This window comes from Lolium perenne, chromosome 7 (assembly GCF_019359855.2).
Source record: "Lolium perenne isolate Kyuss_39 chromosome 7, Kyuss_2.0, whole genome shotgun sequence".
Classification (NCBI taxonomy): domain Eukaryota; kingdom Viridiplantae; phylum Streptophyta; class Magnoliopsida; order Poales; family Poaceae; genus Lolium; species Lolium perenne.
The window spans coordinates 269,892,728-270,181,085 of record NC_067250.2 but is presented as its reverse complement, the minus strand read 5'-3'; the positions used below and the strand labels follow the sequence as shown (position 1 = coordinate 270,181,085).

Genomic DNA, 288,358 nt, shown 5'->3' with positions numbered 1-288,358 from the left:
GGGAACTTTAACCTTCCATAGATACTTTCTTAAAAAAGGGGTATGACCACTCATAAAATTCTCATATATAGACTTGACCGTAAACAAACCATTGGATGTCAGATCCCATGTAAAACGATCATTATCTTCATTCAAGTTTACCCTCATCAATTTTCGACATAATTGTAACCATGAGCTTCACTTGTTACCACTCAACACCCTACGAAAATTAATATTTAGTGGGGTTTGAGCCAACACATGAGCTACTGTTATATTCTTGTGATGTACAATATTATACAAAGATGGATACTGATGAGCTAACGAAGATTTTCCTAACCAGGTATCTTCCCAGAAACGGGTACTCATACCATTTCCACTTTGAAAAAACCTCTAGAAAAAACTCCCCCTTGTCCCCCATCAGTCCCTTCCAGAAAGAAGAATCGGTAGGCTTAGCCTGCACCTTAAATAAGGTCTTATGTCTTAGGTATTTATTATGTAGCAGATCTTGCCACACCCCATCTTCATTAAGAAGTTTAAAGAGCCATTTACTCAATAAATATTTGTTTTGATTTCGAGAACCTCAATACCTAAGCTCCTTTGATCTTTGGATCGGCAAACAATGTTATATTTTGTGAGTCGATATTTTCTTTTATTTTCATCAGACTGCCAAAACCTAGATCTATAGAAGTCCAAGCGTTTCCTTACCCCAACAGGTATTTGTAGGAAGGACAACATAAACATAGGTAAACTAGTTAACACTGAATTGATAAGGACTAACCTATCACCATAGGATAGTAATTTCCCTTTACATCATCCCAATTTACTCTCAAATTGGATCTTTACCGAATACCAATCAGAATTCCTGAAATTTCTATAATTGATAGGATTACCCAAGCATCTAAAGGGAAGTGATCCAGCGTCACATCCAAAGAACTGCTTGTACTGGTCCTCCTCATCCTTGGTCTTTCAAAACATTAAATCTCACTTTTATGAAAATTAATCTTAAGTTTTGATAGCTCTTCAAAACACTTACGGAGTATCATAGAAGCACTTTCTGCTCCTCTGGATAGAGTAAATGAGTAATGATTTTTGCCTGAGTAATTAATTAACAACTAAGTGACCGAGCATCTCAACGGATCAATAATACTACGTTGTATTTGAATCTTCGGCAGGACAAGGATGGCGGTGTCGACTACACATCGTCGTTGCTATCGGGCCTGCCCATGAGGCCATGACGTAGACTGATTAAGCCAGTGAATTAATGAAGAGCTAGAATATGGACCATTTGGCATGAGCTATTCCATCTGTCAGTAGGACAGTATTAATACACGTATTTAAGTATACATTCATACAAAGTGCAAACACGCTGGATTACTCCAATCAACGGATACAAGTAACAGTGGTACGACTGATGCGTTTCATTTGGTGCCAAACACTCATCATGAAAGCACTGGTCTGATAAGTGACCGGAGCATCTTGGAGGATCGATAATTCTACCATGGCATAGTAATCATCAGCAATGTATAATCTTTGGTTGGACAACGATGGCAGTGTCGAATGTACGTCATCGCTGTTATCGGGCCTGGCCATCACAGGGACAGATTAAATTAATTAATGGAGAGAATATGGATTTTTTTCGAAGATTTGCCCACTGCTGAGATAAAATGCTGATTGCACTTGTTTCTTACATTAATTTCTGGAAGGGAAATGTTACACCAGTCACTACAGGAAAACTGTGTGGTGCCGACGGTGTGGAGTTATGCCGACGACCAAAGGTCGGAGCGGTAGTTCACGGACGCCGAGGGCTGCAAGAACACCGTCGGCACAACTTCACCGTCGGCATAGCTCCAGATACACCGACGGTCACCGTCGGCACCACTTCACCATCGACATAGCTCTAGGTACGTCGACGGTCACCATCACCACAGCTTTCCGCCGTCAGGCTTCGACACGCGTCTGCGTCTTGCAACTCCGAGCTATGCAAGAAACACCGAAATCGGAAGAATATTTTCGGAGGGAAAGGGTTGTATGTAGCATGCAAGCAAATCTTGTGTCGTATAGTTCCTAATAGCTATGAAGATGCTATGATGAGACTATAACTTTTGGAATGAGTCCTTTTATTTTATGTTATGTTTATCGATTTGTTCGGCATGAACAAATGACTTTTCTTGATATTATCGCATAATGAATAATGTATGGTTGTTTGCATCAATCTAGCTGTATAGAGTCCACATTATCGCCCTAGAGGAAAAAAAGTATGCATACACTATCTATAGCTTGTTATTCTACCAGTGTTAGAGCAACTCTAACACTAACCGAAAAACTAGCTGGAACCGTATTTTTTCGTTGAGTTTCCGAGTTTGGGTCGAAAGTGGTCCAGAACAGAGACCGAACTCACGGCCTGGCCCGTAAACTTAGTTCGGGGCCCCGAGAAACGCGACGTCCGCCCCGTATTAAAATGGGCCGCGGAGGGGAGTTCGGTTTCCAAACACTACTCCCCCGCCGCCGCCTCGCTCCACCTTCTCTGACGACGAATCCACCTCGCTCTAGCGCCGCTTCGCCCGAGATACGCGCCCCAATGGCTAGCCGCGGTAGCTCTGCTAGGGGTGGCACAAGTTTTCAGTTCGTGTTTTACGGTTTCTATTCTGCGCGAGTGGCAAACTCTTCCTAAACGACGTTTTGAAGAGAGTGAATTCCGCTTTTTTGGTTCTAACTTTTTTGGTTACTGTTAGAGATGCTCTTAGCTCCGAACACGATGGAGGCGCCAGCTGATTCCGGTGCTAGAGCAAGTAGATACGTACTTCTACTAACTTTGCACTAATTAAGCATATTCTAAGATCCCATGGCGCCGAGAAAACTTTGTTTCCATGGACCCAATACTGATCGAGAGAAGATGACAGGCACGAACTGCATAGACCAGCCACATAAATCACATCTTGTCGTACAGTACAGAGCACCCAAAAGAACTTGCGTGTCTTTGCCAATTACTACACTCCCAGAGAACAAGTCTCGGCGAAAATGGCATATCCAGTGAGCCACTACTCTAGGACTCCAAAGGTAGTATTTCAAGAGAGAGCGAGAGATCCTGCAAACATCGCTATTTTTCGACAGCTTTATTGCGTCTCGGTCTTGGCTTCGATCTTGCACATGTACCACTTGGGCACTTGCTTGGAAAACAGTTTCAGAGACAAGAGAAGAGAACATTTTGTAGTCTCCCTCCTCTCCCATCTATATATACCCCAGCACAAGTGAAACGACAGCGGAATGAGACGAGAGTGGTGAGGCCGACCTGTCCAAGGTCAAACCTGAAAGCGAAAATTTACCAATATAAAACACTCCCTTGCACACCAATAATTCAAACGCAAGAAAAGTTGTGGAGATTATCCTTTCATATATCCTACACGCACGTAGTATGTATCATGACAACATATTTATATGGTCCGTGCAACTAGATTGTCCTTCTAGTGTGGGTCCTGTCATGACCACGACCTACCTCCACAAAAAATATTACTACGCGCGAAAACCTGTGATTGTAAAGAAAAACGTCCGAGAGTGACCTGTCAAGTCGGATGAGGGTTCAAGCAAGAGGGATACGAGCCTATCAGCGATAAAAACATCTTAATCAGGCCGACGTGGCAACCTAAGAACAAAGGACTTAATCGGGTCATGATCAGGAGGCCTTACGATACTCCTAATAATCTATATCTATATCTATATCTATATCTATATCTATATCTATACCTACTAATAAAGGAAGTAAGGTTTCTCTCCTTATTTTTCGTCCGTTTTAGATTTGCCCTTGCATTTCAATGAAAATTACAAACACTGCCACCGTTTAGTTAAGAAAACGTTTCATTATGTTGTGTTACGTCGTCCCGTGCGTGCGTGCGTGCTCGTTCCATCCGTAGGTTCAGACGCGCACAATCCCGGGCTAACCTTTGATCTGTCCGGTTGCAGGCCCATTAGAGTCTTGCTCCAGCCCAATTGACCAGAGCGCACGGGAAAATGTCATGCGCGTCGAGACGAGTTGGGGAGCGTGGCTGTGGCGGAAGCAGGCGGGAGGAAGGCCGTTGACCGGCACTCTGTGAAGGATCTCCGGGAAAAAAGGATATTTGAGTGGAGTCGGCAGCGAATCGCATGGCGCAAACCCGCGAGCTGCCGAACTGAACTTGGTTGCGCAGAGGAAGCAGCTCGCGCAGCGCTCGGCCTGGTGCCCTGGTGGACGAAGGAATCTAGAAAGAGGAGTTAGGAAAGTGAGGCTTCAGAGTGATGCCTGGCTCCTAGCTAGCGCGTGCCTGGCTAAGCCAATGGCCAGGCCCTGGTTGCTAGGATCAACAGCGGACTCCTTCGCCGACGTGCCAATCCTGAACGGGAACTTCTGTCAGGGAGAGTGTGAGCCTTCGATGGGTAGGAGATAGTTGTGGCATTGCAATGATTGAAACCGACTCCATAATACCATTATGATTCTCTATACTGGTTCTATATTTAATTATTATCCTCTCCCGACTATGGATTGAACTATGAGAATTGTCCAATGATTAGTGCTGATTCGAGATTTAATTCCATACCCCTGCAAAGAATAGTTTGACTTTGTTTTTGTTGAGATAATACTTTTGTACTTGAACACATAGGTGTGGATGTTCCATCACTGTCCATTGTAATGTGAGATTCGGATACAAAAGGAGAGACAAATTAAGAAATCTTTTCATCTACCATGATAAGCACGAATCTCGAGAAATAGATAGACGGTGACGGAAATATCCACACGCATACGTGTAAGTACAAATTCACTCTCGTATTTGTTGCTGAGATTTTTTAATACAGGTCAAAAAATTGTTTAACTGGAAAACAATTTGTGTCAACCCATACCCGTCGCAACGCACGGGCAAATGTGCTAGTACACACTAAATTAAGGACACCCATTTTAGACAACAGGATAATTATCTTACCCGTTTCCGCATCTTGCAATGGCAATATGTAAATCAAATTCAAATGACGTTGAAGATATCGAAATCAAACGGCTTACACAAGACGGAAAAGAAGATGCCATGTGGTGACTAAGGATGGGAACCCCGCCACTTACAACGATACTCTTTTTTTAATAGGACTACATGTTACGGAAATTCAATTCGGCTCCCGGGTGCGTATGCTCCCTCTACTAAAAAATTATATTTCGGAATGTCCAAAAATTTGGATAAAAAATTCTACATGTACATCTTCATAATATACGTGCGTTCGTCAAGTTTCACGAAAAACCAATATTTTGTGTGGTCTATATAAAAAAGAGAAAGTTTATCTTGTAAAAAGCATTATTTTTAGCACTGAATTTTTTCTTTTTTACACACGTCACATGATAAGTCGATTTTTTATGAAACGACTTTGTGAGCACGTAGCACGTGAAGATGTACGTGCAAACTTTTAATTTAAATTTTTTTCAAATTTAAAATGTATGTAAGATGCATTTCGAAATATAGAGAGCATATGGACTCATGTTCCAAAACACCGCTCAGGCGAAAAAATCTGAAAATAATAAACAGCATGCATATAGGTTGTATCTACAACTCCAAGAAATTTCAGCCTAAAATCTGATCTACACTTGGAGAAACAAAAAAGACAAATTCTACTGTGAATAGTGTCAGATCTGGTTGAGTAGTATTTCACACTATTCACACTCAGATTTATCTTTTTTGTCTCTCCAAATGTATGTCGAATTTGAAGTTGCAAATTTTTGGCGTTGCATATATAACATAGATGTGTGTTGTGATTTTTTTTCAGATTTTTTCAACATGTTTTGTCTTTGCAAAAAAAAATGATCTCATAGATCCTATCTAAGACCTGATCCTACCCAAGTCTTTCCCAGCTCTTACAATCTAGCTAGCATGCAAACGGGGACAAGAAACATCCTGATGCGATTTTGTATGTGTGACGGGCACCTATATAGTCAAAGGAGAACATAAGGCCATCTCGGCCGTGTGCACACACATACATATTCCCTTCCTTTTGGTGTACAAAAGTATTCAACTGTGACATGTAATGAATATTTCAGGTCCCAAAAAATTAACAATGCATTTTGTTACATTGAGAAACCAGGCATTTGATTACTTCCAATTCCTTTCGGTGAATCAATACAATGATGATCACTGGCGGAGATGATGATCTGTAATTCGTATTTCATGGTCACCTAGCATAAATATCTCTAGGAAACAAAGAAGTTACTCTCACGCACTTGCACCTGACCAAGGTGGTGAAAAAGAAACGATGAAGGAATCCCACATACAAGATTCGCGAAAAGCACTAGATTGCCAAGAAAAGCCAATTGTCACAAGTGAACGAGAGCACGACATGGAAGGAGTGAGTGCTACACTGGTGGACCCTAGCCTACTTATGTATGCCGGCTGCCCCCGAGAGAAAACGTTAGATTGTAATCAATAGTAAACATGTGGCCCAAGAGGCCCAAGGACATGGGGGGCCTTGGGTTGATTAACACGAAGAAGATGAACATTGCTCAGCTCCTTAAATGGGTCTGGAGATTGAATCAAGATGAGCATACCATGTGGGCCAAAATCATGGGCGCCAAGTATAGGAATGCCAATAATCTCTGGGAGGACTCGGGACAAGGGGGTCCCAATTTTGGAAGAACTTGAACAATATCAAACAATACTTCGCTTTGGTAGCAAAATTTGTGGTGAAGAATGGTAATCGGACAAGGTTCTGGCTGGATTGGTGGTGTGGCGATGCACCACTCAAAGACCGCTTCCCTTTTTTGTTCTCGGTTTGTGAATTGCCGGCGGTGTCTGTGGCGCAGGCCCTGCCTGAGGGGGGGGGGGGGGTTCGATTAGGCTTAGGCGCTCGCTAGATCAGGACGGTGTGGTTCACTGGCGCCAACTCTACGACTAGGTGTCTCATGAGCGAGGGCCAGGACCATGTTGTCTGGCACTTAGAGGAGTCTGGGAGATACTTGGTGAAGTCCATGTATGCTAAACTGTCGCAGGGGTGACGGTGGCTCATTTTAGCAATATCTGGAAGGCGGCGCTTCCCCTCAAGATCAAGATTTTCGCTTGGAAAATGGCGCTTGACAAGCTCCATTTCGCTCTATAGATTGCGGTTAGACATGGCCCTTCCAATGGTGCGTGTGCCCTGTGTGGCACGCCGGTGGATGCAGCGAATTTTTTTTTCACTTGTTCGTTAGCCGTGTTTGCTTGGAGTGTCCTTCACCAGTGCTTGGGTGTAATTGACGACCTGCGAACTTTGCGCAATTTCGCCACATCTTCTCTAGCCTGGCTGGGCGTTCACGTAGATTACTTTGATTGTTGTTTCTTGCATAGTCATGGGTTCTGTGGCAAGTCCGCAATAAGCTTGCTATCGAAAAGAAAGTCATTAACCACCCTTTTGATATGATTTTTAAATCTATGGTGATCTTGCAGCTGTGGAGTATCAACTCCAAGAGTAGGGATAAGGAGGGCATCTGTTGGATGATCAATGCATTGCGCGAGTTATACACCTCCTCGCGGGCAAGTTCTCCTTCCTGATGCCATCTTCGTCAAGCACCTGCTCGTTCTGCCCGTGCGTCATCCTCTCTTGGGCAATTCCTGTTGGTAGCTTCAGTGTGTCTCGTGCCGTGTGGGTGTTGTGCTAGTTGGACCTAGTGTGTGTTGGCTAAGCTGCATGCCGCAACGGTTGTAAGATTAGGTTAAATTTCTCCAGGCTTTATTAATTTAAAGTCGGTCAGTTATGTCCTCTATCCAAAAATAACATGTGGCCCAAGTAATAAATCATAGATTTGGTCCAAAAAATGAAAATGGACTAATGTGTTGGTATGCCACCCATATCTAAGTTTCTTACAACGTCATGTCCATCTTGGCTACAACGCCATGTGAATTTGTGATGGTTCGGTCCGTCACAAAGGCCGGGGCAGATCTGTGCCATTTGGGACTTGGGTCCATGATATGTCTCCGACGTATCGATAATTTCTTATGTTCCATGCCACATTATTGATGATATCTACATGTTTTATGCATACTTTATGTCATATTTATGCATTTTCCGGCACTAACCTATTAACGAGATGCCGAAGAGCCAGTTGCTGTTTTTGGTTTCAGAAATCCTAGTAAGGAAATATTCTCGGAATTGGACGAAATCAATGCCCAGGGGCCTATTTTCACACGAAGCTTCCAGAAGTCCGAGGGAGAGACGAAGTGGGGCCACGGGGCGCCGCCACACTAGGGCAGCGCGGCCCAGGGGGGGCCGCACGGCCCTAGCGTGTGGGGCCCCCGTCAGCCCTCCGACTCCGCCCTTCCGCCTACTTAAGGCCTTCGTCGCGAAACCCCCAGTACCGAGAGCCACGATACGGAAAACCTTCCAGAGATGCCGCCGCCAATCCCATCTCGGGGGATTCAGGAGATCGCCTCCGGCACCCTGCCGGAGAGGGGAATCATCTCCCGGAGGACTCTTCACCGCCATGGTCGCCTCCGGAGTGATGAGTGAGTAGTTCACCCCTGGACTATGGGTCCATAGCAGTAGCTAGATGGTCGTCTTCTCCTAATTGTGCTTCATTGTCGGGTCTTGTGAGCTGCCTAACATGATCAAGATCATCTATCTGTAATGCTATATGTTGTATTTGTTGGGATCCGATGGATAGAGAATACTATGTTATGTTGATTATCAATCTATTACCTATGTGTTGTTTATGATCTTGCATGCTCTCCGTTATTAGTAGAGGCTCTAGCCAAGTTTTTACTCTTAACTCCAAGAGAGAGTATTTATACTCGATAGTGGGTTCATGCCTCCATTAAATCTGGGATAGTGACAGAAAGTTCTAAGGTTGTGGATGTGCTGTTGCCACTAGGGATAAAACATCGATGCTATGTCCGAGGATGTATTTATTGATTACATTATGCACCATACTTAATGCAATTGTCTGTTGTTTGCAACTTAATACTGGAAGGGGTTCGGATGATAACCTGAAGGTGGACTTTTTAGGTATAGATGCATGCTGGATAGCGGTCTATGTACTTTGTCGTAATGCCCAATTAAATCTCACAATACTCATCATATCATGTATGTGCATTGTCATGCCCTCTCTATTTGTCAATTGCCCAACTGTAATTTGGTCACCCAACATGCTATTTATCTTATGGGAGAGACACCACTAGTGAACTGTGGACCCCGGTCAATTCTTTTACATCGATACAATCTACTGCAATACTTGTTCTACTGTTCTCTGCAAACAATCATCATCCACACTATACATCTAATCCTTTGTTACAGCAAGCCGGTGAGATTGACAACCTCACTGTTTCGTTGGGGCAAAGTACTTTGGTTGTGTTGTGCAAGTTCCACGTTGGCGCCGGAATCCCTGGTGTTGCGCCGCACTACATCTCGCCGCCATCAACCTTCAACGTGCGTCTTGGCTCCTACTGGTTCGATAAACCTTGGTTTCTTACTGAGGGAAAACTTGCCGCTGTACGCATCACACCTTCCTCTTGGGGTTCCCAACGGTCGCGTGTTGTACGCGTATCAAGACTGTTTTCTGGCGCCGTTGCCGGGGAGATCAAGACACGCTGCAAGGGGAGTCTCCACAATCCAATCTCTTTACTTTGTTTTTGTCTTGCTTTACTTTTATTTTTACTTTGTTTGTTGCACTAAAACAAAATACAAAAAAATTAGTTGCTAGCTTTACTTTATTTACTGCCTTGTTTGCAATCTCCATATTAAAAAACAAAAAAATTAGTTACTTGCATTTACTTTATCTAGTTTTCTTTATCTACTATTGCTAAAATGGGTACTCCTGAAAATACTAAGTTGTGTGACTTCACAACCACAAATAATAATGATTTCCTATGCACACCTATTGCTCCACCTGCTACTACAGCAGAATTCTTTGAAATTAAACACCTTTCTTGAATCTTGTTATGCGAGAGCAATTTTCTGGTGTTCGTTCTGATGATGCTGTTGCCCATCTTAATAATTTTGTTGAACTATGTGAAATGCAAAAGTATAAGGATGTAGATGGTGACATTATAAAATTAAAATTGTTCCCTTTCTCATTAAGAGGAAGAGCTAAAGATTGGTTGCTATCTCTGCCTAAGAATAGTATTGATTCATGGACTAAATGCAAGGATGCTTTTATTGGTAGATATTATCCCCCTGCTAAAATTATATCTTTGAGGAGTAGCATAATGAATTTTAAACAATTGGATACTGAGCATGTTGCACAAGCTTGGGAAAGAATGAAATCTTTGGTTAAAAATTGCCCAACCCATGGATTGACTACTTGGATGATCATCCAAACCTTTTATGCAGGACTGAATTTTTCTTCGCGGAACCTATTGGATTCAGCTGCTGGAGGTACCTTTATGTCCATCACTCTTGGCGAAGCAACAAAGCTTCTTGATAATATGATGATTAATTACTCTGAATGGCACACGGAAAGAGCTCCACAAGGTAAGAAGGTAAATTCTGTCGAAGAAACCTCTTCCTTGAGTGATAAGATTGATGCTATTATGTCTATGCTTGTGAATGATAGGACTAATGTTGATCCTAATAATGTTCCGTTAGCTTCATTGGTTGCTCAAGAAGAACATGTTGATGTAAACTACATTAAAAAATAATAATTTCAACAACAATGCTTATCGGAACAATTCTAGTAACAACTATAGGCCATATCCTTATAATAATGGCAACGGCTATGGTAATTCTTATGGGAATTCTTACAACAATAATAGGAACACACTCCCTGGACTTGAAGCTATGCTTAAAGAATTTATTAGTACACAAACTGCTTTTAACAAATCTGTTGAAGAAAAGCTTGGGAAAATTGATATACTTGCTTCTAAAGTCGATAGCCTTGCTGCTGATGTTGATCTTTTGAAATCGAAAGTTATGCCTAATGAAAATCATAATAATAAAATTGTTACTACAGCAAATGCCATCCAAGTTAGAATTAATGAGAATATAAGATTGATGGCCGAATTGCGTGCTAGGTGGGAAAGAGAAGAAAATGAAAAAGAAGATAAAATAGCTAAAGTTTGGACTATTACCACCAGTAGTAATGCTAATGTTCCACATGTTGCTGCACCTCCTACTAATAATGGTAAAAGAATTGGTGTTGGCAATGTTTCCACTTCTAATGCAAAGCGCGAAAAACTGCCTGAAACTGCTAAAGCTAAAGCCTGTGATAAAACTGCTGAATTTTTTTCCAGCATTGGGGATAATGATCCCATTGCTTTAGATTATAATGGTTTGGATTTTGATGATTGCCACATCTCTGAAGTTATAAAGTTCTTACAAAAAATTGCTAAAAGTCCTAATGCTAGTGCTATAAATTTGGCTTTCACGAAACATATTACAAATGCTCTCATAAAAGCTAGAGAAGAGAAACTAGAACGCGAAACTTCTATTCCTAGGAAGCAAGAGGATGGTTGGGAGCCCATCATTAAGATGAAGGTCAATGACTTTGATTGTAATGCTTTATGTGATCTTGGTGCAAGTATTTCCGTTATGCCTAAGAAAATCTATAATATGCTTGACTTGCCACCATTGAAAAATTGTTATTTGGATGTTAATCTTGCTGATAATTCTACAAAGAAACCTTTGGGGAGAGTTGATAATGTTCGCATTACCGTTAACAATAACCTTGTCCCCGTTGATTTTGTTGTCTTGGATATTGAATGCAATGCATCTTGTCCCATTATATTGGGAAGACCTTTTCTTCGAACTGTTGGTGCTATTATTGATATGAAGGAAGGTAATATTAGATATCAATTTCCTCTCAAGAAAGGTATGGAACACTTCCCTAGAAAGAGAATGAAGTTACCTTTTGATTCTATCATTAGAACAAATTATGATGTTGATGCTTCGTCTCTTGATAACACTTGATACACACTTTCTGCGCCTAGCTGAAAGGCGTTAAAGAAAAGCGCTTATAGGAGACAACCCATGTTTTTACTACAGTACTTTTATTTTATATTTGAGTCTTGGAAGTTGTTACTACTGTAGCAACCTCTCCTTATCTTAGTTTTGTGTATTGTTGTGCCAAGTAAAGTCGTTGATAGTAAGGTTCATACTAGATTTGGATTACTGCGCAGAAACGGATTTCTTTGCTGTCACGAATCTGGGTCTAATTCTCTGTAGGTAACTCAGAAAATTATGCCAATTTACGTGAGTGATCCTCAGATATGTACGCAACTTTCATTAAATTTGAGAATTTTCATTTGAGCAAGTATGGTGCCTCAATAAAATTCGTCTTTACGAACTGTTCTGTTTTGACAGATTCTGCCTTTTATTTCGCATTGCCTGTTTTGCTATGCTTGATGGATTTTTCGATTCCATTAACTTTCAGTAGCTTTGGGAAATGTCCAGAAGTGTTAAGAATGATTGTGTCACCTCCGAACATGTGAATTTTGATTGTGCACTAACCCTCTAATGAGTTGTTTTGAGTTTGGTGTGGAGGAAGTTTTCAAGGATCAAGAGAGGGAGATGATACAATATGATCAAGGAGAGTGAAAGCTCTAAGCTTGGAGATGCTCCGGTGGTTCACCCCTGCATATATCAAGAAGACTCAAGCGTCTAAGCTTGGGGATGCCCAAGGCATCCCCTTCTTCATCGACAACATTATCAGGTTCCTCTAGTGAAACTATATTTTTATTCCATCACATCTTATGTACTTTGCTTGGAGCGTTGGTTTGTTTTTGTTTTTGTTTTGTTTGAATAAAATGGATCCTAGCATTCATTGTGTGGGAGAGAGACACGCTCCGCTGTTGCATATGGACAAATATGTCCTTAGGCTTTACTCATAATGTTCATGGCGAAGGTTGAATCTTCTTCGTTAATTTGTTATATGGTTGGAAACGGAAAATGATACATGTAGTAATTGCTAAAATGTCTTGGATAATGTGATACTTGGTAATTGTTGTGCTCATGATTAAGCTCTTGCATCATATACTTTGCACCTATTAATGAAGAAATACATAGAGCTTGCTAAAATTTGGTTTGCATAATTGGTCTCTCTAAGGTCTAGATAATTTCTAGTAAAGAGTTTGAACAACAAGGAAGACGGTGTAGAGTCTTATAATGTTTACAATATGTCTTTTATGTGAGTTTTGCTGCACCGGTTCATCCTTGTGTTTGTTTCAAATAACCTTGCTAGCCTAAGCCTTGTATTGAGAGGGAATACTTCTCATGCATCCAAAATCCTTGAGCCAACCACTATGCCATTTGTGTCCACCATACCTACCTACTACATGGTATTTCTCCGCCATTCCAAAGTAAATTGCTTGAGTGCTACCTTTAAATTTCTATCCTTCATCTTTGCAATATATAGCTCATGGGACAAATAGCCTAAAAACTATTGTGGTATTGAATATGTACTTATGCACTTTATCTCTTATTAAGTTGCTTGTTGAGCGATAACCATGTTCCTGGGGACGCCATCAACTACTCTTTGTTGAATATCATGTGAGTTGCTATGCATGTCCGTCTTGTCTGAAGTAAGGGAGATTTACCGCTAGAAAGGTTAGAGCATGCATAATGTTAGAGAAGAACATTGGGCCGCTAACTAAAGCCATGATCCATGGTGGAAGTTTCAGTTTTGGACAAATATCCTCAATCTCATATGAGAAAATTAACTGTTGTTGAATGCTTATGCATAAAAGAGGAGTCCATTATCTGTTGTCTATGTTGTCCCGGTATGGATGTCTAAGTTGAGAATAATCAATAGCGAGAAATCCAATGCGAGCTTTCTCCTTAGACCTTTGTACAGGCGGCATAGAGGTACCCCTTTGTGACACTTGGTTAAAACATATGTATTGCGATGATAATCCAGGTAATCCGAGCTAATTAGGACAAGATGCGGGCACTATTAGTATACTATGCATGAGGCTTGCAACTTGTAGGATATAATTTACGTAACACATATGCTTTATTACTACCGTTGACAAAATTGTTTCTTGTTTTCAAAATCAAAGCTCTAGCACAAATATAGCAATCAATGCTTCCCTCTGCGAAGGGCCTTTCTTTTACTTTTATGTTGAGTCAGTTCACCTATTTCTCTCCACCTCAAGAAGCAAACACTTGTGTGAACTGTGTATTGATTCCTACGTACTTGCATATTGTACTTGTTATATTACTTTACATTGACAATATCCATGAGATATACATGTTACAAGTTGAAAGCAACCGCTGAAACTTAATCTTCTTTTGTGTTGCTTCGATACCTTTACTTTGAATTATTGCTTTATGAGTTAACTCTTATGCAAGACTTATTGATGCTTGTCTTGAAGTACTATTCATGAAAAGTCTTTGCTATATGATTCATTTGTTTACTCATGTCATTTACATTGTTTGGATCGCTGCATTCATTACATATGCTTACAATAGTATGATCAAGGTTATGATGGCATGTCACTCCAGAAATTATCTTTGTTATCGTTTACCTGCTCGGGACGAGCAGAAACTAAGCTTGGGAATGCTGATACGTCTCCGACGTATCGATAATTTCTTATGTTCCATGCCACATTATTGATGATATCTACATGTTTTATGCATACTTTATGTCATATTTATGCATTTTCCGGCACTAACCTATTAACGAGATGCCGAAGAGCCAGTTGCTGTTTTTTGTTGTTTTTGGTTTCAGAAATCCTAGTAAGGAAATATTCTCGGAATTGGACGAAATCAACGCCCAGGGGCCTATTTTCACACGAAGCTTCCAGAAGTCCGAGGGAGAGACGAAGTGGGGCCACGGGGCACCGCCACACTAGGACGGCGCGGCCCTAGCGTGTGGGCCCCCCGTCAGCCCTCCGACTCCGCCCTTCCGCCTACTTAAGGTCTTCGTCGCGAAACCCCCAGTACCGAGAGCCACGATACGGAAAACCTTCCAGAGACGCCGCCGCCGCCAATCCCATCTCGGGGTATTCAGGAGATCGCCTCCGGCACCCTGTCGGAGAGGGGAATCATCTCCCGGAGGACTCTTCACCGCCATGGTCGCCTCCGGAGTGATGAGTGAGTAGTTCACCCCTGGACTATGGGTCCATAGCAGTAGCTAGATGGTCGTCTTCTCCTAATTGTGCTTCATTGTCGGGTCTTGTGAGCTGCCTAACATGATCGAGATCATCTATCTGTAATGCTATATGTTGTGTTTGTTGGGATCCGATGGATATAGAATACTATGTTATGTTGATTATCAATCTATTATATATGTGTTGTTTATGATCTTGCATGCTCTCCGTTATGAGTAGAGGCTCTGGCCAAGTTTTTACTCTTAACTCCAAGAGGGAGTATTTATGCTCGATAGTGGGTTCATGCCTCCATTAAATCTGGGACAGTGACAGAAAGTTCTAAGGTTGTGGATGTGTTGTTGCCACTAGGTATAAAACATCGATGCTATGTCCGAGGATGTAGTTATTGATTACATTACGCACCATACTTAATGCAATTGTCTGTTGTTTGCAACTTAATACTGGAAGGGGTTCGGATGATAACCTGAAGGTGGACTTTTTAGGCATAGATGCATGCTGGATAGCGGTCTATGTACTTTGTCGTAATGCCCAATTAAATCTCACAATACTCATCATATCATGTATGTGCATTGTCATGCCCTCCCTATTTATCAATTGCCCAACTGTAATTTGTTCACCCAACATGCTATTTATCTTATGGGAGAGACACCACTAGTGAACTGTGGACCCCGGTCCATTCTTTTACATCGATACAATCTACTGCAATACTTGTTCTACTGTTCTCTGCAAACAATCATCATCGACACTATACATCTAATCCTTTGTTACAGCAAACCGGTGAGAATGACAACCTCACTGTTTCGTTGGGGCAAAGTACTTTGGTTGTGTTGTGCAGGTTTCACGTTGGCGCCGGAATCCCTGGTGTTGCGCCGCACTACATCTCACCGCCATCAACCTTCAACGTGCTTCTTGGCTCCTACTGGTTCGATAAACCTTGGTTTCTTACTGAGGGAAAACTTGCCGCTGTACGCATCACACCTTCCTCTTGGGGTTCCCAACGGTCGCGTGCTGTACGCGTATCAGTCCATCTGATGGATCCGTAGGTTTACTATATTTTGTGCCGCCCTAAAGGCTTGCGAGCTAAATGAGATTCATTTGCAAAACTAGTGTTTCGCTTGGTTAAATGGGTGGGCAAACCCCACGCTTTGTAAGCTTGATGTTTTCTTCTGGAACTCCGAGGGACATTCGCTTCGACTCACATGCCCTCCATGCGCTCTCATCTTCCCTCTCAGATAATTGTCCTTTGCTCCTCACCAACGATAGTGGCCCTAGAAGGCCTAGGAGCTTCAAGTTCGAGAATTTTCAGCTACGGTTTCTCAGTTCGATGAGGTTGTCCACCAAGCTTGGAACGCTCCTTCCCCGCATGTTGAACCATACCAAAGGCATTTCCACAACCTAAAGAACACCAGGATTTTTTTGCCAACATGGGGTTGCCGCTTGTTCTCCAACAACAAGATAATGATGCATACGGCCCTCTTGGCCATCCTTCGTTTTGACAAAGGTCAAGAGTTTCGTCAACTCTCCTTGGGCGAGTTGGACCTTAGGGCTAGATTGAATGGGAAAGTCGTCGCCTTGGCGGTTGTTGAGAGATCGCGAAAGAGGCACTATGCCTGCATTGCCAACATCAAGGAGGGGACGCCAACACTAAGTTTTTTTCACATCAGGTTCAAGGCAAGGCGTAGAAAAAATCATATCCACCGGCTAAAACTCAACCATGGATGGTGTTCTATCAGTAAGAGGGGGAATCTAATGACCTGGGGTGATCGCCCCCTCCCCCCGCCCACCCCCTCCTGAACTGACATACCTCTGTCATAGATGATGATCTATAATGCATATTTCATGGCCAGGTAGCATAAATATCTCTAGGAAAGAAAGAAGTTACTTTCACGCACTTACACCTGACCAAGGCACTAAAAGAAAATAATGGATGGATCTAAAATGAATTTTGGGTTAGCTGACCGTACCAACAGAAGCCAACTATCAGAAGTGAACGAGAGCACGATACACCAAGAGTGGGCACTACCAGGGTGGTCCTTGCTTATGTGTACTGGCTGCCTACGAGAGAATGCATCAAATTGTAATCAACAATAAACCCGCGGCTCAAGTAATACATCGTGGGTTTGGCATACACTAACTTTTTGAGATGCCATATCATATCTAAGTTGCTTGCCACACCATGTCCACGTTGGCTACGACGTCATGTGAATTTGTGATGTTTCTGTCCATCACAAAGTTTGGAACTGATCTGTTCCGGATGGGCCTTGGGCTGATCTAATGGATCTATAGTGCGAGTTTGGTAAATTTAGGGAAAGTTTTTCATCTATTAGGGAGTGTTTTACTTCTGTGCATTTGGTTGTTACCTAATGTGAATAAGTTTATTATGTAATTAGAAAATAATGAAGTTCATAAACATCAATTAATAGGCCATGAATCACGCTACCTATATTCAGAAATAGTCCTATATGGGTGAGAAGGTGGCATCCATCTTCTCTTAGTGATGTCTGGCGATCGATCGAGGATAGTTGCTGCTTTGGAAGAGATAATTGAAAGTAAAAAATGTCCAAAGGCCAGCGGCCGATCTTTATTAAGAAAGGAGAAAGTTTACAGCAAGTAGGCTGACAGCTCCGAGGTGGAGCAAAACTAGAAAAACGAGACGATGTCCTGGACATGCCCATGTTACAGGCACTGTCGAGTTGCCACCAGTACAAGAAAAAAGCAAAACAAGCTCAGATGGCCACAACCCGGCTAGCTGATCGCCGGCGCAGCAGCAGGTCATCGGCACGGAGGGGCAGCAGCCACCGCCCTCTGTCTTGATGGCGCAGCAGCACTTTGCCGTTGTCTCGGCGATGCAGCAGCCATCCCAGGACACGGCGAGTACGCAGCAGGACTTCGCCATGGAGTTGCAGCAGCCGGCCCCCGGCAAGGAGGGACAGCACCCAGCTCCTAGCGCGACTGTGCAGCAGCCGGCCTCTAGCCAGGTTGTTTCGCCGCCGTGCGGGTGGTCTGGGGTGGTGTAGCCTTCGGCCCGGGCGCCTCAGGCGGAGGAGCGGGATAGGTTGGGGAGGCGCCCCAGCCGGTCCCATGTGCCCTCTTCGCCTAGGGGGGCTTCAGCGTCGCGGTCGGGCTCGGTGCAGGGGGCTTCTTCTCCATCTACCCCTGCATCGAAATCTTCTTCACCAGCGTCTGGTCCGCCGTCTACTATGGTACCAGGGTCAATGCCATCTTCATCGCGCTTGTCTCCGCCTCCGCCAGCTGTCGCCGTCTTGCAACCTCGCCCCACTATTCCTCCACCAGTTGCTCAGCCGACGGTGGGGAGGAGTGGGAGGTTTGCTACGACGGAGGACGGCGTGGAGGCTACGGATGAAGACGTGATGCAGAGGGCTATGCGGCGCAAGGCGGAAAAGAACCTCGACACGGCAGGTACTAGAAATTCATCCAAGTCTTTCATTTCTTTTTCTGATACTAGAATTTCTTCGAATTTGAGTAGTGTAGGTATCTCTTTGGATAGAGGTTCGGATGAGATTTTAGCTTCAGCTCATGTGTTGAGACAGACGGAGCTTGACCGTTTAACGGTTGCTCCAAATGGATCCACTGAGTCGGCTACTTCCATTGTTGACGATGATGAAGATGATGGCATCCTAGATGGTCATCTTCTCTCGGCTATAGTTGGAAGTGTGACAGAAGTTGATTTAGACCACTCAGAGCTTAGTTCAGTTTATGATCTAACTGCCTCTGAACGTGGTTCTAGATCATCGGCTGGAAAGAAATCTCGTAGATATGGCAAAAATTCTAAATCCAAAATAGTTTCTCGATGAACGGCATGTTTCGGAATAGCAGAGGTCTTGGTGACTTGGCTAAGCATTCTCACATTGCCGATGGTTGTAGAGATTATGATTTAGATTTCATTGCTATATCGGAGACGGGTAGGCGAAATTTCACACAAAGTTTTCTCGACCGATTGTCAGGCGGAATTAACTTTCAGTGGTTTTCTCGCCCACCTCGTGGTAGATCCGGTGGCATTTTACTTGGCGTCCGTATAGATACCATGACTGTCTTAGCTAGTTCTGATGGAGAGTATCATATTAAACTCGACAGTCAGAACAAAGCAGACGGGTTCAAGTGGAGTCTGGTCGCTGTGTATGGTGCCGCCCAGGATGCTTTTAAGGCTGACTTTTTACGTGAATTGGTAAATCTTACAAAAGATAATCCTTATCCGATTTTAATCGGAGGTGATTTTAATTTGTTGAGATTTCCTCACGAGAAAAGTAAAGGCCATTTTGATGGACATTGGCCTTTCCTGTTCAACGCTGTCATTGATAGCCTTGATTTAAGGGAGGTTTCATGTCTGGTCGACAGTTTACTTGGGCCAACAGCTTGCCTGAACCCACTTACGAGAAACTAGATCGCGTGTTGATGGACACCGAATGGGAAAATAAATACCCTATGGTGTCTGTCCATGCACTAGAACGTATTGTAAATCTGTCTGACCATGCCCCCATCTTCCTAACCACTGGGAATCCCCGTCCTGTGTGTAAACGGCCGTTCAAATTTGAACTTGGTTGGCTACATCGAGAGGGTTTTCATGATATGGTTAAGAAGGTTTGGGAGAGACCGGTCGGGGGCAGCTCTCCAATTCTGAGATGGAATAATAAGATGCGGTCAATGCGCAAACATCTCTCTGGTTGGGCTGCCCACACGGCTGGTGTCCTTAAAAAAGAAAAGGCTCGCTTATCAAATGTTATTGATGATCATGAGGCTTTTGCGGAGGTTAGACCGTTGTCGACGCAGGAGATTGAACTTAAAAATCAATCAAATGCGCAGATGGCGAGTCTTCTTCGTGAGGAGGAACTCAAATGGTATCAGCGATCCAAAGCCCAGTTCATATTGGAAGGAGATTCAAATACGCGATATTTCCATGCTTTAGCCAATGGGAGACATCGGAAACAACGTATTCATTCTCTTACTCAAGATGAAGGGGTGATTGAAGGCCATGAGCAACTCAAATCTTACATTACTAATTATTATAAAGGTTTGTTTGGTCCTCCGGAGGAAAGTACCTTCTCTCTTAATGAGGACTTAACGGACGATATACCCCAAGTTTCCGTTGAGGAAAATGGTCTACTAACCGCACCTTATACCGAGGAAGAGGTTCAGAAGGAAGTTTTCCAAATGGAATGCAACAAAGCACTGGGTCCTGATGGTTTCCCAGCTGAGTTTTATCAAACTTTCCGGGACACGATTAAATTGGACCTTCTAGATTTGTTCAGTGACCTACACTCTGGACAACTAGAATTATTTCGTCTAAATTTTGGTGAAGTAATCTTGTTACCGAAAGTTAATGAGGCAGAAAGGATTCAACAATATAGACCTATCTGCCTCTTAAATGTAAGTTTCAAGATTTTCACGAAAGTGACCACCATTAGACTTAATACGGTTGCGGATCATGTTGTCCAGCCATCACAGACGGCCTTTATGCAAGGAAGGAACATCCTTGATGGAGTGGCGGTCTTGCATGAGACGGTACATGAGATGCATTCTAAGAAATTAAATGGGGTTATTTTAAAACTAGATTTTGAAAAGGCGTATGATAAAGTTAAGTGGTCTTTTCTACAGCAAACACTCAGGATGAAAGGTTTTTCTCCAGAGTGGCGCGCTCTGATAAATGATTTTGTGTATGGAGGTAGTGTCGCAATCCGGGTTAATGATGACACCGGTCACTATTTCCAAACACGAAAAGGGTTACGCCAAGGGGATCCGTTATCACCGATGTTGTTTAACATTGTAGCGGATATTCTGGCTATACTCATAGAGCGGGCTAAGGCTGATGGCCAGATTGAAGGAGTGATTCCACATCTAGTTGATGGTGGCTTATCTATACTTCAATATGCCGATGATACAATTCTGTTTATGGATCATGATCTTGAAAAAGCTCAAAATCTGAAATTAATTTTGGCGGCTTTTGAGCATTTGTCAGGATTGAAAATCAATTTCCATAAAAGTGAATTGTTCTGTTTCGGTGATGCCCAAAATGATATGACTCTGTATACAGAGTTGTTTGGTTGCGGGCAAGGCCAATTTCCGATTCGTTATTTGGGTATTCCGATTCATTATCAGAGACTTACAATCGCGGAATGGAAATTAGTGGAAGAAAGACTACAAAAACGCCTTAGTAGTTGGAAAGGCAAGTTGCTGTCCCTAGGTGGAAGATTGGTACTCATTAATTCGGTACTCACAAATATGGTATTGTATATGTTATCATTCTTCATCCTACCGAAAGGAATTCTGCATAAACTCGATTACTATCGATCCAGATTCTTTTGGCAAGGGGACAGCGAGAAAAAGAAATATCGACTGGTTAAGTGGAGTATAGTTTGTAGTCCCAAAGACCAAGGAGGGCTTGGAGTTCATGACTTGGAAGTCAAGAATTCAGCTCTACTAGGTAAATGGCTGTTTAAGCTCCTCACTGAGGATGGGACTTGGCAGACTATTCTTCGGAGAAAGTATATCGGTTCGAAGACATTATCCCAAATGGTTTGGAAACCAGGGGATTCTCACTTCTGGGTCGGGCTAATGGCGACAAAAAATGATTTTTTTCGCCATGGCACTTTCTCAATCAGGAATGGAGCACAAATACGGTTCTGGGAAGATGCTTGGCTTGACAATGCACCCTTAAGTGAACAATATCCAGCTCTTTATAGGATTGCTCGCCGTCAAGGTGTTACCATTGCTACTGTAATGGCTACCTCACCTCCGAATGTGACGTTCAGACGGGTTTTACTTGGACAAAGGCTTGTGGCATGGAATACCTTAATTCAACGGCTCGGAGATATTCAATTATCGGACGAACCAGACGAATTTAGATGGAACCTTCATGCCAATGGTGCTTTCTCTGTAAAATCTTTCTACAACGCGATCCTTCTTTCTGATTTACCAGTTGATAATAACAAGAAGATTTGGAAGATGAAGATACCATTAAAAATTAAAATTTTTGGATGGTATCTTCGTCGAGGGGTAATTCTCACCAAAGACAATCTTGTTAAGCGTAATTGGCATGGGAGTACTCGATGTGTTTTCTGTCATCAGGACGAAACAATCAAACACTTATTCTTCCAGTGCCAGTTCGCGAGATCTATATGGTCAGTCATCCAAGTAGCGTCTACCATGTATCCTCCGACTAGTGTTGCCAATGTCTTTGGCAATTGGCTCCATGGTGTCGATTCAAGGTTTAGGTTGCTTCTTAGGGTGGGGGCGCTAGCAGTTATCTGGGCGCTTTGGCTATGTAGAAATGACAAGATTTTTAATGATATAAATTGCTCTTTGTTGCAGGTCATCTACAGATGTACAGGTATTCTCCGTTCGTGGTTACCTCTTCAGCGAGTGGAGAACCGAGACCTGTTTACGAAGGTCTGTACACGGTTGGAGGCTACGGCGAGGGATACTTTTTCCCAACATGGGTGGCAGCATAGTCTACGGATAGATGCCCCACCTACTCCTTAGGCGTTATATGATTCATCGTTCCGATATGTATCTCGCCTAGTTTTTATTTTTTATCTTTTTGAACCTGAGACAACATAAACGGCTGTGTGCATCCTGGTTATGCAGAGGCTGGATGTAATTGCTTATAAAAGTAATGAAAGCATCCTTTATCGAAAAAAGCTGATTGCCGAGTCAAGATCTCCTCTCTGATGCCTTCAAAAACTTCTTTTTCGCCATGCTGTAGATTCTCGAACACCCTGGAGTTCCTCTCTTTCCAAAGCTTCCAATGCACCAGAATAGTCAACATATCAAAGTCTCTACTCAAATTCTTTGGTGCCCTCTTCCTGACGTGAACCCACCACTCCTCTGTGCTTCTGAAGCTCGGGTTTGGGATCTGAATATCCCCAGCTGTCCAGGATTTCATGAGCTGCGAGACACGCATGGTGAACCTGCAATGCACGAAGAGGTGGCTGCAGGTCTCTGAAGATACAAGGCCAAATTGACATGTACCATTTTTGGCAATCCCCTCCGTTCCAGATTGTCAGTGGTAACGTTGATTCACCACCAGCCACATAAAGAATTTGTAGCGTGTCAGCGCAATAGGGAATGTCTTGTTTACTATAGTGTGAGTTTGGTTAATTTAGGGAATGTCTTGTTTTACTTCTGTGCATACACTTTTGCTTCGGTGCCCCCCCCCCATCTTTCAAACTTTGATGAACTAAAACACATGAATAGCCAAGATCTCTTCATACCTCTTTGTAACCAGGGACGCAGTGATTAAAAGTGAATAAAAAGACTTGCAAACTGTTATCGCTGGATTTTAACCAAATCAGGAGATGGGCCGTGAGTGAGATGGGCTTAGAGGATATGCACATAAAGTGTTTCTAAATCGTCCTCGTGCGGGAATTTGGGCTGGATTGCCCGTGTATCTGTACATTATGGTAGATCACGTTTAAGTTTAGAATTAAGAGATAGAGTTTAGTTCGTACGCAGCTAGGTTTATTCCAAAAATAGAAAGTCTACGGACTATAAATATGTACCTAGGGTTATTGAGAAAGGAGGACGATCACGTTCACAACAAACACAATCTAGGCGCATCGCCACCCCTTGTTTCGAGGGTTTCTTCCGGGTAAGCGCCATGCTGCCCAGATCGCATCTCGCAATCTAGGCAGTATCAGTTTATTCGTTGTTTTGTATTGCTCGTGTTGAAGTCTTTTTGATGGCGAGTAATACTGTTATCATGGATGTTTTGGGGCTAATATTGCTACTTTTCTGATATATATGCTTAGTTATGCTGCCCCTAGATATCTAGCTGCCTTTGCACCTATCTTAGGTGTAAGGGCAGCATCTTGCTTAGTCTTTATTTAGTAGATTCGATCTGTTATGGTTGTTCCTTGTTCTCCAAGGATTAGTTTGATATCCGCATGGTTAGGCCTTGCAAATGGGTTGAATGATCCAGTAGTGCGTAAGGTATGGTTTGCCGATCCTAGAGGAGTTGTTCCGGGAATCAACTCTATGTTGTTTTTTAGGCCTTTTCTAGGGTTAGTTTTCTGTTATCTTTCGTATCTGCCAGGCTCAACTACGTGTAGGACGTTCCAGTTATGCGGTGAAAAACCCTATACTGTCGTAGATTGATTTAATTTGATATTGATAAAGCAGGACCCCCATGTTATCGTAGATCCAATATGAATCATGGGTCGATCGGCTCCTTGAGCCGATTCACAGGGTAACCTGAGAGCCGATCGAGGCTCGGATTTAATGTTTATGTGTCTGCCCTGCAGGAAATTAATCGAAGCAATCCATCACCTTCCTGACCAGGTATAGGTCAGGTGGCACGCCCTCGCAACAGCCAGGACGAGTGCCGGAGTTTTGCGGGCCGTTGCCCGAGGGACCAGGGCCCACCAGCAGTTCTGGGAGCCTCCCGGCTCTTCGTGTTGCTCGTCGCTGCTCGCCGGTGGGTTTTGGCAGGCAACACATTCTGGCACGCCCGGTGGGACATTCTACAACAACTGCATCAACATCTACAGTAACTGCCTCAACATCTGCGGCTGAGATGGCGGAAGCACCAATCACATACGAAGAGCTGCCTGAGGAGCACAAGAAGAAGTATGATGAGCTTAAAGCTCTCTTCGAAGCCGATCTCATCGGCTCTTTCGAGAGGACCCGTAAACATGGCATTAGGTGGAAAGGGTTCTCACCCGAAGGCGCTCTCAATGAAGTAGACCTGTCTATCCCTTCAGAGGAACGCACCAGAGCTCTGCGCCAGGAAGTTAATTACATGGTGGATCATTCGCTACACCGTCATTCTGAGAGTCTGGTGAACGCTTTCGAGCGCATTGCTGTTCGTGTGGTTCAGGAAATCATGAAGCATCAGTACTCTCCGTCAGGGCCTGCCCTAGGGACTCACCAGGGAGAACTACCGTTCCAGACCAAGCCGCAGCTGCCATTCGCGCTTGCAGCTCCAGAGCCACCGGGTTCACCAGCATACGTCGTCTACAAGATTGGAGGCGATCCTGGCGACTACCAATTCCTGCATGAGCCGCCTAAAGAAATCCCACATGGATACGTGTGCACATACGTGCCGGACTGCAATAACTTGGCGCGCACGAACCAGATTGCAGCCGGAGGGATTTCTGGAGCGGACGCCGATAAACAGGCGTGGCTAGCTAAATATGCCACTGAAACAAGTCATGAGAGCTCAGCCCCTGCAGCTCAAACTGTGGAACAAATCAGTACAATCTTGACAGACCAGTTCGGCATCGTGCCAAAGAGGAGAACAATCGGCTATTCCAAGCCGTACCCCAACGAATATGATCTGATTCCACTGCCGCCCAAGTATCGGCTCCCTGAGTTCTCAAAGTTCAATGGATCAGAAGGGTCTAGCTCAATTGAGCATGTGAGTCGGTATTTGGCACAGTTGGGCATGATTTCAGCATCAGACCCGTTGCGTGTGAGGTTTTTCGCACAATCTCTCACAGGACCAGCTTTTGGGTGGTACACCTCGTTGCCACCAGATTCAGTCCGGACGTGGAAGCAACTGGAAGAGCAGTTTCACATGCAATATCACTCAGAAGCTAACGAGGTTGGCATTGCCGATCTGGCGTAGGTGCGGCAGAAGCGGGGCGAAACGGTGTCGGAATACATTCAGCGTTTCAGGACTGTCAAGAACCGATGCTATTCGGATCGTTTGACTGAGAAAGAAGCGATCGATCTTGCAGTGTTGGGCCTCGCGGCGCCGATCAAGGATCTGGCTTTCCAAGTGGAATACAATTCACTAGCGCACATGGCTCAGAAATTAACATTGTATGAGCAGCGCCACCCAGAATTGTACCAAGACAAGTTCAAATGCACGATCGGCCTGGTTGAGACAGAAGAAGTTGGGGACTCTGCAGGAGACTAGGAGGTAGCCGTGGCTGAATGGGCTCGGGGGGCAGATCCCGTGTCCTGCAAATGGGTGAAACAACAAGGGCCTGCAAAAGGGTTTGACTTCGATGTAAGCAAAGCTGAGCAGATATTCAATTTGTTGCTTAAGGAAAAACAGCTGAAGTTACCCGAAGGCCATAAAATCCCTACGGGGCAAGAAATGAACGGGACACCATACTGCAAGTGGCATCACTCGTTCACCCATGTCACCAATGACTGCAAAGAGTTGCGTCGGCCGATCCAAATGGCGATAGAACAAGGCCGTTTGATCTTTGGTCAGTTTGCCATGAAAGTGGACACGCAACCGTTTCCTGGCGTCAACATGGTGGAATACAACCACTCCGCGAGGCGTCAGCTAGATTTCTCATTCGGTGTTAACATGGCAGGGCCTGTATACCACCATGGCAGGGGTAAGGAAGAAACCGGTCACTCCCGTGGCAAGGAAAAAGAGGAGGCCGGCTCACGCGACCGACCCCGATATGATGACAGACGGTACGTCACCGAGGAACAAGTGAGAAACGTGCGGTATCAACGACCACTCTCCGCGCATCTCCTTAACAAATATGAGCGTCAGTACGACCGACGCCGGCGGTACGACATAGATGACGAGAGATATCGTCGGTCTGACATGGACAACAGAAAATATCGTCGGTATGATAGAGACGATGAAGGATATGAACGCCGCGCTAAGGGGAAGTCAAGGAAGCAGGAAGATATGGACAGACACTGGGATTGTCCTTTCTTTAAGCACTGCTGGGATTCAGGAATGAGCCGATTGCCTACAATCGACAACTGCCCAGAATGTAGACAGCAGAAGGAGGACGCAGGTGAGGTTTCAGTGTTCAAACGTCTAGGGCCTCTCCCATCTCAGAACAGACGACCTGAGTCATCTCGAGAGGAAGATTTCGAGGAGTCAGAAGATGAAGAAGAAGATAGATACCACCGCCCAAGGTGGTGCCCTGATGGACTCAGTCACTCCCAAAAGCGTAGGGTTCAGTGGCTACGTAGCTTGGAGGAAGCCGAGGCGCAATACCTGCACACGTTGAGTAAAGCGCGGCCCGATCTGGCCGTGAAAATTCAGCAAACTTTGGACGCAGAAACTCGTCCACAGAAGAAAGAATGGCGCCCCAAACAGGTAAAAGCCGATCCAAAGGCATCGGCTGGCACGAATATGGTGTTCATACTTCCGTCGGAGTTTTGTGCTCCAAGAGCCGAAGAAGTGCCGATAGCACAGTTTGACTGCGGCCCACGGCCAGTTATCTTTGAAAAGCCACGAGAGAAGAGCTACAAACATTTGAAGGCCCTGTACCTAAAAGGTTATATCAATGGGCAGCCTGTCAGCAAGATGTTGGTTGACACGGGAGCGGCAGTCAATATAATGCCATACTCCATGCTACGGCGTTTGGGACGCTCTAAGGAAGATCTGATCAAAACCAACGTCACAATAAGCGACTTCAACGGCCAAGCATCAGAAACGCAAGGCGTTCTGAACGTGGATCTAACCGTGGGCCGAAAAACCATCCCTACATCATTCTTCATCGTCGACAGCAAAAGCACCTACGCTGTCCTGCTAGGGAGGGATTGGATTAACGCCAACTGCTGCATTCCATCCACAATGCACCAATGCCTGATATAGTGGGATGGAGATGAAGTGGAGGTCGTTCATGCAGATGACTCGGTTGAGATCTCAATAGCTGGCATGAATATTTGGGACGTGGAAGACCAAGAGCCGCTCTCTGGAGTCAGTTTGGACGGCTGTGAGCGCATCGAAGCTACAAAAAACGGGGTGAGGCTGGTCTTATCCACCGGCCTGACAGAGTAGCAAGAGAAAAGTCAATGGACGTACGTGGCAAGGCCGATCCCTGCGATCGGCCCCAAAAATAAAAAGCAATGATCTCGCCTCAAGCATGTCACGTAGTCGTAGTAGGGAGACTCCCTCCCGCAGAAGAGCACAAATAAGTTGTAAACCTTCATTAAGCAATGCAATCAAAAAGGGGGCCGATTCTAGCAATCGGCCCAAATTATCCTCACTATACGTTTTGCCTGTGTTCAGCATCGACCTAGCAGGCGACGGAAAGCTAGGATATGGGTTTACATCGGCTGATGAGCTAGAAGAGATCGACATTGGTCCTGGGGATAAGCCACGACCAACTTTTATCAGCAAAAAGTTAGATCCGCATTTGAGGGGCCTGATGATAGCTTTGTTGAAAGAATACCCGGATTGTTTTGCCTGGGATTACACAGAGATGCCCGGGTTAGACAGGAGCATCATTGAGCATCGGCTCCCTCTCAAGAAAGGATTTCGGCCGTTCCAGCAGCGAGCACGACAGATGAAGGCCGAAATTTTAGAAGAAGTCAAGAAAGAGATCGAGAAAATGTTGAGCGCCGGGTTCATCAGGCCATGCAGGTATGCTGAGTGGATTTCTAGTATCGTACCTGTACAGAAAAAGGATGGCCGATGGCGCGTCGCCATAGATTTTCGGGATCTCAATAGAGCCACTCCAAAGGATGAATATCCCATGCCGGTAGCAGAGACATTGATCAATGCAGCTGCTGGTCATAAGGTTCTAAGTTTCATGGATGGCAATGCCGGCTACAACCAAATTTTTATGGCTCCAGAAGATATACACAAGACTGCATTCAGAGTACCAGGTTCGGTGGGTCTGTTTGAATATGTAGTCATGACATTTGGACTGAAAAATGCCGGCGCAACATACCAAAGAGCCATGAATTACATCTTTCATGATCTGATCGGCAAGTTGGTGGAGATTTACATTGATGACGTGGTAGTCAAATCTGTCTAGAAGGACACTTGGAGGATTTGCGACGCATCCTGGACCGAACTAGAAAATTCGGGCTAAGAATGAATCCAAAGAACTGTGCTTTTGGTGTAACGGCCGGTCAATTCTTGGGTTTCTTGGTTCATGAACGTGGAATTGAGATCGGCTTGAAAAGTCAGGAGGCAGTGCGAACAATGCAGCCACCCACCACGAAGAAAGAACTCCAGTCTCTCATCGGCAAAATCAACTTCGTCAGAAGGTTCATCTCCAACCTGTCAGGGCGAATCGAGCCGTTCATGGGATTGGTAAAAATTAAATCTGATGAGGAGTTTCGCTGGGGGGGCAGAGCAACAGCAAGCGTTTGACGAGATTAAAGAGTATCTAACGAAGCCACCTGTGTTGGTTCCGCCCCAGCAAGACAGACCATTCTATATTTACTTGTCAGTACCTGACACTTCCATCGCCTCAGTGGTGGTGCAAGTTTATGATGGTTTGGAGAGAGTCGCTTTCTACCTTAGCAGAAGGATGTTGGATGCAGAGACTAGGTACCCTGAGATTGGAAAGTTGTGCCTATGCCTGTTTTTTACCTGCACCAAGCTTCGTCACGTCTTGTTGTCAGCGGAAATTGTCATCATATGCAAATCAGATGTCATCAAACATATGTTGTCGACTCCTATGTTGAAAGGCCGACTCGGTAAGTGGATGTTTGCATTATCGGAATTTGATCTCCGATATCAGCCTGCGAAAGCAGACAGGCGTTGGCCGATCTTATTGCTGAACGAATCAACACTGATATAGCAGCACTGTTTGTGCGTGCATGGGCCATGTTTTTCGATGGATCGGCTTGTGACGATGGTTGCGGCATCGGCATTCTACTCGTGTCACCCCGGGGGGCAACATATTCCTTCTCCATCAGGCTACCTACCCCTTGCACCAACAATGTTGCTGAGTATGAAGCAATACGCAAGGGAATGGAGTTGCTATTGGAAGCCGGGGCAGAAGCAGTGGAACTTTTTGGAGACTCAAAATTGGTGATTTCCCAACTCACGGAGGAATACAAATGTGAGAGCGAGTTGCTCTTCCCATTATGGATGCAATGCCGTGAGTTGATGGCACAATTTAGGTACATAAACTTCAACTGGATCCCGAGGTCGCAAAATACCGAGGCAAACGATCTCGCACAGATGGCGTCAGGCTACAAGGACGTAGCAGAAGGAGCCGATGTTCAGGTACAGTTCCTGGAACCGGATGACTGGAGAGCCGATATCTTCAATTACTTGAAAGATTCGGCTCGGGGGGCACCTAAACGGATAAGATACAAGGCCATGAAGTATGTCCTTATCGGGGATGACATGTTCTACAGGACTTTGGAAGGGTTACTTCTCAAATGTCTGGGACCAACCGAGTCAAATCGGCTCTTACATGAGGTACACGAAGGCGCCTGTGGAACTCACCAATCGGCTCATAAGATGAAATGGTTGATCAGGCGATCGGGGTTTTATTGGCCTACCATGCTTGAGGACTGTTTTAAGTACTATAAAGGGTGTCAAGCATGTCCGAGGTTTGGGAAAATTCAGACGGTACCCGCATCAGCAATGAACCCCATCATCAAGACTTGGCCATTTCGAGGTTGGGGCATGGATATGATCGGCAAAATCAATCCTCCATCGAGCAAAGGCCATGTGTGGATTTTGGCCATTACAGATTATTTCACTAAATGGGTGGAAGCCGTCCCTATGAAGTTAGTAAAATCGGAAGATGTTATCAATTTCGTGAAAGAACATTTCATTCATAGATTCGGGATTCCCTAGACTATCACGACCGATGGAGGTTCGGTCTTCGTTTCTAAAGAGTTTAGAAAGTTCTGCGAGGACATGGGAATTAAGTTGATCCGATCGTCTCCATACTATGCTCAAGCAAATGGACAAGCTGAAGCGTCCAACCAGAGCCTTATCAAGCTGATTAAGAGGGAGCACCCTAGACGTTGGCACGAGGTTTTGTCAGAGGCTTTGTGGGCTTATCGCATGTCATGTCATGGAGCGATAAAAACCTCGCCATACCATCTGGTCTATGGACAAGAAGCCGTTCTGCCCTGGGAAATTACGGCTGGGTCGAGACGTATTACGTTTCAGAATGATTTAACAGCTGAAGAATACGCAGCCCTGATGAGTGATAGCATTGAGGATCTAACGGAACTTAGACTTTGGTCGCTTGAGAAAATTAAAGAGAACAAAGCCAAGGTAGCTCGTGCATATAATAAGAAGGTGAGACCAAAGGAGTTCCAAGTTGGTGATCTGGTATGGGGGCCGATGCATGAAATCGGCCAGTAAAAAAATGCCATTGGGGACTAAGGATGCAGCGTATGGTAAATGGTCTCCGAATTGGCACGGGCCATACATGGTCGACCAGGTTTTGAAGGGTAACGCATACATGCTCGAGGAGCTGAGCGGTGTGAAGTTCCCAGTGGCTGTCAATGGCCAGCATCTCAAGAAATATTTCCCAAGTATGTGGGATGATGGACAGTGAAATATGGGGACCGATGCATGAAATCGTCCAGTAAAAAAAATTTATGCAAAGCAACAGGACACAAAGTACAGCCGATGCACAGACATCGACTTTAGACTAAAAAAAGCCGATGCGCAGCCATCGACTCTAGAGGTACAAACTGTTACATAGAAGGGCTCTACTGTAGGAATGCCTCGAAGGCACGGAGAGCGTCAGCACGGACACGATCCACCTCGGCGATCTCGGCCTCATCATCTTCGTCCTTGTCCGTCACTAGCTGTTTGTTCAGGTCACGTATTTCTGCCAGATCAGTCTTCAGTTGAGCTTTGAGGCCTTCTGCTTCCTCTTGAGAGCGGGCAATGAGAGCTTCCTTATCGCAAATAAGCTGTTTGGTTGCCCGGACCCTCTCTTCAAGGTCCTCCAATTCCTTTCGCAAGGTCTCAAGTTCGGCGATGCTGACAGAGGTGTCAGTTTTGGCATCTAAGGCCGCCTTTTTCTCATTGAGCCGCTGACATTTGTCTGCAATATCGGTTTTCAACGGAAGTTGGGCATGGCGTAGATCGATTCTCTGACGAGCTAACTTCACCCTTGACCTATAGGCAGACAGGGTCACGACTGGCCAGAGTTTCACCTGCAACGCTACCGGGAGGTGGTGCTGGATTTCTTCAAGAACGCTCTTCACTTCCTCGGGGTCTTCGACCAACGTCTCGATCGGGGAGGAAAGCAAGGCTTTGAGACGCTGGAATTGACCAAGGACAGTGTTGGGTCGTGGTTCATCGCATGCCGTAGAAGGAGCTGGCTCGATGGATTCAGGGTCGAACGTTAGCAAGCCAAAGAGACCACAACCCTGACAAACAGAAACAGCGTCAGTATGCAGCAGAAAGGAAGGGCAAGCCAAACGAAGGGAGTTTACCTCTCCTGAGACCAGGGGTAGCCGATGACGAGGTAATCGGCTTTTGTGTTTTTGCTGAGGGCTTGGCCAAAGTGGCGACCTTGTCAACAGCACCTTCAGGGATTACTGAATCCAAGTTTGCGGAGGGCATCAGTACTTCCTCGACTTCCCCACTAGAAGTGTCATCAGTCTGCAAAGGAGGTGGTTAGCCGATGCGAGCAGCAATGGATTAGCATGAAAGATGAGCCGGGGAGAGTATGGAGGGTAATTACATTTGAAGCCTCTTGGTTTGATGAAGGGGCTCGCGGTGCCTTTCGAATCCTCTTGGTGCATCGGCTCTTTGTGCGTTGACCGCCCTACCCTGCTTTGATTGGAGCTTGGGGGCAACAGGTTCAGGAACTGGCCTTTTCCTGGAAGCCGATGGTGGCAAGTCTGGCTGGCTCTGCGTGGTGATTTTCCCATAGTTGCCCGAGCTCGAGTCCCTTTGACTGGATTGTGTCTCCTCGCTGGAGTTGTCTTCGGTGGAGGCCTTTAAAAGAAGAGTTAGTAAGCACAAGCATGTCTGCAGAAGCCCATAAGGATAGATGAAAACAATCAAGGCATGGATCAACATACGTGCAAGCTCTCTTGATCTGGAGAAGGGCTCTGGCGCTTCAAAGTGTTCCTGGCAGCTACTTTCCTCACCACCGTTCTCGCCTTGGTTGGGGCTCGGGGGGCAGCTAGCCCGGGAGATGTTTTGCTCTTGGAAGCCGATTTTGCTGAAATCGGCTGGCTCTGCATCACGACCTTTTTCAAGGGTGGCGAGTTTTTGCAGAAGAGGACCACATGAGCCGGCGGGAGGAATTCAAAGGTGGAGCCGTCATCATGTGTAGGTTCTGGACCATCTTGTTGCTGCAAGGAGACAGAGCAAGGTTATAAAAATCATTGTAAGCCACTTCAAAGGAAATTTGTGAGTGGTAGTACCTGTTCTGCAGGGATATCATATTCAGCATCGAGTTGTTTCAGCAACGGTCCCAGAGCTCTCCTGAAGGCATGAGTTCTCCACATTGACCACCAGGTCTCAAAACCATCGGTTGACGAGGTGAAAGAGAGGTTGTTAGGAACTGGGATGGCTAGAGCATCAAAGAAAGAGTAACACCTCTGACCGGTGAGAACATCGGGCAAGTCAGCTCTGCTCTCTGTTAAGTGGTGGAGGAAAAAGTGGGGAGACACCTGCCCAAGACCAAATTGCCGGGCTGCTATGACCGGCTGATAAGACTCATAACCAGGTTTTATTATTCTGTTTGATGTGCTCATGCCAACTGGAAGAAAGCAGGGACGGATCATGATGGAATACAAGTGCCGGGTGCTGGGGTCATCGGCAAAGCTGTCTAGCCTGAAGGAGATTGGATTTTCAAAATTTTCAGATTCAGTGTAAGGAAAGAACACAGGATTGTCCAGCCCTTGGAAGAAGATGCTGAACCACTTTGATGTTTCCTTGGGGATCAGTTTACTACCTGGAAGGCTATACAAGGCTTGGCCATAGCTAGTGCATCGGATCTGCTTCCCGTTAGCATCTGGAAAGGTGCAGGTGGCCAAAGGTGGGAAGTGTGGGATATGGTTCTGGAAATACAGCTGAGCCCATAGCTGAATAAACCACCAGGGACCTCCTGTTTTGACTGTTTGTTGGGAAGATAATCTGACAGACATTAGTTGGAGATATCGATAGACCTCTCCAAGGAACAGTTTGCCAATAACAAGCTTGGTGCCTTTGGCAAGTTCATAGGCCAAGGGAAGATAATTCTTGGTTGGAGCAAGTGAAGGGCCACAGAATATGAAGTGTTCCAACCAGAAGTTTAGGAAGGCCGTGTGTTCTTTCTCTGTTACAGGGCCTTTGTTTTTCACGTGGCGTCAAAGATAAGCACCCCAGTTTGTGCACTCTGTTTTGGAAGAGAGCTTGAAAGGGACCCTTGGCAGCATAAAAGCAGAGGGGCTGGGGGATATAAATGTCTAGGCCGGTGATCATTGCCACATCTAGCAGAGTTGGTGTCATGGGGCCACGGCCAAACATGAAACAGTTTAGTGCATCAGACCAGAAGTAGCCGATGGTTTTTAGAAGGTTTTCATGCTTCTCAAGGGGAGACAAGGATAAGTACAGAGCATCGGCTATTCCTGTGGTTTCCCATTTGGATTGGTGAGTTTTGGATACTCTATTGTACCAGGAAACCCAATCTTCAGGAGGGTTAGGCCAGGCTCGTAAGCAGTCGGTCCAAGAAGATAGATCTAAATTTTGGCTCACGAAGGGGATCCTATTGGCCTCACAAGAAATCAGATGGGCAGGACTCTCGACAGAACGGGGGCCAAGACAAAGAGAATTTGGAAGAGAAGGATGCGGCAACAGAATGTCTGATACCTAAAATTAATGGTGAAATAAGACATTAATTCAGATGTTTGCTATTAATTCTAACACTATGCTCGGATGGCGAGGAGCAGCTAAGGATTACCTTCAGGCCAGAGACCGTTGCGTTGGCGTTGGACGATTCCGCCATCGGATTTGCTGGCGGAGATGAATCTGCGCGGTTGGGAGTCTGGGATTCGCGCTGCCGCGACTTGAATCTGATTCAATGGGAAATTGGGGATCTGATTTTGGTCCTTTGGATGAGGGTCGCAGTTACCGTTTGAAGTCTGGCCTTGCTGGCGTTTTATGGTAAGAGACCGATGCGTTGCCATCGGCTCTTTGCGCGTTGACTTACTTTGACAATCGACAAAATCGACATGGAAGCATTTTTCATTGATTGAAGAGGGTTTTTTTACAAGAAGAGCCGATTGCTCACAAAAGGAAGATCTGCTACCTAATGTACTACTACTAGCCCTATTCTAGTAGTCCCTAGTCTAGGGGCCGGCGCCGTCGTCGCGTCGCTGCCCTCGTCGTCGCCATCTTCGCTGCCATTGGCGCTGCTGCCGGCGAAGTCCTCATCGCTGCTGCCGGCGAAGTCCTCATCGCTGCTGCCGAAGCCGTCGGCAGGGGCTTCTTCTTCCTCCTCGTCGTCGTCGTCGTCCTCCGACCCGGTGCGGAAGCGCTTCGCCGGCGGGTACTCGTCGGAGGAGGTGTCGTCCTCCGCTTCCTCCCCTTCGTCGGAGGAGGTGTCATCGCCCCAGGAGAAGGCGTCGTCGTCGCTCTCTCCGTCCAACTCCCCGTCAACGAGGAACTGGAGGTTGTCCTCCCCGTCGGTCAGGGGTTCGTCATCCTCTGACCCGACGGCGGTCAAGGGTTCATCATCCCCTGACCCGACGGTGAAATCCCAATCCGCCTCGTCCCAATGCTCAGGAGCGAGGGCCTCGTACGCCGCTATTGGGTCGTACTCCAGCGTCGGCTCACGGGAGGAGGAGGATTGGAAGGAGAGACCCGAAGAGGCAGAGGAGGATGAGGCCATGGTTGCAGAGGAAGGGGTTTCGATTGCTAGTGTGGAGCAAGAGGATGAGGAGGCGAACTGCTCGATGCAGTTAAATAAAGGGGATATAGTGGAGATGATTCAATGCTGCGGCGGTTTCCGAGGATGTGGTGCCAAAACTATCAAATCGTGCAGTACAGAGAAGTTGAGAAGGCAACACATCATGATGGAAGAGCACTGTAGCGGTTCTGCTCTGCCACGCGTGACCCGATGAAGGAAAACAGAGTGGTTTTGGAATTATTATTGCCAAAACCAGGGGGGCATGTGTTATCGCCGGATTTTAACCAAATCAGGAGATGGGCCGTGAGTGAGATGGGCTTAGAGGATATGCACATAAAGTGTTTCTAAATCGGCCTCGTGCGGGAATTTGGGCTGGATTGCCCGTGTATCTGTACATTATGGTAGATCACGTTTAAGTTTAGAATTAAGAAATAGAGTTTAGTTCGTACGCAGCTAGGTTTATTCCAAAAATAGCTACGGACTATAAATATGTACCTAGGGTTATTGAGAAAGGAGGACGATCACGTTCACAACAAACACAATCTAGGCGCATCGCCACCCCTTGTTTCGAGGGTTTCTTCCGGGTAAGCGCCATGCTGCCCAGATCGCATCTCGCGATCTAGGCAGTATCAGTTTATTCGTTGTTTTGTATTGCTCGTGCTGAAGCCTTTTTGATGGCGAGTAATACTGTTATCATGGATGTTTTGGGGCTAATATTGCTACTTTTCTGATATATATATGCTTAGTTATGCTGCCCCTAGATATCTAGCTACCTTTGCACCTATCTTAGGTGTAAGGGCAGCATCTTGCTTAGTCTTTATTTAGTAGATTCAATCTGTTATGGTTGTTCCTTGTTCTCCAAGGATTAGTTTGATATCCGCATGGTTAGGCCTTGCAAACGGGTTGAATGATCCAGTAGTGCGTAAGGTATGGTTTGCCGATCCTAGAGGAGTTGTTCCGGGAATCAACTCTATGTTGATTTTTAGGCCTTTTCTAGGGTTAGTTTTCTGTTATCTTTCGTATCTGCCAGGCTCAACTACGTGTAGGACGTTCCAGTTATGCGGTGAAAACCCTAGACTGTCGTAGATTGATTTAATTTGATATTGATAAAGTAGGACCCCCATGTTATCGTAGATCCAATACGAATCATGCGTCGATCGGCTCCTTGAGCCGATTCACAGGGTAACCTGAGAGCCGATCGAGGCTCGGATTTAATGTTTACGTGTCTGCCATGCAGGAAATTAATCGAAGCAATCCATCACCTTCCTGACCAGGTATAGGTCAGGTGGCACGCCCTCGCAACAGCCAGGACGTGTGCCGGAGTTTTGCGGGCCGTTGCCCGAGGGACCAGGGCCCACCAGCAGTTCTGGGAGCCTCCCGGCTCTTCGTGTTGCTCGTCGCTGCTCGCCGGTGGGTTTTGGCAGGCAACACAAACAAGCCCTAGAGTAGCCCGTATAGTCCATTTAACTCTATAGTATACAGTAGTCAGACACGTAGACACTGGTGTACGCTGAAAACCGAAACATCCGTGGGTAAAATATTCCGTCGGGCACATCGGCTGGTAAGAACATTAAGTACACCTAGTATATCTATATGAGGGTATATAGGGCATTACATGAGTTTTTGGGGGCTAAAAATGAAAAGCACCGGAAAAAATTACCCCTTTAAGTTTTGGTGAGGGGGGGGGGGGGGGGGGGGCACCCAACCAACCCCCATATGGTTGTTTCCTTTAGCGAATGTGTTGCTTTTATAATGAACAAACAATGAAGTCGAGAAAAATCATTAGACAACGAATCACAATACATATATGCAGAATGTTCGGAGAGGGGGTGAGAAGGCGACATCCATCTTCTCTTGGCAATGCCTTGTGAGGGTGGTTGCCGCTTTGGAAGAGAGAACTGGAAGTAAAAAAAAATTATGTGTAACGAAGAGACGATTCATGTCTTGTCATAGGAGTGACATCGTTTTAGCCATCAATCATGTAATTACAGAGACGCCTAGACATGGAAGGATAGATCGAGATAATACGGAAAATGCAACGTGTTACGATCTCTTAGGAGTAGCACATATACCTCAGAAACCACACCCTCCGTTCCATATCAGTTTGATATATTCAAATGCATCTATACATAAACTGTGTTTAGATGCATCCAGGTCAGCGGTAACACTAAACGTATGATCGATGGAGGGAGTATTAGAAATTGCAGTCTACGATTCTACCTACAAACAGAACTGCCAATACACATGTCACGCTCCGGGACGACGCCGGCATAGTTTTTCCCGGCTGCGCACGCGGGCGACGTCGCCGCCGCCGTAACAAGCGGGGCATTCCTCCCACCTCCAAATTCTTCTTGTCCCCATCGATCGAGTCCTGCCCGTACACCACAGATTCTCTTCGCCCCCACCTCAAAGATACGTCAATCTCCACTCCACGGACAAGGAGATACCGCTGTGCTCGGTGGTGCACGTCCACATCCGACGTTGGAGCGGCACCGCTACCACTATACTGCTTGATCGAGAATGGGAATAATACTCCAATACAATAGTCCGGCCTGACTGCCACAGTCTCTATTCGTCACTGGAGGAGTACGTTGTGGTCTCCTCTTTGTCCATCTGTGAGCGTGAGTTCCGCCCGTACAGAAAAGGATGCTCCGTATCACCCTTCCGTGCGGCTTCTTCCTCCTCCTGGTATATAGTATAATTTCTTATGAGTATTCTTCTTTGCGAATGTTCGACAACAGTGTTCTGCCAAAGTGCCAATGATTGGTGGCAGAGATGGGCACACGGCTTAGATATTTACCGGGCATTTATTTCTGTGGTACTCTATGTTGCAAAATAATTTACTCGATTTTGCTAGAGCCCCTAGTTGGCGACAAGAAATTGGGCGAGCCAGAGGTGAGCACTCAACTTAGCTAGGGGGTGGGGATATGTTACGCTGGAAAAGACGAGGAATCTCGCCGGACACAGAGGGAAGGACGGGGACGGCGGTAGACCAGCGGAGGCAGAGCTTGGGGCAGGACGATGTGTGAGACGCCACGAAAGTGTGCAATGCCTACCACGGGTGGGGAGGGCGGTGGTTAGGCTGTCGGTGTATGCGGGGGCTTGCCGAAGGAAGGGGAGAAGAAAGTGTGGGCATGTGGTGTGGCGTCGTCGATAGCGAGATAGTTGATTCTTGGCCACCCGAGCCCTAAGCAGTTCCTTTACCAGAAACACGTTGCAAAAAAATGGTTTGAATATTGATTAGTGACGGACAGGCAAGACTCAACTGTCTTTGCTGTACATTACTAGTTTCTTCTACTTTGGATTTCTCGCTTATAGTTGCCAAAAATAGTCAATCAAGTATTTGTTGGGTGTGGCACATGCTATGCGTGTCGCGTTTTCTGACTTATGTCCAACTTTCTGTCAAACATGTAAATACATATAGTACGGACTCTCATAAATGTCGGGCACACCAAACCTGACCCGCTTCCTCCTCTTTAAATCTTTTGTTGTTTTGTTTCCTCGTACCCTTCACCTTGACCGGTCATGCCGCCGACAGGTATGCATCTATCATTGGATCCACCCACGAACCACCCCCACCCCTGCTTCATTGTCAGATCTATCACCAGCGTCTCTACGTCATGCCATCCATAGCGCCGTACGTCGAGGCAAGGGGAACGTCGGTATTGCCTTCCGGTCACTGAATGAACATTCGAGGGTGTACTCATTCTTAGGGCTTCCTTCCCCGCTCTGAACCTCCCCTTGATTGCTGGTCTTGCTTGTGTTGCTTCCTTCGCCTTGCTCGTCCTTCTGGATTGCCCCCTCCCCTTCATCAATCTTTGGACTGATCTAAGAGCGAGGGTTCACTTAACTCCTAGTACAAGAAAACAAACATTCACCTGTTAGATTTTTTAATATTTCTTTTTGCTTCGGTGACTACCAGTCTTGGGGCATCGTTTTTATCCATCAAGGGGGTTACACCAACAATGACAGGCTTCAAAGAAAAACACTAAGAAAACATAAGTAGCTAAGCCAGTCTATCTGCATGCGTGGTCAGTCAGACCTTGCTTTCTCGTACTGCCTGCTGTCCTTGTGTCCTAAGAAGTTTTGTCTCATTCCGTCCATCCTTTCAACAACGGCGCCGCCCTGAAGGCCTGAACGGTTGCAGGCTTGCACAGGTGTCCCAATTCCCGAAAAGATGAAATCAACCTTGCATCTTAATAGTTCGTTTAAAGATGGACGTACATGCACAAATGGGTGGCCTACACTTTGTTGGTCAGTGGAGCAGTAGTAGGTTCTACAGAATAATGATGATTATGCCAGTATATATGTACATATACTAGCACTAACAGCCCGCACTAATCCCTTGCTTGATTGGGGGAACTTAAGGTAGGAGACAGACAGTAGACGGGACAAAACAAATACTCCCAAATTAAAGAAAGAAAGAGAAGAGAGCCTTTGCTAGCTTTCAACTTTGCTTGTCTTCCGTGTTAGTTGTGTCAAAACTTGGAGCACTCGCTTGTAAACCACTTAATATGATATTTTTAAGATTAAGTTTCTTTGTTAAATCTTCATCCCTACGTGTGCGTATGGATCCCTGATGAACAGCACCCCAAAAGAACGATTCTTTGCTTGAAAGAGAATACTACCAACCACACAATCTGGAAAGGAAAAGCAATTCGCAAAAGGAAAGGAACGAGGAATTCACCAAAAAGAGGAAGAAAGAGAGCATCATCTGCTTGTTAATTGATCTAAGCGCTGAAATATCTTCAATTTTCATCATCATCATCATGAACACAAGACAAGAACAAATCCTAAAGATGCTTCAATTCTTTGCAGCATGCAGATCCAAACGCTACAACCCAACCAGGCCTTGATGATCCTTCGATCATTTCTCACCATGTCTATACTCTAATAACAAAGACCTGAAACAACGAACAAGAAGAAGAGGCGACAAAGCTAACTTGGATGCAAGAACCAAGATCTAAATCCACATCGATCGATTGATCACACGCTCACGCCCTGAAGCAGGCGGCGATGTGGAAGGGGAGGTGGCCCGAGGAGGAGCCATGGTTGTGGTGGTGGTGTCCACCGGAGACGAGGCCGCGGCTGCTGCCGCCGCCGCCAGTCTTCTGGCGGTGGTCGATGAGGCTCTGGACGCGGCGGAAGTTTTCGACGCCGCAGGGGATGGTGATGGCGCCCTGCTGCTGGAAGCCGTACTCCTCCTCGGCCTCCTTGAGCAGGCCCACGAAGAGCGGGTGCTTCAGGTACCCGACCGGCACCACGAACCGCTCCTCCTCCTCCGCGCCGGCGCCGCCGCCCACCGGCCCCACCACGCGCACCGCCATGCACCCCTTGGGCGGCATCGTGCCGCTCCCGGTCGAGCCGCCCCCCGATGCCGCTGCGGACGAGTGCTGCTTCCTCAGCCGGTGCACGCCCATGTATGATCTTTCCTGTCCAAGAAAACGCTAGGCTAACGTTCGTTCGACGGCGACGACGTACGGCGTCACAGCGAGCGGCGGCGACACGGCGGGCGCTGCATGGTGGAGAGGAGATGGGTGGCTAGGGTTGGTGGTCTGCTGCCTGGGGTTCTTCTTCTCTCTCGCTCGGCTACGGCGCCTGTGCTGCTCTGTCTGCGACTGGCAGAGGGGGGGCGAGGCGCGCGTGTATATGAGGCCGGAGGAGCGGGCTGCTGGCCTGCTGCCGTTTGTTGCCATCTGCGATTCTCCTTTCTATTTATTTTTCGTGTATATCTACTAAATCTTTAGCCATAAATGGGGCACAGCAAAGTATCTGGAAGAAAATAATCCCGGGTAGTATCAAGCAATCAATTCCGTACGTTTATTCTGCCATGTTTTTATTTCCTGTTTCGTGCCGATTTCCTAATCTTTGTAGAATCTGTTTATTTTCTTGCTTAATTTGCGATCTCCACCGACGACCGAGATGTTTATTTTCCTTTCATTTGCTACATGTCTCTGCAATAGTAGTGCATATGCGTGTCGATCTTTTGGGTACAGAGTGTGGGCATCTGATCCCTCTTGGTATAGACGACTGTAGAGTAGAGTCGCAGCTGGTGTAATGCCGTGTAGTCTTTTTTCTGTGCGTGTGAGGATTGAGGAAGATGTGCGCCGTGTGTCGCATAGTCTCTTCACATTTCAGTTGGTGATGCTAGCTATAGAGAGTAGAGTAGAGCTTTGATCGGTGGGCACTAAACCCCGGGGGGCAGGTCGTTCTAGCCCGGCCGGTTGTGGGCGACAATGCTAACAGACTATGCCCTCTACAAAAACAAAAGCTACGGATGTTCAACGGCCGCAGTAGAGTCCTGCTGTTTTCCTAAAAAATATTGTGATATGACACTGATGCTATTGAAAGAAAAATTATTTAGTTGTGATTGTAAATTTATACCATATATAGTCTTTTGTACCGTAATAACAGACTAACAGTTGGTCAGATATTTTTCTTAACCATCACAATACTAATATTGCCGACGTATGTGGCATTAACTATGTAGGACGGCCAAAATCATCTGAAAAATCAATATAAAATATGCATGTGTAGAAAATACACTATGACTTTGCCAACTACATATAGCGGATATATTCTCACTGGTGCAATTCTTTCCGCGAGGCATTCATTGTTCCGATGGGCATTAGCTCCAATTATAGACGCACTTGCCAAATGTGTTTTCTTCTTGCAGGGATTAAAATAGGAGAAGAACTACCCAATGTACACACACCATATAATTATCGTTGCACCGACATTCAACACGAAAATATGCAGCTCACTATGGCGATGTGCAGAGGGTCACATGTACCAATGTGTCATACCGATACAGTGCAATTTTCTACGAGCGGCGGGAGGTATAGGTCCATTGTATGTTGTCGTCTCACATGTCAACCAAATTTATCAATGTGAAAACCATGCAGCCTTCTACAAAACAACAACTGATAGTACGGAGGATAGGATGATGCTATTGTCGCGTTGCTTACAATGGTCAAAGCGAGAAGTTCACGCCATTCTGCAAACGATAAAATAGCGGTATCTAAAATGTGATGTTGTATAGAGGGCCAAGGCACACGTCGGTCCAACCTAGTTGTGGATACATAGAATGGTCAAAGCGAGAAGTTCACGCCACTCTACAAGCGACAAAAGGTAGTGCTATCTGCACCATCTGAACATGTACTATATGACCGATTGAGTTTCGTAAGATTGAGCCGGGTGTGCCACGCACGGACCGTGACGTACGTACATTGGCCATGTTTGTCCTCCACCAACCCACCCCACCCTTGACCGCCACAGTCATATATATCTCTGTATAGGTTTCGTCGTGTCATTCTAACTTGAATTGTTAGAATGAGGAGCACGCAATCTCCACACAAAAAGAATATAAAGTCTAGATGATAGGAAGGCTCGGAGAATTCTATCTTTGTATTTTGTGAGAAGTATAGGGCCTTCTAGAAAAAACATGTAATAAACATTTGACATAGTCCTTTTCTAAGGTGGAGGAAAGATCTCACTCTAAATTCTTTTAAGGAAAAGAGCAAACTAGAAGGGTTTATGCAAGGTCATCTCCAAAAAAACTAGGTCGAGGAGACATGCCGGTAAACATTTCCTCTATCTCCATGAAAGAAGTGGGGAGAACAACACCGAAAGACTGTATAAAAGATCGATTAACACGCTATCAATCTTGAATTCATGCTATCCAAGGCAAAAATCTTCTTTGCTTGTCAAACACATATGTGGCAATCTACTCCAACAACCTTCCAACACATTTGATATAAATCCTCCAGTGCATCCTAGATGGCGTTGTTGTGTCTGTACATTTAAGATATGTAAATGAGTCATATTTTGGTTCGAACTTTTGATCGAAATTTTACTTGTGAATTTAAAGATAACCTTGGAGTGAGTCATAACTCATAAGCGATCCCACTTTCATCCCTACAATCATGGGCTGACTTAGAGGGTGGGCTGGGTGGATCACTCAGGATTTGAGATTTTTAAGTATTTCCCCGGTTCTGCTATTGTGAATTGGGCTTAGTTGTACTTTGTTCATATCATTCTAGGCCCACTCGCTCGTTCTCTGTTGTCTCTCTCTCCCCTCTGTGTGTGTGTCTGCTGGACGGAAATGGGAAAGGAACAACTAAGAGAGCCCGCACATGGTGCATGAGACCTAATCCTCATCGGTGGTTCGACCCCTCACCGAATCCCCTTTCCTGATTACCTCCTCCTCGACTTCCCCCTCTTCATGGAAGATCATGCTGGTGTTATGCAAAACAAACAAACGATGATCATTATAGAAGAGAATAGTATCTTGGTGTTGTTGATAAAATTATAGAAGAAAACAAACTATGATCTCTTGAATTCATTTGCTTCTTATGATGCGGAAAAGTTAATGACACTTGCCCTCTATATTCTACCCCATGACATATCAGTCCCGGTTTTGTTAAGACTTGACCTCAAACTTGAAATCTTTATTGATGATATGAGAAAAGATGATAACACTACAAGAAAATAACCCGTAGAGACATTATTTTGGTCTTCTAGAGATATTATCTCTGCATCTACGTTAGAGTAGAGACAGTTGTTAAATGTCACATAAATGCCACTACATGCAGTGTGTCTATCACTAGAAACACTTGTAGAATATCTTTACATATTGTAAGACATTTTGTAGTGGCACTACATGTTGTCTACAGATTCCATGAGACAATTGTAAGGACATTTCTAATGTCATTATTTTCTAGCATAGATAAACTAAATTATAAAACGTTGGAAGCAAACCTCGAACTTACGATCTCGAGGAACGCCTATACCCACCTATTGCTAATACTCCTAAAGAAAGTCTTCTCATTACCATATTGAATGCCGCAAAAGTATGTAAAATGCCTCTACAGAATGTAAAGAGCTAGCGTCTCAAACACTGTCTCTAGCTATAATGTAAGGTCACTTTAGGAAGTGTCTTCAAAATGCCTCTATATTAAATTTTTCGTCATTTTATTAAGAGTTCTCATAGAACGCCTTTAAACACGCATCTGATACTCATGGCAGAAATGTCTCAACTAGTGTCTCTACACGTAAAACACTTCAAATGGTGTCTAAAAGAAGTGTCTCCGCATCAAGGGAAGTGCATCTACATGATTGTTTAACAATTTAATCGAGGCAGATCAAAAAGTGTCTCTAGCGAAGAGCCTCTACAACTAGTTTTTGTTGTAGTGTAGGTTCAATTGTGCAAATCATATTGGTGAGCTCTGTATTTTGCTTGCTGAAACAAACATAAAAAAACATGGTGTTTACCATTTGGTTGGCATGCTTCTCAAACTGATATTGGTGACGGGAATGTTGAGAGAGTATTTTCTGCAATGAGTATAGTGAAAATAAGCTCACAAACGGTACATGTGATGAGCTCCTGAACCATTGCTTCGTGACAGTTAGCAAGCAGAGAGTGTTGTTGGAAGACGACTTGGAGAGGCTTTCATTGGAATGCGGGAGCGTAGACCGAAAAAATCCTAGTATTTTTATTCCATTTATGCTACTAGTATATTCCATCATGCACGTAAGAATTGTTTCCATGTTTTGAACTATCTGCGTCGTAGCCATGCACATTGCTTGGTGAATTTCAATATTTACAGCCGGTTGGCTTTACACATTATTTATTTGGCAAGATTTTATCGTAATTAGGAAGCGTAAAAGAAATTTTGGATATATTCCCGCCCACGGAATTTTCCAGTGTCCGCCACTGCCTAGAGTCCAGCTGTTTATTTGCCTGAGAAATGCACAATCACTTCGATCGCTTGGCCAGGTTTTTTGTTTGTTTGTTTCGTTGCTAGGCCAAGTTAGTTTGCAAAAAGGTAGGTGCGTGATGTAGGGGCCTCCAAAAACAGTCTGGACACAGCATTTGTTGACAACGTACGCACGTTAACCTTAGCATGACCATGGCTTAGGAAGATAGAAATTACGACCGCTAGCGCTGGCAGCACGTACACGTGTGCATGCATGCATGCATTGCCTCGCAAGCCAACCAACCTGAGTAGGGACGAAACGGCGCGCGCGGCAGCGGCGGGGCTAGGTGCGCGGTACCGCCGGAGGAGCGGACCAGACCCACCGGAGCACGGCTGGACGTACTGGACAGGTGTACGGGTGCCTACTGCCTACTGCCTAGCTCACCTCGGACCTTCCAGGTTGCACGAGAGATTTGCCAAGCTGGGCGCGCGCGGCCTGATCGCGTCTTGGAGCCACGTCTTGAAGGACCACGGAAAAACGTCACGTGCTTGCTTCGACCGCCGCCTGAGGCCGCCGGAAGGCCGAAGCCTGTCCGTCCGTTGCCGCACCGGAAATCGTGCGGATGTTTGTACGCTTCTGGCGGTCAAGGGTAGGTGGAGGACGAACATGGCCAGCGTACGTACGCCACGCTCCGTGCGTGCGTGGCGCGCCCGCCCGGCCCCGGCTAGTGCGAAATTCAGTCGGCCGTATCGTCGTCACGCTCCGTACGTACGTAAGTAACACTGCGTGCACGAAATAAACACGGCGTACGTCATGTCATGTCAATTTTAAGGATGCTTGCCTCACCTATTTATATCTATCTTCACGTCTAACATTTTTCGGCCTTGTTAGTTGAGAAAGTAGAGAAGCGTATGGTGTACACACAGTCACACACACACACACACACAAAAAAGGAAAGGTATATTTGGAAACCGGCTGCTCTGTCTCTCTTATGCTCGATCGGCTCCACCAGCCGGCGACATCCACAATGGTGGCTCCTAGGGAGAGGATGCACGGTGCCACGGTTCAAGTAACCAATGCAAGCATGGCCCCTCCGTCCATGGCTGCATGATCCCTGGCTGCGCAGCCTTGTCCCAAGGAGCCGCCGCCTTCGACGCTCATGGAGAGCATGAAGGAGGAGGGCGTACTTGGCACCCACTAGGCCGGCGGTGGGAAGGAGGAAGCGCGGCGGCTCCCAACATGCAAGAGCCCCGTCGGCTACTCCAGCGTGATGGATTGTTCACCGACAAACTAAAATCGGACATGTCAGCGACTCCATGGACGTTTGAATAGCTCAAGTTTTGGGAAATTTTTGTTGATGTTAACTGTGCATAACTTTTTGCTGTATAAGTATGGCCAAAGTGCTAAAATAATTCTCATATGTATGCTACAGAGAGAACACACCAATGTTACATACGCGTTTCTTTAATGTTGGATAAATTAGGATATAATGTTAGATGTAATGCAGTGCAAAATGGTGTCCCATTTTTCTGAAATATTACATACGTAGAGAAAAACGTTTAATTCGGGATTTTTTGCACCATTGGCGATATTTCCTTCACCGTAATTTCTCAACTTCGACATGCTATAGAAAAAAAATTAGGGATCAATGTTACATAATCTAAAAAAAAATGATACAAACGAACTGTTTTTCTTACATGATCGAACACGTGGGATTCATTCGCTTAACCGCGGGCGGCTGATGGTTCGTTATTTACAGCCAGGTGTAGCCTGACGCTTGCAAAGAAAAGAACTCGTTTGTACAGTATGGTACAATAGGATGCGAGAGCACAGGTGCTAGATTCTTTTAGAGCTGAAGAAGAATCTGGCGACCAACAAAAAGAACAAGGGAGAAACATGACACATTTGTTTTTTTTTTCGAAACGGGAAAATATCGCCACAGCTTCTGCATCCAAGGGTTGCACACGGTTTTTATTTATTAGATTATTCACAACACCTTACAAGAGCAATACAAAAGATCAAATTCGAAACCACCTCGCTAAACCTACAGAGGGATGAAGGGGGTGACAATTCACCAACTCACATCAACCAAAAACCAAATGCCCTCCCAGACTGCCCAATAGCAGATGAGAAGCACATCTAGTCAAGCAGACTCTCGGCATATGCCAACGCACACGCCGTAGAAGTTGCTACTGTCGTCTTCCCCAACTCCATCTTCAAGAGAGATCATCGCATTGACCATGTCAGGCCTGCCATCGATGCCGTCACGGCGCCAGACGACTCCACCATCCTGCGCGAGTCCATTACACAGCATCCGTCCCGAGACACCACTACACCAAGCCGCGGCAACACGACGACACCGACACAGCAAAAGCACACCGCTCCACCTCATCACCACCGCCATCTGTTGTCTGCTCCAAAAACGATGCCCCCAACAGGGAGAACGGCGTTGCGCGCCGCCATCGTCCGATCCGGGAGACCCGGGTCTAGGGTTTCCCCTGGAGCAGCTCAGGCGAAGAACGCAGACTGCAGAGACAATGCCTTCAACAAGGTAACGACGAAACACGCCGCCATCATCCGCCATGACCGAAGTCCGGGTCGGCTTTCACATGACACATTTGTTAGAGCATCTCGACAAGCGTCCCCCAAATAGTCACCGGCAGGGGCGCTGACACTGTCGTATGGGGACTCCGGCACAACATCCTTCATTCGGGGGAGCTGCTCCCACACCGGCGCGCCTCATACGACAGCCCCAATAGATAATTTGAATTTGAAAACTCAAACAAAAGCATAGAAATTCGAATAAGTTTACAAATTTAAAGTTTGAGCCAACACACGGCCACCAAATTCGAATAGGTTTTCGAATATGATATTTGGGCCAACACACGACCACCAGATCACCGTCTCCGGCGCAAAAAAGGCTTCCAAGCCAGATGATCAGATCAACGGGGTCACGGGTGGCGCAACCTCGACGACTTCCTCATCGGCGGCAGCTCCGTCGCTGCAACAGGATCCACGGTCGCTTGGGGAGGCATGAACTTCGATGGTGCCGGAGGAGACATGAACGTCGACGGTGCTTGGGGAGACATGAACGTGGAGGGTGCCGGGGGAGACGCTGACGCAGCTCGCGCCGCCATCACCTCTTGGCCGATGCGCTCGCGGTACATCTCGTGCCACGCCCGCGCCAACCGGTCCATCTTCTCCATGTCGGCCATCAAGATCTTGGATTCTTGAGACATCTTGGCCAACGATAGCTGCGTCGCTTCATTGGTGGCCTTCATGGCAGCGGTGTGAGCTTCCATCTTCGCCGCCTCCACCCTCTCCCTCCCCAACTCGATCTTCATGTCTTGCTTATCGAGAATTGCCTTCCACACGACGGTGGCCCTATCCGCCAGTTCTTTGTTCTCCACCGAGAATGAGGTGATCATCTTCTCGATGGAGGCGTCCATGGCTGCCAATACCGGCGCCACATTCCTCTCGGCCTTGGCCTTCTTGTTGCCAATGGGACGCCCTGTGGAGGCGTCGGCTAGATCGACCGGTCCATCTTCCCCGTCCTTCAATAGAGTGTGGAGGAGGTCGTCCCATTTCTTGCAACCTTGTAGTTTGTTGTAGCAATGCATTAAGGGGAAGTATTTGTCCTCGTGTTGGTGCTTGTACATTCGAGGGTTTGGAGCATCCAACAATACATGATGCAAAACAAGATATGGAACAAGTTGGATCATCAAATAGATATGTAACAAGATGGATTATCAAATAGATATTGAAATAGATGGATCATCAAATAGATACGTAACAAGATGGATCACCAAATAGATTCGAACGAGATGGATCATCAAATAGATATGTAACAAGATGGATCATCAAATAAGATGGGCGTAGATCATACAGAATCCACCATCGTCTTGCCGCTCTCCTTCCGTGCATTAATCTTCTCATAGTAGCCATGGAACTTACTACACGCCGCCTTGATCAAGTTCCGAGAGGGCGCCCTTGTTCCGGTTCATCTCCATGTTGGCGTACTCACCATAGTTCTTCTTCTTGTTGAAGCAATCGAGGATGCGCTTGTAGTACTTGCCTCCGGTTTGGTTGGTGATACGTCCAATTTGCATCACTATTTTATATCATAATTTGCTGTTATTCATTGATATATTTCATATTTGGAGATGATACTTATGTTATTTCATCTATTTTGCATATTTCATGATTATTGGAGGATCGCGCACCGGAGCCAGGATTCTGCTGGAAAAAGCACCGTCAGAATGCAATATTTCGGAAGATCAACAGTTGACGGAAATTATATGAAAAATCCTATTTTTCCAGATGACGAAGGGAGCCAAAAGGGGGAGCCGAGGAGGGCCGCCATGGGCCCCCCTCATAGGCCGGCGCGGGCCCTGCCCTGGCCGCGCCGCCCTGTGAGGAGGGGGCCCACAGCCCCCTCTCGCCTCCTTTTCTTCGCGTACGCCTTCGTCCCGAAAACCTAAGCTAGAGGGGTACGTCGAAAAGAGCCACAGCCGCCTCTGCGGGGCGGAGATCACCAGAGAGAAAAGAGCTCTCCGGCGGGCAGGAATCCGCCGGGGAAATTCCCTCCCGGAAGGGGGAAATCGACGCCATCGTCACCGTCATCGAGTTGGACATCATCTCCATCACCATCATCATCATCTTCATCATCATCACCGCCGTCTCCACCGCTGCACACCGTCACCGCTGTAACAATTTGGGTTTGATCTTGATTGTTTGATAGGGGAAACTCTCCCGGTGTTGATTTCTACTTGTTATTGATGCTATTGAGTGAAACCGTTGAACCAAGGTTTATGTTCAGATTGTTATTCATCATCATATCACCTCTGATCATGTTCCATATGATGTCTCGTGAGTAGTTCGTTTAGTTCTTGAGGACATGGGTGAAGTCTAAATGTTAGTAGTGAATTATGGTTGAGTAATATTCAATGTTATGATATTTAAGTTGTGGTGTTATTCTTCTAGTGGTGTCGTGTGAACGTCGACTACACGACACTTCACCTTTATGGGCCTAGGGGAATGCATCTTGTACTCGTTTGCCAATTGCGGGGTTGCCGGAGTGACAGAAACCTGAGCCCCCGTTGGTATATCGATGCAGGAGGGATAGCAGGATCTCAGAGTTTAAGGCTGTGGTTAGATTTATCTTAATTACTTTCTTGTAGTTGCGGATGCTTGCAAGGGGTATAATCACAAGTATGTATTAGTCCTAGGAAGGGCGGTACATTAGCATAGGTTCACCCACACAACACTTATCAAAACAATGAAGATTAATTAGCCGTATGTAGCGAAAGCACTAGACTAAAATCCCGTGTGTCCTCGAGAACGTTTGGTTAATATAAGTAAACAAACCGGCTTGTCCTTTGTGCTAAAAAGGATTGGGCCACTCGCTGCAATTATTACTCTCGCACTTTACTTACTCGTACTTTATTCATCTGTTACATCAAAACCCCCTGAATACTTGTCTGTGAGCATTTACAGTGAATCCTTCATCGAAACTGCTTGTCAACACCTTCTGCTCCTCGTTGGGATCGACATTCTTACTTATCGAAGATACTGCGATACACCCCCTATACTTGTGGGTCATCAAGACTATTTTTGTTGGAGATATGCCCAAGAGGCAATAATAAAATGGTTATTATAAGATATCTTTATGTTTATGATAAATGTTTATATATCATGCTATAATTGTATTAACCGAAACATTAGTACATGTGTGATATGTAGACAACAAAGAAGTCCCTAGTATGCCTCTTAACTAGCTTGTTGATTAATAGATGATTAGTTTCATAATCATGAACATTGGATGTTATTAATAACAAGGTTATATCATTATATGAATGATGTAATGGACACACCCAATTAAGCATAGCATAAGATCTCGTCATTAAGTTATTTGCTATAAACTTTCGATACATAGTTACCTAGTCCTTATGACCATGAGATCATATAAATCACTTATACCGGAAAGGTACTTTGATTACACCAAACGCCACTGCGTAAATGGGTGGTTATAAAGGTGGGATTAAGTATCTGTAAAGTATGAGTTGAGGCATATGGATCAACAGTGGGATTTGTCCATCCCGATGACGGATAGATATACTCCGGGCCCTCTCGGTGGAATGTCGTCTAATGTCTTGCAAGCATATGAATAAGTTCATAAGAGACCACATACCACGGTACGAGTAAAGAGTACTTGTCAGGAGACGAGGTTGAACAAGGTATAGAGTGATACCGAAGATCAAACCTCGGACAAGTAAAATATCGCATGACAAAGGGAATTGTTATCGTATGTGAATGGTTCATTCGATCACTAAAGTCATCGTTGAATATGTGGGAGCCATTATGGATCTCCAGATCCCGCTATTGGTTATTGGTCGGAGTAAGTACTCAACCATGTCCGCATAGTTCACGAACCGTAGGGTGACACACTTAAAGTTGGATGTTGAAATGGTAGAAATTGAATATGGAATGGAGTTCGAATATTTGTTCGGAGTCCCGGATGAGATCCCGGACATCACGAGGAGTTCCGGAATGGTCCGGAGAATAAGTTTCATATATAGGATGTCATTTTATGTGAATTAAAATGTCGCGGAAGGTTCTATGGAAGGTTCTAGAAGGTTCTAGAAAAGTCCGAAAGAAACCACCAAGGAAGGTGGAGTCCACATGGGACTCCACCTCCATGGCCGGCCAACCCTAGTGGGGGAGGAGTCCCAAGTGGACTCCCCCTTAGGGGGCCGGCCACACCCCCATATGGGAGGTGGAAATCCCACCTTTGGTGGGAGTCCTAGTTGGGCTAGGTTTCCCCTTTCTTATGGGAAGTTTTTGGTTCGGGTCTTATTCGAAGACTTGGAGACCAACTCTTGGGAATCCACCTATATAATGAGGGGCCAAGGGGAGGGGGCCGGCCACCCAAAGACCACAAGCTGGCCGCCCCATTGAAGTGGCCGGCCAACCCCTCCCAAACCCTAGCCGCCCCCCTCTCCTCCATATCTCCCGCGTAGCTTAGCGAAGCTCCGCCGGACTTCTCCACCGCCACCGACACCACGCCGTCGTGCTGTCGGATTCAAGAGGAGCTACTACTTCCGCTGCCCGCTGGAACGGGGAGGTGGACGTCGTCTTCATCAACAACCGAACGTGTGACCGAGTACGGAGGTGCTGCCCGTTCATGGCGCCGGAACCGATCGTGATCAAGATCTTCTACGCGCTTTTGCAAGCGGCAAGTGAACGTCTACCGCAGCAACAAGAGCCTCCTCTTGTAGGCTTTGGAATCTCTACAAGGGTGAGACTCGATAATCCCCTCGTTGCTACCGTCTTCTAGATTGCATCTTGGCTTGGATTTCGTGTTCGCGGTAGGAAATTTTTTGTTTTCTATGCTACGTTATCCTACAGTGGTATCAGAGCCGTGTCTATGCATAGATGGTTTCACGAGTAGAACACAATGGTTTTGTGGGCATTGATGCTCTTGTTATCTTTAGTTTGAGTACTTTGCATCTTTGTGGCATAGTGGGATGAAGCGGCTCGGGCTAACTTTACATGACCGCGTTCATGAGATTTGCTCCACGCTCGACATGCAACTTGTATTGCATAAGTGGCTTTGCGGGTGTCTGTCTCTCCTACTATAGTGAAGATTCAATTTACTCTTCTATTGACAACACTAGTATCACCGTTGTGGTTCATGTTCGTAGGTAGATTGGATCTTACTCGAAAACCCTAAACCACGTAAAATATGCAAACCAAATTAGAGAACGTCTAACTTGTTTTTGCAGGGTTTGGTGATGTGATATGGCCATAATGTGATGATGACTATGTATGAGATGATCATTATTGTATTGTGGCAACCGGCAGGAGCCTTATGGTTGTCTTTAAATTTCATGTTGAGTAGTATTTCAAAGTAGTTGTAATAGTTGCTACATGAGGTGAACAATCATGAAGACGGCGCCATGGACCTTGACGCTACGCCGACGATGATGGAGATCATGCCCATTTATGATGGAGATCATGTCCGTGCTTTGGAGATGAAGATCGAAGGCGCAAAGACTAAAGGGCCATATCATATCACATATGAATTGCATGTGATGTTAATCCTTTATGCATCTTATTTTGCTTAGATCGCGACGGTAGCATTATAAGATGATCCCTCACATTAATATCAAGATAATAAAGTGTTCTCCCCTCATATGCACCGTTGTACAGTTCGTCGTTTCGAAGCATCTCGTGATGATCGGATGTGATAGACTCAACGCTCACATACAACGGGTGTAAGCAATGTTGCACACGCGGAATACTTGGGTTTGCTTGACGAGCCTAGCATGTACAGACATGGCCTCGGGACAACGGAAACCGAAAGGTTGAACACGGGTCATATGGATGATATGATCAACATGTTGATGTTCACCATTGAAGCTACATCATCTCACGTGATGATCGGTTTTGGTGTAGTGGATTTGGATCGTGTACCACTTAACAACTATGAGGGATGTTGTATTAAGTGGGAGTTCATTAGTAATTAGATTAAAACATGAACTAATTATCATAAACATAGTCTGAGTAGTATTTTGTATTAATTTTGTAGTATTGGCATCCGTTTACTACTATGCGCTAGTCTTGTTATTGAGATAGAAATACTGTTAAATCTGATAAGAAACTTTACGGATTAGTACCGTATTGTTAAAGAATCAAGAATTGATTAAGTCCTATTGCAAACTTTTAGTAAACCTCACATTGTTGATTCAAAGAGCTATGGTTTCAATTAGTACCCAAAGTTATCTTGTCTCCGTGAAACTTGAAGTTCAAATCTGTTTGAAAAGTAAGGAGCTGAAAATTTAGTTTTCAGAAATAATCAAGGTATGAGATATATGTGATATCTAAGACCTTATTGCAAGATGATAGAATATAAATTTGGTGAGACTACATAAACTCATAAGTTTTATGGGAATGTATGAAGGTTGAAGACGCCAAAGCGTCACAATCCTCCAACTATTGGGGCACTAATAATATTCGCATATCCATGAAGTTATCATCCTTAGTATGCACCGTTGCTAAGACTCGTCGTTTCGAAGCATCACGTGAAGATCGGGTGTGATAGATTCTACGTGTGCATACAACGGGTGCAAGCTAGATTTGTACATGCGAATACTAAGGTTAAACTTTATGAGCCTAGCATGTACAGACATGGTCTCAAAAAGTTGTCATGAATTGATGGATAAAATTATGAGTGAAATTGTTCATCATAGTTACTAATAAGTGAAATCTAGAACATTTGTCATATGATGATCAACTTCAAAGTAAGAACCTCAAGGTTATTGGTAATTGACCAACAAACCTAGAAGTTATTGATGTTGAAGTGTTTTTCTGAATAATGAGGAAAGCTAAAAGAGAAACTGCAAAAGATATTCTGGCAGAAAGAAAAGAAAAGACTAGAAAGTCTAGCTCAGGTGTATATCAATGATATACATGTTATGGTTGTATTCCTCGTTTGGTCACACAATGAAATTCTTGGGTATTTGTACCATATTGGTTGGTATGAAGTGTCATACAAAACAACGCAATACAAGAATACAATGGCCTAAGTGACTGACAAGGAATATGATAGGAATGCACGTCTGGAACAAAATAAAGTGTTATTATGTTCGTCGTTGGCATTCTATCTAGCCCTTAGAATTTATAATAAAGAACTTAATAATTGTTATTTTGCTCTGGTCAAATAAAAACAATGAGTTGTTCAAATTATGACATTACTCCATGTACGATGGATAAGTTATTATAAATCTTAATGGTGAAACATACATACATAACACTGACGCTAAAAATGCCATAAGGCAAATGATTTGAATTCCACTTATTTGTGGAACCGCAATTTAGGTCATGTTAGAAAGGATCGCATGAAGGAACTCCATGCAAATGGATTTTTGGAGTCATTTGATTTTTGAATCATTTGGCGCTTGCAAATCTTTTCTAAAGAGAATGATTAAAATACCGTTCATAGGCCAAAAGTTGAACGGGCAACTAACTTAGTGGAAAAATACATGATGATGTATGTGGTTCACTGGGCATAGTTGTGTGCGGGAGATTCTTCTACTTCATGAAAACTTTCAAACAATGAATTGAGTATATATGTGGATATATTCAATAAGGAAGAAGTTTGAAACATTTGAATGGATTCAAATAAATTTCAGCATGAAGTGGAAATCATCGTAATAGAAAAGTCAAATATCTATGATTGGATCATGGTGGAAATATTTGAATTACGAGTTTTAGCGAACATCTAAGAGAGTTATGAAATTGTTCTACAACTCACGTTTCTTGGAGTAACACAGTGATGATGAAGTATCCAAGAGATGTATCCAAACTTTGTTGGATTAATGATGAGATAAAATAAAATAAAGCCATCATATTTTTGTGGATTATGCTTTAGTGACTACCGCTTTTACACTAAATAGAGCATCATCATGATCCGTTGAAATGACACCATACGAGTTATGGCATAGGTAAGAAACCTGATAGTCTTTTCTTAAAGTTTGGTATGCATAGCATAAGTAAATAAGTTTACAACCAAAATCGGATGAATGTCTTTGTTGGTTATCCCAGAGATTTGATTGGGAATTCTTCCCACGAGACAAAGACAAAAGTGTTTGTCAATGTTTCTTATTTCCGAGAAATTGTTTCTAGTGAAGTATTTGAGTGGGAGGACAATATAATTTGATAAAGTTTATGAACCTGAGCATAATGATCAGAGTAGCGCAGCATCGGAATTGGTTTCGGAAGCGGCCACAACGATCATGGCTCCCATGACTACAAAGTGTTTTAGCCATGGAGATCGAAGTACATATTGAACCTTGTAGGTATGGTTTACTTTGTGATCAAATAAATGATTTGTGGACAAAGGATTGATTTTGAACAATGATAAACCAACTACAAACAAAGAAGTTATGATGGGCCCTGACTCCGTTAAAATGGCCATGCGCCATGAAATCCATAATAGATGAATACTTTTTGAAAGTAAATGGATCTATAGACTTGGATGAAATATCCTTGAAAAAGCTCGACTTGTCGAAAAATTGTTTACGACAAAGTTCAAAGAGTTGACTACGATAAGATTAGATCTTCCGTAGAAATGCTTATAGTCTATATGGATTATTCTAGTAGGATGGCAAAATACATTACTTATCAGAAGTATGTACTAAAGGTGTATACAAGATACCAGCAAGAGTTTTGCTGGTCCGTGGAATATTAGATAAGTATACAAACTTCAATTTGATGAAGTGAGTATCGCGGAGTTTGAATCTTCACCAGATGAAATAGTCAAAGAGTTTTTGATTTCATCAGAGACGATGAAGAGGCTTGCATTTGCAAGAAATTAAGTGGGAGCGCTAAGACATATTTATAATACTTTATGTAGGTGACATATAGTTGGTTATAAATAATGTAATTATATACTTGATTAAAAAGGTTTCATTGAGAAATTAACTTCAATGAAAAGATATGGACTGAAACAAATTTAGTGTCAAGATCTATGAAGATAGATTGAAACACAAAATAAGTTTAAGTCAAAGTACATAGAATGGATATTGAAATAGTTCAATATAGAAATATTAAGAAGATGTTCTTGTCATGTGAAGTTTTAACAAGACTTGAGTATATCTGACACTCAATGAGTAAAAACACATGAGTGATTATAGATCACAAATAATATGTACACAATCAGATATCCTATGCTCTAAGAGTGTTATGAGCATGATTCATGTGATGATCACTGAAAAACAGTAAGAATATTCTTGAGTACTTAAGAAGAACCAAGTATATATATATAGTTTTATATGGAGAAATGACAAAACAAATCGCTGTAAGGTGTTGCACCGATACTAATTTTGTCACATATGAAAATAAAATTTCAAATCTCAAATTAGACTAAGTGTTGTTTAAAAGGTAGCACAATGAGCTAGAAGTTGTCTATGCTAGATTTAGAAGAGTTCTAAATATTGTGACGGATTCTACAAAAGAAGGCAGAGTATGTCATTGTTTTGACAATGACAAAGGATGTTAAGTCAAGAAGTTCTTTGAGAACTTGGTGTAGTTCCGATAGTGTCAGAACTTTGAAGCTATATTGTGTGACAATATTAGTGACATATTTCAGACCGCGGAATTAAGGTTCCACCAGAAGACCAAACATATTTAATGCCGACTCATTTGGAAATGAGTGATGCGTTGAGACGCAAATGAATTACAAAATACATACGTTTCTGAGCGTGTCAGATCCGTTGACTGAAACCTCTCCCGTGAGCAAAAACATGATAAAGCACCAGAAGGCCAAGGTGTTATATCTTTACAAATGTAAACTAGATTATTGACTCTAGTGCAAGTGGGAGACTGTTGGAGATATGCCCAAGAGGCAATAATAAAATGGTTATTATAAGATATCTTTATGTTTATGATAAATGTTTATATATCATGCTATAATTGTATTAACCGAAACATTAGTACATGTGTGATATGTAGACAACAAAGAAGTCCCTAGTATGCCTCTTAACTAGCTTGTTGATTAATAGATGATTAGTTTCATAATCATGAACATTGGATGTTATTAATAACAAGGTTATATCATTATATGAATGATGTAATGGACACACCCAATTAAGCATAGCATAAGATCTCGTCATTAAGTTATTTGCTATAAGCTTTCGATACATAGTTACCTAGTCCTTATGACCATGAGATCATATAAATCACTTATACCGGAAAGGTACTTTGATTACACCAAACGCCACTGCGTAAATGGGTGGTTATAAAGGTGGGATTAAGTATCTGTAAAGTATGAGTTGAGGCATATGGATCAACAGTGGGATTTGTCCATCCCGATGACGGATAGATATACTCTGGGCCCTCTCGGTGGAATGTCGTCTAATGTCTTGCAAGCATATGAATAAGTTCATAAGAGACCACATACCACGGTACGAGTAAAGAGTACTTGTCAGGAGACGAGGTTGAACAAGGTATAGAGTGATACCGAAGATCAAACCTCGGACAAGTAAAATATCGCATGACAAAGGGAATTGGTATCGTATGTGAATGGTTCATTCGATCACTAAAGTCATCGTTGAATATGTGGGAGCCATTATGGATCTCCAGATCCCGCTATTGGTTATTGGTCGGAGTAAGTACTCAACCATGTCCGCATAGTTCACGAACCGTAGGGTGACACACTTAAAGTTGGATGTTGAAATGGTAGAAATTGAATATGGAATGGAGTTCGAATATTTGTTCGGAGTCCCGGATGAGATCCCGGACATCACGAGGAGTTCCGGAATGGTCCGGAGAATAAGATTCATATATAGGATGTCATTTTATGTGAATTAAAATGTCGCGGAAGGTTCTATGGAAGGTTCTAGAAGGTTCTAGAAAAGTCCAGAAGAAACCACCAAGGAAGGTGGAGTCCACATGGGACTCCACCTCCATGGCCGGCCAACCCTAGTGGGGGAGGAGTTCCAAGTGGACTCCCCCTTAGGGGGCCGGCCACACCCCCATATGGGAGGTGGAAATCCCACCTTTGGTGGGAGTCCTAGTTGGGCTAGGTTTCCCCTTTCTTATGGGAAGTTTTTGGTTCGGGTCTTATTCGAAGACTTGGAGACCAACTCTTGGGAATCCACCTATATAATGAGGGGCCAAGGGGAGGGGGCCGGCCACCCAAAGACCACAAGCTGGCCGCCCCATTGAAGTGGCCGGCCACCCCCTCCCAAACCCTAGCCGCCCCCTCTCCTCCATATCTCCCGCGTAGCTTAGCGAAGCTCCGCCGGACTTCTCCATCGCCACCGACACCACGCCGTCGTGCTGTCGGATTCAAGAGGAGCTACTACTTCCGCTGCCCGCTGGAACGGGGAGGTGGACGTCGTCTTCATCAACAACCGAACGTGTGACCGAGTACGGAGGTGCTGCCCGTTCGTGGCGCCGGAACCGATCGTGATCAAGATCTTCTACGCGCTTTTGCAAGCGGCAAGTGAACGTCTACCGCAGCAACAAGAGCCTCCTCTTGTAGGCTTTGGAATCTCTACAAGGGTGAGACTCGATAATCCCCTCGTTGCTACCGTCTTCTAGATTGCATCTTGGCTTGGATTTCGTGTTCGCGGTAGGAAAATTTTTGTTTTCTATGCTACGTTATCCTACAATTTTCTGGGGCCGTTGCCGGGGAGTGAAGCGCTATTGGTAAGTGGAATTGGTAAGGGAAATTTCTACTGTTTGTGGTGATTTTATTTCTGCCTGCTGCTATAATTCATTATGGAGAGGTCCTCTCTTGAGTGTTTATTTGGGAAATCTACTACTACTGCAAAGGTAGTGGATGAGGCGCCAGGTAAGGAAGAAATACCATACAAAATACCTATGAAAATTATTGAACGTGTAGTGGGTAACCGTTATACAAGGGATGGAACTGTCCACCCTGGAGATCATTTACTGTTGTTACATGAATTATGTGGTTTATTCAAGTGTGCAGGTATTGCTATGGATGAAGTGAGGAAGAAACTATTCTCTGTATCGTTGTCTGGTAAAGCGGCGCATTGGTATAAATTACTGGATAATGGGGATTCTCTTGAATGGAATGATATTGTGCCCCGGTTTTATTCTAAGTTCTATCCTCCCAGTGAGATTCACAAAGATCAGAATCGCATATATAATTTTTGGCATCATGAAGGAGAGAGTATTGCCCAAGCATGGGGGAGATTGAAGTCTTTAATGCTCAAATGCCCCATTCATGAGCTTCCTGGTAATATTATTATTGATAATTTCTATGCAAGACTTTCTTTTCAAGACAAGACCTTGCTGGATACTTCTTGTTCTGGATCATTTACACGCAACAAGGAAGAGTTTAAAAGGGACCTTCTTAATCGGATCCAAGAAAATACTGAAGGATGGGAGAACGACAAGGATAGAGAATCAAGTATAAATTATGATTATAAATGCATTGAAGCTTTTATGGATACTGATAAATTTCGTAATATGAGTGCTACTTATGGTCTTGATTCTCAAGTTGCTGCAAATCTTTATAAGGCTTTTGCTTCTCATTATGAATTGCCTAAGAAGAACTTTGATAAGTATCATGAACCGTATAAAGATAAAATTGATTCATCTATAAATAAATGTGTTGTAGTTGAAACTGTTGATCATGTTATTCCTGAAGCTTATATTGAAAAAACTCCTTTCCCTGCTAAAATGAAGGAGTACTCTGTTATAAATAGTGCGGTTCATAAAAGTGAAAAGAAACCTGTAGAACCTGAAGAACAAATAAAAGTTGAACCTGCTGTTGCAATTATTAAAGATCTTGTGACTGAACATGTAGAGGATGGTCATATTATTTTCTGTGAAGATGCCTCTAATATTGTTTCGCATCCTAATAAGTCTAGGAAAGCTAGTGTTCCTATGCTAACTGTTAGAATTGGTGATCATTGTTATTATGGTTTATGTGATATTGGTGCAAGTATCAGTGCTATTCCTTATGAGCTTTACACGGAGATTATGCACGAAATTGGTTCTTGTGAACTTGAAGATATTGATGTGGTTATTCGGCTGGCTAATAGAGAAACTATCTCTCCAATTGGTATTATTCGAGATGTGGAAGTTCTATGTGGTAAGATTAAATATCCTGCTGACTTTTTGGTACTTGGTTCTGCTGCTAGTAAATATTGTCCTATCATTTTTGGTAGACCTTTTCTAAATACTTGTGGAGCTATTATAGATTGCAAGAAAGAGAAAATTTTGACTAAATTTGCTGGTGAATCTTATGAGTTTAACTTCTCTAAATTTACCAAAACTCTTTATAAAATTGACTCGGCTAATAGTGATTTTAAAGTTGAACAGTGTGCATCTATTGCTCTTGCTCCTAGTAATCCTTTGCAGCAACATCTGGAGAATAGTGAGAGTGAAGTTTTCAGGGAAGAAAGAGATGAACTTGATGAAATTTTCCTTCGTCAACCTATTCTTAAGCATGATTTACCGGTGGAAGATCTGGGTACAACACCACCACCAAAGGAAGATCCTGTCTTTGATTTAAAACCATTGCCTGATAATCTTAAATATGCTCATATTGATGATAAGAAAATATATCCTGTTATTATTAGTTCTAAGCTTTCAGAGTTTGAAGAAGAAAGGTTATTGGAAATATTGAAGAAACACCGAGGTGCTATTGGCTACACTCTTGATGACTTGAAGGGGATTTCTCCCTCTATTTGCCAACACGCCATTAATATGGAAGATGATGCGAAGCCTGTTGTTGAACCTCAGCGTCGTCTAATTCCTAAGATGAAGGATGTGGTAAGAAATGAGGTATTAAGAATCCTTGAAGCTGGTATTATATATCCTATTGCTGATAGTAGATGGGTTAGTCCTGTGCATTGTGTTCCTAAGAAAGGAGGAATGACTGTTGTGCCTAATGATAATGATGAGCTCATCCCTCAAAGAGTAGTTGTAGGTTATAGAATGTGCATTGATTATCGAAAAGTTAATAAGGTTACTAAGAAAGATCATTACCCTTTACCATTTATTGATCAAATGTTAGAAAGATTATCTAAAAATACTCATTTTTGCTTTCTTGATGGTTATTCTGGATTTTCACAAATTGCTGTTAAAACTAAAGATCAAGAGAAAACCACTTTCACTTGTCCCTATGGAACTTATGCTTATAGGCGTAGGCCTTTTTGTTTATGTAATGCTCCTGCTACTTTTCAAAGATGCATGTCTCCTATTTTTAATGGCTTTTGTGAGAGTATTGTAGAGGTATTCATGGACGATTTTTCCGTCTATGGAAATTCTTTTGATAATTGCTTGCGGAATCTTGATAAAGTTTTGCAGAGATGTGAAGAAACTAACCTTGTTCTTAATTGGGAGAAATGTTACTTTATGGTTAATGAAGGAATTGTATTGGGACATAAAATTTCCGAGAGAGGTATTGAAGTTGATAGAGCTAAAGTTGAAGCAATTGAGAAGATGCCCTATCCTAGGGATGTTAAAGGTATTCGTAGTGTTCTTGGTCATGCTGGGTTTTATAGGAGATTTATTAAAGACTTCTCCAAGATTTCAAAGCCTCTTACTAATCTTCTTCAAAAAGATGTACCTTTTGTTTTTGATGATGATTGTAAGGAAGCTTTTGAAACTCTAAAGAAAGCCTTAACAACTGCTCCTATAGTTGAACCTTTTGATTGGAATTTACCATTTGAAATTATGTGTGATGCTAGTGATTTTGCTGTAGGCGCTGTTCTTGGACAGCGAGTAGATAAAAAACTGAATGTTATTCATTATGCTAGTAAAACTCTTGATGCTGCTCAAAGAAATTATGCTACTACTGAAAAGGAATTGTTAGCTGTAGTCTTTGCTTGTGATAAGTTTAGATCTTATATCGTTGATTCAAAAGTTACTATTCATACTGATCATGCTGCAATTAGATACCTTATGACAAAGAAAGATGCTAAGCCAAGGCTTATTAGGTGGATACTTCTTTGGAAGAATTTGATTTACATATTGTAGATAGGAAAGGTGCTGATAATCCTGTTGCTGATAATTTGTCTAGATTGGAAAATATTGCTTATGATCATGTTCCTGTTAATGATAGTTTTCCAAATGAACAATTGGCTGTAATAAAGGTGAGCTCGCGAGACAGTCCTTGGTATGCTGATTATGCTAACTTTATTGTTTCCAAGTACTTGCCTCCAACCTTTTCAGCTCAGCAAAGGAGGAAATTCTTTTATGACTTGAGGCATTATTTTTGGGATGACCCACACTTATATAAAGAAGGAGTGGATGGTATTCTGCGAAGATGTGTTCCCGAATATGAGCAACAAGAGATATTGAGTAAATGTCATGGGAGTGCTTATGGAGGACATCACGCCGGAGATAGAACCGCGCAAAAGGTTCTACAATCAGGTTTTTATTGGCCAACTCTCTTCAAAGATGCAAGGAAGTTTATTTTATCTTGTGATGAATGTCAAAGGGTTGGTAATATCTCCAGACGCAATGAAATGCCAATAAATTATACTCTTGTTATTGAACCGTTTGACTGTTGGGGATTTGACTTCATGGGACCTTTTCCCTCTTCAGAAGGTAACACTCATATACTTGTTGCTGTTGAGTATGTTACTAAATGGGTGGAAGCCATACCTACAAAAAGTGCTGATGGTGAGACCTCTTTAAGAATGCTTTTAGACATTATTTTTCCTAGATTTGGAGTTCCTAGATATATTATGACAGATGGAGGTTCTCATTTTATTCATGGTGGTTTTAGAAAAACTCTTAATAAATATGGTATTAATCATAGAATTTCTTCCGCTTATCATCCTCAAACTAGTGGGCAAGTAGAACTATCAAATAGAGAAATTAAATTTATCTTGCAAAAGACTGTTAATAAAACTAGGAAGAATTGGGCTAGTAAATTGAAGGAAGCACTATGGGCTTATAGAACTGCTTATAAAAACCCCATGGGAATGTCACCTTATAAAATGGTTTATGGAAAAGCTTGTCATTTACCTTTAGAACTAGAGCACAAAGCTTATTGGGCTGTTAGAGAACTAAACAAAGATCCTAAACTAGCCGGTGATAAGAGGTTGTTGCAATTAAGTTCTCTAGATGAATGGAGAAGTGAAGCTTATGAAAATGCTAAACTCTTTAAAGAGAAAGTTAAGAAATGGCACGATAGAAGGATTATCAAAAGAGAGTTTAATATTGGGGATAAAGTCCTATTGTATCGGTCTCGTCTCAGATTCTTTGCAGGGAAATTACTCTCTAAATGGGAAGGACCATATCTTGTTGAGGAGGTGTATCGTTCAGGAGTAATTAAAATTAGTTCCCTCCAAGGCAATGCCACGCAAGTGGTGAATGGACAAAGACTCAAGCATTATATCTCAGGTGATTCTTAAAATGTAGATGTTGATGTTATTCGAGTGGAAACACCGGAGGCTTTCATCAAAGGTCAAATTGACAGTCCGCCAGAACTCGACTTTGAATAGGTAACAGTACTGGTAATAAAAAGTCCGCAATTTACTTTCCGAACAATGTTTTTGCTGTTTTTGGAAAATATGAAAAATTACGAGATCGAAACGGAGTGGAGGAGACGCACGAGGGCGTGCCCCCATAGGCCGGCGCGGGCCCCAGCCTGGCCGCGCCGCCCTATGAGGACACCGCCTCGTCGCCCCTCTCCGACTCTGGTTCGACCTGGTACTTTCCGTTTGTTGTAAAAAAATTTGCTATATAATCCCCCGGACCCCTGGAGGTCCGTATATTGTTTTCTCGACGTGTTTTGTTTCGAGCTGTTTCTGCCAGGATCTGTCTTTGATCTAGAAGCACCATGGTCTCCAACAACAAGGACAAGGAGCCTTCGGAGGAAGGTATTCAAGACCCCGAGTTGAAGGAAGAAGTCAAGGAGGATGAAGAGGAAGTCGAACAAGTTCCGCAAGTACGCCCGCGCACCACCATTGCAAGCATCGGAGTGGTGTCAAACCCGTTCAACGCCAAGAAGAGTGCACGGATTAGCACCGGAGGAAGAGTTCCACGTCATCACCTAGCTCCAAAGACATCTTTTTCAGGCACTTACCATCCCTTCCGCAATCTGATCTACAATAATCAAATTGAAAGGACTCCCAAGGCAGCATTGCCTAGCAATTGGGATATAGATCGTTCTAACACTGCAGGAAGAACGAAGCCTGAAGCTGAAGGGTGGGGAAATAACTCCAAGAATTGGGACTCGCCGTCGGACATACTTCTTAATCGCGTCGAGCACAATTCGGAGATGATCCGCAACCTCATGTACAAAATTGATGAGCTTCAGGAGCTTGTGGAGAAGCTTGTGAGGAATTCATCACCACCATCGCCAAAGGAGTAATTCATCATCGGTATTGGCATCCCCTTGGTTTGTTCCAAGCTTGGGGGAGTGCCGCGGTATCACATCATCACTACCTTTTTACTTTTTACTATCAAGTAATGTCATATCATGAGTAGGGAAGTTATCATATAAGATGGGTTGCAGTATGGAAGTATCTCTCCTTTAGTTGGTTGTCTATGTATCCCTTGGTGTGAGTTATCGTTATGAAATATTAATGAGAAGTCTTATCATTTACATATTGCACACCTTATTTTAGTTTGCAATTTCTATTATATGATTGATCTTGATTTTAGTATTTGGTACCACTTTGGGAGCATTGAGTAAATCTATTTGGTTTTCGCAAACTTAGCATTGGTCAATAGCAACAACACCTTGAGGTTTAAGTAGAAAAGAGAAATATACATATAGTTGTTTCATTGTCTTCCTTTCTTGCTAGCTCATAGCTTATTATTCTGAAGTTAAAATTGTTTGTGCTTGCAAGAAAGATGCATGATTATGTCTATCACATGTATATTTGTTTGTTTCCCTCAACTCTTATGCTTGCTAATTAGCCTTGCTAGCCAAAGACCTGTACTGAGAGGGAATGCTTCTCGTACATCCAAACCTGAACCCAAACCTATGCCATTTGTGTCCACCATGTCTACCTACTGCTTGGTATTTTCTGCCATTCCAAGTAAATACTTCATGTGCTACCTTTAAACAATTCAAAATTTATTACTTCTTATTTGTGTCAATGTTTTATAGCTCATGAGGAAGTATGTGGTGTTTTATCTTTCAGTCTTGTTAGGCAGCTTCCACTAATGGACTAGTGGCTTCATCCACTTATCCTATAATTTTGCGAAAATAGCTGGCAACGGGGTTCCCAGCCCCAATTAATCAACTCTCATTAATAATTCTCTTTACATGTTTTGCCCTGATTCATCAGTAAGCAACTTAATTTTGCAATAGACACTCCTCCATGGTATGAGATTGTTGGAAGGCACCCGAGGATTCGGTTAGCCATGGCTTGTGTAAGCAAAGGTTGGGGGGAGTGTCATCCTTAAATAAACTAAAGTACATGTGTAAACAAAAGAGAAGAGGGATGATCTACCTTGCTGGTAGAGATAACGTCCTTCATGGGAGCCGCTCTTTGGAGGTCTGTTTGGCAAGGGGGTTAGAGTACCCGCTACCAGTCGTTGACAACAACAAACACCTCTCAAAACTTTACTTTTATTCTCTTTATATGATTTCAAAACTGAAAAAGCTCTAGCACATGATTTAATCCCTGCTTCCCTCTGCGAAGGGCCTGTCTTTTACTTTATGTTGAGTCAGTAAACCTATTTCCCTCCATCTCAAGCAAGCATTTGAGTTGTTGTGATCAAACCATTATATTGTGATTTGCTTCATCATGTCTTTTACTCTTCCTTGTTTAGTACAAGTTTTATCTGAATGAATATAGCTTTGAAACTTATCAATGATCATTATGATTGAGTATGCAGGATGAGCCACATAAGCTTTAATATGAAAGCGCTGCTCAATAGATAAGTATAATCTGTTAACTGTTCTCTGACCAAGAACAAAGTTTGCCATCACCAATTATGATTTCTTATGCACCTTTAATTGTGATTACCTTATACTTGCTTCAAGTTGAATTATATGAGGAAGTTGTTTACTAGAATGTCTTGTGTGAATGAATATGATGCTTCTTGTCCGTATTTGATTTATCGACTCTTCACTCCATAAACATGTGGTCCTGTTTACCGAGTTCAGTTTCGCTTGGGGACAAGCGAAGTCTAAGCTTGGGGGGAGTTGATACGTCCAATTTGCATCATTATTTTATATCATAATTTGCTGTTATTCATTGATATATTTCATATTTGGAGATGATACTTGATACGTCTCCAACGTATCCATAATTTCTGATGTTCCATGCTTGTTTTATGACAATACTTACATGTTTTGCTTGCACTTTATAATGTTTTTATGCATTTTCCGGAACTAACCTATTAACGAGATGCCACAGTGCCAGTTCCTGTTTTCTGCTGTTTTTGGTTCCAGAAAGGCTGTTCGGGCAATATTCTCGGAATTGGACGAAATCAACGCCAAACCTCCTATTTTTCCCGGAAGGCTCCAGAACACCGAAGAAGAGTCGGAGGAGAGCCAGGGGCCCCACACCATAGGGCCGCGCGGGCCAGACCCTGGCCGCGCCGGCCTAGGGTGAGGCCACCCTGTCGACCCTCCTGCGCCGCCTCTTCGCCTATATAACCCCTTTCGACCTAAAAACACAGGACCAATTGACGAAACTCCAGAAAAGTTACTGTGGCGCCGCCGCCATCGCGAAACTCCAATTCGGGGGACAGAAGTCTCTGTCCCGGCACCCTGCCGGGACGGGGAAGTGCCCCCGGAAGCCATCTCCATCAACGCCACCGCCTCCGCCATGCTCCGTGAGTAGTTCCCCCATGGACTACGGGTTCTAGCTGTAGCTAGTTGGTATTCTCTCCCCCATGTACTTCAATACAATGATCTCATGAGCTGCCTTACATGATTGAGATCCATCTGATGTAATCGGTGTTGTGTTTGTTGGGATCCGATGGATGATACATTATGATTAGTCTATCTATAAAGTTTGTGAAGTTATTGTTGCTGCAATCTTGTTATTCTTAATGCTTGTCACTAGGGCCCGAGTGGCATGATCTTAGATTTGAGCTCTATACTTATTGCTTAGATTGTATCTACAAGTTGTATGCACATGTCACTATCCGGAACCAAAGGCCCCGAAGTGACAGAAATCGGGACAACCGGAGGGGATGGTAGTGATGTGAGGATTACATGTTTTCACGGAGTGTTAATGCTTTGCTCCGGTGCTCTATTAAAAGGAGTACCTTAATATCCAGTAGTTTCCCTTGAGGCCCGGCTGCCATCGGCTGGTAGGACAAAAGATGTTGTGCAAGTTTCTCATTGCGAGCACGTACGACTATATACGGAAAACATGCCTACATAATTAATAATCTTGATGTTCTATCTTAATGCTTTGAATCCTATCAATTGCCCAACTGTAATTTGTTCACCCAACACTTGTCACTTATTGGAGAGTTACCACTAGTGTAGATCGCTGGGAACCCCGGTCCATCTCTCATCATCATATACTTGTTCTACATGTCATTGGAAGTAGTATCAACTATTTTCCGGTGCCATTGCTCTCATATTGCTATTCTTTGCTGTGTTCTTTGTTACTATTGCTCTCATATTACTGCTACTTTCACATCACCCCTGTTGCTAGTGCTTTTCCAGGTGCAGCTGAATTGACAACTCAGTTGTTAAGGCTTATCAGTATTCTTTACCTCCCCTTGTGTCGAATCAATAAATTTGGTTTTACTTCCCTCGAAGACTGTTGCGATCCCCTATACTTGTGGGTCATCAAGACTATTTTCTGGCGCCGTTGCCGGGGAGGCATAGCTCTACTCACAAGCTCACCTGGGGAGTACACTCTACCTCTCTCTCTGTTTTTTATTTGTTTTATTTTGCTTTGCTTAGTTTACTTTTGCCTAGTTTATTTGTGCTTAGTTTATTTCTGTCTAGTATTAGTTTGCGTAGTTTACTTTTGCTTAGTTTATTTTTGTCTTGTTTTATTTGTCTCATATACCCAAAAATCCATAAAAATTTGAAAAACCAAAAAATTAAAAACTGCTGTTATGGGAGAACCAACAACCTACTTGGAGCTTATGGAATGTTATAATCGTTATAGAGAATCAAGAACTGGTAAAATAATGAGTGCTATGATAGAAAAATTGAATACAATTGCTAGAATCTTGCTTAGATGCCATGATATAAACTGTTGCTCTCAACAGGATACTAAACATCTTAAATTTCAATGTGGCTTTAGTGAGGAATATTTTATTAAGAGCTATAATCGGAATTGCTATATTCATTATGGGTTCGAAGAGGTAGAACAATTTGTCTTATTTATGGGAGCCTCCGAGATAGAATCCTTCATGGTTGAGAATTATGAAACTTGTGCTCTTTGTAAGGACCTTAAAGATTATGTCTCTACTATCCTTAATTCTTGCATAGAATGCTACAGTAGGAATCCTTATATCCTTGATTATAAAGAGAGACACATTAATGCACAAGAATGCACTCACAATTTGCAGGAACCGGTGGAAGAAGAAATTGATGAACCTGAAAGCTCATTGGATGAAAAAGAGGAGGAAATTGATGAACCTGAAAGCTCATTGGATGAAAAAGAAGAGGAGAGTGACGAACAAAAGGAGGAAGAATGGATTAGCTACCCATGCCAACCTTCTAATGAGAGTAACTTTTTATCCTCCCCTGAAACTATACTTTTATTTGGTCACACCATATGTGCTTTACTTGGAGCGTCTATGTTTTCATTTTCGTTTTGTTTATGTTTGAATAAATTCGGATCCTAGCAATCCTTGTTTGGGAGAGAGACACGCTCCGCTTTTTCATATGAACACTTGTTCTTCGTTTTACTTTTAATGTTCAATGATAAAAGTTGGAAGCTACAATACTTATTGTCTGGTTGGAAACAGAAAATGCCTCATATGTTTTGGATAATTTGACACTTGGCAATTGTTTTGAGCTCTCAAGTAGATTAAGTTTTTTTTCATGTAGTTTAAACCTATTAGTGGAGAACTACCATAGAGCTTGTTGAACTTGGTTTGCATAATTGATCTCTCTTAAGGTCTAGATATTTTCTGGTAAAAGTGTTTGAGCAACAAGGAAGACAGTGTAGAGTATTATAATGCTTGCGATATGTTCTTATGTAAGTTTTGCTGTATCGGTTCATACTTGTGTTTGCTTCAAACAACCTTGCTAGCCTAAGCCTTGTACTGAGAGGGAATACTTCTCATGCATCCAAAATCCTTGAGCCAACCACTATGCCATTTGTGTCCACCATACCTACCTACTATGTGGTATTTCCTGCCATTCCAAGTAAATACTTCATGTGCTACCTTTAAACAATTAAAAATTTACTATCTCTTATTTGTGTCAATGTTTTATAGCTCATGAGGAAGTATGTGGTGTTTTATCTTTCAATCTTGTTGGGCAGCTTTCACCAATGGACTAGTGGCTTCATCCGCTTATCCAATAATTTTGCAAAAAGAGCTGGCGTGGGGTTCCCAGCCCCCAATTAATTAACTTCATTAATAATTCTCTTCACATGTTTTGCTCTGATTCATCAGTAAGCAACTTAATTTTGCAAATAGACACTCCTCCATGGTATGAGATTGTTGGAAGGCACCTGAGGATTCGGTTAGCCATGGCTTGTGTAAGCAAAGGTTGGGAGGAGTGTCAACCATAAATAAAACTAAAGTACATGTGTAAACAAAAGAGAAGAGGGATGATCTACCTTGCTGGTAGAGATAACGTCCTTCATGGGAGCCGCTCTTTGAAAGTCTGTTTAGCAAGGGGGTTAGAGTGCCCACTACCATTCGTTGACAACAACAAACACCTCTCAAAATTTTACTTTTTATGCTCTCTATATGATTTCAAAAACTTAAAAAGCTCTAGCACATGATTTAATCCCTGCTTCCCTCTGCGAAGGGCCTTTCTTTTACTTTATGTTGAGTCAGTTTACCTACTTCCTTCCATCTTAGAAGCAAACACTTGTGTCAACTGTGCATTGATTCTTACATACTTGCATATTTGCATTCATCATATTACTTTATGTTGACAATTATAAATGAGATATGCATGTTGAAAGTTGAAAGCAACCGCTGAAACTTATATCTTCCTTTGTGTTGCTTCGATGCCTTTACTTTGAATTTATTGCTTTATGAGTTAACTCTCGTGCAAGACTTTTGATGCTTGTCTTGAAAGTACTCTTCATGAAAAGTTTTGCTATATGTTATATATTTGTTAGCAACTATAGATCATTGCCTTGAGTCACTTCATTCATTTCATATGCTTTGTAATAGTATGATCAAGGTTATGTAAGTAGCATGTCACTACAGAAATTATTCTTTTTATCGTTTACCTGCTCGGGACGAGCAGGAACTAAGCTTGGGGATGCTGATACGTCTCCAACGTATCCATAATTTCTGATGTTCCATGCTTGTTTTATGACAATACTTACATGTTTTGCTTGCACTTTATAATGTTTTTATGCATTTTCCGGAACTAACCTATTAACGAGATGCCACAGTGCCAGTTCCTGTTTTCTGCTGTTTTTGGTTCCAGAAAGGCTGTTCGGGTAATATTCTCGGAATTCGACGAAATCAACGCCAAACCTCCTATTTTTCCCGGAAGGCTCCAGAACACCGAAGAAGAGTCGGAGGAGAGCCAGGGGGCCCCACACCATAGGGCGCGCGCGGGCCAGACCCTGGCCGCGCCGGCCTAGGGTGAGGCCACCCTGTCGACCCTCCTGCGCCGCCTCTTCGCCTATATAACCCCTTTCGACCTAAAAACACAGGACCAATTGACGAAACTCTAGAAAAGTTACTGTGGCGCCGCCGCCATCGCGAAACTCCAATTCGGGGGACAGAAGTCTCTGTCCCGGCACCCTGCCGGGACGGGGAAGTGCCCCCGGAAGCCATCTCCATCAACGCCACCGCCTCCGCCATGCTCCGTGAGTAATTCCCCCATGGACTACGGGTTCTAGCTGTAGCTAGTTGGTATTCTCTCCCCCATGTACTTCAATACAATGATCTCATGAGCTGCCTTACATGATTGAGATCCATCTGATGTAATCGGTGTTGTGTTTGTTGGGATCCGATGGATGATACATTATGATTAGTCTATCTATAAAGTTTGTGAAGTTATTATTGCTGCAATCTTGTTATTCTTAATGCTTGTCACTAGGGCCCGAGTGGCATGATCTTAGATTTGAGCTCTATACTTATTGCTTAGATTGTATCTACAAGGTGTATGCACATGTCACTATCCGGAACCAAAGGCCCCGAAGTGACAGAAATCGGGACAACCGGAGGGGATGGTAGTGATGTGAGGATCACATGTTTTCACGGAGTGTTAATGCTTTGCTCCGGTGCTCTATTAAAAGGAGTACCTTAATATCCAGTAGTTTCCCTTGAGGCCCGGCTGCCACCGGCTGGTAGGACAAAAGATGTTGTGCAAGTTTCTCATTGCGAGCACGTACGACTATATACGGAAAACATGCCTACATAATTAATAATCTTGATGTTCTATCTTAATGCTTTGAATCCTATCAATTGCCCAACTGTAATTTGTTCACCCAACACTTGTCACTTATTGGAGAGTTACCACTAGTGTAGATCGCTGGGAACCCCGGTCCATCTCTCATCATTATATACTTGTTCTACATGTCATTGGAAGTAGTATCAACTATTTTCCGGTGCCATTGCTCTCATATTGCTATTACTGCTGCTGTGTTACTGTTACTATTGCTCTCATATTACTGCTACTTTCACATCACCCCTGTTGCTAGTGCTTTTCCAGGTGCAGCTGAATTGACAACTCAGTTGTTAAGGCTTATCAGTATTCTTTACCTCCCCTTGTGTCGAATCAATAAATTGGGTTTTACTTCCCTCGAAGACTGTTGCGATCCCCTATACTTGTGGGTCATCAATACTTATGTTATTTCATCTATTTTGCATGTTTCATGATTATTGGAGGATCGCGCACCGGAGCCAGGATTCTGCTGGAAAAAGCACCATCAGAATGCAATATTTCGGAAGATCAACAGTTGACGGAAATTATATGAAAAATCCTATTTTTCCAGATGACGAAGGGAGCCAAAAGGGGGAGCCGAGGAGGGCCGCCATGGGCCCCCCTCATAGGCCGGCGCGGGCCCTGCCCTGGCCGCGCCGCCCTGTGAGGAGGGGGGCCACAGCCCCCTCTCGCCTCCTTTTCTTCGCGTACGCCTTCGTCCCGAAAACCTAAGCCAGAGGGGTACGTCAAAAAGAGCCACAGCCGCCTCTGCGGGGCGGAGATCACCAGAGAGAAAAGAGCTCTCCGGCGGGCAGGAATCCGCCGGGAAATTCCCTCCCGGCGGGGGAAATCGACGCCATCGTCACCGTCATCGAGCTGGACATCATCTCCATCACCATCATCATCATCTTCATCTTCATCATCATCACCGCCGTCTCCACCGCTGCACACCGTCACCGCTGTAACAATTTGGGTTTGATCTTGATTGTTTGATAGGGGAAGCTCTCCCGGTGTTGATTTCTACTTGTTATTGATGCTATTGAGTGAAACCGTTGAACCAAGGTTTATGTTCAGATTGTTATTCATCATCATATCACCTCTGATCATGTTCCATATGATGTCTCGTGAGTAGTTCGTTTAGTTCTTGAGGACATGGGTGAAGTTTAAATGTTAGTAGTGAATTATGGTTGAGTAATATTCAATGTTATAATATTTATGTTGTGGTGTTATTCTTCTAGTGGTGTCGTGTGAACGTCGACTACACGATACTTCACCTTTATGGGCCTAGGGGAATGCATCTTGTACTCGTTTGCCAATTGCGGGGTTGCCGGAGTGACAGAAACCTGAGCCCCCGTTGGTATATCGATGCAGGAGGGATAGCAGGATCTCAGAGTTTAAGGCTGTGGTTAGATTTATCTTAATTACTTTCTTGTAGTTGCGGATGCTTGCAAGGGGTATAATCACAAGTATGTATTAGTCCTAGGAAGGGCGGTACATTAGCATAGGTTCACCCACACAACACTTATCAAAACAATGAAGATTAATTAGCCGTATGTAGCGAAAGCACTAGACTAAAATCCCGTGTGTCCTCGAGAACGTTTGGTTAATATAAGTAAACAAACCGGCTTGTCCTTTGTGCTAAAAAGGATTGGCCACTCGCTGCAATTATTACTCTCGCACTTTACTTACTCGTACTTTATTCATCTGTTACATCAAAACCCCCTGAATACTTGTCTGTGAGCATTTACAGTGAATCCTTCATCGAAACTGCTTGTCAACACCTTCTGCTCCTCGTTGGGATCGACATTCTTACTTATCGAAGATACTGCGATACACCCCCTATACTTGTGGGTCATCAGTTGGCGCCGGTGATGGGGCAAAAGCTCACTTGCTTCCACGCCTCGATGAGACATTCATCCTCCAAAGACCTCTACCTCGGACCACGAGTGCCGGCGGAATGCCTGCGCATCATTGTCGTGGTCACGCCGGTGTCGGCGTCGATCAGCTCCTCATGGATCTCCTCCTCACCTTCGTCCTCCCCGGCCTCTTCTTCATAGTCGTCGACGGGGGGTTCGTAGACATGGCCGCGTATGATGCCGGTGAGGATCTCCTCCCCGGCGGCAATCTACGCATCAAGTTACCTACTTTCAGTCGCCACCGGTGTCTACGATGCACATAACACATAAAAAGTAAGGAAACACACCTCGTCCTCGCCGATGGACACGCCGGACGCGCTGCCGAACACCTGTTGGGTGTGCCTACCGTCGTCGGGGAAGAGGTCGCGGGGAAGGTCGGTGCCGTCTGTCACGTGGCCCTCGGTGCGGTGCAGGTCAGGCGACGAGTTCAGGTCGGGGAAGCGAAAGGCGCCGCTGCCCCGCGCCGCTGAATCCGGCGAGAACGGCGCGTTGATGTCGACGGTCATGTCGAAGTCCCTGTACTCGGGGGAGTAGAGGGCGCGACCGTCCATCTGCGACAGCCGCATCTGCGAGATCGATGGCCCGTCCGTGTTGTACCCCGCGTAGTAACCCGGCGACGACGGTGAGCTCGAGATGGTGCTGAGGCCGACGCCCAAGCTGAGGCACGCTTCCGCAGTGGCCGCCGCTTTCGCTGCATCGATGGCGACGATGCGGCGCCTTCTGCGGTCGGCCGTGATGAAGGAGCGGCGTTCCATCTCCTTGTCCCACTTCTCCTGCGACATGGTCGCCGGCTTCTCCTTCGGCGTGACGGTGCGCGTCTTCGGCGGCTTCGTTGGCTTTGCCGGAGCCTTTCTCTTCGGTGGCATGGCACGGCGGCGAGGGTTTTTCCGGTTGGAGGCTGGATGGGAGATGGAGCGATGGGCGGGAGAAATGAGCGGTGGAGGGGACGGAGTTTTGGGGGAGAATATGTATATTTTGTCGATGTGTGGCTGACAGACGGCTCCCACGCCAAAATTTTCAGCCTCGCGAGGCGCCGGCGCGCCCGATTCGCGTCCTTGGCTAAGGGGGCGGCACGGGGTTGCCGACGCTTCTATTGAGCTCGAAAAATCACCGGCGCAGTTTGGGACGCGCCGGTGCGAGTCCATTTTCGCTTCCAGCCTCCAAATCGTTATCGGGGCCGCTATCAGGAACGACCGGTCGAGATGCTCTTATGTCACGACACAAGCAAGACGATGCTCGCGTTTTAGCACACCGCTAGCTTGATCGATTCTTCCGCGCACTTCAACCACCTCTACTGCTCTATCTAGTTTGCTGCAAATATTTCCATAGCGCTGCGACCGTCCGTCAATAGGAGTTAAGCAACAGGGCTAGTACCTTCTGGACGCAGGCTCGTGGACATTTTTTTTCCAATTATTGTGGTAGAATATCAGTCCGATCTCCCAAGGCCGGCTATGCTTGGTTTTCTAGTCTCAAGAGACAAAAAAAAAAAAAACATTTACCGCACGCATGCCCATGAACTCGTGTGTGCAGGGAGAAATATGTTCCGATCGTTATCCAACCAGAGCCAGAGCTACTCTTCTATAATATATGACCTATCAAAAAGTCAAACTTATGCCAATTCAATTATTGCTACTAGTCATTAACCCCACGCACCTGCACGGGCTAGCACTTTTATTACTTATTACATGCAAAAATTCATACAAATACTAAATTTAATAATTTTGTGGATTACTAATATACATGCATCTAATCATTTTTATTGCTTTTTTACATGTAGCCTTTGGATCTATAATATTTCTATGTAATTTTTTTTATCACATTGTATGAATTATAATTACTCATTTTCAACCTTGAATTGGTTCACAGTGGTATATATTATATAGTCTCAAGCAATATCTTTTGTAGGAACTATGTAAAAATATGATAACTTTTCTTCATATTATTTGATAGAGAGAAAATTGATTCAATACTTTATATTCTTCATGGAGTAGAACATAGGTATTTAACCCCTTTTTCTATGTGTGTTTCTTGTAGAAAATTAATATAATTTCTTAAAATTACTTATCAAAACTATGTTATTGTAAAGTCATCAATCCTCAATTTATCTACTTCCTCCGATCCCTTTTAATTGATTCGGATTCAGTACAAATTTTACAGATTTGATCACTAATATAATGTTCATGATTTATTATGTAGAATTTTACAGTCGCACCTAAAATTACAAAAAAAATTGACATATTGGTTCTTAGGCACCTTTTTTATAAAGTCTAAGCTTTTCATTACTCATCGCCTCTACATCATGTATCTTGTATTAATAAATTTATCACATTCCAGAAAGCACAAATCACTATATATATTTGATTATCTCATATGCAAAAAATTGCAATCTCCACTCTCTGAAGAAATAATACGTAATTCATTCATCATGTAATGCATCATGCAGAAGTAGTTAATTAATACGGAGTAGAAAACTATACAATATAACTATTACTTACTCTGTCCATAAAACAATGTCGAATGCTTGTCTAAATTTGGGTATATAGATATTGTTTAGTGTATAGATACATACAAATTTACATAAACTTGTAATATATTTTTATGGAGAAAAGTAGTACCTTTCATCTGCATAAATCTGATGCAGATGATAACAACATCCGGTGAGTAGGAGGAGATTGTCAAGGCAACTCGATCGCCCTCCATGTTATCTGTTTGCGGCGCAACAATCGACATCCCGTCATACACTGAGCGTTGAATTATTTTTGCAATTTTTGTTAGCACGTTTATTTTTTAATAGGAGCACACAAATTCAGTAAAAATTTAGCATGAGACACCTAGTTAGAATTTTGTATTTTTATGGCCTGCCGATGCGGTATTGAAGCTGTCTTCCTGAGCTTGCTCCTACGATTAGTTATCTTCCTAGACCTTTCTTTTGATAGCAGCACACATATCTGACCAAGTTTTTCCAAGGATGATCCTTATGAGTAGTAAACCAATCGGATTCCTATAGGCTATTTACCTGGACATGTACGATTAGTATGGCACCACCCGTTCAAAAAATTGTGAAACTGGCTCGTTGGAGGCGTAAGCAATTCGGACTTTTAGGGCCGGCTGATGCAATATCGCAGCAGTTTACGTGGACATGCATCTAATATGTCCCGCATCATAACCAACGCAAGATAAATGTAACGCGTTAAGGTGACTTTCAACCAACATAAAACATATTTAACGTGTCAAGTGATTTTTACGTTACATTAAAATTCACCGTTCTCTTGACTAATCTTAGCCGTAAATTTTAGATCTAATTGTCTTAATTATTCTGATGATGTGGATTAACGTGGTGTCTTGTATGGTGCCTCCAATTAGTAAATATAAGATAGAATATAGCATTGTCTCAAGGATGACTAGTAGCATGGATATATCGATCCATATATACTAGCTACTCGTGCCGCCGGATTATAGAACTATGTTCTGGTGATGTGTGTGTTCGAGAGACGCCAGAGGAAAAACACTCCGTGTTGCTCCCACCACAGGGGGCGACAGCCCTAAACCCTGCCTCAGCGCCTCCCCTCACCAGTCACCACCTCCTCTTTGGCGATGCTGACTTTTCTCTTTGATCATGCGGCGATGTGAGCATTTGAGGGAAAACGAGACTGTCCAGTTAGGAGATCGTGCTACGTGTTGAATAGAGATGGAAAAGCCCCATCTATGACGCATACATGGAAAGGTTATTACATTCGGTAAGGGAGAGAAAGAAAAGAGCAAATCTGGTATGTGACCGTTGGGTGAATCCCATTGGTGTAGTACACCATATGAGCCTCCCTTGGTCCATACCAGAATATTATAATGGTATTGTCTAGCACCCTACCTTAATCTAAACCGTTGAAGTGATGGAGTCAAAAGCTTTCACAAGTAGCGTCTTTGTAAAATCATCTGACAATTGATCTTTGCTGGAGATGAATTTTATCTCAAGTAATTTGCTTGTGACTTGTTCGCGCACGAAATGGAAATCAATTTTAATATGTTTAGTACGGGCATGAAAGACTTGGTTGCTAACAGACTATGCACTCTACAAAAAGCTACAGATGTTGGAGTAACAAATACCCTGATATAGAATTGATCGATGCTATTGGAAAAATATTTAGTTGTGTTGTAATTTTGTACGATCATATATAGTCTTTTGCATCATAATAACAGATTAATAGTTGGTCAAATCATTTTCTTAACCATCACAATACGAATATTGACGAAGTGTGTGTGTGGCAACAACTATGTAGTCAAAACCATCTGAAAACAAATTTATGGTTGTGTGTAGGGATGGTTTTTATCAGGAATTTGTCTTTTTTATATAGATAATAATACAACATATTTTGCTCCGAAATTTCTACCGTACCTTCAGAATATTTTTATGTATGTGAGTGTTTAAGCTCAGATTTTTTGGAATCTCAGAAATATGTTTTTCGAAACCGGGAGCATTGGTGCTCATGTGCCAAAGACAATTTTGTTTCTAGCTTTGCCAACTACATATAGCGGATATTCTTACTCGTGCAATTCTTTTCTCGAGACATTCATTGCTCCGATGTGCATTAGCTCCAGTTATAGATGCAGTTGCCAAATATGTTTCCTTCTTATAGGATTAAAATAGGAGAAGAACTGCCAACAATGTACACACACCATATAATTATCATTGCACCGACATTCAGCACAAAAATATGCAGCCCACTATGGCGATGTGCAGAGGGTCATGGTACCGATGTACAACATATACACATATATAGGACACGTGCAACCTTCTGCGAGTGGCAGGAGGGACATCTCCATTGTATGTTGTCCTCACACATGTCAACCAAATTTATCAATGTGAAAACCATGCATGCAGTCTTCAACAAAATGACAGCCGATGGTACGGAGGATAGGATGATGCTATTGTCGCGTTTCTTACAATGGTCGAATGAGAAGTTCATGCCATTCTGCAAACAAGAAGAAATAGCGTATCTAAAATGTGATGTAGTATAGCGGGCCAAGGCACACGCCCGTTCAACCGAGCTGTGGATTGCACTTTCCACGGTCAAAGCGAGAAGTTCACGCCACTCTGCAAACGACAAAAGATAGTGCTATCTGCAGTATCTGAACTCGTACTATACAACCGAATGAATTTCGTAAGATAGAGCTGGGTACGCCACACGCGGACTGTGGCGTATATACGTTGGCCATGCTCGTCCTGCACCTACCCACCCCACCCTTGACCACCACAACCATAGAAATCTCCACATAGATTTCCTCGTGTAATTCTGACTTGAATTGTCAGAATGAGAAGCGTGCAATCTCCACACACAAAATACAAATTAGATGATAGGAAGGCACGGAGATGCTATCATTACATTTTCTGAGAAGTGCAGGGCCTCCTAGAAAAACATGTAATAAGCATTTGATATAGTCCTTGTCTAAGGTGGAGGAAAGATTTCACTCTGATTTCTATTAATGTAAATGAGCAAATTAGAAGGGTTTAACACTAGGTCGAGGACACATGCCGGTAAACATTTCCTCCATCTACATGATGGAAGTGGGAAGCAAAACACCGAAACAATGTATACAAGATCGACTAACACGCTATCATTCAATCGTAAATTCCTGCTAGTAATATATTCAATCATTAGTACTTGTATCCATGTCACCCTTCTTTTTCGCATGTCAAAGACATATGTGGAAATCTACTCCAACAACCTTCCAACACGTTTGATATCAATCCTCCAGTGCATCCTAGATGGTGTTGTTGTGTCTGGCCACTTACTTTTTCTCGGAAATTGACTTGTGAATTTAAAGATAACCTTGGAGTGAGTCATAACTCATAAGCGATCCCACTTTCATCCCTACAATCATGGGCTTAAATAGAGGGTGGGCACGGTGGATCAACGGGTATTTTAAATTTTTAAGTACTACACATGTTCTGCTGTGAAGAATTGGGCCTAGTTGTACTGTTTCATATAATTGTAGGCTCGCTCGCTTTTTCTATGTCGTCTCTCTCTCCCTCCCCCTCTCCCTCTCCCTCTCCCTCTCTCTCCCTCCCCCTCTCCCTCTCTCCCTCTCTCCCTCTCCCTCTCTCCCTCCCTCTCTCTCTCTCCCCCGCATGTAAGATCATGTGGGTGTTATGAAAAACAAACAAACTATGGTCATTATAGAAAGAAAAGTTTATCTTGGTGTTGTTGATGAAATGATTCAAGAGCTTTGCCCTCTGTTTGATGAGGCTAACATGGAGTTGATTATTTGCATGTCTGCTTTGAATCCCTTGAATTCACTTGCTTCTTATATATGATGCACAAAAGGTAACGAGACTCCATGTTGTTTTACGATTCGTTTTACATGCTTCTCAAATTGATACTGCTCTTACCGGTTGTGACCGCGAATGTTGAAAGAAGATTATATTTTGAATTGAGTCTAGCTAAAAATAAGTTGAGAAACAGTGTGGGCGATGCATGAGCTTTTGATTAGTGACAGTTCTCGAGCGAGAGGTGTTCCTGAAAGATGACTTAGTCGGAATTTGATGCAAGAGAATGCGGGAGTGTAGAGCGAAGAAATTGTAGTACTTTTTTTTTTATTTTGCCTCATACGGTTCATCATGCATGTAAGAAACGGCGGAGCTTGGGCCCATTATTTGGGGGGGCAAAAGGGCTGAGAAGGGCAAAATTATACGATTTTTGGCCAATTTTGGGAGGCAAATGGGCCAAATCCGTACAATTTCTTCACAAATTGTTCATGGGCGGGGGGGGGGGGGGGGGGTGGCCCCCCTGACTTGGTTCAACCTCTGCTAGTGCATGTAAGAATTCTTTCCATGTTTTGAACTATCTGCGCGTTGCTTCACGGATTTCTACGTTCACGATCCGTTGGTATTCTAGTATTATTTTTTCTGGTAGGCTTTTTATCGCTTTAGGGAGGGCGGAAGAAAATTTGGAGCCATTTTTTTTTCTGTGTGCGGCTATCGAAAAAATCCCTTAGTTCGCTTAAATCCTCTTATAGTCCAGTTGTCGATCTGCCGAGAAATGCACAACAACTCCGGTTGCTTGGCCATGTTTTTGTTTGTTTGTTTCGTTGCTTTGGCAAGTTAACTGCAAAAAAGTTAGCTGCCTGCGCGTTAAGCTGCTTAGCGTGAGCATATGTAGGTTAGCAGGCGTGACCTCTAGGGCAACGTCCACGTGTGCATGCATGCATGCATATGCGCCCTCGCAAGCCAAGCTAGCTGGAGAGAGTAGAGACTAAACGGCGTGCGCGGCAGCGGCGGGGCTAGGTGCACGTCACCGCCGGAGGAGCGGAGGAGGAGGTGACCCAGGTAGCGGAGCATGGCTGGACAGTGGACAGGTGTACAGGCGTCTAGCCCGTCACCTCGGACCTTCGCGTGCGGCTCGGTCGCGTCCTGGAACGACCACGGAACCACGTCACGTGCTTAATTAGAGCAATTCCAATAGTATAGCCAACTGCTGGCTATAACAAGATGATATATCATTTGTAGTCATCTTATAGCTAACATGTATAATAGTTGGCTATAAGAATGAAGCACTTTATTAACATATGACCCACCTTTCACTCTCACAAAGTACCTAGGAGCACCTGCAAGAGCTGGCTATTGCATAGTAGCCCACCTCCCTTCTCTCTCCTTTTCTCTCTCCTCCAACTCATCTAAAATATATTATTTAATGTCTTATAGTCAGCTGATTGGACTCTATTGTACTTGCTCTTAGACCGGCGCCTCAGGTAGCCTTGATCGACCGCCCGTCCGTTGCCGCCGCACCGGAAATCGTGCGGAGATTTGTACGCTTCCGGCGGTCAAGGAGTGGGTAGGTGGAGGATGAACATGGCCAGCGTACGTACCTACGTCACACGTACTCCCTGCGTGGCGCGCCCGGCTAGCTCCTGCCAAATTCAGTCGGCCGGCCGGCCTTGTATGACTGCGGACCTGCGGTCCTTTTTTACGTTCAGAGAAGCAAGGCTGCGTCGCTTGCATGCAACAAGTCGGTATATACGTACGTAACACTGCGCTGCGTGCACGAAATAAACACGACCCACGTCATGCATGTGTCAATCTTAAGCATGTTTGTGTAGGCTTACCTACTACTATCACCGCCGTTCTAGAACGTAAGGGTTTTTAGAGTGCTAGTCTAGCTTTCTATTAGAGCTTTCTAGTAAAAGGTGTTACATTTCAGAACGGAGGTAGTGTACCTCTCTTACCGCAGCTACGTTCATCGATTGAGGCATAGAAAGAAGAAGAAGAAACAGCGCAGCATGCCTCGCTGGCGGATCCGTGTTTGGTGATGTGGCGGCGTCAATGGCAGGTCTAGCAAGAATCTTGAGGATCCTTGCTCTGAAGATAGCGGTGGCGGCTTCTAAAGCAGGTGCGTGCAATGCTTGCCGAGAGTTTGCTAGACTGCACGTGCGCTCTGTGAGAGGCACAAGACGAGGCGGTGATGCCCCGTACCTACATGGTGGGGCATTGTTTATGTGTCTACTACAGAACAAGGCTCAGATATTAAAATTTATTGTCAAGCATAAAGGGGGCGTGTGGTGGTCTTGAGCCGTCGGCATAAACAGAGCCGTCGGAAAATAGCCTCGGATGCCGAGGGCCACCGTGGGCGAAAAACCCTAGTCGTGTGGCGCTGACGAGCGTCTCACGACGTTACATGTATGCGACCTTGTAGTGCCTCTTCTGGTATGTATCTATGACTATGTGAACTTGTAGTGCCGCTCGTGATGGATTTGATGGTATATGTAAGTGTAACATGAATTATGGAATATATATGCATATGCGAGAATTTTAATTTGGAGGAATGACGAAAGACAAACAACAAATCATGTATTGCCCTCGGCATAAAGGGTTGTCAGCACACCTAGGAAAGTACCAGCAGCCGCCACATGGGCTTGTATGTTGAGGGCATAGCCCTTGGCATACCGCACACCGCCTCCCCCTCGGCCCTCCCTAGGTATGCCAACACTTATACCCTTAACATACAAGCCTAAGTACCCTCGGCTTACAAGCCCACGTACGTGGCGGCGACAGGTAGCGCACAACTTAGACCTATGCGGATGACAAAACCAACGAAATAGCCCCCAAGGTAAGCCAGAGGCTATACCCTCGGCATAAAGGTAAGTCGACGGCTTGGCCGTCAGCATAGAGTCTTTATACGCTGCCAAACAGACGATACAACACTTTTTCTACCGACGGATACTCGTTGCCAATAAGCACGATAGATGCTTACATACGAGGATATGCCGATGGTCAAATATCTATGCCGGTAGCCACACGACGTACGTGTGCCGATGGAGCAGATGCCGACCGCGATATGTTGAGGGCCACCGTCGGCATAGTTGTATGCCGAAACAGCCTATGCCAACGTGCTTGTGGCCCGGCATATATATAACATGTTTCCTGTACTGGTTTCTTTTGGAGCCGAAGAAGAATCTGGCAGGAACACAGGACAAAGAAGGACGGAAGGGAGAAGCAAGACACGCTTGTTATGTCCCGACACAAGCAAGACGATGCTCGCGTTTTAGCCCACCGCTTTGATCGATTCTTTCCGCGCACTTCAACCACCTCTACTAGTACTCTAGAGCTCTGGAAATATTACCATAGCGCTGCAGATAGAGCCTAGAGCTGGAGAGCTAGCACTGCCCCCTTTTGGACGCAGCCTCAGTGCCTCACCTTTCGCCAATTATTGCATGGAGATATCTATGCATCAAGACATGCATGAGCTCGTGTGTGCAGCACAAAAATATGATCCGATCGTTATCCTACTTGGCCAACTCCCTCTGTTTTTTAATAATATGACCTATAAGAATGTCAAAATCATGTCAATTATTGAGTTAGAATACAAACATCAAAGATCATCTTCTGCCTATTATTGAGGTAGAATATTAATGTCCCAAGGTTTTGCTGCCGCTGGTAGACTCATAACCATAGAATATGACCCTAATCGAAATACATATATTTGTGTCCTACACTATGAAGATGGACAAAATAGATATATTAAACACCCTCGAGGGCTTATTAATCTTGACAATACTATTGCTTCTGGTATAAAAATTTCTATATCTATCGGAAAGGCCCTGCCTTTGTGTGGGGTTTAAAGTATTGATTTATGTAACTGGAAGTCCAAAATGCATGGTAATTATGGATAGAAGAAGTAGGCCCCAGGCTCCTACAAAATTATGGCTAAACAATAATTTAGCATCTCAAAATTTCTGAAAATAAATTCACATGTACTGACATATTACTACATGGAGATGTAATTATCTACATGTAAAATCTTGCTAATACGTTTTTTAGGGCTATTTTTCTTTGCACAGCTTTCTATTCTGAATACAACTATGCAAGTATGTCGAAAACATCTAAATTATGTATAGAATAAAGCATAATCTTTAAACTTCTAAGAAAATGTTTTATTATTTGGAAAGACCAGATCGTTGCCCTTGCGCAAAGCCTCGGTAGAGTCATATTGAGCAATCTCAAACAATAGGAGTTTTTTTCTTGCAAAAACAAACAACAAAAGTTTCAAAACATTGGCATTAAAATAAACTATTTGGGGCAAAACTCTTTGATACCCACGAACTATCTCGCACAAAAAAGCTTGATAGTTCTTTCATGAGCTTAAGCTATAACTAATACAGGTCGGCTAAACTGAATTGTCTCCGGGACTGGCCGGCCTCACTGAATTATTAAAGGAGGGTACAGTACCAGGAAGGACAACAAGAATCCTGGATCGTACTGCAAGAAAATCACACCAAAACCATCAAGTATGGCCTGGGGTCACTCACTCCACGATCACTTTGCTTTCCTTTGGTTCCAATAATTCAACCAAAGTAAGCTGCAGAAAGAAACAAAGCAGCGGCTCAGGTTTTCGTTGGTGGTCGCTGTGCAAGTCAAGCATCCAACTCCTCCTCTTCATGCAGGTTCCGCTATTATTACGAAGGAAAATGATCACTAACAAAAGAGATATTCTCTCTCGGATAGAGACCTTGGAACTGCGCAGTAACTACAGTTACAATAACTTGCAGGTTCGATTCGTCATTTGTCAACGGGCACCTCGTTCCTTTGCTAAATTTGTCAACGTACAGAAAGTATATATAACCATACAGAGAACGGGGAAGTTAGTTTTCTCTTCCATCTATCATAACAAGGCAGAAAGTAAATTGTGGTTTTGCTGATAGCTATGGCCTATGGGTAAGAAGAGTATGAGGAGAAGTGATGTTGGAGTTTTTCTCCCTTATCGGTAGCATTATATTTGACATGTCTTCGCTTATATAATCATAGTTTCATACCAATAGTAGTGGTTAAAGTTGCATACTAGAAATAGGAAAAACCATCGTCTATGTTAAGGCGGCGTCTGTTGGAATTTGCCCACGGATCAATCACATGAAACTAGATGAACACACGCAAACACAAAGTTTATCGCCAAGGGTGCGTGTCGCACCCTCAAATTCCCTCCTTTTTTATTTTCTGATTTTCCCGGTACAATCTTTAGACAGCTTTGGCTGTGGTTTTATACACGCACAACCAGACCCTAAACCAACACAACTACTAACCGGACACAAGTCCTAACCTGAACCGTATTGGACATTAACACGTACTGGTACTATAATACTAGGACTCAACACGGCAAGCTGCCAATCAATACTTTCCCTAACTGACTCCTAACACGACTAGGACACTTAACTTGGCCTAAACCAACTATGGCAGGAAACGACCGTGCACATAGCTAGCTTGGACCTACACTAGTACTCACACGTGGTAACCTATTTTATTTGGACAAACTTCAATCAAGATTAAGCTAACAATCTCCTCCTAATCTTGATCGACGACTCTTTGTCTTCCGTGCTTCCTCCGATCTTGACTCCTCGCACGTTCGCGGCTCAACGACTTAAACTCAACGTATGATCCAGACTCCCAGTCACGCTGACAGGCGGACACCTTCGGCCACCCCTAGCGCAATACACGCCGACGGATCACACCGCCTCATGTAGAGACAGGTCCTCATTAAAGAGACTCCCCTTCACTGGTCCTCGTCCCACTATACGCTTGAGCACTCTGCGTTAAGACACACTTCTCCGTGCACGCACCAGCCCTCGGTGACACCCCGCACCGGACAGCACTTCGACGTGACACGCTTCAACTGCAACGGATCCTCACAGAGACAAGCACTTGGACACAACGACGACTCACATACTCGACGACGACTCGAGGTGCTAACTTGCACGACCACGACTCCTTGACTCATCGGACTCCTCCGAAGACGATCTTGACGAGACTCCCGGTACCACACCTCGGCACCACCTCTCCCATCAACGATCATCAACCACCTCGCCTCGCCAACGACAACACCCTATCTTCACCTTCTTGTCGCTCAACCTAGCAACGATCGCCTGCTGCCTCGCTGGCGACAGCTTGCTCGGCGTCTGCATCCGGCCGCTCCACCGAGCGACGGTCGCCCGCCCCGAGGCGCTAGTAGGGTCGCCTCCCCGGGGCAAGCGTAGCTTCAAATCTTCGACCTCGCTCTGATACCAATTGTTGGAATTTGCCCACGGATCAATCACATGAAACTAGATGAACACAAGTTCATCTAGTTTCATGTGATTGATCCGTGGGCAAATTCCAACAATACTTTCCCTAACTGACTCCTAACACGACTAGGACACTTAACTTGGCCTAAACCAACTATGGCAGGAAACGACCGTGCACATAGCTAGCTTGGACCTACACTAGTACTCACACGTGGTAACCTATTTTATTTGGACAAACTTCAATCAAGATTAAGCTAACAGCGTCAACTATTTTAGAACGGATGGAGTACTGTCAAAGATTCAAAAAAATTATTGATGCGTCCTCTAGGCTCTAGCTATTCTAGTAACTGCAATACCCACGCGCTAAACTTGGTGGCTTTACCTTAATCTTCAAAAGAAAGGCAGAAACAGCATCGTATATTTTAAAATGATATCGTGTATTTTAGAACAGATGATGGAGTTTCGCTGAAGATGCAAAAACTTCTATAGCTGTATTCGTGTGCTACCTACTGCAATATCCATGCTAAAAGGGGGAAATGTCCCTGGGCTTAATTTGAAAAAAGATAGCAGGAAGAGAGCCAGGCTGCAGTCAGATATCAAATGAAGATAGAAGATCGAGCTCATAAGAGCAAGAACAATAGTGTAGCCGGCAGTCAGCTATAACAATTTGCCACATCATCTATAGTCAACTTATAGCTAACATGTACAATAGTAAGCTATAAAATTGTAGTACTTTAACAATACATGGCCCACCTTTTAGTCTCACATAGTGCTTAGAAAGACGCGTGCTAGAAATTATTATTAGATAGTAGCCCACTTCTCTTCTCTCTCCTAATCTCTCTCCTCCAACTAAGCAAACATATAATATTTTATCTTTTATAGCCAGCTGACTGTACCTTATTGTACTTGCTCTAATGATACAGACTAAGCATGGAACGAGACCCGGCCGTCCATTTCTGCCTTTAATTTGCCACTTTGAGAATAATTGCAGCTGGGAAAGCAAAAGCTCCCAGTCCCAGCCATCCATCTGGCCGGTGATACTGTGCTAGTTGTAGTTGTAGTCGTAGACAGAGCAACTGCAGCTGCATCATGGCTGGCTGCCTAAGCTAACACTCAGCTCTCAACAACAACGACAACCCTTTACTCCACCGATCCTTAGCCCATAATCCTTGGTAGCAAAAAGGTGCGGCAACCATGTCGATTGAAGCTTGCACCTTTCTTCGATGTCTGGTTCGGTTCATCTGGGGAAGATCGTTTGTTGCTAAAGGCGAATGATTGCAAGCGCTTTGGGCGATAGGTTTTACAGGGACAGTATGCGTAGCACCGTCTGATAATGAACTTTGGGTGATAGATTTTACAAGATAATACGCTGCCGAGTAGCCTGAACTATGAAATAATTATTTTTCTGAACTGGGATGCTGCAAAGCGGATTGATGAACAGGTTTTAGTGAAGCCTGTGATTATATCTCTATATTTTGTGATTCGGAGACGGCGTGCTGAAATGTGGTTAATTCAGAGACTGTATTTTGTGATTCAAAGAATAAGTGCAGCAGAGAATTCTGAACTTTACGCATTGAAACCAGTAATGAATTCGATCGGCCCAATGCATATCTGGAACTCTCCTCGGCTAGTTAATCTATCTCGCTGGTGAGCCGGCGAATGGTATCGAGGAAGCGCCGCCGGAGGGCGTGCAGATACCGTCGGGCCGGAGTGGAGTGAAGGCGTCGTGTCAGTGCATTGCATCAGGGAGGCAGTTGGGCCGTCGACCCACGTTGCTCAGTTAGTTAAGGAGGAACCAACCGTTTTGCGGACGGCCGAATGGCCTAATTTCTGTTAGGCGAGAATGGGCTGATACACTGATACAGTTATGTTTGTTTTCCGCTTCGTGAAATGGGCTGATAGACTGATACAGTTGTGTTCTTTCCTGTTTCGCGAAGTGGGTTTATACAATTATTATGTAATTGGGATTTTGAGGCAAATGCTAGGCATCTGCCAGTTCTAAAATTACAAAACATCAGCCGTAAAAAAAGAAGCCGTCTTCGGAGTCGTACAATGCGAGTGAGTCATATCTAGATAAAGTTGTGAAATCACACGCGTCCCATAATGTAACAAAACGTTTTGTATATAGCAATTTTTACTGTGTATGTATCATTCAAGTGGAATATTTTTTCCTGGAAATTTTACGACCTAACGACGTATGCAAAAAAATTATTGTAGCACTTTGAACATGTCTATGTAGAAAAAGAAAATACATTACTATCTCTGTTCTAAAATAAACTAGCACAGTGGCCCTCGCAAATGCGAGGGCATCCTCTTGTTTTTTGAACGTTGATCATCTCATTCTAGTACATCTCATCTTTCAATTGTGTCTTTTATATGAGTGAATTAGAAATTCTGGTGCATTAACATGATGATATTTTGTATTTCTAGTCAATATAATCAATCTTGAGTTGATATTTGGTATAAGCATAAATAATTTCAAGGGTTTGTAAGAATGTTAATTTTATTATGTTACTCTCGATCCTTTTAGTTTTCCTATGTCCAAATGAATCATCTATGAAGTATCCTAGATGCGCCTTTGAATCTAGAATTCCTCCTCGAACCTCCTATGTGTCATTTCCCTTTTCTGGTGATGAACATATCCCAATAAACGTATGGTCCCCTTCAACTTCAACAACTTATAAGATTATGCAAGTCTAGGGAGGCACACATCTATCTCCTTGCGTGTAGCATAGTTATGTTAGGTTAATTAGTATTTTAATCATATGAATATCCTAATGGTTGAGATGGTTTCATATGGAATCAAGGCCAATTGCCTCCACTGATGTTTTCATTTTCTCCTATGGATCAACTTTTGTCACTCGGTAATCGATGGAGACACCGACTTCCATGGCTCGCCTTTGTTTATCAATAGTTTGACAATTCTTTGAATTTTCTATTCTATATTTCAAGCACCATATCTCTTGCCACCGTACATACAATAATCATATGGTCCTACCTTCTGAAGTCAATCTATCATATGTATTTTAACCTTTGAGCTTAATTTAACTTTTGGAGATATTCATATATGTTTGTATTGCATACAAATAATTTTTTAGAGCCTATTAGTAATTTTCTGACCTTGTTGTCATTAGATTCGAGGGTTTGACAAAATTGGTAGTAGGAATTGCAAGCCATGTATCCCCGGCAACCGCACCTCCAAAAATTTTAGGGTCCAACATTTTAATTTCCATGTCGCATATGATTATTCCAAATTTTGAGGTAGATTTCAAAATTTTGCAAGTCATTGTTTTTAACATTTTACATATTCATTGATATTCATATGTACATTGGAATCATTATAAATTTAGAGCCTTGTCCGGGCTTGGTGTAGTGTATCTGTGGCCACCGTGTATCTGGCGATCATATGATTCTACTATATATGTGAAGTGAAGTCTAATATGTTTTTTCATAACTTGCGAGCTTAGTTTAAATTTCATATCTGGTATTTTATGATTATTTGATATATTAGTTTATACTTGTATATATTTGTACGGATAAATGAATTTATTTTTATAATCTTTTAGTATTTTTCTTGGTTCATTCCTTTGTAGTTCAACGAATTCGATAAATTTGATGGCATATCTTGCGAGCAATATGCCCTTAGACACCGTACCTCCGGGAATCTTAGGTCCTACTCTTGCCACATGAGTTTTTCAACACTTCAAGGCTATGAGTTTTACGGGTTATATTTTGGATCATCCATTATACTCGTTGGTACTCAAAGTTTATTTAGATATTTATTGCCACTAAATCACATTACACAAAAAGCTGAAGTCAACTGATCATTGGCGCTACTATTTCTACATATCAGGAGACTTTTTTTTGACACGCTGATGTATTTGAGTTTGTCTGATCACGCACGTGTAACTACGCAAGGGAGAGAGAGAGAGAGAGAGAGAGAGAGACAGAGTCCAAATTAATAACCTTCTTTTAGATATTTCTTTCTTCAAAACGGTACATGAATGAAATATTAACATCGAACAGATTTACACGTAAGGTTTTCTTTTTCTTGACACGTATAAGATATATTAACGACAGCGGAAATTTTATTAGTGCGCTGCATCGGAAATACTCACTTTTCCATAAAAATATGTTTTAAGTTTTTATAGATACGTTTGAATCTAGATATATTTTAGTGTGTAGCTATATGTAAATCTAGAAAAAGTTAAGACATTTTTTTTCGGACAGTGAGAATATCTGGTCAAACAAATCATTGGAGAGATTTCAAATATTCTTTTACACGTAAGGTTTTCTTTTTCTTGACACGTATACGATATATTAACAACACCGGAAATTTTATTAGTGCGCTGCATCGGAAATACTCACTTTTCCATAAAAATATGTTTTAAGGTTTTTGAAGATACGTTTTTATCTAGACATATTTTAGTGTGTAGCTACATGTAAATCCAGAAAAAGTTAAGATATATTTTTTCGGACAGTGAGAATATCTGGTCAAACAAATCATTGGAGAGATTTCAAATATATTTTTCCTGCTGACACCCAGATGATCGTGAAGCTTGTACAAGATCTTTGGGTCTTCCACGACTATCACGCACAAATAGAAAAGATTAAATATCTTTTGTTAAGGGGATAGAGCATTTTTTTTCTTCAAATCTATACATCTTTGAGTCCTGTTGGCGTACGCTTCAGTGCTAGGAACCATGTCTAGCCACGCACCATGTCTTTATAGTTGGTTGTTATTTTAATGCTGTCGGTTTTATATATTAGTCATTAAATATTAGACGTGACATGGGTTACTTTTGTACATATATATTGTTATACGTAACACTTATTATCCTTTAATCTTAGACGGTTATATTAAAATCAATGGTTTATATTTTATTAGCATATGTGGATTAACCCGGTGCCTCTAAAAACACCCTTATTTTGCTTTTAGTATATAATAGATAGATGTCACAACTTTATCTAGATATGACCGTATGTAGGAGTAATTTGGTGCATAGATACATCCCTGTCTAGAAAGGTTGCAACACTTATCTTGGAACCGATGGAGTATGTAGCAAATCCCTATTTGTTTGGGGAAAAAATATAAAAATCATGTTACAGTCTTCAACAAAGATAACCAACACATCAAAAAAAATTTCCTAACTCATCCAACATTACGAGAACACGCATGTAACATTGGAGCGGTCTCTATGTAACATACACGTAGAAATCGTTATAACACTTTGCCCATACTTGTACAATAAAAACTATGCAATAATACGTGCGAAGGTTTTGTACTTCTTTACATACACTTACATTTCTTCTGCATTTTCCTTTCAAGGAATTGGTGGTGGTGGGGCTGGGGGTGGGGGGAGGGGCATATGAAAACAATGATCTCTATTGACCATCAAATAAAGCAGTCAATGTGTGAGCGGGGGAGGAGATGACTGAGGAGGGACGATCGCTAGCACGCAGATATAAAAGCTTGAGAGAGATAGCGCACATGGGGAAGGAAGCGAGGATGCAAGGACTAGGGTTGGGAACTTTGGAATCAACGGGTTGCATGCATGCTCGGTCTTGAACTTAGCCGGCCCAGCACTTATTCTGTCTATTAAATTGAATTTTCCCTTTTCTCCCTTATTTTTAGAATTAGAATAGAGGAATAGAAAGAAGGTTTTTGCCAAAATGAAAAGAGCATCAATTTTTAAATATTTTGGATGAATTTTTGGGAGGCTTGAACCAAATTTTTAAAGAAACTTGGAAATATTTTATATGTATTTAAAAGAGCAGGAGAATGATAAGACGGTTTCATAAAATCTCGATATTATTTTTTCAAAAACAGAAATAGGGTTTGCACTACGTAGAAACTCATGGATAATTTGCTAGTGTTTATACATCAACCGATGTCGACGAGTGTTGCCACAAGTGAGGGCGATGCACCACTTAACACCCCTACATAACCATGCTAAACCATGCGATTAGCCGAGTTCTAGAAAGCGCAGAACAACAATGTGCAATGCGATATGAAAGATAAAGGGGATTGATTTAGGAGCCTCAAACGGGTTGAAAAGTTCATTTAAATTATGGTGCAATGGAAAAAAAATCTAAGAAAAAAATCAAAATAAAGTAACATGTAATTCAATCCTATAAATCGAACAGTTTTTTGTTCACGTACAAAATCCTAAATATTTTTATTCTATTAAATTTCTGTGAATCAAAGACACCCTTATCAGCGGAAATTCGTTTAGAGCTCGAGCTACATGAGATTGATTTTTTTTCAAATCTGAAAAAAACATTTTAATAATAATAATAAAGTCTACCAACATAGTAACTACCAACTAGAATTGCCTTATATTCTGGGATTAATAAAAATACCAAAATCAGATAGTATTTGGTGGATCAAAATTTTGCACGGCTCATGTCACATTTTGTTATTTTTGTGCAGCACAAAAATACAGGGATATTTTGAGTTGATTTTTTTGTTTCATGCTGGTAGAGTATATTATTGTCTACATATAAATATTTTTCCTTCGATCTTTTTGGAAACTTTAAAATGTTTTTTTTTAGATGTTCAAAAAACGAGCCCTGACCTAAAACGTTGCATTCCCCAATACTATACTTATATTGATTTATTAAGCTCCCTCGCCACCCTGCAATCCTGCATCCACTTCTTGAATTTTAGATTACTTTTGGTTCCTCCTAAAACTTATACGGTCCTTCTTGACCATGCCATGCTGGATGGCTTAACTGGAGTATATGACACGCCAGTTCGGCTGGCTAGACCAAAATGCCTTAGCCGTGTTTTGTCCCAAAATAGTTAGGTCACACCATTTAGGTTTACTAATTTGCGAATATCTTGGACCCTCTGCGAATATTTTTCGACCCTCTGGGTAACAAAACAGGTAGATCACGTTATTTGATATTGCTAGATTAAAATGACTTACAGTTTTGATGTTTTTGGAAAGGCCAAAAATAATCTAAATTTTGAAGGAAAAAAAAGAGATCGTTTAGGACAAAGAACACACTGATCCACTGCAAACAGAGCCAGCCCGGCGCAGGAAATGAAAATTCAGGGAAAACGCAGACGCGAACTCCAGCCAAGCAGCCACACACTGTACACTGTTGAACGACGTGAAAGGCCCAGATCCCCCGGCATGGCGATGCATGGATATGGAAGCTGCCATGGCGTTCTCCTGTCTGGCACCCCTGCGCCTGCATGAGCACTCACGTCAAGATACGGACGGCACTGCTCCCTAGCTCGGTGGCCGAGCTACCTAGATTCTCCAAACGATCCTACGGGGTACAGGCTAGGGCTAGTATACGGTTACGGACTCATGGGCCGCCGCTGCTCGCACTGCCGCACCCTGGCACGTACGTACGTGCACGGCCGGTTTGGGAGTGGCGTGTGGAGAACTGGAGAAAGAAGGAAGAAAACACAGTACGCAGCAGCTGACGTATGTCGAACAGAAAACTGAAATATTGAGGTCGAGCTGTCTAGTCACTGGATATGGGCCACAACTGCTGGCCCACTTAGAGATACATGTGTCTGATTTGACCAGTCAATGCACTCGTAGGATGAAAGCAACGAGATCTCACTAATCAATGGTCTGTGTCCTCTCGAAACCAAATGTTTCCTACCTTGTCGCCACTCAGCCATGGCATATTTAGAGCCGGCTCTTGTAATTAAGCTGCTAGCTGCTGGTAATTCACTCCTTCTCGTTGCATTTTACTTACATGCTCGGTCCGCTAGTCTAGCATTGCAGGGCCCTCTTTGGTTCCCAAGTTTCTAAAAATGTAGAAATAGAAAACACATATGATTCAGATGTCATACTATGTGAGTTCTGCAAGAAAAGTTTTTTTTACATGTGAATTCTACAAGTGAAAACACATGAATGTGCAACAGAATGTGTTTGGTTGCATCAGTCAAACACAATAGCTTAAGTAAAGGTTTAGGTGAACGTTATGTTTATCATGGGAAAAATAAGATTTCTTCGTAGTACGATAGAAATGCAATCCACAAGCCAAAATAACAGATCTAAGATCATAAGACGTAGATAACCCAAAGTTTCTATGAAATTTCTTTGAACTAGAAAAAGGCCAATGGATTCATATGCACCCGTGAGCCGAAGTGAATATCCCCCTAATAAATGCTCCTAGGTTCAGATTGTGTCTTCCAAGAAGCACGCATTGGTTTTTTGACATGTGAATCCTACACGAGAAACACACAGGAATCTGCAATAGAATGTGTTTGTTTGCATGTATCAGACGAGCACAGTAACTTTAGTAAAGGTTTAAGTGTATGCTATATTTATCATGGGAAAACAAGAGTTCTTTCTTTAGAATTGCATGCACAATGCAATCCGCAATTCAAATTAGCAGACCTTATAAAAAAAATCTAAGAAACGGAATAATCTGAAGTTTCTACGGAATTTATTTGAACTAAAAAGCCTCCTAAGCATTGCTCTTAGGTTCAGACTGTGTCTTCCAAGAAGCACAAGATCGAGTGGTGCCACCTTTCTACTGCAGAACATCATACACACAGTACACATTGGTTTGAGCTAATTACATGGCAGCACAGCGAGACAGAAATAAACAGGAAGAAACTAAGAGACGATGCTGTGAAGCTTTTGCTACTTCCCCTGAAGTCAACTGACCAAGAGAGAACCAGGAAGAGATTAGCTGGTAATTAACTAAGCGTAACTAAACCAATGTGCTACGTACAGGAGAATATTTTGGAACCTGGGGCACATTGGAAACAACATTCTGTGTAGCACATATGCACCAGCTGATCAAGGTATGAGCATCTCCACACAAAAAATAGTACGTATAGTACACTTCCCAACCTACCAGCTAGAGTTCAAGGCTTGAAACAGCAAATAAACTCAGAGCTACTAGCTGGTTACTCAGAGCTAGGAGTACATAACAACAAACCTGCACCAACATCAATGCATGCATTGGTGTGCCAAAACAGAAGACTTCAATACTTTTAACTATTCCAGTAGTAGGGGTACACTTCTGGGTGAGTTCTGACATGCATATGCTCCAATCAATACATGTTTCCAAAGAAATCAATCAGAGTACCTTTCCTGGAGTAGTGCTAGTACTGCATTTCATGCTCCAGTGAGTAACTGGACCAGTTCTATACCAGTGCAGCTGGTAGCTCATCTAGGATTATTCTTAAAAGAATTGCAGGGAACATCAAGGATACATATGTTGCATAACTGAGTGAAGTCTATTTAGTCTCATGAATTGTTTGTTGCTGGAATTGTATTACTTAATGGATTAGTCTGTACATGCTTGTACTACCAGTTTATTTGTCTAAATACTTTATTTTTCTGGAATTGAACCAGTTTAATTCTTTTCTGTGCTGGATTTGAAGGAGTTTCCAAAATAACTTGCTTGCATAAGAATAAAACAAGCAAAGAAATTCCCTCTAATCGATGCTAGGTGCCAAGGTCTATACTAAATGACTTGCAAAAATAAAATAAAATATAATATAATGGAGAGAGAGTGTCTGATCAAATCAGTGAGGTTACTCCAGATCCACTTCACATAAGTGGATATATGTGCATATTCATCCCTTTTATGCGTGTGGTGATTGAGTCTAATGGTTTTGTGCTGAGAAAATCGTGGGCCTAATACAACAGAGATCAGCGCATATACATGTGTAAATTTGAGCAGCACATTAAGGAACAAAGAAATACAAACATGCATAGAGAAGATTTTTCTTACCTGAACATGCATGATGAAGTTAAGAACATGGAAACATCAAACACGGAAAGAGTTAGAAGTTCAGACATGCATGGAAACCAAGGAAAAGGGCGATGAAAGAAATAACCCAAGAAACAATAATGATGGCAACCTTTCCCTCTCATCAGGGGCTAATAATTGCAAGGGAAAGAGAGGGGAGAGAAAGAGATCCCCAATGAGGATGAGCTGTGAGAAGTGTGCAACTGCATGCGCAACCATGCAGTCATGCGGCCTCATCATTACACCAATCTGCATCTCATGCAGTTCATACGCATGCCCTCCACAAGAGATCCATCCACCACCCAAACAAACAGAAAAAAAGAGAGAGATAGATGGAGGAATATAAGAACAAGAACAAAAATTAATCGGCTCCCTCCACCTCAGATTTGGGAGAAGTAAATTAACCTGAATCCTGATACGCGCAGAGATCATGGCGGCCGGGAGCCCTTGTATTTGGGGGGAATGAAGCCTGGTCCGAGATCTACACACGTCTACTCTCTTCTTCCCCAACCCCATCAATCTTCTTCTTGGATCGATCTTCCGCTTGATCTAACCAAAAGAGAGAGAGAGATCGGGGAGTGGAAGATAGAGAGGAAGAAAGAAAGAGAACCCCGAGCCAGACAACATTCCCCTCAAAACCAAAAAGGCTCCCTCTCTAGCCAACTTTTCTCTCATCCTCCTGATCCTACTAGTACCTGCCTCTCTCTCATCATCCTTTCTTTTCCCTTACTTTTTTCTCGCCTTTTGGAGCGTGGGTGTGGATGGAAGGGGGGCAGGGGAAAAGAGCAGGGGAGGGGAGAGGGTATATATGGCGGAGTAGCTCCCAAAGGAGAAGGGCTAGAATGAAGAGGGGAGAGGCCCCCCATGAGCCACGGCTGGTTTCGAGGGAGATCAGCTGTCTGAAGGAGGCGTGTGACTTTGGGTGGGGGCCTGGGGGAAGAGAGGGGAGAAAGAGAGCTTTTAATCCTGAATTCTTCCAAGCGGGTGCGTGCCAAACCGAAGCCCCAGGCGGACTCACTACACGACAGCTGTTGAACCGTGCGTCCAGTAAAAAAAAGTAGGCTAGCTGATAACATGTGTCTTTTTTGAAAAAACTGTAACTTTTAAACCGTGTGACGAAATTACAATCCGTTTTCACTTCTAGAATCCTCACGACGAGAGCTTCGAAACTAGACCACATTTGCATATGTTTCGATGAATTTTTTTAACAAGTAACTTTGATGCGCGACAGAGCAACTTTGTTTTGCAACAAAACAACTTTGGTGTTTGGAAAAGCAACTTTCATGTGCAACAAAAACAATTGATTCACAACGATGGTAGGCTTCGCAACAGCTGCAGCAACAACTTCTAATGCACCAGAAAAAATGATACGAGCAACTCTAGGTCGTTGGCCGCACCCATGATGTACTTCACAAGGTTTAGCCCTGCTCGCTCGTAGCAACAATGTTGCCGATCAAGCCATCCCGGCCCTCGCCACTAACGAGCACAGTTGTAAGTATCATCGCCCCACATTTGGTGACTCTGGCATAGCTAGCGTTGCTTTCCGAAACACCCCCACGTCGATCGAGTCAGTCGTTCCCCCGCTCATGCCGGCCGAGTCATCCTCGCAACTTTGTTGCAATAGTTGCTTTTCGTCGTTGCTAAGTTGCCTATAATGCTTTTCGGTAGTGTAGGCAACTTTGCAACAACGAGTAGGCAAGTTCGTTGAAACAGTAGACGACTTCACTGCAAATGATATGCAACTTTGCTACCACGGTAGGAAACTTCATTGCGACGTAGGCAACTTCTCTACAACGGTAGGCAACTTCGATACAACGGTAGGCAACTTGCTGCAAAGATAGTGGCGCTCCAAAAGTTGCTTTGCCGCACACCAAAGTTGTTTTGTTGCACAACAAAGTTGCTCTGTCGCGCATTAAAATTGCTTGTTAAAAAAATCTATCGAAACATATGAAAATGTTGTCTAGTTTCGAAGCTCTCGTCGTGGAGATTCTAGAAGTGAAAACGGATTATAATTTAGCCGCACGGTTTAAAAGTTATAGTTTTTTTTTAAAAACAACACATGATATCAGCTAGCCTACGTTTCTTTGACAGCTGGACACGTCTTTCCGTTTTTGTGAGGTGTAGACAGAAAATTTCCTAATGATTAATTGTGCCAATGATTAATTGTGCCAGATCCTTTTATCAGACGCGCTTCCAACATGCACTTTCCATTTTAAGGTGACCGCTCAGATTGACCAATGGACACGCGACCGCCCGCTAGATGCATCCGCTTTTAATTGGGGGGAAGGGGAGTTAAGATGGACCTCTGCCCACAAGAATGACTAGCTTAGCTTCACCTACCGACCTCTGCCTAGCTACCATGATATACTCTTCTTGTCTTCTAGACAACAAAATGGTGTCAATTTGATGTGCCAAACATGATGCAAATTCATATCATTGCAAGTACAAATGATTTTCTGTGATGTTGGTTTTATTGGAACAAAGAGTTTAAGCATGTAGAAATTTGATGGTTTCATCGACGGCGTGGTAAACACACATAAGACAATGCTAGGTAGATATGAGTCGTCTATTTTGGATCATCCGAAGACTCGGACGACCACACATATCTACTTCATCCTAGTAGGCATGCACATTTATCGGGATTTAATTTTGACCAAGACTTAGTCCAACAATGTGTGGTTTATGTTACGAAAAAATGGTATCCTTATATTTACATTCGTCTGAAGTTTAAAGTGCTAGAAGTTTGGTGGCACATAACCCATTTTATTAGAATTTGTATCAAAGTTAAATCTCGGAGAAACATGGAAGTTTACTAAATTAGGACGGAGTGAATACTTGGCAGTGTGAGAGTAGTTAATATTGCCATAAAACACAATGGTACATAAGGAAGGCTAAAATGATGCTAATTAATTTTATTTATTAATTTATATTTCTGTACATTTTTTACAAATCAATTCATATATTTGTGATTCATTTTGCACTAATAACTTGCTCATCATGATGAAATCTTTATAGAAGACATTTTGATTTATATTAAATGTAAACTTAATCAACACTATTTCTATTTGGAATGTTTTCTTCTGATAATAATTTTATTTGGTTCTCATGACATTTTCATTCAACCAACAAATTACAATAGAAAACGCCATAAAATTACATTCTTTTTCACTTTTAAATTTAGGCATTTATATATCAATACTTTATAATTTCTTTTACGAAACTCGTGTTGTTTACTCAGAAAAGTTGTATGTCTATTCACCTTACACATATTGTGTGGTGAATGCTTGACATACTAGAAAGATATAATTGGATCCATTTCAGAAATTTCCTCTACCTTAATCCATAAAAGATCCTTCTTGACTTTCTATGTGCATAATGCTTACATTAGAACCTATTACAAAAAAATTACAATCATAGAGTAGGGTCGGGAAAATGAAGATAGAAAGCAAGTAAAAAAAGAGCAGCACATTGCACAATTAGGTTGAAACTCTACACCTTAATAATTCACAATCATAGCCATGCAAAACTTTTAAAGTTACACCTCTTGCGATGAATTTTGATGTGACAATGTAATGCTGTAATTAGCTTTAGAAAATGTATTTTGCCGCTCTTTTAGGATATCCCACTAGTAGAAAACGAGCCTATCGTCCCGGTTGGCAAGGGTCTTTACTCCCGGTTTCCCAACCAGGACTACGAAATCGGGACTAAAGCCCCACTTTTTAGTCCTGATTGTGTTACAAACGGGGACTAAGGGCGCTTCACGTGGGCTGCAGGTGCACGTCGGGGCGAAGAACCTTTAGTCCCGGTTTGTAACACCAACCAGGACTAAAGGCCATTACGTCTAGTTTTTTTTATCCATTTTTTCTAACTTTTTCCACTCCCTCTTTTTTCTATTTTTTCAGAAGTTCTACTATTTGAGTTATTTGACAAGTTTATAGCCTCTAACTACACTTAATCTCTAGTCCAATTAGTTACTCGTCTTCAAACATCCCGCTCGGTCACCCATCCTCACACTGCTCCAACACTAGCACAGTTAACTTTCGAGTTCCTCCTGTCCCGCTTCCAAGTGCTTTGGGCAGAGCATCTGATTTTCCCGTTGAATAATTTTTTAACTCCATGAAATCGGAAGAGTTGATTGGAGGCATGTCTTGCCCGATGGACATTGGCAAACATAGAGTTTCAACCTCCACTGTATTCCAGGTTCCCATCATAACTCGGACATTGTTGGTATCATACCGGAATCGAACAACATATCCATTTTCACAGGTTAGCAATGTGAAAGAATCTACAAATGAAGTTGTGTCGCTGTCGTCATTTTATCTAACATAACTAGATGATGCCCCGCGCGTTGCGGCGGAGAATTTTCTCAACATTAGATGTTATATAGTGGTCACCATACAAATGAAAAAATAACAATGAAAATGAGAGATAGTTTTGTGATTAAGTGTCAACGTGAGGCTTTGAAAAAAGACTTCCTGAAGTTTGTACCGACCAAAGGGTGGCCCAGTTAATTGGTTATAAGCAAATAATAAAAATGAGAAACTATCAGTTCTAAAATCGACATTACTATTTGGTCATGACTATCATTGTTTATAGTAATTATCATCTACTTTTCCTAACGTCAAAGGGCAACTTAATGATCAACCGTCTCTTACTTGTGGACAATTATGCAATTTCATGGAGCCTAAATGGAAGAAACTTATAAACACTTCATACATCCATATGAATCATAGTTGTGCTATTGTATAATCAAATAATCAAAATATTTGATAGTGACGACCATGAATAGTCTCCTCGTGCTGCTCCATGTATCATCTCTAACAAATTGTTGAAAGATTCAGGAGCAGGAGAAGTTACTAATAGAATAGTGGAAAAAAAGGGAAACACTTTTATAGTTACATGCCTAGAAAAAAATGAAAGGTCAAACAAAAAGCTTTTGCAAAGGAGAAGAAGAAAAACAGCAAGACGGTGGGTCTCTTAAGCCCTGGAGAAATAAGGTGTGCTACCAAGCATCATTAGCAGTTACCCATAAAGCCCTGAAGTACAAATAATAGAAGCAATTCGATATAATATTTAAGTATTACAATAGACCTGTGTGAAGTTATATCCCATCAGCATACAACAGTTGTAAACCAAAATCTGAACGAAATATCACATAATCCATAGAAAGTAGTAATGCAGGTACTCACCTGACACCATATATTCTTTTGCAATGACGCTGAAAGGTTGCAAGTTGAAAAATGGTTGCAAGCTTCAGTACATAGTCCCTGTTGATTGGTTGTCGCAAGCACATTTCAGGATACAAAGAGCTGCTACCCAATCAGAAATATATTTCCATTGTTGGTCTCCTTCAATATACTCTGACGTAAACAATTGTTTTATGGATGAGACGATCAATAATACCAAGAAGATGGGGGGCCTTAGTTGACTTGAGGTTCAGTGAATGCCTCGTTGATGCTCTTTTGGTGCTACCAGGTGCATAAGAGATCCATAGCCCATTGTAGTCCTCTGAATTTTATTATCGAGTGCAATATTTTGCAGCAGAATAAAGCAGAGCACTAAGAAGCCAAATGCTTACGGCAAAATCTCCTAATCCAGGAAACTGAAGCGGACAGTTGCATGAAGACCGATGTGAGATGACAGTAGAGAAGATCGGTGTCGAGATTAAAAGATCAGGCTGAGCAGCTATACCTCAGTTTTCAGGGTAGACTTTCTTCAGGTCGTGAGATGATTTGTCGATAAAGGCCGTCGGATGATTCCATAGCAGTTCCATTGGGGAGATTAGAAGATCAGACACAGACACGCAATAGCAGTCCCTCGGTTGCCCAGAGATCATGGGGGCAGGGCGTAGATTCTGTATATGTGTCCATTGCGCATGGGTTTCAACACCTCACGAATCCAAGACTGATTGGAAGAGGACCTACCTCTTCTTGGCCTTGCAAGTAACGATGATGGCAAGGCACGCTCTGCAGGCTTGAAGGCGAGGACGGGATGAGAAGGGTTGAGAAAGGGAAGGTGAACATTGGAGGGTTGTAACTAATTAAAGCTGAGAAAAATGGTGGGAAGGAGAAAGCTGTGAGCGTTCTAGTTTGGTGGAGAAGGGGAAAAGGCATGAGAGCGTTCAATCTTTGGAAATAATGCTCGGGCGGCTGAGAGCACGACCAAGAACATGAACGTCAGAAGGGCAAGCGACCGAAGTGATTTATGTACAGGCTTTTCTTCTCTAGCCCAAGTGGGCGGCACGCCAGACATGTACGAAGAAGCGATGCCAGCCCATGTGGAGAAAATCGAGGGGAGGTAGAGAGCGACCAGCGACGGCTAGCAAATGCAGCGCGTGGGTTAATAAGGCTATGTGGCTCGCTGGGAGACCAGGAAAATGGGGCCATCTATTAAGAAAGAGAAGATTAATTAGTAGTAGACAAGGATCTCAGAGGTCGGTGGATTGTAAACATATACACCTAGTAAGGCCTGCATTCTACTAATACGGAAAACAACAAGCATATCTCTCTGATGTATTTAAGCAAAGAAGCTTTTAAGAATAACCATAGACTGAAAAAAGGGATTGAGGTTTTGGGGAAAAGGTTTGGCCACATTGCCCCGTTTTCATGAACGTGTATACTTCTTTTTGCGAATTCATGAAGGTGTATACTTATCTGGTTGCTATTGCGCTGTCCGCAACTGAAACTTCAGATTAAGTGGCTTTTTATTTCGCGAGTCACCTTTGTGCTCTCTCTTTTTTTTCATGACTTTCCATCCAGTTTTGTGGTGAATCAGGCAATCGGGGTTAAATAATTTAGGCTCTACCCGAGCAGTCAGCTAGAAAAAGACCATATGTAAAAGCAAGGAACATGCACACATGAGGCCATGACTCTTGAAAAGCTGGCTTTCCTCTTGCCCCAACTTTTCATCCATGGATCTCCTTTCTGGGCTCTTCGGACACAAGCTTAAATGCTGAGTTTATGATGAACGGTATGATTGAGAGAGAGAGAGAAGGGTTTGTCATGTGTGTGGGGCCAGCATCTGATTTGCTTAGAGAAAGACTAGAAAAAGTGCCCGTGCGTTGCACCGGAAGGAACAAATACTTAAACACTTCAGCAAATATTTTTTGTTGATATTTCATCTTTTTTTCACCATAGGCTCAAAGTTGATTGACCCGCCTAAACAAATCTTACTTCATAATTTTTTAATTTAATCCATACTTCATTGTTATTTTGTTTCTTAATCAACTATTTTAAATTAGTTTTTTTTAAAATATACTACGTCCTCGGTCTTATTATGAACCGAAGAGAGTTTATTTTTATTTAGTTTAGTGAGTACGTAATTGACCTATTTCCCTCTCTCTTCCTGTTTATTCTCGTCTATTCTTTTCAATCCCCACACGACCATATCCTCGACTGTTTTGTAATGTTTATGAATTCAATACAGAATAACAGTAACATAATGGAGGCAATTAGCAACGCAAAAAGAATTTAGATTTTCATTCATATGCTGGATCAAGTTAGGAAGTGAAGCTGACTTTTTAGGGAGACCAAAATAACTAAAAAGAGAACAGAAAGATGCAACAAAATTTAGGGGCCAACCTCGCGCTCGCTTCCGGGTCTCTTTTTCTTTGCACTTTGTCGGTTCGTATTGCTGAGATGTACCGGAGGATGCAGCTGCAATGCGGTTGTGTAGAGTCAAAACAGAGAGATTGTCCCCCTCTATTCTCTCCCTCTCCGGTGCTTGGAGCTGTTTCAGAAACATCTAAGTTGATTCATATCCGATTCAGTAATCCATAGTGTTAATTCCATTTATGTTTTGACTGATATTCCACTGCAACCTGCACCTATATTTCACAAAAGAAAAAAACAACGTCTTCATACAATAAAATCCAGTCAAGTATTCTACGGAACTGTCTATCATGAAAAAATCAGCCCTAACTTCTGCACTGCCAACATATCAAAATTTCCTAGCAATTCTTAGTACATTAAAAAAATGAAATGGCCTACGGTGCACCATTACTTGTAAGTTGTAACCTGCATTGAAAGTATATACAGTGACACCGAGATAAAAGAAGCGGAGTTGTAATACAGGAGCCGACGTGAGGATACAAATTGCTAGTAGATAGCTTATCTTGGTCAAAATAGATAGATTATATTATAGACACAAGATTGTAAGAAGCAATTTTCAAAAATCGTTAACACCGCCTCACAACATCAGGCTTAAATAGGTGTCAAGCTTATAAAAGAATTATGCATCAACCCGTGTACCATTGGAGATCTATGAATCAATTGGAGCTTATAGCAAGCAAGAAAGATCCGGCCTCTGCATTTAGATGAAAGTCACTCCTTGCCACTTGGTCAAGGCAAGCACCGTGCCCACCTATTATTGGCACACCAGCAGCTCGATGTGTTAGTCGGCAGAGAAGCACCTGAAGACACAGCCGAACAGCTCCATTTGGATTGGGGCCTGCAGCTCCGGCTCAACCTCTAAATTTCCACCTCTCTTCATTTTTTTCTTGGTCTTTGCTTTCTTTTCTTGTTTCTTCCATCTGAACCAATAAATCCAGCTTGTCTAAAACCGAATTTGGAGAGCATGAGCATGGGCAGCATCGCATGCCAATCTTGTTTTGAAGATTTGGGACATATAAGCAGTAACAACTGGAAAGAAGCATGGACACCGTGAGTGGAGAAGGCTGGCCGGAGCTCGTAATCTCCGCTGCCTGGGGGGCGCCGTGAGAGAATGGCACTACTGCCTAGAGCTGGTGATCTCATGTAGCTCGAGGATTTTGTGCTTGAGCAGCCGAAGTCCCCAGGTCTCTGCGATTGGTTGTTGCCGCCGGTCATCCGCCGGCCGTTCACTCCCTAATCTCCACATATACACAGGCGTTAAGTGAAGATGGGGAATTTTCCATCGGCCGAGTCAACGACGGTTGACCAGATCAGGGCAGCAACGTCATGAGACTTTCCGGGCCGGAGTACTAAGGCGCATACGGCAACTCGACGGCCGGATGCGCGGATTTAGGTGGAGTTTGGGACTGGTAGAGCGGAGAAGATTTGTCCACTGCACCCTCATGCGATGACCCGTCCATGCTGGGCTCCCTCGGCTTCGTCCCGATCTAGTGACACGGTGTTGGGATCGAGCTCGCTCGCGGCTCCTCGACGGGATCCGATCGGATCGGCGGCGCGCAGAACCGAAGGGATCCAATCTAGGCCCATACTACCTGGCCTCGCCCACGCGCGTCCGGGAGAAACTGCGAAGATGGATTTCGCGGTTGCGGGCACGACGCGGAGAGCAGCGGCGCGTGGAGCCGCCACTGGCAATGATCGATTTCTTCTGGTGGAGGAGGGGATCGCTTGGGGAGAAGAGTCCGGAGGAAACAAAACAAACGAACCGGTACAATGGCAACCTGCTGTATTATAAGATTTGGTGGGAGGACAAAACCGTCCAAAAAAAGCGTTGACGAAACTTTTTGGCAGAAACCCATACGGACCAAACCAGGGAAACGTTAGCTCCTTTATTATTAGGTATAGATTAAAAAAAGACAGTACGGACTAGAGAGCCCATGCCCGCTTTGGCACTGCGGCGACCACTTTTTTTTTTGGTAATTACACCTAGGGTGAAAATAAAACTCGAAACTTCCCGAGCTAAATAAGTACATGAAAATTTGGCATTACTTGACACGAACTCGGACACTAGTAAGTCCAGCGGAGTTGGCATTTTTAGCTTATTAATAAAAGTGCTTAACGAGTCAAGGTGAGAGCACTGGATGAGCTACTCATACCTACACGTTGTAGTGATGGCTCATAAATTAGTGAAAAATAAATAAAACCCAGGTCCGTTAGGTCTAAATCACATGAACACTCGAACCAAAGTCTACAAAGATAAAGCATCTCGATGAACCAAATATCCTTCTTGAACTCTTGTTTCATGAAGAATTGATTACATTGCTAAGTTTGTTAAAATGAGTTTATCAAGCTTATCTATCACTAGTGGAGAAGAGGCCTTTGGACCCAAGCAAATGACCCACTGCTGAACCAAACCGGGTCCAATGCCCCCATTGGACCCGGTTCGTTTCTGCCCAGGACGACCCCACCCGCTGGCGCGTGTCCTGTAGCGGGCTTTGGACCCGGTTTGTCATACAAACCGGGACCAAAGGGTCCACCCGCAGGGCGCGGCAGGCCGTGTCAGCCTGGGGAACCCTTTAGTCCCGGTTTGTATGACAAACCGGGTCCAAAGGCCCCCCTCTGGCTATATAACCTTGCCCCTGCCCAAGTGTGAGCCACACTTAGCCATTTTTTCACTATCTTCACAAGAGGGTGTATTGCTCTCCTCTCTTCTTCACATGCACAAGAGGTGTTTGATGAAATGCTTAAGAGGATTTGCCACTTGAGTTTACACAAATCAAGCCACACTTAACTTGCTTTTTTCTTCTTCATCGAGGTTAACAACTTTATCATTTTCATCTGCAATTGATAAAATGCATGTGTATATATACATCGTGATGTTCTGTAATGGTTTTGATCAGCTTAATTATATCATGCAGATGAATCGGCAATGGATGTACATTGACCGACGGTTTGACGAGTTCACTGCGGGCCTGGATAATTTTATGGCCGTGGCGGAGGCAAACAAACATGGTGGCTTCATGTATTGTCCATGTGTGGACTGCAAGAATACCGTAAATTACGCTCGCTCGAGTCTCATTCACAGCCACCTTCTGCGATCCGGTTTCATGCCCAGTTACTATTGTTGGACCAAGCACGGAGAAAGAGGGGTTATGATGGAAGACAATGACGAAGAGGAAGAGGATGATGACGGTTATCCCAATTTCCACGAATACGATGATACCGCAGAAGGCAATGAAGACAATGAAGTAGAAGATCAAGAGGCACCGAGATGAGCCTGCGATGATGATCTTGGCCGGGCCATTCTTGATGCAAGGAGAGAATGTGAAACTGAAAAGGAAAGGTTGGCCTTCGACAAGATGATAGAAGATCACAACAAATTGTTATACCCAACTTGCGAAGATGGCCATAAAAAGCTAGGCAGACACTGGAATTGTTGCAATGGAAGGCGAGAACGGTGTCACCGACTCAGGATTTGGAAAGTTCTTGACAATAATTAAGAGGAAGCTTCCAAGGGGTAACGAATTGCCCGCCGATGCGTACGAAGCGAAGAAGATTGTCTGCCCTCTAGGATTAGATGTGCAAAAGATACATGCATGCATTAATGACTGCATCCTCTACCGCGATGAGTACGAGAATTTGGATGCATGTCCGGTGTGCACTTGCATTGCGGTATAAGATCAGACGAGATGACCCTGGTGATGTTGAGGCGAGCGCCCAGAAGAGGGTTCTGCCAAGGTTATGTGGTATGCTCCTATAATACCACGGCTGAAACGCTTGTTCGAGAAATAAAGAGCATGCTAGGTTGTTGCGATGGCACAAAGAAGACCGTAAGAAAGACGTGATGTTGAGGCACCCTGCTGATGGCTCCCAATGGAGAAAAATCGATAGAGAGTTCCCAAACTTTGCACAGGATGCAAGGAACTTACGGTTTGGTCTCGGTACGGATGGCATGAATCCTTTTGGAGAGCAGAGCTGCAGCCATAGCACCTGGCCCGTGACTCTTTGTATATATAACCTTCCTCCTTGGTTGTGCATGAAGCGAAAGTTCATTATGATGCCGGTGCTCATACAAGGCCCGAAGCAACCCGGGAACGACATTGATGTGTACCTGAAGCCATTAGTCGAAGAACTTCTACAGCTGTGGTCCCTAGCAGGTGTACGTGTGTGGGACGAGCACAAGCAGGGAGGAATTTGACCTAAGAGCGATGCTTTCAGTAACCATCAATGACTGGCCTGCTCTTGGTAACATTTCGGGACAGTCAAACAAGGGATACAATGCATGCACACACTGTTTACATGAGCTCGAAGGTGATTATTTGGAAAAAGGTCAGAAGGTCGTGTACCTGGGGCATCGTCGATTTCTTAGGCTTACCCATCCCGTAAGAAAGAAAGGCAAGCATTACAACGGTGAGGCTGATCACCGGAGGAAGCCTCCCCATCGTGATGGTGTTGATATATTTGGTATGGTCAAGGATCTAGATGTAATATTTGGAAAGGGTCTGGCGGACGGTCTGTTCCGAATGACGATGCCGGACACGCGCATGTGGAAGAAGAAATCTATATTTTGGGATCTACCCTATTGGGAAGTCTTAGAGGTCCGCTCTTCAATCGATGTGATGCACGTGACGAAGAATCTTTGCGTGAACCTGCTAGGCTTTACGGGTGTGTACGGGAAGACAAAAGATACACCGAAGCACGGGAGGACCAGCAACGTTGGAAAGACCCCGAAAAGCTGCATGAGAGAGTTAAAGGACGTCATTTATCCAGCTACGCTCTTACAAAAGCAGAGAAGGAAATATTTTTTGAATGTCTTAGCAGTATCAAGGTCCCGTCTGGCTTCTCCTCCAATATAAAGGGAATAATAAATATGGAGAAGAAAACATTCCAACCTGAAGTCTCATGACTGTCACGTGATAATGACACGGTTGCTTCCGATTGCATTGAGGGGGCTTCTACCGGAAAATGTTCGACTGCCCATTGTGAAGCTATGTGCATTCCTCAATGCAATTTCTCGAAGGTAATAAATCCAGAAATTCTACCGAGGTTGCGTAATGATGTGGTCCAATGTCTCGTTAGTTTTGAGCTGGTGTTCCCACCATCCTTCTTCAATATTATGACACATCTCCTCGTTCACCTGGTCGATGAGATTTCCATTCTCGGTCCTGTGTTTCTACGCAATATGTTCCCCTTCGAGAGGTTCATGGGAGTCTTGAAGAAATATGTTCATAACCGTGCTAGGCCAGAAGGAAGCATCTCCAAGGGCTATGGAACAGAGGAGGTCATTGAATTACGTGTTGACTTTATTCCTGACCTTAAGCCGATTGGTGTTCCTGAATCGCGGCATGAAGGGAGACTAAGTGGAAAAGGCACGCTAGGAAGGAAATCAATGATATGTAGGGACGGGATTTCTTTGACTCAAGCACACTACACGGTCCTACAAAGTTCCACCTTGGTGGCTCCGTATATCGGTGACCACAAGAACTTTCTACGCTCCCGTAACCCGGCGCAGTCGAACGATTGGATTAGACGTGAGCACATGTCGACTTTCGGCGGTTGGTTGCAAAAACATCTCCTGAATAACAAACATATTGAAGATCAGTTGTACTTGCTGGCCCAGACACCATCTTCGACTGTAGTGACTTTCCAAGGGTACGAGATAAATGGGAATACATTTTACACGATCGCCCAAGATAAAAAGAGCACCAACCAAAACAGTGGTGTCCGCTTTGATGCAATAATGAATGAAGGCCCAAATGACACATATTATGGTTACATAGAGGATATATGGGAACTTGAGTATGGACCTTCTTTTAAGGTCCCTTTGTTTAGGTGCAAATGGGTCAACAAAACAGGAGGCGGGGTTCGGTAGACAAGTTGTATGGAATGACAACGGTGGATCTCAACAATCTTGGGTATAGAGACGAACCATTCGTCCTAGCCAAGGATGTGGCCCAGGTTTTCTATGTGAAGGATATGTCTACCAAACCAAGAAAAAGGAAACATAAGGAAACAAATACATCAAACGATGAGCCAAAGCGCCACATAGTTCTTTACGGAAAAAGAAACATCGTGGGAGTGGAGGACAAGACAGACATGTCAGAAGATTATAATCAGTTTGATGAAATTCCACCCTTCAGAGTGAACATTGATCCAAGCATCAAGTTAAATGATGAAGATGCTCCATGGTTACGGCCGAAGAAGATTAATTAAATGATGAATATGCTCCATCATCAAGTTAATTGAAGAATGTTCATGGCACAAATGAGTATCTCAACATGGCAATCAATTTCCCATTTATTTTTGTGTAATCATGTAACTGTATGTAAGATATTAAAAGTGGAGATGCGCCACGGGAGATTTCCCAACCCTTTCCCCAACACTGTTAGATGAGATGTAGTCGTTTAGGGGCTTGCAGGGAAAAATTCCGAGGAGCAGCTTCCGAAGATGTCGTAGGGCGTGTGCACCAACGACATCTTCGAGAAGCTGCGCCACGGGAGATTTCCCAACCCTTTCCCCAACACTGTTAGATGAGATGTAGTCGTTTAGGGGCTTGCAGGGAAAAATTCCGAGGAGCAGCTTCCGAAGATGTCGTAGGGCGTGTGCACCAACGACATCTTCGAGAAGCTGCGCCACGGGAGATTTCCCAACCCTTCCCTTCATCCATGGGAATGAAACTCTGCTTGGCTTGTTGATCTGTTTGGCAAGGCGTATCGATGCTCCTTTTATAGGCACGACACCTCTTCTACTTTGTCTTGTTCCTTCGACAGGGCGTCGTGCGCTACATGCTTTATCTCATCGAGCAGTGCGTCCACCCATGCGTTCTTATCCTGCCGACATCTTTAGTCCCGGTTGTACCCACCAGCCGGGACTAAAGGTTACACACACGTCCTTATCCCACCGACAGTTTTGTTAGATGACACAAAAAAGGATCTTTAGTCCCGGTTGTACCCACCAGCCGGGACTAAAGGTTACCCACACGTCCTTATCCCACCGACAGTTTTGTTAGATGACACAAAAAAGGATCTTTAGTCCCGGTTGTACCCACCAGCCGGGACTGAAGGTTACCCACACGTCCTTATCCCACCGACAGTTTTTGGCGCCACTGCGTTCCCGCCTATTTTTCTTCCCGCGCTTTCCACTGCTTCCCGCCTCCGTCCTCCCGCCATTTTTTCACTATATATATGTTGGCTTGGCCTCCATTTACATCTCACATCTAGACTCATATCTGCAAACCTCATCACCAGGTCACATGGCTTCCATCGTATCTCTAACCCTCCGGGAGGCGGAGGCGCTTTGCGCGTCGAACTACCCCTGCCCGCCGGGCTACCGCGTCCCTACCGGCTGGTTGCTGAGCGTCGGAGGGGTACCGGTCCCTCCTGTCCCTCTAGGTGTGGCGCGCGAGATGGCCATCACGAACCACTACTACTTCGAGCTCACGCCAGAGCAACGGAGGAATCCCCAGTGGCATCCCGACTACAGCCCGACTTGGGAAAGCTTCTTCATCAATCGGCGTGAGAGGGCGCTTGCCAGGCACGAGGAGGGCGGCCCGCCTCCTCCGAACTTCAACGAGGCCGGCCGTCGGCTGTGGTGGCGCGGCCGGACTCTCCAGGGCGTCATGGCCTACCGTGGCCCCTGCCTGCGCTACCCTCAGTCCCAGCCCACGCGTGCTCACCCGCCGAGGTTTGACTACCGTGACCCCGATGCCAGCGACGATGATGACGGCGACTACGACGACTACAGTGGCGATGTTTATAGGGCTAGACACGACTATGACTGAATGACTCCAAGATTCGAATCTGGCCATGTATCTTAATTAATTTTCAGTTGAGCTAGGCACGAGTACTATAGGTGACAAGGTATCGACTTGTCAATGCCTATGGATTATAGGCTAGGGTTTAGTTAGAAGTAGAGGGCAAGTAGATCTCGAAGGTTTCAGCCGAAAAGTACTCGACGATTATGAAAATTAGGGTTTGCAGACAATGATTCGATTGATTCTTCGTCCCTCGACTCCCCCTTTATATAGGAGGTGGAGCCGAGGGATTCGTGCTATACAAGTTTACAGAGTCCGGGACGGTTTCTAACTCATCCCACCAGATTACAAATAACACTTCCTATTACAACTCTATCTTTTCCTTAAATACATCTTGGGCTCTCGAATCTTCTTATTCTTCGGGTAGTGGGCCTTCAGTAAACTCCGGGTACTATATTTGGCAGGCCCATTTGGGATGCCTATGTCAGTAGCCCCCGAGATTTTGCTTGAATCGTAGAGTCAGGGAAAATCTCCACTGTTTATTTTTACTCGAAAGCCTTAACTTTTTCATATTTCTTCACATAAAATTCTATATTTTGTACAGGGATACTGGTAATTGGGGCTAGTTCATCTGACGGATCAGGTACTAGTTAACTGCTCTAGTGGCAATCCGCAAAAACCTACTTCAAAATCACGTCCCTGGACATTATCTCGGGATACTGGTGTAAACTTCGACAGGTGCCGCTTAAGGTCTTACCATTCTGTCGAGTCCCAGTCAAATTTATCGGGTACCTAACGCGTCCGTTAGGATTTTTCTTCGTATCTGTTGATACGGATAAAAGGTAGCAGAGCGCAGTCTTTGGCGATGCCACGCCCGGCAGAACGGATCTGGGGTCTTATCTTCGCAAATTTGCGGCATTCAGAAATTGATCGCAACTTCGGCGTTCTGAGAATATATTGTCGAGTGCTTTTCCGGCTGTTGGAATGGCACATTTTATCGAGTCAAATATGACTTATATTGTTCTCCCGATGGGAGTATATGTAGAGTTAACTATAACTCGAAATATACTCTCCTGCTTTGCTATTTTTCCTTTGTTAATTTCATCGGGCACGCGAACAGCGTTCCCGATGGGAGTAGCCCCCGAGGCTACAACCAAGAACTTGTGCTTGGTTGTAGGCTCAACATTTTAGTCCACCTTGTCCCTATATTATCATTATTTCCCAATATGATCTCTTTCTTCTTCTTCTTTTTATTTTTTATCTCTCGGGTGCGCGAACAGCGCTCCCGATGGGAGTAGCCCCCGAGGCTTCAGCCAAGAACTTGTGCTTGGTTGTAGGCTCCCGCAATTTCTATATTGCCATAGTCGAAATTTTACTTTTTTCCGAAGTAGCCCCCGAGCATTTGGGGAAAAACTTGTTTTTGATCAAAAGCTCACGAAGTATTGAATAATTCTTGCTGTCGCCAGTCTTCTTTTATTATTCTTGTCGACATACTTCCCTTAATCAAATTTACTTCATCCTTCTCAAATAGTCGTGATTTTTCTGCCCTGTGGGTCTATTGCTTCCATCACGTTGACACGTCGTGCAAGTGGGGGACACACGTCCTCCGCTTTTTCTGGCGCACGTACGGTAACGCCTATCTCAGGAAAAATACCTTTTTACCCTTGTATCTAGAAGATCGATTCTCACCACACGATTCCTCCATCCAACGGTACGCTGCTTCACCCGATTCTTATATAAACCTTTCTTCAACCTCCGTTCATCCCCTCGCTTGCGCCGCTCATCTGTTCCCCTTCGCAAAACTTCTCCTGCGCCCGATTCTCTCCAAGCTTCTGCACTCACAGACCTTACTTTGCCCATTGCCGTTGATGCCACCGCGCACGCGACTCACTCGCCACAGCACTCCGGAATCCAAGATGGCTGCCGAGGATCTTGAGTGGGAGAGATCCAAAATCTCCAACCAAGACACCAACATGCTGAAGAGGCTTGGCCTCATGAAGAAGGAGGACGCCATCCGCTTTCCCAGTGAAGAAAGCTACCCCAAGCCTCCAATAGAGTACCGGGTTAGTTTTGTTGATCATCTAATCCGCGGCCTTTCGACCCCAATCCATGATTTCCTTCGCGGCCTTCTTTTCATTTATGGGATTCAACTACACCAGTTGACCCCCAATTCCATCCTTCACATTTCTATTTTCATCACGCTTTGCGAATGCTTCCTTGGAATCACTCCTAATTGGATTCTTTGGAAACGCATTTTCTGCCTCCGCCGCAATGGCTCCCACAACACCACTTATAACATAGGTGGTGTTGTTATCTGTGTTCGAACTGACGTTGATTATTTCGACGTCAAGTTTCCTGATTCTGTTCAAGGGTGGCGAAAAAAGTGGCTCTATATACACGAGGAAAGCGCCAACTCTGTGGAACACAACATAGTTCCTTTCGACGGAAGTGCCAGGATTCAGCGTCGCCGTTCCTGGGATGTCGAAGCTTCTGAGGAAGAGAAAAAGGCGACAGAAGCACTCATGACTCGCATCCATCAGCTTCAAAACACTCGAGGCAAAGAGCTGTCTGGTGTTCAAATCACTGCCTATTTCCTTAGGATTAGAGTGCAGCCTCTTCAGGCTCGCAAAAATCCCCTTTGGACGTATTCTGGTGAAAATGACGCCAACAGACTCTCTAGTGATCTTTCTGTAAAGGATCTGGAAAAATTGGTTCGAAGAATTTCTCGACTAGGCAAGAAGGATCCTATTCCCTCCTCCTGTCGAGTGGAACCATATAGTGCTTCCAATCCTCTTCCCGAGGTATTTTGTCTTCTCGAGTTTCTATCTTGTTCTAAACTTTTCTTTGTATCTTATTGTATTGGTATCTCACTTATTCTATTTTGTCACTATTTTCTTGTAGAACCATCTTACTATGGCTTCCCTTCCTCCTCTTCCTGAGGATGGAGAAGTCGAAGAAAGAACCGTTGTCGACGATGATAACCAGGAGACCCTCTCTTTTGTGAATGAACCCACAGATTCTCGAAAATCTGCGGGATCTATTGAAAAGGATGCTGCCTCTGAAGGTACAACATCAGCACAATCTCCTCCTCCTGCTGTTTCTCCAAAGAACAAGAGGAAAAGGAGCAATGCCGAAGATTCCGGGACCTCGAAACCCGAAGAAACTGCTCCTGCAACCCGAAAGGCAGCTTATGATCCATATATCGAGAGTATCATCAGCTCGTAAGTTCCTTTTTCTTTTCTATTCGAAGAATTTTATTTGCCTTGCTTTTTATGCTGCCACTATTTTGTCACAGTGATGATGAAGAAATACCAACTTTAGATGTGGCTGCTCGAACGAGCACGTCACATACTTTAGTTATTTCAGAAAAACCAGTTGAAGGGGAGGAATCGTTGCCTCCTCAACAAAATGTTGGCACATCTACTCCTCCTTCGAGCCCCCTTGTCCCTTCGCCAAAAAGGGCAAGGACTGAAGTAATTCCAGACCCAAGTCTTCAATTGAGTAGTTCTTCGAACCCTCTTTTGGACGATGTATGTCCCCCATATTCTTGTTTGTCTTTCTTCTGTTTACTTCTAAGTGCCGTTATACTTTCCTCATACCGAAATTTTCTTGCTTTGTCTCCCTTCTTTTTTTTTTAACAGCCTATGATCAAAGATCTTCTTCGTATCGGTGTCCAATTCGTTGGATATCGTGAATATGCTCAACAAGCTGAAGGTGATGCCTTGCCGCTGTCTTTTGTACCATTACTCTGTTACTCCTTTGTTGTCGATATTTTAACAAAATTCTATCTTTCCCGATAGAAAAAATGGCGGCTATGAGCGAGCGCTCCAATGCACTAGCTCAAAGACTAGAGCAAAGTGAGGAAGCTCGTAAAAAGGCCGAATTGGACGCTGCTAATGCTAAAGCAGAGGCTGTCAAGGCCAAGTCTGAAGCTGCTGGTGTCGAAGATCTGAGAAAAAGACTTCACGCCGCCGAAAATTCGCTGAGTGAGCACATAGCTGCACAAGCTGCTCGCGAGGAAACGATCCTTAAGCGTATAAGGACGCAAAGTCGCCGCTTCCTCAGTAAATATCTGAACCGCTTTTATATTTTTGGGTTTTCTAGTTTCGTGCCCCTGGTTCGTTAGTTGTACTCAGTTTTCCCCAGTCCCTTAGTTTTTCCTCAGTTTTCCCCTCCTCTAGTTTGAAACACGCACAAGTGCTGGAACGGCCGGTAGCCGTCAGGTCAGAGGCCTTGACCGTTAGTCTGACCGGGTGGGGCCGCACAGGGGCAGCTCCTCCCTGACCGTCTCGTGCTGACGGGTAGGGTCAGGAGACACGTCGGAGCAGCCATCCATCTATCGCTGACGTGTGGGCCGTTTTATTTCATGATTTTATACGCGGTGCTGCCAATGACAAATGGGGCCGCTCTATAGGGCTGCCGCAGCCAATGACCAGTGGGGTCGTATATTTTTCAGTAAAAGACATATATTGCCGCTCTGTGGGGCTGCCGCAGCCAATGACCAGTGGGGTCGTCTATTTATTTAGGGAAACTCATATATTGCCGCTCTGTGGGGCCTCCGAAGCCAATGACCAGTGGGGTCGTCTATTTTTCAGGAAAAGACATATATTGCCGCTCTGTGGGGCTGCCGCAGCCAATGACCAGTGGGGTCGTCTATTTATTTAGAGAAACTCATATATTGCCGCTCTGTGGGGCCTCCGCAGCCAATGACCAGTGGGGTAGTCTATTTTTCAGGAGAAGACATATATTGCCGCTCTGTGGGGCTGCCGCAGCCAATGACCAGTGGGGTCGTCTATTTATTTAGAGAAACTCATATATTGCCGCTCTGTGGGGCTGCCGCAGCCAATGACCAGTGAGGTCGTCTATTTATTTAGAGAGAAAAAATCATATCTTGCCGCTCTGATATATGTCTTTAGAGAATATCATAGAGAGAAGCAACAAGTTCGCTAATTAATTATTCTTAAGCTAGACCGGAGAACCGCTGGCAGCTCGTTCCCCACCGTCGGACGGAGCAGCCATCGCCGGCGGCGCGCCGGCGCCTCGTCGCGCCGCCGGCTCTGTCCCTCGGCGGCGTCGGACGAACTGCGGCGCTGCACGTCAACCACGGCTCCAGCACTTGTTTCGTCCGCACGCATTGTACCCACCGCAGGAAAGTCCGCCGCAAGCAGATCCGCCGCCCACGACGACCGGGATTTGTTCCGCGCACCAATTGGTAGACCTCCGCTTCTGCCTCCCCGCCCCTAATCGATTCGGTTCCCGTAATTTATTGGAGTTTGCAGGTACGAAATAGTCCTCAATGTCTCGTCGTAGCGGGTACACCGGCGAGGGTGGGGATTCGATCATGTCGTGGCCACGTTCTACTTCTCCTACCTCGTCGGAAGTGCAGGTATATAGCTTCAGCTCTCTGTACTACCGTTGAATTTGAAGTTCCGCCATGGCCTGTTGGGGTGATTTCAGTTGTTCTTTTTTCCATTATTGTTACGATTAGCCGGGCAAGCCGATGATCCATGGTACATTGCATACCAAGATGAATCAACCCGGTGGTGTAGCAGAGGATGGATTTGGAGGAGAAGGTGGCCAATTTAGGTGATGAATTGGCCCGTAAAAACCTGATGATATTCGAGCTGAAGCGTATTGTGGATGAAGAAAAGAAGAATTCAGAGCTTATTCGCAAGGAGAAGTTGAGAGTTGAGACAGATCTTGCCGTATTTGATCAAGTGGTAGAAAATCTAGAACATGAACTAAAAGTGATGGGAGAGGAGAAAAGTAGATTCATCTGTGCAGTTTTATTAGGTGTCATCCCTGTCCTAGCAGTTATGTGGTTCTGGTAGACGATTTAGTATAGAATTGTTATTCGGTAGATGGCTCTAACCACTTGTATTTTGTTGTGGCTCTAAGCACTGTATTTCGGTGTACAATTTCCTACTTGTGCTAAGTAATGTGCACGATAATTTTAGCAAGGGATCCCAAAAGTGAAAGCATGTACCAGCCTCCGGATCAAATACATATCAATATCTTCCCAATCAAGTTGGGATAGAATTCAAATCATACATACGGATGTACATGGACACATCAAGAACGTGAAGAAGCTTTTTTTGAGACGGAGGTAGTAGTTCGAACAATTTTATCCCATTTGGAAATTGAAAAATACAAATTTATAATAATTTATCCCAATTTGCGGCGTCGAACACGGTCGCGCAGCGATGGGCAAGAAAGGCCGGGACGACGGGCGGCTGAGGGGTGGTCATCTGCGCCATCAAACGTTGAAGCGATGTTATCGGCGATGGCTTCAATGTTCGTGGCATCGATGACCAGTGTCGGAACCGCCGCTGTCTTGGTGTTCTTCATCAGCGACGGATCTGCGGATGGCTGGATCGGCGGCTTTGCAGCGCGGTTGTAGACGATGGCTTCAATCGTCTTGGCATCGATTCGCACTCTCGGCACCGGAAGTGAGACATCAACAGGCTCCGACATTGAAGGCTGGGTCTGCGCCGTCGAAGCGATGTTGTAGGCGATGGCTTCAATGTTCGTGGCATCGATGACCACCGCGCCGCACGGCCGCCGTCTTGGTGTTCTTCATCATTCAACAGATCTGAGAATAGAATCGAAAGTGAGACAGAGAGAAACATTTCAACTATTTCTGACGGTTAGATCCTCACCGGCACTCTTAGATCCACGGCGCACGCACGGTTAGATGCACGCCGCCGCACGCACGGTTAGATCCGCGCCGCCGCACGCCGACGCACGCACGGTTAGATCCGCGCCGCCGCACGCACGGTTAGATCCGCGCCGCCGCACGCACGGTTAGATCCGCGCCGCCGCACGCCGCCGCACGCACGGTTAGATCTGCGCCGCCGCACGCTGCCGCACGCACGGTTAGATCCGCGCCGCCGCGACCGCCGTAGTAAGAGAGGAAATACGAGAGAGGAGGATGCGACTGGAATATGCGACTGCCAGGGTTGGTAGGTATGTGCTCTGCTCTTGTCTCCGTATGCGTCCATCGTGGTAGAGAGAGAGATACAGGCCGTCCGATCATAAATGATCGAACGGTGCAAGCGTTCGTTGAGCTTTCAACTAACCAAGATCCGTGTGACATACATCTCGACCAATCGAGAGATCAGCCGGTGAGTACAAGTTAGGAAAACTGAGTAGAACTAAGAGGGGGAAAAGTGAGGAAATGTTTATCGGAAGGGCAAGCGAGTATGACTGAGTAAAACAAGTGGGCCCGGAGGGGGAAAACTGAGTAATACTAGGTAAAACAGGGGCACCCAAATAATAAACGGACTAAGGGAAATTGAAGCTTTTGGCAAAAAAATTGTAAAATTGTGTTATTTGAACAATATATTACATTTTGGCCGACTAGATATTGTTTGCAACTCAAAGATACACAAGTGTGACGAATTTGGACTCATTTGGACAAAGTTTGTAAGCATAGTGGGTATTTGGGAGGTGTATTGAGCAGAAAGCCATGCATCTTCATATCTAGTAGCTCATGGACTAGGAAGTGGTTTTGAAGCTTTTGGCATAAAAACTTCATATCTCTATATTTCCTTTTCCATTATTATTTCTCTAGGTTGTAGGTAACATAACAAGGCTCCATGGGAAGGTTCCACCATGTTTTGAATTATTTTGAATTGAACCCTAAAACCCTAAAACCCTAAAACCCTAAAACCCTAAAACCCTAAAATGATAAATGTGGCTTAAATGTGGCATACAAATTGTTCATACAAATTCAAATTGTTCAACACAAAGGGATCCCCAATACAAAGGGAACCACAATACAAATTGTTCATACAAATTCAAATTGTTCAACACAAAGGCATCCCCAATACAAATTGTTCAACACAAAGGGATCCCCAATACAAAGGGAACCACAATACAAATTGTTCATACAAATTCAAATTAGTTGTTCAGAATAAAATCTTTCTCTTGCTCCTGGTGTGACTCGCCGGGGCCACCACCTTACTCCGGGTAACCCTACCAGGGATATTACCGGTGTCTACCTTCCTTTTGCCCTCTTTCTTGTTCTTCTTCTTCTGCAAAGCTTGTGCTTTTTCTTCTGCCATGTACTCTTCGAAGTTAGCATCTATCATGGCCTTACTACTTTCGAGGCATTCTTGTCTATACTGTTCCCTCTCCTCTAGACTCATCGGTTGAAGCCATTCTACATCCATCTGTTCCCTCTGTTGAACTGCTGCTTCTATCTCCTCATGTTGAACTGCTGCTTCTATCTCCTCTGCATTTGCTGCTTCAATCACCTCATGTTGAATTGTTGCTTCAATCTCAAGTTGAATTGCTGCTTCATTCTCCTCTGCATTTTCTGCTCCTTTGATCTTCCATTCCAAAAGCTGGGTCAACTCCATTTTTACAAATCCTAGCAATGTGTCCAGGGATTCCACAACGTTTGCACTTACGTTTTCGAATCGGTGCACCACCCTCTGCACTAGCTCTGATCCTATTCTTCCTCGGCCTACCTGCCGGTCTAGTCAATGCTGGAGAGTACAGTTTGAAGCCTGGATCGACTTTCATCCATTGGTCTTTTCCCAACAAGGTAGGAACATTCATAGCATATGCAGCCCTAAATTTGGCAACAGAGAAATACTCTGACACATACTGATCAACTTCACCATCTTCACCCCCTATAACACTCATGAAAAACAATGCGTGTATGCGGTGGTATCCCACGGATCTGCCATCCCCTACAATGGCATGTCCTATCAACCAAACTCACTTTGGATACCTCCACCGCCTGTTTGTTGTCGGTGTAGGTTACCTCGACCTCCATTCCTTTTACGACGCATTGCATCCTCAATTGTTTTGCCCTCTCATGCAAAGACTTAATCAAAGATGGGAGCATGAGATGGCCAACATAATTTGTGGATGCAATTCTTTGACGCAGATCGATCTTTATCATGATCATCTGCCTAATCTTATCAAATATTTGCCACAAAGATAAGCCCTTTCAATGACTTGACCTTTGAATTGAAACTCTCCGCAAGGTTACTTGTTACATAGTCTACCTTGCAAATTTCATTGAATTGGCTTCTTGACCACACCCTACCATGATGTTCATCCAAGTACTCCTTCACCCCAGGTTTTTGTTTATACAACACATCCAAATGAAACAGATGCTTCCTAGAGCTGCATGTGTATGAAGCTGGCCATAGGTTGTCAGTAAAAACTTTACCCTTGAATTTCTTTGTAAAATTCTGTACCAAGTGTCGCATACATTCCCTATGCTCCACTCCAGGGAATACTGCTTCTACCGCAGTCTCCAAACCTTTGCAAGCGTCTGTGTGGATAACAAGTCCTGGTGGATGACCTATAAGATCGCGCAAATTCTGCAGAAACCAAGTCCAACTTTCCTGTGACTCAACCTCCAAAACCCCATAAGCAACAGGGAACATCCAATTATGTCCATCAACTGCAGTAGCAGCAACTAGCTGTCCTTTAAACCTGCCATGAAGAGCTGATGCATCCACGGCCAAATAAGGCCTGCAACCGTCCAAAAAGCCTTTCCAGCAAGCTTTGAAACAAACAAAAGCCCTTCTGAAACATTCCTTGTGCATTACCTTCCCGCTTTTCAATTTGTAGGGAACCGTATGCTTGTCTATCGCTACAACACTGCCTGGACTAGCCATCTCCACTTCAGCTTTGAAAGTGTAAAGCAACTGAAAGCTTTCATTCCATGGACCATTGATCTTGTCAAGAGCCATTTCCTTTGCATAGAACATCCTCATGTAAGGTACTTTCATTTTATACTTCTCAACCACCTTTTTTACGAGTGCTGTTGGACCAAGTGAAGGATCTTCTCTCAGCCAATCTAGGATTATATCTGCCAACCACCTAGTCTTCGCTAGCTTTGTTTTCAGCTCTGGCTCTCCCCCTAGAGGTGGACACCTATGGATCTCCCCATTATTCTTTACCTGAAACATAATGATAAGGGATGTCAGTAATAGATAACAAATTTTACACTGTGATCTAAATACACAACTGGTTGGCGTAGTACCTGAACCAAGCTGCTTCTACGCATTGTGGATGCATGCAGCCTAAACCTACACCTTGGGTATGGGCATTTAATTGTGAACCTACCTGGCTCACTTTTAACAACCTCAAAATTATTCTTAGTGAGAATGTGATATGTAGTAAGTGCAGTACGGCAGTCCAGCCTCGTGTGAAACACGGTGCCTTCTACAAGTTTGGGGATTCTCCCTGTTCCACTCAATTGTAGGCAAGTCTTCACCTTCGTAATCGGCTAAAACGAGGCTGTCATCATTCTCATTCTTCTCTTCATCATCAGTGTCATCAAATCTGGCACCAAAAGCAATATCTTCCATGTATTGATCCTCCATTGCCTGCCATGCGCATCGATCTACCAATTCAGGAAACATCAACTCATCCTCATCATCTTGAGGAGGCTGATCCTCAATGTCTGCATCGTCCTCCACATCGACCGTACGAACGATCTGGCTACCACTAGCACTGGGGACAGATGGTGCTGCTGTGGACCTACAAGGAGCGCCGCGGCGCACACTGTTAGAAGAGGCAGCAGCAGTAGAGAGACATGATGCCCGACCACCTGATGATGCCCCAGCACCAGAGAGAGATGATGCCCGGCCCCTGTCCACATGGATACGAATTTTACCGAACCGGCAAGAAGCATTCAAAGCAAAAAGAATTCCCAGATCGTCGTCGGAAATTAGTGGAACAAATCTTCCCTCCTTGTTGTGCAAATATTCGAAATGAACTGCGTCGTCAGAGCTCCAGCTGTACTGAGCGCAGATGTTAGCTTTCAAATTCCTCAACGAGATGGTGGTTGCAACCACCGCAGGGAAGAAAAACCCATTCTTATAGCGTTTAGAATCACGCGTAAAGCTAGAATCCAGCCTAACCACCAGCCGAAAAGCCAGCGCTGGATCAATCCTATTCGAAAAGCAACGCAGTTAGTTGAGCAACAACGATTGGCGCTCAAAAACTGCCTACTGTTAATTCACATAGGCAGACGATGCTTACCCAGATGGAATCCATGCGTTAGATCCCTCCGATTCCCAATCTTCTCCGCGGCTGACGCGAACATTTGGCACACCAGATGGACATACAAACTCCGCGAAAGGGGTAGATCTAGATCTGGTGGAGGCGGAGCCCTCTCCGCCTCCCGGTGGTGGTGGTGGGGGCGGGGGCGGCTCGGCGGCGGACGACGCCATAAGGTAGGAGGGCAGGACGGCGTGGCGGCGGAGGGGCGGTGTGTGAGCTCCTCCAGTATCGGGCGGAGTGGAAAGCTTTGGGTGAGCTCCTCCAGTCAACAGTCAACACAGTTCGAAAGAAACGGTCAATTCAACACCAACGCGGCTCCCTAGCCGTCACCGGTAACGGTGAAGGCCTCTGACCAGACGGCAACCCTCCCGTCTGAGCGTCTGCGTCGGGTTTCAAACTAGAGGGAGGGGAAAACTGAGGAAAAACTAAGGGGCTGGGGAAAACTGAGTACAACTAACGAACCAGGGGCACGAAACTAGAAAACCCTATATTTTTTGTATTATATTTTTTTTTATTCATTTGTTGCTCAAGAAGTTTCTGTTTTGCCAGATAGGACATCTCAAGAATTTGAACTTGAAGACCCCGACAATGATGTCCTTCTTGACGCCCTTTCCGTCCTGGAATTTCATGGGTCAGAGGCACGTGAAGGCATTGATCATGCCAAATCAGGGCTGTCGCGGCTCTTTCCTTATTTCTTCCCGAAGAAAGAGGAACCTGCAACTTTCCTTAACTTGGCCAAGTGCTTTGATCCACCAGAAGACCTTGGGCTGAAGATGCGTCAAGAAAATATGAAGATTGCTGTGGAAAGCACTATCGATTTGGTCATTGACAGTCAGCAAGCTGTTGATTGGACGAAAGTTGGCGACACCGAGCAAATAGAGCAATCAAGATGGAGATCACTGATCAAGGCAGCCAAGCCCAACTCGAAGAAGATCTTGGCCTATCTCGGGTTTAAGCCATCGTCGACTCCTAGCTCGTCAAGGCCGGAGGTCTAGTTGCATGTCTCTGTTTTTCTTTCTGTTTCTTTTGCTTTTGTCACCAAAATAGTCATTTGGCGACACGTATTTCCTTATATCCACTGTAATGCCCTTGTAATTATTCCAAGAGATCAATGAAAAACTCTATCTTTGCTTTTTGTTTGACGTTGTCTTATTTAAATTTCAGTTGATATTTGATAACTATACTCCAACTTCCGCTCCTTCCAATGTGTCGCCGTCTTCTTCTCGTGCGAGGAGAGCTTTTGTTGATACTGCACCTGTCGACGATACCTTGTCGCAAGAACTGGATGAACTCCGACAGCAGCTTCAGTCCACGAGGAGACAATCACTTAAGCTCATGGAACAATCCCGAGAATCTTCTGAAAGAGAAAAAATTGCACTCCAACAAGCTCAAACTGCCATTGCTGAAAAGGACTTTGCTGTTGCTGAAGCTGCTACAGCTGCGTCTCGGGAAAATTCCATGCTCCAGCTGCTAATAGATGCTAGCTTGGATATGGCAGGTATGTTTCATTTATCATTGTCGTGCTTCTTTTCCTTTGCTGCTTGCCTCCTTATTACGTACTGACCTGTTGTAAGAAACAATAGGTGCTTTTTTGGATACTGCTACTGAAGATGAACGTGTCGAGGCTCGTTCCAATGTTCTTCTTCGGCTTGCTCGTGAACATAGGTCGACTTTTTGGGGCACGCCTGAGCGGACTCGCCAAATCGTGAGGTTTCAAGATCGCGCGCTTCAGGTTCGCGAGTATCTTGACTTCTGTACAAGGACTTTGTCCCTAGTTTATGGTACTATGTTTCCTCGCAATAAAATGCCAGAGACCCTTCCTGCGTTGATGGACAAATTTCGAGATGCTCCTCGTATTCATGGCTTTGTACGAGCCCAACTGGCAGCTGGCGCAAGGTTTGCGATGATCATGATAAAAATCTGCCACCCGAAGTTAGACGTGGAGCAGATTGTTCCGAAGTGTTTGGAGAAGATGTCGAAGCGGAGAAGAAACTTCGGCAAATATGATGACGTTGTCACTCCTGTTGCTGAAGCTATGATGGATGAACTTCTTCGATTGGATTCCGAATTCTTCGTGAAGGGTAGCTATGCTGAGCATAGCACTCGCGCTGTAAATAATGAGCACTTGACCATAGACAATATATTGGGAAATCCTTGAAGATGAACTTGTTCCAAAGTTTATATCCCGTGTATACGATCTATATTGTAAAGTCATTATATTGTTATTTTTGTCGCCAAGCCCCCGGGCGTTTTGATTGCGATATTATAATGCGAGGTTGTCCCAAGGCAAGATAATATACATTGTGTACTATTTTTGGTGGGTGCAAGCCCCCGAGCCTTTTGTTGATCACTATTTTGTCTATATCTCTTTTTATTTTGGCGAGGTATTTTTACCAAGGCAAAATGTTTCTTTTGCGTTTGTCGACACTGTGTTTATATCTATATTGTATCATTTAGGGGAAAACCCCTGACCCTGTCGAGAAAAAGAAATATATAATTCCACTATCTTTATTATATTGCAGCACCGCGAGCCCGCCTCATTAAAAACCTTCTCCGGCCCCACTCGGTGCCCCGAAAAAGGAAAAGAGTGCGTCTGAAAACTCGCGGGCGTTTCAGTACATTGAAGTTTTACAAGGACTATATTTCGGCTCTAGGCATAGAAACGCCTGAGTTGCGCCACGTTCCAGGGGTTTTGCTCCTCCACCCCTGTCTTCTTGTCCTTTATTCTGTATGCTCCTCCTCCGATTACTTCTGTGACGATGTAAGGGCCAAGCCATGGTGACTCAAGTTTTTCATGACTTTTTTGCGTGAGCCGAAGAACTAGGTCTCCCACCTGAAAAGATCTAGGCCGCAAACGTCGACTGTGGTAATTCTTCAAGTCCTGTTGATATTTGGTTACCCGAGATAATACTTCATCTCGAGCTTCATCAAGTACGTCGACGTCGTCCTCTAGCGCTCTTCTCGACGTTTCTTCATCATATTCGACGACACGTGGAGAGTTGTGCTCTATCTCGATTGGTAGTACTGCCTCTGCTCCATGAACCAGGAAAAACGGAGTTTCCTGTGTTGCTGTGTTTGGTGTTGTTCGGATGCTCCACAATACGCTTGGTAGTTCTTCTGGCCAGGTATGACGTGCTTTTTCCAGTGGTCCTAACAAGCGCTTCTTGATGCCATTGCAGATGATGCCATTGGCTTTCTCGACTTGCCCATTGGTTTGAGGATGTGCAACTGACGCAAAGTTCAACTTGATGCCCACCTCTTTGCAATAGTCTTTGAATTCCTGGGATGTGAAGTTACTACCGTTGTCTGTGACGATGCTGTGGGGCACTCCAAATCTGAAGACAAGGCTTTTTACGAATTGTACTGCAGATGCTCCGTCTGGTGAATTTATCGGCTTCGCTTCTATCCATTTTGTAAATTTGTCGACAGCTACTAGCATGTACTCCTTTCCTCCTGGCCAGGATTTATGTAACTTGCCCACCATATCAAGTCCCCATTGAGCAAAGGGCCATGACAATGGTATTGGTGCTAGCTCTGCTGCTGGAGAGTGAGGTTTTGCGGCAAACCTTTGACACGCGTCGCAAGTTCTCACTATGTCCTTGGCGTCCTCGATTGCTGTTAACCAGTAGAATCCTGCCCGAAAAACCTTGGCTGCGATAGCTCGACTACTTGCGTGGTGGCCACAGATTCCTTCGTGTACATCTTTCAGAATTATTCTTCCTTCTTCGGGTGTGACACACCTTTGCAGGACGCCTGAAATACTCCGCTTGTATAATTCCCCTTTGACTACCGTGAAAGCTTTGGAGCGTCGAATTACTCGCCTTGCCTCAACTGGATCATCGGGTATTTCTTTCCTGAGGATGTATGATATGAACGTCTGCATCCATGGTATTTGTATCATCATGACCAGGTCCTGTTCTTCCTCTTCTTCCTCTTGCTCTTCCTTGGTAGCCCCCGAGGGTTTCTTCTCCTTCTTTTTTGATTTTATCGATTTGGTGGACCTCTCTGTTATCTCTTCCCAAAATACACCTGGCGGGACCGCAAGGCACTGCGACCCGATGTTTGCAAGAACGTCGGCTTCGTCGTTGCTCAATCTACTAATATGATTTACTTCGCATCCATCGAACAATTTCTCGAGCTCGTTGTACACCTCCTTGTACGCCATCATGCTGTCATTGACTGCGTCACATTGGTTCATAACTTGCTGTGCCACCAATTGTGAGTCGCCAAAGATTTTTAATCTAGTTGCACCACAGGCTTTCGCCATCTTCATCCCGTGTATGAGAGCCTCATATTCTTCTTCATTGTTAGATGCGTTAGGGAACGTCATCCGAAGGATATACTTCAACTTGTCGCCTTCAGGTGATATGAGTACGACTCCTGCGCCAGCCCCTTCTAGTCTTTTGGACCCATCAAAGTTCATGGTCCAGGTTCTCGACAAATCTGGAGGTCCTGTGTTTTGCAACTCCATCCACTCTGCGATGAAATCTGGCAAAACTTGCGACTTGATTGCTTTTCTTTTTTCATACGTGATGTCCCGAGGGGAAAGTTCTATTCCCCAAAGGGAGACACGACCTGTAGCTTCTGGATTGTTTAGTATATTTGACAAGGGAGCTTCATTGACCACTATGATCGGATGTGCCGAAAAATAGTGGCGTAGTTTTCGTGCTGTTGTGAACACTCCATATGCTAGCTTTTGGTACTGAGGGTACCTCTGTTTTGATGGCGACAAAACTTCGCTCACGAAGTATACTGGCCTCTGTACTCCATGGATTTTTCCTTCTTCTTCTCTTTCGACTACTAGCACCGTGCTGACCACTTGAGGTGTGGCTGCAATATACAGCAGGAGAGGTTCCTTTTCCTTTGGCGCCACCAAAATTGGTGGTGTCGAAATTTTGTGTTTCAAATCCTCGAAAGCTCTATCGGCCTCTTCGTTCCATTGGAATTTGTCTCCTTGCTTTATCAAGGCGTAAAATGGTAGCACTTTTTCTCCTAGCCTGGCGACGAATCTGCTCAATGCTGCGACTCGCCCAGTTAGCTGCTGTATCTCTCTCAACTTTGTTGGCTTTCTCATTGTTACTATAGCTTGTATTTTGTCGGGATTTGCTTCAATCCCTCTTGCTGAAACTAAGAACCCCAGAAGTTCTCCTGCTGGGACGCCAAAAGAACACTTCGTCGGGTTCAACTTCAGGCAGAATTTGTCGAGGTTTTCGAAAGTTTCTTTGAGATCCTCGATCAGCGTTGCCCCCTTTTTAGTCGTTATGACGACATCATCAATGTATACTTGCACGTTTTTCCCGATCTGTGTTGCTAAACACTTCTGCATCATCCTCTGATATGTTGCTCCCGCATTTTTTAGACCAAATGGCATTGTCTTATAGCAGAACACGCCGTAAGGTGTAATAAATGCTGTTTTGGCTTCATCATCTTCTTTTAATCTGATCTGGTTGTAACCAGAGTATGCGTCCAAAAAGGAAAGACGTTCACAGCCTGCCGTGGAGTCGATGATTTGATCGATCCTTGGGAGGGGAAAGTGATCCTTAGGACAATGTTTATTGAGGCACGTAAAGTCGACGCACATGCGAAGGACTGTCGTGTGTTTCTTCGGCACCATCACTGGGTTAGCTACCCATGTGGCTTCTGTAAATATCTCTCTGATAAAGCCGGCCTCCTCGAGTCGATTTATTTCTGATAGCATGGCTTTGCGGTTTAGTTCCGAGAAACGCCGCAAAGGTTGTTTGATTGGTCTCGCTACTGGATCCAAGTTTAGGTGGTGCTCGGCAAGTTCCCTGGGTACTCCTGGCATGTCAGCTGGACACCATGCGAAGATTTTCCAGTTCTCACGGAGGAACTTGACGAGCGCGCTTTCCTATGCGATATCCATATTTGTTGCAATGGATGTCGTCTTTTTCGGGTCTGTCGGGTGGATCTGCACCTCCTTAGAATTTTTCTCGGTGTTGAAAGTTGACTCTTTATTTGGCCTTCCAACGTCTGGCAGTACGTCGTAGTCGGTCATACTTTTTGACGCCAAGTACTCAGCTTGCATCCCGAAAGTTTCTGACAATCGATGAAAATCCTTGTCGCACTTATCGGCTAGGGCGAAACTTCCTTTGACTGTGATTGGTCCCTTCGGTCCAGGTAATCTCCACAACAAGTATGTGTAATGTGGTACTGCCATAAATCTAGCATATGCTGGTCGTCCTAACAACGCGTGGTACTGCGACGGAAAATCCACGACTTCAAATTCCAGCCTTTCGATTCTATAATTCTCTCGGGTTCCAAACTGAACGTCGAGGTTGATTTTTCCCAGTGGATAATTTGGCTTCTCTGGTGTGATGCCGTGGAACCTTGTGTCTGTTGGTTTCAAGTTTGCTAAGGATATGTTCATCTTCCTCAATGTATCTGCATACATGAGGTTTAAGCTGCTGCCGCCGTCTATGAACACTCGAGAGACATCGAATCCTGCAATGACTGCTGGCAGGATAAGTGCTGACTGCCCTGGTCGAGGAACTTGTTGCGGATGATCTGCTATGGTGAACCCGATATCTTGCCCTGACCAATTAAGGTATTCGACAGTTGGTGGAGGCATTTTCTCTGCCATGAACACTTGTCGTGAAATTACTTTCTGAGCTCTATTTGACGGCCTTGCTTTCTGAATCATCGACACCGCCCCGTGAGAGTTGGGATCAACATAAGGTGGTGGTGGTGGTGCTGCCGCTATTCTAAGCTGGTGTCGATTATCGTCTGTAATTGCGGGAGGTGGTGGCAGGTGAACTTCGCTCCTGGGTTCTCGGGGATTTCTCTGTGCTGCTCGAGCATTAGCGTTTTCTGCGTGCCTTAGCATTGCCTGAAAATTGCGACAGTCTTTCTGCAAGTGCCCTGACTGCCTTTTACCGTTGTTGTCAATGAAAAAGTGCATCTGACACGGCCCGTTCATCATCTCCTCAGGGGACATGAAAGGCCTTGGGAACCTTGGCCCGCTATTTTGTCTGTTGTTGCGAGAATCGTCCCTGTTGTCGCCTCGCTGCTCACTGCTCCTCTGATAATCATCTCTGTTGTTTCCTCCTGTATTTGTTCGAAATCCTGCCGAAATTTGTCCTGGAGCGTCATAATTCTGGTACTGCCGAGGAAACCGTCGCCTTGGTTGATAATTTCGCCCCCGGTCCTCTTCTGGCGACCTGTGTCGTTTGTTATAAACAGCATCTTCTCCATCTGCCCATTTGTTTTCTATCTCCATTAACGCGGATACTGTTCTTGGGTTGGTCCTCCCCAAGTCCTCTACAAAATCTCCACGCCTGATTCCTGCAACAAACGCATCTATTGCTCTCTCGTCAGATATATTTTCTGCCGAGTTTTTGATGATATTCCATCTTTGGATGTATTTTCTCATTGACTCATCTGGCTTTTGTCGACATGCTCTCAACTCCTCTAATGACGCAGGTTTTTTGCACGTCGATCTGAAGTTCTTGACGAATACATCCTCGAAACTTTCCCAGCTGTCGATAGATCCTGGAGTGAGCTTCTTTATCCAGGAACGTGCAGCTCCACTCAGATGCACCTGAATGCTTTGCATAGCTGTTGCCCTGGTTCCTCCTGTGAGCTTTACCGTTTCTAGATAGTCGACTAGCCAATCCTCTGGATCTTGAAGGCCGTCGAATTTTTTGAAATTGTCGGGTAACTTGAATCCTGAGGGGACTCGAGTTTTTCGGACTCTCCTCGTGAAGCATGGCAAGCCGCACATATCTTCGTCGTTAAGTTCTGGGGATTGCCGATGATCCCTTCTGCTCTGCCGCGCTCTGTCGACTCTTGCTTGTGCTGCTGTGTCTCTTGCTCCACTTGGTCCTTCAGGTGCTGCCGCTGTTGCTACTGCGGGTCGTGGACTATTTTGCCTTGCCGCTCCTTCGGGAGGCGTTGATACGAACGCTGTCCCCATAGCTCCAACTCCTGCTATCGCCATATTGTATAATGTTTCCCTTGGATCACCTGGAGGTGGTTTAGACGCGAGGATAAAAGCTTGTGTCGCCATATACCCAGCTTCTGGTGTCTTGGGGATGATGTTTCCTCTTGTGTCTATTGACATAAAAGACATGTCGAGGTTTTGAACCAAGTGCTCTTTTTCTGCTTCGGGTATGTGTTGTAACCTTGATCTTCCTCTGTTCCGAGCTTCCCTGTGGCTATCACCCGAAGTTCTGGATTGTCGACTTAGATCTGCCCTTCTCCTGCTTGATGCAGAAGCCGCCTCCTTTCTCCTGTTCAACTCAGCTGTCTGTTTTTCTAATTCCCTGGCAGCTCGTGCGAGCCTATATTGATATGCTTGTAATTCCTCTGGTGTAGCTGTGGTAGCCATTGGTTCTGTACCGTTCATAGCTCTCGTGGCTCTGTCCCACGCGGCTTGTGAAAGTTGAACTCTATCTCGCGGTTCTGGCCCGACGTATTTGTTTCCCAGGCCTTGTCGCAGATTGGAGGGATCGACGTATGGATTTCCCAGACTGTCAAAAGCCTCAGATGTCTCCTCTTGTTCTTCAATGGCGTAAATCTGATGATACTTTGTACTCAGATCTACGTTGGGTTTGGTGACATCATCGTTGAGATTGATGAAGACCTTGCCCACCGTGAGAGATTTCTCGATGAAGTCGTAACTGTCGACATCGCTTCAGCCATCGCTTATATATGAGTCCGCAGACGACTCAAACGATATGTCGTTGAAGATCTTGGCAAGTTTCTCTCTTGCTCTGATGCTGACGTATCGTGTCGCCGAGGTTTCTTCTTCTCCTGACTCGGTTGACGATGCATAGTTTGAAAAATCGGAATCGACCACCGACGATCCCGACGAGACCGGAATCTCGACACGATACGATCCTTCCTTCTCGACGCGAAAGTGGAATCTTCCGAACGTCATCTCCATGGGCTCCGCCAGATACGCATATGCATCCAAACGGGAGGGTGGGTGAGGAACAAAATCGACAAGATCAGCAGCGATCTGTTTACCTCGATCCATTGTGTTGCTTGCGGTTGACGATGTCGAAGATCTTGAGCGTGCCATCGAGATCAGCTCCTTACGCCTCTAATTCCCACAGACGGCGCCAATAGGGCTAGGCACGAGTACTATCTGGCCATGTATCTTAATTAATTTTCAGTTGAGTTCTGTACTTTAATTCCACATGTAATCTGGCGGGAAACTTTTCTCATCATCAGCGTCTGCCACAACGACTTTATTGAAAATACAATAAAATAGATAAACAACTAGTCTAGTCGATCTACTCGTCGTCGGAGGTTGTCTCGGTCCAAATGTCGTCCCACCGAGGGTCGTTGTCGGCCCAAGTTGTATTCGGGTTATCGAGCTCGAACACGGCAACGGCCCGACGATGGCGCCTGTTGGACCTGCGTTGTGCCCGGAGGTCAGCGAAGAACGCGGCGGTGTTGTCGACGTCGTTGGGGAACTGCGCCCTCCACTGGCGCATCAACTCCTCGTCGTGCTCGGCGATTGCGATCCGGCGCTGCACCTGGCGGTGGCGGCGACGGTCCTCGTCGTCGACGAGGCACGGCGTCGACGCGAGGAACTCCGCCTCCTCTAGCGATTCGACGTCTGGGAAGTTCATGTCGCACCGTGGCCGCCGAAATCGCCATGCGGCCGCGTCGTAAGCGCGCGCCGCCAGCTCCGGGGTGTTGTACGTGCCGAGGGTGAGCCGGAAGCCACCGGCACGCATCTCGGCGTAGAACCTACCGTTCGGCCGCGCTCGGACGCCACGGAAACCGGACGAGCCGCGACGGCGCGGCGGCATCCCGGCGACGAATGAACGGAGGCGACGGCGACGTGTGGTTCCGCGCGCACGCGGCGCTTTATAGCACAGCGACGCGGCAAGTTTGGCGACAGGTGGCGCGGGGAAGCGGCGGGGCGTGGCACGTGGAAGCGGCGGCGACAGGTGGCGCGGTGTCGCGGCTGGGCGTGGCACGTGGAAGCGGGATCTACGTCGCCGCACGGCGGTGGCGGCGGGGCGAGGCACGTGGAAGCGGCGGCGACACGTGGCACGGGGAAGGGACACTTGTGGCGGTGGCGGTGGTGGGCAGTACACGGCGGTGGCCGTACATGGCGGTGACGGTGGTGGCCAGGCGGTGGCGGTGGCGGTGGCGGTGGTGGGCAGTACACGGCGGTGCCGACGGTGGCCAGTACACGGCGGTGGCGGTGGTGGGCAGTACACGGCGGTGGCCCGTACATGGCGGTGACGGCGGGGCGAGGCACGTGGAAGCGGCGGCGACACGTGGCACGGGGAAGGGCAGTACACGGCGGTGGCCCGTACATGGCGGTGATGGTGGTGGCCAGGCGGTGGCGGTGGCGGTGGTGGGCAGTACACGGCGGTGCCGACGGTGGCCAGTACACGGCGGTGGCGGTGGTGGGCAGTACACGGCGGTGGCATGTACATGGCGGTGACGGCGGGGCGAGGCACGTGGAAGCGGCGGCGACACGTGGCACGGGGAAGGGACACGTGTGGCGGTGGCGGTGGGGCGAGGCACGTGGAAGCGGCGGCGACACGTGGCACGGGGAAGGGACACGTGTGGCGGTGGCGGTGGTGGCCAGTACATGGCGGTGGCGGTGGTGGGCAGTACACGGCGGTGGCTTTTTTTCATTTGAAATAAGGCGGGAATGAAATTTTTTAAAAAAATTTGGCCTTTGGACCCGGTTTGTATTACAAACCGGGACTAAAACCTTTTTGCGCGCGCAAAAAAACGCAACAAAAATGGCCTTTAGTCCCGGTTTGTATTACAAACCGGGTCCAAAGGGGGGCCTTTGGTCCCGGTTTGTAACACGAACCGGGTCCAAAGGGGGGCGCAGTATAAAAGAAAACACTTCGTCTCCGCGGAGATCAATCCCGCGGAGACGAAGCAGTTGTGCCGCCAGGCTGCCGAAATCGCCGCCGGCCGCCGCTTCGTCATCGCCGCCGCCCTCCTGCGCGCCGTCGCCGTCGCCTCGCGCCACCGCCTCCGCCGCCGTCTCCGCCGCTGCCGGGCGCCACCGCCTCCGCCACCGCGCCCGCCGACCGCGCGCCGCCCGAGCCCGCGCGCCCACCGCCCGCCACCGCGTCGCCCGCGCCGTCCGCCACCGCGCCGTCCGCCACCGCGTCGCCCGCGCCCGCCCACCGCCCGCGGCCGCCTCCTCGCCGTCCGCCGCGCCCCCGCCACCTGCCGGCTGCCGGCCACGCCCACCTCCGCCGCGGTAAGCGCCGCCATCTTCTCTTTTTTTTATTTTTTTATTTGTTAGATTAGTTAATTTGTTAGGTTAATTATATAGAAACAGTAGTTATAAAAAAAGTTAGTACAATTAGTTAGAAATTTAGTTAGAAAAAAAGTTAGTAAAATTAGTTAGAAATTTAGTTAGAAAATTAGTTAAAACAATAGTTAGAAAAAAAGTTAGTAAAATTAGTTAGTAAAATAGTTAGAAATTTAGTTAAAACAATAGTTAGAAATTTAGTTAAAATAGTTAGAAATTTAGAAAAAAAGTTAGTAAAATTTAGTTAAAATAGTTAGAAATTTAGTTAGTGTTACTGTTACAAAAATAGTTATGAGGGCCGCCGCGCCGGTAACCGCTACGCTCGCGATGGCGCCCCCCAAATACGGTAGTGCCGACGCCCCTGCCGGCGCCCCCAAAATAGAGTATGTAGTGCCGGCGCGCCGGTAACCGCTACGCTCGCGATGGCGCCCCCCAAATACGGTAGTGCCGACGCCCCTGCCGGTGCCCCCAAAATAGAGTATGTAGTGCCGCCGCGCCGGTAACCGCTACGCTCGCGATGGTGCCCCCCAAATACGGTAGTGCCGACGCCCCTGCCGGCACGCCCAAAATAGAGTATGTAGTGTCGGCGCCCCCCAAATGGTAGTGCCGGCGCCGACTAACATAAAAGTAGTGAAGTTATTTTTTAATTTATGTTAACGTTGGTACATATATATATGATTTGTTTTCGTAGCTACGATGCCGCGACAAATGGCTTGACGGCGGGCCGTGGTCTGACTCTCACCGAGGAGATGGAGCAGATGGGGGAGGTCCGGGACTGGGCTCCGCCGGGGTGGCACTGGGAGGTCTTAGCTTCCGGTTCGCGCACCTTGGTGCGGAATCCGGGTCCCGTCGTCGACCCGGATATTCTTTGGTGGAGGTCTTATGGGCCACGGTCGTTTTAGAGGGAGCCGGCCCCGCCGGAGGAGGTAGCTCAGCGCATTGAAGCGGAGGACCAGCACGTTCGCCGTTACATGTATGCGTTAGACAACATGTATAGGACCGGATGGAGCGTTATGCGGGGATCTCATGTTAGCTATGCTCCCGTTGTTGTTCCGTGGCTTTGGGGGTACACCGAGCGCGGCTCAGGACCCGGTCGACGCCCTCTAGGACCCGGTCTGCGCCGTTGAGTGGTTGTAGTAGTGATTGATATGTATTAGGGTTAAATAAACATGAACCCGATCTATGTATGCATGTAACTACAGTATCTGCTTTCAGCACTATTTATCGATCCTTAGTTAAGAACTACATATGTAACTCCATTTTCAGTTTTCTGCATTATCCTTAATTTGATCATATGATGGTTCCTATGTATAGCTTGCAGGTCGTTGTAGAAAACATGGACAGAGATGAAATTCAAGAAAATTTCATGGAGAACCTCATAGCAAACGGTACTCTGGATGATCGTGACGACGATGTCACCGCAACTTATTTGAATGACTCCGGTGAGGGAGCGGAGAATATTGAGGAAGAAGATCCTAATGGCACCGGTGAGGAACAAGATCATCATAATGGCTCCCGAACTGTAGTTATCACCGAGGTATATAAATTAACTAAGCAGCTGTTGATCGACTAGATGCATTAACTAATTAAATTGTACTAACTATGAACTATTTCTTTTTTAGCCCTCCGGATCGAGCACTTCTTCTGTAAAGTCGAGGAAGCGAGGCCCGGCCAAAAAGTTGGATGACGGTGTTAGGCACGACATCACCCACATCGAGAAGGATGGTAAACCGATTGCTCCAGAGAAAGGTGCAAAGGCATTTATAGCTCAATGCGGAGTGCTTGTTAGGGACCACGTCCCGATCACCGTTCGAGAATGGCACAAGCCGAAGGGACTAGTGCTGTCTGCAGAGGAAGAAGCTCAAGGTCTTTATATCGATGATGTAGCCAAAAACAGCATTATGAACAAGCTCATGTCACATTTCAACATAGTACCCGAAGAGGGGGGTGACGCTGAGAAGGCCAAGATGGAGAAGGCCCTCCGCGAGTTTGGCAAGAAGAAGATGGCCGAACTATTCAAGAGCCACAAGAAAAGATTGCGCCGCCTTATCAAGTTAAAGAAGACTCCGGACAGTGAGAAGGTAAAAAATCACTGGGACGAATTCGTGAAGTACAGCACGGAGTCAGAAGATTTTAAGAGAAGGTCGGAAATAAATAAGGCAAATGCTGCGTTGAAGCTATATCACCAAATTCTGGGTCCAGGTGGATACAGGGCTAACCGTCCTAAGTGGCAGGCAGCTGAGGCGGAGCTGACCAGTAAAGGGATTAGATTAGGGACACACGGTTGGATCGAATGGTGCAAGGAGTGGTTCTACGGGATTGGGGGAACGTTGGATCCAGAAACAGGGAAGTGCATCTATAAGAAAGCTCATCTGAAGGTTCCCATTGATGCCCTGGAAAAGGCACATAGGGACGTGGAGGCGGGGTTGTTCCAGCCCGAAAGAGAGAACGATGAGCTGACACGCGCCCTTGGGAACAAAGAACATGGCGGACGAACACGAGGCACAAAAGGCTCCGTTCCGTGGAAGTATGGCTTTCCTGCGGAAAGGAAGAGATTTCCTGATAAAAGCCATGAGAGGAGGAAGGCAAGGGAAACAGACCGCCTGGCTAACTTAGAGGAGGGTATGAGCACCATGCAAGCCCAATTAACCATGGTAACCCAAGTACTTACATCTCAGATGGCTCGGGGGCAGGCTGTAGATCTGACCGCTCAATGCCATCGCCCCGCTGCAATCTCAACCACACCGGAAAAGCAGCGTGGCTTCCTCTCAGCAGGTGGATAATGATGATGATGATGACCAGGTGGTCGAGCCTCCTCGCTACCCCCCCGTGGATGATCTCACTGAGAGCCGTCCTTGTGAGCTGCATGTTAAAGTTTTCAACCTATCCTTCAAGGCGGCGGTCGGCATCCTCTTACCTACAAGGTCTTACCATTGCCGTCCGGTCCAAGACGACTTTGCTGTTGTGATGGTGGATGAAGTGTTGAGAGAGTATGAGGGGTTGGTGCTTGAGCAACCTGCAGGTGAAGATGGGGAAATCAAAGTACTGGGAGAAGCCCGTAGAACCACCGTGCAATGGCGGAAGGAGAACATTGTGTTTCCAGGTGAGAAGCCAACAAGGTGCCACCTCCGCCTCCTCCGCCACCTGTGCAGTCTCCTCCGCGTGATGATTCTCCTCTCGCGCGATGATGATTCCCCTATCCATGACCAGTCTCCTCCGCGTGAAAATACTCCGCCGCCTCCTCCTCCTCGTCAGGAGACTCCGCCGCTTCCACCTAAGCAAAAGAGGAAGCGGCCCGCGGCACCTCCTACAGCTCCGAAGAGATCATCAACTCCAATGAGGGAACAGACTCCAGAGTTGTTGCCACATGAGCAGACTGAAGAGCAAAAGGCGTTTCTTGCAACTGCGCCGAAGAAGATGTTCATTCGACCGCAGACAGTGAAGCCCTTTGCCGAGACGAGAATGAAGAGACCTGAGCTGAGAGCTGATTATGACCGCTCTCTTGGACAGTCCTCTAAAGCGATGAAAGAAGCAAAAAAAGTCGCCCAGCTTGGACAGCAGGACATTCAGGCCGCACCCCACTTCATCGTGGAGCCATATCATGATCCAGAGACGGCATCGATGATCGAACGGGCGGCTAGAGCTCAGGGAGCATCAGTTGAGTACGAAGATTACTATCCAACGGCTCAAGTGGTAAACAAGTATAGATACGGATCTGATCTCGTCAAACCTGGCGAGCTCGCGCGTCTAGGGACTCAGATGCGAAGGTTGCATGACTGGTACCTGAAAGCCTGTCGAAGAGGTGATCGCTACCTCACGGTGTATCTTAGAGATGAGCACTACTTCCGGGGGCGGGAGGAGATAAACATTGACGTAGAAGAACTGTTTCAGTTATTCAATCAAGACGCCCCCGACAAAGCTGTCATCAGTTGCTACTGCCTGTAAGTGATTTATTTGTGTAATTAAGTTTGTAGCTCATTCATTTGCACTAACAATTATCCTCATTATATTCTTTGTGTACGCTATACATTTAATTATGCAGAATGAAGAAGCTGGAATACAAAAGAGGCAAGCTCCTACCGCTGGGGTTCATAGACCCAAACACAGTTCATGAAGTTACGGTTCAAGAGTTCGCCAAGGACACAGAGGACAACATCGTAATGTTTTTAGAGAAGCAAGCAGACAAAGAGGATATATTCTTTCCCTACAACTTCAAGTGAGTGTTATATATAACATACATTATGCTTGTGCACCTTCCACTTTATTCTCGTAATCATTGAGCTATGCTTGTGCAGTTTCCATTTTATTCTCCTAATCATTGATCTTCACCTTGGAGTCGTAAACGTCATGGACTCGAAACGTAAAGAATATGCGGAATGGGCGGACATGGCTGCCATCCTCCAGAGGTAGTTTCAATCAATTTCGTATTGGCATCTTCATCTGCTCTAATTCGAAGATATCATCAACTAATCAATTACTCATTTACTCATTATTTTTTGCCGGGCAGGGCTTGGAAACGGTTCATCAATACTGTTCCGGGTGAATGGAAACCGGAGCTTACATTTAGAGATTACCCTGTAAATAGTACTATATATATAGCTATGTCCGTGAAATTTTATATATGATATTTACTTTCAATACGATGCTTGATTATTAGTTTGATCGAACTATTTTTTCGTAAAGTGTATGAGGCAGGAAAAAGGGAATAACTTATGTGGATACTACGTCTGCACCTTCATGCGTGACATGTCCTGTCCCAAGGGTGGGGATCCCCAAATACACCACACTCGTGTACGATAACAAATTTTCACAATTAATCTTAATTAGTACCATCTATTGTATTGAGTTCCATTCATATATTGATCTCCTTTTTTAAATATAGATGACACGCCTGCGGGACACTCTCATAACAGCGGATCAAATAAAAGCAATTCAAGAGGAAATCGCGGGATTCTTTATTACCGAGGTCCTTACCCCAGGTGGAGAGCACTATCGGAAGATCGTGACGGCGGAGGATATTCGTTCAGGAAAAGTTGTATTGTAAATATGCATGCATTACGTGTACTGTGTTGACTATGTCATGTACTGTTGACGATGTCTATATATATTCATGACGATTTTTTGTGGTTTCTTGAATGATATATATGCATTCTTTGAAACTCTGCCGCAGAGAAACGCTGGTACAGCCTAAATCTGTGCGCGCGAGAGAAATAGCAATTCTCTGCCGCGGCAGAGAAACGTAGGCCCGGTTCGTACCACGAACCGGGACCAAAGCCCTTCCAGCGCGAGCTCCTGGTCGCACCACGTGTTGAGGCCTTTAGGCCGGTTTATCTTTGAACCGGGACTTTAAAGAATCCACCTAGTCCCGCCTAGTTGGTCCCGGTTCGGGAACCGGGTCTAAAGGCCCAAATGGACCGGGCCTATTGCCCCGTTTTCCACTAGTGTATCCAACTCAAGCATTTAACTACCAAGTCGAGCCAAGCTAGTGTTTTAAACTCGTTAATTTCATGAATCGAGTCATGCTAACTCGTTAATTAACGAGTATTCGTGAGTCAAGTCAAGTTGAGTCGAACTGGTTCCATATCCACTCCTAATTGTATCCGGGGTGGTACAATTTGCACTTGATGTGCAAATTAGTACACTAAGTTACAAAATGGGGAACCGGCGTTCCATAACTTGTAATGCCCAGCCATCATCACGTCCACCGTGTCACTGTTTCAGACTAATTGCACTGATCTGATTCGGCATTACAAGATGTAGGACCCCGTTTTCCCATTTTGCAACTTAGTGTACTAATTTGCACATCAAATGTAAGTTGTGGTACCCGGAGTGTAATTAGCTCAAAACATTACAACCCTTCAAAAAAAAAGCTAACAGAACCAGCATATTCCCTTCCTCGTAGTTCGGGGGACCAAAAACGCGCGTCAGAGTCCCAGAGAGGAAGGAGACACGCAAAGAGCAATGTCTCTGCTGCTCATCCAACCATGCTTGATTCTTGAATCGATCGGCATGCGTGCATGATATGACCACGACGGCGACCACACGCAGCCGCCCATGCACGCACGTCCTTCCCCTGGCCATTGCTTCTTCAGTCTTCTACTCCCCCCTGCGCCTGCACGCGTGTCCCTGACTCGCATGCGCTTCCTCTCCGAGCTCTCGCCCTGCGCCTGCGTGCCGCGCTGCCGCTTCACTGCTGATCTGCGCGTCAAGAATAAAGAGAGACAGAGCTAGCTAGCGCCATATCACCATGCATATCCGACGACCCCATTTCAGATTCTTTACACTGTCGTGAATCGCCATTAGCCCATCGTTTCTCTCTCCCTGCTGCGTCTTGCTTTGCTTGAAATGTGTATGCATGGCTGCAGGGGTTTCTCCTCAGCAAAGGCACGATGCTTTCGCCGCGTGCTTGCATGCATGGCCGCTCCATCGCCGGCGGTGTCATCGATCGGCGGCATGGGACGGGCCGGGGGCTGCATACCATGAAGAACAGCCCTAAAAAAAGTCAACACCGAGAAATGCCCCTGCCTATCAGAGCATGCATGATCAATACCAGCCCGCATCTCCTCCCGTGCAAGTGCAATGTTTATTTGGTGGGCTTATTTCTCGCTTTTGATTTTTTCTTATAAAGCACAAAAATATCCAAGTACGTGCTCTGGTATTAGCTTTTGACTTGCATTTCGATAAAGTCAAAAGCCAAAACCAAAAGCACTTTTTATCGACCTATAAAGCAAAAAACAAAAAAAAAAGTTAGAAATAAGCTTAACCAATCACCTACTCCCTTCGTTCCATATTAGCTGTTACAAATGTGTCTACATACATAAAAAACAGTGGCAACTCATATGGAACAGAGACAATTATCGCATAGTTGCATATGGAAAATTTATGTTCCGTTTGTTCTAGCAAGGATGACTCACGGCCTCTGATCCTTTCATATTTCGCCATTGCTTCTCTTTCTCACACACTACCTAGTCTCGACAATTTTTCCACTGCTTTTGGGTTTCCGCGAGATTTCTCGGCATCCATCCACGTGCTCACGATGAAGTAATTGACATGTTGTATTTCTTTCTGGAAAGTCGGCCTGTTTGTTGTGCCTTGCTGCTGACGACAGTGCTGATCAGAGCTGCTGAAGAACTGGGACAGGAATTTTCGAATTTGAATTTTATATATGAACAATTTTCGAATTTGAACAATTTTTTTATTTGAAAATTTTTCATATTTGAACAATTTTTCGACTTGAACAATTTTCGAATTTGAATTTTCTCAAATATTTGAGATAATACATTTTACATTTAAATATATATTTAAAATTAAAAAATTAAATCTTAAGAACGAAAAAAACAGAAAATAAAAAGAAACATAAAATAAAAAGAAACAAAAAAGAAAAAGAAAAACAGGAATGAAAAAGAAAACATAAATGAAAAAGAAAAGAACAGAAAAAATATCTCAAAAAAAGAAAACGGCCAAGTGACCCAACACCCGAACTGGGCCGGCCCGTACCACGCGCGGGGGTGTGCGGCGCGCGGTACGCGCCGACCTGATCGGTGTATAGGAAATCCGGACCAAAGAAGGGCGCTGCTATGTGCCGATCTGGTCGGTGCCGATGGGGCTGCCGCACACCCCGCGCGCCCCCCTGGGTACTAACTGGGCCGCAGCCCAACATCAGGTAGGCCGTTTTTTCTTTTTCGTTTCTTTTTGTTTTCTGTTGTTTGTTTTCTTTTTTAAAAGAATTTTTTAAAATCTGAATATTTGTCAAAATTTAAAAAATTCAAATTAAAAAGAAATCACTTTTTAAAAATCTGAACATTTTAAAATTTGAACAAAAATGTATTTTTCTCTATGAATAATTTCTGAATTTGAACAAATTTTATATTTGAACAATTTTCGAATCTGAACAATTTTCATATTAGAACAATTTTCGAATTTAAACAAATTTCATATTTGAACGGTTTTCGAATTTGAACGGTTTTCAAATTTGAACGGTTTTCGGATTTGAACGATTTTCAAATTTAACATTTTTTTCATAAAGTAAAACGCGAAAACCGTTCAAATTTGAACATTTTTTTTAACATAAATTTGAACATTTTAAAAATTTATTTTTAAACATAAAATAAAACGCGAGAAAAAAAACAGTGAAAAAGAAAACAGAAAAGAAAAAAGAAAACAGAAAACAGAAAAGAAAAAGGAAAAAAAAGAAAGAAACAGGAAAAAACGCCTAACCGGGCCGGCCCACACCGCGCGCATATAGGAATTCCGACCAAAGAAACCCACCAAAAGGGAAGCAAACAAACCAACGACCGTCTAATGGGCCAGGCCCAGATAGCGCCCGCTATAGTCAGCTCTCAAGATAGCGCCCGCGCTGGGCCATGAAGAGGTTTTCGTCGACAAATCCTATTTGACGCATTAGGCGAATGGAAGCGAGTCAACGCGTACCCCTTTTGTCCCGTTACTTCGGTTTTCCCCTTCGTCCGGGATTCTCTTGAGGCATCTAGCGCTGAATAAGAGACCATGTTTTTCTCCACTGACAATAAAGTTTTTTTTTTGAAATAACCACATTTCATTAAACAACAAGGTTACAACAATTACAAACGTGGAAACCATGGAGACATCTTGATAGATAAGTGTCATGAAGAATTGCGAAAAAGACTCTGATAAAGGTAAAAATACTCTATGATCCTTGGAGTCCTTAACGCCTCGCCCAACGATCCTCCCTTGGACGGCGGGTTTTCCCTCGGCCCCGCGGATTTGGTCTTGGAGCGACCTGTCTTCGGCGGCGCGGGGGGTCACCGCTGCAGGAGCAACGACCGGCGCAACTCCGACCTCCGCCTGGGGCTGATAGACCGCCCGCTTCCTCTTCCCCGGCATGGTGGCGGACACCATGGTCGCTACCTCGCCGGGAGTCGGTTGGCCTCCCGCGATAGTGACGGGGACGTCCACCACCATCCGCTTCTCCAGTACGCCTTCCGCGGCCGGCGGGACTTGCGAGTGGTCCATGGCGGCGAGATCCAGCCGCGTAGTGGCCGGAGAGGGCGGGGGCGTGGAGATCGGGCGGCGGCGCGGGGGCGGTAGTTGGGCGGGCTGAAATCTCCTTCGTGCGAGGAGTGAGGGTCATGTTCAGTTTCGGCCGCCAACCCTCACACCTACGGGTTCCGAGCGGACCCGAGGCGGAACTGGGAAAATTTAATACGGGCCGAGCGGTTTACGGGGCCTGATAAACGCCGCGGAAGCGCCGAAATCCGTATTCCAGTGGTTATTATACAGTTTTAGGCGGTTTAGGGCACGTACAATGGGGTGACGTCAGCCTTTCCTTAGAGGTGCCACGTCAGATTTTTGCTTATTGGAGGAGAGAGAATGAAGGGAGAGAAGGTTGTCTTCCCTTAGCTAAGAGATCATCTCTTACAAAATAAGAGAAGACATTTTCTCCATTGTACGACATGTCTTCCCTTAGCAACATAATTTTCTACCAATTTTAATTGATTACCATTAATTGCTTGGAAATGCTATAAGAGATAACACATTGTATGAGGTATATCTATTGTCGTCTCTAGATGATGTGGCGGTATAAGAGAAGGCGTGCCTTCTCTACCATTGTACATGCCCTTACGGGCTCAGTTAAACTTGCTCTTAGCCCAACCAAGTTGCTGAGTTTTTGGAGGATTTGACCAACTGCCGTCGGATGCAAACGGACTGACTATATACATCAACGTACATCTGCACTATTGTCCTAGTAGGTCAGAGGATCTGGTTCCAAGTAGGTACTCCCTCCATATGTTTATAAGTCTTTCACGTAAACGTAGATCGTGAATTTGATCTATATAAAATAAACTATATTACATAAAATATACCGTTAAAAAATAAAAGAGCTATATACACTCGAAGTCCCACAACTTGTCCTAAACGTGCAAATTAGTCCCACAGCTTGAAATATGTGAATCCGTAGTACCACAACTTGTATTGGAGGAGCAAACAGGTCCCAAACCAATCGGAAGCTGACACATGGTGTTGTAACTTTTGCACAAAGACCCTTCACAACTTTTTCTATGGCGCAATTGACATTGGTGCTGCCTGACCATGGGAGTCCCACCTGTCGGTGCAATAAGAAACAATCTCTACTACTTAAAAAGAAGGAACTTGTTCCCCCTTCTCCCCTACTTTCGTCGTCCCTATTCTGACTAGATCACACTACGTCGAACGTCTTTCGTCGTCCGTCGAACCTTGGCAAGTAGCTTCGTCCGTCCCGCAAATCACGCCTCGCGAAAGAAATGCATTGTCAAACTTTCCCCGCAATCAGCCCCCAACCACGCCATACAGCTCCTCTCCAATCGGCACGCCGCCCGCAGCTCCGGCTCCCTCATCCACCTCTCAGCCTCCAACGTCCCTCCCCCGCGCCATCCACCTCATGTCGCGCTGCACCCCCGCCATGGCAACGGCCTGAATGCATCCTGCAGTGGACGGCCGTCAGCATCTCCTTCTCCATCCCGATTCCCGAGCAATGTCCGGGGCGCCGCCAGCCACCATAGCGCCGCTCTACTCTGAGGGCTTGAGGCCTGGCGATTCAACCAGTTTCACAACCCACGCCCAGTACCCATTATCCTCATCGCGTATGCGGACCCTCTGGAGCAGTCTGGGGAACCGCATCGATTCCAGAAGATCACCATCAATATGGGAATGATCTGCATCAAATCGATCCAACTTTACAATTTGAATCTCGGAGATATCTGAGCGATTCGAGGAGCCAGGGTCATGGGCGAGGAGAGCAATCCGACGGCCTACAGGGTCACCCCGGCCGACCCACACCATGGCAGGCACGGACCCGAGATCCGACGATCGTGCTGCCTGCGTAGCCACAACGGTCGCCTCTGCCACTGCGAGATCCTGGGACCGCCGCCCTGGCGCCCAGCTCGCCCTAACGTTGCACCGGCGACCAGCGCCTTCGACGAGCCCGGCACGAATACGTCTACCACGCATCTATGCCTCCATGGCAGCTCGCCCCCACAGCCTTCGACGGCAAGGGCGCCACCGCCACCGCTTCGTAAGGAGAGGGAGGAGGCGGCAACGACGGTGGGATGTGGCCAGAAAGGGTAGCCCGCAGGCGGCGGCTAGGGTTTCCCCGTGTCACCCCGTGCGGGAGCGACGCGGGGTCGGGGTCCTTGGATTTTCCTTCTGACCAAATACAGGGGGCCTTACTGCAATGAGGTCTCGGCTTTGTCACATGCCCCTTTGTTTCAATTTCTTCTCCATCTCAGATTTTCGATGTTTGGCCTCATCAATTTGCTTCCGTAAATGAGTAATCTAGGTATCTCAATTCTGGATCAAGGACTGGAACTTCTTTACCATGATCTCATATGTCTTTAACAAGTTCTTCTGGTCTTGTATTTTAGAAAACAAGCGTGAATCTTATGGTGATGCTGCTGTTGGTTTAGGATTTTTTTTCTCTCTATGAGAATGCTTAGAGTTATGAAAGCCTCGTGAGGTCATCTATGACTAGCTTATCAGCTTTATTATCTTGTCCATGTCATATGGGGTGTGAGACTCGTGCAGCTGAATGTATACTGCTTTAAAGAATGGGATATGGAACAAACGAATGATATTACATCCACAGTCTTTTGTGGTGGTATCATTTACTTGGAATTTTTTTTTACTAGACAAACACTTTGGGTGTGTCCCAACTATACTTCGCCAATTAATCATACCAGTCTGTATTTAGACCTGGTGTGAATACTTTTGTAAAGCACGCCGCTTCATTGTTGAAATAAGCACACTTGAGACATTGAAAAAAGCATATGTCCATTCATATTTGTTAAAGGTGAAATGATAACAATCTCCTTTATTGAAACCCTTTGATTGGTTACGAGTTTCCTCTGCCTCCCGTGTCGCTCGCGCGGGCGACTCCAGAGAAGACCACGAAACCCTAAAAGAGCGTGTCGCGACCCTACCTAGCCGGCGCAGGCGGTGGCGCCCAACCGCCTTGGCGGTGGGCTGTGTGGCGCACCCCTACGAAATCCCTTCGCGCGGAGGGGTGTTGTCGCGCGCATCGGGAGGCGGTGTGGTGATGGAGCGGCGGATGATGGCCTGATGGCCGCGGCGCGGAAAGGCGATGCCAGAGGCTGTGCGGCAGTAGTGTTGACAGTTAAGTAACTAAACTTATCTCCAGTACTTTAAAAAAAGCAAATTAAATCTTAACCGTCCATACGCATCCATCCCATGCCATTTCCTTTTTTTTCTTTTTCTTTTTCTTTTTCTTTTCTTGCTTTGCATTTTATTTTATTACTTTTCCTTCTTGCCGGTCAGTTATGATTTGTCTATATGTATTGAGAAATGAAATTTGAAAATCCGTAGCAACGCACGGGCATTTGTACTAGTTGAAACAAAAACCAAAGGCGGGATTCGAACTTGTGACCACCTGATACAACACGCACCACTATACCACTACAATACAGATTTCTTTGTTGAAATTCGAAGTAGAAGACATTTTAATATACAGTTAAACTTTAAACGTGACCAACACAAGACCATCACGGACGATGGCATGCTCTGGACTCTGCCATGAGCTGTCTCGCCTTTGATGACTAAGGGCTTCTCTAACAGGTCGATGTATTTGGAGCACCCAAATTATCCGCACGCGTTCATTTCCGTCGACTCGCGGTCGCCATACGGGCCGGGACGACCGTTTCCGTCAGGGTATCCCAACGGTGCGGACGCATTTTTTTAGCATAAAAACCGTCAAGGTTGTTAACAGCGGTTTAACGTCCCGTCGAGGTCTGCCGCCGGCGATTACCGGTTCCCGCGCGACGACAGTCGTTCCCACGCGTGCCCAACAGATTGTCACATTTCGCCGGCGTTTTGCGCGCGCGGGAAACGACCTGCGCACCAACGCCGTTTCCCGCCCCGCCGTGGCTATATATGGTGGACACCGGCGGGGTGACGGGCACACCTCAACCTAAACCTTAGCATCCATCAATGGCCGAGCATAACCTTAGCTGTGATCAAGTTGTACATATGTGCTGCCAAGTCCACCCGGAGGAGGAGTAGCTAGCCGCTGACGCATTTCGAGTTGAGCAGCTGGACTGGGAGGTGGCGGAGGCGGCAGGGCGCACGCTAGAGCGTCAGCGCCTGTTGGTGGGCAAGACGGAAATCGCCGACGCCAGGGCGAAACTCCGGGCCGAGTTCGCCGAGGCTAGGGAGGAGCTGGCGAAGGAGTGGGCGGAGATGGCGGCGGCTAGCGCCGCCCTTGCGGTGGCTCCTCTGTTGCGTCGTAGGCTGGGTACGGTACGCCATGGATGCTAGTCCTCGCACACTGTGTTGTGCATACTTTCCCTCTATCCTTGCTCTCTCTCGAGAAAAACACACGCCGTAGTAGAGGTCAGGGTTATTGCCTCGACAACAAACCACGGCTTGGGCACATGTTATGTGCGACAGCATACCACAACATGAAGAGCAGCTCAGCGATAGGGTACTGGCGCGCATACACACAAACATCATCCGCTCGAAAGCGAAGCGACCCAACGCCACCGGGTGCCCATTCTTCGGCCACCTCGCGCAGGGAGTGATGGAGCTAGGGCACACATCTGCATGAAGAAGCCAGCCACGTTCCTAGAAAAAAGAGGCCGGCGAGTTCAGAACCAACTGTCCTCTGTTTGTAATATATTATGACCTCATACTTGTCACAAAACATTGTTGGCTCTAATGGCTGGGGAGTTTTGGGCAGAATCATAGTCATCTCTGGAGGGTTCGAATCCCAGCCTGCACAATTCATTTTTAATAATAGTTTCTTCCTTTAACTGACATGTGGGACCTGTATGTTGAGGCAGCTTGAGCAAGAGAAAATTATGGAGGGGTTATTTTGCAAAAGATACAATGCCACATGTCAGCTTTCGATTGATTTGGGACCTATTTGCTCCTTCAATACAAGTTGTGGTACTACTGATTCACATTTTTCAAGTTGTGGGACTAATTTGCACGTTAATGACAAGTTGTGGGACTTACAATGTATATAGCTCAAAATAAAACATGTGAAGTTTCTAGTGATATATATGTTTTTTAGTATATACTTCATATTATGTTGATCGAATTAACAACCTAGTGCTACGCATAAGACTTATACACCGATATGGAGGGAGTAGTAAAAAAGGCCTGCAACAATTCTTGTGTATGTATACTTGTACATCTGTGAAAGCAGAAGGATACAAGAGCATTTAATTTTCCCGCTAGAACTAGCTGACATGTTCGTGGCTAATTTTGGCTGACTTTGAATTCACTGACATGTGAACTATGTTGAATGGGGTTCGTATGTCAATGGCTCAAAGCCATTATCTTTCTGAAATAAACTGAGAGCTTCAATTGTTTGCCCAGATATGCCAGCCGCTAATGCAGGGCGTAGCATTGGCTTAATTGTGGACATGCGTTAAAGAAATATTTGTGCTCTACGGTTCGTATGCTCCTTCTATTGAAAAAACATTTTAAAATATCAAAAATATATTGAATAAAATATCTACTCTTAACAGTTAACATGTCGACATTTTTCTATATGTGCATTGCCAAGTATCATGGAAAATTGATATTTTGTATGTTCTGTGCAAAAAAGATGAGAAACATCCTCCTGAGGAGCTTTTTTTTACCACCGGAACTTATCTATTTTATACATGAACTTTTTTTTACAACTTTGCGAGCATATAAAACATTGAGCTGTAGGCGAGACATATTTTATCAAAAAAAATTAACGTTTTAAAATACGTTTAGAAGTCATTTTAAAAATCAGGAGCATACGTTCCTGTGAGCTGACAGAAATCCAAATTTGATCTACCCGGCGTCTTCACTCTGAGCACTACTCAAGAAGAGTGACCCTGTGGAGATGTACTTCACGATAGTTTCTACGGTGCTTGTTAGGGACCACAAGCTACCGATAACTCCCGGCACAAAATAGGTGCTCCTTGGACCTTGGTTGCATATTAGATGTCCCGTACTCCATCCGTCCACAAATAAATATACACGCGGGTTTTCGAGACGAGTTATGAAGTGGAGTAAAAAATGCATTAGAAAAATGCATCTCTCATCTTTAATTATTTCATCCCAATAAGCTAAGTGCATGTAGAAAACAGGGAGAACATATGCTCAATATTATTGAGTTTGATTTCGTACGATGAGAGAGAAGCAATTAAAATACATTGAGAAAATAGGATTACACATTTTTGTGAACAAAGTTAATTTAGAGCTAGATGTCCATTTATTTGAGGATGGAGGAAGTAATTGGATGTATCTATACATAAAAATATATCTATATTCATTCAAATTAGAGAGTACTACTACTAATTAATTAGTATTCACCATTGATTTAAGTGAGGTTAAAATGGTCATTTTGCATTACTGTTTCTTGTCCCTATGGCGACGACCGTGTTCAAATAGATTTAGTGATGGTCGGCCTGCCGGGCGGGGCGTCAGGCGTTGCGAGGACAGTGAAATCGGGTCACGCGCTCGTGGGCGTCAGGTGCGGCGTGTTTCGGCGGCTGCGCGGCGAGGTGCCCGGCATGTGGTTGACACCAGCGAACTTTTCTTACTCTTTTTGAAATCGTCAACATCAATGGATGGGAGATTGGATGGAAGCGTCAAAAGTGATGGAAGCGCCAGCCAGCGGCTGGTTGGTGGCACGATTTCACTTTCTTGACGATTGAACATTGATGGAAGACAGTAATGGCGTACTGGTGTCTCGTGGTTGCCAAGCCTACGATCAAGTTCAGCTTTGAGATCTGAATCGGGACGGTGCTTTGTATGTTTGTGCCAAAGCCTACGAGCAGAGGGGAAAACTTGAACAAGGCCAACATACAATGCTTTCACCCTGGCAAGGCCCTTCTACGGGCCATGACTTCCCCAAGGCTAGGCCCTTCTGTGCGCATCGCAACTCAGAATCAACAGACGAGAATACGACCTCCCGATGCCTCCCATTTCTACAAGTGTTCACACCTCCGTGCAGCGCACGTCACTCGATGTTTTCATCCTCATCCTCTGACACATACATTACATGATTTTGTAGTTGTGGCAGGAAGTTTGATCTTTACTGGAGTATATGTTATGCTGGTCTGCAACACACTTGGGGGGAGTATATATATACGGATTGTTAACAGGTATGTGTAGTACCCTAGCTCATGATTCTAACCATTATTATTTCACCCACTTCCATAGGATTCGCTTGGTTGGTTCAATGCACGACCATGTTAAACATGAAACTTATTCTTATTATTTTTGAACAGCCTTTTGGCCTAAAAATCAATTTTCGCAGGAGCGATTTTCTTGTTCCTTTTGTTAAACGAATGATGTTCAAGAACATTATTGTTATCTGGGCTTTTCCTTTTAGGTATTTGGGTATTTCAATTATTATCGCATTTCAAGAATAGTGAATAGAAGTCTGCGGAGGATCGGTTCGAACGGAAACTTACTTATTAGATAGGATAGTTACTTCATATGGTGATAGGTTAGTGTTAGTAAATTTCGTTCTCACAAGTCTACCAATGTTTATGTTGTCCTTTTTTGAAATTCCTCCAAATGAAGTTAAAAAATTAGACTATAATAGATTGCCCTTTTTTTGGCAAAGCTGAGGGCCACAAACAAAAATATACACTAACTAAATAGGAATATCATTTCTAGGCTGAAAGATCAAGGTAGGTTTTGCATAGAGATTTTAGTGGTTAAAAACCAATGTTTATTAAGAAAATGGCCTTTTAAACAGTGTGGTAGGAGCTGATCCATAACAAATACCTTCACTTAAAATCACAGCACAAATCAACCAAAGGTGCACACACCTTATGCGCGCACTGAGGAAGGTGGCGGCGGGGCGCTTCTTCCCCTCCCGCATCCTCTAGCGAGAAGGAGCTCGCTCGGGCGGCGGGTGCGGCAGTGTGCTGCGGGCGTGGCGGAGTGCGGCGGGCGCGGCGGTGTCTTGAGGCGCGGCTGCGGCGGTCGGGCGCGGCCGGGCCGGATCTGGGCCTGGCGGGCCGGCTCGGGGCACGGGTGGTCTGGGCATCGCGATGGCGCTGCAGCAGGCCAGCGCGGGGCCCCTGGCCGTGGAGGTGCTGCAGGTTTGCAGCGGCTGCTGGGTGGTGGTGGTGTGCCGGGGCGGAGACCCCGGGCAGCGACAGCGTCATGGTGAGCGAGGTGGTCAACGGTGCTGGCGTGCAAGATGGTGTGCTCCGGCTTCCCTGCCGGTGAAGGAAGACTCGGCGGGAGGGTGCTTGCTCCGGGTGAAAGCTCTGCCCGACTTGGTCAGTGCCGGCGATGGCGATGCCTCAGGGCGTCGTTCCCCTTCTTGGAGGCATAGTCGTGGAGCTCCTACTTCTCCTGCCTTCGAGATTCGTGCCCTCCGGGTGAAAACCCAAGCTCTGGCCTCGGCCGGAGCGGGCGACGGCGGCGGTCTCGTTGCTTCCCTTCTTGGAGGCGTCGTCTTTGGAGGGCATGAGCTTCACTCGGCGAGGGTGGTGTTTGCCGGGCTACGTTGCCTTACCGTCTGCGTTGGAGGATGCCGAGACGGTGGCCTCGGGTAGGTGGTTGTGACCCGGGGCGGCGGCCCCGGAAGGCGGTGCGGCAGCATTGAAAGGATCGTATGCCGCACCTAGAGGGGGAGTGAATAGTTGCTAACCAATTTTTAGTTCTTTTTCAATTTAGGCTTGACACAAAGGTAAATTCTCTAGATATGCAACTATGTGAATTTACCTACATGACAAGGTCAACGACTAAGCAAGATATGGCTACGCAATATATAGAGGAGATAAAGGATAGAGGTGATGTCTACGCACGCTTCTATTTCTGTAGACAGTGTTGGGCCTCCAAGAGCAGAGGTTTGTAGAACAGCAGCAAGTTTCCCTTAAGTGAATCACCCAAGGTTTATCGAACTCAGGGAGGTAGAGGTCAAAGATATCCCTCTCAAGCAACCCTGCAATTAAGATACAAGAAGTCTCTTGTGTCGCCAACACACCTAATACACTTGTCAGATGTATAGGTGCACTAGTTCGGCGAAGAGATAGTGAAATACAAGTAATATGGATTATTATAAGTAGTAATTGCAATCTGAAATAAAAATGGCAGCAAGCAAACATGTAGCAGAACTTGTTGGAAACGGTGTTTCAATACTTAGAAACAATGCCTAGGGATCATACTTTCACTAGTGGACACTCTCAACAATGATCACATAATTGAATAAATAAATGCTACTCTCAAACACTCTCTTGTTGGATAACAAACACCATTCATTGTGTAGGGCTGCAAAAGCACACCTCAAGCCGGAGTAAACAAACTCCACAACGTCATAAAGGAATCACACACGATGCGCACACTGTCACCATCACACCGTGGAGAGTAACTCCGGAGTTCATATTAAAGTAACCTCTAGAGTGCATAATAGACAAGAGTAACATCTACATATTCAACTAGATCACAAAGCTCATGATCACATAAAGATCACACCATGGGAGAGAGAGAAGAACCACATAGCTACCGGTAGAGCCCTCAGCCTCGGGGGAGAACTACTCCCTCCTCATCATGGGAGACAGCAACGGCGATGAAGATGGCGATGGAGTCGATGGAGATGGATTCCGGGGGCACTTCCCCGTCCCGGCGGCGTACCGGAACAGAGACTTCTGTCCCCTGAACTTGGCTTCGCGATGGCGGAGGCTACGTAACTTTTTGTGGAATATGACTGATGCCTTTAGGGTTTTCGCATCTGGGAGTATATATAGGCGGAAGGGCAGCGTCGGTGGAGTCGCGAGGGGCCCACCCCATATGGCGGTGCGGCCAGAGGTGGGGCCGCGCCCCCCTATGGTGTGGCCGCCTCGTGGCTCCTCTTCGTCTCTCCTTCAGACTTCTGGAACACTCCGTGGAAAATAGGGCCATGGGCTTTTGTTTCGTCCAATTCCGAGAATATTTCCTGTGTAGAATTTCTGAAACCAAAAACAGCAGAAAACAGGAACTGGCGCTTCGGCATCTTGTTAATAGGTTAGTCCCGGAAAATGCATAAAAACATTATAAAGTGTGAATAAAACATGTACGTATTGTCATAAAACAAGCATGGAACATAAGAAATTATAGATACGTTGGAGACGTATCAAGCATCCCCAAGCTTAGTTCCTACTCTCCCTCGAGTAGGTAAACGATAAAAAGAATAATTTCTGAAGTGACATGCTACATACATAATCTTGATCAACACTATTGTAAGCATATGAGGTGAATGAAGTGACTCAAAGCAATGGTCTATAGTTTGCTAACAAACAAATAATGACTAAACAACTGAATCATACAGCAAAAACTTTTCATGAATAGTACTTTCAAGACAAGCATCAAAAAGTCTTGCATAAGAGTTAACTCATAAAGCAATAGATTCTTAATAAGAGGTTTTGAAGCAACACAAAGGAAGATTTAAGTTTCAGCAATTGCTTCCAACTTTCAACATGTATACCTCATGGATAATTGTCAACACAAAGTAATATAATAAGTGCAATAAGTAAGCATGTAAGAATCAGTGCACATAGTTGACACAAGTGTTTGCTTCTAAGATAGAAGGAAGTAGGTAAACTGACTCAACATAAAGTAAAAGAAAGGCCCTTCGTAGAGGGAAGCAGGGATTACTCATGTGCTAGAGCTTTTTATTTTGAAAACATGGAAACAATTGTGTCAATGGTAGTAATAATTCATATGAGTTATGTATAAAACTTCCTATAAGTTGCAAGCCTTATGCATCGAATACTAATAGTGCCCGCACCTTGTCCTAGTTAGCTCGGATTTCCATGGATTATCATCGCATTACATATGTTTCAACCAAGTGTCACAAAGGGGTACCTCTATGCCACCTGTACAAAGGTCCAAGGAGATAAATCGCATTTGATTTCTCGATTTTGATAGATCTCAACTTGAGGACATCCATACCGGGACAACATAGAAAACAAATAATGGACTCATCTTTTATGCTTTAAGCATTCAACAACAGATAATATTCTCATAAGAGATTTGAGGATTAATGTCCAAGCTGAAACTTCCACCATGATACATGGCTTTGGTTGGCGGCCCAATGTTCTTCTCTAACAACATGCATACTCAAACCATTTCAACTCATGGAAAATCTCCCTTACTTCAGACAAGACGAACATGCATAGCAACTCACATGATATTCAACAAAGGTGTGACAGGTTGATGGCGTCCCCAGATAACATGGTTACCGCTCAACAAGCAACTTATAAGAACTAAGATACATAAGCGACATATTCTTTACCACAAGAGCTTTTTAGGCTACTTTCCCATGAGCTATGTATTGTAAAAACAAGGAATGAATTTTTGAAAGGTTTTAAAGGTAGCACACAAGCAATTTACTTGGAATGGCAGAAAAATACCACATAGTAGGTAGTTATGGTGGACACATATGGCATAGGTTTTGGCTCAAGGTTTTGGATGCACGAGAAGCATTCCCTCTCAGTACAAGGCTTTGGCTAGCAAGGTTGTTTGCAGCAAACACAAGTATAAACCGGTACAACAAAACTTACATAAGAACATATTGCAAGCATTATAAGACTCTACACTGTCTTCCTTGTTGCTCAAACACTTTTACCAGAAAATATCTAGACCATAGAGAGACCAATCATGCAAACCAAATTTCAACAAGCTCTACGGTAGTTCTGCACTAATAGGTTTAAACTACATGATGCAAGAGCTTAAACATGATCTACTTGAGAGCTCAAAACAATTGCCAAGTATCAAATTATTCAAGACAATATACCAACTACCACATGAAGCATTTTCTGTTTCCAACCAAATAGCAAGTGTTGGGGGGATGACCCCCGGTATGCCAAAGGCATGCCAAACCGGATGGTTTGAACCATCAAGATACCGGTTTAATGTTCTTACCGGAAGCCTAGCAGGAATCCGGAAGAGCAAGGCTGAGCCAGTATCCCCAAAGGGGTATGCCGGAACCCGGTATGAAAGATACCGGAAAGGAGTGCCTGTCGGCAGGACTGGTCAAAGATTCTCTCCGGAGCTAGAAGACAAAGATGAGCTAAGCAGAGCAGCTTTAAACGAAGGGCTGACGACAAAGAGGAGGATGACGAAGAAAGAAGCCGGAGGACGTCAGCCTCCCTGATTAAAGAAGACCCCGGTGTCGTCTGTGATTAAAGTAGCTTTGTAAAGTAGCTTTGTAAAGTAGTTTGTCCAGTCAAAGATGCCATTAGGGTTTCTTGCACTGTAAGCCACCCTCTCCCCTATATAAGGAGAGGGGGTAGCCCTTCTCACGGGCACGCATGAAGGGATGTATGGTATAGAGAGAGGCGGAACACAAGGACTCACAAACCTGTAACCGTGTTGAGATTAATAAACTTGGTGATCTAGAGGAAGTTCTTCCTTGTGTCTTTCTTCTTCAACCTCTGGCCTTGGCCAAGTTCTTGAGGAAACCATCCGGAAGTTCATCCCACCTGATTGCAAACCCTCCCCCGAATCCTCTTGCGTCCATTCGGCCCCAATCTAAGCCATCCTATGGCATCTGTCTGTTCACCACGACGACAGTTGGCGCCCACCGTGGGGCATGAAGTGGCGCATGATGGAGTTCACATTCGGGCGGGCGTCCTCGAGAGCTCCGGCGAGCGTACGGTGTCCGCGCTAGTGCAGCGCATCTACGCCCTGGACTTCATCAAGGACAACGCGGGCTGCTTCGCCAACGGCGGCGTTTTCCCCAAGAACGGCCGCATCATCGAGTTCGGCAGCCACCGCGTCTACTTCGGCACCGTCCCCGTGCGCCAGCGCCTCTCGCCGGTGCTGGTGGCACCGGACCCGCCAAGATGGCTCTGTGCTGGCCGCGCCGCCGGCAGCGTCGAGGTAATGATGACCGGTGTGGCTGGTGCAGGAAAGGAGGTTGAGGCCGAAGGTGCTGGTCGCGCGGTTTCGACCCGTGCGGCTAAGCCACCGCTGGAGCGCGGAGCAGGCGCAGCGGGAGCATCGTCCGCGCCACCGGAGACACCCCTCCAAGCGGCGATGAACGTCCTCGCCACCCCCATCGCGCAGAACATCGATCCTGCAGCGGCTCAGGCGGAGCTGGAGGCGCAGCGCCAGAAGGTGCTTGAGAGCGGCAAAGACATCATCAGGGCGCAGCGCGAGCTGAACCTAACCCTACGTGAGTACAACGCTGCCCATGGCTTTGCTTCTGTTAGCGCGCATGCTGCTAGGGTGCCGGAAAACCGGCTAAAAGCTCGCAACCTAGATCAGGATTTGCGCAAAGAGATTCTTACCGGCAAGAGCGCCTCCGCATCTATTAGTATCGTGGAAAAACCTAAATACAGTAGCCCGGATAAGACTATAAAAGCTGCTAAGGCTGCCGTAGAGCTATGCGAGTCGCTTTCCGGTGATGCTTTGGCAAAACAGCAAGAACGTGTTAGAGAGCTGCTGGAAACGATTGAGCAGCAGAACGCTGAGCAGCTGGCTAAGCTGAACAAGGCAGCGGCCTCGAAATCCGCGCGTTCAACAAAGAATGCCGGTAGCAAGTCCCATGGGCAGGCTTCGTCCCCCCATCCGGACAGAAGAAGAGAAAAAGAAGGGAATGCGCAGCAGATGACTGTGTATGATCCGGTCCTCGCCGGAAAGCAACAAGCCGGGCAACATGATGCCGGTAGAAAAAGCCAAGGGGCAGAGCGAGGCTACGCCAGAGGCTATGCCGGAAACAATCATGCCGGTAAATATGAGACCGGGCAGAATTATCGGGCTGCAAGGGCAGCGCACGATGAGGAGGAAATAGGTCCCCCGAGGTACCGGCAGGCAAGGGTCGCGGTACCGGAATGTTATGATGAAGCTGATTCTACAAGACCGGCAGCATACCGGAGCCCGTTGGGAGAACGCCTGGGAGAGAGGTACTTACCGGAACGGGATGCGAGGCACCGTCTGGATAGAGTGTACTTGTCAGAAATGATCGAGGAGGAAGGTCCTCCAGGTCCAAAGTGTTTTGGCCCAAGGATCATGAGAGAAAAACCACCGGTTCGCAACTTTACGTTGCCCCGTGACACAAAAACATACGATGGCACTACGAAGCCGGAAGATTGGCTCGCGGATTACGTGACCGCGGTATACGTCGCAGGCGGTGGAGGAACTGTAGCAGGAGGAGGAAACCGGCGTTGGGCTGTGAGGATCATACCATCATTTTTGGTTGGACCGGCAAGAATCTGGCTAAACAACTTGCCGGCGGGAAGCATAAATGGCTGGTTGGATTTTGAGGAAGCTTTCGTGAGCAACTTCAGCAGCACTTATCAGAGGCCAAACAGGCCGCAGCAGCTTGCTCTGTGTGTGCAGCGCCCAAACGAAACAGACCGGGATTATCTGGCCCGGTGGAACACTACAAGGAACTCCTGTGAAGGGGTAATCGAGGCGCAAGCCATCGCTTGGTTTAGCAGTGGATGCAAAAGAGGTTCGCCGCTGTGGCAAAAGCTGCAGCGAAACATGCCGACAACGTTGGCAGAAATGATACGTGTGGCGGATAGCTATGCGCTGGGAGACCCAACGCAGCCGGCAGTGCAACTGGAGCCGGAACAGCTGCGCCACGAACAACACCGGGACAACCGGAATAACAAAAGAAGAGAAGACTTTCCGGATCGCCGGTATGGACCGCAGCAAGTTGCTGCGGTACAGGAAAATCCTGAGGCCAGCGGCAGTCAGAGACAAAGAACCGGATCGCAGCCATGGGAAGGTCCTAAGAAACAGTGGGTAGAAAAGAAACCCTGGGCCCAGAAAAGAAACTGGCAAGAACCCGCAAAGTACACCATGGAAGCTGCCATGGATCAACCTTGCCGGTGGCACACACCGAATCCGGCACACCCGTCAAACCATCTGACGAAGGATTGTACCTGGACAAAGTACTTGATGGAAAAGGGAACGGTAAAAGACGCACGGCCACCACAAGACATGCCGTGGCAGCAACAGCTACCGCCACCACCACCGCTTAACGGGCCAAACGCCGTACCGGTGCAGCCAAACCGGCAGCAATACCAGCAAGTTAACCAGGTGGAGCAAAATAATGAACGACCACCTCCGCCGGCACCTTTAGGCCGGAATATTTACGAGGGTCCGGATATGTGCTGCGTTGTCTTTGTCACTGAGCCGACGGACAGGCAAAGTATACACCGCCGCTCCATGGAGGTCAATGCCGTGATGCCGGCAGTCCCCAAGTACATGCTGTGGTCAGAGCAGGAAATTACCTGGTCATTCAAGGATCACCCTAAGATCATGCCGAATCCGGGTGGATATGCTCTTGTTGTGGACCCAATCATGAAAGGGACACAGACTCGAGTGAAGTTCAGCAAGGTGCTGATAGATAACGGCAGCAGCATCAACATAATGTACAAGCACACCATGCGTACGTTGGGCATAACCGAAAACATGCTTCAGCCAACGCGCACCACATTCCACGGGATTGTTCCTGGCTTGTCTTGTGCCCCGATAGGAAAAGTTCGGGTGGACGTGGCATTTGGAGGACGTGACAATTGCCGCGTTGAGAATGTTGAGTTTGAAGTGGTGGATCTAGACAGTCCCTACCATGCATTGCTGGGGAGACCGGCATTGGCAGCCTTTATGGCCACAACTCATACGGCTTACCTCAAGATGAAGATGCCGGCACCTCGTGGGCCACTGACTGTTGTGGGAAACTATAAGATCTCACTGGAAACTGCGTCTGCCGGATCGAACCTAGCGGAATCGCTGGTGATCGCAGAGGAAAAGAAAAGGATGCAGACAGCTGTTGCGCTGGCTCAGTCCTCGCAAATGAGCTTAGCGGCAATGAGTGAAAACATGGGCACACCGGCATTCAAGCCAACCAATGAAACAAAAGACATCGTGCTAGATCCGGCTTACCCAGAGCGCACCGTTCGTATTGGTGCCGGCCTTGACCAAGCATAGGAAAGCGCGCTCGTCAGCTTCCTCCGTGAGAATCGGAATATCTTTGCCTGGTCAACTGATGATTTGGTAGGTGTTCCGAGGGAGCTGGCTGAGCACTCTCTAAACGTCCGGAAAGATGCCAAGCCGGTGAGGCAACCACTGCGCCGGTTCGCTGAAGACAGGAGAAAAATTATAGGAGAGGAGGTAACCAAGCTGCTTGTTGCCGGATTCATTGTGGAGGTCACGCACACAGAGTGGCTGGCGAATCCGGTAATGGTTGAAAAGAAAAAAGATGAGAACCTGGAGGCGAAAGCTCCGAAGGTGTGGCGCATGTGCATCGACTACACCAACCTTAACAAGGCCTGCCCAAGAGATCCTTTCCCTTTGCCGCGAATCGATCAAGTGATTGATTCAACTGCTGGGTGTGAGTTGTTGTCCTTCCTGGATGCCTATTCCGGTTTCCACCAAATTCCCTTGAAAAAGGAGGATCAAATAAAAACTGCGTTCATTACCCCTCACGGGGCTTATTGCTATGTCACTATGCCTTTTGGTTTGCGCAACGCTGGTGCAACGTACCAGCGCTGTATGCAAAAATGCTTGTCTGATCAAATTGGAAAAAATGTGCAAGTCTATGTGGATGACATCGTGATAAAAACTAAGGTAAAGAACACCTTAATCGATGACATCCGGCAAACATTCGATAACCTAAGACGGTTCCGGATGAAACTCAATCCGGCAAAATGCACCTTTGGTGTCCCTGCCGGCAAGTTGCTCGGTTTCCTGGTATCAAGCCGGGGCATAGAAGTTAATCCGGTAAAGATCCGGGCAATAGAAAGAATGGCTATCCCTCGAGAATTAAAGGATGTGCAAAAGTTTACCGGAAGCTTGGCATCGCTAAGCCGGTTTGTAAGCAGGTTGGGAGAAAAAGCTCTGCCACTCTATGCTCTCATGAAAAAATCTGACACGTTCGTCTGGACCCCTCAGGCAGACGCAGCGTTTAAAGAGCTAAAAACAATGCTAGCCACAGCACCCATACTGGCTTCACCTCTAGAAAGGGAGCCTATGCTGTTATACATAGCAGCAACAAACCGGGTTGTGAGTGTAGTAGTTGTGGTTGAAAGAGAAGAGGAAGAAAAAACCGTCCAGAGGCCGGTATACTACTTAAGCGAGGTGCTCTCTCTCTCAAAACAAAATTACCCTCACTTCCAAAAGATGACCTATGGCGTGTACATGGCCGCCACTAAGCTCAAGCACTACTTTGAGGAGCACCCCATGAAGGTGGTGAGCGAAGCACCAATTTCCGACATCATGTGCAACAAAGACGCCAGTGGCCGGATTGCAAAATGGGCGATCCAAATATCACCGTACGTGCCGGTATACGAAAGAAGAGATGCCATAAAATCACAGGCCTTAGCTGATTTCCTTGTTGATTGGGCGGAGATGCAATACAAGCCGCCAGATCAAAGGATGGAGTACTGGAAGATGCACTTTGATGGATCCAAGCTCAAGGAGGGCTTAGGCGCCGGTGTAGTGCTTACTTCACCAAGAGGAGACCACCTCCGGTATGTTTTGCAAGTGCATTTCAGGGCATCAAACAATGTCGCTGAATATGAGGCTTTGATCCATGGGCTTAAGGTCGCAAAAGAAATCGGTGCACACCGGATCATTTGCTATGGAGATTCAGACCTTGTGGTGCAGCAGTGTTCCGGGGATTGGGATGCAAAAGATGCCAACATGGCCTCATACCGGTTTCATGTGCAGAAGATTGCCGGATTCTTTGAAGGGTGTGAGTTCCACCATGTGCCACGAGCAGAAAATGAAGCCGCGGATGCCTTGTCCAAGTTGGGCTCATCTAGGCAAGAAATTCCTCCCGGAATAGCTTTGGCTCACCTAAGAGTGCCATCGATCAAACCAAGCCCGGAATCAGAGTCAATTTTTGTGCCGGAATCACGCGTAGTACCTATGGATATCGACGAAGGAAACCCGGGGACTGCTCCGGCAAGCTCGGGGACTGCTCCGGCAAGCTCGGGGACTGCTCCGGTAAGCTCGGGGACTGCTGTACCCATACCGGAAGAAATGATGCTGGTAGATAACATGGAGATAGATGCACCGGTGTTTCTGGTTCGAGAGATACCGTCGTGGGTTAAACCTATTAAGGAATTCCTGATCAGCGGCACCTTGCCGGCTGACGAAAATGAATCAAGAAGAATCCAGAGAAGGTCCAAGGCTTACACGTTCATCAATGGTGAAGTGTACAAGCGAAGCGTTACCGGTGTCCTTCAAAGATGTGTGGAACCGGAAGAAGGGAAGGAAATGCTTGAGGAGATTCACCAAGGAGAATGTGGGCATCATGCTTCATCAAGGGCGCTGGTAGCAAAAGTATTCCGGCATGGGTTCTATTGGCCCACTGCCTTGGAGGACGCGGAGGATTTGGTAAGAAGATGCAACGGCTGCCAGAGGTACGCCAAGCAAAACCATACCCCAGCGTCCGGCTTAAAAACAATACCGCTAACATGGCCATTTGCGGTTTGGTGCCTTGACATGGTTGGACCATTCAAAACTGCAAGAAGCAGCATGACCCACATCTTGGTCATGGTGGATAAGTTCACCAAATGGCTAGAGGTAAAACCTATCGCAAAGTGTGATGGGCATACAGCTGTGAAATTCTTGAAAGATGTAATTTTGCGGTATGGATACCCGCACAGCATCATCACTGACAATGGAACCAACTTTGCTCAAGGTGAGTTCAAAAGGTTTTGTGAGGACAAGAACATCCGGTTGGATTTGTGCTCAGTGGCACACCCACAAGGCAATGGCCAGGTAGAAAGAATGAATGCTTTGGTACTTTCCGGTATCAAGCCTAGACTCATTGATGCGGTGGAAAAGTCACCGGGATGTTGGCTCGATGAGCTACCATCAGTACTGTGGAGTATAAGAACAACCCCAAACCGGTCTACCGGATACACTCCCTTCTTCATGGTTTATGGAGCAGAAGCGGTGATACCAACTGATATCATTCATGATTCACCAAGGGTACAGCTCTATACTGAGCAAGAGGTCAAAGAGGCCAGAGAAAACGATGTGGACTTGCTAGAAGAAGCAAGAGAGCTGGCTTTGGCAAGAACAGCTGTTTACCAGCAAAACCTAAGACGCTATCATGACCGGAAAGTTCACCCGAGAGTTTTCCGGGAAGGAGATCTTGTACTTCGCCTAGTGCAGCGCACTGAAGGCCGGCATAAGCTTCTGCCACCATGGGAAGGTCCCTTCATTGTAAGCAAGGTGCTTCACAATGACGCGTACTACTTGATCGATGCACAGGAATGGAAGAAAGGAAAGGCGGACAAGTCCGGAGAGGAGAGCAAGCGTCCATGGAATGTAGCTCTGTTGCGTCCTTTCTACTCTTGAAGTGGTTGTGTAAGAAGTTCCTTTTTGTACCTTATATGTTATGAATAAAAGATGCCGGAACCTTGGATGAATCTCGGGGACTACCCCAACTTAAGTTGCATGTAACTTGTTTATTTTTTCAGTTTACCGGTTGCTTATTGAAAGTTTTCTCTTTCCGGTTTAGTAGTGTGCTAAATCCTACCGGAGTCTTCGACTTTGCTGCTGTCCGCAAACCGGCTTCATGGCAAGCAAGATAAACCGGTAGGAGATAAGCACATGAACTGCGAAGAGGGGGAGCAGGAAAGAACAATCCGGAAAATTTAACTAACCCCGGTTAAACCGGTTTTTTGCAAAATTTCAAAGTTATTTCTAAGTTCAAGAAGATGCTTGTTTGGTGAAAGAACCTTGTGCTCATACGCCAAAGAACGCCCAGAGAAGGCAGGCAGAGCCAAGGCAAAAGAACCAAGTGTGCATCAAATTGGATGCGGAAACGATTTGGAAATCTTTGCAGTGCAGGATAAAAGCAGAACCAAAAGCAAATATGTTAAGGCAAACTTAGAAGTACTTAGCTACCGGTATAACTTACCGGCATAAAATGTTGTACCGCAACCAAAAGGCAGACTTAAGTTTTACATCATAAACCCCGGCATACCGGGGTAGAATTTAACGAACATTGTTTTAAGGCACACAGGGCCAACAGACAAATCACAGGCAGGTACTCAGTAAAAGATCATCAGGCAGCGGGAGCATCAGGAGGAGTGGCACCGGCTCCAGCGTCTTCTAGGGGGGCAGCGCCGGCTTCGGAAGCTTCCGGCGGCGCATCCTCGGCGGCTTCATCTTCATCTCCCTCGTCTTCTTCTTCCTCATCGCTGAGGAAGTCCTCGACGCCAGGAGGAGGAGGGATGAAGGTGCGAACCTCGGCATACTCAGCAAGCCGGTATGCGCGGTCCTGCCGCTTGGCGGTAAGCGCCGGATCCGTGTCCGTAGGAGCATCTGCGCGCAAGCCTTGAAGGGCATCCAGATCAAGACCAGGATACCACGAACACGCGGAGCGCAGCGCCATGTCAGCCCCGGCACGGGCCGCGGAGCATTGCCACTCCCGGATCCGGTGCCCGGCATCATTTAGCCGCGCGGCGGTGAGCGTAATGTTCTCCGGTATCTCCTCCTCAGGCCACAGGACCTTGAAGACCTTGATGGCGGCGGCTGGCAGGTCGGCAAGAAGCCGGTCGACGGAGCGCATGTGCTGGACACGCGCAGAGAGGGCGACAAGATAGTCGTACCCATCCCAATGCGCGTCCAAGTTGGGAAATTCCCGCGCAATCCGGTCCTCCCTCACCTTTTTCACGGCATAGACCTGGGATTCAGGGAAATGCTCTGAAGGAAGAAGAAAAAAGCATAAGCATCAAACACCAGAAAAAAGCGTGTCGGAAGAACAAAGAACGAAAGTGCATTCTCAGAGAGAGAAAGCTTGCAAGCGAAAGAAGGGGCAAAGCAGGAACTTACGGAGAGCCAGCGCGTCGATCTTCATAACCAACAGATCATATTGTTTATGATCAGTGGTCATGGTATCCATGAGGCGCTCCACTGACTTCCGCGCCTTCCTCTCCTCCTCTAGCTCTGCCGTCAAGACGGTATTGGAGTTCGTGGAATCCTCCACGACCTCCGCCAGCCTGGCCTCAGCTGCGACCAGGGCGTCCTTCAAGGCTTGGTCGTGCCGGAGCGCGGCCTGCATAGCCTGCTCCTTCACCTCACCAAGGGCGGTCTTCTGGGCCTCCAGTGCCTCGTGGTGCTCCTTGAGGAGCTGCTCCTTCTCGCCTGAGATCCGGAAGGAAAAGCCTTAGCAGGCAGCAATGAGTGAAAGTGGAAAGATTGGCAGAAAGAGAACGGATGGTACCTTGAAGCTTGGCGACCTGGGCCTTCAGGGCCTCCATGGTAGCTTCCGGGACAACTGTCAAGCAAAAGAATGTGAAAGTGTCAAAGAAGGAAAACATTCCGGTAAAAAGATGCCGGAGGGAAGAGAAACCAACCTTGGCAGTGGCTGTGGGCCTCAGCAAGGTCCCGGTGCTCCCACAAAAGCTCCTCGAAGAGTTGCTTCCGGGCATCGGCAGTGCTCTGTTCAAGAAACAATGAATGTGAGAAAGAAAGAAACAAGGCTTTCACCACGAAACTCGGGGACTGGCTGTGCCGGTTTCACAGGTCTCTAGTTGAAGTTCCGCGCTGAAATCTGCGTTTCCACCACGAAACTCGGGGACTGGGAGAATAGATAAGATCCGGAAAGAAAAGAAACCGGCATCAACAAAAATACAAAAGGTTTAGTAAAACTTACCACCACATTGTTGGTAGCATCGTACCAGGCACTGTCGAACTCTTTCACGGCGCGTTTAAGCCGCGAGAAGTGCTCTTCGGTGCACCGGGCCCCAGCGGGATCTGGTGCCGGAAGGCGATCCTTCCCCAAGCCGCGGGTAGAAGCGGAGATATCCGCCTCATTCCATTTCTGGGCGTATGGGAGGAGGTGCCCTAGGTCCTTACCGGCGCGCTTCAGCTCGACAATCCGGCCAAGGAGGCCGGTAGGCTTGTCCTGGGCGGCGACGGCAGCGGGGCCGGCGTGCAGCACCAGATCCCCTGAGCCGCTTGAGGCGGCGCCCTCCACAGCCTTGCCGCGGGAAGCTTCGGGCATGAGGAAGCTGGTGATCTTGGGAGTCCCCGATGGCGCCGGTTGCTTGGCCGCGGGAAGTCCTTGGCCGAGCGGCGGTGTCGGCATGGCCTTGGGAGGAGAAGATACCGGCGCGGAAGCATCCAGCGCGGTAGGGGAAGAGCTTGTTGGTTTCTTCTTCTTCTTCGAGGGAGGAGGAACCAGAGGTTCCGCCTCCCCGGCATCAGTCAGGCCGGCGCCGGTGTTGTTGGCGCCGGTGTCTTGGGTCTCTGGAGGGGAAGTAAAGTCCTCCTCCGCGCGGTGATCTGGAGGTGTTGGGGCCGCGCGCCCCGAATTTGTAGTGCCTCCCGAGAGGGAGGCAGAGCTGTTGCCGGCACCAGATGGTGCCGGGCTTGAATGAGGAGGAGGAGTTGAGGTCCTCGCGGAGCCGGCGGAGCCAAGCTCAAGCGCAGGGCTGAAAGAAAGGAAAAAGAAAGCAAGTTGGAAAAAAGCAACCGGGAAAGGACTCGGTGGAAACAAAGATAGCATAAAAAGAGATAAAACTTACCCGGTCGACGTAGGCATCCGCCTCTGTTTGTAGCGTTTGGTGCTAACCTGTTTCCCTCCAACGACCTCAGTCCGAGGGCGTTTGCTGGAGGAAACATGGCTGGAGCCGGCGCCGGCGGCAGGAGGATTGCTCTTCTGGCCCTCGGCCATGAGCTTGTCCAGAAACTCGTCACCAATCTCGGCCTGCAGGGGGACCTCGTGCTCGTGGACCTGTGGGTTGCTGCTGGCTGAGGGAGTGTCTACAGGACAACAATAACAAAAAGAACATAAGAAAACGAACAGAAGAGCTACCTCAAGCAAGGTCAAGTCGTCAGACGAACCGGTAGGCTCTGGCGTAGATTTGCCAAGGCGTGAGGCTGGAGTCCGGCCCATCCTCAAATCCCGCCAATGGATGACAGGATCAGGGTCGTACTTATCCAGAGGCCTCTTCCGGCAAGGGCCTCGCCGGTCGGAGTCAATCCGGGGGAAGCGGGCCTTAGCCTGAAAACAAAAGGAAAAAACGAGGATTAGTTGCGAGAATAAAGGTTACCGGTATTACGACCCAGGCCGCGCAATTTCTTACTTCCTGGGACGGAGGATTTCTGGAGCTGAGAGGGCAAAGGCCCCACTCCCAGTCATCCTGCATGTCCGTTTGGCAGATCTGGTTAGCCTTCCGGACTACGTCTTCCTTGCTCAGGGGCAGGCCGGTGATCTTGGTGGGATCGCCGGGGCCGTACATCTCACTAATCTTGTGAGCGCGCTGCTGAAGGGGAAGCACCCGGCGGCTGATGAAAGCGCGGATGATATCGTTGGAACAGATCTCGGTGTCCTTCATCAACTTCAGCATAAAGCGCACCACCCGGTTCGTCTCGTTGTGATCCGTACCGGGGTTATACTGCCAGTTGGTCCTAGCGGGCGGCGCCGGGTTGAACGCCGGCAAGTTGATGAGGTCGGTGGCATCCTTGTTCTTCACATAAAAGAATGTAGTCTGCCACAAACGGCAGGACTCGAGGCCTTTGAGCTTAAAAAAGGGGCTCCCTTGGCGGGAGCCGATGATGCAAGACCCGCATTGAACGGGAGGTTTGGGCTCCGGAATGTCCTTGCCCTGGACCGAATTGATCCGAAGGGCGAAAAAGCGGGCAAACGTCTCGCGAGCGGGACGGATGCCAATGTAGCCCTCCATGAAGGCCACAAAGCAAGAAAGATAAAAAACGGCGTTGCCGGGAAGGTGGTGAGGTTGGAGTTTGTAGAAATCAAGAAATTGGCGAAAGAAATCGGAGGCAGGGAGGCCGAAGCCGCGCTCAAAGTGAGCAAGGAAAACTACGGTTTCCCCGGGTTCGAGCACCGGTTGGATCTCCTTGCCTGGACGCCGGCAGATGACTCCTTCCGGAATCCTCCTAGACCGGTAGAGCCAGTCGATCTCGTATTGGGTCACGTCGGAACCTCTCCAGGCTCCCCGTGTCTTGTCCTTCCCGGAGGCCCGGCTAGATGTGCCGGCCTCTTGTTTCCGGCTGGAGGCCAGATCCATCCGGGCAAGGTCTTCGGTTAGACCGTCGGAAGTGCTACTGCCCTGATGGCTAGAAGTGGTGGCTGGGAGAGACCCTTCGCTAGACATATGGATCTAGGCGACGCCGGAGGCTACCGAAAAACAATTTTCCCCAAACAGACCCTCGCGCGAAGATCTACGAGTAAGAGAAAAAGCAAAATAAAGAAGGGATAAATACTCTACCGCCCCCGAGATCTGGAATGCAAAAAGGAAAGAGGCAGAGGCGCATTGGGCCTAACCTGAGGCAGCGGAGTCGCAAGGGAAGAAGTTCACCGCAGATACGGTGAACCTGCGGCCGGCGAGGGAGTCCGTCGACGGCGAGGCGAAGAAGTTCTTGAAGCAGCACTAATGCAGCGGACGCGGTCAGCGCGCTGCAGAAGATTCTTGCACGGCGAGGTTCGGCGGAACGGAGGCGTGAGTTCGCCGGGCGACGGGCTCGAACGAGCGGCGGCGGACGGAGAACGGCGAAGGCACGGACGCGAAGAGCTCTGTGCGCAGGGAAGTGGAGAATGCGAAGAAGAGAAAGAAGGAGCGGCGGTTGCGCTTATAAGGAAGAGAGGAAGTGGGCTGAAAACCGCTGGGCCGCGGCGGTTCGCACCATGGGCCGCCACGTGTCGAGGAGATACACGCGAAGAACAGGAGGCCACACGGAGGCACACAGGGAATCCCGAACGGCTAGTGGGATCGGCGATGCTGCATTAAACGGGCGCGCGGGAGTCGAAGCGAAGTGACAACTGACACTGGCGCGTCAGTCACAGTGCGCATGTCTCTGTCAGGCGCGGGGCCCGAGATATTCTCGACTTCGCCGAGGAAGTGTTTAATGGTTAAGGTACCGGAAGACAAGATACCGGATAAAGACTTGTAAAGAAAAGAAAAGGAGGATCCGGGTAAAGATGCCGGATCCGAGCGTGAGGCCGGGTGAATCAAACCGGTATCAAGGGACTTGAGAACCTGGCATGGCCTGTTGGATAGAATCCGCCAGACTATACCAGCTTCGGGGACTAATGTTGGGGGGATGACCCCCGGTATGCCAAAGGCATGCCAAACCGGATGGTTTGAACCATCAAGATACCGGTTTAATGTTCTTACCGGAAGCCTAGCAGGAATCCGGAAGAGCAAGGCTGAGCCAGTATCCCCAAAGGGGTATGCCGGAACCCGGTATGAAAGATACCGGAAAGGAGTGCCTGTCGGCAGGACTGGTCAAAGATTCTCTCCGGAGCTAGAAGACAAAGATGAGCTAAGCAGAGCAGCTTTAAACGAAGGGCTGACGACAAAGAGGAGGATGACGAAGAAAGAAGCCGGAGGACGTCAGCCTCCCTGATTAAAGAAGACCCCGGTGTCGTCTGTGATTAAAGTAGCTTTGTAAAGTAGCTTTGTAAAGTAGTTTGTCCAGTCAAAGATGCCATTAGGGTTTCTTGCACTGTAAGCCACCCTCTCCCCTATATAAGGAGAGGGGGTAGCCCTTCTCACGGGCACGCATGAAGGGATGTATGGTATAGAGAGAGGCGGAACACAAGGACTCACAAACCTGTAACCGTGTTGAGATTAATAAACTTGGTGATCTAGAGGAAGTTCTTCCTTGTGTCTTTCTTCTTCAACCTCTGGCCTTGGCCAAGTTCTTGAGGAAACCATCCGGAAGTTCATCCCACCTGATTGCAAACCCTCCCCCGAATCCTCTTGCGTCCATTCGGCCCCAATCTAAGCCATCCTATGGCATCTGTCTGTTCACCACGACGACAGCAAGAAACTCTCAAAACAAATATAAGTGAAGTAAGAGAGTACTTTCTATAAAATAACTAATAGCTCTGAACAAGAGATAAATGAAAACCAAGAGCTAGAAGCTACACAGTGTGAAAATTGAATACTCAACAAATATAAGTGAAGTATAGGAGTATTCAAATGAAAAAGCGGAGCGTGTCTCTCTCCCAAACAAGATAGATAGGATCCAATTTATTCATAGAACTAAGATAACAAAACGAAAATAAAAGCACACAGACGCTCTAAGTAAAACACATAAGATGTGACGGAATTAAAATATAGTTTCACTAGAGGTGACCTGATAAGTTGTTGATGAAGAAGGGGATGCCTTGGGCATCTGACATAGGCATCCCCAATGGGCCTGCCGAAGATGGTACCCGGGGTTTACTAAAGGCCCACGACCCGAAGAATAAGAAGATTCGGAAGCCCAAGATGCTATTAAGGAAAGCTAGAGTTGTATTAGGAAACGATACTTGTAATCTTGCGGGGTGGATCAGAAACCCTCCCGGACTCTGTAAACTTGTGTATTACGAAACCCTCGGCTACACCTCCTATATAAGGGGGAGTCGAGGGACAAAGAAAGGATCGAAATTACTGTCAACACAACCCTAGTTTCATATTCACCGAGTACTTTTCGGCTGAAAACCTTCGAGATCTGCTTGCCCTCTACATCCAACTAAACCCTAGTCTACAATCTGTAGGCATTGACAAGTTAATACCTTGTCAATTGGCGCCGTCTGTGGGATTTAGAGGCGACAAGGAGTTGATCTCGATGGCAAGTTCAAGATCGTCGACTTCGTCAATAGCAAGCAACATCATGGACAGAGGTAAACAGATCGAAACTGGTCTCGTTAATTTTGTTCCTCACCCGCCCTCCCGTTTGGATGCATATGCGTATCTGGAGGAGACCATGGAGATGACGTTTGGAGAGTTCCACTTCTTCGTCGAGAAGGAAGGACCATATCGTCTCGAAATTCCGATCTCGTCGGGATTATCGTCGGTCGATCCCGATATTTCGGACTCGGCATCGTCAACAGAGTCAAGCGATGGAGAAATTTCGTTGCCACGCTTCATCAGCACTCGGGTAAGTGAAAAGCTTGCCAAGATCTTCAGCAACATATCCTTCGGGTCATCTGCGGACTCCGATATAAGCAATGACTCGAGCGATATCGACAGTTTCAACTTCATCGACAAATCCACATCTGTGGGCAAGGTCTTCACTAATCTATATGGTGGTGTCACCAAACCCAACAAAGTTCAGAATCCAAAATATCATCAGATCTACGCAATTGGAGAACCAAGCCGGTCAGAACCAGCGACGTCAGAGGCTTTCGACGATGCGGGAAATCTGTATGTCGATCCCGCAGATCTCACGCGAGGTTTGGGAACAAAATATATCGGACCAGGAACACGAGAGATGATACGATTTCCGCAGGAAGTGTGGGATCGAGTCGCCAGAGCTATCGATGGTACAGAACCAATGACCATTACGGCGACACCTGAGGAGTTACAAGCATATCAATATAAGCTCGCACGTACCAGAAGAGAGCTCGAGAAGCAGAAAATCGAGTTGGACAGGAGGCAGGAAGCAGCTTCCACGTCAAGCAAGCGAAGAGCTGAACTAAGCCAACACTCAAGAACTTCGGGAGATAGCCACAGAGAAGCTCGAAGGAGAGCAAGATCTCGGCTGCAAAATATACCCGAAGAAGAAAGAGAGACTTTGATCCAAAACCTCGATATGTCTTTCATGTCAATCGACACGAGGGGGAATATTATTCCAAAAACACCGGAAGCAGGATACATGGCAACGCAAGCTTTCATCCTAGCGTCAAGGCCACCTCCCGGAGATCCAAGAGAAGCATTGTATAACATGGCCATGGCAGGATGTGGGGCCATGGGAGCAGCGTTCGCAGCCACACCTCCTGAAGGAACTACAAGGCAAAATAGTCCGAGACCTACCGCAACAGTGCAAGATCCACCGAGAGCAAGTGGAGTTAGAGACACAACGACACATGCCAGAGTGGATAGAGCGCGACAAGAAAGAAGGGACCATCGGCACTCACCAGAAGTTGATGAGGAAGATATGTGTGGACTCCCGTGTTTTACGAGACGAGTTCAAAAAACTCGAGTCCCGTCAGGATTCAAGTTACCCGATAGTTTCAAGAAATTCGATGGCCTGCAAGATCCTGAGGATTGGCTAGTCGACTATCTAGAGACGGTGAAACTGATAGGTGGCACCAGGGCAGCAGCAATGCAGAGTATTCAGATACACCTGAGTGGAGCCGCAAGATCCTGGATAAAGAAACTCCCTCCGGGATCCATCGACAACTGGGACAGTTTTGAGGATGTGTTCGTCAAGAACTTCCGATCAACTTGCAAAAAACCAGCATCACTTGAAGATCTGAGGTCGTGTCGACAAAAACATGATGAATCAATGAGAAAGTACATCCAAAGGTGGAACATCATCAAAAACTCGGTAGAAAACATATCTGACGAGAGAGCAATAGATGCATTTGTGGCAGGAATTCGGCGAGGAGATTTCGTCGAGGACTTGGGCAGAACTAACCCAAGGACAGTGTCAGCATTGATGGAGATAGCAAACAGATGGGCAGACGGAGAAGATGTTGTTCACAATAAGCGACACAGGTCACCAGAGGAGGACCGTAGCCGAAACTTTCAAAATAGAAGGCGATTTTCTCGGCAGTTCTCGAGTTACGATGCTCCTGGCCAAATATCAGCTGGCTTTCGGGGAAACAACGGAGAAAACAATAGAGACGACTATCAAAGAAGTAATGAGCAGCGAGGCGACAACAGAGATGATTCACGAAATAACAGGCAAAATAGCGAGTCAAGGTTTCAAAGACCTTTCGTAACTCCCGAAGATATGATGAACGGGCCGTGCCAGATGCATTTTTATCTCGACAACAATGGCAGAAGGCAGTCAGGACATCTGCAGAAGGACTGCCGTAATTTTCAAGCAATGCTGCGAGTAGCAGGGATAGCCAATGCTCAAGCAGCAAATAGAAACCTTCAAGGGCCTAGGAGTGAGATCCACCTACCACCTCCTCCCGCGATCACGGACGAAAATCGACACCAGCTCAGAATAGCGACAGCACCACACCCACCTCCATATGTTGATCCTAACTCCAATGGCGCGGTCTCGATGATTCAGAAAGCCAGGCCATCTAACAGGGCTCAGAAGGTAATCTCGCGACAAGTGTTCATGGCAGAGAAGATGCCTCCACCAACAATAGAGTACCTAAATTGGTCGGGGCAGGACATCGGCTTCACAATTGCGGATCACCCGCAGCAAGTTCCTCGACCAGGGCAGTCAGCACTTATCCTACCGGCAGTATTCGCAGGATTCGATGTATCTCGAGTGTTTATAGATGGCGGCAGTAGCTTAAACCTTATGTACGCAGATACGCTAAGGAAGATGAATATCTCCCTAACAAATTTGAAACCAACCGACACACGTTTTCATGGCATCACACCAGAAAAGCCAAGCTACCCATTGGGGAGGATCAATCTCGACGTTCAGTTTGGGACCCGAGAAAACTACAGGATAGAAAGGTTGGAATTCGAAGTTGTGGATTTCCCGTCGCAGTATCACGCTTTGTTGGGACGACCAGCATATGCCAGGTTTATGGCGGTACCACATTACACATACCTGCTTTGGAGGTTGCCTGGGCCCAAGGGACCAATCACAGTCAAAGGAAGCTTCGCGCTAGCCGATAAATGTGACAAAGATTTTCATCGACTATCAGAAACTTTTGGGATGCAAGCAGAGTACGCAGCGTCAAGGCTGATGACTGATTATGATGTGCTGCCAGATGTAGGGAGGCCCAACAAGGAATCAACCTTCAACACCGCCAAAGATTCTAAGGAAGTGCAGATCCACCCGACAGATCCGAAGAAAATGACGTCCATCGCGACAAACATGGACCTCGCATAGGAAAGCGCGCTCGTCGAGTTCCTCCGTGAGCACTGGAAAATCTTCGCATGGTGTCCAGCTGACATGCCAGGAGTACCCAGGGAACTTGCCAAGCACCACCTAAACTTGGATCCAATAGTGAGACCAATCAAACAACCTTTCCGGCGTTTTTCGGAACCTAACCGCAAAGCAATGCTATCAGAAATCGATCAACTAAGAGAAGCTGGTTTCATCAAGGAGCTGCATACAGAGGCCACATGGGTAGCAAACCCAGTGTTGGTCCCGAAGAAAAACACTAAAGTCCTTCGCATGTGTGTCGACTTTACGTGTCTCAACAAACATTGTCCAAAGGATCACTTTCCCCTCCCAAGGATCGATCAAATCATCGATTCCACGGCAGGATGTGAACGTCTTTCCTTCTTGGATACATACTCTGGTTATAACCAGATCAGATTAAAAGAAGAAGATGAGGTCAAAACAGCGTTCATCACACCTTACGGCGTATTCTGCTATAGAACAATGCCTTTTGGTTTGAAAAACGCGGGAGCAACATATCAGCGGATGATGCAGAAGTGCTTAGCAACACAGATCGGGAAAAACGTACAAGTATACATCGATGATGTCGTCATAACATCAAAGAAGGGGGCAACATTAATCGAGGACTTGAAGGAAACCTTCGAGAACCTCGACAAATTTTGTCTCAAACTGAATCCGACGAAGTGTTCTTTCGGCGTCCCTGCGGGAGAACTTCTTGGTTTCCTGGTCTCAGCAAGAGGGATTGAAGCTAATCCCGAAAAAATCCAAGCTATCGTAACAATGAGGAAGCCAACAAAGTTGAAAGAAATACATCAATTGACTTGGCGAGTCGCAGCTTTAAGCAGGTTCGTCGCCAGGCTGGGAGAAAAGGCGTTACCATTCTACGCCTTAATCAAACAAGGAGATAAGTTCCAGTGGAACGAAGAGGCAGATAGAGCTTTCGAGGATCTTAAACGCGCAATTTCGACACCACCAATCTTGGTGGCGCCAAAAGAGAAGGAACCCCTCTTGTTATACATTGCGGCTACACCCCAAGTGGTCATCACGGTGCTAGTTGTCGAAAGAGAAGAAGATGGAAAACTCCATGCAGTGCAGAGACCGGTATACTTCATCAGTGAAGTTTTATCGCCTTCAAAACACCTGTACCCGCAGTACCAGAAGCTAGCATACGGAGTGTTTACAACCGAAAGAAAATTGCGGCACTATTTTTTGGCGCATCCGATAATAGTGGTCAACGAGGCGCCTTGATACGTCTCAAACGTATCTATAATTTCTTATGTTCCATGCTTGTTTTATGACAATACCTACATGTTTTGTTCACACTTTATATCGTTTTGACGCGTTTTCCGGAACTAACCTACTAACGAGATGCCGAAGTGCCAGTTGCTGTTTTCTGCTGTTTTTGGTTTCAGAAATCCTAGTAAGGAAATATTCTCGGAATCGGACGAAATCAATGCCCAGCATCTTAGAATTCCACGAAGCTTCCAGAACACCCGAGAGCCACCAGAGGAGAGCCAGGTGGGCCCCACACATGGTGGCGGCACGGCCAGGCTAGGGCCCGCGCCCCCCTATTGTGTGGCGGCTCTGTAACCCCTCCGACTCCGCCTCTTCGCCTATAAGAAGCCCCCTGACCTAAATCTTCGATACGGAAAAGCCACGGTACGAGAAACCTTCCAGAGCCGCCGCCATCGCGAAGCCAAGATCTGGGGGACAGGAGTCTCTGTTTCGGCACGCCGCCGGGATGGGGAAGTGCCCCCGGAAGGCTCCTCCATCGACACCACCGCCATCTTCATCAATGTTGTTGTCTCCCATGAGGAGGGAGTAGTTCTCCATCGAGGCTAAGGGTTGTACCGGTAGCTATGTGGTTAATCTCTCTCCTATGTACTTCAATACAATGATCTCATGAGCTGCCTTACATGATTGAGATTCATATGAGTTTTGTATCACTATTCATCTATGTGTTACTCTTGTGATGTTATTAAAGTAGTCTATTCCTCCTTCACGGTGTAATGGTGACAGTGTTTGCATCGTGTAGTACTTGGCGTAGGTTATGATCATAATCTCTTGTAGGTTATGGAGTTAATTATTACTATGATAGTATTGATGTGATTTATTCCCCCTTCATAGTGTAAAGGTGACAGTGTGTATGCTATGTTAGTACTCGGTTTAAATTGCAAAGATCTATTATGCTCTAAAGGTTACTTAAATATGAATGTCGAATGTTGTGGCGCTTGTTAACTCCGGCTTGAGGGAGCTTTTGTAGCCCTACACAACGAATGGTGTTCATTATCAAACAAGAGTATATGTAGCACAAAGGAAGAGAACTTATTTATTATGTGATCGATGTTGAGAGTGTCCACTAGTGAAAGTATGATCCCTAGGCCTTGTTTCCAAATACTGCAATCATCGCTTGTTTACTATTTTACTGCATCTTTACTTCCTGCAATATTACTACCATCAACTGCACGCCAGCAAGCACTTTTCTGGCGCCATTACTACTGCTCATATTCATTCATACCACTTGTATTTCACTATCTCTTCGCCGAACTAGTGCACCTATACATCTGACAAGTGTATTAGGTGTGTTGGGGACACAAGAGACTTCTTGTATCGTGATTGCAGGGTTGCTTGAGAGGGATATCTTTGACCTCTTCCTCCCTGAGTTCGATAAACCTTGGGTGATCCAGTTAAGGGAAACTTGCTGCTGTTCTACAAACCTCTGCTCTTGGAGGCCCAACACTGTCTACAAGAATAGAAGCACCCGTAGACATCAAGCACTTTTCTGGCGCCGTTGCCGGGGAGGAAAGGTGAAAGGCACTCATACTCCGGTCCCAGGTAACTAAGTACTTTTCTGTTGCCGTTGTGTGTGTGCTCGAAGCTATTTCCTTTAGATCCTGCAATTGCATCTTTTTGTTTCTTGTTAAACACTAGTAAGGCATAATGGAAAACATCTGTGAGCTTTTTAAACTATTTCCTGAGTCAAGACATGAATGGTTTAATGCGAAAATTAAAAAACCTATGGAATCTTATTTGCATGCTAGTAGCAAGGATATTAGTATGAACGCTTTGAACACCATTGTTGATAATGATATAGAAAATTCTAAGCTTGGGGAGGTCGGTTTTGATGAAAATGATCTCTTTAGCCCTCTTGGTATTGAGGAGAAAGTTTATGTTGATTATGATATGCCTCCCATATATGATGATTATAATGATAGTGGTCTTTTGGTGCCGCATACTATGGAGAGTAAATTTTATTATGATTATACTATGCCTCCTACACTTGATGAGAATAATAATGATAGCTACTTTGTTGAATTTGCTCCCACTACAACTAATAAAATTGATTATGCTTATGTGGAGAGTAATACTTTTAAGCACATGAACCATGATAAGAATGTTTTAAGTGATGGATATATTGTTGAGTTTGTTCATGATGCTACTGAAAATCTTTATGAGAGAGGAAAATATGGTTGTAGAAATTTTCATGGTACTAAAACACCTCTCTTTTTGCTGAAAATCTTGAAGTTACACTTGTTTTATCTTTCTATGCTTGTTGCATTATGCTTCATGAATTTATTTGTGTACAAGATTACTTTTCATAGGAAGTGGGTTAGGCTTAAATTTGTTTCATACTTGCTTTTTGATGCTCTCTTTTTGCTTCAACTCTCATCCTTATGCGAGCATCATTTAAATTACTGAGCCCATCTTAATGGCTATAAAGAAAGCACTTCTTGGGAGATAACCCATGTGTTTATTTTACTACAGTACTTTTGTTTTATATTTGAGTCTTGGAAGTTGTTACTACTGTAGCAACCTCTCCTTATCTTTATTTTATTGCATTGTTGTGTGATGTCTACGTTCCCCCTCCTTTCCTGTAGACAGTGTTGGGCCTCCAAGAGCAGAGGTTTGTAGAACAGCAGCAAGTTTTCCCTTAAGTGGATCACCCAAGGTTTATCGAACTCAGGGAGGAAGAGGTCAAAGATATCCCTCTCATGCAACCCTGCAACCACAAAGCAAGAAGTCTCTTGTGTCCCCAACACACCAAATAGGTGCACTAGTTCGGCGAAGAGATAGTGAAATACAGGTGGTATGAATATATATGAGCAGTAGCAACGGTGCCAGAAAATAGCTTGCTGGCGTGTAGATGATGGTGGTAGTATTGCAGCAGTAGTAACGCAGTAAAACAGTAAACAAGCAGCGATAGCAGTATTTAGGAACAAGGCCTAGGGATTTCACTTTCACTAGTGGACACTCTCAACATTGATCACATAACAGAATAGATAAATGCATACTCTACACTCTTGTTGGATGATGAACACATTTCGTAGGATTACACGAACCCTCAATGCCGGAGTTAACAAGCTCCACAATTAATGTTCATATTTTAGTAAACTTATAGTGTAAGATAGATCAACATAACCAAATAGATCACATCAATACCATCATAATGATAATTAACTCCACAATCTACAAGAGATCATGATCATAGCCTACGACAAGAACCACATGGTGCACACACTAGTCACCTTTACACCATGCAGGAGGAATAGAATACTTTAATAACATCACTAGAGTAGCACATAGATGAATTGTGATACAAAACTCATATGAATCTCAATCATGTAAGGCAGCTCATGAGATCATTGTATTGAAGTACATAGGAGAGAGATTAACCACATAGCTACCGGTACAACCCCGAGCCTCGATGGAGAACTACTCCCTCCTCATGGGAGACAGCAGCGTTGATGAAGATGGCGGTGGTGTCGATGGAGAAGTCTTCCGGGGGCACTTCCCCGTCCCGGCAGCGTGCCGGAACAGAGACTCCTGTCCCCCAGATCTTGGCTTCGCGATGGCGGCGGCTCTGGAAGGTTTCTGTGGGTTTCGTCCAACGCATCAGGGTTTTCGATCCAGGGGCTTTAAATAGGCGAAGAGGCGGCGCAGGAGGGTCGAAGGGGCGACGACACCATAGGGCGGCGCGGCCAGGGCCTGGGCCGCGCCGGCCTATGGTCTGGGGGCCCAAAGTGCCCCCTACGGTCCTTCCCGGGTGTTCTGGATGCTTCCGGTGAAAATAGGAACTTGGGCGTTGATTTCGTCCGATTCCGAGAATATTTCGTTACTAGGATTTCTGAAACCAAAAACAGCGAAAAAACAAGAATCGGCACTTCGGCATCTTGTTAATAGGTTAGTTCCAGAAAATGCACGAATATGACATAAAGTGTGCATAAAACATGTAGATAACATCAATAATGTGGCATAGAACATAAGAAATTATCGATACGTCGGAGACGTATCAGCATCCCCAAGCTTAGTTCTGCTCGTCCCGAGCAGGTAAACGATAAACAAAGATAATTTCTGGAGTGACATGCCATCATAACCTTGATCATACTATTTGTAAAGCATATGTAGTGAATGCAGCGATCAAAACAATGTATATGACATGAGTAAACAAGTGAATCATATAGCAAAGACTTTTCATGAATAGCACTTCAAGACAAGCATCAATAAGTCTTGCATAAGAGTTAACTCATAAAGCAATAATTCAAAGTAAAGGTATTGAAGCAACATAAAAGAAGATTAAGTTTCAGCGGTTGCTTTCAACTTGTAACATGTATATCTCATGGATAGTTGTCAATGCAAAGCAATATAACAAGTGCAATAAGCAAGTATGTAAGAATCAATGCACAGTTAACACAAGTGTTTGCTTCTAAGATAGAGAGAAATAGGTGAACTGACTCAACATAAAAGTAAAAAGAATGGTCCTTCAAAGAGGAAAGCATCGATTGCTATATTTGTGCTAGAGCTTTTATTTTGAAAACATAAAGAGAGCATAAAAATAAAGTTTTGAGAGGTGTATCTTGTTGTCAACGAATGGTAGCGGGTACTCTAACCCCCTTGCCAGACAAACCTTCAAAGAGCGGCTCCCATTTTATTTTATTTTTGGATGGCACTCCTTCCAACCTTTCTTTCACAAACCATGGCTAACCGAATCCTCGGGTGCCTGCCAACAATCTCATACCATGAAGGAGTGCCTTTTTATTTTAGTTTTATTATGATGACACTCCTCCCAACCTTTGCTTACACAAGCCATGGCTAACCGAATCCTTCGGGTGCCGTCCAACAATCACATACCATGGAGGAGTGTCTATTTTTGTTAATTAATTTGGGACTGGGAATCCCATTGCCAGCTCTTTTTGCAAAATTATTGGATAAGCGGATGAAGCCACTAGTCCATTGGTGAAAGTTGCCCAACAAGATTGAAAGATAAACACCACATACTTCCTCATGAGCTATAAAACATTGACACAAATCAGAGGTGATAAATTTTGAATTGTTTAAAGGTAGCACTCAAGCAATTTACTTTGGAATGGCAGGAAATACCATGTAGTAGGTAGGTATGGTGGACACAAATGGCATAGTGTTGTTTGGCTCAAGGATTTGGATGCATGAGAAGTATTCCCTCTCGATACAAGGTTTAGGCTAGCAAGGTTGTTTGAAGCAAACACAAGCACGAACTAGTACAGCAAAAGTCACATAAAAGACATATTACAAGCATTATAAGACTATACATCGTCTTCCTTGTTGTTCAAACACCTTACTAGAAAGTATCTAGACTCTAGAGAAACCACTCATGAAAACCAAATTTTAACAAGATCTATGTATTTCTTCACTAATAGGTGCAAAGTATATGATGCAAGAGCTTAAACAAGAGCACAACAATTGCCAAATATCAAGTTATTCAAGACATCATACCAATCACTACATGTAGCATTTTTCGTTTCCAACCATATAACAATTAACGAAGCAGTTTCAACCTTCGCCATGAAAATTAAAAGCTAAGAACACATGTGTTCATACGAACCAGCGGAGCGTGTCTCTCTCCCACACAAGCATTTATTCAAACAAAAACAAAAACAAACAGACGCTCCAAGTAAAGTACATAAGATGTGACCGAATAAAAATATAGTTTCAAGAGAAGGAACCTGATAATTTGTCGATGAAGAAGGGGATACCTTGGGCATCCCCAAGCTTAGATGCTTGAGTCTTCTTGAAATATGCAGGGATGAACCACCGGGGCATCCCCAAGCTTAGACTTTTCACTCTTCTTGATCATAGTATATCATCCTCCTCTCTTGACCCTTGAAAACTTCCTCCACACCAAACTCGAAACAAACTCATTAGAGGGTTAGTGCATAATCAAAAACTCACATGTTCAGAGGTGACACAATCATTCTTAACACTTCTGGACATTGCACAAAGCTACTGAAAGTCAATGGAATCGAAATATCCATCGAACATAATAAAACTGGCAATGCGAAATAAAAGGCAGAATCTGTCAAAACAGAACAGTCCGTAAAGACGAATTTTAAAATGGCACCAGACTTGCTCAGGTGAAAATGCCCAAATTGAATGAAAGTTGCGTACATATCTGATGATCACTCACGTAAATTGGCATAATTTGCTGAGTTACCTACAGAGAATTTAGCCCAGATTCGTGACAGCAAAGAAATCTGTTTCTGCGCAGTAATCCAAATCTAGTATGAACTTTTCTATCAACGACTTTACTTGGCACAACAAAACACAAAACTAAGATAAGGAGAGGTTGCTACAGTAGTAAACAACTTCCAAGACACAAATATAAAACAAAGTACTGTAGCAAAATAACACATGGGTTATCTCCCAAGAAGTTCTTTCTTTATAGCCATTAAGATGGGCTCAGCAGTTTTAATGATGCACTCGCGAGAAATAGTATTTGAAGCAAAAGAGAGCATCAAGAGGCAAATTCAAAACACATTTAAGTCTAACATGCTTCCTATGCATAGGAATCTTGTAAATAAACAAGTTCATGAAAAGCAAAGTAACAAGCATAGGAAGATAAAACAAGTGTAGCTTCAAAAATTTCAGCACATAGAGAGGTGTTTTAGTAACATGAAAATTTCTACAACCATATTTTCCTCTCTCATAATAACTTTCAGTAGTGTCATGAGCAAACTCAACAATATAACTATCACATAAAGCATTCTTATCATGAGTCTCATGCATAAAGTTATTACTACTCCCAACATAAGCATAGTTATTCTTATTAATTGTAGTAGGAGCAAATTCAACAAAGTAGCTATCATTATTATTCTCATCAAGTGTAGGAGGCATAGTATTATCATCATAAAAATTACTCTCCATAGTAGGCGGCACTAAAAGACCAATATCATTATAATCATCATAAATAGGAGGCAAAGTATCATCAAAGAAAATTTTCTCCTCAATGCTTGGGGGACTAAAAATATCATGCTCATCAAAGCCAGCTTCCCCAAGCTTAGAATTTTCCATATCATTAGCAACAATGGTGTTCAAAGCGTTCATACTAATATCATTGCTACTAGCATGCAAATAAGATTCCATGGGTTTTTTAATTTTCGCATTAAACCATTCATGTCTTGACTCAGGAAATAGAATAAAAAGCTCACAGATGTTTTCCATTATGCCTTACTAGTGTAAACAAGAAACAAAAAGATGCAATTGCAGGATCTAAAGGAAATAGCTTCGAGTACTTACAACGCCGGAAAATAGCTTAGTAGCCGAGGTACGGAGTGTGAGTACCTTTTACCTTTCCTCCCCGGCAACGGCGCCAGAAAATAGCTTGATGTCTACGTTCCCCCTCCTTTCCTGTAGACAGTGTTGGGCCTCCAAGAGCAGAGGTTTGTAGAACAGCAGCAAGTTTTCCCTTAAGTGGATCACCCAAGGTTTATCGAACTCAGGGAGGAAGAGGTCAAAGATATCCCTCTCATGCAACCCGGCAACCACAAAGCAAGAAGTCTCTTGTGTCCCCAATACACCAAATAGGTGCACTAGTTCGGCGAAGAGATAGTGAAATACAGGTGGTATGAATATATATGAGCAGTAGCAACGGTGCCAGAAAATAGCTTGCTGGCGTGTAGTTGATGGTGGTAGTATTGCAGCAGTAGTAACGCAGTAAAACAGTAAACAAGCAGCGGTAGCAGTATTTAGGAACAAGGCCTAGGGATTTCACTTTCACTAGTGGACACTCTCAACATTGATCACATAACAGAATAGATAAATGCATACTCTACACTCTTGTTGGATGATGAACACATTGCGTAGGATTACACGAACCCTCAATGCCGGAGTTAACAAGCTCCACAATTAATGTTCATATTTTAGTAACCTTATAGTGTAAGATAGATCAACATAACCAAATAGATCACATCAATACCATCATAATGATAATTAACTCCACAATCTACAAGAGATCATGATCATAGCCTACGACAAGAACCACATGGTGCACACACTAGTCACCTTTACACCATGCAGGAGGAATAGAATACTTTAATAACATCACTAGAGTAGCACATAGATGAATTGTGATACAAAACTCATATGAATCTCAATCATGTAAGGCAGCTCATGAGATCATTGTATTGAAGTACATAGGAGAGAGATTAACCACATAGCTACCGGTACAGCCCCGAGCCTCGATGGAGAACTACTCCCTCCTCATGGGAGACAGCTGCGTTGATGAAGATGGCGGTGGTGTCGATGGAGAAGCCTTCCGGGGGCACTTCCCCGTCCCGGCAGCGTGCCGGAACAGAGACTCCTGTCCCCCAGATCTTGGCTTCGCGATGGCGGCGGCTCTGGAAGGTTTCTGTGGGTTTCGTCCAACGCATCAGGGTTTTCGATCCAGGGGCTTTAAATAGGCGAAGAGGCGGCGCAGGAGGGTCGAAGGGGCGACGACACCATAGGGCGGCGCGGCCAGGGCCTGGGCCGTGCCGGCCTATGGTCTGGGGGCCCAGTGCCCCCCCTCTGGTCCTTCCCGGGTGTTCTGGATGCTTCCGGTGAAAATAGGAACTTGGGCGTTGATTTCGTCCGATTCCGAGAATATTTCGTTACTAGGATTTCTGAAACCAAAAACAGCAGAAAACAGCAACTGGCACTTCGGCATCTTGTTAATAGGTTAGTTCCAGAAAATGCACGAATATGACATAAAGTGTGCATAAAACATGTAGATAACATCAATAATGTGGCATAGAACATAAGAAATTATCGATACGTCGGAGACGTATCATTGTGCCAAGTAAAGTCTTTGATAGCAAGGTTGATACTAGATTTGGATTACTGCGCAGAAACAGATTTCTTTCTATCACGAATTTGGGCAGGGTTCTCTGTAGGTAACTCAGAAAAATCTGCCAATTTACGTGCGTGATCCTCAGATATGTACGCAACTTTCATTCAATTTGAGCATTTTCATCTGAGCAAGTCCAGTGCCTCTAAAAAATTCGTCTTTACGGACTGTTCTGTTTTGACAGATTCTGCATTTTATTTCGCATTGCCTCTTTTGATGTGTTTGATGGATTTCTTTGTTCCATTAACTTTCAGTAGCTTTGGGCAATGTCCAGAAGTGTTAAGAATGATTGTGTTACCTCTGAACTTGTGAATTTTTGATTATGCACTAACCCTCTAATGAGTTTATTTCGAGTTTGGTGTGGAGGAAGTTTTCAAGGGTCAAGAGAGGAGGATGATATACTATGATCAAGAAGAGTGAAAAGTCTAAGCTTGGGGATGCCCAAGGCATCCCCTTCTTCATCAACAATTTATCAGGTTTCTTTTCTTGAAACTATATTTTTATTAGGTCACATCTTATGTGCTTTACTTGGAGCGTCAGTTTTTTTTTGTTTTGTTTGAATAAATTCATGCTTGTGTGGGAGAGAGACACGCTCCGCTGTTGTGTATGAACACATGTGTTCTTAGTTCTATCTTTAATGTTCATGGCGGAGTTGAAAACCGCTTCGTTAATTGTTATATGGTTGGAAACATAAAATGCTTCATGTGGTAATTGGTATAATGTCTTGAATAATTTGATACTTGGAAATTGTTGTGCTCATATAGATCATGTTTAAGCTCTTGCATCATGTACTTTGTACCCATTAATGAAGAACCACATAGAGCTTGTTAAAATTTGGTTTGCATGATTGTTCTCTAGAGTCTAGATATTTTCTGGTTAAGGTGTTTGAACAACAAGGAAGACGATGTAAAGTCTTATAATGCTTACAATATGTTCATATGTGAGTCTTGCTGCACCATTTTATACTTGAGTTTGCTTCAAACAACCTTGCTAGCCTAGCCTTGTATTGAGAGGGATTACTTCTCGTGCATCCAAATCCTTGAGCCAAAAACTATGCCATTTGTGTCCACCATACCTACCTACTACATGGTATTTCTCTGCCATTCCAAGCAAATACTTCATGTGCTACCTTTAAACAATTCGAAAGCTATTATCTCTTATTTGTGTCAATGTTTTATAGCTCATGAGGAAGTATGTGGTGTTTTATCTTTCGATCTTGTTATTTACTTCTGACAGACTTTCCCAATGGACTAGTGGCATATCCGCTTATCCAATAATTTTGCAAAAAGAGCTGGCAATGGGGTGCCCAGCCCCAATTAATTACAACTTTCATTAATAATTCTCTTCACATGTTTTGCTCTGATTCATCAGTAAGCAACTTAATTTTGCAAATAGACACTCCTTCATGGTATGTGATTGTTGGAAGGCACCCGAGGATTCGGTTAGCCATGGTTTGTGAAAGCAAAAGGTTGGAAGGAGTGTCATCCATAAATAAAATAAAAAACTAAACTAAAGTACATGTGTAAACAAAAGAGAATAGGGATGATCTACCTTGCTGGTAGAGATAACGTCCTTCATGGGAGCCGCTCTTGAAAGTCTTGTTGATGAGGTAGTTAGAGTGCCCACTACCATTCGTTGATAACAACAAACACCTCTCAAAACTTTACTTTTATACTCTCTATATGATTTCAAAACTTAAAAAGCTCTAGCACATGATTTAATCCCTGCTTCCCTCTATGAAGGGCCATTCTTTTACTTTATGTTGAGTCAGTTTACCCACTTCTTTCTATCTTAGAAGCAAACACTTGTGTCAACTGTGTGCATTGATTCTTACATGTTTACCTATTGCACTTGTTATATTGCTTTATGTTGACAACTATCCATGAGATATACATGTTACAAGTTGAAAGCATTTGCTGAAACTTAATCATCCTTTGTGTTGCTTCAATACCTTCTACTTAGAATCTATTGCTTTATGAGTTAACTCTTATGCAAGACTTATTGATGCTTGTCTTGAAAGTACTATTCATGAAAAGTCTTTGCTATATGATTCAGTTGTTTAGTCATTATATTTACTATCACTTCATTCACTTCATATGCTTTACAATAATGTTGATCAAGATTACGTTGGTAGCATGTCACTTAAGAAATTATCATTGTTATCGTTTACCTACTCGAGGGCGAGTAGGAACTAAGCTTGGGGATGCTTGATACGTCTCAAACGTATCTATAATTTCTTATGTTCCATGATTGTTTTATGACAATACCTACATGTTTTGTTCACACTTTATATCGTTTTGATGCATTTTGCGGAACTAACCTACTAACGAGATGCCGAAGTGCCAGTTGCTGTTTTTGGTTTCAGAAATCCTAGTAAGGAAATATTCTCGGAATCGGACGAAATCAACGCCCAGCATCTTAGAATTCCACGAAGTTTCCAGAACACCCGAGAGCCACTAGAGGAGAGCCAGGTGGGCCCCACACATGGTGGCGGCGCGGCCAGGCTAGGGCCCGCGCCCCCCTATTGTGTGGCGGCTCCGTAACCCCTCCGACTCCGCCTCTTCGCCTATAAGAAGCCCCCTGACCTAAATCTTCGATACGGAAAAGCCACGGTACGAGAAACCTTCCAGAGCCGCCGCCATCGCGAAGCCAAGATCTGGGGGACAGGAGTCTCTGTTCCGGCACGCCGCCGGGACGGGGAAGTGCCCCCGGAAGGCTCCTCCATCGACACCACCGCCATCTTCATCAACGCTGCTGTCTCCCATGAGGAGGGAGTAGTTCTCCATCGAGGCTAAGGGCTGTACCGGTAGCTATGTGGTTAATCTCTCTCCTATGTACTTCAATACAATGATCTCATGAGCTGCCTTACATGATTGAGATTCATATGAGTTTTGTATCACTATTCATCTATGTGTTACTCTTGTGATGTTATTAAAGTATTCTATTCCTCCTTCATGGTGTAATGGTGACAGTGTGTGCATCGTGTAGTACTTGGCGTAGGTTATGATCATAATCCCTTGTAGGTTATGGAGTTAATTATTACTATGATAGTATTGATGTGATTTATTCCCCCTTCATAGTGTAAAGGTGGCAGTGTGTATGCTATGTTAGTACTCGGTTTAAATTGCAAAGATCTATTATGCTCTAAAGGTTACTTAAATATGAATGTCGAATGTTGTGGCGCTTGTTAACTCCGGCTTGAGGGAGCTCTTGTAGCCCTACACAACGAATGGTGTTCATTATCAAACAAGAGTATATGTAGCACAAAGGAAGAGAACTTATTTATTATGTGATCAATGTTGAGAGTGTCCACTAGTGAAAGTATGATCCCTAGGCCTTGTTTCCAAATATTGCAATCATCGCTTGTTTACTGTTTTACTGCATCTTTACTTCCTGCAATATTACTACCATCAACTGCACGCCAGCAAGCACTTTTCTGGCGCCGTTACTACTGCTCATATTCATTCATACCACTTGTATTTCACTATCTCTTCGCCGAACTAGTGCACCTATACATCTGACAAGTGTATTAGGTGTGTTGGGGACACAAGAGACTTCTTGTATCGTGATTGCAGGGTTGCTTGAGAGGGATATCTTTGACCTCTTCCTCCCTGAGTTCGATAAACCTTGGGTGATCCACTTAAGGGAAACTTGCTGCTGTTCTACAAACCTCTGCTCTTGGAGGCCCAACACTTTCTACAAGAATAGAAGCACCCGTAGACATCACGCCTCTATCCAATATACTAAACAATCCAGAAGCTACAGGTCGTGTCTCCCTTTGGGGAATAGAACTTTCTTCTCGGGACATCACGTACGAAAAAAGAAAAGCAATAAAATCGCAAATTCTGCCAGATTTCATCGTAGAGTGGATGGAGTTGCAAAATACGGGACCCCCGGATTTATCGAGAACCTGGACTATGAACTTTGACGGGTCCAAGAGGTTAGAGGGAGCTGGAGCAGGCGTGATACTCATATCACCGGAAGGCGATAAGTTAAAATATGTCTTACGGATGACGTTCCCAAACGCATCTAACAACGAGGCAGAATACGAAGCTCTTATTCATGGAATGAAGATGGAGAAGGCTTGTGGTGCAACTCGACTGAAAATCTTTGGCGACTTGATGCGTGTAGTTGACACGTCCATTGGGAACCCCAAGAGGAAGGTGTGATGCGCACAGTAGCAAGTTTCCCTCAGTAAGAAACCAAGGTTTAATCGAACCAGTAGGAGTCAAGAAGCACGTTGAAGGTTGATGGCGGAGGAGTGTAGTGCAGCGCAACACCAGGGATTCCGGCGCCAACGTGGAACCTGCACAACACAATCACAGAACTTTGCCCCAACGTAACAGCGAGGTTGTCAATCTCACCGGCTTGCTGTAAACAAAGGATTAGATGTATAGTGTGGATGATGATGTTTGTTTGCGAAGAACAGTAAAGAACAATTGCAGTAGATTGTATTTCAGATGTAAAGAATAGGACCGGGGTCCACAGTACACTAGTGGTGTCTCTCCCATAAAATAACAGATGTTGGGTGAACAAATTACAGTTGGGCAATTGACAAATAAAGAAGGCATAACAATGCACATACAAATATCATGATGAGTACTATGAGATTTAATCAGGGCATTACGACAAAGTACATAGACCGCCATCCAGCATGCATCTATGCCTAAAAAGTCCACTTTCAGGTTATCATCCGAACCCCTTCCGGTATTAAGTTGTAAACAACAGACAATTGCATTAAGTATGGTGCGTAATGTAATCAACACAAATATCATTAGACAAAGCATCGATGTTTTATCCCTAATGGCAACAGCACATCCACAACCTTAGAACTTTCTGTCACTGTCCCAGATTTAATGGAGGCATGAACCCACTATCGAGCATAAATACTCCCTCTTGGAGTCACAAGTATCAACTTAGCCAGAGCCTCTACTAGCAACGGAGAGCACACAAGAACATAAATAACATATATGATAGATTGATAATCAACTTGACATAGTATTCAATATCCATCGGAATCCAACAAACACAACATGAAGGATTACAAATAAACGATCTTGATCATGATAGGCAGCTCACAAGATCGAACATGATAGCACAATGAGGAGAAGACGACCATCTAGCTACTGCTATGGACCCATAGTCCAGGGGTGAACTACTCACACATCGATCTGGAGGCGATCATGGCGATGAAGAGACCTCCGGGAGATGATTCCCCTCTCCGGCAGGGTGCCGGAGGCGATCTCCTGAATCCCCCGAGGTGGGATTGGCGGCGGCGGCGTCTCTGGAAGGTTTTCCGTATCGTGTCTCTCGGTACTGGGGGTTTCGCGACGGAGGCTTTAAGTAGGCGGAAGGGCGGAGTCGGGAGAGTCACGGGGGCCCCACACGCTAGGGCCGCGCGGGCCCCCTCTAGGCCGCGCCACCCTAGTGTGGCGGCGCCCCGTGGCCCCACTTCGTCTCCCCTCCGGTCTTCTGGAAGCTTCGTGGAAAAATAGGCCCCTGGGCGTTGATTTCGTCCAATTCCGAGAATATTTCCTTACTAGGATTTCTGAAACCAAAAACAGTAGAAAACAGCAACTGGCTCTTCGGCATCTCATCAATAGGTTAGTGCCGGAAAATGCATAATAATGACATATAATGTGTATAAAACATGTGAGTATCATCATTAAAGTAGCATGGAACATAAGAAATTATAGATACGTTTGGGACGTATCAAGCATCCCCAAGCTTAGTTCCTACTCGCCCTCGAGTAGGTAAACGATAACAAAGATAATTTCTGAAGTGACATGCTATCATAATCTTGATCATTACTATTGTAAAGCACATGAGATGAATGCAGCGATTCGAAGCAATGATGAAGATAATGAGTAAACAAATGAATCATATAGCAAAGACTTTTCATGAATAATACTTTCAAGACAAGCATCAATAAGTCTTGCATAAGAGTTAACACATAAGCAATAAATTCTTAGTAGAAAGCTTTGAAACAACACAAATGAAGATATAAGTTTCAGCGGTTGCTTTCAACTTCAACATGTATATCTCATGGATAATTGTCAACACAAAGTAATATAACAAGTGCAATAGGTAAACATGTAAGAATCAATGCACACAGTTGATACAAGTGCTTGCTTCTAAGATAGAAATAATAGGTAAACTGACTCAACAATAAAGTAAAAGATAGGCCCTTCGCAGAGCGAAGCATTGATTACTATATTTGTGCTAGAGCTTTCATTTTGAAAACAAGAAACAATTTTGTCAACGGTAGTAATATAAAGCATATGAGTTATGTATAAGACATCTTATAAGTTGCAAGCCTCATGCATAGTATACTAATAGTGCCCGCACCTTGTCCTAATTAGCTTGGGTTAACACGGATTATCATTGCATAGCATATGTTTCAACCAAGTGTCACAAAGGGGTACCTCTATGCCGCCTGTACAAAGGTCTAAGGAGAAAGCTCGCATTGGATTTCTCGCTTTTGATTATTCTCAACTTAGACATCCATACCGGGACAACATAGACAACAGATAATGGACTCCTCTTTTAATGCTTAAGCATTCAACAACAGGTAATATTCTCATAAGAGATTGAGGTTTTATGTCCAAACTGAAACTTCCACCATGAATCATGGCTTTAGTTAGCGGCCCAATGTTCTTCTCTAACAGTATGCATACTCAAACCATTTGATTGTGAAAACCGCCCTTACTTCAGAAAAGACGAACATGCATAGCAAATCACATGATATTCAACAAAGGTAAAAGAGTTGATGGCGTCCCCAGAAAACATGGTTACCGCTCAACAAGCAACTTACTAAGAAATAAGACACATAAGTACATATTCTTCACCACGATAGTTTTTAAGCTATTTTGTCGCATGAGCTATATATTGTAAAGACAAAGAATAGAAGTTTTAAAGGTAGCACTCAAGTAATGTACTTTGGAATGGCGGAGAAATACCATGTGGTAGGTAGGTATGGTGGACACAAATGGCATGGTTATTGGCTCAAGGATTTGGATGCACGAGAAGAATCCCTCTCAATACAAGGCTAGGCTAGCAAGGTTGTTTGAAGCAAACTCAAGTATGAAATGGTGCAGCAAGACTCACATATAAACATATTGTAAGCATTATAAGACTTTACATCGTCTCCTTGTTGTTCAAACACCTCAACCAGAAAATATCTAGACTTAGAGAGAACAATCATGCAAACCAAATTTTAACATGCTCTATGTAGTTATTCATTAATGGGTACAAGGTACATGATGCAAGAGCTTAAACAAGATCTATATGATCACAACAATTGCCAAGTATCACATTATTCAAGACATTATACCATTTACCACATGCGGCATTTTCCGTTTCCAACCATATATCAATGAATGAGGTAGTTCAACTTTCGCAATGAACATTTAAGAATGAAGCTAAGAACACATGTGTTCATACGAAACAGCGGAGCGTAATATCTCCAATATAAAGGATTGGGGATCCAATTTTATTCAAACAAAACAAAAACAAAAACAAACAGACGCTCCAAGTAAAGCACATAAGATGTGACGGAATAAAAATATAGTTTCACTAGAGGAACGTGATAATGTTGTCGATGAAGAAGGGGATGCCTTGGGCATCCCCAAGCTTAGACGCTTGGGTCTTCTTAAAATATGCAGGGATGAACCACGGGGGCATCCCCAAGCTTTGACTTTTCACTCTTCTTGATCATATTGTATCATCCTCCTCTCTTGACCCTTGAAAACTTCCTCCACACCAAACTCGAAACAAACTCATTAGAGGGTCAGTGCATAATTCATATATTCAGAGGTGACATAATCATTCTTAATACTTCTGGACATTGCACAAAGCTACTGAAAGTTAATGGAACAAAGAAATCCATCAAACATAGCAAAACAGGCAATGCGAAATAAAAGGCAGAATCTGTCAAAACAGAACAGTCCGTAAAGACGAATTTTAAAGTGGCACCAGACTTGCTCAGATCTGAGCATCACACACGTAAATTTGCAGATTTTTCTGAGTTACCTACAGAGAATTCTGCCCAGATTCGTGACAGTAAGAAATCTGTTTCTGCGCAGTAATCCAAATCTAGTATTGACTTTACTATCAAAGACTTTACTTGGCACAACAATGCAATAAAATAAAGATAAGGAGAGGTTGCTACAGTAGTAACAACTTCCAAGACTCAAATATAAAACAAAGTACTGTAGTAAAATCATGGGTTGTCTCCCATAAGCGCTTTTCTTTGACGCCTTTCAGCTAGGCGCAGAAAGTGTGAATCAAGTATTATCAAGAGAAGAAGCATTGACATTACCTTGGGCTTTATGCATACCCTTCTTATTCTTTTTCTTACTCTTTGGTTTAGGGAATACATGTCTACCTCCCTGTGTAGAGGTAAATTTTAGGGTGCCTCCTCCCACATCTATGATTGCTCCCAATAGTTTCAGCAGGGATCTTCCAAGTGTGATTTGTCCTGTTCCTACACATTCAATAACAAGATAATCAATGGATACCGTTTTTCCAAGAATGGTTGTATGCACACCCTCGGCTATTCCCTTAGGAATTGATGTCTACGGGAGCTTCTATTCTTGTAGACAGTGTTGGGCCTCCAAGAGCAGAGGTTTGTAGAACAGCAGCAAGTTTCCCTTAAGTGGATCACCCAAGGTTTATCGATCTCAGGGAGGAAGAGGTCAAAGATATCCCTCTCATGCAACCCTGCAACCACAAGGCAAGAAGTCTCTTGTGTCCCCAACACACCTAATAGGTGCACTAGTTCGGCGAAGAGATAGTGAAATACAGGTGGTATGAATAAGTATGAGCAGTAGCAACAACACCAGAAAAGTGCTTTGCTGTCCAGGACTGGTGTATAGTTGATGGTGATAATATTGCAGGCAGTAGTAAAACAGTAAACAAGCAGCGATAGCAGTATTTAGGAAACAAGGCCTAGGGATCCTACTTTCACTAGTGGACACTCTCAACATTGATCACATAACAGAATAAATAGATGCATACTCTACACTCTCTCGTTGGATGATGAACACCATTGCGTAGGATTACACGAACCCTCAATGCCGGAGTTAACAAGCTCCACAATATTCAATGTTCATATTTAAATAACCTTAGAGTACAAGATAGATCAACATAACCAAATAGATCACATCAATACCATCATAGTAATAGTTAACTTCACAATCTACAAGAGATCACAATCATAGCATACGCCAAGTACTACACGGTGCACACACTGTCCACATTACACCGTACAGGAGGAATATACTACTTTAATAACATCACTAGAGTAGCACATAGAGGAATAGTGATACAAAACTCATATGAATCTCAATCATGTAAAGTAGCTCATGAGATTATTGTATTGAAGTACATGGGAGAGAGATTAACCACATAGCTACAGCGGAGCCCGCAGCCTCGGGGGTGAATTACTCCCTCCTCATCATGGAGGAAGCGATGGCGGTGAAGATGGCGGTGGAGACGGCGGTGGAGATGACTCCGGGGGCAATTCCCCGTCCCGGCAGGGTGCCGGAACAGAGACTTCTGTCCCCCGAATTGGAGTTTCGCGATGTGGCGGCGCCCCTGGAGTCTTTCTGGAGTTTCGTCAATTGGTACTGCGTTTTTAGGTCGAAAGGGGTTTTATAGGCGAAGAGGCGGCGCAGGAGGGCTGACAGGGTGGCCTCACCCTAGGCCGGCGCGGCCAGGGTCTGGCCCGCGCGGCCCTATGGTGTGGGGCCCCCTGGCTCCTCTCCGACTCTTCTTCGCTGTTCTGGAGCCTTCCGGGAAAAATAGGAGGTTTGGCGTTGATTTCGTCCAATTCCGAGAATATTGCCCGAACAGCCTTTCTGGAACCAAAAACAGCAGAAAACAGCAACTGGCCTTTCGTCATCTCGTCAATAGGTTAGTTCCCCCATAATAATGACATAAAGTGTGAACAAAACATGTCGGTATTGTCATAAAACAAGCATGGAACATCAGAAATTATAGATACGTTGGAGACGTATCAGGAATTATAACAGAGTTATCAATAAGAGTTATTCCTTCTCCTCCTTCAACGACTCCCCAAAGTGTCAAAGATTCATAAATACTCTTAGGCATAAGGCAAAATTCAAACATAATATCACAACGGGCATGAAAAGTTTCACCACCAATAACAACTTTAATAGTAGGGTCCCATTTTGAAGGTTCAGAGTTCGCTAAAACTTGATCAAGACGGTTACGAACATAACTATAATTTTCTTTCAAGTAAGATGCACTTGTCTCAAGAGTGTTTAATCTATTATAAATGCTAATAAGAGCTGAATCAAAGTTATTAGCTAAACTATGTGATGCAACCAATTTCTTTATGGCATTAAAAGCTTGATCCCCATTGTAATGAATCTCCTCCTACTACAGCATCCAAGGCATATCTATAGCGAATCATAAGCCCAAAATAAAAATTACTGAGGAGCAGACTTAGAGTCATTTGAGGTTCAACTTTACGATAGGAATCAAAAATTCTAGACCAATCATCTTTAAAACTCTCCTCATCCCCTTGTTTGAAAGTAAAGACTAATTCCTCAGGTGAGGAAGTAACAGGTACAGAGCTAGACATGATAACAAAACAAAGTAAATGCAAGTGACTAATTTTTTTGTGTTTTTAATATAGAGAACGCAAACAAGATAATAAATAAAGTAAAACTAGCAACTATTTTTTTTTGTTTTGTTTAAGTGCAGCAAACAAAGTAGTAAATAAAATAAAGCAAGACAAAAACAAAGTAAAGAGATTGGAAGTGGGAGACTCCCCTTGCAGCGTGTCTTGATCTCCCCGGCAACGGCGCCAGAAATTTGCTTGATGCGTGTAGTTGACACGTCCGTTGGGAACCCCAAGAGGAAGGTGTGATGCGCACAGTAGCAAGTTTCCCTCAGTAAGAAACCAAGGTTTAATCGAACCAGTAGGAGTCAAGAAGCACGTTAAAGGTTGATGGCGGAGGAGTGTAGTGCGGCGCAACACCAGGGATTCCGGCGCCAACGTGGAACCTGCACAACACAATCACAGAACTTTGCCCCAACGTAACAGTGAGGTTGTCAATCTCACCGGCTTGCTGTAAACAAAGGATTAGATGTATAGTCTGGATGATGATGTTTGTTTGCGAAGAACAGTAAAGAACAACTGCAGTAGATTGTATTTCAGATGTAAAGAATAGGACCGGGGTCCACAGTACACTAGTGGTGTCTCTCCCATAAAATAACAGATGTTGGGTGAACAAATTACAGTTGGGCAATTGACAAATAAAGAAGGCATAACAATGCACATACAAATATCATGATGAGTACTATGAGATTTAATCAGGGCACTACGACAAAGTACATAGACCGCCATCCAGCATGCATCTATGCCTAAAAAGACCCCTTTTAGGTTATCATCCGAACCCCTTCCGGTATTAAGTTGTAAACAACAGACAATTGCATTAAGTATGGTGCGTAATGTAATCAACACAAATATCCTTAGACAAAGCATCGATGTTTTATCCCTAGTGGCAACAACACATCCACAACCTTAGAACTTTCTGTCACTGTCCCAGATTTAATGGAGGCATGAACCCACTATCGAGCATAAATACTCCCTCTTGGAGTCACAAGTATCAACTTGGCCAGAGCCTCTACTAGCAACGGAGAGCATGCAAGAACATAAATAACATATATGATAGATTGATAATCAACTTGACATAGTATTCAATATCCATCGGATCCCAACAAACACAACATGAAGGATTACAAATAAACGATCTTGATCATGATAGGCAGCTCACAAGATCGAACATGATAGCACAATGAGGAGAAGACGACCATCTAGCTACTGCTATGGACCTATAGTCCAGGGGTGAACTACTCACACATCGATCCGGAGGCGATCATGGCGATGAAGAGACCTCCGGGAGATGATTCCCCTCTCCGGCAGGGTGTCGGAGGCGATCTCCTGAATCCCCCGAGATGGGATTGGCGGCGGCGGCGTCTCTGGAAGGTTTTCCGTATCGTGGCTCTCGGTACTGGGGGTTTTGCGACGGAGGCTTTAAGTGGGCGGAAGGGCGGAGTCGGGAGAGTCACGGGGGGCCCACACGCTAGGGCCGCGCGGGCCCCCTCTAGGCCGCGTCGCCCTAGTGTGGCGGCGCCCCTTGGCCCCACTTCGTCTCGCCTCCGTTCTTCTGGAAGCTTCGTGGAAAAATAGGCCCCTGGGCGTTGATTTCGTCCAATTCCGAGAATATTTCCTTACTAGGATTTCTGAAACCAAAAATAGCAGAAAACAGCAACTGGCTCTTCGGCATCTCGTCAATAGGTTAGTGCCGGAAAATGCATAATAATGACATATAATATGTATAAAACATGTGAGTATCATCATTAAAGTAGCATGGAACATAAGAAATTATAGATACGTTTGGGACGTATCACGACTCACAATTGGTGGCCCAACAAGTCATGAATCAATGTGATGCAGTCAATGATAGCATGGTGGCGTACAAGGAAATGTATAACGAGCTGGAGAAACTGTTTGATGGATGCGAGGTGAACCACATCAGCAGGCTAAGCAATGATGAAACCGATGTTCTTGCAAACATCGGGTCGCAGTGCCTAGCGATCCCTCCAGGCGTGTTCTGGGAGGAGATAACAGAGAGATCCACAAAGCCGAAGAAATCAAAAAAGAAGGAGAAGGATGAAAAATCCTCGGGGGCTGCGATAGAAACACTGGAAGAAGAAGAGGAACATGATCTAGTACTGATGGTGCAAATTCGATGGATGCAGGCGTACATATCATACATCCTAAGGAAAACAATACCCGATGATCCAGTTGAAGCAAGGCGAGTTATTAGACGATCCAAAGCCTTCACGGTGGTAAAAGGGGAGTTGTACAAGCGAAGTATTTCGGGGGTGTTACAAAGGTGCGTTACACCCGAAGAAGGAAGGACAATACTGAAGGACGTGCACGAAGGAATATGTGGTCATCACGCGAGCAGTCGAGCTATTGCAGCCAAGGTTTTTCGAGCTGGATTTTACTGGTTGACAGCAATTGAGGACGCAAAGGAGATAGTGCGAACTTGCGACGCGTGCCAGAGATTCGCCGCAAAGCCTCATTCTCCGGCAGCAGAATTGATGCCAATACCCTTATCTTGGCCCTTTGCTCAGTGGGGTCTCGATATGGTGGGAAAGTTACATAAAGCCTCGCCAGGAGGATACGAGTATATGCTCGTTGCTGTCGACAAATTCACTAAATGGATAGAAGCAAAGTCGATAAATTCACCAGATGCAGCGTCAGCAATAAAATTCGTGAAGAGCATTGTTTTTCGGTTTGGAGTACCTCATAGCATCATCACGGACAATGGCAGTAACTTCACATCCAAAGAATTCAAGGCATATTGTGCAGAGGTAGGCATCAAATTGCACTTCGCGTCAGTCGCGCATCCTCAAACCAATGGCCAAGTCGAGAAAGCCAATGGTATCATCTGCAATGGCATTAAGAAGCGTTTGTTAGGGCCACTAGAAAAAGCTCGACATACTTGGCCAGAAGAGCTGCCAAGTGTGTTATGGAGCATCCGAACAACACCAAATACAGCGACACAAGAGACTCCGTTTTTCTTGGTCCATGGAGCAGAGGCAGTACTGCCGATAGAAATAGAGCACGACTCTCCGAGAGTCACGGAATACAATGAAGAAGTTTCCAGGAGAGCATTGGAAGACGACATCGACGCACTCGACGAAGCTCGAGACGAAGTATTGTAAAGGGTCACTAAATATCAGCAAGATCTGAAAAACTACCGCAGTCGACGTTTGCGACCAAGATCCTTTCAGGTTGGAGACTTAGTTCTGCGACTCAATCAAGATCGTACTGAAAAACTCGAGTCCCCATGGCTTGGCCCTTACGTCGTCACAGAAGTAATCGAAGGAGGAGCATACAGGATCAAGGATAAGAATACAGGGACTCCCGAGAAAAAACCCTGGAACGTAGCACAGCTAAGGCGTTTCTACGCTTAGTGCCGAAATATAGCCCTCCTTTGTAAAGCTACAATGTACTGAAACACCCGCGAGTTTTCAGACGCACTCTTTTCCTTTTTCGGAACACCGAGTGGGGCCGGAGAAGGTTTTTAACGAGGCGGACTCGCGGTGCTGCAATATAATAAAGATAGTGGAGATATATATCTTTTCCTTCGACATGCTCGGGGGCTTACGCCTTGAAGTTACAATATATATACAATATAGATGAATCTAACTGATAAAAATATTTCGCCTTGGTACCAAATACCTCGCCAGATAAAAAGAAGATACAAAATAGAAATCAAAACAGAACAAAAACACTTGGGGGCTCGTACCCGCAAATATAGTATATTCGGTAAGATTTTGGTTGCCTTGGTTTAAAACCTCGCATACACAATAAAGAGATCCACCATCGAAACACTCGGGGGCTTGATAAATACATTTGTTGGCTTTACAATATAGAATATGTTTACAACATACAAGATGCAATTCCTAAGAAAGTTCGACAAGTTACAAGAAGAAATATCAATTCCTGCCTAATATACTATCTATGGACAGCCCTTTGTTATTGGCAGCAGTTGTCGTATGTTCGGCATAGCTTCCTTTGACAAAGAATTCAGAGTCCATCCGAAGAAGCTCATCCATCATTTCCTCGGCTACAGGAGTTACAATATCATTGATCTTGTCGATGTTCCTTTTTCTTTTCGACTGCTTGGCCAGGCACTTGGAGACAATCGTCGTCAGGTCTAATTTTCGGTAGCAGATCTGTATCATAATCATGGCGAACCTTGCTCCAGCTGACAGCTGAGCTCGCACAAAGTTATGAATACGAGGAGCATCCCGAAATTTTTCCATCAAACCAAGAAGAGTATCGGGTGCCTCGTTCCGAGGAAACATTGTCTTGTAAACCAGGGACAAGGTCCTGGTGCAAAAATCAAGGAACTCGCGAACTTGACAGGCGCGGTCTTGAAACCTAACAATCTGTCGGGTACGTTCTGGGGTGGCCCAGAAAAGAGAACCATGGTCAAGAGAAAGGTTAACAAGGAGATTGGTCCTTGTGTTTACCCTTTCGTCTTCGGCAGCAGTGTCGAGGAAGGAACCTATTTGGCGACGGCACTGGCTTCATTCATCAAATCGAGCATAAAATTCTCTCGGGTGGTTGCCTTTTCAGCTTCAGAAATGGCGGCTTCCTTAGCAGCTATGGCTTCTCGAGCTTCTTGAAGTGCAATTTTCTCTTTCTCGGACGCCTTGCGAGATTGCTCCATCATTACAAGTGTTTGCTTCTTCGCATACTGAAGCTGCTGACGGAGTTCTTCCAAATCTTGCGATAAATTCTTACTCGAGGAATCTTCACCAAGTTCAATATTAACAAGAGCTTTCTTCGGGCGAGAAAAAGTAGGCAAAACGTCGGAAGGGGCAGGAGTTGGAGTATAGTTATCAAACGTCAACTGAAAGAAAAGGCTCGGCATCAATCATCAAGCAAGGTAGAATTCCATTAATTTCCAGAATATTTACAAGACATTACAATGGAGAAAGCCCTAACAAACTAGTGGGGTAGGCGTCGCCAAAGATACTTTGGCGACAACATCAAAAGAACAAAAAGAAAGGGTGATCTACTTGACCTCCGGCTTGGATGCGCTTGGAGCAGGAGTTGGTTTAACACCAAGGAAGGAAAGGATTGACTTTGAGGGAGGCTTGGCAGTTCTAATTAAAGATTGCCATTTCTTCGTTTCCATCTCCCCTATATCGCCAACCTTGGTCCAGTCGACGTTTTTCTGGCTATTAGCAATCAGCGCGATGGTGCCTTCAACGCCAATCTTCAGGCCCTCTTGGCGAAGTTTGAGCCCAAGATCTTCCGGCACATTGAAGGCTTTGGCAAGAGCAACGAACGTATTGGGCTCCTCTTTCTTCGGGAAGAAGTAGGGTAAAAGCTTCGACAGACCTGCCTCAGCGTCAGCAAGGCCTTCGTGTGCTTCGTCCCCATGAATTTCAAGAAGAGTCAGCGCGTCGAGCAGCTCGTCGCCTTCAGGACCATCCACTTCATAGTCTTGATGAGTTCTCCCTGAAGACAAACAAAGGGTAGCTCGTAAATAACGTGCTCGGAAAATATGAAGTAACCCGAGAAAAATAGTAGGGATCAAAACACTTACTAACAAAACGTCGACTCTGCGACTCCAGGCGAGTGAGGATTTCTGTCTCTCGAGCAGATTGTTGTTCTATATTCTCGCTCAAAAGTTTTCCGCGTCATGAAGTCTTTTTCGAAGATCTTCTACAGCGGCAGCATCGGCTTCAGCTTTCTTACGGGCCTTTTCGCTCTGCTCCAACTTGGTAGCAAGAGCGTTAGCACGCTTATTGGCTTCCGCAAACTCTCCTGGCAAAATAAGCGACAATCAAATATTATGACAAAAATAGTGGAGTGCATACAACAAAGGAGGCGGATGAAGATAGTACCTTCCAGCTTCTTGGTATGATCATGATACCCGACAAATTGGGTACCGAGACGGATAAATTCCTTCATTAAAGGCTGAAGAGAGAACCAAAAGAAAAAGAAGTCAATATAGCTAGTCTAGATTCGACAACATATCGCAAGAAACAAAGGAAAGATGAAAGTACTGAAAGGCTCGGAACATGAACAAACAAGAGAAGACTGAAACACTTACGTCATCTAATGAAGGTGTCGAAGAGCTACCAGGGAATAGGATGGGTTCCTTGGATGGCTCGACCCTTGCCCTCTTTGGCGAAGAGGCACGGGGGCTTGCAGGTGGAGTCAAATGCTCGACGTTTTGTTGAGGAGGCGAAGTTTCCTCCCCATCACGCTGAGTTTCGGACACAACTAAAGTACGCGACGTACTCATTCGAGCAGCCGCGTCAATAGGTTGTTCTTCTTCTTCGTCATCACTACAATAAAAATGGCGACAGTATAAGAAGCAAAAAAGATGAAAAACATCGAAGAGCAAAAAATTAAGGAGTAAGGAGTAACTTACGAGCTGACGAGGGCATCGGTGTATGGATTGAAAGCTGCCTTCCCATCTGAAGGATCAGTTTCTTCGGCTTTGGAGTTGCCAGAATCTTTGCTTTCATTCCTTTTCCTCTTGTTCTTGGGAGAAGCAGGAGGAGGGGAGTGTGTCGAAGCAGTGGCTTCAGACTCAGCATCTTTTTCAGAAGAAGCCGCGGATCTGTGAGAACCTGCGACTTCACTGTCAGGGCGCGAGGTGCCTTGGTTGTCATCGTCGACAACGGTACGATCTTCAACTTCCCCACCCTCAGGAAGAGGCGGAAGAGAAGTGAGAGAGGGATGGTTCTGAGAAAACGAAAGAGTGTCGATAAAAAAAAGGAGAGGGAAGTTATGCAACAAAGCCAGCAAGATAGTAGTCGACAAATAATAAAACGCGAGGAGACAGTATAGCAACCAAAAGGAAAAATACCTCGGGAAGGGGATTGGCGCCACTATATGGCGCAACGCGGCAAGAAGTAGGAATGCTGTCCTTCTTGCTAACCTTTGACATCCTTCGGATCAATTTTTCCAAGTCCTTCACAGGAAGGTCCTTGGAAATTCTCTCGACATCTTCATCACCAGCATACATCCAAAGAGGATTTTTGCGAGCTTGTAGAGGCTGCACTCTAATCCTAAGGAAATACGTTGTGATTTGGATACCCGACAATTCCTTGCCGTGGGTGTTCTGGAGCTCACGGATGCGAGTCATCAGCGCCTCTATCGCTGATTTCTCTTCTTCGGTAGCTTCAACGTCCCAGGAACGGCGGCGAAGAATTTTGGTATTTCCGTCAAAGGGAGCAATGTTGTACTCCACTGAGTCAGAGCTTTCTTCATGTATATAGAGCCATCTCTTGCGCCACCCTTGGCCAGAATCGGGGAATTTGACGTCGAAGTATTCGACGTCAGGTTGAACACAGATAACGACGCTGCCGATGTTATAGGCGACGCCGTGGGCGCCATTACGGCGGATGCAGAAAATGCGCTTCCACAAAGCCCAATTAGGATGGACTCCGAGGAAGCACTCACACAGTGTGATAAAAATCGACACGTGGAGAATAGAATTGGGCGTCAGCTGATGCAGCTGAAGCCCATAAACAAAAAGAAGACCACGGAGAAACTCGTGGATGGGGGGAGAAAGACCGCGGATGAGATGGTCGACAAAACTGACCCGATACTCCATTGGAGGTGATGGGTAGCTTTCTTCGGAGGGGAAGCGCAGCATGTTCTCCTTCTTGGTGAACCCCAGCTTCTTCAGCAGGTTCATATCTTGATTGGAGATCTTGGATCTCTCCCACTCCAGATCTTCGGCGGCCATCTTTGACTCCGGAGTGTTGTGTCTAGTCAAACGGAGGCGAGGCGGCATCAATGAGCTTGGTGGCGAAGGGTGTGAGTGTGGCTGAGAGTTTGAAGCAAGGAGAGCAATGGAGGATTTTGCAACGGAGAAGCAGAGGTGCGGCGAGAGCGAAAGGATTAGAGGAGGAAGACGATACCCTTATATAGAGGTGCGGTGAACCGTCACGCCGTTGGATCGAAAGATTGCGGGACAGATGGTGTACACGTGGACAAGGGGTGAAACGTAATTTCATATAGACGAGAAAACACAGCAGTTACAGTACGTGCGCCAGGAAAAGCGGAGGACGTGTGTCCCCCACTTGCGCGACGTGTCAAACTGGTACGAAATTTGGGCCCACAAGACAGCGGGAGAGAAGTTCTCGCATTTTCCCGATATAGTAATCGTGGCTATCGTCAGCAATGATGTCACCTGGGCAAGAGAAAATCTCGGATACGAAGGTTTGTAAGAATGGCGGCAGCAGAAGATTGTTTCGAGAGCTTTTGAACAAATACAAGTTTTTGCCCAAATGCTCGGGGGCTACTTCAAAAAAAAGAGAAAAATTCGAGCATGACAAAATAAAAATGTCGAGAGCCTATGATCAAATGCAAGCATTTGTTCATAGCCTCGGGGGCTACTCCCATCGGGAGCGCTGGTCGCGCACCCGATAAATATAAAAAGTTCGAGAAAGAATAAAAATACATTGACATGAGGCAATAAAGTCTTGAGCCTACAACCAAGCACAAGTTCTTGGCTGTAGCCTCGGGGGCTACTCCAATCGGGAACGCTGTTCGCGTGCCCGATGAAATTATAAAAAAAAAGAGAAAAAAGAAAAAGAAGAAGTGAGCATATTTCGAGTTATACAAATAACACTACATATACTCCCATCAGGAAAGCAAAATAAGTCATACATTGACTCGATAAAATGTGCTATTCCAGCAGCCGAAAGAGCACTCGACAATATATTCTCAGAGCGCCAAAGTAGCGAATAATCTCTGAATGCCGCAAAATATTGCGAAGGTAAGACCCCAGATCCGTTCTGTGCGGCGTGGCGCCGTCTCTGACGTCGGTTTGCTACTTTTTTCCGTATCAACAGATACGAAGAAAAATCCTAACGGACGCGTTAGGTACCCGATAAAATATGACTGGGACTCGACAGAATGGTAAGACCTTAAGCGGCGCCTGTCGAAGATTACACCAGTATCCCGAGATCATGTCCAGGGACGTGGTCTTGAAGTAGGTTTTTGCGGATTGCCACTAGAGCAGTTAACTAGTACCTGATCCGTCAGATGAACTAGCCCAAATTACCATTATCCCTGTACAATATAGAATTACGTATTTAAAGATATGTGATGAAATCAGCAGATATGTTGAATGATTAAAGTTGGAGATTTTCCATGACTCTGCGATTCAAGGAAAATCTCGGGGGCTACTGACATAGGCATCCCCAATGGGCCTGCCGAAGATGGTACCCGGGGTTTACTAAAGGCCCACGACCCGAAGAATAAGAAGATTCGGAAACCCAAGATGCTATTAAGGAAAGCTAGAGTTGTATTAGGAAACGATACTTGTAATCTTGCGGGGTGGGTCAGAAACCCTCCCGGACTCTGTAAACTTGTGTATTACGAAACCCCCGGCTCCACCTCCTATATAAGGGGGAGTTGAGGGACAAAGAAAGGATCGAAATTACTGTCAACACAACCCTAGTTTCATATTCGTCGAGTACTTTTCGGCTGAAACCTTCGAGATCTACTTGCCCTCTACATCCAACTAAACCCTAGTCTACAATCTGTAGGCATTGACAAGTTAATACCTTGTCAGCATCCCCAAGCTTAGACGCTTGAGTCTTCTTGAAATATGCAGGGATGAACCACGGGGTCATCCCCAAGCTTAGACTTTTCACTCTTCTTGATCATATCATATCATCCTCCTCTCTTGATCCTTGAAAACTTCCTTCACACCAAACTCAGAGCAATCTCATTAGAGGGTTAGTGCATAGTCAAAAATTCACAAGTTCAGCAAGGACACAATCATTCCCAATACTTCTGGACATTACCCAAGGCTACTGAAATTTAATGGAGCAAAGAAATCCACTCAACACAGTAAAAGAGGCAATGCGAAATAAAAGGCAGAATCTGTCAAAGCAGAACAGTCCGTAAAGATGAATTTTTTCGAGGCACTTAACATGCTCAGATGGAAAAGCTCCAGTTTAATGAAAGTTGCGTACATATCTGAGGATTACTCATGAATTTTTTCAGAATTTTTAGATCCTTCTACAGAGAGAAGAACTCAAATTCGTGACAGCTAAAAATCTGTTCCTGCGCATAAATCCAAATCGAGTATCAACTTTCTATCAAAGACTTTACTTGGCACAAAAACGAAATAAACATGATAATGAGAGGTTGCTACAGTAGTAACAACTTCCAAGACACAACAAAACAATAGCAAAATAAAAACATGGGTTATCTCCCAAGAAGTGCTTTCTTTATAGCCATTAAGATGGGCTCAGTAATTTTAATGATGCTCACGCAAGAAATAAGAGTTGAAGCAAAAGAGAGAGCATCAAAAGCAAATAAGAAACACTTTTAAGTCTAACCCACTTCCTATGAAAAGGAATCTTGTAAGGGAACAAGTACTGAAAGCACAAAGCAACAAGCATAGAAAGGCAACACAAGTGCAACTTCAAGATTCTCAACATAAAGAGGGGAAATTTAATATTATTAACATGCATATAACCATGTTTCCCTCTCTCATAATAACTTTCAGTAGCATCATTGATGAAATCCACAATATAACCATCACATAAAACATTCTTATCATGATTCATATGCATAAAACTACCATTATTCTTGGCATAAGAAAAACTCTTCTCATTAATAGTAATTGGAGCAGGATCATTATCAAGAATTTGAACATGGTAAACAAGTTGCATACTAAGGGAATGGTTTTTGGAAATCCCATCATAACTATGACAAGTTTCATAAGGATAATTATAACTTGTGTCATAGCCATCTCTATAACGATTATCTAAACCCGAAGATATAATATCATCATTTTCACTAAAAGTAAAGGTCTCAAATATAGGATCTTCAAGCACAACATCCCCAAGCTTAGAGCTTTCAATATCATCGTTTGAGGGAATATGGATAGTGCTAACATCATTACTTTCATAATCGGTACCAAAGAGATTTTCAGTATCAAAAGTAGTGTGCTCTTCTAAATCATGATCATTAATATAGGTAAAGGGCATAGAAAGATCGTTGTACTCAGATTCATCTATTATATATTAAAAGTAAATTACGGGGTCACCATAAAATAGAGAATTACTCTAGAAAATCCCACAATAATTAGAAACATCTGACCGTTAATTTGAGTAAATAGATTATGACAGCCGATGGATATTAGAAGAAAAAAAAAGTTAAAAAAATTACCCACCAATGCCACCGTGTAGTTTTTTTACTCCTAATTAGATAGGTTACGCTCTGAGAAAAATAGATAGGTCAGGGAATCCTCCATCAGCTCTAAGGTTCTCCCAGAGCATCCTCACGCGCGCCGCCGCGTTTGCCGTTTGCCGGCCGAAGTGCATGCCATTGATCATGGATTATTTACTAAAGTTCTGATCTTGCGACGATGCATGCACCAGACCAGCAGTGCCATGCAGCATGTCATTGATTGGTCAACTGATTTTCTCATAGAGATAGCCTGGAAGTTAGTACGAGCTCCATCTCCTAAGTTTCCAGGTAGGCCTTTTAATAAAATTATTTATTTGATGGTTTGCTTGGTGTAGTTGTAAGATCTGTTGATTGGCATGATTGGTCCGACGATTTACTCATAGAGATGGCCTGGAAGTTAGTACCAGCTCCATCTCCTAAGTTTCCAGGTAGGCTTTTTCAGTTCAGGGATAATCAAACTGTTTATTTGATGGTTTCCTTGCTGTAGTTGTAAGATCTATTGATTGTATATTAGAAGCATGCAAGCACGCACCATCTGCAGATTTGCTCAAGAGTCAGGCCTCAAGAATTTTCTTCTGTCGCTATTCAACTCCATCACACCGCAAGGTTTGCGGCAATCATGCGAATTCCTCGCCGGTGCAGTGGCCCCCTAAAATCAGCCCCGGCGTCCGGCACCGTAGTCAGCGACACGTCCACAACATTGATTCTTCTCACATGGTCATCTCCTCCGCCAGTCTGACACCAATCTGCAGAACTGGTCGTTTTCTTAATTGCAAGTTCACAGCTACTCCCTGGCCTGCTTCTAAAGTTTCTGTCCACCACTTTGCGAAGAGAAATCAAGAGCCAGGAGTCTAGGATTGATCAAGACGATGCAAAAGATTAAAATGCCATAAAGCGGCAGGAAAGCCTGATCTATTTTCCGTGCAACTGACGTACAGCTGCCTAGCTAGAGGTTCCGTTTGTTGGGTCGCAAGACATGCTGGTTATCATGCAAATTGAGATATATGGTTCGTGGTGGGCAGAACTTTCGCAGCCGATCGATATCCCGATGCTTATCTTCTCCACCGTGGTCTGCATGGCGAGAGAAGCACATGCAACGCTGTTCACGGGAAGTGCCTCGCATCTACCTTTTTGCCTACTAATCATGAGGTCTGCCTACACCTACAGATCATAAGCGCCAATATCAGAGATATGAAGATTTGGGCTTCTCTAAAACGTAGCTAGATCAGCAGGCGCCTTGAAATCGTGTTGGTAATCTTCATGGCATGGACACCTTCCGGGTGATTGCTGGCTCATCTAATTTACAAGGACCAGGTTTAGCCAATTATACATGTTATTTTTCTCTCAAATCTGTTATGAAACGTACATGCATATACTCTTGCAATTTCTCCACAACCAGCGCCTTACTGAATATTGATCATCTAGCGACTACAGCAAAAAATTATCAAGTCATAGATCAATGTCCATCGGGAGTTGTGCACATTCTCCAGTTCTCCATGCACACACGGGCAAAAACTTGGGTCCTGCACTGCGCGTCAGCGGTAGTTACTGGTAACATGTACTTTTCTATTGGACTCATGTATCTTCTTTTAGAGACACTACCGAATATAGTCTACCAATTTATAATTGCCTTATTCACGCTTCCTTTGCGTACAAAGTAATCACATAAAAGATATCAATAAGGCAATAACTCAACAATGCGCTTACCAACCATGGCAGCATATAGGCATGATATGTTTGAAGAATGTATAGATGCCACATGTAGCAAATGGTATACACATATTAATTACTACACCCTCTATTTAATTTTTTTGAAGTTGTAACTTTGTCCTAAGTCAAAAATAATTTCAGGTTGACCAAGTTTGTATAAAATTATATCAACTTCTACGACACCAATGTAATTTTATTTCCTTCAAACAATATATTTACGTATTATTTTCCTATAAATTTGATCGTACATTAGAGCTTTTGACTTAAGGCAAACCTAGAACTTTAACAATTTTGGGACTGATGGAGTTGAGCGCACTAAATATACATCGAACAAGATGTAAAGTTCAGCGCACTAATCAATGTATATATCAATCAAGATATTTGCATCATGGGTAGGTTGTGGACATCTCAGGATCACTGCATGCAGGCAAACATTTGGCTGCCGAGTAGTTGAAATACTGCTGAAATATATCCTACAATGTTTGTAGAGTGTTCTTGGTCAGATGCTCTGAAAACACCAACATCAAATAGAGTATGTTTGGTAAAAAAAACGTAATTATGTGTGTTTGACTATTATTTGATCAACAGTACATTTCCTTTGTTTGCAAATTCCAGTAACACAATAGAAATTAAAATTAGATTCTCATTGACCGAATTGTCTATTAAGATAAGACTATTAAAACATGGGGCACCACATTCATGCATTAGTAAAATATATTTGTTGATTATGTTAGATAAACCGATTTATTTTGTAAATCTATTGCAGATACAACTCTATGCCGATGAGGATGGAGCAGGTTTCAATCATCCACGAGATTGTTGCAAGATTAAATAATGTAATATTGGTAGGTACATAGCGTGCATTTTACTGTAGAAAGAAACAAGATGATAAAAAATAGCAATTCGAAATGTGGATTTACGTTGGGAATGCTCGGTCACTTGTCTTAATTGTTTACACTTTGTAGTACATTTGTGCACTAACATTGTCATAATTTGTTACCACCAAAACTGAAGGACAGTGTTGGCAACATTAGTATTTTTGATATTTAGCGAAGTAGAGGAGATACTTTAAGGCGACTATATGCATCTACCATGCTAGAACATAATGATTCTCAAACAAAATCACAGACGTTATTCACAGCGTTTCTTTTCCTGGTAAAGTACTAATATTCTGGCTGAAGTCAGCCTCAAGGAATAGTAGACATTGAGGATGTTGCCAGATGCAACCAGATTTTACAGAAAAACGGTGGGAAAAAGAAAGGGGTGAAAAGTGTGGACGATGGGGATAAATTGAGATGTCTCATGGAAGGGAGTTCAATAAAATAATATACTCCTTCAGATTCAAACTAATTGACTTCACTTTATCTATATACATGCATGTAGTTCAGAAACGTAACTAGATACATATGAATCTAGATAAAGTGGAGCCAATTAATATGATTCGGTGAGAGTACTATTGTTTATTTTTCTTACAAGACAGATAATCACAAAGTAAGACGATGCCCAATAAATATCTGCACGTATGAGTCACACAAACCCATGAACACCTTGTAAAATTGTAAGTGAGCCAATTCAAACCATCTAAAAAGATATATGAAAAAAATCATTCATGAAATTTAGGACAAATGTATATGTATCAAATTAAAAAATATAGTACAAGAACAACTGAGTACTAATTACACGTAAACATAAGGTTAGATATATTGAAAAGATTACAACTAATTCAAAAATACTATGAGGTTAGACCTTATCTTAATACCAAAGAATTTCTGTCAAAAAAATACCAAAGAATTACAACTAATTCAAAAAATGTAAATAAGCGATTTTTTTTAGCAATTTAAACACACCATCCTAGAATTAGATATTTTTTTATGTACCATCAAGATACCGCCCGCGCATGTGCGCGGGCCACTGTGCTAGTTATCATAATAATCATTAGGAGCATCATACTTACGGTTACCTATCGTTATCTCATACACGCGGGGATATGTCGTTACCTCTTTCTTTTTACTCCCCTTCTTCTTCTTCTTCGTTCCCTTCTTCTTCTTCTTTTCCTCTTTAGGAGGAAGAGGCTTGAAAGGAAGCTTCTCCACATGATCTGGTTTATTATTAGAAATAATAGAACAAACTTGGGAGGATACCTCTCTTTCATTAATAAGAACAAAACACATATTAGTCCTGTCATATTTTGGTAAAGTCCCATCCTTTATAACACTTTGTATGTAGGTGTTGGCATGGCAATTATTAACACAATAGAGATAACATCCATGCAACACACTATTCATATCAAGATCACTCATATCTAACAAAGAAATTTTTCTTGATAACTCTTCACACCCCAAAAATAAAGTAAGTTCATCATGCTGATTATGAGTGATCATGTTATCACAATATAGACTTGAAGTACCCATTAAATTCGAAATACTATCATCATGACCAGAACATTGAAAATTAAAATGACCCACTTCATAGCAAAGTTCACAAATAAAAGGATGGAGGTCACAAAATTTTTCACCAAGATCTTTTAGAGCCTTGTACCACATTCTAGTTTTTTCATTCCTATGATGGATACAATATTCATCTTCGATTTGATTAATTCCTGTTATCACCAGAATTTGACCGAGTCAGAGGTGGGCCGCGATCAAGATGGGCTTGAAGAATATACATGGAAGAATATACGTGAATCGGCCTTATATGCAAAGTTTGGGCTAGTTTGCCCGTGTATCTGTAATATAGTAGGATACGTATCGATTAGTTAGAGTTTGGCTCGTGCCCGGTTGGGATTATTCCCACGTTAGAAAGTCTACGGACTATAAATATGTATCTAGGGTTTATGAAATAAACAACAATCACGTTCACCATAAACCAATCTAGGCGCATCGCCAACTCCCTTGTCTCGAGGGTTTCTTCCGGGTAAGCATCATGCTGCCTAGATCGCATCTTGCGATCTAGGCAGTATAAGTTTATTCGTTGTTCATGCGTTGCTCGTACTGAAGCCTTTTTGATGGCGAGCAACGTGGTTATCTTAGATGTGTTAGGGTTAGCATTGTTCTTCGTATCATATGCTGTAGTCGTGCAACCCTTAGACATCTAGCCGCCTTTACACCTATCTTAGGTGTAAGGGTGGCACCCCGCTTGATCATTATTTAGTAGGTCCGATCCGTTATGGTTGCTCCTTATTCTTCAAGGATTAGTTTAATATCTGCATAGTTAGGCCTTACAAACGGGTTGAAGGATCCAGTGGCGCGTAGGGTGTAGTTTGCTAGCCCTAGACAGGATGTTTCGAGGACCAACTTCGTGTTGGTTTTTAGGCCTTGCCTAGGATTGGTTTACGATCACCGTGCGTGGCCGCCAGGCTCAATCACGAGTAGGATGTTCCGATTATGTGGTGAAAACCCTAAATCGTAGTAGGTCGTTTTAGCTTTATTCTGATCAAGCAGGACCACCATATATTCGTACACCTCGTGCGAATCATGGGTGGATCGGCTCTTTGAGCCGATTCACAGGACAACCTGAGAGCCGATCGAGGCTCGTATTTAATGTTTACGTGTATGCCATGCAGGAAACTAAGCGAGGCACATCCATCACCTTCCTGACCAGGTATAGGTCAGGTGGCACACCCTTGCACCAGCATCGGACGTGCGTGCCGAGTCTTTGCGGGCCGTCGCTCGGAGGGACCAGGGCCAGCCGCAGTCCTGGGAGCCTCCCGGCTCTACTGTGTTGCCCGTCGCTGCTCGCCGGTGGGTTTATGACCGCAACACATTCTGGCACGCCCGGTGGGACCATCTTCGACATCAACCGCATCGCCATCTACATCCGAGATGGCGGAGGGCACTCCAGTCCCGTCCACCGCTGCCATTCGCGTTGGCAACACCAGGAGTGCCGAAGTCATCGGCATACGCTGTTGACATGGTGGAATGCACGTACCCTGGGAGGTGCCAGCCAAGATTCTCGTTCAACATCAACATGGTAGGACTTGGGCGCCACCCTGGTAAGGACAGGGATGAGGGCAGCTGCTCTCATAGCGAGGACAATGAGGAAGCCGTTCCACGCGATCGGCCCCGACACTTCCAAAAAATCCTGGTGACAATCAAGATGAAGGCCGATTCCAGCAATCGGCCCGTATTATCCGTACCACACGCTCTCCCTGTTTTTGGTGTCGACCTCACAGGTGACGGAAAGCTAGGGTATGGGTTTACATCGGCTGATGAGCTAGAGGAAGTCGACATCGGTCCTGGGGATAAGCCGCGACCAACTTTTATCAGCAAGAAGTTAGATCCACATCTCAGGGGTCAGATGATAGCTCTGTTAAAAGAATACCCAGATTGCTTTGCGTGGGATTACACAGAGATGCCTGGGTTAGACAGGAGCATCATTGAACATCGGCTCCCCCTTAAGAAAGGATTTCGGCCGTTCCAACAACGAGCACGTCAGATGAAGGCCGAAATTCTGGAAGAGGTCAAGAAAGAGATCGAGAAGATGTTGGCCGCCGGGTTCATCAGGCCATGCAGGTACGCTGAATGGATCTCCAGTATCGTTCCTGTAGAGAAGAAGGACGGCCGATGGCGTGTGGCCATCGATTTCCGAGATCTCAACAGAGCCACTCCAAAAGATGAGTATCCGATGCCTGTGGCATAAACGTTGATCAATGCAGCTGCTGGCCACAAGGTGTTGAGCTTCATGGATGGCAACGCCGGCTATAACCAAATCTTCATGGCTCCAGAGGATATACACAAGACCGCATTCAGAGTACGCCGGCTATGATCCCTGCGTCAGGAGATTAACTTCATGGTAGCTCACTCGCTGCACCGCCATTCTGAGAGCCTGGTGAACACTTTGGAGCGTGTCGCTCTTTGGGTGATCCAGGAAATCATGAGGCATCAGTACTCTCCGTCAGGACCAGCTCTCGGGACTTACCAAGGAGAGATGCCACTCCAGTCCCGTCCACCGCTGCCATTCGCGTTGGCAGCACCAGAAGTGCCGAATTCACCGGCATACGTCGTCTACAAGATCAGTGGTGACCCTAGCGACTACCAGTTATTGCATGAGGCGCCTAAGGAGATCCCTCACGGATACACGTGCACTTACGTGCCGGACTGCGGTAACTGGGCACTCACAAACCAGGCTGCAACAGCAGGGACTTCTGGAACAACAAGAGGGACTTCGGGAACAGATCTTGAGAAGCAGACGTGGCTAGCTAAGTATGCCACTCCGACAAACCTCCAGAGCTCAGCTCCTGCAGTTGGCTCAGAGCTGGAAAAACAAGCATGGCTGGCTAAGTATGCCACTCCGGCGAATCTTCAGAGTTCGACTCCTACAACCAGCACCGCGGATCAGATCAGTACAATCTTGAGAGACCAGTTCGGCATGGTGCCGAAAAGGAGGACGATCGGCTATTCCAAGCCGTACCCCAACGAGTACGAGTTGATCCCGCTACCACCCAAATATCGGCTCCCTGATTTCTCCAAATTTAATGGATCAGATGGTTCCACCTCCATCGAGCATGTGAGCCGATATTTGGCACAGCTGGGCACGATCTCAGCATCAGATCCACTACGCGTGAGGTTCTTCGCACAGTCCCTCACAGGATCGGCTTTCGGGTGGTACACTTCGTTGCCACCAGACTCGATCCGGACTTGGAAGCAGTTGGAAGAACAGTTCCACATGCAGTATCACTCAGAGGCTTCCGAGTCTGGCATTGCCGATTTAGCACAAGTACGTCAGAAGCGCGGAGAAACAGTGTCAGAGTACATCCAGCGCTTCGGGACCGTTAGGAACCGATGTTATTCGGCTCGTTTGACCGAGAAGGAAGCAGTCGAGTTGGCGGTGGTGGGTCTCGCATCACCGATCAAGGATATGGCTTCCCAAGCATACTACCCTTCACTGGCGCACATGGTTCAGAAACTGTCGTTATATGAATAGCGCCACCCAGACTTGTACCAGGACAAATTCAAGCGTGCAGTAGTCCTGGTCGAGACAGAAGAAGATGAAGGGTCTGCGGGAGATCAAGAGGTAGCAGTGGCTGAATGGACTCGGGGGGCAACCCCCATATCCTGCAAATGGGTTAAGCCACCAGGTCCGCCAGAGGGTTTGATTTTGACGTAACTAAAACTGAGCAAATTTTTGATCTCTTACTTAAGGAGAAGCAGCTGAAGTTACCCTAAGGCCTCAAAATCCCCACGGTACAGGAGCTGAACGGGAAGCCATACTGCAAATGGCATAACTCGTTCTCCCATACCACCAACGACTGCAGGGTGTGGCGTCAGCAGATCCAAATGGCGATAGAACAAGGACGGCTAATTTTCAACCAGTACGCCATGAAAGTCGACACTCACCCTTTCCCCGCCGCTAACATGGTGGAGTGCACTTACCCTGGAGGGTGCCAGCCAGGATTCTCGTTCAACATCAACATGGTAGGACCTGGACACCACTCTGGTAAGGATGGAGACGAGGGCAGCTGCTCTCGTAGCAAGGACACAGAGGAAGCCGTTCCACGCGATCGGCTCCGTCACGATGGCAAGCGCTACATTACAGAGGGAGAAGTGAGGAATGTGAGATATCAGCGACCTCTCTCTGATCACCTCCTCAACAAGTACGTGAGTCAATATGACCAACGCCGACGATCCAACGACGATGATGAAAGAGATCGCCTGGCTACGGATGCCAGGAGACATCGTCGGCATGATAGCGACGAGGAGAGATATGAGCGCCACGCCAAGGGAAAGTCAAGAGAGCAAGACGATGAGGATAAGCACTGGGACTGTCCCTTCTTCAGACACTGCTGGGATTCAGGAATGAGCCGATTGCCCACAATCGGCAACTGCCCAGAATGTAGACTGAAGAAGAAGGATGCAGCTAACGTGTCCGTGTTCCAACGTCTAGGGCCTCTCCCGCCTCGGAACAAGCATGCTGAGTCCCCTCGGGTGGAAGATCTCGAGGATTTGGAAGACGATGATGAAGAAGAAGAAGACAGGTACCGCCGTCCAAGGTGGTGCCCTGATGGACTCAGCCGTTCCCAAAAGCGTAGGGTTCAGCGACTGCGTGGCTTGGAGGAAGCCGAAAGGTTATACCTGCACACGCTAAGGAAGGCGCGGCCTGATCTGGCCGCGAAAATTCAACGAACCCTGGATGAAGAGGGTCGACCACAAAAAATGGAGTGGCGCTCCAAGCAAAGGAAAGCCGATGATGAAACATCGGCTGGCACAAACATGGTGTTCATCCTTCCGACGGAGTTTAGCGCTCCAGGATTAGACGAAGCACCTGTGGCACAACTTGACTGCGGCCCACGGCCAGTTATCTTTGAGAAGCCACGAGAAAGAAGCTAGACACATCTGAAGGCCCTGTACTTGCGAGGTTATATCGATGGGAGGCCTGTCAACAAGATGTTGGTGGACACCGGAGCGGCAGTCAACATTATGCCATACTCCATGCTACGTCGGTTGGGACGCTCTAGCTCGGATCTGATCAAGACCAACGTGACATTGAGCGATTTCAATGGCCAAGCGTCTGACGCACAAGGTGTTCTGAACGTGGATCTGACCGTAGGAAGGAAAACCATTCCTACGACGTTCTTTATTGTCGATAGCAAGAGCACCTATGCTATCCTGCTAGGAAGAGATTGGATCCACGCCAACTGTTGCATTCCATCCACGATGCACCAATGCGTAATACAGTGGGATGGAGATGAGGTAGAGGTCGTCCATGCAGATGACTCAGCCGAAATTTCAACGGCTGGCATGAACGCTTGGGAGACAGCAGGTCAAGAGCCACTCTCAGGCATCAATTTGGACGACTGCGAGCGCATCGACGTGACAAAGGATGAGGTTAGGCTGGTCTTATCCACCGGCCTGACCATGTAGCAAGAACAGACCTATGGACAAACATGGCGAGGCCGATCCTTGGGATCGGCCCCAAAGATCTATGGAGGAACATTGCAAAACCTTCATTGAGCGATTCAATCAACATGGAAGCCGATTCCAGCAATCGGCCAAAATTATCCTCGCCATACGTTCTGCCTGTGTTCAACATCGATCTAATGGGCAGCGGTTTTACGTCGGCTGATGAGAGTCAACATTAGTCCTAACAGAGCCGACGTTCAAATACAATGCCTTGGCTAATTACAGAGCCGATATCTGCAGTTACCTGACAAATTCGGCTCGGGGGGCACCTAATCAGATGAACATGTGCGATACATGTGCAGTGAAATATTGGGGGCCGATAGAAAATCGGCCAGTAAAAAAAATTTCTCATGGTATACAGCCGATGCACGGGCATCGACTTTAGAGCTAAGAAACAAAGCCGATGTACAGCCATCGACTCTAGTACAATTACCCAGGATCTACCCGCTGCGTGTTCAAGACACGGATTTCGACCAAGTCGGTCTTCAGTTCAGCTTCGAAGCCTTCTGTTTCCTTGAGGGAATGAACAATGAGAGCTTCCTCAGCTGCAATGAGCCGATTTTGGTGCCCGGACCTTTTCTTCGAGGACTTCCAACCCTTTGCACCAGTTCAGCAGTACTGTGAGAAGCATCAATTTTGGCATGCAAGGCAGCCTCTTTCTCATTAAGCCGTTGGTGTTTCGTCTACAATATCGGCTTTCAGCGGAAGAAAGGTGATCAATGGGGGCAAGTGTGGCTGGCTCTGCACGGTGGCTGTCTCAGGATTACCTGAGTTCAAAGCCCTTTGTCTGATTGGTGCGTCTTCACCGCTATTCTCGCCTGGGCTGAGGCTCGGGGGGCAGCTGGCCTGGTAGATGCTCTATTTTTAGGAGCCGATTGGGGTGTCATCGGCTGGGCCTTCGTCGCAACCCTCTTTAAAAATGGTGAGTTCTTCAGAAGAGATCACTGGAGCTGGTGGGAGGAACTTAAAGGCTCTCTTGAAAGCAAGGGCCTTCCACATTATCCACCAGAGCTTGAAGTCATCAGACGAAGAGTTGAAGGGTAGATTGTGAAGGACCGATGCGTTGCCATCGGCTCATTAAGCATTGGCTAAGTGAACAAATCGGCAAAATCAGTATGAGGGGAAATCGGCTAAATTAGCTCAAAGGAAATCGGCAAAATCAAATTGGGGGAAATTCTTCATTGATAAGCAGGATTTCTTACATAAAGAGCTGATGGCTCTCAAAAGGAAGTACTAGGGGATACATTGCCCCATCTACTACTACTGATCCTATGCTAAAGGTCCTATCTACGGGCCGTCGCTGCCCTCGTCGTCGCCGTCGTCGCCGCTGTCGGCGCTACTCCCGGCGGGCTCGTCGTCGCTGCTGTAGCGGCCGCCGGCGGGGCCCTCGTTGTCCTCATCCTCCTCGTCAGCGTCGTAGTCGTCGCTGTCAAAGTCGCTGAGGTTGCCCGGCCAGGGACAGAAGCGCTTGGCCGGCGGTTCGTCGGAGGAGGTGTCGTCCTCCTCCTCCTTCTCCTCCTCCTCCTCCTCGGGGGAGGTGAAGTCATCACAGGAGAAGCGATTGTCATCGCTCTCCTCCTCCGTTTCCCCGTCGGCGAGGAAGCGGAGGTCACTTTCCCCGTCGGTTGAGGACTTGTCATCCTCAGACCAGACGGAGAAGTCGTGACTGGACTCCTCCCCGACTTCGATGGCGCGGCGGATGTTGGCCACATGGGCCTCCTCCGGGTTCCACTCTGGCGTCGGCTCGCGGGAGGAGGAGGATTGGGTGGAAAGACCCGATGAGGCAGAGGAGGAAGAAGACATGGTGGCGCAGGAGGGCTTTTGGAGTGCTAATGCGAAGGGGATAAAAAAGCAGACTGTTTGGAGCGGTTAAATAAAAGGGGATATAGTAGAGATTCAATGCCACAACAGTTTCCGAGGAGGTGGTGCCCAAAGAAAAAGAAAAACTGCCAAGTCACGCGGAGAAGTTGAGAAGGCAAGGCATCATGATGAAGGATACTGCGACGGTTCTGCCACGACATGACCCGACGAAGAAAAGGCAGAGTGATTTTCGAATTGTCAATTCCAAAACCAGGGGGGCATGTGTTATCACCAGAATTTGACCGAGTCAGAGGTGGGCCGCGATCAAGATGGGCTTGAAGAATATACATGGAAGAATATACGTGAATCGGCCTTATATGCAAAGTTTGGGCTAGTTTGCCCGTGTATCTGTAATATAGTAGGATACGTATCGATTAGTTAGAGTTTGGCTCGTGCCCGGTTGGGATTATTCCCACGTTAGAAAGTCTACGGACTATAAATATGTATCTAGGGTTTATGAAATAAACAACAATCACGTTCACCACAAACCAATCTAGGCGCATCGCCAACTCCCTTGTCTCGAGGGTTTCTTCCGGGTAAGCATCATGCTGCCTAGATCGCATCTTGCGATCTAGGCAGTATAAGTTTATTCGTTGTTCATGCGTTGCTCGTACTGAAGTCTTTTTGATGGCGAGCAACGTGGTTATCGTAGATGTGTTAGGGTTAGCATTGTTCTTCGTATCATATGCTGTAGTCGTGCAACCCTTAGACATCTAGCCGCCTTTACACCTATCTTAGGTGTAAGGGTGGCACCCCGCTTGATCATTATTTAGTAGATCCGATCTGTTATGGTTGCTCCTTGTTCTTCAAGGATTAGTTTAATATCTGCATAGTTAGGCCTTACAAACGGGTTGAAGGATCCAGTGGCGCGTAGGGTGTAGTTTGCTAGCCCTAGACAGGATGTTCCGAGGACCAACTTCGTGTTGGTTTTTAGGCCTTGCCTAGGATTGGTTTACGATCACCGTGCGTGGCCGCCAGGCTCAATCACGAGTAGGATGTTCCGATTATGTGGTGAAAACCCTAAATCGTAGTAGGTCGTTTTAGCTTTATTCTGATCAAGCAGGACCACCATATATTCGTACACCTCGTGCGAATCATGGGTGGATCGGCTCTTTGAGCCGATTCACAGGACAACCTGAGAGCCGATCGAGGCTCGTATTTAATGTTTACGTGTATGCCATGCAGGAAACTAAGCGAGGCACATCCATCACCTTCCTGACCAGGTATAGGTCAGGTGGCACGCCCTTGCACCAGCATCGGACGTGCGTGCCGAGTCTTTGCGGGCCGTCGCTCGGAGGGACCAGGGCCAGCCGCAGTCCTGGGAGCCTCCCGGCTCTACTGTGTTGCCCGTCGCTGCTCGCCGGTGGGTTTCTGACCGCAACAATTCCACAAGGTCTATGCATTCAACAAAAATTAACATGCTTATAATAAATAGTATTTTCAGAAGTTTGGGCATGTTTATTGCAATCATTAACAACAATTTGATTTTCCATGCAAGTGTCTTTAAAAGGTCTCTATAGCAATCGACCATAATTTGAGGATCAAGACCATATTTAGCACTAAGCTCTTGAAAATCAGCAGTTTGAGCGAAAGACTTAATGCAATCATACTCGTAGTTTATACCTGATTCTTTACCTTTGTTGTTCTCCCAATCTTCAGTATTGCTTTGAACTCTTTCAAGAAGATCCCATCTAGCTTCAACCTCCTTGCTTGTGAAAGATCCCTCCAAACAGGCATCTAGATAGTCCTTGTGATGTCCTGAAAGCCTTGCATAAAAATTATTAATAATAACATTACGGGGGAGCTCATGAATGGGACATTTGAGCATTAGTGACTTCAATCTCCCCCATGCTTGGGAAATACTCTCTCCATCACGAGGATAAAAGTTATAAATGTAAGTCCTATCAACATGCACTTCATGAGGAGGATAAAATTTAGAATAAAAGAGAGGTACAATTTCCTCCCAATCAATAGATCGACCATTCTTCAGCATCTTATACCATTCCGCAGCTCTGCCCTTCAGAGATATAGAGAATAGTTTCCTCTTAACTTGGTCCTTTGAAATACCTGCACTCTCGAACAACTCGCATAATTCATGTATAAAGAGTAAATGATCACTAGGATGGACAGTCCCATCTCCAAAATAGCAATTGTTCATAGCAAGTTCAACAATTTTCGTAGGTATCTTGAAAGGAATACTTTCAGTAGGTGGATTTAAAATATCACAAGCATCATTAGAGTTATCGCATATGGGAGATAAAGTATTATCAGAGCAAATTTTCTCCCCTAAAGCTGGGAAGCTAAAAATATCATAAAAACTAGCTTCCCCAAGCTTAGATTTTTCCATAGCATTAGCAGTAATTGCGTTCATACTAATAACATTGCTACTAGCATGCAAATAAGGTTCCATAGGTTTTTTAATTTTCGCATCAAACAATTCATGTCTTAACTCAGGAAAAAGATTAAAAAGCTCACTAAATTTTTGTTGTTTTCCATTATGCCTAACTAGTGAAAAATAAAAACAAGAAACAAAAAGATGCAATTGCAGAATCTAAAGGAAATAACTTCGAGCACCCACACCCAAGGATGTGAATACCTTTTACCTTACCTCCCCGGCAACGGCGCCAGAAAATACCTTGATGTCTACGCACGCTTCTATTTCTGTAGACAGTGTTGGGCCTCCAAGAGCAGAGGTTTGTAGAATAGCAGCAAGTTTCCCTTAAGTGAATCACCCAAGGTTTATCGAACTCAGGGAGGTAGAGGTCAAAGATATCCCTCTCAAGCAACCCTGCAATTAAGATACAAGAAGTCTCTTGTGTCGCCAACACACCTAATACACTTTTCAGATGTATAGGTGCACTAGTTCGGCGAAGAGATAGTGAAATACAAGTAATATGGATGATTATAAGTAGTAATTGCAATCTGAAATAAAAATGGCAGCAAGCAAACATGTAGCAGAACTTGTTGGAAACGGTGTTTCAATACTTAGAAACAAGGCCTAGGGATCATACTTTCACTAGTGGACACTCTCAACAATGATCACATAATTGAATAAATAAATGCTACTCTCAAACACTCTCTTGTTGGATAACAAACACCATTCATTGTGTAGGGCTGCAAAAGCACACCTCAAGCCGGAGTAAACAAGCTCCACAACGTCATAAAGGAATCACACACGATGCGCACACTGTCACCATTACACCGTGGAGAGTAACTCCGGAGTTCATATTAAAGTAACCTCTAGAGTGCATAATAGACAAGAGTAACATCTACATATACAACTAGATCACAAAGCTCATGATCACATAAAGATCACACCATGGGAGAGAGAGATGAACCACATAGCTACCGGTAGAGCCCTCAGCCTCGGGGGAGAACTACTCCCTCCTCATCATGGGATACAGCAACAGCGATGAAGATGGCGATGGAGTCGATGGAGATGGATTCCGGGGGCACTTCCCCGTCCCGGCGGCGTGCCGGAACAGAGACTTCTGTCCCCCGAACTTGGCTTCGCGATGGCGGCGGCTACGTAACTTTTCGTGGAATATGACTGATGCCTTTAGGGTTTTCGCATCTGGGAGAATATATAGGCGAAAGGGCAGCGTCGGTGGAGTCGCGAGGGGCCCACCCCATATGGCGGCGCGGCCAGAGGTGGGGCCGCGCCCCCCTATGGTGTGGCCGCCTCGTGGCTCCTCTTCGTCTCTCCTTCGGACTTCTGGAACACTCCGTGGAAAATAGGGCCGTGGGCTTTTGTTTCGTCCAATTCCGAGAATATTTCCTGTGTAGAATTTCTGAAACCAAAAACAGCAGAAAACAGGAATTGGCGCTTCGGCATCTTGTTAATAGGTTAGTCCCGGAAAATGCATAAAAACATTATAAAGTGTGAATAAAACATGTAGGTATTGTCGTAAAACAAGCATGGAACATAAGAAATTATAGATATGTTGGAGACGTATCAAGAGGTAACCGAGAGTGGAGCCAACGGAGACACGGAGTTGATTCCCGTAGTTCCCTTCCTTTGCAAGAAGGTACGTCTACGTTCGGAGGAGTGTGGTCGCTATGAAAGCCAGACCAACAGCCACGAAGGTTTCACTCAGGTCTCCTGTGAGCAACGCCACGAAGGCCTAGCCCACTTCCACTAAGGGATTTCCTCGAGACGGAAACCGGGCCTTTACAAGGTTCTTGGGGCACACATCCACAACCAAATTGGAGGCTCCCAAATCTGTAACAACACAATAAATCAACAAGAATACATCAACAGCAACAACTAGGGATCCAAAGAGGAACACTAGCAAGGCGGCCCTCAAGCATATGAGGGGGAAATGAGAATCGCTTCGGTGAGGATGTAGATCGGGGTCTTCTCCTTCGGATCTCCAAAGATCAAGAGCTTTGGTTGGGTGGAGGAGAAGATCTTGCAATTCTTGTGTTCTTGAGGTGGCTCTAATGGTGGTGAAGCTTGGCAGATTTTGTGCAATGATTGAGCAACTTGTCCCAATGGAGAAGAAAGCTATTTATATGAGTGGGGCTTCAGATCTGACCGTTGTGGAAGTTTTCGTGTAACACCGGAAGTTCCGGCCAGGAGGGCCGGAAGTTCCGGCTGGATGCTTTCGCATCAGACTAGCTGAAGAACTGAGAGGGGGCGGAACTAGGGTGGAACTTCCGGTGACCGGAAGTTCCGGCCTACCTCCGAAATGACGAGAAAAAGCATATTGGACATACTGTGGCACAAATACGCAGTTTTCGGAACTTGACCGGAAGTAGGGCGGAAGTTCCGCTGACCGGAACTTCCGGCCTACTTCCACCGAGCTCCAACGTGAGCCGCGCTGAGATTCCTCTGCTTTGAGCATCTGGGCAGAAGTTCCGCCAGCTGAGGCCGGAACTTCCTGCTCTGGTCGGAAGTTCCGCCAGCTGAGGCCGGAACTTCCGGCTGAAGTGAAAAACTAGCAGAGTCTTCAGAACTGACATTCCATTCCACCAGCCATGTATATATAATGAGATCATGTACCTGTCTACATCAACACACATAAATATATACCTATTGTTGACATCAAACACACAAAACCAAAAAGGGCGGGAAATGTTCTTTCAATCTCCCCCTTTTTGGTGTTTGATGACAACACAAGTATTTGCAAGGAATAATCAAAGTAAACAACAAGTATGTGAGAGATAAAGAGGAGCTCCCCCTAGATATTGGCATGAACACCTGAGCAACAAAGCTCCCCTATATCTTGCAACCATCTTCCATGGGTTAGCAATCAACATAGTGATAAGCATATAGATAGATAGACCACACACACATAGATATCCATAGAATACTCACATACGGAGTTTACCATACACATAGATAATGTTCACACGACACATAATATCTAGAAACATAGTTCGACACAATATAGAGAATAAAATGAGTCACAAGCGATAGAAATCAAAGAAAAACACACGAGCTTGTGACTCCCCCATGCAAGTACCCAACAAAGAGCATCCTAATAAGGGCTCACTCTCCCCCTTTGGCACCAAGGCACCAAAAAGGGACAGGAGTAACTACGCGTCCCAAGGGTCGGCGTTAGCCCAGCCGGGAGGGAGATCAGATGGAGCGCCGGGAAAGGTGGAGTATGAGGAGGAGACTCGATCTCAAGACCATCTGGAGGGAGAGGAGCGCCATGCTGAGAAACCCACTCAACCCCCGGAGTGATGTTCTCCTCGGATCCGGGAAGAGACACGTCCACATTGAGAGCCCTCATAATGCTCTTCTGACGAACCCGGGACTTCTTGGCGTCAACATGTTGCTGATACTGACGGTGATTGACCGCTGAGGTGAGACAAAAGATATGTCGCATGCGGCGGGCAAGCTTGGAGGCCCAACTTGGTGGCTTCTCATGAACTGGCTGAACATCTTCTATAGGTGAATTGTGACGCTTGACCCGGAGGCTCTTCACTTCATGAGCTGTGATGTTGAGAGGAATGGAGTGAACAAGAGGAGCCTGGCGGGTAGCAATCCATGTGTCTTCAATGAGCTTCATGATGAAAGGAGCATAAAGAGGAAGCTTCTTCTCCATAACACATGACCACATCTCATTGTAGATGTAGTCCATCACATCAAGCTTCTCACCGGTGCCCTTCTTAGCATGAGAGTTTGCCATAAGATCCAATTCATAGGTATGCAATTCATCAACGTTGCCACCCTTGGGTCCAATTGTTTCCCGGTAGACACGAAGCATGATGTCCCAAGTATGGATAAGATCCGCACTCTTGCTCGGAATACCCCATCCTTTGATATAGAGAGGTTCCAAAGCATCCTTGGTTTGAGCAAACGAGCTATCATGAGACCACCAACCATTTTCATCCACAACCGGAGACCGAGGGTATCCAAGAGCCGCACCAAAGCTTGCCAAATTGGCCTCAAGAAGAGTGTCATGAGTCATCCACCGGAAAGTTCTAGCTTCATCTTGTTGAAAGTGAACGGTGGCTTAGAATTATTGAATCAACCCGATATCAAAGTCCTTCTTGAGCTCCATAATGGGATAGAGCCCAAACTCTCCACACATAGCATATGCTTCATCAAAATACCTTGTGGCGGCCATCTTGGCGGTGTCAATGGAGTGTTGAGTGACAATCCCCTTCTTGAAAGTCACATATATCTCATAAAAGATCTCTTCTTGGGCCTTGTTGTGGAAGCGCTTATCCGCAACCCTATTGTTCCGAGGGATGAGATAAGGGTTCCCTTGCCGTAGCTCTTTGTACTCAAGATATGGCATGTTCTTAACTGACACGTGAACTTGCTTGCCACGAACTGCGGGTGACTTGATATTCTTTTGAGCCGCAAGTTGGCGAGCCATGAGCTTGGATGGTCGAGTGAGCTCAACTTCTTCATCAACTTCGTCAACATGCCCCTTGCCTCTCTTCTTGGAACCACCTGGGATACAAACATGAGGATGGTAGATGATAAATGAGTGCACAAGACAAAGGAGGCCAAAAATAGATCCTGAGCAGAATATTGAGTACAGAACAGTAAACAGGCCATGCCGAAAGTTCCGGTGGGAACCGGCGGAAGTTTCGCCCGGGCGGAACTTCCGGCGCAAGCGGCCGGAACTTCCGGCTGCGCGAACACAGCGAGATTTCCCTTCGGATTTGCGGCAATGGCGAGGTGAACCACACTACTTCAACATTCTAGACAAGAACTAGCAGGGAATAGGCATCTAGGGAGAGTCTACCAAAGCTTGACCTAGAGTATGCCCTAAAATTCATCTAGTGAGGTCAACCCACACATAGAGAGGGAAAGAGCACAAACCGGGAGGAGCCATGGTGGAGGAGAGGGAGAGGATGCCAATCCACGGAGCCGATCCGGCGGAGGTCGCCGGAGGAGGGAGATCTGGCCGGAGGGAACTGCTGGCGCTGGAGGGGATAGCAGCCCACGAACAGATGATTTGGGGAAGAATGGGGGAAAGTGAACCGCTCCCCCCGTTCCCGACCACATGAGTGGAAAAAGGTATCAGCGGAACTTCCGCTCGCTGGGGCCGGAACTTCCGGTCCCAGCAGAACGAGCCCACCGACAGCGCAGCGATGCTGGAACCAGATCTAGCCAGGGGAATCATGCCGGAAGTACCGTCCGAGATGACCGGAACTTCCGGTCCAACAGAAAACTGGGCCAGAAAATGAATTTTGATGAGGATTGTGTGCACCTCGGAATCGGAGAAAAGATAGGGCTTAGATGCGATAGGCTTAGGACAGATGCGCCAAACTGTAGGATGGTACATGATCACTCATTTTTGCAAGAATGCAAATGAAGGCAAAAAATGAGCGATTTCCCATAAGAACAAGGAGATGTCAAATAAAATCCAATTTAGATCCAAATAACTCCAACTCTTCACAAAGAAGAGTGTGGTGGCCTAGGCCACAATATATGAGTGTTATGGCATGGCACCGCGAAGATATATCTTGGGCCCAAACCACTACTCATCATTGAAGCTCACATATCAACATATGATATAAAGAGAATGATTTCTTAATGCTGGCATTATGGGGGGAGGGATAGCTCAATAATTTAAACCACACTCCCCCTATTTCCATGCCCACATCTAAACCAAATAAAGTTTTGAGACAAAGGTGTGTTTGCAAGATGGTAAAGCTATACTCCTTGAATCAATGATATTTAGCTCATTCCTCAAATAGCAAAACCTTGCTTCATCAAGAGGCTTCGTGAATATATCGGCAAGTTGATCTTTGGTAGGAACATAGATAAGCTCAATATCACCATGGGCAACATGATCCCTAATAAAATGATTCCGGATCACAATATGCTTCGTTCTTGAATGTTGCACCGGATTATAGGCAAGGTAGTCAAAGTCGGGATTCGGACTCGGGTCGATTTTCGTCGGGCAAAATCGAGTCGTAGTATCGAATCGTAGAATCTAGGATCCTACCATACTTACTCGGAGAAGATATTTTTATCAAGCACAAAGTTTGTTTAATAGTATAATGGAGATAAAAATAATAATCCATAAAGTTTCTAGCAATAATGTTCTAGCGATAGATCAGTTGAGATTTGGTAGGTAAATAAAGAGTAGTGAAGCAAGTGAAAAGGGCTTGGGATGTGTAAGTAGTATCCTTGTAAGTTTAGCGGATGGGAGAAATAGTGAGTTGGTAGAATCGAAAAATCCATAAAAAGGATCGAGATTCTATATTATTGTAAAGGATTCTATGATTTGGATCGGGACTCAACATGGATTCTACCCGATTGGGATTCATAGTGGGATTTGGATCGATACGGTGATGTAAGATCGTCAAATCGTAGGATTCCGGTAGTAGGATCGGGATTCTGACTACCTTCATTATAGGCAATCTTGATAACACTTTCATTGTCACATAATAGAGGCACTTTGTCACAAATGACACTGTATTCCTTTAAAGTTTGCCTCATCCATAACAATTGAGTGCATCCACTTGCGGTGGTAACATATTCGGCTTCGGCGGTGGAGAGAGATATACAATTTTGCTTCTTAGAAGACCAACACACCAAGGACCTACCAAGGAATTGGCAAGCCCTGGAGGTTGATTTCCTATCATCCTTGTCTCCCGTCCAATCCGCATCGGTGTATCCATTGAGAATAAAACTTGAGCTTTAGGATACCAAATACCATATCTTGGGGTATCAACTAAATATCGAAAGATTCTTTTGAGAGCCATCATGTGACTCTCCTTAGGAGAAGCTTGATACCTTGCACACACACCAACACTCAACACTATGTCCGGTCTAGATGCACAAAGGTAAAGCAAGGATCCAATCATGGAGCGATATACCTTTTGATCCACCTCTTTATCATTGGGATCAAGTGCAAGATGCCATTTAGTAACCATAGGAGTGGCTACACCCTTCATCTCGGTCATCTTGAACCTCTTGAGCATGTCTTGGAGATATTTTGCTTGATTGATGAAAGTTCCTTCTTGATGCGTGTAGTTGACACGTCCGTTGGGAACCCCAAGAGGAAGGTGTGATGCGCACAGTAGCAAGTTTCCCTCAGTAAGAAACCAAGGTTTAATCGAACCAGTAGGAGTCAAGAAGCACGTTGAAGGTTGATGGCGGAGGAGTGTAGTGCGGCGCAACACCAGGGATTCCGGCGCCAACGTGGAACCTGCACAACACAATCACAGAACTTTGCCCCAACGTAACAGCGAGGTTGTCAATCTCATCGGCTTGCTGTAAACAAAGGATTAGATGTATAGTGTGGATGATGATGTTTGTTTGCGAAGAACAGTAAAGAACAATTGCAGTAGATTGTATTTCAGATGTAAAGAATAGGACCGGGGTCCACAGTTCACTAGTGGTGTCTCTCCCATAAGATAGCAGATGTTGGGTGAACAAATTACAGTTGGGCAATTGACAAATAAAGAAGGCATAACAATGCACATACAAATACCATGATGAGTACTATGAGATTTAATCAGGGCATTACGACAAAGTACATAGACCGCCATCCAGCATGCATCTATGCCTAAAAAGTCCACTTTCAGGTTATCATCCGAACCCCTTCCGGTATTAAGTTGTAAACATCAGACAATTGCATTAAGTATGGTGCGTAATGTAATCAACACAAATATCCTTAGACAAAGCATCGATGTTTTATCCCTAGTGGCAACAGCACATCCACAACCTTAGAACTTTCTGTCAGTATCCCAGATTTAATGGAGGCATGAACCCACTATCGAGCATAGATACTCCCACTTGGAGTTACAAGTATCAACTTGGCCAGAGCCTCTACTAGCAACGGAGAGCATGCAAGAACATAAATAACATATATGATAGATTGATAATCAACTTGACATAGTATTCAATATTCATCGGATCCCAACAAACACAACATGAAGGATTACAAATAGACGATCTTGATCATGATAGGCAGCTCACAAGATCGAACATGATAGCACAATGAGGAGAAGACGACCATCTAGCTACTGCTATGGACCCATAGTCCAGGGGTGAACTACTCACACATCGATCCGGAGGCGATCATGGCGATGAAGAGACATCCGGGAGATGATTCCCCTCTCCGGCAGGGTGCCGGAGGCGATCTCTTGAATCCCCCGAGATGGGATTGGCGGCGGCGGCGTCTCTGGAAGGTTTTCCGTATCGTGGCTCTCGGTACTGGGGGTTTCGCGACGGAGGCTTTAAGTAGGCAGAAGGGCAGGTCAGGGGGCCATGATACGTCTCCAACGTATCGATAATTTCTTATGTTCCATGCCACATTATTGATATTATCTACATGTTTTATGCACACTTTATGTCATATTCGTGCATTTTCTGGAACTAACCTATTAACAAGATGCCGAAGTGCCAGTTCCTGTTTTCTGCTGTTTTTGGTTTCAGAAATCCTAGTAACGAAATATTCTCGGAATCGGACGAAATCAACGCCCAAGTTCCTATTTTCACCGGAAGCATCCAGAACACACGAGAACCGCCAGAGAAGGGGGACAGGGCCACCAAACCACACCCCGGCGCGGCCAGGGGGGGCGCCCCCCTATGGTTTGGGCAGCCCGTGGCCCCTCCGACTCCGACTCTTCGCCTATTTAAGCCGTCGTGACCTAAAACTTCGACACCAATTGACGAAACTCCAGAAAGACTCCAGGGGCGCCGCCGCCATCGCGAAACTCCAATTCGGGGGACAGAACTCTGTTTCGAAACCCTGCCGGGACGGGGAATTGCCCCCGTAGCCATCTCCATCGCCGTCTTCACCGCCATCTTCACCGCCATCGCTGCCTCCATGATGAGGAGGGAGTAATCCACCCCCGAGGCTGAGGGCTCCGCTGTAGCTATATGGTTCATCTCTCTCCCATGTACCTCAATACAATAATCTCATGAGCTGCTTTACATGATTGAGATTCATATGAGTTTGTATCACAATTTATCTATGTGCTACTCTAGCAAAGTTATTAAAGTAGTTCTATTCCTCCTGCACGATGTAATGGTGACAGTGTGTGCATCCGTGTTAGTACTTGGTTTATGCTATGATCATGATCTCTTGTAGATTGCGAAGTTAACTATTGCTATGATAATATTGATGTGATCTATTCCTCCTACATATGCATGAAGGTGACAGTGTGCATGCTATGTTAGTACTTGGTTTAGTCTTTTGATCTATCTTACACTATAAGGTTACTTAAATATGAACAAATTGTGGAGCTTGTTAACTCCGGCATTGAGGGTTCGTGTAATCCTACGCAATGCGTTCATCATCCAACAAAAGTGTAGAGTATGCATTTATCTATTCTGTTACGTGATCAATGTTGAGAGTGTCCACTAGTGAAAGTGTAATCCCTAGGCCTTGTTCCTAAATACTGCTATCGCTGCTTGTTTACTGTTTTACTGCGTTACTACTGCTGCAATACCACCACCATCAACTACACGCCCGCAAGCTATTTTCTGACACCATTGCTACTGCTCATACTTATTCATACCACCTGTATTTCACTATCTCTTCGCCGAACTAGTGCACCTATTAGGTGTGTTGGGGACACAAGAGACTTCTTGCTTTGTGGTTGCAGGGTTGCATGAGAGGGATATATTTGACCTCTTCCTCCCTGAGTTCGATAAACCTTGGGTGATCCACTTAAGGGAAAACTTGCTGCTGTTCTACAAACCTCTGCTCTTGGAGGCCCAACACATCTCTGAGAAAAGGAGGGGGGCGTAGACATCAAGCTATTTTCTGGCGCCGTTGCCGGGGAGGAAAGGTAAAAGGTACTCACACTCCGGATCTCGGCTGCTAAGCTATTTCCCGGCGCCGTAAGTACTCGAAGCTATTTCCTTTAGATCCTGCAATTGCATCTTTTTGTTTCTTGTTTACACTAGTTAGGCATAATGGAAAACAACAAAAAAATTGGTGAGCTTTTTAATCTTTTTCCTGATTTAGAATTGTTTGATGCGAAAATTAAAAAACCTATGGAATCTTATTTGCATGCTAGTAGCGATGTTATTAGTATGAATGCAATTAATGCTAATGCTATGGAGAAGTCTAAGCTTGGGGAAGCTAGTTTTTGTGATCTTTTTAGCTTCCCATCTTTAGGGGAGAAAATTTGCTCTGATAATACTTTATCTCCCATATGCAATAACTCTAATGATGCTTGTGATATTTTAAATCCACCTGCTGAAAGTATTCCGTATAAAATACCTATGAAAATTATTGAACGTGTTATGGATAACCACTATAAAGGGGATGGAACTGTCCACCCTAGAGATCATTTACTGTTTTTGCATGAATTATGTGGGTTATTCAAGTGTGCAGGTATCTCTATGGATGAAGTGAGGAAGAAGCTATTCTCTGTTTCGCTGTCTGGTAAAGCGGCGCATTGGTATAAATTGTTGGAGAATAGTCAATCTCTTGGTTGGGAGGAAATTGCATCTCTCTTTTATTCTAAATTTTATCCTCCTCATGAAGTGCATATTGATAGGAATTATATTTATAACTTTTATCCTCGTGATGGAGAGAGTATTTCTCAAGCATGGGGGAGATTGAAATCACTAATGCTCAAATGTCCCATTCATGAGCTCCCCCGTAATGTTATTGTTAACAATTTTTATGCGAGGCTTTCAGGACAACATAAGGACTATCTGGATGCCTGTTCGGAAGGATCTTTCACAAGCAAAGAGGTTGAAGCTAGGTGGGATCTTCTTGATCGGATTAAGGAGAACGCTGAAGGATGGGAGAACAATGAAGGTAAAGAGTCAGGTATAAATTATGATTATGAATGCATTGAAGCCTTTATGGATACCGATGAATTTCGAAATATGAGTGCTACTTATGGTCTTGACTCTCAAATTGCTGCAAATCTTTATAAAGCCTTTGCTTCCCATTTTGAATTGCCTAAAAAGAATTTTGATAAGTATCATGAACCTTTTAAAGAGGCTTGCATGAAGAATGAAATTGTTGTTAATTATTGCAATGAGCATGCTCAAACTCCTAAGAATGCCATTTCTTATAAGCATGTTAATTTTTGTGGAATGCATAGACCTTGTGGAATTAATCAAATCGAAGATGAATATTGCATCCATCATATTAATGAAAAAACTAGAAAGTGGTTTAGGGCTCTAGATGATCTTGGTAAAAAAGTTTGTGCCCTCTATCCTTTTATTTGTGAAGTTTGCCATGAAGTGGGTCATTTTAATTTTCAATGCTCCTCCAATGATAATTTGAACCCAATGAGTGCTGCAAATTTGTATTGTGATGGTGAAATTACTCCTAATCAGCATGATGAACTTACTTTATTTTTGGGGTGTGAAGAACTGTCGAGAAAAATCTCTTTGTTACATATGAGTGATCTTGATATTGATGATGTCCTGCATGGGTGTTTTTCTTATTGCGTTGATAATATCCATACAAATACTTACATACAAAATATTTTAGAAGATGACACCTTGCCAAAATATGATAGGACCGCTGTGTGTTTTCAACTAATTAATGAAAAGGAGGGATCCTCCCAAGTTTCTTCTATTGTTTCTGAAAGTAAATCAGGTTATGCGGACAAGCCACCCTTCAAGCCTCTTCCTCCTAGAGAAGGGAACGAGGAGAAGGAAGAGAAGAAGAAGAAGAAAAAGGGGACGAAGAAGAAGAAGAAGGAGAATAAAAAGAAAGAGGTAACAGCGTATCCCCGCGTATATGAGATAACGATAGGTAACCGTAAATATGTTGCTCCTGATGATTATTGTGATAATGAATCTGAATACGATGATCTTCCTATGCCCTTTACATACATTAGCAATCATGATTTGAATTATCACACTACTTTTGATATTGCAAATCTCTGGGAAATTAATTCTGAAAATGATGATGATAATAATTGCCATAGTGTCAGTGCTATCCATGCTTCCTCCCATAATGATATAGAAAGCTCTAAGCTTGGGGAAGAGGTGTTTGAAAATCCTTTTGCTACTGGTCATTATGTTCTTGATGCATCTCCTTCTAATAACAATGATGGTATGGTCATAGATAAACCGACTATGAAAGATAACTATTCTATTTCTTATGATGACACTGTGCCTCCGATCTTTGATGATTATTATAAAGAATGCTATGATATAGGTTATAACTACCCTTATGAAACTTGTCATAGTCATGATTGGGTTACCAAAAACGATTCCCTTAATATGCAACTTGTTTACCATGTTCAAATTCTTGATAATAATCCTGCTCCAATTACTATTAATGAGAAGAACTCTTCTTATGCCAAATTTAATGATACTTCTATGCATATGAAACCATGATAAGAATGTTTCAAGTGATGGGTACATTGTGGATTTCATCCATGATGCTACTGAAAGTTATTATGAGAGAGGGAAATGTGGTTATATGCATCTTAATAATATTAAGTTTCCCCTCTTTATGTTGAGAATCTTGAAGTTACTCGTGTTTTATCCTCTTATGCTTGTCACTTTGTTCTTCATGAATTCATTTGTGTACAAGATTCCTCTTCATAGGAAGCATGTTAGACTTAAATTTGTTTTGAATTTGCCTCTTGAAGCTCTCTTTTGCTTCAAATACTATTTCTTGCGAGTGCATCATTAAAACTGCTGAGCCCATCTTAATGGCTATAAAGAAAGAACTTCTTGGGAGATAACCCATGTGTTATTTTGCTACAGTACTTTGTTTTTATTTTGTGTCTTGGAAGTTGTTTACTACTGTAGCAACCTCTCCTTATCTTAGTTTTGTGTTTTGTTGTGCCAAGTGAAGCCTCTAATCGAAGGTTGATACTAGATTTGAATTTCTGCGCAGAAACAGATTTCTATCTGTCACGAATCTGGGCTGTTTTCTCTGTAGAAAAATCAGAAAAATATGCCAATTTACGTGCGTGTTCCTCAGATATGTACGCAACTTTCATTAGTTTTGAGTTTTCTGATTTGAGCAACGGAAGTATTTATTAGAAATTCGTCTTTACGGACTGTTCTGTTTTGACAGATTCTACCTTTTATTTCGCATTGCTTCTTTCGCTGTGTTGGGTGGATTTCTTTGTTCCATTACCTTCCAGTAGCTTTGAGCAATGTCCAGAAGTGTTAAGAATGATTGTGTCACCTCTGAACATGTGAGTTTTTGATTATGTACTAACCCCTCTAATGAAGTTTATGAGAAGTTTGGTGTGAAGGAAGTTTTCAAGGGTCAAGAGAGGAGGATGATATACTATGATCAAGAAGAGTGAAAGCTCTAAGCTTGGGGATGCCCCGGTGGTTCACCCCTGCATATATCAAGAAGACTCAAGCGTCTAAGCTTGGGGATGCCCAAGGCATCCCCTTCTTCATCGACAAATTATCAGGTTCCTTCTCTTGAAACTATATTTTTATTGGGTCACATCTTATGTGCTTTCCTTGGAGCGTCAGTATGTTTCTTGTTTTTGTTTTTGTTGAATAAATGCTTGTGTGGGAGAGAGACACGCTCCGCTGGTTCGTATGAACACATGTGTTCTTAGCTTTTAATTTTCATGGCGAAGGTTGAAACTTCTTCGTTAATTATTATATGGTTGGAAACGGAAAATGCTACATGTAGTAATTGGTATGATGTCTTGAATAACTTGACATTTGGCAATTGTTGTGCTCTTGTTTAAGCTCCTGCATCATATACCTTGCACCTATTAGTGAAGAAATACATAGAGCTTGTTAAAATTTGGTTTGCATGAGTGGTTTCTCTAGAGTCTAGATATTTTCTAGTGAGGTGTTTGAACAACAAGGAAGACGATGTATAGCCTTATAATGCTTGTAATATGTCTTTTATGTGAGTTTTGCTGTACTAGTTCGTGCTTGTGTTTGCTTCAAACAACCTTGCTAGCCTAAACCTTGTATCGAGAGGGAATACTTCTCATGCATCCAAATCCTTAAGCCAACCACTATGCCATTTGTGTCCACCATACCTACCTACTACATGGTATTTTCCGCCATTCCAAAGTAAATTGCTTGAGTGCTACCTTTAAAATTCCATCATTCACCTTTGCAATATATAGCTCATGGGACAAATAGCTTAAAAACTATTGTGGTATTGAATATGTAATTGTGCACTTTATCTCTTATTAAGTTGCTTGTTGTGCGATAACCATGTTCACTGGGGACGCCATCAACTACTCTTTGTTGAATTTCATGTGAGTTGCTATGCATGTCCGTCTTGTCTGAAGTAAGAGAGATCTACCACCTTATGGTTAAGCATGCATATTGTTAGAGAAGAACATTGGGCCGCTAACTAAAGCCATGATCCATGGTGGAAGTTTCAGTTTTGGACATATATCCTCAATCTCAAATGAGAAAATTATTAATTGTTGTTACATGCTTATGCATAAAAGAGGAGTCCATTATCTGTTATCTATGTTGTCCCGGTATGGATGTCTAAGTTGAGAATAATCAATAGCGAGAAATCCAATGCGAGCTTTCTCCTTAGACCTTTGTACAGGCGGCATAGAGGTACCCCTTTGTGACACTTGGTAAAAACATGTGCATTGTGATGATCCGGTAGTCCAAGCTAATTAGGACAAGGTGCGGGCACTATTAGTATACTATGCATGAGGCTTGCAACTTATAAGATATAATTTACATGATACATATGCTTTATTACTACCGTTGACAAAATTGTTTCATGTTTTCAAAATCAAAGCTCTAGCACAAATATAGCAATCGATGCTTTTCCTCTATGGAGGACCATTCTTTTACTTTCATGTTGAGTCAGTTCACCTATTTCTCTCCACCTCAAGAAGCAAACACTTGTGTGAACTGTGCATTGATTCCTACATACTTGCTTATTGCACTTATTATATTACTCTATGTTGACAATATCCATGAGATATACATGTTATGAGTTGAAAGCAACCGCTGAAACTTAATCTTCTTTTGTGTTGCTTCAATGCCTTTACTTTGAATTATTGCTTTATGAGTTAACTCTTATGCAAGACTTATTGACGCTTGTCTTGAAGTACTATTCATGAAAAGTCTTTGCTATATGATTCATTTGTTTACTCATGTCATATACATTGTTTTGATCGCTGCATTCATTACATATGCTTTACAAATAGTTTGATCAACGTTATGATGGCATGTCACTCCAGAAATTATCTTTGTTATCGTTTTACCTGCTCGGGACGAGCAGAACTAAGCTTGGGGATGCTGATACGTCTCCAACGTATCGATAATTTCTTTTGTTCCATGCCACATTATTGATATTATCTACATGTTTTATGCACACTTTATGTCATATTCGTGCATTTTCTGGAACTAACCTATTAACAAGATGCCGAAGTGCCAGTTCCTGTTTTCTGCTGTTTTTGGTTTCAGAAATCCTAGTAACGAAATATTCTCGGAATCGGACGAAATCAACGCCCAGGTTCCTATTTTCACCGGAAGCATCCAGAACACACGAGAACCGCCAGAGAAGGGGGACAGGGCCACCAAACCACACCCCGGCGCGGCCAGGGGGGCGCGCCCCCCTATGGTTTGGGCAGCCCGTGGCCCCTCCGACTCCGACTCTTCGCCTATTTAAGCCGTCGTGACCTAAAACTTCGACACCAATAGACGAAACTCCAGAAAGACTCCAGGGGCGCCGCCGCCATCGCGAAACTCCAATTCGGGGGACATAACTCTGTTTCGGCACCCTGCCGGGACGGGGAATTGCCCCCGGAGCCATCTCCACCGCCGTCTTCACCGCCATCTTCACCGCCATCGCTGCCTCCATGATGAGGAGGGAGTAATCCACCCCCGAGGTTGAGGGCTCCGCTCTAGCTATGTGGTTCATCTCTCTCCCATGTACCTCAATACAATAATCTCATGAGCTGCTTTACATGATTGAGATTCATATGAGTTTGTATCACAATTTATCTATGTGCTACTCTAGCAAAGTTATTAAAGTAGTTCTATTCCTCCTACACGATGTAATGGTGACAGTGTGTGCATCCGTGTTAGTACTTGGTTTATGCTATGATCATGATCTCTTGTAGATTGCGAAGTTAACTATTGCTATGATAATATTGATGTGATCTATTCCTCCTACATATGCATGAAGGTGACAGTGTGCATGCTATGTTAGTACTTGGTTTAGTCTTTTGATCTATCTTACACTATAAGGTTACTTAAATATGAACAAATTGTGGAGCTTGTTAACTCCGGCATTGAGGGTTCGTGTAATCCTACGCAATGCGTTCATCATCCAACAAAAGTGTAGAGTATGCATTTATCTATTCTGTTATGTGATCAATGTTCAGAGTGTCCACTAGTGAAAGTGTAATCCCTAGGCCTTGTTCCTAAATACTGCTATCGCTGCTTGTTTCTTGTTTCTTGCGCATTACCTCTTGCTGCAATACCACCACCATCAACTACACGCCCGCAAGCTATTTTCTGGCACCGTTGCTACTGCTCATACTTATTCATACCACCTGTATTTCACTATCTCTTCGCCGAACTAGTGCACCTATTAGGTGTGTTGGGGACACAAGAGACTTCTTGCTTTGTGGTTGCAGGGTTGCATGAGAGGGATATCTTTGACCTCTTCCTCCCTGAGTTCGATAAACCTTGGGTGATCCAGTTAAGGGAAAACTTGCTGCTGTTCTACAAACCTCTGCTCTTGGAGGCCCAACACTGTCTACAGGAAAAGGAGGGGAGCGTAGACATCAGGCCACACGAGGGCCCCACACAACAGGCCGGCGCGGCCAAGGGCCAGGCCGCGCCGCCCTAGTGTGGCATCGCCTCGTAGCCCCACTTCGTTTCCTCTTCGGACTTCTGGAAGCTTCGTGGAAAAATAGGCCCCTGGGCGTTGATTTCGTCCAATTCCGAGAATATTTCCTAACTAGGATTTCTGAAACCAAAAACAGCAGAAAACAGCAACTGGCTCTTCGGCATCTCGTCAATAGGTTAGTGCCGGAAAATGCATAATAATGACATATAATGTGTATAAAACATGTGAGTTTCATCATAAAAGTAGCATGGAACATAAGAAATTATAGATACGTTTGGGACGTATCAAGCATCCCCAAGCTTAGTTCCTACTCGCCTTCGAGTAGGTAAACGATAACAAAGATAATTTCTGAAGTGACATGCTATCATAATGTTGATCAATACTATTGTAAAGCACATGAGATGAATGCAGCGATTCGAAGCAATGATGAAGATAATGAGTAAACAAATGAATCATATAGCAAAGACTTTTCATGAATAATACTTTCAAGACAAGCATCAATAAGTCTTGCATAAGAGTTAACTCATAAGCAATAAATTCTTAGTAGAAAGCTTTGAAACAACACAAAGGACGATATAAGTTTCAGCGGTTGCTTTCAACTTCAACATGTATATCTCATGGATAATTGTCAACACAAAGTAATATAACAAGTGCAATAGGTAAACATGTAAGAATCAATGCACACAGTTGATACAAGTGTTTGCTTCTAAGATAGAAAGAATAGGTAAACTGACTCAACAATAAAGTAAAAGATAGGCCCTTCGCAGAGGGAAGCATTGATTACTATATTTGTGCTAGAGCTTTTCATTTTGAAAACAAGAAACAATTTGTCAACGGTAGTAATAAAGCATATGAGTTATGTATAAGAGATCTTATAAGTTGCAAGCCTCATGCATAGTATACTAATAGTGCTCGCACCTTGTCCTAATTAGCTTGGGTTAACACGGATTATCATTGCATAACATATGCTTCAACCAAGTGTCACAAAGGGGTACCTCTATGCCGCTTGTACAAAGGTCTAAGGAGAAAGCTCGCATTGGATTTCTCGCTTTTGATTATTCTCAACTTAGACATCCATACCGGAACAACATAGACAACAGATAATGGACTCCTCTTTTAATGCTTAAGCATTCAACAACAGGTAATATTCTCATAAGAGATTGAGGTTTTATGTCCAAACTGAAACTTCCACCATGAATCATGGCTTTAGTTAGCGGCCCAATGTTCTTCTCTAACAGTATGCATACTCAAACCATTTGATTGTGAAAACCGCCCTTACTTCAGACAAGACGAACATGCATAGCAACTCACATGATATTCAACAAAGGTAAAAGAGTTGATGGCGTCCCCAGAAAACATGGTTACCGCTCAACAAGCAACTTACTAAGAAATAAGACACATAAGTACATATTCTTCACCACGATAGTTTTTAAGCTATTTTGTCCCATGAGCTATATATTGTAAAGGTAAAGAATAGAAATTTTAAAGGTAGCACTCAAGTAATGTACTTTGGAATGGCGGAGAAATACCATGTGGTAGGTAGGTATGGTGGACACAAATGGCATGGTTATTGGCTCAAGGATTTGGATGCACGAGAAGAATCCCTCTCAATACAAGACTAGGCTAGCAAGGTTGTTTGAAGCAAACTCAAGTATGAAATGGTGCAGCAAGACTCACATATAAACATTTGTAAGCATTATAAGACTTTACATCGTCTCCTTGTTGTTCAAACACCTCAACCAGAAAATATCTAGACTTAGAGAGAACAATCATGCAAACCAAATTTTAACATGCTCTATGTAGTTATTCATTAATGGGTACAAGGTACATGATGCAAGAGCTTAAACAAGATCTATATGAGCACAACAATTGCCAAGTATCACATTATTCAAGACATTATACCATTTACCACATGCGGCATTTTCCGTTTCCAACCATATATCAATGAATGAGGTAGTTCAACTTTCGCAATGAACATTTAAGAATGAAGCTAAGAACACATGTGTTCATACGAAACAGCGGAGCTGTTGCCACGCAAAACTGCAGCGCAACAACACGATAACCGTCGTACTTTCGTGACGACGAACCGGATGATTTTCGAGCAAATCAACAAAGATGCCTCAATTTCGGAGAGGAGAACGACCGCTTTTCAGCGCAAAGCGGCAAAGATTTTGCTAAGCCCTAGGATTGCTAGAGCTCAGCGGAGGAGAACGAACGTAAAACAGTACGTAAGAAAAGTAGATTCGTTTTTGTTGAATATATCGATTGTGTTGTTTTTCTCCAATCGGCCGTGGCCTTATAAAGGCACGCAGGACTTGGCGTGTTGAAATAAAACTCCAGCATTGAAACCGATCAGGACTCGTCCTTTGATTCGGTCATCTGGTACAGATCAAAGCCTACCAAATAAACTAGATATCCCGTAACAGCTAACATGTAACAACTCCGAAGCCTAAACCAGTTCGCGTAAGAATATCCTTGGACGAAAGAACCATGCACGTAAGAATTCTCCATGCACCTCACCTTATACGACTTGTACCTTCAGGTTTGCATCCAATCCAGTCATTGCCATGACTCGTTATGTAGCAAGTAACGAGCAGATACTTCATACTTCAAACTTGCACTTTGCTCCATAAATAATTCTCTTCCTGAGATCGTCCTCGTTGCATCAGTACTAGCCACAGCTAAGCCTGCATTTTGATCTAAATGGCAACACCAAATAAATATGTCAACAAATATTCCAACCACAATTATCCAAACTAATTTGGCCTGCAAAATATCTAGTAGCCAAATTATGTACTCAACACATGCCCCTCTGTTTTTGGTACAATTATATTTGTCAAAAACATTATAACAGCAGTACCTTAGCGCGATGTAAACCACTTCACACCGGCCACATATTTGCTCAGGGCGATGTTCAAAGAACACATCGGCCGAATTCTCTTAGGGCGATACTTCAAGTAACATATCGGCCAATTTTTCTTAGGGCGATACTTATAATAATGTATCGGCCATAATCTCTTCAAGCCTCTTGCCACATGCTAGGGTAATACTTTTTCAAATATCTTCCATTGAGAGCTTTTGGCAATTTCTCTCCCTGCAAAGATTGTACAAAATATGAATTTCCAGGAACAATCTACACAATTCTATATGGACCTTCCCAACTCGGCGACCATTTGCCGAATTTTCTATCTTTAGTTCCAATAGGTAAAATCGTTTTCCATACCAAGTCTCCTATTTGAAACGATTTTTCTTTCACCTTTTTATTATAAGCCTTAGCTACTCTTAATTTTTCTTTCTCAATTTCTCGTAAGGCTCGTAGTCTTTCTTCAGAAACATCATCTATTCTATCCATCATCAAACTATTATAGTCTACAGCCGACAAATCATTTTGTCTGGCTACTCTAAGAGCTTGTAAATTAACCTCCACAGGCAAAACTGCCTCCTGGCCATATACTAGCTCATACGGTGTCACCTGAGTTGCTCCATGCTTAGATATCCGATGAGCCCATAAAGCTTCCGAAAGCACTTCATGCCATTTTTTGGGATGCTCCTCAATCTTTTTCTTTATAAGTTTAATCAAAGTTTTATTGCTAGATTCGGCCTGTCCATTAGCTTGGGCATAATAAGGCGACGAATTCAACAACTTAATTCTAAATGATTCGGCAAACTCACGGAATTGATGAGACATAAAAGAAGAACCTTGATCAGTAGTTAAAGTTTGAGGAACACCGAATCTATGAATAATATGCTCTAAGACAAAACTTATAACCTCTCTATGAGTCATATTTCTTAAGGGAACCGCTTCTGTCCATTTAGTAAAATAGTCTGTAGCTACTAGGACGAAGCAATGCTTTTTAGAAGAAGCAGGATGTATTTTACCAATAAAATCTAAACCCCATCCTCTAAATGGCCACGGCTTAATAATAGGATTCAGCATAGCTGCAGGCGCTAACTGTATATTCCCAAATTTTTGACATGCTTCGCACCCCTTATAATACCGGAAACAATCTTCTAACAAAGTCGGCCAATAAAAACCCGCTCTTTTTAATAACCATCGCATCTTATGAGCCGACTGATGTGTACCGCATATTCCTTCATGCACTTCACCCATAGCTATTTTAGATTCATCAGAATTCAAACATTTCAAAAACAACCCATCTATTGTTCGGCGATATAATTCATCATTTAACAAAGTATATTTTAAAGCCTGCCGCCGAATTTTTCTGTCTCGTGTGTGACTAGGATCTTTCAAATAACTTACTAGTGGTATCCTCCAATCTTCAAGTTCCAGGCCATTTTCTAACTCGGCTGTTTGCAGCTCATTTACCGAATTAACATCATGCACTACTACTAGCTTCTGGACCGAATCTGGACATGCAGCACCATGTACTGAATCACTAGCTAACAGATCGGTCTTACTTCCAACAACGCCTAGTAGTGGTTTCTCTAGTATGAAAAATTTCCCACTGCTAATAAGATAACCAGAGGCTTGCTGTGCTAAATAATTGGCTCTAGAATTCTCTTCCCTACGTATATGATGAATAGTAAATGTATCTAGAGATTTAATTACATCTAAACATCGGTCCAAATAACTATTCGATCAATAATCCATCAAAACATTGATATTCACCATTAATTTGCTGTACTACCAAAAGTGAATCTCCGTAAGCATCTATATCTTTTACACCCATATCTACTAGATTTTGCAAACCAAACAAAAAAGCCTCATATTCAGTTTGGTTATTAGTACAAAAATATTCTAGACGGACCGATGTTTCATAAATAACATTGTTAGGTGAAACTAATACATTACCGATGCCTTGCCCTTCTCTACAAACCGATCCATCAAAATAAAGTTTCCAAGGGCAAACACTAACATAATTAATATCTTCTTCATCCTTAATCCTATGATCAACAATAAAATCAGCGATAACTTGACCTCTCATGGCACGCAGCGATTCATATGCTAAATCATACTCTATTAGTGCATAAGCCCACTTTCCAATCCTACCACTAAGAATCGGTTTTCCTAACATATATTTAATCACATCGGCTTGGCAAGCTACCACACATGAACTAGAAAGTAGATAAGGCCGAAACTTGGTACATGCATAATATAAAGACAAGCATAACTTTTCAATGAACACGTACCGAGTCTCGGCATCCAGCAAACGGCGACTTAGATATGCAATAATGTACTCCTTCCCGCCATCTTCTTGCGCCAACACCGCGCCGATCACTGTATCTTGTGCAGCAATATACAATCTGAATGGCACACCAGACTTGGGTGCTCGCAAAACTGGAGGACTCGACAAGTATCTCTTTATATTATTAAAAGCCTCCCGCTGTTCTGCCCCCCAAGAAAATTCGGCTTCATGCTTTAGCCGAAGTAAAGAACAAACGATTCAATTTTTCCTGCAAGGTTAGATATGAATCGTCTCAAGTAGTTAATTTTTCCTAACAACTTTTGCACATCCTTTTTACATGTCGGCTCCACCAATTTTTTAATTGACTCTACCTTTGTAGGGTCAATCTCTATGCCTTGTTCATGAATAATAAAACCTAAAAACTTTCCAGCCGACACGCCAAAAGCACATTTGAGTGGGTTCATCTTTAATCCATACCGGCGCATCCTTTCAAAAGCTAAACGTAAATCGGCTAAATGATGATCAAACCCATCCGATTTAACGACTATATCATCAATATATACTTCTAAAACAATGCCTAAAAGATCATGATGGGGATATGCCCATAGGGGGTGGGTCGCCAGTCCCACTCGCCATGAAGATGAAGGCCCAGGTGGACTGCCAGTCGCCCAAGCGACTGGGCCCAAAGGCGACTGGGCCACGATTCTAAGGAGAAGATCTGTGCAGCCGGATTAGAAGATTACTTACAAGAGGGTTAACGAATCCCGGATTAGTAGCAACTGATATGATTCGGAGTTATCACCATGTAACCCTAGAACGGGGGTGTCTATATAAACCCCTGGGCTTAAACCCTAGAGGACACCTTACCTGAGATCCAATCTCCCCCTGTAAGCTCTCAGCGTAGCCGCCGACTGAGCCCCCCCATTGTAATTCTCCACTGAGCAATAAAGATCTAGCAGGACGTAGGCCTTTTACTCTCCGGAGGGGCTGAACCTGGGTAAAACCCTTGCGTCTCTTGCACCTCGACCCGTAGATGGCGATGTTCCCTTCCCCTCGCATCAACGAAGTGCTACCCCCTGTAGCATCTGCCGTGGTTACATCCACGACAGTAGCGCCCACCGTGGGGCATGGGACATCAAGCCTTCGAGCTACGGCGAGGCCCTACTCGCCAGTACGGCGGCCGGTTGCTTCCGGCAGGATGATCGCTACCGGCAATTTCTTCCACATCCAGCCAAGCACCTACCGGCCCGCCTCGTCGCCTCTCAAGCACGCCTGGATGGTGCCGATTGGCTCCATCAACCTCTTCGTTGGGCTCGCCGGCGTCAGCGACCCCTCTGAGCCTCGCCCCAGTCGCTCGCACGACCCCTTCGCGCCAGGGCAGCTCCTCACTGCTACTCTCCCGGTCACCGGTGAGGTATACGCGGAGGCTGAGACGGCCCTGGAAGACGATGCCGAGTCGGCGATCGTGGCGCCGACCGCCAACTCCACCGTTGCCTCGGCAGCCGCCGACTCCGCCGACGCCGTTTCAGCCGCCGACTCCGCCGACACCGCTCCAGCCGCCGACTCCGCCGACACCATTCCGGCCATCGACTCCGTCATCGCCGCGATCGACGCCGACTTCACCGACATCATCGCTATAACGTCGGTTGCAGAATCCACCGTTGCATCCCCGACTGCCCGCTCCGTCGCCACAGCATCAACCAAGGACTCTATCTCCCTGGTCTCCCACCCGAGCGACTTCGAAGGTGGCTTCGAGGACGACTCCATCCTCTCCCTCTTCGGCAGTGACTACGACTCGGACTCCGTCGAGGCCCCGCGCTACCGCTACCCGACCGCAGTCTTCATGGCAGGGGGTGAAGAAGAGCTCCCAGTCGACGCCTTCACCACTCCCCTCCCTGCAACCGCCACCGCAACCGAGATCGAGGCGCACCGGGCAGCCCTCGAGGAGCAGAGGAAAAAGGAGCTCGCCGAAAGGCAGAAGTTCCGCCTCGAGCAAGATGAAGTGAGGGCCGTGTCCCACTATCGTCAGCAGCGAAACCGTCGGCGCATGGAGCGCGCCCGCGCGAACGACTTTCCCAGCGCACGCCTTAACTTCGACGACCCAGACGGAGAAATCCGGGTCGCCCGAATCCAAAACCCTGACATCCCGGAAGGTAGTCGGGCTGCTGCAGATAGAGCGGCGCGCGGAGCACCTCCGCCACCCCCACCACCACCACCCGAAGTTCCCCGGGCAGAGGTCGACGCCAACGGCCTACCACTACACTCGTCTCCAGCCGACAACGTTGCAGCTGCGCAAGCCGTCCTTGCAAGAATCCCCGAAACGGGAGACGGTGCGATCCTCGTCCAGCACGCTAAGGCTTTGGTAGCCAAGGCACTGGAGCAGCAGCACGCCGCAGCCGACTCGCAAGGGCGACTCTATTCGCGCACATCCGCCAGTCGCGCGGCGTCGTCAGACGCGGCAAACCGCGCAATCGTCAACGCCAACAACGGCCCGCCGCCAGCACCGCGCGCAGCCCACTCGTCTAACAACCGCGTCGAGCCGCGCCCCGCGCGGGTGATGGTCGCCGCCAACGGGCAGCCAGTCGACGCCCGAACCCACATCGTCAACGACCAAGAATGGCGGGCGCGCAATCGATTGAACGACCGCCACGCCGATGAAGCCCCGCGCCAGAGCGCGTTCACCCGAATCGGCCCCGCTTGCTTCGGGCCGATGATCAGAGGCGAGCCGTACCCTGTGGGGTTCAAAGGACCCCGCGACATCGAGAAGTACGACACACATATCGACCCCACTGTCTGGATCGACTCGTACGCCATGGCAATGGGGATCCAGGGCCACTCCGAGTTACTCGCAGCGCGATACCTGCCCCTCATGATGGATGGCGTCAATCGCCACTGGTTCAACACCCTCACTGTCAACAGCATCGACTCCTGGGAAGAAGCCCGCGCCGCGTTCATCCAGCACTTCGCCAGTGCGTACACCCGTGCCACAACCATAGAAGACCTGGATCGCTGCGTCCAAGGCCCGCGCGAGTCGACCCGTCGGTGGGGGCAGCGCTGGCAGGACATGTGGACGACCTCCAGCGGCATCAGCACGGACACGGCAATCTACTGCTTCCGACGTTGCTGCCGGTATGAACCACTAAGCGCCAAGCTCCGTCGCGTCAGCAGGGACAATATCTCAATCTCCGAGCTCTTCGACATCGCCACCCGTTACGCCGATGAAGACCCTACGGTCGACTCGGACGACGAGTACGGTCAACGACGCAATCGCCGCCCTGCACACACGGAGCCTCGGCGCGGCGACTACCGGTTCGCCGGCCGGTCTAACAACGGCAAGCGCCGCGGAGAGGGAGGACACAACGAGCTCGTCGCCACCACCGATTACGAGCAGCGCGAGCCAAAATCATTTCGGCGCGACACTCGTGCACCTCGGGAGGATCGACCTCAGCCCAAGCGCTTCGACGCCCGCAGCCTCCTAGACGCACCATGCATCTATCACAGCAAGGAGGGCAAGCCCGCCAATCACACGACGGGAAATTGTTACTCCCTAAAGCAGATAGAAAGAGCCCGCCGCGCCAAGGAAAACGACGGCGGTAACCAGCACAAAGACCGCGCCAAAGACCAAGACCAGCACAAGGGAGAGGGCTTCGGTCGCAGCGCCGGCTCGCTCCATACCTTCACTGGGGTCGGCGACCGGCGGGACAGGAAGGTCCTCGCAAGGGCAGTGGCGGTACACGCAGTCATACTCTCCGACGTGCCCCGGTGGCTTAACGCAAGCATCACCTGGAGCCGCGAAGATCACGCCCCCCGCATCGAGTACCCCGGGCGAGTGGCGCTAGTCGTCAGGCCCAAGGTCGCCGACTACTGGCTACCAAAAACCTTGATGGACGGGGGAAGCTCCATCAACATCATGTACTACGACACCTTCCAGCGGCTTGGTCTACCAGACTCACGCCTTGAGAGCACCAAGGTTACGTTCCACGGCATCGTCCCCGGGCGGAAGGCCTTCCCAATCGGCAAGGTGACGTTGCCAGTCACCTTCGGCACGCCCGTGAACTACCGTACCGAGCGGATAACGTTCGAGGTGGTGAACTTCCGAAGCTCCTACCACTGCGTACTCGGCCGACAGGCGTTCGCCCGCTTCATGGCGACCCCACACTACGCGTACAACATGATGAAGATGCCAGGGCCTCGAGGCGTCATCACCGTCCACGGCGATCCGGAGATGGCGTTGGAATGCGAGGACGACAGCGCCAAGCTCGCCGACGCCGTCATCGCCGACGAACAAGACAACTCCGCCGAGCTCGCCAAGTACCCAGTCGACCGTAACGACCCCGCCATCCTGGAGAAGCCAACCGAGCTCGACTCGTCCGCAGCAACCTTCAAGGCTGCAGCAGGCACTCGCCAAGTAGATCTTGTAGAAAACGATCCAAGTAGGCAAGTTACCATTGGGACGGGCCTGTCCGCCCAATAGGAAAGCGCGCTCATCAAGTTCCTCCGTGAGAATCGAGATATCTTTGCATGGAAACCATCTGACATGCCAGGTGTCCCGAGAGAACTTGCTGAGCACAAATTACATGTCGATCCCACCGCGCGACCCGTTAGGCAGGCAATGCGCCCTGTGGGAGAAGAACGGCGACGCGCAATCGCCGAAGAAGTAAACCGGTTACTCGCTGCCGGCTTCATCATGGAAATCAAGCACCCAAAATGGCTGGCAAACCCAGTCCTAGTGCTAAAGAAAAACAAGACGTGGCGAATGTGTATCGACTACACAAGCCTCAACATCGCGTGCCCTAAGGACCCATTCGTCCTACCGCGAATTGACCAGATTATCGACGCGGTCGCCGGGTCCGAGTCGCTCTGCTTCCTTGATGCGTACTCCGGGTACAATCAAATAAAGATGGCCAAGGAAGACCAAGAGAAGACATCATTCATCACGCCCCTAGGCGCCTACTGCTACACGTCCATGACCTTCGGCCTCAAGAACGCCGGAGCAACATACCAGCGGTGCATGAACAGCTGCCTGGAAAGCCAGATCGGCCGCAATGTGCACGTCTACATCGACGACGTGGTGGTCAAATCAACTCGCCAGACCGATCTCGTCAGCGACCTCGCCGAAACTTTCGCCAACCTACGGCGGTACAAGATCAAGCTAAACCCTTTGAAGTGCACCTTCGGAGTCTCATCAGGACAACTGCTAGGCTACGTCGTCTCCAAGCGAGGCATCGAGCCCAACCCGGAGAAGACACTAGCGGTCATGCGCACCAAGCAGCCGACCTGCCTAGTCGATGCGCAGAAACTCGCAGGTCGAGTCGCCGCCCTCAGTCGCTTCATACCCCGGCTCGGAGACAAGGCCATGCCACTCTACCGCTTGCTCAAGAAGTCGGAATCATTCAGGTGGACAGACGAGGCGCAGCGGGCTCTGGAAGAACTCCAGCACGCTCTCTCGAACGCCCCTATCCTCGCGGCCCCGCTGCCAAAAGAAACAATGCTCCTATACGTCGCCGCGTCGAACCGCGCTATAAGCGCGGTCATGGTCGTCGAACGGAAGGAAGAAGGAAGGGAGCAACTGGTGCAACGCCCGGTCTACTACATCAGCGAAGCTTTAATCGAATCCAAGCAGCGGTACCCACACTACCAAAAGCTGGTGTACGCAGTCCTCAGGGCCCAGAGGCGACTGGCCCCTTACTTCCACGAGCATCCCATCAAGGTAGTCGCCTCAACACCACTTGCCGACATCATCCGCAACCGCGACGCAACCGGCCGGATCGCCAAGTGGGCAGTCGAGCTCGGTGTCCACAACATCACCTACGAGTCGCGCCATGCCATCAAATCTCAAGCACTCGCCGACTTCCTCGCCGATTGGGAAGAGGCCCAGCAGCCAAGCTCCCCCGCAGACCTCAAACACTGGACACTGCATTTCGACGGTTCTAAAAACCTCGAAGGGGCAGGCGCGGGAGTCGTCCTCACATCACCAAAGGGCGACTCAGTGAAGTACGTCCTGCAACTCAGATTCGAGCCCTGCACCAACAACATGGCCGAGTACGAGGCGCTCCTACACGGCATGCGAGTCGCAAAAGAGATGGGCGCGACACGGCTACGCTGCCTCGGCGATTCCGACCTAGTCGCCAGCCAGACTTCCGGCACCTGCGACGCCACAGACGCCAACATGATCGCATACAAGCGCGCCGTCGACCAAACCGGCGCCGGCTTCGCCGGTCACGTCGTCGAATGGGTCGACAGGCGCAAGAACGAGGAAGCTGATGCGTTAGCCAGGATCGGGTCCAAGCGACTCCAACCTCCTCCGGGCGTCGTCCTGGACATCCTCAGCCACCCCTCGGTGCGTGCACCACGCGAGCTGGACATTGCCGAGCCACCCGCTCCCGACTCCACTTTAGTCGCACTGACCGCCGACAGCGTAGATTGGACCGAGCCATACATAAGCTACCTCGAGCGCCAGGCACTGCCAATGGATGAAGCCAAAGCACGGGCCATCGTGCGCAGATGCAAGTCCTTCAACATTATCAACAATGAGCTATACAAGCGCAGTGTCTCGGGAGTGTTCCAGCGATGCGTCGCTACTGCGGAAGGGCGCAACATTCTGCGCGACATCCACGCAGGGGACTGCGGCCACCATGCAGGCGCGCGTTCAATCGTCGCCAAGGCTTTTCGTCACGGCTTCTACTGGCCAACGGCCCACGAAGATGCAATCAACCTCGTCCGTTCGTGCGTCGGGTGCCAAAAGTATGCAAGCCAGTCGCACATGCCAGGATCGGCATTGAAGACCATCCCCCTCACCTGGCCCTTCGCCGTCTGGGGCATGGACATGGTGGGAAAATTCAAAACGGCCCCCGGCGGATATACTCACCTCCTGGTGGCAGTGGACAAGTTCACCAAATGGGTAGAAGCAAAGCCCATAAAGAAGTGCGACGGGAAAACAGCCACAAAGTTCCTACGCGAGCTTATTTATCGGTATGGCTACCCTCACAGTATCATAACCGACAATGGCACCAATTTCGCCAAAGGGGAAATGGCTGATTTCTGCGAAGAAAAGGGCATCCGACTCGATCTCGCCTCAGTCGCCCACCCCGAGTCGAACGGCCAAGCAGAAAGGGCAAACCAGAGCATCCTTCACGGACTCAAACCGCGCCTGGTCGTGCCCCTAGAGCGCGCAGCCGGTTGCTGGGCAGAAGAGCTCTCTTCAGTACTATGGGGCATCCGCACAACGCCTAACAGGTCAACCGGCTTCACGCCTTTCTTCCTGGTGTACGGCGCCGAAGCCGTTATGCCCACGGACATCGCCTACGACTCGCCTCGGGTCGCCAATTACGCCGACGAGGACAACGAGCGGGCTCGCCAAGATGACGTCGACCTCCTCGACGAGGCCAGAGACCTCGCACTCTCCAGAACCGCCATCTACCAGCAGGACCTCCGTCGCTACCACAGTCGCCGTATACGGAGTCGCTCCTTCCAAGTCGGCGACCTGGTCCTCCGGCTAATCCAGGACAAGAAAGGGATGCACAAGCTGTCCCCGCCCTGGGAAGGACCGTTCGCCGTCAGCCGCGTACTCGGCAACGACTCCTACTACCTCATCGACGTCCGCAAGGACGACAAAGGCGAGCCACTCACCAAAGAGGTGGAGCGCCCCTGGAACATCAACCTCCTCCGACGGTTTTATACCTAAGGATCAAAATGTAGCCCGAAAATTCAGAGGTTAATAAAAATCGCCGACCTTTTTTGATCTCCAGCTCCGACTACCTCTCCTTCACCTGTCAGATATCTCCATCTCTCATCCCGGCACATACCGGCCCAGTCGCCGCAATAAGCAACTAGGTACTGAGAGACCTCCGGTCGCCGCTGCTGGGAGAGCGAAGTCCACGATCGGCCAAGTAGCCGGGCTAACAAGGGCATGATGGCGTGACCAGGCGCAACACCAGGTCCGGCCACCCACCACCCCTTACGCCGTCAGGTGAAAACGGCGACTGGAACCCACAGCAGGGCCGCATGCTCGGCCAGCCCCTCGGGCCACGGCGACCGCCTTGTGCTACGATATAAAGCACACCAATGCCCTCCTCTACCTTAGGCTGGCGAATTGCGTGGCTAAGTACTTCGACTAGGGACCCCGCAAAACGGACCCGCGGCTCGCCAAGGAAAATACGCCCGCAATGACCCCCTTTGGAGTCGCCTAGCGACTGGCTCACCGAGCCACGACGAGTGGCGCGCTACACCCGAACAGCGCAAACTACAACTTACCACTACTCCACCCATGAGGCTGCTATTCGTACTACAATGACTACGTACTGCAACTGGGGACGCCCAGCTCGAAAAGGAAAACAGTCAAGTCGATAGCCTTCATCGGGGTCGCAAGGCGACTGGCCTGAGGGCCATGGATAGTCGGAACCAACTCCAACGCATCACCGCCACAATTAACGCAAAAGCAACCACCGAATCACATTTCAGCAAAAGTCATCATTATATTTACAACTAACACCCGCTCGCGGGAAATCCAGCCACTTCTTACAGGTACTCAGAAAACTACGAGCACGACCCCGGAGCCCCCTCTACGACAGGCTCGACGCCGTCATCGCCGTGACGAAACTTCGGCGTGTACACCACGACCGGATATGTAGACAACGAGCCGGCGGCCGCGGCATGGAAGAGGCGCTCCGCGGGGTAGTCCACCGGGCCTGGCTCCTTCTCCGCGTCACCAGGCGCCGCTTGGCAGGGGATATGAGTCTCCAAGTCCGCGGTCGCCAGTACTCGGTCGGCGAAGGGGCGCACCGCATCCATCAGCCGCAGCACTTCGGCAACATCGAACTCGCCAGTCTCCGAGGGGAAGCCAGCGGTGACCTCCTCCACGTCGAACCCTTCAGAGTAATGCGCCAGCACCATGCTCAGAGCCATGGTAATACCAACGCGGCAGGAAGAGCGGCGAAGCCAGTCAACAACAGCCGGAATGTTGGACACGGCCTTGAAGACGGATGGCGTGTCCCGCGGAATCACCTCCCGCGGACTTAGGTACTGGAGCGCGGCAAGTATCTCCCCCGCACAGGCGATGATACGCGCGGTCGCGGTCGACAGGCATTCCCGCGGAGTTGCCGTCTCCACGAAGTCACACGTACCTGCAGTAAACAACACAAGGAAAAGGACAAAGTGAGAACTTCGCCTTCAACACCGACTCGCCACGCTCGGGGACTGGCCCCCGGAGCCAACTCGCCATGCCCGGGGACTGACCCCCAACGCCGACTCGCTACGCTCGGGGACTGGCCCCCGGAGCCAACTCGCCATGCCCGGGGACTGACCCCCGAGGCCGACTCGCTACGCTCGGGGACTGGCCCCCGGAGCCAACTCGCCATGCCCGGGGACTGACCCCCGAGGCCGATTCGCCACACTCGGGGACTGACCCCCGAGGCCGACTCGCAGTGGTCAGATACTCGAACCACCGGCAAATAAACAGAAAGTGCGAAGACAGGAACTTACCAAGAATCTGCCGCGACATCTCTCTGACGAAAGCCTCGAAGTTGGTCTTCTCGGCCTGCACCGCCAGGACGATGCCCTCGGACGCCTCCTTCTCCGCAGCAAGTTCTTTGGCGTGCTGCTGCTTTAAGGCCGCCACCTCCTCCCGCAGAGACGCGGCAGCCCCACGCGCAGAGTCCCGCGCATCAGTCGCGGCCTCCAGCTTTACCTTGTATTCGGCGATGACGTCCTCCAGCTCCCGGCCCTTCTGCTCCAGGACCTTCGTCAATTCCGCCACCTCCGCTTTTGCCTTTTTCCGGGCCTCTTCGGCCTGCTGCGCCCGGAACTCGGCTTCACGGTAGAAGGACTCCTTGACGAATCCTTCCCGAGCCTCGGCAAGAGCCTTTGCCTGCGCCTCTGCTACAAGAAAAGGAAACGGTGAGAACGAACGCCAGGGCCAGTGACACTGAGAGAGGACCGCGAGCGGGCATGACTTACTGCCCAGAGCAATCAGCTTCCGGTTCTTCTGTGCCGCCTCCTCCACGAGCGCGGTCAGTCGCTTAATCTCCGCCTGTAAAAAAAAAAATACTAAGGTCAACAAACGAAAAACAGAAGAGACTCGACTCGCCCTTCCAGACCAAGTCGACCCTCGGGGACTGGGGGTGACTAGGCTACGAGTTCAGCGACACTTACCACGTGCGCTTCGCCAAGCGCCGTGTGGAGCTCGGTAAAGGTCAAGGAAGACGGCGGCGGATGACGTGACTCGGCCGCCCCATCCGCTCGCATCACCGCCTCAGTCGACGGAACTTCACCCGTCCGCGTGTCGGCGTCACTGGGCGGGGCTCGGTCCCTAGCGGCCTTGGACCGGCGCTCTTTCAGCGGCTCCGACAGGCCGCCCTCCTCGACGATGTCCCCTTCAACCTCGGGTGCCTTTTGCCCCTCGGTCGATCCGACGCCAGTCGACTCCTCCTCTACCGCGGGCGGAGCAACATCCGGCCCCGCCGTTGCGCTCGCTGTTCCCCCGCGAACCATGCTGGGTAGCGGAAAGACCTCGGCGGTGGGCCTGGCGCGGCTGGCGCCCGCCTTCTCAGCTCGGCCCACGGTGGTGGGTTCTTCCGGAGCCGATCCCGCGCCCCCAAGGTCGGACGGCGCCGCCTTCTTCTCCGCGGCCTTCTTCTTTGCCTCGGCCGCCCTCGTGGCCTCCACTCCAGCCGCGGGCGGCTTCACCAAGGTCTTCTTCTTGGACCTACAAGGAGACGAGGTGAACCGGCATCCAATCCAGCCGCAAGGAGAACAACTTTAGCAAGGAGCACTTACTTCACTGTGGGGATCGCCTTCACGCCCGGACCGGCCCGAGCCCCCGCGTCGATCGCGTCTTTCAAGGGACGCTGAAGCCTCATGGACCCTTCCAGGAGGGTGGGGCGCAGTCGCTTCGACGGCGGCTCGGCCTCCTCCTTAGAGGCCTCCGCCTCGTCCTCCGGGCGAGAGGTCGCCTCCTCTTCAGCCGCGCCCTGGGACGAGGACTCGGCACCCCTCTTCGACCCGCGCGGAAGTCTGATGAAATCCCGCGCCTCGGAGTCCGACTCGGTGCGCTCCTCCTCCTCGTCGACCTCTTCCTCCTCGCCCTCGGTCATCTCCGGAGGCTCCTTCCCGGCGAGAGGGGGGAGGTGGTCGGCGATCTTCTGCCAACGCTGCAATCAAGTCAGAGGAACAAGTTAGAAAGGAAGAAACGCGGCCAAGCCGTGTGGAGTCGCCGTACGAAGCATTACCTGAGGCGCCGGAGTATCTTCGGAGTAGGACCGCACGCCGTCCCCGAAGGAGGTGAAGGTGGCGGTGGTGATCCTGGCAAGCGCCTTCCGGTACTCGCCCTCGTCCCACTCGGTCGCAGTCGACCGGGTGCAGTCGTTTTGACCCCGGTACTCCCACATGGGGTGAGCTCGACATCGGAGGGGGATCAGCCGCCGGCCGAGCCAGCAGTTGTACATATCGACCGCCGTCAGGCCGCTATCCTTTAGCGCCTGGATCGCTTGGCGCATCCCCTTCACCACCTCCTCCTGCTCGCGCGGCAGCGACCGGACATTGAGACGCCGCGGGACGCTCGGCTCGGGGCTGTACTGGGGAATGCAGACCTCGCCGGGAGGAGTGTACTCCTTGGCATAAAACCAGAAGCGGCGCCACAGCGACTGCGCCTTCTTGGGGAGCGCCATGTCGATGAAGTTCTCCCCGGACTTCACCTGGAAGGTGATCCCTCCGTTCGGGATGAGCGCTTCGCTGTTCTTGCTGGCCCGAGTCGCCCGCCCATGGAAGATGGACACCCACAGCGGGAAGTAGGGTGGGCAGCCCAGGTAGCATTCACACAACGCCACGAACAGAGAAATCTGTTGGACGCTGTGCGGCCCAAGGTCGGAGACCTTGATGCTGTAGAAGGCCAGCAATTGGCGGAGGAAGTCGGAGGTGGGGAGAGCAAACCCGCGGTCGAGGAAGCTCAGGAAGATCACGAACTCCCCGGGCCGCGGGAGAGGCTCCACCTCGTTCGCCGGCGGAACTCGCCATCGCTCTTGCTTGAACTCCGGGATGACCCCAGAAGCGACGTACGGGAGGAGAGACTCCCGTGTGACCTTTGACTTGCCCCAGCCTTTCGTCGCCATGGATGCGCGTGAGGCTTGGAATGAAGATGAGATGGGAGAAGAATGCGGAGGAGTGGTGAACCCTAATCCCAGGGGCAGCCCTTTATACCGTCCGCACTCGCCCAGATCAAGGGTGAAATCTGCTCGTTGATCCGTCCCGGAATCGCCGCCCCGTAATCAACGGTCAAGATCTGCGCTCTCTCCGGCTGAGTGGCCGTTAAACTAGCCGTTAGCGGTCACGTCAGGCCCAACGGTCAACAACATGCAAACGGGCCATGCCTCGGTCAACGTGAAATCTAGCCGTTGGCTTCTCCACGTGTCTCTGTGGTAAATGTGCGCCGACTGGCAAAACGCCGACTAGCAAACGGCGATTGTCATACGCCGACTGACTGATCAAGTTATGGCGACTGGAGACTGGCGCCGAACCCGTGACTTTATCTTCGGGAGCCCGGCGGCGATTCACCTCGATCCATCACCACGCCTCTCCAAGACTTGCTTCAGGTCCGCGCTTCATCACCGCCGCGCTCGGGGACTACTGATGGGGATATGCCCATAGGGGGTGGGTCGCCAGTCCCACTCGCCATGAAGATGAAGGCCCAGGTGGACTGCCAGTCGCCCAAGCGACTGGGCCCAAAGGCGACTGGGCCACGATTCTAAGGAGAAGATCTGTGCAGCCGGATTAGAAGATTACTTACAAGAGGGTTAACGAATCCCGGATTAGTAGCAACTGATATGATTCGGAGTTATCACCATGTAACCCTAGAACGGGGGTGTCTATATAAACCCCCGGGCTTAAACCCTAGAGGACACCTTACCTGAGATCCAATCTCCCCCTGTAAGCTCTCGGCGTAGCCGCCGACTGAGCCCCCCCATTGTAATTCTCCACTGAGCAATAAAGATCTAGCAGGACGTAGGCCTTTTACTCTCCGGAGGGGCTGAACCTGGGTAAAACCCTTGCGTCTCTTGCACCTCGACCCGTAGATGGCGATGTTCCCTTCCCCTCGCATCAACGAAGTGCTACCCCCTGTAGCATCTGCCGTGGTTACATCCACGACAGATCATGAAAGATTAAATTCATAGCACGTTGGTATGTAGCGCCGGCATTTTTTAACCCAAATGTCATAACGACCCACTCAAATAAGCCAACAAAACCCGGGCAACGAAAAGCTGTCTTAGACATATCTTGTTCGGCCATAAAGATTTGATTATAACCAGCGTTACCATCTAAAAAGCTAATTACCTTATGTCCCGACGCATCATTAATAAGCATATCAGCAATAGGCATAGGATATTCATCTTTAGGAGTAGCTTTATTCAAATCTCTAAAATCTATGCAAATTCTAATTTTACCGGTATTTTTCTTTTCAACAGGAACAATGTTAGAAATCCAATCTTAGACATAAACCCAGCTTTTATTAACCGATCAATTTCCTCTTTGATGCGGTCATATATATCAGAATTAAAGTTTCTTCGAGGTTGCTTATGCGGCCTAAAACCAGATTTAATAGGTAATCTATGCTCAACTAAATCCCTACTCAAACCAGGCATCTCGGTATAATTCCAAGCAAAGCAATCAACAAACTCTTTAAGTAATGCACATACCTTGCTTTTCTGATCGGCTTCCATATTAGCATTGATAAATGTCGGCCTTGCAATTCCTCCATCACCAATATCTATTTCTTCAAGTGGATCAGCCGATGAGAATCCTTGTCCAAGCTTCTCCATGTCATCAAAATCTTCAATAGTCTCATGCATATCGCTCTTTCCGGAACGATACTCCTCGGTGCGTTTTTGCAGCCACTTAATATTATCATCTTTACTCATCATTTATATAGATAAATCATTAAGCCGAGCTATGCTAGCCGGCTGTGCATTTATAGGTACAAAACCCTCCTTACCAACATTAATATAGTCATAGTCCGATAAATCTCTACCAGTCAAACAACGCATCTCACCGTGTTGCCAATCAACCGGCGCCTCTGTCAAAGCAATGCACGCTGAGTGGTCTGCCTGGATCACCTCCACATCATCATTAACCCACTGAATTAAGCACTGATGTAAAGTAGAGGGGATGCAGCAATTTGCATGAATCCAATCGCGTCCCAAAAGAATATTATACCGGCCTTTGACATCAACAACAAAAAACGCAGTCGGCAATGATTTGCTTCCGACTGTGAGCTCCATAGAAATAACACCCTTAGCCTCTGATAATTCTCCGGAGAACCCGCTAAGTCCCATGTTGGTCTTCATTAACTCGCTCTCTTTTCGGTCCAGTTTACAAAACACCGAAAAAGGCATAATATTAACACTGGCACCACCATCAACAAGCATACGACCAATTGGTTTACCATCAATATGACCCCTGATGAATAATGGCTTTAGGTGCTGCTCGGGTCTCTCGGGCTTCTCAAATGTAGCATTCTTAGGACCGAGAATAAGTTCTGCAACCTCAGCTTCGGGCGCACGAAATTCAGCGGGCAACGCAAACACCATATTAACCTCCATATCAGTAGGTGTTTCTTCATCATTTTCTGAGCTCTCGCTATCACTTGTGTCGCCTCCGTTTTGCATCATGTCATTTATCATGCGCTCTTGCCATGACATCTCTGTTACGCCCATATCAGCAACAATGTCACCCACATCAGTAGGTTCCTCATTTGTGCTTTCAGAATTTTTGTCAACAACCATGTCATTTTTACTTTCTGAATTTGTATCATCAACGGTATCATCCATATTTTTATTTTCCTCCGCCGCGAGGCGCTTCTCCCTCCAAGTCATCTTCGGAAACACCATTGGTCTTTCACGGTTGAACATTTCATCGCGCTTCTTCTCAGCTATCTCTTCTCTGATCTCTAATGTTCGCAGTCGCTGCACCCGTCGTTTTTGTGTATGTGTGAGACCTCCGGGACACCACCGAGGTCCTGGTTTAGTACCCGGTACAACTGACATGATTCGGCTGCCCCTAAAATTTTCCGGCCTATACTGACGTGCGGCTGTTCTTGGAGCAAATGTAGTGCCCTTGGCCGAAAAAATACTGCGCTGCTCGGATGGACCGCCAATCTCAAATTTCCTGCAGCTCCTTGCGTATACATCAGCTGACCTAGTACTAGGACGTACACCATGTCTTTCTGAACGTGCATGCATATCAGGCCCCAAATCAGCACGCACGCTTTTACATTTGGATGCAATAGTATTGAAACGTCCATGCTTAAATCCAGTACGTGCAACAGCTCCAGGTCCATCACGTGAAACCACATCTGCATAACTACTACTCTCTTTGCTGTTTTGCAAGTTAGACTCAATCGTTGCATCTTTCTTGAACTGATCAGATTCTTGACGCTGATGCATACCGGTACCATGGTGAGCCACATTCGTTTCCCCAAGCTTCAAATCATCACCAGCATCAGACCTTGTTTGCTGCAGCTGTTTCTCATCAACGCTATTTGTCTCTGTATTTTGGACAGTACCTTCGGCACCCTGATGCTCATCAACTTTCAGGGCATTAGCTGCAATCGAACCATCTAAATTTTGCATTGGCTTAGATTCAACACGCTTCACCCACACACGCTTGCCGTCACCATTACAGTTCTTGCCACCTGCACCGCGACTCGGCGATGAATTTCCTTGAATATCAATTGCATCATGTGACCTGACCTCCTGATTGTATCGGGCTCTTTTCTCATGCATATATGGTCTGAATGAAGGCCTCGATGGAATCCATCCCGGTTGAAAATAAGTTGCTGGCCCTGTAGGATATGACGCCCATGAATTAAAGCCCCAAGGAGGACATTGAGGATACACAGGAGGTGGGCAGCCCCAATATGTCGGCACCACTGGAAAATAAGCCTGATGGTTATAATGATTTCCTTGCCAACGCTCATGCCCCCCGGGTCGAGTAGGAGACCTAGGGCGCTTGTTACCTCCGAGCCGATTAAACACATTATCAGCCTTGCGTGAAGTGTATTTCTCCAATAACATGCTGACTGTCGGCTTTGGCCTTGGAGGTTGTCTCTTTGTTCCATTGACTTTCCACACTCCTACTACTGGATTTTTTGGCTTGATCATCCTTGGAGGAGCATTATCATCAACCACGACATTTTTTCCTCTTGCCGACTCGGTCTGATCTGACCGAATAAGCACCTTCTTGTTCTGAAAATCAATGATATTTATAGGAAACGGGTCAGTATCGAGCTTCATCTTAGAACTTTCTGTAAATATCAATCGTCCGTCATCAATGGCCGATTGCACCTGTCGCCGAAACACATTACAATCATTAGTAGCATGTGAAAAAGAATTATGCCACTTGCAATATGCCTTTCTACCCAATTTTTCTGCAGATGGTATTACATGACCTTCTCTCACTCTAATTTGATTTCCTTGCAACAACATATCAAATATTTTATCACACTTGCTAACATCAAAAGTATATTTAATTTCCTCCCTTCTAGCAGGTGTAGGTTTTAAGGCAGGACATGCAAAAGGTTTGGACTTAGATGTTTGAACCCATTCGGCTACACATATGTCAACGTCATCCTCACTAGCCGAATCATCATCATAATCTAAGGCATTAACCGTATGGTTTTCCTTCTCCTTATTTCTATTCTCTTTAAATCGGCTAAAATGCTTAACTTCCTTAGCTCGATTTTCCTGTGCCAAAGCCTTTTGCAAAACTTGACTAACATCTGAAAAGTGTTGACCTTCTAGTTTATCCTTAATATGAGCGAGTAATCCCGAAAAAGCAAGATCAGCTAAATCTTTTTCGGCTATGTTCAAACTGAAACAACGGTTTTTAACATCTCTAAACCTCCTTATATAATCCTGAGCAGGTTCATTATATTTTTGCTTAACCATTGTCAAATCTGAAAGTCTAAGTTCAGTTTCACCACTGTAAAAATACTCATGAAATTTTTGTTCCAATTGTAACCATGTTGAAATAGAATTAGGAGCAAGTGAAGTAAACCAAGTAAATGCAGTACCGGACAAAGATAAAGGGAATAATTTTACCCTAAAAACATCCGATGTACCTACCTCACTACATTGTGCTAAAAACTGTCCTATATGCTCAAAGGTGGATCTACCATCTTCCCCGGTAAATTTAACAAAGTCTAGGATTCTAAAACCACGAGGATATGGTGTCAAGTCGAAATATTCAGGGTATGGTTTTTGATATGCACGTGCTCTACCCTTAGGCTCCAAACCAAATTCTCTAAGTATACTAGCAAGTTGATCTTTAAGATTATCAGTGGTATGCGAGGAACCGATTTGTGGAATAGGTGGAACATATGTGTGTTGTGGTATCTCCGGCAATGGAGCTCTACCATGTGTAGTTTGCTGCGGAGACCCAAAGTATGGTTCTGGTACCGGCCCGTAAGGAATCCCGGTACCAATGGGTGGCAATGGTGATGTATTGTATGCCACTGTCTGATAACTAGGTTGCTGTAAATTTGAATTAAAGCCCACACTTCGGTTATCGCTGCTGCAATTTTGTTGAACCGAAGTTGTAACAATAGGAGTAGCAACACTAGATACAAAATTATTAGCCGAACTGCTAGCATAATTTCGGCCACCCATATTACTATTTGTAGCACTGAAAGGCTGTAAAACATTAGCCGATGCACTGGTAGTATGAGTATGACTTATTAAATTATTAATACCATTATTTTCCGGAGGCATCGGCTGTTTATTACGTTGTTCATCATTAATTTGCAGCACTATTGAGCGAACATGACGAGGTAAACTAGTTTCAAAATCTCTATTAAACTGATCCTTAAAATCTGCAAGCGAATTAGCTACTGACTGAGCAAGCATACGTTGTGCATCTGCTATATGAGAACCGTATTTGCTAGCTACAGATACGTCAACATGATGGGCAATTTATTCGTTTACCTTACTGTCGAGCGCAGGTGATGGACTTGGCGCCGTTACCTTCTTGACGACGACGCCGTTCCTTGTCTTCAAGAATCCACTCAGCCTCAACTTCAACGCCTCAGCCTTCTGTTCCTCGAGCTCCCGCTCGAGCTCCTGTCGCTCAGCTTCGGACAGGTCATCAAGCGTGACGGAGATGATGTTATCCGAGCTGAGATTGCTTGTGTCCCCGTCCATTGTGTGCTTCTTCTTCTTATTCTTCCCCAGCGGAGTCGCCAATTGTGTTGCCACGCAAAACTGCAGCGCAACAACACGATAACCGTCGTACTTTCGTGACGACGAACCGGATGATTTTCGAGCAAATCAACAAAGATGCCTCAATTTCGGAGAGGAGGACGACCGCTTTTCAGCGCAAAGCGGCAAAGATTTTGCTAAGCCCTAGGGTTGCTAGAGCTCAGCGGAGGAGAACGAACGTAAAACAGTACGTAAGAAAAGTAGATTCGTTTTTGTTGAATATATCGATTGTGTTGTTTTTCTCCAATCGGCCGTGGCCTTATAAAGGCACGCAGGACTTGGCGTGTTGAAATAAAACTCCAGCATTGAAACCGATCAGGACTCGTCCTTTGATTCGGTCATCTGGTACAGATCAAAGCCTACCAAATAAACTAGATATCCCGTAACAGCTAACATGTAACAACTCCGAAGCCTAAACCAGTTCGCGTAAGAATATCCTTGGACGAAAGAACCATGCACGTAAGAATTCTCCATGCACCTCACCTTATACGACTTGTACCTTCAGGTTTGCATCCAATCCAGTCATTGCCATGACTCGTTATGTAGCAAGTAACGAGCAGATACTTCATACTTCAAACTTGCACTTTGCTCCATAAATAATTCTCTTCCTGAGATCGTCCTCGTTGCATCAGTACTAGCCACAGCTAAGCCTGCATTTTGATCTAAATGGCAACACCAAATAAATATGTCAACAAATATTCCAACCACAATTATCCAAACTAATTTGGCCTGCAAAATATCTAGTAGCCAAATTATGTACTCAACAGGAGCGTAATATCTCCAATATAAAGGATTGTGGGATCCAATTTTATTCAAACAAAACAAAAACAAAAACAAACAGACGCTCCAAGTAAAGCACATAAGATGTGACGGAATAAAAATATATTTCACTAGAGGAACCTGATAATGTTGTCGATGAAGAAGGGGATGCCTTGGGCATCCCCAAGCTTAGACGCTTGGGTCTTCTTAAAATATGCAGGGATGAACCATGGGGGCATCCCCAAGTTTTGACTTTTCACTCTTCTTGATCATATTGTATCATCCTCCTCTCTTGACCCTTGAAAACTTCCTCCACACCAAACTCGAAACAAACTCATTAAAGGGTCAGTGCATAATTCATATATTCAGAGGTGACATAATCATTCTTAATACTTATGGACATTGCACAAATCTACTGAAAGTTAATGGAACAAATAAATCCATCAAACATAGCAAAACAGGCAATGCGAAATAAAAGGCAGAATCTGTCAAAACAGAACAGTCCGTAAAGACAAATTTTAAAGTGGCACCAGACTTGCTCAGATGAAAATGCCCAAATTGAATAAAAGTTGCGTACACATCTGAGGATCACGCACGTAAATTTGCAGATTTTTCTGAGTTACCTACAGAGAAATCTGCCCAGATTCGTGACAGCAAGAAATCTGTTTTTGTGCAGTAATCCAAATCTAGTATTGGTTTTACTATCAAAGACTTTACTTGGCACAACAAAATAAATATAAGGAGAGGTTGCTACAGTAGTAAACAACTTCCAAGACTCAAATATAAAATAAAGTGCAGAAGTAAAATAATGGGTTGTCTCCCATAAGCGCTTTTCTTTAACGCCTTTCAGCTAGGCGCAGAAAGTGTGAATCAAGTATTATCAAGAGAAGAAGCATCGACATCATAATTTGTTCTAATAATAGAATCATAAGGTAACTTCATTCTCTTTCTAGGGAAGTGTTCCATACCTTTCTTGAGAGGAAATTGATATTTAATATTACCTTCCTTCATATCAATGGTGGCACCAACAGTTCGAAGAAAAGGTCTTCCCAATATAATGGGACAAGATGCATTGCATTCAATATCCAAGACAACAAAATCAACGGGGACAAGGTTATTGTTAACCATAATACGAACATTATCAATCCTCCCCAAAGGTTTCTTTATAACATTATCAGCGAGATTAACATCCAAATAACAATTTTTCATTGGTGGCAAGTCAAGCATATCATAAATTTTCCTAGACATAACAGAAATACTTGCACCAAGATCACATAAAGCATTACAATCAAAATCATTGACCCTCATCTTAATGATGGGCTCCCAACCATCTTCTAACTTCCTAGGAATAGAAGTTTCAAGTTTTAGTTTATCTTCTCTAGCTTTTATGAGAGCATTTGTAATATGTTTTGTAAAGACCAAATTTATAGCACTAGCATTGGGACTTTTAGCAAGCTTTTGTAAAAACTTTATAACTTCAGAGATGTGACAATCATCAAAGTCTAAACCATTATGATCTACAGCAATGGGATCATTGTCCCCAATGTTGGAAAAAAATTCAGCAGTTTTATCACAAGCAGTTTCAGCAGTTTTAGCAGTTTCAGGTAATTGTGCACGCTTTGCACTAGGAGTAGAAACATTGCCAACACCAATTATTTTACCATTAATAGTAGAAGGTGTAGCAACATGTGAATCATTAACATTACTAGTGGTGGTAATAGTCCAAACTTTAGCTACATTATTTTCTTTAGCTAGTTTTTCATTTTCTTCTCTATCCCACCTAGCACGCAATTCAGCCATTAATCTTATATTCTCATTAATTCTAACTTGGATGGCATTTGCTGTAGTAACAATCTTATTTTCATTATCCTTATTAGGCATAACTTTCAATTTTAAAAGATCAACATCAGAGGCAAGTCTATCAACCTTAGAAGCAAGAATATCAATTTTATCAAGCTTTTCCTCAACAGATTTGTTAAAAGCAGTTTGTGTACTAATAAATTCTTTAAGCATGGCTTCAAGACCAGGGGGTACACTCCTATTATTTTTGTAAGAATTACCATAAGAATTACCATAACCATTACCATTAGCAGAAGGATATGGCCTATAGTTGTTACCAGAATTATTCCTATAAGCGTTGTTGTTGACATTATTATTTTTAATGAAGTTCACGTCAACATTTTCTTCTTGAGAAACCAATGAAGCTAAATGAACATTATTTGGATCAACATTAGATCTACCATTCACAGGCATAGACATAATCACATCAATCTTATCACTCAAGGAGGAGGTTTCTTCGACAGAGTTTACCTTCTTACCTTGTGGAGCTCTTTCCATGTGCCATTCAGAGTAATTTGTCATCATGTCATCAAGAAGCTTTTTAGCCGCCCCCAAAGTGATGGACATAAAGGTACCTCCAGTAGCTGAATCCAATAGGTTCCGCGAAGAAAAATTCAATCCTGCATAGAAGGTTTGGATGATCATCCAAGTAGTTAGTCCATGGGTTGGGCAATTCTTTACCAAAGATTTCATTCTTTCCCATGCTTGAGCAACATGTTCATTATCTAATTGCTTAAAATTCATTATGCTACTTCTCAAAGATATAATTTTAGCGGGAGGATAATACCTACCAATAAAAGCATCCTTACATTTAGTCCAAGAATCAATACTATTTCTAGGCAGAGATAGCAACCAATCTTTAGCTCTTCCTCTTAAGGAGAAAGAAAACAATTTTAATTTTATAATATCACCATCTACATCCTTATACTTTTGCATTTCACATAGTTCAACAAAATTATTAAGATGGGCAGCAAAGATCATCGAACTAACACCAGAAAATTGCTCTCTCATAACAAGATTCAGTAAAGCAGGTTTAATTTCAAAGAATTCTGCTGTAGTAGCAGGTGGAGCAATAGGTGTGCATAGGAAATCATTATTATTAGTGTTTGTGAAGTCACACAACTTAGTGTTTTCAGGAGTATTCATTTTAGCAGTAGTAAATAAAGCAAACTAGATAAAGTAAATGCAAGTAACTAATTTTTTTGTGTTTTTGATATGGAGAACAAGACAGTAAATAAAGTAAAACTAGCGACTAATTTTTTTGTGTTTTGTTTTAGTGCAGCAAACAAAGTAGTAAATAAAATAAAGCAAGACAAAAACAAAGTAAAGAGATTGGAAGTGGAGACTCCCCTTGCAGCGTGTCTTGATCTCCCAGGCAATGGCGCCATAAATTTGCTTGATGCGTGTAGTTGACACGTCCGTTGGGAACCCCAAGAGGAAGGTGTGATGCGCACAGTAGCAAGTTTCCCTCAGTAAGAAACCAAGGTTTAATCGAACCAGTAGGAGTCAAGAAGCACGTTGAAGGTTGATGGTGGAGGAGTGTAGTGCGGCGCAACACCAGGGATTCCGGCGCCAACGTGGAACCTGCACAACACAATCACAGAACTTTGCCCCAACGTAACAGCAAGGTTGTCAATCTCACCGGCTTACTGTAAACAAAGGATTAGATGTATAGTGTGGATGATGATGTTTGTTTGCGAAGAACAGTAAAGAACAATTGCAGTAGATTGTATTTCAGATGTAAAGAATAGGACCGGGGTCCACAGTTCACTAGTGGTGTCTCTCCCATAAGATAGCAGATGTTGGGTGAACAAATTACAGTTGGGCAAGTGACAAATAAAGAAGGCATAACAATGCACATACAAATATCATGATGAGTACTATGAGATTTAATCAGGGCATTACGACAAAGTACATAGACCGCCATCCAGCATGCATCTATGCCTAAAAAGTCCACTTTCAGGTTATCATCCGAACCCCTTCCGGTGTTAAGTTGTAAACAACAGACAATTGCATTAAGTATGGTGCGTAATGTAATCAACACAAATATCCTTAGACAAAGCATCGATGTTTTATCCCAAGTGGCAACAGCACATCCACAACCTTAGAACTTTCTGTCACTGTCCCAGATTTAATGGAGGCATGAACCCACTATCGAGCATAAATACTCCCTCTTGGAGTTACAAGTATCAACTTGGCCAGAGCCTCTACTAGCAACGGAGAGCATGCAAGAACATAAATAACATATATGATAGATTGATAATCAACTTGACATAGTATTCAATATTCATCGGATCCCAACAAACACAACATGAAGGATTACAAATAGACGATCTTGATCATGATAGGCAGCTCACAAGATCGAACATGATAGCACAATGAGGAGAAGACGACCATCTAGCTACTGCTATGGACCCATAGTCCAGGGGTGAACTACTCACACATCGATCCGGAGGCGATCATGGCGATGAAGAGACCTCCGGGAGATGATTCCCCTCTCCGGCAGGGTGCTGGAGGCGATCTCCTAATCCCCCGAGATGGGATTGGCGGCGGCGGCGTCTCTGGAAGGTTTTCCGTATCGTGGCTCTCGGTACTGGGGGTTTCGCGACGGAGGCTTTAAGTAGGCGGAAGGGCAGGTCAGGGGGCCACACGAGGGCCCCACACAACAGGCCGGCGCGGCCAAGGGCCAGGCCGCGCCGCCCAAGTGTGGCATCGCCTCGTGGCCCCACTTCGTTTCCTCTTCGGACTTCTGGAAGCTTCGTGGAAAAATAGGCCCCTGTGCGTTGATTTCGTCCAATTCCGAGAATATTTCCTTACTAGGATTTCTGAAACCAAAAACAGCAGAAAACAGCAACTGGCTCTTCGGCATCTCGTCAATAGGTTAGTGCCGGAAAATGCATAATAATGACATATAATGTGTATAAAACATGTGAGTATCATCATAAAAGTAGCATGGAACATAAGAAATTATAGATACGTTTGGGACGTATCACTTCTCTGAATTGCTTGATCTCAAAACCAAGGAAGAACTTCATCTCTCCCATCATAGACATCTCAAACCTATCAGTCATAAGCTTTGAAAATTCATCATTGAAAGCTTTGTTAGTAGAGCCAAAGATAATATCATCAACATATAATTGGCAAACGAAAACCTCCCCATTGACCCTCTTAGTAAAAAGAGTGAGATCGATTAGCCCAACATCAAACCCACGGTCTATAAACAATTCTTTAAGGTGCTCGTACCAAGCTCTAGAAGCTTGTTTGAGACCATAAAGTGCTTTATCAAGCTTATAGACATGGTTAGGAAAGTTGAGATCCTCAAACCCCGGGAGTTGCTTAACATAAACCTCTTCATGCAAAGGACCATTAAGAAATGCACTTTTCACATCCATTTGTTGTAACTTAAAGTTATGATGCGATGCATAAGCAAGAAGGATACGGATGGACTCAAGGCGAGCCACGGGAGCATAAGTTTCTCCAAAGTCAATTCCTTCAACTTGAGAGAAACCTTGAGCCACCAATCTTGCCTTGTTCCTCACAACATTTTCAAACTCATCTTGCTTGTTCTTGAAAATCCATTTAGTGCCTATAACATTGTGGCACCCCTTTGGCTTCTCTACTAAAGTCCATACTTTATTGCGCTTGAAGTTGTTGAGTTCATCGTGCATAGCTTCCAACCAATCCGAATCTTCAAGGGATTCAAACACTTTCTTGGGTTCCACTAGGATATATAAGCATGATGATTGCTAAAGTTAGCCAATTGCCTTCTTGTGGTAACACTTGCCCTTAAATCACCAAGGACCTTGTCATGTGTGTGTTCACGGATTTCAAGGTTCCTTTCTCTTCTTGCTAGACGATGGGCCTCGATCTCCTCCTTGGTTCTTCTTGGCCTTGGAGGTATCACTTGATCAACTCGATCATTTGGGTCCCCGTCTTGACCTTCAACTTGAGCTTCCTCAATTTCTTGAGGTTGCTCAATATCATGTGCTTGATCTTGGACATTATACAGTGAGAGGAGAATATTGAATGGATATTCATAGGATCCATCATGAATCCTTGATTGATCTTTTCCTTGATCTTGTACATAAGAGGGAGGGTTTTCTTCTTGTTCTTGGGTTGGTGCATCATTAGCTTCAAGAGATGGAGTTTGTTGATGTTGAGAAGATGAGGGCTCCACCGTGGTAGAGCATAGTCCTTCCCGAGACGCCACACCGTGTCCCTCAATGGGGCGGAAAAATCCCACACCCATTCTTACTATGGCATCTTGAGGTATTTCATCACCTGCACATACATCAACTTGCCCCACTTGGGAGCCATCATTTTCTTCGAACTTCACACTACAAGATTCGATGATAATCTTGGAAGATATATCAAAGACTCTATAAGTGTGAGATTCGGCACCGTAACCAACAAATATACCCTCCAAAGCTTTAGGAGCAAATTTAGATAAACGAACTCCTTTGATTTTATAGAAACACTTACACCCGAACACCTTGAAGTATGAGATATTAGGCTTGTTGCCGGTGAGTATTTCATATGGAGTCTTGTTCAAGCCCTTACGGAGATAGAGCCGGTTAGAAGAATGGCAAGCGGTGGAGATAGCTTCGGCCCAAAAGTCATAACGGGATTTGTATTCCGCCATCATAGACCTTGCCATATCCAGGAGAGTCCGGTTCTTCCTCTCCGCAACACCATTTTGTTGAGGGGTGTATGCAGCGGAATATTGATGTCTTATCCCCTCATCACTAAGAAAATCATTGAGTGTGTAGTTCTTGAATTCGGAGTCGTTGTCACTTCTTATTGCCATAATGAGGAGATTGTGTTGGCGTTGCACCTCGGTAGCAAAGTCAATGAAGATCCACAAGTGTATCTTGAATAGTCATCAACAATTACCAAGCAATATTTCTTCGCACCAAGACTTGCATGAGTGGTAGGACCAAAGAGATCCACATGAAGGAGCTCCAAGATCCTCTTGGAAGAGATGATAGTTTTGCTTGGGTGCGAAGAGTCATGCATTTTTCCTTCAACACAAGCCCTACAAACATGATCTTTGGCAAAAGAAACATTTTCCATTAGTCTCACAATATGGTTCCCCTTGTGAAGACTTCGCAAAGTTCTCATGTTGACATGGGCCAAGCGGCGATGCCACAACCAACCCACATCCGCCTTTCCGAATAGGCACATCTCACTTGAGGTGGTGGCCCCCGAGAAGTCCACCACATACAAGTTATGTTCGCGATATCCAACAAAAGCGACTTTTAGAGTCTTGCTCCACACAAGAGGACCACAATATCATTATCAATAAAGACGGCGAAACCCATCTTGCCAATGGCGGAAACAGAAAGTAGATTGTAACCAAGGGTTTTTACAAGCATGACATCCACAAGAGTAACGTTGTGTGCAACCACAACCTTGCTAAAACCCAATACCTCGGATGTAGAATTATCGCCAAAGGAGACGCTTACATTTGGTAGTCCACAACCATCGAGCAGTCACATGCCCTTGCGATATTCTACCTGATCGACAAATAGTTACTACTTTGGCTCCGTTAGGTACATGGACTGCATGCATGACAGAGATGACTAACTTCCAATCCATGATCTCAGGTTGAAGAAGAGCAGCATCACGCAATGCTTTTCTGGAGCTACCCACGTTTTGCTATTGATTGGCCCTCATGTATGTAAACATAGTATGTAGGAGAAATTTGACCTCCGTAGTTATTACCATGTGTAGTATATTTCACTATAATCTGCATTGCAGGTAACCACATATCAATCTAACATCTTTTGTTTACTGACTTTCATTTTCATCAGTTTGTATTGCAAGACATCATATAATGTCGGCATTTTACCAACCGGAAAGTAGCAAGCAGCGCCCCAAAATCTAAATGTTATGTTTAAGACTATTTGGTTGTTCTAAAACATTCATAAATGAAAAAGATGGCCTATAAAAGTTCATCAATGAAAAAGACGGGGGCTGATACGTCTCCGACGTATCGATAATTTCTTATGTTCCATGCCACATTATTGATGATATCTACATGTTTTATGCATACTTTATGTCATTATTATGCGTTTTCCGGAACTAACCTATTGACGAGATGCCGAAGGGCCAGTTGCTGTTTTCTGCTGTTTTTGGTTTCAGAAATCCTAGTAAGGAAATATTCTCGGAATCGGACGAAATCAACGCCTAGGGTCCTATTTTTCCACGAAGCTTCCAGAAGTCCGAAGGGGAAACGAAGTGGGGCCACGAGGTGGGGACACAGTAGGGCGGCGCGGCCCAAGCCCTGGCCGCGCCGGCCTAGTGTGTGGCCCCACCAGGACTCCACCGACCTTGCCCTTCCGCCTACTTAAAGTCTCCGTCGTGAAAACCCTACGACGTTCAACGAAACCAGAGAAAACCTTCCAGAGCCGCCGCCATCGCGAAGCCAAGATCTGGGGGACAGGAGTCTCTGTTCCGGCACGCCGCCGGGACGGGGAAGTGCCCCCGGAAGGCTTCTCCATCGACACCACCGCCATCTTCATCAACGCTGCTGTCTCCCATGAGGAGGGAGTAGTTCTCCATCGAGGCTCGGGGCTGTACCGGTAGCTATGTGGTTCATCTCTCTCCTATGTACTTCAATACAATAATCTCATGAGCTGCCTTACATGATTGAGATTCATATGATGATGCTTGTAATCTAGATGTCATTATGCTAGTCAAGTGGATTTTACTTATGTGATCTCCGGAGACTCCTTGTCCCACGTGTGTAAAGGTGACAGTGTGTGCACCGTGTGGGTCTCTTAGGCTATATTTCATAGAATACTTATTCACTGTTATGAATGGCATAGTGAAGTGCTTATTTATATCTCTTTATGATTGCAATGTGTTTTGTATCACAATTTATCTGTGTGCTACTCTAGTGATGTTATTAAAGTAGTTTATTCCTCCTGCACGGTGTAATGGTGACAGTGTGTGCATCGTGTAGTACTTGGCGTAGGCTATGATTGTGATCTCTTGTAGATTATGAAGTTAACTATTGCTATGATAGTATTGATGTGATCTATTCCTCCTTTCGTAGTGTGAAGGTGACAGTGTGCATGCTATGTTAGTACTTGGTTTGGTTATGTTGATCTGTTATGCACTCTAAGGTTATTTAAATATGAACATTGAATATTGTGGAGCTTGTTAACTCCGGCATTGAGGGTTCGTGTAATCCTACACAGTTAGTGGTGTTCATCATCCAACAAGAGGGTGTAGAGTCTAGCATCTATCTATTATGTGTATGTGATCAATGTTGAGAATGTCCACTAGTGAAAGTATGATCCCTAGGCCTTGTTCCTAAATACTGCTATCGCTGCTTGTTTACTGTTTTACTGCATCTTTACTTCCTGCAATATTACGACCATCAACTGCACGCCAGCAAGCACTTTTCTGGCGCCGTTACTACTGCTCATATTCATTCATACCACTTGTATTTCACTATCTCTTCGCCGAACTAGTGCACCTATTAGGTGTGTTGGGGACACAAGAGACTTCTTGCTTTGTGGTTGCAGGGTTGCATGAGAGGGATATCTTTGACCTCTTCCTCCCTGAGTTCGATAAACCTTGGGTGATCCACTTAAGGGAAACTTGCTGCTGTTCTACAAACCTCTACTCTTGGAGGCCCAACACTGTCTACAAGAATAGAAGCACCCGTAGACATCAAGCTATTTTCTGGCGCCGTTGCCGGGGAGGAAAGGTAAAAGGCACTCATACTCCGGTCCCAGGTAACTAAGTACTTTTCTGTTGCCGTTGTGTGTGTGCTCGAAGCTATTTCCTTTAGATCCTGCAATTGCATATTTTTGTCTCTTGTTTTACACTAGTAAGGCTTAATGGAAGACAACAACAAAATGAGAGATCTTTATGAACTTTATCTTGAATTAGGACATGATGTGTTTGAAGAGAAAATTAAAAAACCCATGGAACTTATGCATGCTAATGGGAATGTTATTAGTATGAATGCTTTGAACACCATTGTTGCTAATGCTATGGAAGAATTTAAGCTTGGGAGGTCGGTTTTGATGAAAATGATCTCTTTAGCCCTCCGGGTATTGAGGAGAAAGTTTATGTTGATTATGATATGCCTCCCATATATGATGATTATAATGATAGTGGTCTTTTGGTGCCGCCTACTATGGAGGATAAGTTTTATTATGATGATACTATGCCTCCTACACTTGATGAGAATAATAATGATAGTTACTTTGTTGAATTTGCTCCCACTACAACTAATAAAATTGATTATGCTTATGTGGAGAGTAATGATACTTTTATGCATGTGAATAAGAATGCTTTATGTGATACTTATATTGTTGAGTTTGTTCATGATGCCTCTGAAATTTATTATGAGAGAGGAAAATATGGTTGTAGAAATTTTCATGTTACTAAAACACCTCTCTATATGCTGAAATTTTTGAAGTTACACTTGTTTTATCTTCCTATGCTTGTTACTTTGCTCTTCATGAACTTGTTTATTTACAAGATTCCTATGCATAGGAAGCATGTTAGGCTTAAATGTGTTTTGAATTTGCTTCTTGATGCTCTCTTTTGCTTCAACTCTTATTTCTTGCGAGTGCATCATTAAAATTGCTGAGCCCATCTTAATGGCTATAAAGAAAGAACTTCTTGGGAGATAACCCATGTGTTTATTTTGTTACAGTACTTTTATTTTGTATTTTTGTCTTGGAAGTTGTTACTACTGTAGCAACCTCTCCTTATCTTAATTTTGTTGCATTGTTGTGCCAAGTAAAGTCTTTGATAGTAAGGTTCATACTAGATTTGGATTACTGCGCAGAAACAGATTTCTGTCTATCACGAATCTGGGCAGAATTCTCTGTAGGTAACTCAGAAAAATCTGCCAATTTACGTGCGTGATCCTAAGATATGTACGCAACTTTCATTAAATTTGAGCATTTTCATCTGAGCAAGTCTGGTGCCACTTTAAAATTCGTCTTTACGGACTGTTCTGTTTTGACAGATTCTGCCTTTTATTTCGCATTGCCTCTTTTGCTTTGTTGGATGGATTTCTTTGTTCCATTGACTTCCAGTAGCTTTGTGCAACATCCAGAAGTGTTAAGAATGATTGTGTCACCTCTGAACATGTGAAATTTTGATTATGCACTAACCCTCTAATGAGTTTGTTTCGAGTTTGGTGTGGAGGAAGTTTTCAAGGGTCAAGAGAGGAGGATGATATACTATGATCAAGAAGATTGAAGAGTTTAAGCTTGGGCATGCCCCGGTGGTTCACCCCTGCATATTTTAAGAAGACTCAAGCGTCTAAGCTTGGGGATGCCCAAGGCATCCCCTTCTTCATCGACAACATTATCAGGTTCCTCCCCTGAAACTACATTTTTATTCCATCACATCTTATGTGCTTTGCTTGGAGCGTCGGTTTGTTTTTGTTTTTGTTTTTGTTTGAATAAAATGTATCCTAGCATTCATTGTGTGGGAGAGAGACACGCTCCGCTGTTGCATATGGACAAATATGTCCTTAGGCTTTACTCATAGTATTCATGGCGAAGGTTGAATCTTCTTCGTTAAATTGTTATATGGTTGGAATCGGGAAATGCTACATGTAGTAATTCTAAAATGTCTTGGATAATTTGATACTTGGCAATTGTTGTGCTCATGTTTAAGCTCTTGCATCATATACTTTGCACCTATTAATGAAGAAATACATAGAGCTTGCTAAAATTTGGTTTGCATATTTGGTCTCTCTAAAGTGTAGATAATTTCTAGTATTGAGTTTTGAACAACAAGGAAGACGGTGTAGAGTCTTATAATGTTTACAATATGTCTTTTATGTGAGTTTTGCTGCACCGGTTCATCCTTGTGTTTGTTTCATAACCTTGCTAGCCTAACCCTTGTATCGAGAGGGAATACTTCTCATGCATCCAAAATCCTTGAGCCAACCACTATGCCATTTGTGTCCACCATACCTACCTACTACATGGTATTTCTCCGTCATTCCAAAGTAAATTGCTTGAGTGCTACCTTTAAATTTCCATCATTCGCCTTTGCAATATATATCTCATGGGACAAAATAGCCTTAAAAACTATTGTGGTATTGAATATGTACTTATGCACTTTATCTCTTATTAAGTTGCTTGTTGTGCGATAACCATGCTCCTGGGGACGCCATCAGCTCTTTGTTGAATATCATGTGAGTTGCTATGCATGTTCGTCTTGTCTGAAGTAAGGGCGGTTTTCACAATCAAATGGTTTGAGTATGCATACTGTTAGAGAAGAACATTGGGCCGCTAACTAAAGCCATGAATCATGGTGGAAGTTTCAGTTTGGACATAAAACCTCAATCTCTTATGAGAATATTAACTGTTGAATGCTTAAGCATTAAAAGAGGAGTCCATTATCTGTTGTCTATGTTGTCCCGGTATGGGTGTCTAAGTTGAAGAATGATCAAAAGCGAGAAATCCAATGCGAACTTTCTCCTTAGACCCTTGTACAGGCGGCATAGAGGTACCCCTTTGTGACACTTGGTTGAAACATATGTCATGCAATGATAATCCGTGTTAATCCAAGCTAATTAGGACAAGGTGCGGGCACTACTAGTATACTATGCATGAGGCTTGCAACTTGTAAGATATAATTTACATAACACATATGCTTTATTACTACCGTTGACAAAATTGTTTCATGTTTTCAAAATAAAAGCTCTAGCACAAATATAGCAATCGATGCTTTCCTCTTTGAAGGACCTTTCTTTTACTTTTATGTTGAGTCAGTTCACCTATTTATCTCCACCTCGAGAAGCAAACACTTGTGTGAACTGTGCATTGATTCCTACGTACTTGCATATTGCACTTGTTATATTACTTTACATTGACACTATCCATGAGATATACATGTTATAAGTTGAAAGCAACCGCTGAAACTTAATCTTCCTTTGTGTTGCTTCAATACCTTTACTTTGATTTATTGCTTTATGAGTTAACTCTTATGCAAGACTTATTGATGCTTGTCTTGAAAGTACTATTCAATGAAAGTCTTTGTTTTATGATTTAGTTGTTTACTCATGTCATTACCATTGTTTTGATCGCTGCATTCATTACATATGCTTACAATAGTATGATCAAGGTTATGATGGCATGTCACTCCAGAAATTATCTTTGTTATCGTTTACCTGCTCGGGACGAGCAGGAACTAAGCTTGGGGATGCTGATACGTCTCCGACGTATCGATAATTTCTTATGTTCCATGCCACATTATTGATGATATCTACATGTTTTATGCATACTTTATGTCATTATTATGCGTTTTCCGGAACTAACCTATTGACGAGATGCCGAAGGGCCGCTTCTTTGTTTTCTGCTGTTTTTGGTTTCAGAAATCCTAGTAAGGAAATATTCTCGGAATCGGACGAAATCAACGCCCAGGGTCCTATTTTTCCACGAAGCTTCCAGAAGTCCGAAGGGGAAACGAAGTGGGGCCACGAGGTGGGGACACAGTAGGCCGGCGTGGCCCAAGCCCTGGCCGCGCCGGCCTAGTGTGTGGCCCCACCAGGACTCCACCGACCTTGCCCTTCCGCCTACTTAAAGTCTCCGTCGCGAAAACCCTACGACGTTCGACGAAACCAGAGAAAACCTTCCAGAGCCGCCGCCATCGCGAAGCCAAGATCTGGGGGACAGGAGTCTCTGTTCCGGCATGCCGCCGGGACGGGGAAGTGCCCCCGGAAGGCTTCTCCATCGACACCACCGCCATCTTCATCAACGCTGCTGTCTCCCATGAGGAGGGAGTAGTTTTCCATCGAGGCTCGGGGCTGTACCGGTAGCTATGTGGTTCATCTCTCTCCTATGTACTTCAATACAATAATCTCATGAGCTGCCTTACATGATTGAGATTCATATGATGATGCTTGTAATCTAGATGTCATTATGCTAGTCAAGTGGATTTTACTTATGTGATCTCCGGAGACTCCTTGTCCCACGTGTGTAAAGGTGACAGTGTGTGCACCGTGTGGGTCTCTTAGGCTATATTTCACAGAATACTTATTCACTGTTATGAATGGCATAGTGAAGTGCTTATTTATATCTCTTTATGATTGCAATGTGTTTTGTATCACAATTTATCTGTGTGCTACTCTAGTGATGTTATTAAAGTAGTTTATTCCTCCTGCATGGTGTAATGGTGACAGTGTGTGCATCGTGTAGTACTTGGCGTAGGCTATGATTGTGATCTCTTGTAGATTATGAAGTTAACTATTGCTATGATAGTATTGATGTGATCTATTCCTCCTTTCGTAGTGTGAAGGTGACAGTGTGCATGCTATGTTAGTACTTGGTTTGGTTATGTTGATCTGTTATGCACTCTAAGGTTATTTAAATATGAACATTGAATATTGTGGAGCTTGTTAACTCCGGCATTGAGGGTTCGTGTAATCCTACACAGTTAGTGGTGTTCATCATCCAACAAGAGGGTGTAGAGTCTAGCATCTATCTATTATGTGTATGTGATCAATGTTGAGAGTGTCCACTAGTGAAAGTATGATCCCTAGGCCTTGTTCCTAAATACTGCTATCGCTGCTTGTTTACTGTTTTACTGCATCTTTACTTCCTGCAATATTACGACCATCAACTGCACGCCAGCAAGCACTTTTCTGGCGCCGTTACTACTGCTCATATTCATTCATACCACTTGTATTTCACTATCTCTTCGCCGAACTTGTGCACCTATTAGGTGTGTTGGGGACACAAGAGACTTCTTGCTTTGTGGTTGCAGGGTTGCATGAGAGGGATATCTTTGACCTCTTCCTCCCTGAGTTCGATAAACCTTGGGTGATCCACTTAAGGGAAACTTGCTGCTGTTCTACAAACCTCTGCTCTTGGAGGCCCAACACTGTCTACAAGAATAGAAGCACTCGTAGACATCAGGGGCCATGCGCAATGGTTGGAAAGGAGAAGGGATGGAAAGATCAAGTTTGAGTAAACTAAATTGTATGTTCTTTCCTCTTTTTTTTACTTTTTACATGCAGCATGTTTACATGTGCGGTACGAAATGAAATTTGATATCTTGTGGCATCGCACGAACATTCAACTAGTCAACTACAAAAGAGTAGACGTGTCAGAACGCAGTAAACCCAGGAAAAAATTCAAAATTCTAGCAAAAATCGAAGTTGATCGCTCTTAGTATAGTAGTTATTCGGGTCACGCGCTCCATGGGCATCAGGTACGGCACGGCGGCTGCACTGTGAGGTGCCCGGCATGTGGTTGACACCATCAAACTTTGTAGGGATTCGTAGCATAGAAAACAAAAAAATTCCTACCGTGAGAACGCAATCCAAGCCAAGATGCAATCTAGAAGATGGGAGCAACGAGGGGATGAACGAGACTAACCCTTGAAGATTTCCAAAGCCTACAAGAGGAGGCTCTCGTTGCTGCGGTAGACGATCACTTGCCGCTTTCAAAAGCGCGTAGAAGATCTTGACGGTGCCACAATCGGGCAGCACCTCCGTACTCGGTCACACGTTCGGTGTTGATTTAGACGACGTCCTTCTCCCCGTTCCAGCGGGCAGCGGAAGTAGTAGAACCTCCTCGGAATCCCGACAGCATGACGGCGTGGTGGCGGTGGTGGTGGAGAACTCCGGCAGGGCTTCGCCTAAGCGTATGCGGGAGAAGTGGTGGAGGAGGAGAGGCTAGGGTTTGGGAGAGGGGGTGGCTAGGGCGCCGGCCATGGGCAGCCCTAGGTGGTGCGGCCAAGAGTGGGCAGCCCCCTCCCTCTCCTCCTCATTATATAGGTGGAAATCCCCAAGTGTTGATATCCAAATCTTCGAATAAGACCCGAAACCAAAACCTTCCATAGGGACAAAACCTACCCAAGGGGGGGGAATCCCACTCAAGGTGGGACTCCCACCCCTTCCTTGGGGGGTTGGCCGGCCACCCTTGGGGAGTCCACCTTGGACTCCTCCCCTTTAGGGTTGGCTGGCCATGCAAGGTGGAGTCCCTCCGGGACTCCACTTTCCATGGTGATTTCTTCCGGACTTTTCTAGAACCTTCTAGAACCTGCCATAAATGCACCGGATCAATTCCAAACTTGGAATATGACTTCCTATATATGAATCTTATTCTCCGGACCATTCCGGACCTCCTCGTGATGTCCTGGATCCCATCCGAGACTCCGAACAAAACTTCGAACTCCATTCCTTATTCCATATCTACTTAAACGACATCAAACCTTAAGTGTGTCACCCTACGGTTCGTGAACTATGTAGACATGGTTGAGACCTCTCTCCGACAAATAACCAATAGCGGGATCTGGAGATCCATAATGGCTCCCACATATTCAACGATGACTTAGTGATCGAATGAACCATTCACATATGATACCGATTCCCTTTGTCACGCGATATTTTACTTGTCCGAGGTTTGATCATCGGTATCTCTATACCTTGTTCAACCTCATCTCCTGACAAGTACTCTTCACTCGTACCATGGTATGTGGTCTCTTATGAACCATTCATATGCTTGCAAGCTATTTAGACGACATTCCACCGAGAGGGTCCAGAGTATATCTATCCGTCATCGGGATGGACAAATCCCACTGTTGATCCATATGCCTCAACTCATACTTTCCAGATACTTAATCCCACCTTTATAACCACCCATTTACGCAGTGGCGTTTGATGTAATCAAAGTATCTTTCCGGTATAAGTGATATACATGATCTCATGGTCAAAAGGACTAGGTAACTATGTATCGAAAGCTTATAGCAAATAACTTAATGACGTGATCTTATGCTACGCTTAATTGGGTGTGTCTATTACATCATTCATATAATGATATAACCTTGTTATTAATAACATCCAATGTTCATTATTATGAAACTAATCATCTATTAATCAACAAGCTAGTTAAGAGGCTTACTAGGGACTCATTGTTGTTTACATAACACACATGTATCAATGTTTCGGTTAATACAATTATAGCATGGTATATAAACTTTTATCATAAACATAAAGATATATTATAATAACCATTTTATTATTGCCTCTTGGGCATATCTCCAACAGTCTCCCACTTGCACTAGAGTCAATAATCTAGTTTACATTTGTAAAGATATAACACCTTGGCCTTCTGGTGCTTTATCATGTTTTGCTCACGGGAGAGGTTTTAGTCAACAATTCTGACATCACTCATTTTCCAAATGAGTCGGCATTAAATATGTTTGGTCTTCTGGTGGAACCTTAATTCCGCAGTCTGAAATATGTCACCAATATTGTCATACACAATATAGCTTCAAAATTCTGACACTGTCGGAACTACACCAAGTTCTCAAATAACCTCTTGACTTAACATCCTCAGTCATTGTCAAAACAATGACATAATCTGCCTTCGTTTGTAGAATCCGTCACAATATTTAGAACTCTTCTAAATCTAGCATAGACAACTTCTAGCTCATGTGCTACCTTTTAAACAACACTTAGTCTAATTTTGAGATTGAAATTTTTATTTTTATATGTGACAAAACAAATATCGGTGCAACACCTTACATCGATTTGTTTGTCATTACCCCATATAATTAAAACTATATATATATCCTTGGTTCTTCTAAAGCACACAGGGATATTCTTACTGTTTGTCCATTGATCATCACATGTATCCTTCTGGTATATGCTCCTAACTTTTTAGAACAAAGGACATCTGATTGTGTACATATTATTCATGATCTATAATCACTCATGTGTTTTTACTTTATTGAGTGTCAGATACACTCAAGCCTTGTTAAACCTTCACATGAAAAGAACATTTTCTTAATATTTCTATATTGAACTACTTCAATATCCATTCTATGTACTTTGACTTTAAACTTTATTATGTGTCTCAATCTATCTTCATAGATCTTGACACTAAATATGTTTCAGTCCATATCCTTTCATTGAAGTTAATTCTCAATGAAACCTTTCATAATCAAGTATATAATTACATCATTTATAACCAACTATATGTATCTACATAAAGTATTATAAATATGTCTCAGCGCTCCCACTTAATTTCTTGCAAATGCAAGCCTCTTCATCGTTTCTGATGAAATCAAAAAACTCTTTGACTATTTCATCCGGTGAAGATTCCAACTCCGCGATACTCACTTCATCCAATTGAAGTTTGTTTACCTATCTAGTATTCCACGGACTAGCAAAACAATTGGTTGTATCTTGTATACACCTTTAATACACACTTCTGTTAAGTAATGTATTTTGCCATCCTACTATCATATCTCATGAAAGAAATATGTAGCGATTACTAGAATAATCCACATAGACTATAAGCATTGCTACGGAAGATCTAATCTTATCGTAGTCAACTCTTTGAACTTTGTCGTAAACTACTTTTCGACAAGTCGAGCTTATTCAAGGATATTCCATCCAAGTCCATCAATTTTATAGATCCGTTTACTTTCAAAAAATATTCATCTATCTTGGATTTCATGGCGTATAGCCATTTTAACGGAGTCAGGGCCCATCATAACTTCTTTGTATGTAGTTGGTTTATCATTGTTCAAAAACAATCCTTTGTTCACAAATCATTTATTTGATCACAAAGTAAACCATATCTACAAGGTTCAATAAGTACTTCGATCTCCATGACTATAACATTTTCTAGACATGGGAGCCATGATCGTCGTGGCCGCTTCCGGAACCAATTCCGATGCTGCGCTACTCTGATCATTATGCTCGGGTTCATAAACCTTATCAAGTTTTATTGTCCTCCCACTCAAATACTTCGCTAAAAACAATTTCTTGGAAATAAGTAAGAAACATCGACAAACACTTTTGTCTTTGTCTCCATAGTGGAAAGAATTCCCAATCAATTCTGTGGGATAACCAACAAAGACATTCATCCGATTTTGGTTGAAAACTTACTTACTTTATGCTATGCAATCCAAAATTTAAGAAAGGACTATTAAGGTTCATACCCATGCCATAACTCGTATGGTGTCATTTCAATGGATCATGATGATGCTCTATTTAGTGTAAAAGCGGTAGTCACTAAAGCATAATCCACAAAAATATAATAGCATCAATATTTTATCTCATCATTGACCCAACAAGGTTTGGATACATCTCTCGGATACTCCATCATCACTATGATACTCTGATGGCGTGTACAGCACACGTCCGTTGGGAACCCCAAGAGGAAGGTGTGATGCAGACAGTAGCAAGTTTTCCCTCAGAAAGAAACCAAGGTTTATCGAACCAGGAGGAGCCAAGAAGCACGTTGAAGGTTGTTGGTGGCGGGATGTAGTGCGGCGCAACACCAGGGATTCCGGCGCCAACGTGGAACCTGCACAACACAACCAAAGTACTTTGCCCCAACGAAACAGTGAGGTTGTCAATCTCACCGGCTTGCTGTAACAAAGGATTAGATGTATAGTGTGGATGATGATTGTTTGCAGAAAACAGCAAAGCAAGTATTGCAGTAGATTGTATTCGATGTAAAATAATGGACCGGGGTCCACAGTTCACTAGAGGTGTCTCTCCCATAAGATAAATAGCATGTTGGGTGAACAAATTACAGTCGGGCAATTGACAAATAGAGAGGGCATGACAATGCACATACATGATACGATGAGTATTGTGAGATTTAATTGGGCATTACGACAAAGTACATAGACCGCTATCCAGCATGCATCTATGCCTAAAAAGTCCACCTTCAGGTTATCATCCGAACCCCTTCCAGTATTAAGTTGCAAACAACAGACAATTGCATTAAGTATGGTGCGTAATGTAATCAATAACTACATCCTCGGACATAGCATCAATGTTTTATCCCTAGTGGCAACAGCACATCCACAACCTTAGAACTTTCTGTCACTATCCCAGATTTAATGGAGGCATGAACCCACTATCGAGCATAAATACTCCCTCTTGGAGTTAAGAGTAAAAACTTGGCCAGAGCCTCTACTAATAACGGAGAGCATGCAAGATCATAAACAACACATAGGTAATAGATTGATAATCAACATAACATAGTATTCTCTATCCATCGGATCCCGACAAACACAACATATAGAATTACAGATAGATGATCTTGATCATGTTAGGCAGCTCACAAGATCCAACAATGAAGCACATGAGGAGAAGACGACCATCTAGCTACTGCTATGGACCCATAGTCCAGGGGTGAACTACTCACTCATCACTCCGGAGGCGACCATGGCGGTGAAGAGTCCTCCGGGAGATGATTCCCCTCTCCGGCAGGGTGCCGGAGGCGATCTCCAGAATCCCCCGAGATGGGATTGGCGGCGGCGGCGTCTCAGTAAGGTTTTCCGTATCGTGGCTCTCGGTACTGGGGGTTTCGCGACGAAGGCTTTAAGTAGGCGGAAGGGCAGGTCAAGAGGCGACGTGAGGGGCCCACACAACAGGGCCGCGCGGCCAGGAGGTGGGCCGCGCCGCCCTGGCGTGTCGCCGCCTCGTCGCCTCACTTCATTTCCCTTTCGGTCTTCTGGAAGCTTCGTGGCAAAATAGGACCCTGGGCGTTGATTTCGTCCAATTCCGAGAATATTTCTTTACTAGAATTTCTGAAACCAAAAACAGCAGAAAACAGCAACTGGCTCTTCGGCATCTCGTTAATAGGTTAGTGCCGGAAAATGCATAAATATGACATAAAGTATACATAAAACATGTAGATATCATCAATAATGTGGCATGGAACATAAGAAATTATCGATACGTCGGAGACGTATCAGCATCCCCAAGCTTAGTTCCTGCTCGTCCCGAGCAGGTAAACGATAACAAAGATAATTTCTGGAGTGACATGCCATCATAACCTTGATCATACTATTGTAAGCATATGTAATGAATGCAGCGATCAAAACAATGGTAATGACATGAGTAAACAAATGAATCATAAAGCAAAGACTTTTCATGAATAGTACTTCAAGACAAGCATCAATAAGTCTTGCATAAGAGTTAACTCATAAAGCAATAAATCAAAGTAAAGGTATTGAAGCAACACAAAGGAAGATTAAGTTTCAGCGGTTGCTTTCAACTTGTAACATGTATATCTCATGGATATTGTCAATGGAAAGTAATATAACAAGTGCAATATGCAAGTATGTAGGAATCAATGCACAGTTCACACAAGTGTTTGCTTCTTGAGGTGGAGAGAGATAGGTGAACTGACTCAACATAAAATTAAAAGAAAGGTCCTTCAAAGAGGAAAGCATCGATTGCTATATTTGTGCTAGAGCTTTTATTTTGAAAACATGAAACAATTTTTGTCAACGGTAGTAATAAAGCATATGTATCATGTAAATTATATCTTACAAGTTGCAAGCCTCATGCATAGTGTACTAATAGTGCCCGCACCTTGTCCTAATTAGCTTGGGTTAACACTGATTATCATTGCGTAACATATGTTTCAACCAAGTGTCACAAAGGGGTACCTCTATGCCGCCTGTACAAGGGTCTAAGGAGAAAGTTCGCATTGGATTTCTCGCTTTTGATCATTCTTCAACTTAGACACCCATACCGGGACAACATAGACAACAGATAATGGACTCCTCTTTTAATGCTTAAGCATTCAACAACAGTTAATATTCTCATAAGAGATTGAGGTTTTATGTCCAAACTTAAACTTCCACCATGATTCATGGCTTTAGTTAGCGGCCCAATGTTCTTCTCTAACAGTATGCATACTCAAACCATTTGATTGTGAAAACCGCCCTTACTTCAGACAAGACGAACATGCATAGCAACTCACATTATATTCAACAAAGAGTTGATGGCGTCCCCAGGAGCATGGTTATCGCACAACAAGCAACTTAATAAGAGATAAAGTGCATAAGTACATATTCAATACCACAATAGTTTTTAAGACTATTTTGTCCCATGAGCTATATATTGCAAAGGCGAATGATGGAAATTTAAAGGTAGCACTCAAGCAATTTACTTTGGAATGGCGGAGAAATACCATGTAGTAGGTAGGTATGGTGGACACAAATGGCATAGTGGTTGGCTCAAGGATTTTGGATGCATGAGAAGTATTCCTTCTCGATACAAGGTTTAGGCTAGCAAGGTTATTTGAAACAAACACAAGGATGAACCGGTGCAGCAAAACTCACATAAAAGACATATTGTAAACATTATAAGACTCTACACCGTCTTCTTTGTTGTTCAAACTCAATACTAGAAATTATCTAGACTTTAGAGAGACCAATTATGCAAACCAAATTTTAGCAAGCTCTATGTATTTCTTCATTAATAGGTGCAAAGTATATGATGCAAGAGCTTAAACATGAGCACAACAATTGCCAAGTATCAAATTATTCAAGACATTTTAGAATTACTACATGTAGCATTTCCCGATTCCAACCATATAACAACTTAACGAAGAAGATTCAACCTTCGCCATGAATACTATGAGTAAAGCCTAACGACATATTTGTCCATATGCAACAGCGGAGCGTGTCTCTCTCCCACACAATGAATGCTAGGATCCATTTTATTCAAACAAAAACAAAAACAAAAACAAACCGACGCTCCAAGCAGAGCACATAAGATGTGACTGAATAAAAATATAGTTTCAGGGGAGGAACCTGATGATGTTGTCGATGAAGAAGGGGATGCCTTGGGCATCCCCAAGCTTAGACGCTTGATTCTTCTTAAAATATGCAGGGGTGAACCACCGGGGCATCCCCAAGCTTAGAGCTTTCACTCCTCTTGATCATAATATATCATACTCCTCTCTTGACCCTTGAAAACTTCCTTCACACTAAACTTCAAGCAAACTCATTAGAGGGTTAGTGCACAATCAAAAATTCACATGTTCAGAGGTGACACAATCATTCTTAACACTTCTGGACATTGCACAAAGCTACTGGTCATTAATGGATCAAAGAAATTCATCCAACATAGCAAAAGAGGCAATGCGAAATAAAAGGCAGAATCTGTCAAAAACAGAACAGTCCGTAAAGACGAACCTAGAAGGGGCACTTAACTTGCTCAAACGGAAAAACTCAAAACTAATGAAAGTTGCGTACATATCTGAGGATCACGCACGTAAATTTGCAGATTTGTTTGATTTTTTTACAGAGACTTCTGCGCGAATTCATGACAGACAGCAATGCTGTTTCTGTGCAGCAATCCAAATCTAGCATCAACTTTACCATAGAGACTTTACTTGGCACAAAAACATGATAAGGAGAGGTTGCTACAGTAGTAAACAACTTCCAAGACTCAAATATAAAATAAAAGTACTGTAGTAAAATCATGGGTTATCTCCCAAGAAGTGCTTTCTTTATAGCCATTAAGGTGGGCTCAGTAAATTTAATGATGCACTCGCATAAGGATGAGAGTTGAAGCAAAGGGGGCATCAAAAAGCAAGTATGAAACAAATTTAAGCCTAACCCACTTCCTATAAAAAGGAGTCTTGTAAATAAACAAGTCAATGAAGAACAAAGTGAATAGCATAGGAAGACAAAACAAGTGTAACTTCAAAAAATTCAGCATATAGAGAGGTGTTTTAGTAACATGAAGATTTCTACAACCATATTTTCCTCTCCCATAATAATTTCCAGTAGCATCATGAACAAACTCAACAATATAACTATCACATAAAGCATTCTTATCATGAGTCTCATGCATAAAATAATTACTACTCCCAACATAAGCATAGTCATTCTTATTAATTATAGTGGGATCAAATTCAACAAAGTAGCTATCATTATTATTCTCATCACCATAATCATCAAATGTAGGAGGCATAGTATAATCATAATAAACTTTATCCTCAATAGTAGGCGGCACCAAAATACCACTATCATCATAAATGGGAGGAAAAGTGTCATCAAAGTAAATTCTCTCCTCCATGCTTGGGGGACTAAAAATATCATGCTCATCAAAACCAGCTTCCCCAAGCTTAAATTCTTCCATAGCATTAGCAATAATAGTGTTCAAAGAGTTCATGCTAATTACATTGCTACAACTATTTTGCAAACAAAGTTCCATGGGTTTTTTAATTTTCTCTTCAAACGCCTCATGTCCTAACTCAAGATAAATACTATAAAGATCTCTAATATTTTTGTTGTTTTCCATTAAGCCTAACTAGTGAAATCACACAACTTAGTGTTCTCAGGGGTTTTCATTTTAACAGTAGTAAATAAAGCAAACTAAATAAAGTAAATGCAAGTAACTAATTTTTTTGTGTTTTTAATATAGAGAATGCAAACAAGACAGTAAATAAAGTAAAGTAAAGCAAGACAAAAACAAAGTAAAGAGATTGGATTGTGGAGACTCCCCTTGCAGCGTGTCTTGATCTCCCCGGAAACGGCGCCAGAAAAAATGCTTGATGGCGTGTACAACACACGTCCGTTGGGAACCCCAAGAGGAAGGTGTGATGCAGACAGTAGCAACTTTTCCCTCAGAAAGAAACCAAGGTTTATCGAACCAGGAGGAGCCAAGAACCACGTTGAAGGTTGTTGGTGGCGGGATGTAGTGCGGCGCAACACCAGGGATTCCGGCGCCAACGTGGAACCTGCACAACACAACCAAAGTACTTTGCCCCAACGAAATAGTGAGGTTGTCAATCTCACCGGCTTGCTGTAACAAAGGATTAGATGTATAGTGTGGATGATGATTGTTTGCAGAAAACAGTAAAGCAAGTATTGCAGTAGATTGTATTCGATGTAAAAGAATGGACCGGGGTCCACAGTTCACTAGAGGTGTCTCTCCCATAAGATAAATAGCATGTTGGGTGAACAAATTACAGTCGGGCAATTGACAAATAGAGAGGGCATGACAATGCACATACATGATACGATGAGTATTGTGAGATTTAATTGGGCATTACGACAAAGTACATAGACCGCTATCCAGCATGCATCTATGCCTAAAAAGTCCACCTTCAGGTTATCATCCGAACCCCTTCCAGTATTAAGTTGCAAACAACAGACAATTGCATTAAGTATGGTGCGTAATGTAATCAATAACTACATCCTCGGACATAGCATCAATGTTTTATCCCTAGTGGCAACAGCACATCCACATCCTTAGAACTTTCTCACATCGTCCTGCATTTAATGGAGGCATGAACCCACTATCGAGCATAAATACTCCCTCTTGGAGTTAAGAGTAAAAACTTGGCCAGAGCCTCTACTAATAACGGAGATCATGCAAGATCATAAACAACACATAGGTAATAGATTGATAATCAACATAACATAGTATTCTCTATCCATCGGATCCCGACAAACACAACATATAGAATTACAGATAGATGATCTTGATCATGTTAGGCAGCTCACAAGATCCAACAATGAAGCACATGAGGAGAAGACGACCATCTAGCTACTGCTATGGACCCATAGTCCAGGGGTGAACTACTCACTCATCACTCCGGAGGCGACCATGGCGGTGAAGAGTCCTCCGGGAGATGATTCCCCTCTCCGGCAGGGTGCCGGAGGCGATCTCCAGAATCCCCCGAGATGGGATTGGCGGCGGCGGCGTCTCAGTAAGGTTTTCCGTATCGTGGCTCTCGGTACTGGGGGTTTCGCAACGGAGGCTTTAAGTAGGCGGAAGGGCAGGTCAAGAGGCGACGCGAGGGGCCCACACAACGGCCGCGCGGCCAGGAGGTGGGCCGCGCCGCCCTGGCGTGTCGCCGCCTCGTCGCCTCACTTCGTTTCCCTTTCGGTCTTCTGGAAGCTTCGTGGCAAAATAGGACCCTAGGCTTTGATTTCGTCCAATTCCGAGAATATTTCTTTACTAGGATTTCTGAAACCAAAAACAGCAGAAAACAGCAACTGGCTCTTCGGCATCTCGTTAATAGGTTAGTGCCGGAAAATGCATAAATATGACATAAAGTATGCATAAAACATGTAGATATCATCAATAATGTGGCATGGAACATAAGAAATTATCGATACGTCGGAGACGTATCATACTCCAAGAAACGTGAGTTGTAGAACAATTTCATAACTCTCTTAGATGTTCGCTAAAACTCGTAATTCAAATATTTCCACTATGATCCAATCATAGATATTTGACTTTTCTATTACGATGAATTCCACCTCATGCTGAAATTTATTTGAATCCATTCAAATGTTTCAAACTTCTTCCTTATCGAATATATCCACATATATATACTCAATTCATTGTTGGAAGTTTTCATGAAGTAGAAGAATCTCCCGCCCACACCTATGCCCAGTGAACCACTGTTATCACCAGAATTTGACCGAGTCAGCGGTGGGCCGCGATCAAGATGGACTTGAAGATTATATACGGAAGAAATACGTAAATCGGCCTTATATGCAAAGTTTGGGCTAGTTTGCCCTTGTATCTGTAACATATAGATTACGTGTCGGTTAGTTAGAGTTTGCCTCGTGCAAGGTTGGGATTATTCCCACATTAGAAAGTCCCCTGGACTATAAATATGTATCTAGGGTTTATGAAATAAACAACAACCAACGTTCACCACAAATCAATCTCGGCGCATCGCCAACTCCTTCGTCTCGAGGGTTTCTACCGGTAAGCATCATGCTGCCTAGATCGCATCTTGCGATCTAGGCAGCACAAGCTTCTTTGTTGTTCATGCGTTGCTCGTACTGAAGCCTTTTTGATGGCGAGCAACGTAGTTATCTTAGATGTGTCAGGGTTAGCATAGTTCTTCGTATCATATGCTGTCGTAGTGCAACCCTAGCATATCTAGCCGCCCTTACACCTATCTTAGGTGTAGGGGCGGCACCCCGCTTGATCTTTATTTAGTAGATCCGATCCGTTACGGTTGCTCCTTGTTCTTCAAGGATTAGTTTAATATCTGCAATAGTTAGGCCTTACAAAGGGTTGGAGGATCCAGCGACGCGTAGGGTGTCGTTTGCTAGCCCTAGACAGGATGTTCCGAGGATCAACCTCGTGTTGGTTTTTAGGCCTTGTCTAGGACCGGCTTACGATCACCGTACGTGACCGCGAGGCCCAATCGTGAGTAGGATGATCCGATTATGCGGTGAAAACCCTAAATCGTCGTAGATCGCTTTAGCTTTATCTTGATCAAGCAGGACCACCATATATTCGTGCACCTCGTACGAATCATGGGTGGATCGGCTCCTTGAGCCGATTCACAGGATAACCTGAGAGCCGATCGAGGCTCGTATTTAATGTTTACGTGTATGCCATGCAGGAAACTAAGCGAGGCATCTCCATCACCTTCCTGACCAGGTATAGGTCAGGTGGCACGCCCTTGCACTAGCATCGGACGTGTGTACCAGAGGCTTTGCGGGCCGTCGCTCGGAGGGACCAGGGCCAGCCGCAGCCCTAAGTTGTTCCCGGCTCTACTGTGTTGCCCGTCGCTGCCCGCCGGTGGGTTTCTGACCGCAACACATTCTGGCACGCCCGGTGGGACGGGCTTCGACATCAACCACATCGACATCTACATCTGAGATGGCGGACGGCACTCCAGTCACGTACGAGGATCTGACCGACGAGCTCAAGAAGAAGTATGACGAGGTCAAAGCAATCCTCGAAGCCGACCTCATCGGCTCTTTTCACAGAACCCGTTCACATGGCATCAGGTGGAAGGGGTTCTCGCCGGATGGTGCGCTCGATGGGATAGACCTCTCTGCCCCATCAGAAGAACGCACCAGGTCCCTACGTCAGGAGATCAACTACATGGTGGCTCACTCGCTGCACCGCCACTCTGAGAACCTGGTGAACACTTTGGAGCGTGTCGCTCTCCGGGTGATCCAGGAGATCATGAGGCACCAGTACTCTCTGTCAGGACCAGCTCTCGGGACACACCAAGGAGAGATGCCACTCCAGTCCCGTCCACCGCTGCCATTTGCGTTGGCAGCACCAGAAGTGCCGAATTCACCGGCATTCGTCGTCTACAAGATCGGTGGTGACCCTAGTGACTGCCAGTTCTTGCATGAGGCGCCTAAGGAGATCCCTCACGGGTACATGTGCACATACGTGCCACACTGCGGTAACTGGGCACTCACAAACCAGGCCGCGACAGCAGGGACTTTTGGGAAAGCAGGAGGAATGTCAGCAACAGATCTTGAGAAGCGGACGTGGCTAGCTAAATATGCCACCCCGACGAACCTCCAGAGCTCAGCTCCTGCAGTTGGCTCAGAGCTGGAAAAGCAAGCATGGCTGGCTAAGTACGCCACCCCGGCGAATCTTCAGAGTTCGACTCCTACAGCCAGCACCGTGGATTAGATCAGCACGATCCTGAGGGACCAGTTCGGCATGGTGCCGAAAAGGAGGACAATCGGCTATTCCAAGCCGTACCCCGATGAATACGAGTTGGTCCCGCTACCACCCAAGTATCGGCTCCCTGACTTCTCCAAGTTCAGTGGATCAGATGGCTCCAGCTCCATCGAACATGTGAGCCGATATTTGGCACAGCTAGGAACGGCCTCAGCGTCGGATCCACTACGTGTGAGGTTCTTCGCACAGTCCCTCACGGGATCGGCTTTCGGGTGGTACACTTCGTTGCCACCGGACTCGATCCGGACTTGGAAGCAGTTGGAAGAACAGTTCCACATGCAGTTTCACTCAGAAGCTTCCGAGGCCGGCATTGCCGATCTAGCTCAAATACGTCAGAAGCGTAGAGAAACTGTGGCAGAATACATCCAGCGCTTCAGAAATCTAAGGAACCGATGCTATTCGGCTCGTGTGACTGAAAAAGAAGCAGTCGAGTTGGCAGTGGTGGGCCTTGCCTCACAAATCAAGGATATGGCTTCCCAAGCAGACTACCCTTCATTGGCGCACATGGTTCAGAAACTGTCAGCATATGAACAGCGCCACCCGGACTTGTACCAGGACAAATTCAAGCGTGCGGTAGTCCTGGTTGAGGCGGATGAAGACGAAGGCTTTGCGGGAGATCAAGAGGTAGCAGTGGCTGAATGGACTCGGGGGGCAACCCCCGTGTCCTGCAAATGGGTTAAGCCACCAGGTCCGCCCAGAGGGTTTGATTTTGACGTGACCAAAACTGAGCAAATCTTCGACCTCCTACTCAAGGAAAAGCAGTTGAAGATACCCGAAGGTCTCAAA

At 45.1% G+C, this 288,358-nt stretch overlaps 1 protein-coding gene and 1 long non-coding RNA gene across 2 annotated transcripts; one reads left to right on the top strand and one right to left on the bottom strand.

The window, feature by feature from the left end:
- Positions 1-40,291: 40,291 nt before the first annotated feature.
- Positions 40,292-41,143, bottom strand: LOC127312840 (auxin-responsive protein SAUR28). The gene has a single exon (XM_051343395.2). The coding sequence runs from the start codon at positions 40,921-40,923 to the stop codon at positions 40,498-40,500; it is 426 nt and encodes a 141-aa protein (XP_051199355.1). The 5' UTR covers positions 40,924-41,143; the 3' UTR covers positions 40,292-40,497.
- A 97,206-nt stretch (positions 41,144-138,349) lies between these two features.
- Positions 138,350-139,105, top strand: LOC139834208 (uncharacterized). The gene is made up of 4 exons (XR_011749732.1): positions 138,350-138,463; positions 138,565-138,634; positions 138,741-138,848; positions 138,940-139,105. It is a non-coding gene; the product is annotated as an uncharacterized lncRNA (long non-coding RNA).
- The last annotated feature ends 149,253 nt before the right edge of the window (positions 139,106-288,358 follow it).

Excerpts from the sequence above, each read along its gene's own strand:
- LOC127312840 (XM_051343395.2), bottom strand. The coding sequence starts at position 40,923 with ATGGGCGTGCACCGGCTGAGGAAGCAGCACTCGTCCGCAGCGGCATCG.